General features: G+C 43.9%; 7 protein-coding genes across 33 annotated transcripts in view; 4 read left to right on the forward strand and 3 right to left on the reverse strand.

Moving 5' to 3' along the window:
* The first annotated feature begins 23,353 nt into the window (after window positions 1–23,353).
* CLIP1 (CAP-Gly domain containing linker protein 1) lies at window positions 23,354–148,155 on the forward strand. Of its 9 annotated transcripts, XR_002179401.3 has the most exons (27): window positions 23,355–23,503; window positions 59,555–59,749; window positions 63,770–64,341; window positions 78,799–78,923; window positions 80,952–81,174; window positions 84,926–85,123; window positions 85,752–85,855; window positions 87,934–87,994; window positions 89,409–89,441; window positions 92,504–92,608; window positions 96,629–97,573; window positions 99,127–99,243; window positions 101,615–101,672; window positions 102,223–102,306; window positions 103,216–103,372; window positions 105,241–105,406; window positions 105,505–105,720; window positions 111,619–111,735; window positions 113,831–113,937; window positions 118,556–118,676; window positions 136,554–136,606; window positions 142,507–142,624; window positions 142,702–142,852; window positions 143,392–143,441; window positions 145,527–145,651; window positions 146,442–146,865; window positions 147,725–148,155. XR_002179401.3 is itself a non-coding variant. In XM_019950158.3 (26 exons), the coding sequence occupies exons 2-26, from the start codon at window positions 59,665–59,667 to the stop codon at window positions 146,665–146,667; spliced, it is 4,317 nt and encodes a 1,438-aa protein (XP_019805717.1). In that variant the 5' UTR covers window positions 23,355–23,503; window positions 59,555–59,664; the 3' UTR covers window positions 146,668–148,155. The 9 variants fall into 9 exon arrangements, 7 of the variants coding, with proteins under 7 accessions (XP_019805719.1, XP_019805717.1, XP_033692706.1 ...); XM_019950158.3 differs by having other exon boundaries at window positions 146,442–148,155; XM_073789998.1 differs by lacking the exon at window positions 23,355–23,503 and adding an exon at window positions 26,006–26,025 and having other exon boundaries at window positions 146,442–148,155.
* Window positions 148,156–150,007: 1,852 nt separating this feature from the next.
* On the forward strand, window positions 150,008–175,813 carry VPS33A (VPS33A core subunit of CORVET and HOPS complexes). 6 transcript variants are annotated; one of them, XR_004521383.2, is made up of 13 exons: window positions 150,008–150,180; window positions 152,668–152,733; window positions 153,344–153,471; window positions 154,353–154,539; window positions 161,269–161,399; window positions 162,285–162,493; window positions 166,104–166,297; window positions 167,722–167,848; window positions 168,732–168,799; window positions 170,113–170,250; window positions 172,907–173,090; window positions 174,918–175,086; window positions 175,481–175,619. XR_004521383.2 is itself a non-coding variant. In XM_033836818.2 (13 exons), exons 1-13 carry the CDS (start codon window positions 150,079–150,081, stop codon window positions 175,608–175,610), a joined length of 1,698 nt encoding a protein of 565 aa, XP_033692709.1. In that variant the 5' UTR covers window positions 150,009–150,078; the 3' UTR covers window positions 175,611–175,813. The 6 variants fall into 6 exon arrangements, 5 of the variants coding, with proteins under 5 accessions (XP_033692710.1, XP_033692709.1, XP_033692708.1 ...); XM_033836818.2 differs by having other exon boundaries at window positions 150,009–150,180; window positions 172,907–173,044; window positions 175,570–175,813; XM_033836816.2 differs by having other exon boundaries at window positions 150,011–150,180; window positions 172,907–173,044; window positions 175,481–175,813.
* Window positions 175,814–179,103: 3,290 nt separating this feature from the next.
* LOC141276135 (uncharacterized) lies at window positions 179,104–181,016 on the forward strand. Its single transcript, XM_073790009.1, has 2 exons — window positions 179,104–179,867; window positions 180,722–181,016. Exon 2 carries the CDS (start codon window positions 180,747–180,749, stop codon window positions 180,879–180,881), a length of 135 nt encoding a protein of 44 aa, XP_073646110.1. The 5' UTR covers window positions 179,104–179,867; window positions 180,722–180,746; the 3' UTR covers window positions 180,882–181,016.
* Window positions 181,017–181,245: 229 nt separating this feature from the next.
* On the forward strand, window positions 181,246–197,306 carry DIABLO (diablo IAP-binding mitochondrial protein). Of its 4 annotated transcripts, none has more exons than XM_073790007.1 (7): window positions 181,246–181,377; window positions 182,227–182,353; window positions 185,377–185,508; window positions 187,346–187,390; window positions 187,573–187,669; window positions 187,940–188,129; window positions 189,120–189,356. In XM_073790007.1, exons 1-7 carry the CDS (start codon window positions 181,328–181,330, stop codon window positions 189,163–189,165), a joined length of 687 nt encoding a protein of 228 aa, XP_073646108.1. In that variant the 5' UTR covers window positions 181,246–181,327; the 3' UTR covers window positions 189,166–189,356. The 4 variants fall into 4 exon arrangements, with proteins under 4 accessions (XP_073646108.1, XP_073646107.1, XP_073646109.1 ...); XM_073790006.1 differs by having other exon boundaries at window positions 181,247–181,377; window positions 187,280–187,390; XM_073790008.1 differs by lacking the exons at window positions 187,940–188,129; window positions 189,120–189,356 and adding an exon at window positions 192,558–196,478 and having other exon boundaries at window positions 181,247–181,377; window positions 187,280–187,390.
* Window positions 197,307–197,527: 221 nt separating this feature from the next.
* On the reverse strand, window positions 197,528–198,743 carry B3GNT4 (UDP-GlcNAc:betaGal beta-1,3-N-acetylglucosaminyltransferase 4). The gene has a single exon (XM_019950485.3). It carries the CDS (start codon window positions 198,741–198,743, stop codon window positions 197,670–197,672), a length of 1,074 nt encoding a protein of 357 aa, XP_019806044.1. The 3' UTR covers window positions 197,528–197,669.
* A 2,986-nt stretch (window positions 198,744–201,729) lies between these two features.
* On the reverse strand, window positions 201,730–217,349 carry LRRC43 (leucine rich repeat containing 43). Of its 7 annotated transcripts, none has more exons than XM_073790003.1 (13): window positions 217,285–217,349; window positions 215,897–216,157; window positions 215,171–215,281; window positions 211,436–211,575; window positions 209,177–209,415; window positions 208,300–208,487; window positions 207,359–207,582; window positions 207,005–207,146; window positions 206,672–206,839; window positions 206,401–206,586; window positions 206,064–206,100; window positions 205,896–205,943; window positions 201,730–201,925 (listed from the first exon to the last, which is right to left on the reverse strand). In XM_073790003.1, exons 1-13 carry the CDS (start codon window positions 217,303–217,305, stop codon window positions 201,822–201,824), a joined length of 1,869 nt encoding a protein of 622 aa, XP_073646104.1. In that variant the 5' UTR covers window positions 217,306–217,349; the 3' UTR covers window positions 201,730–201,821. The 7 variants fall into 7 exon arrangements, with proteins under 7 accessions (XP_073646104.1, XP_073646106.1, XP_073646103.1 ...); XM_073790005.1 differs by having other exon boundaries at window positions 217,213–217,339; XM_073790002.1 differs by having other exon boundaries at window positions 207,005–207,131; window positions 217,213–217,314.
* Window positions 217,350–240,881: 23,532 nt separating this feature from the next.
* The window catches only part of MLXIP (MLX interacting protein), a 60,251-nt gene continuing 59,292 nt past the window's right edge, over window positions 240,882–241,840 (reverse strand). For all 5 annotated transcript variants that reach the window (XR_012325102.1, XR_004521385.2, XM_073789999.1 and 2 more), the window contains one exon: window positions 240,882–241,840. This exon is cut by the window's right edge. The gene's annotated coding sequence lies outside the window, so the exon portion shown is untranslated.

Raw genomic sequence — 241,840 nt, forward strand, 5'->3', positions numbered from 1 at the left:
ATCCACCAGAGGGCAGACAGCAGAAGCAAGAAGAACTACAATCCTGCAGCCTGTGGAACAAAAACCACATTCACAGAAAGATAGACGATGAAAAGGCAGAGGGCTATGTACCAGATGAAGGAACAAGATAAAACCCCAGAAAAACAACTAAATGAAGTGGAGATAAGCAACCTTCCAGAAAAAGAATTCAGAATGATAGTGAAGATGATCCAGGACCTCGGAAAAAGAATGGAGGCAAAGATCGAGAAGATGCGAGAAATGTTTAACAAAGACCTAGAAGAATAAAAGAACAAACAGATGAACAAACGATACAATAACTGAAATGAAAACTACACTAGAAGGAATCAATAGCAGAATAACTGAGGCAGAAGAATGGATATGTGACCTGGAAGACAGTATGGTGGAATTCACTGCTGCAGAACAGAATAAAGAAAAAAGAATGAAAAGAAATGAAGACAGCCTAAGAGACCTCTGGGACAACATTAAACGCCACAACATTCGCATTATAGGGGTCCCAGAAGGAGAAGAGAGAGAGAAAGGACCAGAGAAAATATTTGAAGAGATTATAGTTGAAAACTTCCCTAACATGGGAAAGGAAATAGCCACCCAAGTCCAGGAAGTGCAGCGAGTCCCATACAGGATAAACCCAAGGAGAAACAGGCTGACACACATAGTAATCAAATTGGCAAAAATTAAAGACAGAGAAAAAGTATTGAAAGCAGCAAGGGAAAAACGACAGATAACATACAAGGAAACTCCCATAAGGTTAACAGCTGATTTCTCAGCAGAAACTCTATAAGCCAGAAGGGAGTGGCATGATATACTTAAAGTGACGAAAGGGAAGAACCTACAACCAAGATTACTCTACCCAGCAAGGATCTCATTCAGATTCGATGGAGAACTCAAAAGCTTTACAGACAAGCAAAAGCTAAGAGAATTCAGCACCACCAAACCAGCTCTACAACAAATGCTAAAGGGACTTCTCTAAGTGGGAAACACAAGAGAAGAAAAGGACCTACAAAAACAAACCCAAAACAACTAAGAAAACGGTCATAGGAACATACATATCGATAATTACCTTAAACGTGAATGGATTAAATGCTCCAACCAAAAGACACGGCTTGCTGAATGGATACAAAAACAAGACCCATATATATGCTGTCTACAAGCGACCCACTTCAGACCTAGGGACATATACAGACTGAAAGTGAGGGGATGGAAAAAGATATTCCATGCAAATGGAAATCTAAAGAAAGCTGGAGTAGCAATACTCACATCAGATGAAATAGACTCTAAAATAAAGAGTGTTACAAGAGACAAGGAAGGACACTACATAATGATCAAGGGATCAATCCAAGAAGAAGATGTAACAATTATATATGCACCCAACATAGGAGCACCTCAATACATAAGGCAACTGCTAACAGCTATAAAAGTGGAAATCGACAGTAACACAGTAATAGTGGGGGACTTTATTTTTTATTTTATTGTATTTTTAAATTTCATTTATTTATTTATTAATGACTGTGTTGGGTCTGTGTGTTGCTGCACACGGGCTTTCTCTAGTTGCGGCAAGCAGGGGCCACTCTTCATTGTGGTGCATGGGTTTCTCATTGCAGTGGCTTCTCTCATTGTGGAGCACGGGCTCTAGGCGCGCGGGCTTCAGTAGTTGCGGCACGTGGGCTCAGTAGTTGTGACTCACAGTCTCTAGAGCACAGGCTCAGTAGTTGTGGCACACGAGCTTAGTTGCTCCACGGCATGTGGGATCTTCCCGAGCCAGGGATGGAACCCATATCCCCTGCATCGGCAGGCGGATTCTCAACCACTGTGCCACCGGGGAAGCCCTACTGGGGGACTTTAACACCTTACTTACACCAATGGACAGATCATCCAAAATGAAAATAAATAAGGAAACAGAAGCTTTAAATGACACAATAGACCAGATAGATTTAACTGATATTTATAGGACATTCCATCCAAAAACAGCAGATTACACTTTCTTCTCAAGTGTGCATGGAACATTCTCCAGGATAGATCACATCTTGGGTCACAAATCAAGCCTCAGTAAATTTAAGAAAATTGAAATCATATCAAGCATCTTTTCTGACCACAACGCTATGAGATTAGAAATGAATTACAGGGAAAAAAACGTAAAAAACACAAACACATGGAGGCTAAACAATACGTTACTAAATAACCAAGAGATCACTGAAGAAATCAAAGAGGAAATCAACAAATACCTAGAGACAAATGACAATGAAAACACGACCATCCAAAACCTATGGGATGCAGCAAAAGCAGTTCTAAGAGGGTAGTTTATAGCTATACAAGCTTACCTCAAGAAACAAGAAAAATCTCAAGTAAACAATCTAACCTTACACCTAAAGGAACTAGAGAAAGAAGAACAAACAAAACCCAAAGTTAGCAGAAGGAAAGAAATCATAAAGATCAGAGCAGAAATAAATGAAATAGAAACAAACAAAACAATAACAAAGATCAAAAAAACTGAAAGCTGGTTCTTTGAGAAGATAAACAAAATTGATAAACCATTAACCAGACTCATCAAGAAAAAGAGGGAGAGGACTTAAATCAATAAAATTAGAAATGAAAAAGGAGAAGTTAACAGACACTGCAGAAATACAAAGCATCCTAAGAGACTACCTCAAGCAACTCTATGCCAATAAAATGGACAACCTGGAAGAAATGGACAAATTCTTAGAAAGGTATGACCTTCCAAGACTGAACCAGGAAGAAACAGAAAATATGAACAGACCAATCACAAGTAATGGAATTGAAACTGTGATTAAAAATCTTCCAACAAACAAAAGTCCAGGACCAGATGGCTTCACAGGTGAATTCTATCAGACATTTAGAGAAGAGCTAACACCCATCCTTCTCAAACTCTTCCAAAAAATTGCAGAGGAAGGAACACTCCCAAACTCATTCTATGTGGCCAGCATCACCCTGATACCAAAACCAGAGAAAGATACTACAAAAAAAGAAAATTACAGACCAATATCACTGATGAATATAGATGCAAAAATCCTCAACAAAATACTAGCAAACAGAATCCAACAACACATTAAAAGGATCATACACCATGATCAAGTGGGATTTATCCCAGGGATGCAAGGATTCTTCAATATACACAAATCAATCCATGTGGTACATCATATTAACAAATTGAAGAATAAAAACCATATGATCATCTCAATAGATGCAGAAAAAGCTTTTGACAAAATTCAACACCCATTTATGATAAAAGCTCTCCAGAAAGTGGGCATAGAGGGAACCTACCTCAACATAATAAAGGCCATATATGACAAACCCACAGCAAACATCATTCTCAATGGTGAAAAACTGAAAGCATTTCCTCTAAGATCAGGACAAGACAAGTATGTCCACTCTCACCACTATTATTCAGCATAGTTTTGGAAGTCCTAGCCACAGCAATCAGAGAAGAAAAAGAAATAAAAGGAATACAAATTGGAAAAGAAGTAAAACTGTCACTGTTTGCAGATGACATGGTACTATACATAGAGAATCCTAAAAATGCCACCAGAAAACTACTAGAGCTAATCAGTGAATTTGGTAAAGTTGTAGGATACAAAATTAATGCACAGAAATCTCTTGCATTCCTATGCACTAATGATGAAAAATCTGAAAGAGAAATTATGGAAACACTCCCATTTACCATTGCAACAAAAAGAATAAAATACCTAGGAATAAACCTACTTAGGGAAACAAAAGACCTGTATGCAGAAAACGATAAGACACTGATGAAAGAAATTAAAGATGATACCAACAGATGGAGAGATATACCATGTTCTTGGATTGGAAGAATCAATATTGTGAAAATGACTATACTACCCAAAGCAATCTACAGATTCAATGCAATCCCATCAAATTACCAATGGCATTTTTTACAGAACTAGAGCTAATCATCTTAAAATTTGTATGGAGATACAAAAGACCCCAAATAGCCAAAGCAGTCTTGAGGGAAAAAACGGAGCTGGAGGAATCAGACTCCTTGACTTCAGACTATACTACAAAGCTACAGTAATCAAGACAATATGGTACTGGCACAAAAACAGAAATATAGATCAATGGAAAAATATAGAAAGCCCAGAGATAAACCCATGCACCTATAGTCAACTAATCTATGACAAAGGAGGCAAAGATATACAATGGAGAAAAGACAGTCTCTTCAGTAAGTGGTGCTGGGAAAACTGGACAGCTACATGTAAAAGAATGAAATTAGAACACTCTATAACACCATACACAAAAATAAACTCAAAATGGATTTGAGACCTAAATGTAAGACTGGACACTATAAAACTCTTAGAGGAAAACATAGGAAGAACACTCTTTGACATAAATCACAGCAAGATCTTTTTTGATCCACCTCCTAGAGTAATGGAAATAAAAACAAAAATAAACAAATGGGACCTAATGAAACTTAAAAGCTTTTGCACAGCAAAGGAAACCATAAACAAGACCAAAAGACAACCCTCAGAATGGGAGAAAATATTCGCAAAGGAATCAACGGACAAAGGATTAATCTCCAAAATATATAAACAGCTCATGCAGTTCAATATTAAAGAAACAAAAAACCCAATCCAAAAATGGGCAGAAGACCTAAATAGACATTTCTCCAAAGAAGACATACAGATGGCCAAGAAGCACATGAAAAGCGACTCAACATCACTCATTATTAGAGAAATGCAAATCAAAACTACAATGAGGTATCATCTCACACCAGTTAGAATGGGCATCATCAGAAAATCTACAAATGACAAATGCTGGAGAGGGTGTGGAGAAAAGGGAACCCTCTTGCACTGTTGGTGGGAATGTAAATTGATACAGCCACTATGGAGAACAGTATGGAGGTTCCTTAAAAAACTAAAAATAGAATTACCATATGATCCAGCAATCCCACTACTGGGCATATACCCAGAGAAAACCATAATTCAAAAAGACACATGCACCCCAGTGTTCATTGCAGCACTAATTACAATAGCCAGGTCATGGAAGCAACCTAAATGCCCATCGACAGACGAATGGATTAAGAAGATGTGGTACATATGTAAAATGGAATATTACTCAGCCATAAAAAGGAACGAAATTGAGTCATTTTTTGAGACATGGATGGATCTAGAGACTGTCATACAGAGTGAAGCCAGAAAGAGAAAAACAAATATCGTATATTAACGCATGTATGTGGAACCTAGAAAAATGGTACAGATGAACCAGTTTGCAGGGCAGAAGTTGAGACACAGATGTAGAGAACAAATGTATGGACACCAAGGGGGGAAAACCGTGGTGGCGTGGGGATGGTGGTGTGATGAATTGGGCGGTTGGGATTGACATGTATACAGTGATGTGTATAAAAGTGATGACTAATAAGAACCTGCAGTATAAACAAACAAACAAAAAAAAAAAAAACAACTAATACTAAGGTTTCTTTGGGTTATTTGTATGGAAATATGTTAATATAAGTTTCAGACATTACATGAAATTTCTAAAAATCTTATATGTTCTGGTGTAATGTTATAAGTCATAATTCTAATTATTACTTTAAAATGTATATCTCAGAAATAACTAAATTTCCTTGTCAATTGCATTATTATGAACTTTCATCAAATCTTTATCTGTGGTCATTTTTAAGTCTTTTGTCATTTACAGACAGTTCTGGGTGTACTCTGATGCTTTCGCAAAAATGTTCCTATAAAAGGGTTTCATCTTCAAGGAATTCATGGAAAAGACTCTGACAAGTACAGGTTTCTGGTAACTGACTATACTGCTGAACTGAATGAATAAGCATTTTCAGAACTCGAATGGAAAACTGATGAATTCATAAAAGTGCTAACAAAAGATCAAGATGAAAAAAAATTAATTACATGGGACTGAGTGAACTGATGAAGATGATTATAATTTTTGTGACTTTCTGTTTGAATAAAAAAAAAAATCCCGCAAGGACTCAGAGGCAAAAAATATGCAAATCGGGGCTTCCCTGGTGGCACAGTGGTTGAGAGTCCACCTGCCGATGCAGGGGACACGGGTTCGTGCCCCGGTCCTGGAGGATCCCACATGCCGTGGAGCGGCTGGGCCCGTGAGCCATGGCCGCTGAACCTGCGCGTCCGGAGCCTGTGCTCCACGATGGGAGAGGCCACAGCAGTGAGAGGCCCACGTACTGCCAAAACATATGTATACACAAATCAACTTTCACTGCAGAGTAAAGGAGCTGTTACAGTGGAGGATCACTGGACTGAATGTCAATATTATGACATGTATGAGTGTGTTTCGTGTTTGGTAATTGCAATCATTATTGCTTTCGTTGTGGTCATCCATTTACAATGCTTGGTGTCAGTTTATTTATCTCTTGTAAAAATAAAATACAGTGTGTGTGAAAAAAAATTACATTTATTGTGGGAAAATACGTCACATAAAATTTACATCTTAACCATTAAAAAAAAAAAAGAAATAACTGCATTTTGTGGGAGGGAGCTGGCGGAAATGGAGTGAGGCCGTAAAATGAGATTTAGCTAAAAGTTCTCCCTCTTATCGATGAAAAAAGTAATCAATAGTCAATCTAAGAAAGAAATGGAATGTTTTATCCAAGCCAACCTGAGGACTGTAACCTGGGAGACAGTCTTTCAGAAAAGCTCTGAGGACTGTTCTAAAGAGGTAAGGGGAGAGGTCAGAATGTATGTGATTTTGGTGAAGGGGTATGTGCACACATCTTAGTAGAAGTTTCCTGCTATTCGAAAGGCACAGATACCTTAGTTAATGGTTTTAGTGCTTTTCTAAGTGTGGGAAGATGCAAGAAACTGGGTTCATAACATTTTCTCCTGAAAATCCCTATCCAAGAGCTAGTTTGGCCAGTTTTTCCAGAGCGCAAAGTGTCTCATCCTGATCTTTGCCCTGAATTCCTTTCAGGGTATATTGTAGGTCGGTGACTGCAGTGGCCAATGACTTGGTCCTTGTAGAACTGAATGGTGGGCAACATTCTTTATTTTACAATCCCCTCCCTGTTGGTCTTAATTTTGACTAAGGTTTTGGGGGGCATTTTTTGACCACTTTGTCCCATGGCACTAGGAATGCTCATTTCCAAGTCAGGTGAGGATTTCGTTGATAAGCCACTCAATGTGCTATTGCTGACCTAGGCCCCTGTTAACGGTAACCAAAGGCCTCTGGACCACCTGCCTTACTGGTCTGTTATGGTCCAAGAAATGGTTCCTTCCTGTTGCTTCTTCCTATATCTAGAGCTACACTATTACAGTCATTGATCTTATCAAACTATATATTTGATTAATCGTTTCAAGTCACCTAGTCATTATTTTTATCAGAGGCTGTCACACATTTGGTAAGGCAAGAAACAATAATCTTATAAAATAGGCAGAATATAAATAATACAGCTAATAACATTAATAAGGTCTTCAATAAGTAAAGTGATCTAAGGAGTTACATGTTTGGAGCCAGAAGAAGAAACACTGATCTTTGTAGTCGAGCAGGTATTTTTTGTCATTGTGAAGGCCTGGTTAATACACAATACGGATACACAATACACACGAGAGGGGAGGGAGGAGACCCAAACCAGCAGAGAAAAATTTTATTTTAAATTTTTCTTGTCTTGCCTTAAAATATGAATTTTATTTCATCACTCCCTATTCATACTCTGGCTGAGCATGTCTTTGTCATCCACCCTTGGAATTAGAATTTGTAGATTTTATAATTTAGAAAACAGCCTCTCTGTAAAATTCACCTCCCATACCCTTCTATTAGCTGGCCTTCAGTGTCTGCATTAGATCCAACTTCTAAGACATTTTTACTTGCAATTAAATTAGATCCTTTCATAACCATTTAAAGAATAAAATAAAATACTTGATTTCTCTGTTTAAAATGTTTACTTTTGGAACTTCCGTGGCAGTCCAGTGGTTAAGACTCCACGCTTCCACTGCAGGGGGCATGGGTCCGATCCCTGGTCGGGGAATAAGATCCCACATGCCATGCAGCACGGCCAAAAAAACAGTTTACTTTTAGAATGGTAAGCAGAAGGAATAATAAAGCCATAAATTTGAAGGAAAATAACCCATAGAGAAAGCATACAACATTTTTTCTTCATACTGCATAGTAATGTATCTTCTCACCAGATAATTTTCTAAACCCCGCGGTTTTTTTCTTTCCCAAAATGGAAATTCTTGATTTTGTTGTGGATTATAAATATAATACATATTTGTTTTATAAATTCAAACAAAACAGGATATTATAAAGTGAAAGTCCTTTATAATCACCACTTTCAGAGAAAACTGTGTTCAGAGTTTGGTATATCTTCTTCCTGAGCAAATACATGTAACTAAGAATTTTTTATTAATGTGTTATATATATAAATGTGTGTTTTAACAAAAGTGAGATTATACTATACTTTCCTTGTCAGTATTTAAAATCTAAATTTTTATTATTAATGGATGTGTAGTAGTATACTATATTTTATTAAATACTGTTTACAATATTAACAATGCTGCAGTGAGCACTTTTAGAGGTAAATCTTTGAATATTTATGGAAATATATGCATAGGATGCATTATTTCTGGATTATAAATCTGATTTATTCTCAGTTTTTATTTCTTCTGTGAAATGTCTATATCTTTTATTCATTGTTCTTTTTTTTTTTTTTTTTTTTTGTTAGTGTTGGGTCTTCATTGCTGCACACAGGCTTTCTCTAGTTGCGGTGTGCGGGGGCTACTCTTTGTTGCGGTGCGCGGGCTTCTCATTGCAGTGGCTTCTCTTGTTGCAGAGCATGGGCTCTAGGCACGCGGACTTCAGTAGTTGTGGCTCGCAGGCTCTAGAGCGCAGGCTCAATAGTTGTGGCGCACGGGCTTAGTTGCTCTGGGGCATGTGGGATCTTCCCAGACCAGGGATCGAACCCGTGTCCCCTGAATTGGCAGGTGGATTCTTAACCACTGCATCACCAGGGAAGTCCCGTGATTTTTTTTTTTTTTTTTTTTTTGCGGTACGCGGGCCTCTCACTGCTGCGGCCGCTCCCATCGCGGAGCACAGGCTTCGGACGCGCAGGCCCAGCGGCCAAGGCTCACGGGCCCAGCAGCTCCGCGGCACGCGGGATCCTCCCGGACCGGGGCGCGAACCCGCGTCCGCTGCATCGGCAGGCGGACTCTCAACCACTGCGCCACCAGGGAAACCCCCGTGATTTTTATAATATAAGGAATTACTGAAAAAGCAAGGGTCTAACCCTGACTCAGGTTTCTATCACTGTGGACAGCTGAGATTGCTCCTCCAGAGTGGTGACATCATGCTAGAGTGAGTCCTTAAAGTTTTTGGTGGAGGCTAGTTCATGAGTCATAAGTGAGAATGACAAATGAAACTGGATTACGACAGGTTGTGGGATTAGACCTGGGGCAAATTTCTCACAGACTTCTAACAAGTGTACTTTGGTTCCTACCTTGAGCCTTTTATGCCTGTCCTGGTCTTTGACTTTCTGCACCAAGTACAATTCTGTTTCTTGTACTGGTACAGTTTACTTTAATGTTTATTGTTTTGGTGGGGAGTGCACCGTGTGGCTTGCGGGATCTTAGTTCCCTGAGGAGGGATCCAGCCCATGCCCCCTGCAGTGAAAGCACAGTCTTTTTTTATTATTATTTTGAATAAACTTTACTAAGGTATAATTTACATGCAGTAAAACACAGCCATTTTGAGTATAGCACTCTGTGAGTTTTGACAAATGTATACACTGGTGTAATCAAGACATGGGACATTTTCAACTCCCAAGTTTCCTCATGCCTTTCTGCAGCTGCTCCAGCCCCTGCCCCAGGCAATCGCTGACCAGCTTTCTGTCGCCACAGATTAATTTTGCCTGTTCTAGAATTTCCAACATAAAGCATAGAGTCTTAACCACTGTACAGCCAGGGAAGTCCCTCTGTTGATTTTTTATTTTATTTTTTTGAAGTATAGTTGATTTACAATGTTGTGTTAATTTCTGTGGTACAGCAAAGTGACTCAGTTATACATATGTATATATATATTTCATATTCTTTTCCATTATGGTTTATCACAGGATATTGAATATAGTTCCCTGTCCTATACAGTAAGACCTTGTTGTTTATCCTCCTTTAATGTTTTTATATGAGAACATACGGCACAATCCTGAGGCCCTACTATGTTAGGGTGGTTGAAACGTAATGTGCTTTCATGACTTAGAGAATCAAAGGTCAGGACAGGCACAGCAGGCACTGGTAGGAGCAGAAAGTGTTGCCAGCGTTCATCATCGAAAGAAATGTTAAGTTTCCCTGAATTCTATCCAACAGGTGTGCAGACTCACAGTTAAGAACCTCACGTTAGAGCAATCAGAGGAGAGGTATCTCAGGCCTGCCTTAGGGAATTTGTTCCGGCTGTTTCCTCTGCCTGGAGTGCTTTTCCCCTGAAATACAATTGGCTACGTTCCTCAGCTCCTTCAAGTCTGTGCTTAAATTTCACCTTCTCAGTGAGGCCACCCTGACCACCGATTTAAAAGTCTACACCCACTCACACACACACCACCCAATTGTTCCCAATTTCCCTTGATTTACTCTCTTCTCTGTAAGCATTTTTCACTTTCTAACGTATTATACAATTACTTTGGTTATTGTTTACTTTTTATACATTTATTTATTTTATTTATTTATTTTTGGCTGCGTTGGGTCTTCATTGCTGCGCACAGGCTTTCTCTAGTTGTGGTGAGCGGGGGCTACTCTTCATTGAGGTGCGCGGGCTTCTCATTTCGGTGGCTTCTCTTGTTGTGGAGCACAGGCTCCAGGCACACAGGCTTCAGTAGTTGTGGCTCATGGGCTCTATAGCTCAGGCTCGGTAGTTGTGGCACGTGGGCTTAGGGCTCGAACCTGTGTTCCCTGCATTGGCAGGCGGATTCTTAAGCACTGCGCCACCAGGGAAGCCCTTGGTTATTGTTTATTGACTTCCATCTCCTATTAGAATTTAAGTTCCACAGGCGCAGGGATCTTTTTTCCACTGATATGTCCCAAGTGCCTAGAACATTGCCTGGCACATTAGTAAATGCTCAATAAATTCTTGTTGGTTAAGTGACTAGATTTGGAAGTTGAAATATCCTACCTGTTTATTACCTTTTAGAGATTGGCTGGCATCTTGGCAGAGAAGTGGATTCATGCACAAGGTAAGAGTTTAAACTCTGATCTCTAAGGTCCCTTCCGAGTCGTGAATGTCTGTGTTTTGTCCTCACTTAGGCTTCCTTCACCATGAACTGCGTTTCATTTTTGAGGAACCAAAGCAATCTCCTAAGCTCATTCTTTATTTAGAGCAAAATTACCCTCATGTTTAATATGCTTTGTGTGAATGATTCACTCTCAGTTGTATGTAGGGTGTGTAGGCAAAGATAGACCTTATTGTGCTTTGAAGAAGTTGCAACCAAGTGTATTTTACAAAGGAATATATGAAAAACTGCAGGCACAAAACAAATGATCTACTGAAAATTCATCAGTTATGGTGGGATGGGTTATGTTGATTTCCTTGTTCGTTGAATGTTTTCTCATGAAGCAGTATTGAATTTTGTCAGATACCTTTTCTGCATTGAGATTGTGTGGGGTTTTGTCCTTTATTCTATTGATACAGTGTATTCCATTAACTGATTTTCAGATGTTAAACCAACTTTGCATTCTTGGGATAAATCCCACCTGAACGTGATGTATAATCCTTTCAATGTATTGATAGATTCAATTTGCTAGTATTTTGTTGAGAATTTTACATCTATATTTATAAAAATATTGGGATGTAGCTTTCTCTTTTTGTTGTACTGATTTTTAAAGTACAGTGAAGATTAATGAGTCTGTGGGTAGTAATCCAATCGTCTAAGAACTTGCATCCTTGAATTATTATTATTATTTTTTAATGTCTGAAACATTTATATTAACATATTTCCATACAAATAACCCAAAGAAAGTTCAGTATTAGTTGTTTTTTTGGTCTGTTTGTTTGTTTTTTTATGCAGCAGGTTCTTATTAGTCATCAATTTTATACACATCAGTCTATACATGTCAATCCCAATCGCCCAGTTCATCACACCACCACTCCCACCCCCCGTGGCTTTCCCCCCTTGGTGTCCATACGTTTGTTTGTTCTCTATATCTGTCTCAAATTGAATTTTTTTTTTTTTTTTTTTGCGGTATGCGGGCCTCTCACTGTTGTGGCCTCTTCCGTTGTGGAGCACAGGCTCCGGACGCACAGGCCCAGCGGCCATGGCTCATGGGCCCAGCTGCTCCGTGGCATGTGGGATCTTCCCGGACCGGGACACGAACCCGTGTCCCCTGCATCGGCAGGCGGACTGTCAACCACTGCGCCACCAGGGAAGCCCCCAACTTTGTTCTTTTTCAAGATTGTTTTGGCTATTCAGAGTCCTTTGCAATTCCATATGAATTTTAGGAACAGTTTTTCGATTTCTGAAAAAAATCCAGTTTGGATTTTGACAGGAACTGTGTTGAATCTGGGGAAATTTGGAGAGTTTTGCCATCTTAACAGTATTGTCTTCTGATGCATGAATATGGAATATCTTTTCACTTATTAGGTCTTCTTTAATTTCTTTTAACAATGTTTTGTAGTTATTTAGTGTATAAAAGTCCCCCCTCCTTTTTTTTTTGGCCAAGTCATGTGGCATGTGGGATCTTAGTTTCCCGACCAGGGATCACCCCCTGCATTGGAAGCATGGAGTCTTAACCACTGGACCACCAAGGAAGTCCTCCCTCTTGTTTCTTTTTTTAAAATGCCATTGACTAGTTGAAAAAACTGGGCCAGTTGTCCTATAGAATGTTCCACCTTCTGAATTTGTTATTTAACTTTTCCTCTATCTCCTAGATTTCTTGGAAACTAGAAGATAGCCCTAAAGGCTGGATTAGATCCAGGTTCAATTATTTGGGCGAGACCACTTCATAGATGGTGCTGTGTGCTTTGTGTTGCATCACATTTAGATACACATAAAGGCTTGTTGTCCCATGGAAAAGTTTTAAGTAAGAGTTATATTGACTTTGCCTTAGAAAAAGACCTCTCAGGGGTCTTCCCTTGTGGTCCAGTAATTAGGACTCTGAACTTCCAATGCAGGGGGTACGGGTTCGATCCCTGGTCGGGGAACTAAGATCCCACGTGCCGCGCAGCGTGGCAAAAAAACACAAAAAACAAAAAGCAAAAAACCTCTGTGATAACAAGGCAGGGATGGGATTGCAGAGCAGTAACACAGAGTCAGGAAGACCAATAATCATATGTATTATTTTATCCAGAGGAAAGGACATCATTTTTTGTGTTGCAACAATCCGAAATTGATGGTGGTTTAGACTAGAGTGGCAGTAAGTATAGAGAAGGCTAGATGGATTTACAACAAATTTGATAGAATTGGCAGAACTTGGTGACTAACTGCATGGAGACAGCAGATAAGGAAATAAGGAACCTAGAGGAGGAATTAGCAGTTCAATATTGAGTACATGCAGTTCGTACCCATGACACAAGCAATAAATAATTATTGAATAAATTGAAGTGGAGATGTCTAATATTCATTTGTATATACTAATTTGAAAGTCAAGAATTCTGGGCTGGAGATGTAGATTTGGGAATTATTTGTATATAGGTAGTAACTGAAGACTAGTGAACTGGTGAGATTATCCCAAGGAAAATGATGGGTGAGAAGAAAAGAGGGAACTCAAACAGATCCCTAAGGAACATCAATATTAAGGGGTAGATAGAGAAAGTCCTGCCAACGAGATTGAGAAGCAACAGCCAGAGAGGAAGGACTGAGAAGCAACAGCCAGAGAAGAAGGAGGAGCGTAAGAAAAGTGTGATGTTATAGAAAAGAAAGGATGAGAAGGGGATATGGAAAGAGGATGTACCAGTTAGCTGTTGCTGAGTAACAAACCACCCCAAAACTTAGTGGATTAAAACTTCAGCCATTTATTTAGCTCATAATTCTGTAGACTTAGACTGTGCTTAGTTATGTAGCTCTTCTTGTCTCAACTGGCTCCCTGATGAGTCTGAAATCAGTTGCAGGTTATTTAGGTAGCTCTTCTAATCGAGTTTGGCATGAGTAATTGTAGCCACTTTTTGCAATATACCACAGAGGGAATAGACAACAGTGAAAATGCTAAAATGTTGAGTAGGTCAAATTCTTGCTTCCACTGCTCAGCTGAAATGACTGTTGCCAAAGTCATCCATGAGAGCCATTTCACTAAGTTCACTAAATGACATGGCTGTCATGGATGATGTTGGCAGTAACAGTTTCCCAGATCGAAGTGGGAAAACAGAGACCTCGGGCATAGAGAACTTGTTCAAAAGCTTGGCTGGGAAAGTGAAGATGTGTAAAGGGAGTCCTGCTGCTCTGGGTCTTCGCTGCAGCATGCAGGCTCCAGAGCACGCGGGTTCAGTAGTTGCAGCCTGCGGGTTTAGTTGCCCTGCCGCATGTGGGATCTTAGTTCCTATACCAGGGATAGAACCTGCGTCCCCTGCATTGGAAGGTGGATTCTTAACCACTGGACCACCAGGGAAGTCCCTGTTTCATTTTGTTTTTAAGAGAAGCTTGAACATATTTACATGATAATGAGGAACTGGTAGAGAGAGACAGGTTGAAGATGCTGAGGAAAAAAATGGATAATTGGTGGGGGAGGGCAATATGAGGGGAGAGTGAGAGGTACAAACTATTGGGTGTAAGATAGGCTCAAGGATGCATTGTACAACATGGGGAATATAGCCAATATTTTGTAATAACTGTAAATGGAAAGTAACCTTTAGAAATTGTATAAAAATTGGGGAATTCCCTGGCTGTCCAGTGGTTAGGACTCCACACGTCCACTGCCAGGGACCTGGATTTGATCCCTGGTCAGATAACTAAGATCCCACAAGCTGTGTGGCATGGCCAAAAAAACCACCGTATAAAAATTAAAAAATTGGGCTTCCCTGATGGCGCAGTGGTTGAGAGTCCACCTGCCGATGCAGGGGACACGGGTTCGTGCCCCGGTCCGGGAAGATCCCACATGCCACGGAGCGGCTGGGCCTGTGAGCCGTGGCCGCTGAGCCTGTGCGTCCGGAGCCTGTGCTCCGCAACAGGAGAGGCCACAACAGTGAGAGGCCTGCGTACCGCAATAAATAGATAAATAAATAAATAATAAAAAATAAATTATTTTAAAATGGATAATTCATGGACTTCCCTGGTGGCGCAATGGTTAGGAATCCGCCTCCCAATGCAGGGGACACGGGTTCAATCCCTGGTCTAGAAAGATCCCACATGCCGCGGAGCAACTAAGCCTGTGTGCCACAACTACTGAGCCTGCACTCTAGAGCCTGCGAGCCACAACTACTGAGCCTGCATGCCACAACTACTGAAGCCTGTGTGCCTAGAGCCCATGCTCCACAACAGGAGAAGCCACCGCAGTGAGAAGCCCACGCACCGCAATGAAGAGTAACTCCTGCTCACTGCAACTAGAGAAAGCCCACGCGCACAGCAGCAAAGACCCAACACAGCCATAAATAAATAAATAAAAATGGATAATTCATATACTTGGCATCAGTGTTCAACCTGAGATCTACCTAGGTATGCAGAAAGTTAAATAAAAATATGGTAAACTACCTTATCTGGCAAAGTCCAGACTAATGAGAGGATTTATATGTGCAAATACTATTTGTGCTTGTATTCATATATGGATGCTATACACATTACAGACCATGCAAGTGTCATCTGAGGACTCTGCACTGAGGAAAAACTCCTATAAGTAAATTTCGGTTTCCCCTGAACCCACGTCTACATTGGAGAACGACTCAGGACTACATGGCTTTTCCCTAAAAGCAAATTCAAACTCACAGAGACATACATTTTCTTAAAAAATTGGAGTAATACACAGCTACACACAACATATAGTAAGACAATAAAAATCCTCAGTAGCCATTTCTGTTTTCTTCACAAAGTTCCTTTTCAACAAGTCTGTTAGCCCTCAAGTATTTATTTTATCATTCTAAGCAGCTCTATTGTTTTTTTTTTTTTTTTTTTTTTTGCGGTACACGGGCCTCTCACTGTTGTGGCCTCTCCCCTTGCGGAGCACAGGCTCCGGACGTGCAGGCTCAGTGGCCAAGGGTCACGGGCCTAGACTCTCCGTGGCATGTGGGATCTTCCCAGACCGGGGCACTAACCTGCGCTCCCTGCATCGGCAGGCGGACTTTCAACCACTGCGCCACCAGGGAAGCCCGAAACAGCTCTATTTTTGTTCTTATCAAATATTTGCCCCAGATAAACAGTTCTTTTTCTAGGAGAGGAATTCTGTTCTTTCAGTCTTTCTTCTCTGTCACCTTGGCCTGTTGGTTTTTGTCTCCATGTTCACTACCTCGGCATGACAACATAGCTGCTTTGGCTCCAGACAGTACATCTGTGTCTGTCTCCATTTATCAGAGAAGCAAAAGCTTTCCCAGAACCACCTCTAGCCGAATTTCCTAGGAAAAGCCTCAGTAAGTGAGCATAAATTGTTGGGCACATTGTCATGTCAAGTATAACTGGGGTTTGTTAAGTCAAAGGAAGGGAGAGGATCTCAGGGTGGTAATCAGCAATGTCAGACACAACTGAGTTCTTTGAGGGCAGCCGTCCTGATTTTGTGTCTCAGTGTTTGTTTGGAGTCTGTTCCTAACATATGCTCTTTCTTGGCTCAGAGCCTCCTCCTGCTGACTCAGCCTTCCCTCCTCTTTCTGGCACAGCTGGCACCTCTGAGTCTCTGCCATGATGCTGCCACAGTGGGTCCCAGAGCAGGTGCACAAAACTCTCAACCAGCCGTTCATGTCTAAGGGAGGCTCAGAAGTGCAAACTAGATCTTACCTATGCCTGACCTTGCCACCCATCTTCCTAACAACGTTGGCATAGAACTACCACCCTGGCTAAGGGTTTTCTTCCAGACTCTCAAATGTGGAGTAGGGATAAAAAGTCTAGTTCTGGGGGCCACCCCACTTCCCTGCCCCAGATCTCAACCTGTAGATCTGCCTTCCTTATCTGCTCTCTTTTTTTTTTTTTTTTTGCGGTACGCGGGCCTCTCACTGTTGTGGCCTCTCCCGTTGCGGAGCACAGGCTCCGGACACGCAGGCTCAGCGGCCATGGCTCACGGGCCCAGCCGCTCCACGGCATGTGGGATCTTCCCAGACTGGGGCACGAACCTGTGTCCCCTGCATCGGCAGGCGGACGCTCAACCACTGCGCCACGGGGGAAGCACCACTTACTTGCTCTCTTGATCTTTTCCCTCCATCAACTCCCAGGCCTGGAAGTACAGCATTTTCTCTTATTTCTTTGATGCCATCTTTCTTCCCATGTCCAGCCTCCTAAGTCTTAATGTTGGACAGGAGTTTCTTCTGTACCTCATAGCAGAAACTCTGGTCTTCCAGGCCCTTGGTCCGACAAATGGGAGCTAAACAAATTTTTAATAATCCTTTCTTGCTTGGTATTCTGGCTGGAATACCAAGCCATTTTTTTTTTTCTCTACAAAATTCTATTTTAGGTTGCATGACATTGTGAATGCAACTAATGCCACTGAATTGTACACTTAAAAATGGTTAGAGGGCTTCCCTGGTGGCGCAGTGGTTGGGAGTCCGCCTGCCGATGCAAGGGACACGGGTTCGTGCCCTGGCCCGGGAAGATCCCACATGCCGCGGAGCGGTTGGGCTCGTGAGCCATGGCCGCTGAGCCTGCGCGTCCGGAGCCTGTGCTCCGCAACGGGAGAGGCCACAACAGTGAGAAGCCCGCGTACCGCAAAAAAAAAAAAAAAAATGGTTAGAGTGGCAAATTTTGTTATATATTTTTTACTACAATTTTAAAAAGTTAGTCATGTAACATACCAAAAACCATTGATTTGTACACTTTAATGAGTATGTGAATTTTCAAGACATCTCAACAAAGCTATTAAAAAGATCTTATTTTTAAAAAAATATTTATTTATTTGGTTGCATCGGGTCTTAGTTGTGGCATGCGAGCAAAGATCCTATTTTGAACGTCAAAACCTGCATATAAACTTCTTTTCCTTTTCTCTTCTTGGGCAACAACCCAACCTCACTTTCTCTCCCGCCTCCCAGTCATGGCAAGTGGATGCCTTGCGCTGTTTAGGGTCAAGGTCAGGTGTGAGGAACATGACAAGAAATGTGCATTAATATTTTATTTAAAATGAATACTTCCAGAGACTTCTCTGGTGGGCCAGTGGTTGAGACTCTGCACTTCCAATGCAGGGGGCGTGGGTTGGATCCCTGGTCGGGGAACTAAGATCCTGCATGCCAGTGCGGCCAAAAAAAAAAAAAAAGACAACTTCTATTAAACAAGTATGTATGTATCTCTCCCTTGCTTATTTAAGGAAAAAACATAGCATATTATGCACACTGTTTTGTATCTTTCTTTTTTTATAATGATAAAATATTAATTTATATTAATATATTTTCCACAGGAAATCCTGAGTCTCATTGACAACCATTAAACCCAAGTGTATCCAATCGACCTCTTCACATGTAATAAATGTATACTCAGAAAGACATACACACATACCCACACAGACTGTAAGGCATGAAATCAATTAATTTAGTACTAATGAGTTAAACTAGTTAATCTAGTATTAATTTTTTATTTGTTTTTTTAAAATTAATTAGTTTATTTTTGGCTGTGCTGGGTCTTCATTGCTGCTTCTCTAGTTGCAGCGAGCGGGGTCTACTCTTCATTGCAGTGCGCGGGCTTCTCGTTGCGGTGGCTTCTCTTGTTGCAGAGCACGTGGTCTAGGCGCACGGGCTTCAGTAGTTGTGGCACGTGGGCTCAGTAGTTGTGGTGCACGGGCTTAGTTGCTCCGCAGCATGAGAGGGACCAGGGCTCGAATCCGTGTCCCCTTCATTGGCAGGCGGATTCTTCACCACTGCGCCACAAGGGAAGTCCCTTAATTTTTTATTTGAAATCAATTAAAAACTATTTATTATTTCCATGATGTAAGATTGAGGATAGTATTAAATCTGCCTATTTAGTTTGAGCCTTTCCTTCTAGAAGGTGTCTAAATGAGATGTAGTCATTTTATTTGAATACAAGCCCTGGCAGAAGCTGACAGTTCCCTGTACACATTTCCTTAATTTATAGTTCAAATTTAATTTTTATCTCTTTTGTACAGTTAGACTTTTTAGAGCTAATATGGTTGTGATTAAACACTAAGGAAGAGCTCAGTCTGTGAAATAATAGACTCTTAGAGTTGGGAAGGACTTTAGTCCAAACAGCCTCCCAATTAAAAAATCTCTTTTCCAAAATCTCCCACCTACCTGGTTATCATCCATTCTCTACTTGCCTTTTTTTTTTTTTTGAGTGTTTATTACTTTCATTTATTTATGTATTTATTTTTATTGAGATAATATTCACATAATATAAAATTAATCATTTTAAAGTACACAATTCAGTAGCATTTAGTATGCCACAACTGCCTCTATCTAGTTCCAAACTTTTTTTTTTTTTTTTTTCCGGTACGCGGGCCTCTCACTGTTGTGGCCTCTCCTGTTGAGGAGCACAGGCTCCGGATGCGCAGGCTCAGCGGCCATGGCTCACGGGCCCAGCTGCTCCGCGGCATGTGGGATCTTCCCGGACTGGGGCACGAACCCGTGTCCCATGCAACGGCAGGCGGACTCTCAACCACTGCGCCACCAGGGAAGCCCCAGTTCCAAACATTTTTTCACCCCAAAAGGAGACCTGTTGATTCCAACTTCCCTCTCATTAAACTGTTGATTCCAACTTCCCTCTCCCCCGTGTCACTGGCAACCACTATCTATGTTCTGTTGCTATGGCTTTAGATATCTCTGGCTATCTCATATAAATATCCTTTCTGGATATTTCGTATAAGTGGAATCAGACAATACATGACCTCTTGTGTCTGGCTTCTTTCACTCAGCATAACATTTTCGATGTTCATCCAGGTTGTAGCAGGTATCAGTACTTCATTTTTTTTTTTTTTTGACTAATATTGCATTGTACGTATATACCATTATTTGTTTATCCATTCATCTATTCTTGGGAATTTGGCTTGCTTCCACCTTTTGGCTGTGAATAGTGCTGCTGTGAACATGTATATACGTGTATTTGTTTGAGTCTGCTTGATTTTTTGCTGAAGGTAGAATCCACTTTTCATGCACTCAACAAATATTTGTTGCATTAGATTAAAACTGCTGCAACAACCACTGATTTCACAAATGTTTTGCTTCACCGGATAAAAGTCACAGAATCTTAAAAATGTTTGTGGTAGGAACTTCATAAGTCATCTTGTTCAACCCCCTCATCATGAAAGTACACGCACTCAAAGCAGTAGTGTATTTAGAAGTCCTTAAATGCAGTTTACATCATGATGTGTGGTGCCCTACTGATATTGTTCTTTGTTAACTGAATGTGTACAATACGGCTTTTGTTGTCATAAGATGGTTCTCCTTGAGAAGTGATCTATGCATTTAAATTTAGTAGCTTGTCATTCTTTCATTGTTTTGCTTCTTGAAAGATTCCACAAAACCACCACCGTCAGCATTGTTTTTATAAAGTAGATATGGCAGACAGTCTTAATTGGTTTCAGTGATAAAATTAATTTTTGGTCCAAAATAGTCTGAATGCTTCATCCTGTGTTGTGGGATTTATTTTTGGGTTTCCTTTCTTTGCATTTTAAGACACTGTCTTGCTCTGGGTTAGTCACTTGTTGATTAAATGAACCAGCACTAGCTCCTTACCTTTGCAAGGAAATGTTGGTATCTCCTTAAACACCAGAGTTAACTTAAAACATTTTTCTTGTATCTGACTTTATAAATCTCTCTCTCAATTTTTAGCAGAGTTGAATGAAATTGACAAGGAGTATGGTCTGGTGCATTATATCCACCGTGGGCATAAAACCAGTGGAATTCACGGAACAGTGATTATCCCACCTTGATTTAGTAAAGCACATAGCAGTAAAAGTCAAGGTTGGAGGATAAGTACTTGATCTCCACTGCGTGCTCTCCCAATACCTGGAACAGTGCCTGGGACACAGCAGGGGGCCAGTAAATATTTGATGGATGAGTGAATGAAATTAATTTGACTCTAGTTTCTGAAACAATGCTAATAAAAGTAGATGTAATTTAAAAAATAGCATAGTGAAAATGAATTCCTATGTCTTCTTTATAAAGATTATTTTAATTATGGACTATCTCTTAGGAGTTACATTTAACATTTTTATTGAGGTATAATTGACATATAACATTATATTAGTTTCAAGTGTAAAACATGATTCAATATTTGTTTGTTTGTTTTTTGCCATATGCGGGCCTCTCACTGTTGTGGCCGCTCCCGTTGCGGAGCACAGGCTCCGGACGCGCAGGCTCAGCAGCCATGGCTCATGGGCCCAGCCGCTCCGCGGCATGCGGGATCTTCCCGGCCCAGGGCACGAACCCGTGTCCCCTACAACGGCACGCGGACTCTCAACCACTGGGCCACCAGGGAAGCCCCAGTAAACCTTTTTTTTCTAGCAAAAAAAAAAAAAAGTATTTAATGACTTCCCCACTTTGTAAAATGAAGATTTGGAACCTCTACTGGCTTTCAACTTCTGCCACTTCCCTCCGTCTTCCAAAGTTTTCTCCACTGAGCTGTTCCAATACTTTTACAGCAGATATACATTTTAAAAAGCTCAGTGGCTCAGCTCTAAAAACGGAATGTGAATGCTTATTTTGAAATAGGACTGAGCAACTTCTTTAGTCCTAACACCAGCCACACCATCGGACTGAACACAGTCAATGCCCTGGTTGTAGGACAGGGACTAGGCCTTGGTCACAAAATTTAAGTGGGCGCTAAAAACTCAGTAGTCAAGAAGAATACTATTTTAATATAATATTCTAAAAATCAAAAATAATGCAAAAAAGTCCATAAGGAACAAAATATAATTTAGAAATAAAAATAGGCTCGGCAGAATCAGTAGAAAAGAGAAAATCGGAAGTGTTTATATTTGCACCCCACGTTTAACAGTGGTCTTTGCCTCTTTCTACGGCATCTGTGATTACACAGGTTGTGTATGAGAGCTGAAAAGTGTTTCAGATGAGAGGGTGAGGTGTGCCTTTCAGATTAGGAATATCGATACTGGATATCCGGGTGCCACCACACTTTGACCTCGCAACTTGCAAGCTAAAGCGATGTTGGATTAGGAAACAGAATTTTTGTGACTTAAAAGGTGAATCGAGGGGAGGGGCCGGCAGATAAAGTTACTTATTTGTTCAGAATTCCATGCATTTTCAATGTCGTTTGCTCCCCCTGCTCTGTGCACGCCTGTTGGTCCAGGCAGCACGGTGCTTTGAATAAAGGTCAGCAAAGTGGTCACCCTCCTGATTATTCCCTTCTACCGGAGAGGAGGAGGAAGCCCCGGGCCCCTTATCCACCCCTGAGTCGCTGCAAAATCCTGGGCATCCCTGACAGCTGCAAATTCCTCCCAGGAGCTGCCAAGCTTCTGGGGTTGCCATGGTCCATGGGAGTGAAATGCTGGCCGCCCTCGCTGCACCAGCCCGGAGCAGGCTGTTGCTGCCTTCCCTTCAGTCCCTTTCAAAAGCTTTTAAAGGAGATCCCTGGGGGGAGGTGGGAGGACGGGACATCAACCAGGGCTTCCGTCCAAGCGGCTGGGGCGAATAAAAGAGGCTTTTCTCAAACTAACGGTGCAAGTGCTGGGCTTGTTTCACGGGATTTTTAACCCTCGTTCTTTCCCTGGTGGGAAAGGGAGAGCAGAGATGGTTCTTCCCAAGCTTCACTTGCTGTAGGCAGCGCCTTTCAGCGTTTCCCCCAGGGATTCCTCACTCTGGAGGGCGAGGAGGGCAGAGAGGATGCTCCCTAAACTTAACCAGCTGTGAGCAGCTCCTCCTAGCTTGTTTCAAAGGGTTTCTCACCCTGGGGATTTGGGGTCGGGGGAGGGGAATCGGCTCCAAACTAACAGGCTGTGTGGTCAAGACTGAATGGAGCTATCGGGTGTGACTTGCAAATTTGGGGAACACTTTCAGAAAATGGGGAACTAACGGTGATGATGAGAAGCCCCTTAGTCCAGGCCTCTCGGGTTTCCCTAGCACCTTCCTCCCCATCCCGGTCCTCGTTAGGGTCTGAGGGCCGGACGGCGGGCGTGCCGGCGGTCTGGGGTTCGCCTCCCCCGAGCCGCGGCGGGTGCAGACAAAGAGGCGGCGGTGCGGGGCTCGGGCCCGACGCCGGCCGCGGGGTGCGGGCCGCGAGGTTCGGGGCGCGGGGCCGATCGGGTTGGGCGCGGCGGCCGAGCGCGCGGGGAGGAGCCGCCGCGGCGTCTTCTCCAGGCGGCGCGTGCCCGCCCGGCCCCGCGGCGGCGCGTCACGCTCTCCCCCGCCCGGAGCCGACGAGCCGGGAGGCGGGAGGCGGTGGCCGCGCGGCTGCTGTTACTGCTACTGCTGCTGCTGCTGCTGCAGTGGGGCAGGTGGCGGTGACTGGCGGCGACCGAGGCGGCGGCGGCGAGCGGTGAGCGGGGCGCGGCGCGGGCCCTCTTCCCTTCCTCGTCCCCTCTTCACCTTTCCCCTCCCGCTCCGCCCGGCCAGCTCCTGCCCGCCCGGCTCGGGGCCGGGGGCCGGGCCCGGCGTCTGAGAGGGGGACCGAGTCCCGCGCGCCGGGGCGACCCCGAGGGGCCGCAGGGAGCCCCAGGGCGATGGCCGTGGAGGCCGGCGGTCCCTGGGGTGCTCCGCCCGGAGCCGGAAAAGTGGCCGGCCCTGTCAGCGCCGAGCCCGGCCTTCCCTTCCTCCGCCCGCCTCAAGATGGAGCTTGGACTCCTTGCCCCTGCGCCGCCCCAGGCGCCGCTCCCTCCCCGGCACCCTTCTCCGCTCTCCTCAGCCCCGGAAGGGGGTTGTGGGGGGCGGACGCCCGGGGGGCCGAGGCCCGGCGGGACCTGTTGCCCCGGCGGGCACCTGAGTGTGCCTCGGGCCCTTGGCCGCGGTGCCCGCGAGCCGGAATGGAGGGCAACCTGGCCGTGGCCTCCGTGGCGGGCGCCGGCCGGCGGGCTGGCCTTGCTGGCCTGGGGCCTGGGCGGCCGTGGCTTTTGTCCCCCAGCCCCACCCCCCACTCCGAGTGGGACTGTGATTCTTGGAGAAGGTGGATGACAAGAGGTGACAGGGATTTCTGAAATAACACCGCTGCCCCGTAACCCGAACCTTCTGCCTCGGCGGGGCATTGGCTCGGAAGACAGATGACACTTGTTCAGAGGTTATTTTAAAAGCAGAGCCTTCTGATTCCCCTCCTTTGGAGGTCCTGTGCTTCAGAAATCTGATTTTGATCTGGGGAGAAACCTTGAACTCGGCTGTTTCTCCACTTCATGTGGCTTTTCCATCTGGCAGGAGCCGAGCACCACTCCCTCCCTCCTCCCTTCCCAGCCCCACCTCTTTGATGTGAAGAAATTGCACGTTAAGTCTGTAATCTTCAGTTACCTGCTTTTAGCAAAACCTGGGCGCCAATTACCGTTTTTAAGAAGGAGGGTGGGGAAAATGCTGCTTTTTGTTCTTATTTTTGTTGGATTCAGCGGCCTTGCCTTCTTCCTGTTTCAGGTTAGGACAGTGCCTGGCCAGTAAGAGCTCAGCATTAGTGTTACTGCTGCTGCTCTTATGGTTCTGGTTCTGGTGGGTGTTACTGGTTTTTATTTTATTTTATTTATTTAATTACTACTGTTACCTATAGTATGCACAAGTCCGGAGACCAAATGTGTTAGAATTTTGGGTTTAATGATAATCTTTTGCAAGAATCCTCAGGTATGTGGCTCCTCAGCTTTGGGGCATTTTTCTCTGGAAATATTAACATTTATTGAGGGCTTCCTGTGCTCATGCCCTGGGCAAGTCTCTTATATGTTTTATCTCATTAATTAACCTAACCCAGTGATGGTGCTGTTATTATCCCCATTTTACAGAGGAGGCGTAGAAAGGTCAGGAACCTTGCTCAGGGTCACACAGCTGATAAGTGGTGGTGTCAGGATTTGAGCTCAGGTATTCTGACTCCAGGTGCTGAGTAATTAAATTAGTATAGTGCCTCTCCGGCAAGGAGCAAGGCTGGCCCTTTTTATAGGGTCTTTTTAAAAAAAACTTACATATTTTTGGTTGCCTTGGGTCTTCGTTGCTGCGCGGTGTGCGGGCTTCTCACTGCGGTGGCTTCTAGTTGTGGCATGCGGGCTCAGTAGTTGTGGCGCACAGGCTTAGTTGCTCCGCGGCATGTGGGATCTTCCCGGACCAGGGCTCGAACCCGTGTCTCCTATGTTGGCAGGGGGATTCTTAACCACTGCGCCACCAGGGAAGCCCAAGTCTGGCCCTTTTAATTTTTATTTATTTATTTACTTTTTTGCGGTGCGCGGGCCTCTCACTGCTGTGGCCTCTCCCGTTGCGGAGCACGGGCTCCGGATGCACAGGCTCAGCGGCCATGGCTCACGGGCCCAGCCGCTCCTCGGCATGTGGGATCTTCCCGGACCGGGGCACGAACCCGTGTCCCCTGCATCAGAAGGCGGACTCTCAACCACTGCACCACTAGGGAAGCCTGTGGCTGGCCCTTTTTAAAGCAAAGAAAGTGGGTGATTGCTTGGCCAAGAGCTTATCCTAGGTTTTTGAGGTTCAGAGAAAGTGGTAAAGTACAGCTTAGGCTTCCCACTAGGCATTGTTTAAAAGGGTAAAAAACGGAACTGGGTGGACCTTGCAAAGGTATTTTGTCTAAAGATAAAGATCGGCCCTTCCCTCTTTTTTTCAGCAATTGCTTAAACTCCTAATTGTGCTTCAGTATGACGTAGGCAGATCTGGTTTCTGTTCTTTAGGAGTTTAGAATTTGGTGCTTCTCTTACTTACTTTAAATTTTTTTTTTTTTAGCCTAGTGTCTAACGTTGAGTCTGTCGCGTGCTATGTGACTCATTAAGTCAGTCATGTTTGACTCTTGCTTTTACGTGCTGTCTCTTTTGGGATTCCAAACCCAACTCATGGGTGTGTAAGAGATGACTTGGGCCTCTTATACTCCATACAAAGGTAGGCACATTTGAATTTGTCACATATTGGCTGCCAGATGTTCTTCATTGTTTTTTACAGATGTATTTTCTGTTCTTCCCAATGTGTGTGTGTGTGTGTGTGTGTGTGTGTGTGTGTATGTGTGTATATATCTCAATGATATGTGTGTGTATATCTATCTATCTATCAAGGACCTTGTATTTCACTTTATAGCACCCTCTACAGAATTCTGCAGAGTCCCATGTGCTCAGTAAATACTTATTATTTAGTTAATTGAAAATATGAGGTCCATAAGTTTCAGGACTGGCTTTATAGAAGTTAAAGCTAAAGAAAAAAACTGGAAGTAGTGTAGTAAAGTCACAGGAAGACGGCTTAGTATTTGTTAACATTAAAAGAAAACTTCGTGCAGTGTTAACTAAAGTGAGACTTTTCACCTCATATAATTTTCCACTTTATCTGAATTATCAGCTTCTTTCCCTCTCTTCCTTGTACAAATGAGGTGAGAGGTTGAGTGTTTTTCTCTGATATAAAGAATGGACACCGTTGTTTACTAATCATTGCAAACCAGTAGTTCTTTTCAGTAATTTTGAAATCTGTGGGAGTCTTCCCAAAGGGAGCTTGTGGGGCTATGGTGTACTTATATGTGGGCAGTACTTAGGGTCTCATTTGGTATTCACTCAACAAATATTTATTGAGTACCTACTGTGTGCCGGGTGCTGGTGATACAACAGTAAATAAAACAGACAGAAATCCCTGCTCTCTTGAAACTCCCCTTCAAGTAGGGGAGGCAGACAATAACCATATTAAAAATGTTGGAGAGTGGTACATGGTAAGGAAAAATAAATCAGGAAAGGGGGAATATGAAGTTTGGGGGACAAGAGTTAGGGTAATGGAAATTTTAGATAGGGTGATAAGAAGAGACCTAGCTGAGAAAATGACTTTTAAATAAAGATCTAGAATAAGTGAGGGAATGTAGATCCCAGAGGGAAGAGCATGCTAAGAAGGGGTAACAGCAAGGACAAGGGTCCTGAGGTGGGAGCTTGGGAGGAGACAGATAATTTAAGGCCATGCAGGTTGTAGCCCTTAAAATATGTATTAAAATATTTTAAAATAGTGAAAGATGAAGAATTTTGTGCCATGTTATTAGTGATTTTGATGAAGAAAAAGTTAAAGATGGGGGAAGTAAGGCTTAAAGAATTTCACTAACTTCCCTAAAAGGCCGCACAGCCAGTGAATACAGAGCTAGAAATTGAACGTAGTTTATATTATTTTAAGCAATGCACAGAATATGTTGGCAGTGGAACCTTGAGTAAGTGGCTGGCAGAAAGGCCAGACCAGTACTTGATGTTCAGACTTGCTGTTAAGTGTATACTTTCCTGTTTGTATGCAGGATTTTTGCTCAACCCTGGGAGGCCTTGTAACTGACATTTGCAAATATAGCTTTTTCCTGGAATTGTGCTCCTGGCAGTAGAGCCTTCCTTTTTAGTCTTAAAAGCTTCATGGTTCAAAATCTGTGTTTAATATAAACTTTTATTTAAGTCTCTTCAATCTTAATTGGAAGGCAGTGACAGTATTACTCTGAATATGAATTTTTTAGAGAACTGTTTAGGCAGGCTTTAAACTAATATAGCATCTTATATATTTTTAATATGCATAGTATATGTTTCCCATGTAGATGGAACTCAAGGAATCCATATGCTTTAAGTCAGTATTTGAATTACAATGCACTTTTAAGGGAAAACATATTGATGGTGCTGTACAAGAATTTTCAAGAGTGACTTCTTCAGATTTCAAATCAGGGGAACAGAGGAGTTGTTTTTTTTTTTTTTTTTTTTTTTTTTGGGTGGGTTGGCAGACTGTAATTAACCAACCTTGAATTTGGCTAGGACATCTGGGTTAATATCCTGGCCCTGGCACCAAGTACCAAGGAATCTTGGCCACAATTAGTAAAGAGCTTTTTTTTTTTTTAATCTCCATCTGGCACTTCCAGAAGGACAGATTCCACTAGCACTAACTCAGTGGGTGAGTCTGTTTTTTAATTGTCTGTCTTATGGTGGTTCAGCAACAAAATCTTAAAAGTGTTCTTTGCAAAATCTTAGGAAAGAAGTACTCCTATTACAGAATCCCTGTTGGGAACCCTTTCTGCTATCTCTTTCCTCGGGGAGTTGTATTCTCATTTGCCTCTTAGGAATTCCAGTGAGACTACAGACAGACATTTTGCTGCCCTAATGTTTTATATAAGCATAAGGTCTAATATATTATTCTTCTAACTTGAATTAAGTAGTTTGATATTTGTATTCTCCTTTGCTTACTTATGTCTAAGTATAGCTTGGGTTAGATCCCAGTTTTAACTCTGCCCATTTTTTACTCTTAAAATTGCCGAGTCCTTGATTTACTCTATCTTCTCTGAAGTTAAAGGCCTGAAGATCCGGATGTTCAGGAGGTGCAAATCATCCAACATTTGTGTTTGTTGTAAAAGGGAAGACAACTTTAATGAGATTTTTTTTTCCTGATTCTACAGATCCCTGGTCAAGTAGTGCGCTGAAATATTTGGCATAATTTTTCCCTGTCTTCTCAGGAAAAATAAGAGATATTAGGGAAATTTCCCTAAAAATCTTTCAATCAAATCATTTTATCTCCTGCCTTCTCTCTTTATCTGGTTTCCTCCATAGAATGATTTCTTACTGGAGACATTGCCTTCTAATATCGTAAGGCAGGAAGTAACCTATTTAGACTTCTCTTTTCCACACTATAGAAAAATAAACTTTATAGGCAGGGTAATTTTTTTTTCTTTTACAGCTTAAGTGAAAGAAAACTTTTGTCACTAAGTTTCTTTCACACATGGGTGACTGGAAAAAAGTATTGCTAATTTCTGTTGTAAGGTATACGTGGCTTGCTTCGGTTGTGACACTGAGAATCTAGTATCAGAGTCAGATTCAGATTTTAGAAAATTTTTTCTAGTGAAGTTGTTACTTTTTTAGGTTCTCAGGTTTATTTTCCCCTTATGTACCAGTTTTACAAGGGCTCTTACATTTTAATAACATATATTGGTTATCCTATAATATGTGGTTTCAATGCGTAAGATATAAAGCAGACATATTAAAAAACATAGAAAAAAGCAAATTATCCATAATCCTACTGCTCAGAGAAGATTATTTCAGTGTTCTAGAGTATGTCCTTCTAATCTTTTCTTCTTTATACTTAAAAAATATATTTATGGCTGGATCTATATTTCTATTTTGAAGTAATTAAAAGTGTAATATTTTCACTGGAAATATTCTGGGTAAACCAACATGGGGAATCAGAACTACTGTTAAGAAGTTTGAGGGACTTCCCTGGCGGTCCAGTGGTAAAGACTCCACGATTCCAATGCAGGAGGCATGGGTTCCATCCCTGGTCCGGGAACTGAGATTCCGCATGCCACGCAGCTCGGCCAAAAAAGAAAAAAAAGAGAAGAAGTTTGAGGTCCTGGATTTGCTTCAGCCCCAACTCCATGAGTCATGTGAAGTTGGGCAAGTTGCTTGACCTCTCTCAGTCTGCTTCTCACTCTGTCAAGTGGGGTAACACCTGCCCTGTCCACCTGCTGGGGTTACTCTGTTAATGTAGGGATTCGGTGACAGTCATAGTGCTAAGGGAGTCGGCGCTTTCAAATACCAAAGAGACCGAGGAGACAGAGGAAAGACTAGTCCAGGATCACTAGTTGCCTGTGAGTCACCTGGCTTATTTTGCGAATGGTTACATTTTTAGTAAAGCTTTTCAGATGAATGTGACCAATAGAGAGTGTCCCGTGGGGTGGGCAAAAACCCCAGAAATACCGATTTATCAAACATTTGTTGAGTGCTGCAAAGACTCTGTCTCACTAGGTGAGACAGCTAACTGTGGGCCAGGTGGAGACTAAGGCGGAGACGTGCTGGGGCCCTGGAAGAGGGTCCGTTCTCTTGGCATGGGTGTGTGTGTGTGAGAGGGGATTAAGGAAGCTTCCGAAGTGGGAATTAGCTCTTGTGTTTGGCATTGATGGAGACGGAGGGTGTCTAGGCAGGGGTGGGTTAGAGAAGACATTCTAGGCCGGATTGAGCAAAGGCATAAAGGTAGTGGGTTGAGATGATAGCAGACAGCCTACTGCTCTGAAGTTTGAGGGCAGGTAACAGGAAATAGAGCTAAGATGTCTGGGTTTATATCAGGCAAAGGCTTCCCTGTCCTGAGAAGGAGTCCCTCTTACTGGTCTCTAGCACTTTATAATCATTAAGTTTTTTGGCAAGTTTTTTTTTTTTTATGATGTTTGGTCAAAAATATCTGGTTGTAGGTGGTAAATAGGAAAACTTCTGGGTATACCAATTATCTTTTTTTTCCCCCAGTTATCTTTTTTGCATAGAGTTGTGCAGCCATCACCACGCTCAGTTTTAGAATATTTTCTTCACACCAAAAAGGAGCCCTGTACCCACTAATAGTCACTCCTCATTTCCTCCTTACTCTCCCAACCCCTACTCTCTATCTCTAGAGATTTGCCTATTCGGGACATTTCATATAAATGGGATCATACAGTGTGACTGACTTCACTTAGCAAAATGTTTTCAAGCTTCATCCATGTTTTAGCATATATCAATGCTGCTTCATTCCTTTTTATGGTTGAATCACATTCCACTGTGTGGATATACCACATTTTGTTTGTTCATCAGTTGATAGACATTTGGGTTGTCTCTACTTTTTCCTGTTATGAATAATGCAGCTGTGAACATATGTGTATTAGTTTTTGTGTGGACATATGTTTTCATTCATCTTAGGTACACACCTAGGAATAGAATTGCTGGATCATGTGGGAACCCTACCTTTTGAGGAACTGAAAAACTGTTTTCCAAAGTGGTTGTACTGCCAGCAATGAGCGAGATTCCAGTTTTCCCACATCGTCATCAACACTTGTTATTATCTTTTTGGTTACAGGCATCCTAGTGAGGATGAAGTGTGATATCTCATTGTGATGTGATTTGCATTTACCTGATGGCTAGTGATGTTGAGTACCTTTTCATGTGCTTAGTTGTCATTGTACGGCTTCTTTGGAAAATATCCCAGTTATCATTTTTTTTCCCTTTAAAATATTAAGTATAAAAGCAAACCGCAGAAAAATAGTATGTTACCATTTAGGATAAAAAGGGCGTACAAAGGCATACCGGTTATCTTTTTTTTTTTTTTAATTTATTTATTTTTCGGCTGCGTTGGGTCTTCGTTGCTGTGCGCGAGCTTTCTTTAGTTGCAGTGAGCGGGGGCTACTCTTCGCTGTGGTGTGTGGGCTTCTCATTGTGGTGATTTCTCTTATTGTGGAGCATGGGCTCCAGGCATGCAGGCTTCAGTAGTTGTGGTCCATGGGCTTAGTTGCTCTGCGGCATGTGGGATCTTCTCGGACCAGGACTTGAACCCATGTCCCCTGCATTGGCAGGTGGATTCTTAACCACTGAGCCACCAGGGAAGTCCCCAGTTATTTTCTTTAAAATTGTTTTTATTGTGGTAAAACATACATAACATAAAATTTACCATCTTAACCATTTTTAAGTGTACCGTTCAGTGGCATTAAGGACATTCACGTTGTTGTGCAGCCATCACCACCCTCCATCTCCAGAATTCTTCTTATCTTACACAACTGAAGTTCTTTACCCATTAAACAGTAACTCCTCATTCCTCCCTCCTTCAGCCCCTGGCAGCCACCATTCTACTTTCTGTCTCTATGATTTTGACTACTCTTAAATACCTGATATAAATGGAATCATATGGTATTTGTCTTTTTGTAACTGGCTTATTTCACCTAACATAATGTCCTCAAGGTTCATCCTTGTTGTAGCATGTGTCAGAATTTCCTTCCTTTTTAAGGCTGCATAATACTCCATTTGTATGGTTACACCACATCTTGCTTATCCATTCACCTCTCAGTGGACACTTGGGTTGCTTCCACATGTTAGCTATTGTGAATAGTGACGCTGTGAACATGAGTGTATAACTATTGCTTCGAGACCCTGCTTTCAGTTCTTTTGGTTATATACCCAGAAGTGGAATTACTGGATCATATGGTAATTCATAATTTTTTGAAGAACCACTAGAGTGTTTTCCACAGAGGCTGTACCATTTTATATTCCTATCAACAGTGTACAAGGGTTCCAGTTTCTCCATATCATTGCCAACACTTTTTCTTTTCTTTTTTATAGTAGCCATCTTAATGGGTGTGAGGTCTTATTTCAGTGTAGTTTTTTTTTTTTTTTTTTTTTTTTTTTGCGGTATGCGGGCCTCTCACTGCTGTGGCCTCTCCCGTTGCGGGGCACAGGCTCCGGACGCGCAGGCTCAGCGGCCACGGCTCACGGGCTCAGCCGCTCCGCGGCATGTGGGATCTTCCCGGACTGGGGCACGAACCTGTGTCCCCTGCATCGGCAGGCGGACTCTCAACCACTGTGCCACCAGGGAAGCCCTCAGTGTAGTTTTGATATGCATTTCTCTAATGATTAGTGATGTTGATCATCTTTTCATGTGTTTATTGGCCATTTTTGTATCTTTGAAGAAATGTCTATTCAAGTTCTTTGCAGAGTTTTGAGTTGAGTTTTTTTTGTTGCTGAATTTACCAATTATCTTTTTTAAAAAAAATTTATTTATTTATTTATTTTTGGCTGTGTTGGGTCTTTGTTGCTACACGCAGGCTTTCTCTAGTTGCGGTGAGTGGGGGCTACTCTTCGTTGTGGTATGCGGGCTTCTTATTGTAGTGGCTTCCCTTGCTGCAGAGCACGGGCTCTAGGCGCGCAGGCTTCAGTAGCTGCGGCACGTGGGCTCAGTAGTTATGGCTTGAGGGCTCTAGAGTGCAGGCTCAGTAGTTGTGGCGCACAGGCTTAGTTGCTCCGCGGTATGTCGGATCTTCCTGGACCAGGGCTTGAACCCATGTCCCCTGCATTGGCAGGCAGATTCTTAACCACTGCACCACCAGGGGAGTCCTACCAATTATCTTTTAATTCATACGTTCATCAGGCATTTTTGAGCACCTGCTGTTGCGAGGCACTAGCTCAGATGTTGGAGATGCAAAGTTCAGTAAAACAGGCATGCATTCTGCTCTTGGAGAACCCAGAGCTGTTAACGGAAGTAAGGTTAAGGGCAAGACTTCAGTCCTTGCCTGACAGCAAATCCCAGCTATGTTACTTTATGGAAGATCCTGTACAAACTGCTTAACCTTCTGGAGCTTAGTTTTCTCATCTCTAAATTGGGGATAATAACTATTTCACATAGCTGTCATGACTATTAAATGAATTAATGTCTGTAAAACTAAGTGTCAGAACTCTTCTCTCCCCTTCCCTTTAATCCCTTGCGTCTTCCCGCCCTCCCATCCCTAAAGGAAGTCGGGGTTCAGCACCTCAATTTTCTTCTTTCATTTAAGTCAGAATGGGGGAAACCCCCACTTCTACTCGTCTGGGAAATGAAAACCTTTTTTCTGTCATGTTTTAGAAAGTTAATTTGAGGAGGAACGTCTTGCCACTATTGAAGAGCACATTTTTTAAAAAATTTTTATTTATTTATTTATTTTTGGCTGCGTTGGGTCTTTGTTTCTGTGCACGGGCTTTCTCTAGTTGCGGCGAGCGGGGGCCACCCTTCATCGCGGTGCGCGGGCCTCTCACTGTCGCGGCCTCTCTTGTTGCGGAGCACAGGCTCCAGACGCACAGGCTCAGTAGTTGTGGCTCACGGGCCTAGTTGCTCTGCGGTATGTGGGATCTTCCCAGACCAGGGCTCGAACCCGTGTCCCCTGCATTGGCAGGCAGATTCTCAACCACTGCGCCACCAGGGAAGCCCTGAAGGGCACATTTTTAATGAACAGCTTTCCCTGAAGAACTTGAATTTATGAGGAGCTAAATATCCAGCATGGAAAAGGAACTCTCGCTCCCCATGTCAGAACTTGTACCTTGCGAAACCTCAAGCCCTTTGGTATATTTGTCAGTTTTATTTCCCACAGTTTAATTAAAAGGGGTTTCTTTCTTTCTAAGGTCTGATAGAACTAGCTGTGTGTCTGTGTAGAAGATTACCTAAACAGGTAAAAAATAACCAACAATGAAGTTGGGTGTTAAGATCCAAATGAAACAATTCCTAGTTTCCTTTGACAGCATCTAGGGTGGTTGTACGGAAAACTGTCGTAGGGACTTATGAATAAATTCGAAGTAGCCGAGTATCCTTCAGTATTGTGAAAACAGAAATGTGGTTATTCTTTCCATTTGCTCTAAAGACCTGCAACTATTTTATTTTTCTTTTTTGGCCACACTATGTGGCTTGTAGGGTGTTAGTCCCCTGACCAGGGATTGAACTCAGGCCCTGGCATTGAGAGGGCCGAGCCCTAGTCACTGGATCACCAGGGAATTCCCGACCTGCAACTATTAAACTTGCTCATTTGCAAAGTAAAAGCAAGAAAATTTTTATAAAGAGGCAAAAAAAACCCAGTAAGGAAGTCATTGATTCTTCTTTGTGTTGTCTTTGTGCCCTTCCCCCCCCCCCATCAGAACAAACAGTTGTGAAGTGTTTGCTTTTGGTATGGGCAATGTGTGGCTGTTTCAGGGCAAGCGAAAATATGCTTACTTTTATTCCTTTGTGAAGACTGGAAAGGGAAACGAGTTTTAACTTGCCTTGAGATTGACTCATCTCACTGCTGTTTATAACAGATCAGAAACTTTTATTCATCAGTATTGTTTAGGGTCAGGAGTCTTTAAACTGGGGACTGGGGTTTAAGTCCTAGACTCTTAAGTAACTGTGACCTTAACAAGTGATTTCACTTTTTAGAATCAGTTTCCTCAGTGGTAAAATGAGGAAGTTGAACTAGATTGCAGGTCTCTTCTGATTCTAAAATTTTATGATGCTATATTAAGCACATTTGCTCCTTTTTGCATATTAGTATAATTGACTGCTGCTGACCTATTAAGTTCTTCTGGGAGATACTAACCAGGCCTAGTAATTTTAGTTCCTTTCAAGATCCCGTCTCTAAGCTGGTGGTATTAGAGTTACAGAGTCACAGGAATTTTGTCAAAACTTGTGTAAATGAGCAGAATAGCTCAGCTTTACATTCCCCTCCTTTTTTTTTTTTTTTTTTTTTTTGCGGTACGCGGGCCTCTCACTGTTGTGGCCTCTCCCGGTGCGGAGCACAGGCTCCGGACGCACAGGCTCAGCGGCCATGGCTCACGGGCCCGGCCGCTTCGCGGCATGTGGGATCTTCCCGGACCGGGGCACGAACCCGCATCCCCTGCATCAGCAGGCGGACTCTCAACCACTGCGCCACCACGGAAGTCCTCCCCTCCTTTTAAAAAGAACTCTTTTGCAGATGGAGGAACTTTGGGAGGCTGCTTATTACCTGCTTATCTAAGTAACAGGAACAGAAAATAAACCTTCACACAAACTGAGCTGTACAAAGACACTCATAATGGCAGGCCGATGCATCATGGCTCAGTGTTCCATCTTGAAGAACTTGCCGAATGCTCCAGCTCCTTTTGCTTTGGTTGGGTTTTGGCACCCTCCCCCTCCTTTTAAAAACTGCTGTAGACTTCGAAACTCTGGGTACGACTTGTATTCGGTACTGTGTCATATACACGTCAAGTTTTAAAAACATATAATTTTCGAGCACAGAATAATTTTTCAAGGGGTTATGTCTCTCTGTTGACATCCAATTCTGACTTTATTTGGCAAATATCCTAAACCGAGTCTTTAATCATTTAACATTCTACTTCTGACTTTGATGGAAAGATGTAAAACTTTCTGTTTACCTTCAGCACCTTATTGTGTGATATGCTCAAATGAACACTTTGAGAATATTGTGTGATATTCTCAGACGAACACTGACTTTATAAATTGCCCTGTAAGGGCTCTACCAGTTAGACATTGGAAGTGCAACTCCCTTGTAGTACCATTTGAATTGAGCCAATTCATTTTCTGACCCTTCCTGGCTGTATCGCCCTTTAGTGTCTAAATGGGCTTCTCTCTCTTTTTTTTTTTTTTTTTTTTTTGCGGTATGCGGGCCTCTCACCATCGCGGCCCCTCCCGCTGCGGAGCACAGGCTCCCAACGCGCAGGCTCAGCGGCCATGGCTCACGGGCCCAGCCGTTCCGCAGCATGTGGGATCTTCCCGGACCGGGGCACGAACCCGTGTCCCCTGCATCGGCAGGCGGACTCCCAACCACTGCGCCACCAGGGAAGCCCTCTCACATTGATCCTTTTAAACAAACGGTGACTACATTGTTTATTTTCATCTTATGTACTTTATCCTTGCTAGAGATATGTAGTTTGTGTTTTTAATCTTCGTGTTAATTTTAAAGCTATTTGAGCCTGGCCTGTTTAAAAAGTTGTATATTGTGTGTGAAATATATAAATACTTATGTAGATAAGTATCAGTGAAAACAGATCTTAGTGGTCCTCTAGTACAATAAGGTGACAAAAGGCTAAAGAAGACCCAGAATTATGCCTCCTGGACTCTTTCTAAACACCAGTATTTCCTCAAAGCTTTCCAACCCCTGAGTAACCCGTCAAGAGCTCTTTGACATCTTGGTTGTCCTGTTGCTGTCATCAGTCTGGGTAGCAAGGGCTACTCGGGGGACGGAAATCTTTGAGGAAATACTGGTGTTTAGCAATATTGTTGACAATGGAATTTTTTAAAAAAGGACATGGCTTTAATATTGGATAAATATTTGTTAAGGAATCTACCATATGAAAGGCGCATTGATCCAATGTCAACAAGGAATAGTTCCTTGTTGCAAGTGAAGACAGTGAGGACTATGGTTTTGAAGGATAAATGCTAGTACTCTTACTCTGACATGTGTCTCTTGGGAGTTAGTATAAGTAAATCCTGTAAACAAGGTAGTAAATTTGGTACGTGTGGGCCTGAATGGAAGTACTGACAAGTGGCACTACAGTTAAGTTGGTGTTTTTACATTTTAATTTTACTTGTGTCTCCCATGTCTCCTTTTCCCTCCCTTTAACTTACGTTATTGTTTTGTGTCATGCTTCCCCGCCCCCCGTACGCGGGCCTCTCACTGTCGTGGCTGCTCCCGTTGCGGAGCACAGGCTCCGGACGCGCAGGCTCAGCGGCCATGGCTCACGGGCCCAGCCGCTCCGCAGCATGCGGGATCCTCCCGGACCGGGGCACGAACCCGGGTCCCCTGCATTGGCAGGCAGACTCTCAACCACTGCGCCACCAGGGAAGCCCTTGTGTCATGCTTTGTAATGATTTCTGAAAAGTATAAACTTAGCACTCCACGAATATCAATTATTGCCAGCTCTGTCTTCAGCTTGTGCATTAACTGTAAATTTATCAAAAGCAGTAGTACCAAAATAACGTGAATGAGTTGTGAGAGAGATATCAGGCAGCTTTCAGTCCTTAGAAGGTTCTGTTTCTTTAGCCAGGTGATTGTTGGAGAATGCTAGTAATCTTTAGGCTAGACTGAGATGCTGCTTTTTCCAGTGTATACAAGAAATTAAGTAATGAACAGTGGTTTTCTTAATTTCATTTTTCACCTCGTATAGGGCTTCTTAGTTGTCTTAGTCTTCCGCTGCTATGGATACATTTAGATGTTTTAGACTTTGTACTGTATCTCAGTATTTCATGGTATTCTCTTAAGAACACCACTGTTTCCAGATGCCCTGGCCTCCTGAACAAATTTGAGACACTGCCCCACCCTTTTAGGCATAGCACTCTGAAGGACAGTCACCCCTCTGGAAGATGGAGTCTCTCATTTTCTCCCTTTCACTTCTTGTGTATGTTTATTTCTGAGAGGGCTGTATGACCTTTTCCCCTGGCTAATCTTTCCGTTATTCCTGAGTATTGGAACGCTCTGCTGAAGATGGTGGAATAAAGAAACAGAGGGGCCGTCTGGATTTTCCCTCTCTGTCATCAGCCAGCCTCAGCAGACTTACCTCTCGCTTTACCCTTTAAGCCAACCACTTAGTTGTTGCTAAAACCAAATGGCTCCAATTCCCTGCTCACTCTTCACTTTAGTTTATCTCACTTGCTCTCACACTAACGTGAAGCAGTGGCTCTTTGGTGGCCTGTGCCCTAAACTGCGTTTGTGACATCACACACATTTTCTGTGTTCAAGGGGCAAGCTTCTGGGAGGCCCGGACCTTAGGCTGACCTTAGGTGGCTTCACGTCACTCATCATCGTTCCCTCACATTGAGCCCTCGCCCTGGAGGAGATGCTCCCCTCTTCATCCCCCAAGGAGTGTTCTGTGTCTCCATTAAGTAGACTGACATGTATCCCAGATGTTCAAACTTGGGACATTGCTTTTCTTCCCTGGGTCTTATATTTTAAACTCTAGCCATTAGACTGTTTCTAAGTCAAAGCCAATTTACTGAAGTTTGGGGGAAAAAAATAACAGATTAGTAAGAAATGAATAACTGACAGTGCGGTTTCATCCTGAGCCCCTCCTTCTCTCCTATAGTTTTCCCCCCAGTCTCCAGGCCTGTCTTTCCACATGTTCTTATTTCCACCCTTCCTTGACTCTATGTTGGTTTTCTGCAATCAGAAAGCCAGAAGTAGCTGAGTGTGATGCCACTGCAGTAGAACGATGCTTTCATGCCCCTCTTCGTGCTTGAAACGCTGCCTCCTGCTACATCGCCCTTAAATCTGCCAGTCACTACCTCTCAGGTTCCTTTCTTGTGTCTTGAGACACACTTATTAAATTTTTACCTGTAATTTAATCTCTGTACTTTGCTTTGAGTTTTGTGTGGGTGTGTTTTCAAACTGTTTGCATTGAGCTATCAGTTTTACTGGGCAGTGCCTTGTGCTATAAGCAGGGCTTCTTTGTACATCATGTATCCCTGTCAAATAGATATTTTAAAGGTCCTCTTACAAAAAAAAAAAAATTAAAAAAAAAAAGGTCCTCTTACTAGAAATGTTATTTTTTCTTTTTTTATCTTAAGAACAATTAAATTATTCAGTTTTACATTCAAGAGTTTACACATTTTGGGCTTCCCTGGTGGCGCAGTGGTTGAGAGTCCGCCTGCCGATGCAGGGGACACGGGCTCGTGCCCCGGTCCGGGAAGATCCCACATGCCGCGGAGCGGCTGGGCCCGTGAGCCATGGCCGCTGAGCCTGCGCGTCCGGAGCCTGTGCTCCGCAACGGGAGAGGACACAACAGTGAGAGGCCCGCGTACCGAAAAAAAAAAGAGTTTATACATTTTTTCCTTTCCCTCACATGTGTGTTGTAATGAGATAGGAAAGACGAATGTTGCATACCCACGGGGACTTGGGGTATCTGATTGGCAAGTTCATTATCGATGTCAAGAGGAGAGCTACCTTATAATCTACCTTAAGCGTATGTTCTAGAGCTGCACCATCCAGTACAGTAGCCATAAGCCACATATGGCTATTGGCAAGTCCAAGCTGCACCATCCAGTACAGTAGCCATAAGCCACATATGGCTATTGGCAAGTCCAAGTTGAGATCTGAGTATAAAATACACAACTGCATTTCAAAAACCGAATAGGAAAAAAAAATGTAAAAATAGCTTATTAATAATTTTATATTGATTACATTTGAAGTAACATTTTGCATATATCAATATTTGGTTAACAAAAATAGTTTATTAATTTCACCTGGTTTTAAAAAAATTTTTAAACATGGTTATTAGAAAATTCAAAATTACACATTTGCCTCGCATTGTATTTCTGTTGGACAGAGCAAGTATCTCTGTGTCAACAAAGGTAATCTAATTTTAGAGACTTACAGCTCTTACATAGCATTCACTGGAGGTGGTAATTGAACAGTTTGCCCATAGCCTCATTGGCCTACCTTTTAAAGGAGGTTCCAGGGTTGGGAAACCTTATAATATTGTCATCTTCATCAAACGCGTAGAAGATGATGCTTTAGTTTGGAAATTGCATCATTTTGGGGGTTCTTGTTTTGTTGAGTCAGTTCAGGACTTTTTTGAACTCTTGCTGAGTATCAGATACTTTTTTTACGCCCGTTGGATTCAGAGGCAAATTTCATCCCCGACCAGGAGAAACTTAGTCATAGGGTGATGTGCAAACCAAACAGGAGTGAGTATGATTCATCATTCAATTATAGCCGACTGCACGGTGGCTAGAGCAGTCCTGAGGAGGAGATAGGGCAGGAAGCGCGGTCAGAAAAGACCTCTGAGGAGGCGACGTGTCTGCTTGTATTCTTCTAGAGTCATTCATTTCCTGTGTCCCCCAGAAGCCCTTACACGTGGGGGGGGGGTGCCGCGTGGAGCAGTGGAATGTGGGCCTTGGGTGTATAAATAGGCATGACTGTGCAGTTCCCACACGAGGACTGTCAGCTCTGTTCACCTAGGAGATGAGTTATGTTTAACTTGGCCCCAGGCAAGCCTGCCAGCTTATTGATTGTGCTTTGCTATCCTGTGAAGTTGAAATACTTGACCTTCCTTGTTTTACTCAGAAATTGAAGAAAATACGAAAATGATCTTCAACTTTGTGTTTTACGTATGTACAGAAATATCAATGTGAATGAAACTTGAAAGATGGGAAAAAATGGAATAACTTGGCTTTCCTTAGTAAAAGTACAAGTCGGTTTGGAAAGCGACCAGGGTGTTGTGTAAGTGTTTTCAGTGACTGAAGCAAAGGAGCTCAGGTTACAAGGCGTCTCCTGTATTGGGGGTGGGGGACAGCAAGTGACACAGCAGGCAACAGACACTTATGTAACCATGACTTCAGGGGAGGGGATTAAGCTGTGAATGAACTTCCCAAATTCAGGAACATGATATTAGAACACAGCCTTTGAGTTTTTCTCTCTAGCTTGACTTGAAAATCAGCTTCAGAAATATCTTTCTCTCAACTAGACTTTCCATTAAACCAGAACTTCTTTCCCCCTTCCTTTCTATTATAAAGTGCGTGGACTTTTAACATTTTAGAAATAGACAGGAGCTCAGAAGTCTCAGAGTGCAGCTGTCTACAGGTAAGTCACTTAACCTGTCTGATGCCCGGTCTCCTCGCGGGCACCCAGCAGGGTCGAGCAGAAACCTGAGCATCCAGGTAGGTGCTCACTCTGCAGTCGGGGGGAAGCTTGTTTTTGGAGGCTCACTGTTAAACTCCCTCTCCTGGCAGATTAAATTCATTGCAAATTCTTCAACTCTCCTTTGCCTCCAGATAGAATTTCCAGATTTAGTAAATAGAGGAGTATTTTCATTTAGCTGATGGGGCAAAATGGACTGTGAAGGGACTGAGGGGGAATGTGGAGATGTGATTTGCCTCGGAGGATGCGGTGCCGAGCTGGAGAGCAGCAGGAGACTCTGCGCTCGTTAGAGGCCGATCTTATCAGGTGTGGTTCTTCCTTCCCTCATGGCAGAGTACTCTTACTTTGGCAAAGTTTGAGCCACAAGTCCTTTCACTTGTGAATCCTTGCCCTTTCACTTAGGGAGTTTGGATTTGAAATCTGAAACAGTGGAACTACGAAAGGACGGAGTTAGAAACCGATCTTATGTAATGAGTATCCTTAGGTTATATAGATGAGAGTGCCGAGTTCCAGGAAGGGGTTAAATACTAGTTTAAGGTCATCCGGCTGAGACAGAATCCAAGTGTTTCATTTCCTAATCTAACCCTCTTCCTACTTTTTAAAAAAACCACATTTTTTATAACAGTAAACAAAAACCACAAAACAACCAAAGTAAACAAAACCTTAGGAAATCAGAGAAGAATTATGAAGACTATTATTTCTTTTCATTTGGACGTAATTTATACCATGCTTGTTGTGGGGAACTGCTTATTTTGAGGAACCTCTCATTTCTGTAAACTGCTTAAGCTTTTTTTAGGTTACAAGGGGTGAGGAAGAAGGTGGAGTTTGGATTTTACTAAAATATCTTCTATAATAGAAACTTTTTATTATGGGAAATTTCAGACATTTACGTAAGTAAAGTGAGTAGTACCATCACCTAACTCTTGAACAGTTATCAACTCATCATCAGTCTTATCTTACATACAGTCAGACTTATGTGATGTTTAAACATACTTTGCTCTTGCCAGTAAAATGTCTGGGTTTTTTTTGGCCGCACCACGTGGCAGGCAGGATCTTAGCTCCCCGACCAGAGATCGAACCCTCGCCCCCTGCAGTGGAAGCACGGAGTCTGAACTGCTGGACCTCTAGGGAAGTCCCAGTAAAATGTTTTTTTGCTTTAAAAAAAAATACAGTACATTTATTTATTTTTTTAAATAAATTTATTTATTTATTTATTTTTGGCTGTGTTGGGTCTGCATTGCTGTGCGCAGGCTTTCTCTAGTTGTGGTGAGCAGGGGCTACTCTTCCTCGCAGTGCGTGGGCTTCTCATTGTGGTGGCTTCTCTTGTTGCAGAGCACAGGCTCTAGGCGCGTAGGTTTCAGTAGTTGTGGCACACGGGCTTAGTTGCTCTGTGGCATATGGGATCTCACCAGACCAGGGCTTGAACCCGTGTCCCCTGTATTGGCAGGTGGATTCTTTTTTCTTTTTTTTTTTTTTTTTGCTGTACGCGGGCCTCTCACTGTTGTGGCCTCTCCCATTGCGGAGAACAGGCTCCAGACGCGCAGGCTCAGCGGCCATGGCTCACGGGCCCAGCCGCTCCGCGGCATGTGGGATCTTCCCGGACCGGGGCACGAACCCATGTCCCCTGCATCAGCAGGCGGACTCTCAACCACTGCGCCACCAGGGAAGCCCGGCAGGTGGATTCTTAACCACTGCGTTTATTTATCTTTCATATAATTATGCTTTTTGTGATGTGAAGCATTTCTGTCTCAGGTGCTTATCCTAAAATATTCTTTGAGTTTACTTAGCTGAGATGATTCCAAAGCTCTTAGCAAGAGTTTTTATCTCATTGCCACTGTATTAGGTAAGAAAAGCTAGCTGCTATAGCAAACTCCATTAATTTTAATGACTTAAATGGATGAAAGTTTATTTTCAGTTATGGAAAAGTCCAGGGTAGGTATTTTCTGATGGGGGAAATGAAGAGAAGTGATACAGGGATTCAAGCTTCTTCCGAGTTGTGATCACATTGTCTTCCATCCATGCTTTTGAGGTTGCCCTGCTCATCTCCATCAAGCCACCGGAAGGGCCAAGAATGGGAAGATATTATGGGGGAGGCCTAGAAGTGCACACAGCCCAGGCACTGCTCTCATTCCATTGGCTAGGACTCAGTCACGTGGTCACCCTGAACTGCAAAGGGAGCTGGGAAACGAGGTCTGTGACTCCTGGAAGAGAAAGAAGTCGGCTTGGTGAACACCTAGCCTCTCCCCATGGGTACCCACTTCTCACTGCTGACACTGGCCTGTTGGTTTCATGTTCCTGTGCACATAGCACAGTAGAGTCTGCTTCCTCACTCCCTGGTTGCAGCCCATTTTACTTTGCCTCCAAAAAAGTCATTAAAATTTTTTTTCCTGCTTCAGAAACAAAGATTAAAAGCTGCCAGTAATCCCATCACCTAGAGATAATTACTGTTAATCCTTTATTACATTTCCTTCCAATTTAAGAATGTTTAACCTCTTAGAAGTAACAATAAAATGTCACTAATTCTTATTGTGTGCTGGCTTGAAAATTCCAGAACTCATGGGGGTGGGGGCAGGGAACCACAGCAATGACAACAATCTGGCGATTTTGACTTTCTTAGCGAAGATACACTATCGTGGAGCTGTGGTGAGGCTTTGTACTTGTGGCTTTGTACTTTGTACTTTGTACTTGTGAACCTCTAACTTACACATTATAATCCTTATTCCTCTTAGTCAATAAATGTTGGGATCGGTGAAGTTAGCGATGTGGTAGAGTGGCAAGACCAAGGTGATATCTTAAGTTTATGATTTACATCCTACTCAGTTTTCAGAATTCTTAAATATAGCTTAATTTTCCAGGACAGAATACTAAGGAAAGGTGTTTGAAACTGAACTGAAATAAAAACTTGCAAACTTGAAGTATATAAAAATACCTTCCTGGTGGTGAGCTGGATACTTAACTTTAGGTGGATGAGCTTTTCTCTGCTCACCTGCATTGCCTGTGCTGGTCAGTAGTGGGGAATGATGCTGCTTAATTTTACATGGGAGGATACTTTCTTGGGAGAAGGTGCATGTTTGGGGTCATCAGCTCCAGGTTCAGGATTATGGAACCTTCTGGTTTTTCTTTAAAGTGGTGAGGTTGCATCCTAGAGGCGCACAGGCATCAGAATCGCTGTTTGTGATGCCGGCATTGTGACCTCACAGCCAGGATTGCTCACAGTGTTTGCCCAACTTCTGCCCGGATATGAGGTGAGGCCTGGCAGACAGTCTGCAATTCTGCAGATGCCATGAGGTACCAGTTTGTCCCATTTTGCTAGATTTGTGTCGACTTTTCTGCAACTTCACTAGATAAAAAGTAAAGATATGGACATTGGGCTCTCTGTATTTTATTGAAAAATAATGTATAATGATAAGAATATCACTGTTTTAAAGTATCCTCTGGCAGGAGATTTGAAAATAGAAAACTCAGCAGTAGGGCAGAAGTATTTTGCTATGTGAATAGGTATGTAGATAGCCAGTGGCTCAATCAGCTATGAAATTTGCTGTCAATTTTCCCGTTCCCTGCAAATAAACATAATATTTTTGCTCTGTGAAAATGTATATATAGACAAGTAACAATTGGAAGTAACAAGTAACAATTTGGAATGATTAGACTTGGTTTGTCAGTGGTATAAATTAATCACCCAGAGGCCTAAATTCTGATATATCACAATTGAGAGGTTGTCACCATTTGGTTTTTTTTTTTTTTTTTTTTTTGCTGTACGCGGGCCTCTCACTGTTGTGGCCTCTCCCGTTGCAGAGCACAGGCTCCGGACGCGCAGGCTCAGTGGTCATGGCTCACGGGCCTAGCCGCGGAGCGGCATGTGGGATCTTCCCAGACCGGGGCACGAACCTGTGGCCTTTGCATCAGCAGGCGGACTCTCAATCACTGCGCCACCAGGGAAGCCCACCATTTGGTTTTGAATATATTGTTTTGCTCTTTTTTTTTTTTAACTTTTAATTTTTATTTATTTATTTATGTTTGGCTGTGTTCGGTCTTCGTTTCTGTGCGAGGGCTTTCTCTAGTTGCGGCGAGCAGGGGCCACTCTTCGTCGCGGTGCGCAGGCCTCTCACTGTCGTGGCCTCTCTTGTTGCAGAGCACAGGCTCCAGACGTGCAGGCTCAGTAGTTGTGGCTCACGGGCCTAGTTGCTCCGCGGCATATGGGATCTTCCCAGACCAGGGCTCGAACCCATGTCCCCTGCATTGGCAGGCAGATTCTCAACCACTGCGCCACCATGGAAGCCCCTGCTTTGCTCTTTGTACTTGTTTTAGTGGAAGTTGGAAGAAGAGGTGTTGGTTCACACAGATATCCAGAAATCTAGTCTCTGAGGGTTAATACATAATATAATTTTCTTAAGGATTGTCCTCCTTTAAACAAATTTCAAGGACCTCTGTGTTCCTGTGTGCTGGGTGCAAGCACTTGATAAATTATTCCCTCTTTTTTTTTTTTTTTTTGGCTGCATGGCATGTGGGAATCTTAGCTCTCCGACTAGGGATTGAACCCGTGCACCCTGCATTAGAAGCGTGGAGTCTTTAACCACTGGACCGCCAGGGAGGGCCCCCTCTTAGTTGTTTATTTAAGTAGATATTGGACCCTTTTCCTAAGTTTGATTCCCATGAGTTGAGAGATGAAGTGGGCAAAATCTTTTTGTTGTTGTTACTGCTTTTTTCCCCGAAAAGCATGTCAGTATTCGAGAGACTCAACATCCCAGTTTCTGAAGTAGACCTCTTTTTTAAAGCATTGTCCTATGTATTCCCTATTTTTTCCCCTCTGTAACAGTCACATGTCCCTATTTTCCAAACACACATGACCTAGAGTCTTAAAACATTTACTTTCTTTGAGACTAGGAGGCTTTTTTAGATTTGCTTGGTGTGTTCCCTTCCAGATGTGTCGGATAAGTCTCTTTCAATTGGCTTTTCAGAAATGACTCGTCCTGTACACGTAGGTCACAGACACTCAAAATTGCCAATTTAAAGTCAGTTTTATCTATGGGGACAATATTTAACTGCTTTAGATCAGTTTTCAATATTGAAAGCATTTCTGTGCTTTCAGCATATTTTTTAAAAATATATTTATTTATTTTTGGCTGCATTGGGTCTTCGTTGCTGTGTGCGGCTTTCTCTAGTTGCGGTGAGCGGGGGCTACTCTTCATTGCGGCACGTGGGCTTCTCTTCGTTGCGGCACGTGGGCTTCTCATTGCGGTGGGTTCTCTTGCCGTGGAGCACGGGCTCTAGGCGTGTGGGCTTCAGTAACTGTGGCACGTGGGCTCAGTAGTTGTGGCTCGCGGGCTCTAGAGTGCAGGCTCAGTAGTTGTGGTGCACGGGCTTAGTTGCTCTGCGGCATGTGGGATCTTCCCGGACCAGGGCTCGAACCCGTGTCCCCTGCATTGGCAGGCAGATTCTTAACTGCTGTGCCACCAGGGAAGCCTTCAGCATATATTCTTATGCAGGGAGAATAGAACTGAATCTTTAACTTTTGAATTTTCATTCACTTTGCAAGACCTCTTCATGGAAGGGTTATCAGGATGGGGTCTGAATGGTGGTGGGTGTTAGCAGACGGGGAGTGATCCCAGAGGCATCTTGAAATGACACTGTGGCAGTTTCCTGAGGTGGCTGGAGCAGTACCTGCTCTCTGTGTCTTGCATAAAGTGTTAGGTGGGAGTAGCGTCACCTCCAAACTGGGGCTTCATTAGTAGGGTCTTTTCTCCCTACTAACTAACTAACATCCTAACTAACTAACATCCAGTTAAACTAACAACCAGATAAAGTAAAATTTTTCTTTATCTGGATGTTTTCAATGTTCTTACCTTTATGAGGCAGATGATAGGTGATTGCTTATTAAACTGCTTATTAAAAGGGATAACCACAGTAAGCATATATTCTGTGTTTTGAGAAGGTTATAGTCTTGAACAGTATCTTTGACCTCTGAAAATTTGTTTGTTTAGAATGGGAGAGTGATTTGCATGTAATTTCCTGTCCAGTGATGGGTCGTGAGAGAGGTTCTTTCTGAGAGGAAAGTGGGGTGCTTGGACTCTTAGAAATAGTAATAGCTAGTATCCGTGGCGTTTTCTGTGTCGCGGCATTGTTTTAATCTCACGAAACCTCCCCAGATGCCTGTATTTTCTAACACACTAGACAAATGTGTACCTGTCCTTGACTTCAAAGAGGGTAGAAGAGGTTTTTTTTGGCCACACCCCTTGTGACCTGCGGGATCTTAGTTCCCGGACTAGGGATCAAACCCGTGTCCCCTGCAGTGGAAGCTCAGAGTCCTAACCACTGGACCGCCAGGGAAGTCCCAGAAGACAATTTGTTTGTTGGGTGGAAGAATAGTCCTACTTCCTGAAATCCCAACTTTGAGTAAAGCTGACATTCTCAAGAAATACAACGCACATTTCTTTTTAAGAAATACCAAAGAGGATAGGTCTTTTAAGGTTATTTGCTTCCCTGAAATAAATATCTTGCCCTTTTATATTTGTTACTTAGATCAGATCTCGGAGTTAAATCACAAACAGAGGCTGTTAATCTAGTTCACAATTTTTGCTTATTCCAGGCTTGGCTTTATTGTCTTCTTAAAATAAACCTTTAGGTTACACAGAAACAAACAAACAAAAAAAACTGTTCCTCTGGTGTTGATGTTTGGCAACAAAGCTTCCCGTTTTTAGGTGGAAATGTAACCCTTTCACTGAGAGGGGAGGGAGGCAGAAGGGACTGTGTAGCTGAGCTGCCTGTGGCCTGGGGCTCTTCTCCCTGCTACATAGTTGGCTCTTGGAAGTAGGTCTCTCTCTGTCTCCCATTTGAGAATGTACAGAGCAAAACAGTAGCTATTGTTGACTATTCAGAAATGAGTTGTTAAGTTCTAGAGATGAACATTTTACAAACGGTTTTTGGCTTGAAAAATATTAGAACTATGGCATCAGTCAGTGGTGTAAATAAAGGATTCTGGGGGTTCGTGTGTGTGGTATATGTTGCAATATTATAGTTTGGAAGGTGGGATAATAAAGTGCTGTGACTGCCTTAAAAATAGATGAAAAAAATACACCAGAACTTAGTTTTTTCATTTAGGGAGGTGTTGTTCATTAATTATAGTGATAAGCCATTCATGAATACTTTTTCGAACTGTTGGAATTGGCCCATATGCCTTGGATGAATTTTTGCTGTGTTCAGTAGCTGCACATCATTATATTTTTGAGGTTTTTGGATTCAAGTTTTGGAAACAGCTAGTAGTGTTTTAAGAGCCAAGCCCAAAGAAGAGTATTGAGATGGTCACTGTCGCCTTGGTTCACTAATAAAGTGAAACTTATAAACTGTCTCTGAAGTTATTTCTAAAAGAAGAGTTAAGGGGGCTTCCTTGGTGGTGCAGTGGTTAAGAATCCGCCTGCCAATGCAGGGGACACGGGTTCGAGCCCTGGTCTGGGAAGATCCCACGTTGCCGCGGAGCAACAAAGCCCGTGCGCCACAACTACTGAGCCTGCGCTCTAGAGCCCGCGAGCCACAACTACTGAAGCCCGCGAGCCTAGAGCCCATGCTCCGCAACGAGAGAAGCCACTGCAGTGAGAAGCCCGTGCACCACAACAGAGTAACCCCCACTCGCCGCAACTAGAGAAAGCCCGCCCGCAGGAACGAAGACCCAATGCAGCCAAAAATAAATAAAATAAATTTTTTTTTCTTTTCTTTTTTTTTAAAATACATTTTTAAAAAATTAAAAAATAAAAAAAATAAAAGAAGAGTTAAAAATATTTTGACCAAAGCCGTATTATTCAAATAAACTTGCCATTTCCTCAGGTGGTCACTTTGAAGGACACTGTTCATTTGGCAGTAGAGGGTTCCTGGAGGTTCTAGCACAGTGCTATCCATTAGAACTTTCTGTGATGGTGGAAATTATTCTATACGTTGCATTGTGGCTCTTGAGCACTTGAAGTGTGGCTGGTGTGACTGAGGAACTGAATTTTTAACTTGATTACATTTTAAAAGAGTTTAAAGTGGCTAGTGGCTACCATATTGGAGAGTGCAGACCTAGAATATTTAGCTTTCAGCCTGACTTGTAAACTGGGGTGAGCAGCTTATGCTAAGATACCAAAAGTTATCGAGGCAAAGTAGGCTGTGGAATATCTGATCCCCCTCCCCTCCCGCAGTACGAAGAGTAGTAGAGAAGTCTGCAATTTGTCATTTGTGTTCAGTGGTATCCAATCTTTACAGCCTCTCCAAGTTTGTCCTTGCTAAGGTGTTATCCGAAGGGTTTTAGATGAGAACCTTGCTTTGTATTCGCAATTTAATCATCGTCTTCTGATGCTCATGGTTCTTCCCTGAAATTTAAGACCTACCCCAGCAGCCAGCCCCCGGCTGTTACAAACAGCCATGGTTGGAGTGAATAAAGACTCGGCATGCCACTGGAAAAGGGGCTGCCAACCTTCGGTTTAAATCTTTGCTTGGTAATGGTGGTTAGGTTAAGATAACTGAAATGGACAAATGAAATACATATAGGGCCTAAAGGGAAACTGTAGACATCTTTTATCTTGTACCAGTAGAGTCTTGAAGGTTTGTTTTGTTTTTTTTTTTGGCTGCACGTCGTGGCTTGTGGGATCTTATTCCCCAACCAGGGATTGAACCCCAGCAACGGCAGTGAAATCTCAGAGTCCTAGCCAGTGGACTGCCAGGGAATTCCCTCTAAGGCTCTTTATTGATTGATTGATTTTATTGGAGTATAATTGCTTTACAACGTTGTGCGCATAGTGAAGCAACTCAGCCACATGCATACACACATCCGCTCCCTCCCCACCCCCCCAACCCACCCGACTAGACCATCACCCTCTAAGGCTCTTTAAAGTCTCCTTTTCATTTAACTTTCTAAATTGATTTCTTACAAGAATCTAATGTTAGCCATGCTGAGCGTCTCATTGTCTTATTCACATGCTTTCTACCTTTCCTCTCCCTTCCTCGGTCTTTTCTGAATTTTTTCTCTCTGCCTTTTAAAAATTCCTGACTGCCAACAGCTGTTGCTTTCCTTTGACACACAAGTTCCATTGTGTTCTTAGTTATTTTTCATATACGTGGGTCTTTTCTCTCCAACTGCATCATAAATTCTTGAGCTTATGCCTATGTCATATATTTTTCTGTCACCTGTAGCAAGCACCAAGAATAACTTTTTAAAATATTGGGTATATCCCAACTGGTTTGTAAACTCATTTAAACAATTGAGACTATTTTTCTCATTTTTTTGTAGTGAGCATAGTTTATAAAGTATCATGAGGGATATAAAGACTAAAATACAGTTTCTCCCCCCAGGGCATTTGTAACCTGTAGAATCAATAGGCCGTGTACAGCCAGCTCAGTGTGCTAGGTGATAGGAAAGAGATACAGACTCAGCTCTATGGGAAATTGAAGGACGAACACATTTTCATTGGAGAAGGTTTTGTGGGCTGGCTGTATCCCTGAATTTGCCCTTGAGTAAAGTTTCAGCAGATGAAAATAACTAGGCTTGGAAAGGGCATTCAAGGCTGAGTGAAAAACCTGAAACAAAAGCATAGAGTGAAAGCACCAGGGCTTCTGTAGGGGTATTTGCCAAATCGATCATGTGGGTGATTCCTGTGCATGTAATTGAGAAAATGAACCTCTGATCTTATCAGTTGTTCAGCAGTGTTTCTCGAACATTAGCCTCAGAATTACCAGAAGGGCTTAAAATGCAGATAGCTGGCCCCCCTCCAGAGTTCGTTTCAGTAGGTTTGGGGAGGGTCCCAAATTATTTGCATTTTTAGTAAGTTCCCAGGTGACACTGCTGCACATTTTGAAAAGTGCTGATTCAGAGCTCCGGTCCACCTGATCTCTGCCTTAGAGAAATGTCTGTCTTACGTATGCAAATACCCCAGTGTCAGTGCATCATTGTGTTCATGTTGCTTTATGTACGCACATCTGGTCTTCCTGTAGAGTGTAAGTTCAGGCTCCTTACATCACTCAGCCCCTAGCACAGTGCTGTATCAGTGGTAATACAGTAGTAAATCCTGTGCTTGCTAACTTGGCATCCAGATCTAAAATTATCTGAACAAGAAGCACATGCTTATGGGAGGCCTTATAAACTGGGAAGCCCTTTGTGACTCAAAATGTAAAGCAAAAATGCCTATAGCAGCAGTTCTCAAACTTTTTTCCTTAGGACCCCTTTATATCCTTAAAAATTATTGAGGTCTCCAAAGAGTTTTTATTTGTAGGTTTTATCTGTTGATATTTACCATACTAGGAAGTAAAACTGAAAATATTTTAAAATATTTATTAATTCATTAGACATAATAATAAACCCATACATGTTATATTTCTTTAATGAAGAATAACTATTTTCTAAAGTAAAAAATTTAATGAGAAGATGGCATTGTTTTACGTTTTTGCAAATCTCTCTAAATGTCTGGCTTTAACAGAATACAAGCTTAATAGAAGTGAACTGCATTTAATCTGTAGTGATACTTTTTTTAAAAAATAAATTTATTTATTTATTTTTGGCTGTGTTGGGTCTTTGTTGCTGCACACAGGCTTTCTCTAGTTGAGGCGAGCAGGGGCTACTCTTTGTTGTGGTGGGCGGACTTCTCATTGAGTTGGCTTCTCTTGTTGTGGAGCACGGTCTCTAGTTGTGTGGGCTTCAGTAGTTGTGGCGCATGGGTTTAGTTGCTCCGCGGCATGTGGGATCTTCCCGGACCAGGGCTCGAACCCGTTTTCCTTGCATTGGTAGGCCGATTCTTAACCACTGTGCCACCAGGGAAGTCCCTATACATTGTTTTGATTGAAGTACATGAAGAAAATTGGCCTCACAGATTTATAGGAAAGGAAGAGCATTTTCAGATAATTATGGATTTTCTTCTTTAATACTACTCCAGGGCTTCCCTGGTGGCACAGTGGTTAAGAATCCGCCTGCCAATGCAGGGGACACAGGTGGGATCTTCCTGGAACAGGAAGATCCCACATGCTGCAGAGCAACTAAGCCCGTGCACCACAAGTACTGAGGCCCACATGCCACAACTACTGAAGCCAGCACACCTAGAGCCTGTTCTCTGCAACAAGAGAAGCCACCGCAATGAAGAGTAGCCCCTGCTCGCGGCAACTAGAGAAAAGCCTGTGCCCAACAACGAAGACCCAACACACCAAAAATAAATAAATGAAATAAACTTATGTATAAAAAAATACTACTCCAAAAACTTGACAGTCTGTAGTTTCTTAAAGGTGGCATCTCAAACTATATGAATGAACTTTTATTGTTACGTAAAAATCCATTGGTCTAATTTGTGCTTTGAATGAACCCTTAACCCATATGGGATTTTGTAACATTATACATTTCTGGTTGGAAAATATTGATTTACTGAGTTATGAGATCTTCCAAACATTGGCACATTAAAAATTATGTTTGTTAACACCATTGATCTCATCAGAAAAATCTGTAGTATTGCGAAGCTCTCAAGCTCACAGCAGAGGATAAGTTTTCCAAAATTCTTTCTCTTGAAAGCTTAAATTTTATCATTGTCAACAAATAGTTGTTTTCCTTGAAGTGACAGGCTCACATAGTTCATTTTCAAGAAAATGTCTGCTGGAGATACCGAGTCTGAGTAACCGCAGCTTGTCAGGGATTCTTTCAGGTGGAAATGGTGTTCCGTGAACAGAGTGGCTGGTTGAGCTTGCCCCTCAGTTGCACGTGTGCTTTTTATTGAGACGGTCATTGTGCAGGGGTGTGCAGCAGAAGTGGTTCACATGGACTTCCCATTTTGTTACTCAGAATATTAAAAAGGCACATATTCAAGGTTGAAATTTAATAAAATTATTCATTTTTATGCTTCATCAAGTGCTTTATCACATTCTTATGTGAAAGTAGTTTTTTTTTCCTGGAAGCACTGAATACAGAAAAGAACAGTACAGTGTGCCTCTACGGCCTTGCTTATGGCATCTACACTTTTTACCCACCATTGCTTCTGTAAATGTCAACATTGCAGGAGAAGGCAAGTCACGTCTTAGCAATATTATGAAAATAGTTTTGACTCCCTGAACGGGTCGCTGGGTGCCCTAGGCATGCGGGGCTCACACTTAGAGAACTGCTGCGTTAAAGTAACAAAAATCGGGGTTGGCAGAACCGCCTGTCTCTGTGTCACTCCTGTCTTAGAGATCTTACCCTCCACTTGTAAGCTCAGAAACTCTTTTCTTTAAATCCATATACTCAGAGATTAGACTCATACTAACAAATTCAGAGATTGAAGTTTATAAAATATAACTTTGTGTATTTATAATGAGTGAAATGCCAAAAGGCACAATTCCCTTTGGTCGCTCTTAGAAACCCAACCCACATGTGAGCAGAGGACTTTGGAGCACTGTCTCAAATGTCCTTCAATGCTGATTTGCACCCAGCTTTTCCAAGTCTGCTCCATAGACGCCCTGTGTTTGTTTTCCAGAGAACCTTTTCCCAGGGTGAGTAAAGTACACATTTTCTTTTTAACTCTTTCTCTAGACTTCTTGGGCTGTGCTTCTTTTTAATTTGGCAATGCACAGTCACCTTTATTCCTCCTTCTGGTGTATTTCACGTTATGTTAAATTACTCAACATGAAATATATGTGTATACGTATATAAGAATCTGCAGTTCAACAAGATCCCCAGGAGATCTGTGTGCACACAATGAACAATGGAGTGAATACCCATGTACACCCCACCCAGTTTAAGACATTGAACATTACCATTATGTTGACTTTCGATGTTGTTTTTGTAACTGATTATTACAAAACATAGCATCATTTTTTGGTTAAATTTTAGGTTCATCATGTTTAGGTTGCTTTCTTCACAAATCCACTTTTTTTTTTTTTTTTTAAGTACACTGCCTCTTAACTACAATGTAAGACAGATAATTTTATACTTAACTATTCATCTCTGTACTGCTGGGTTCATCTGCTAATTGAGCCCAATTCCAGACTCTTTAACTTGGCCTTCTATAGTTCATGTTTGTGATTATCAGTCTTCTCTCTCTGTCACCAGCCTCTTCTCTGAACAGTCTCTTTCGCTCCTTGCCTTGTGTAAAACTTGGCTGGTCTCTGAAGACACTGTTTCCCCTGCAGCCCTCTCAAGGGCCTACCTCAGACTTGACCGTGTTGTTTGATGCTGTAAATTGCTGCTTCTCAGGCCTTCAAAAACCGCAGCCCCTTCGAGGCTCTACCATGCTGATATCCACTGGCCTCCGCCTCTTCCCTTCACTCCTTATAGCTTCTGCCTCCTTCTTGCTATCCACATCTCCTCCTCCAGTCCCTGTATTTTAGACTCCCACAGTCCTACCAGTAATCCCTTCAGCGCTCAGGCCTCTGAGTTCCATCCCCACGGTCAGAGCCTTCAAGCTTCTCACTCTAAACACCACCTCTGATCCACTGACCCCTTGCTACTCAAAGGGGAGGGGGTGTCCTCAAAATGGCAGGATTAATATCCCCTGGGAGTGATGGAAAGCAGAATCTGAGGCCCCGTCCCAGAGTTACCAAGTCAGAATCTGCAGTTTAACAAGATCCCCAGGAATTCCCTGGTGGTGCAGTGATTCAGAATCCGCCTGCCAACGCAGGGGACATGGGTTTGAGCCCTGGTCCGGGAAGATCCCACGTGCTGCAGAGCAGCTAAGCCCGTGCGCCACAACTACTGAGCCTGCACACCTGGAGCCTGTGCTCCGCAACAAGAGACGCCACCGCAGTGAGAAGCCCGAGCACTGCAACGAAGAGTAGCTCCCGCTCGCCACAACTAGAGAAAGCCCTCGCGCAGCAGTGAAGACCCAACGCAGCCAAAAATAAATAAAATAAATACATTAAAAGAAAAAAAATAGATCCCCAGATTTGTATGCACATTTGAGTATCCAGTGTCTTCATTGTGACAATCCTTCATCCTCTCTCAGACCTCTGATCCAATTTTTCACTCTGACCCCACACTGCCTTCACTTCCCTTTTTACTCATCTCAGATTCCCAGTGCCGTTTTAATCACTCCTATAAAACACTCCTTTAAAATCACCATCACCTCCCTTGCTTTTCCCTTCTATTTTAATTTAACTGGCAGAATTTTGGTTGTAGTTGAACTTAGCTATCTACCTTCCTCATATCTGTGCCTGAGCAGAAGCTTGTTATTAGAGAAAAAATAACGGGAGACTGGTTTCACTTTAAATTCATGACCACGAGCCTCACGTGTACTTTGGGCTGCTTGGCGTTCCTTCTACATTTCCCTAGTAAGCTCCTGTTTCTCTGCTCAAAGACAAATATTTTTGTGTGTTCAGCACTCTCTCTGAGCCTCCCAGCGGTTTCTCCTTTCCTGCTTACCCCACCGGCCAGTGAGAAAATGGAAGAGTACCTTTTACATAGTAGTTTCTCAGGAAATATTTGTTGAATGAATGGATGACCATCTTGTGGGAAGATTTCCTTCAGAGAGTGAATCTGTTCAGCAAAGTACCAGGTCCCAAAAGCGCCAGCACTAATTTGATTGACCTTGGGAAAGTCACTTACCTTCTCAGACCTTAATTCTCTTTGTCTGTGAATGGGCATAAACATATTTGTTCACCTACCTTCACAGCTATTTTGAGACACAAATAAGGCAGGGTTTTTTTTTTTTTTTTTTTGCAGTACGCGGGCCTCTTACTGCTGTGGCCTCTCCCGTTGCGGAGCACAGGCTCCGGACGCACAGGCTCAGCGGCCATGGCTCACGGGCCTAGCCGCTCTGCGGCATGTGGGATCCTCCCGCACCGGGGCACGAACCCGTGTCCCCTGCATCGGCAGGCGGACTCTCAACCACTGCGCCACCAGGGAAGCTCCAGTGAATTGATTTTTTAAAGCAAGCCTGACTTGGCATTCATTAATAATGCATGAAGAAGAAACTTAAATTGGAAGATTTAAAAACCAACATTGTTGGGTTTTAGTTTTATTTATTTTTTAAATGAAGAATTTTTATTCATCAAAAAACCATGAGGAGAAAGAAAAATAATCAGAGAAGGAGAGGATATTTACAACAGATGTAACTCAATAATGATTAGTACCAAGAATATATACAAATCAATGAGTAAAAGACAGCTGACATGAACACAACAGAGACAAGTTTTGAATGGGCACTTTTCAAAAGAAGAATTGCAGTGACCAATGAACGCAGGCACATGCTCAAATTTGTTCCTAATTAGAGAAATGCAAAATAAAACCACAATGAATGTCTCAGCATCACACTGGCCAAAGTTAAAGTCTGGCAATATCAAGTGTTGGTGAACTGGAACTCATACACAGCAGGGGAAAAGGAGAGGGATATTAGATGTTAAAGATGTGCCTACCTCATAATCCAGCAATTAAACTCCTAGGTAAATGCCCTACAGAAACGTGTTTATGTGCACAAAGATGCTCGTTGCAGCATTGCTTACAATAGCCAAAAGCTGAAATCACTATAGAAGTATCCGTCGCAGTAAAATAAAGTGGTACTGAGGAAATGGCACATCATACAGTAATGAAAATGAATAAATCACACCAACACGCAAATTGTATAAGCAACGTTGAGTGAAAGATACCAGACACAACGTACAGTGTGATTCCATTTTTATACGTCAAAAGTAGGCAGAACAAACTAATCATATTGTTGCACAGATAACCGGTAAAACTATTTTCTAAAAGGGGAGTATTGCCATAAAGTCAGAATAGTAGTTACCTCTGGGAGACAAAGGCGAGGCTGGAGGGGACACACAGGGAGATTTTGGAGTGCTGGCAGTGGCTTTTCTGCATCTGGTTTGTGATTACATAGCTGTTTCCTTCACCCATTAAACTGCATATCTGTTTTATGTACATATCTGTTTTATGTACTTTTCTGTATATTTTACAAAATTTAAAAGAATGAGAGAGAACTTGTACTATGAAATATTAACAGTGATTAGAGCCATAATTATTAAAATAGTGTGGAAAACTAGAAGGCCCAGAAATAGGTCCAAGACACAAAAAACACAGTGTTTTTTAAAATTGCTCCTAATTCTCTTATTGAGACAGACTAGATTTTTCTCCTTCATTAAATCTTGGTCACAGTCCCCTGCTTTGGGATTCAAGTAGCTCAGATGGACCAAGAGCTAGAGGCATGAAGATGAGACAACAGAAGACATAAGACTTTGGGTTTATGACCGTTCTTGGGTTCCTGATAACCACACATGCCTCTGTTTTTCAGACCGAGGCTTTAGGTTGGCCAGTGTTTTGTGAGCTTAGCATGTTGAGCTGCAAGGTTTGAAACTGGCTGAGGCTGGCCTAGTCGCTAGTGGCAGTTTTCAGAATTTCTCTTTAGGGAGGAGTGCTTGACCTGAGCCCAAGAATTCACTGTTTAGCCCGAGTGAAATATTTTAAGGAGTACTTCATCCTCTCTTCTCACCGCTATAGTAGCTTTTCCAGGACGATCGTGCCTCCTTTGTTCTGTCCTTAACTACCTGACCCTTGTCACTTTATGATATTGGACCAGGGTGAAGAGTAGCCAACACACAAGACCCCATGGTAATCTCTGCACTTAGCTTGTCCCCAGCCTCCTCAGATATTTTTGCGCGAGTAAATAGCCTAGAGGAGACTCAGCGAAACCCTCCGCCTGTCTAAGGCAGTAGCAGGAGCAGGTAGCTCTGCTTGCGGCTTACACACTGTGTATGGTGAGGGTCTGGCAGTAAGGCATGTGGTTTCAAATCCGACTCTGAGTTAGAACCACCCGGCCTGGCACACAGACTCCCAGCACACTGCCACCATCCTGGCAGTGAGGGTGATGGTGGTGACAGGAGCCCAGGAATTTTGTATTAATACCCAGGATCGGCAACCCCTGTCTTCAGGCACACAGCAGTGCTCTCTCTGTTAATCCCAGTCTTCCCCCAAGCCACACGGCTTACCTTTGACTTTGTAAAAAACACTTTGTGCCGTTTTGGACCCTCCTGAGAACATGGGGAGTCTTCAGAGTGAGGCTAATGGGGCTACTGTCTTGGTTTGATATCCGTTCAGTCTGATTATCTTTGGGTTTTTTTGTTTGTTTGTTTGTTTGAAGATATTTTGATATGGACCATTTGTAAAATCTTTATTGAGTTTGTTACAGTATTGCTTCTGTTTTTATGTTTTGGTTTTTTGGCCTCGAGGCATGTGGGAATCTTAGCTCCCCGACCAGGGATCGAACCTGTACCCCGCTATTGGAAGGCAAAGTCTTAACCACTGGACCGCCAGGGAAGTCCCAGTCTGATTATCTTTGAATAGAAAAACTTAGATGGCTATATTAGTTTCCTGGGGCCGCCATAACAAGTGACCACCACAAACCAGGTGGCTTAAGACAACAGATTTGTTCTCTTAACAGATCTGGAGGCCATAAGTCCGAGATCAAAGTATCACCAGGGTTGGTTCCTTCTGGAGGCTCTGTCTTAGCTTCTGGTGGCTGCTGGCCATCCTTGGCTTGTAGTCACATGGCTGCAATCTCTGCCTGGGTCTTCACCTGGCTGTCTCCTCTGTGATCTCCTCTTCTAATTAGGACACTTGTCATCAGATTTAGGGCCCAGGCAGGTGATCCAGGACGAGCTAGCTCATGTCAAGATACGTAACTGAATGAACGTCTGCAAAGACTCTTCTTTCAAATAAGGTCACATGCATAGGTTCCAGATGGACATATCTTTTGGGGAGGCCACCATTCACCTCACTACAGGGACCATAGCAGCTCCTCTGTTAGCCCTGGCCAGATTGTTTACTGATGCTTGGCATTGCTTGTAAGAGAGCCAGAGAGTGAGGTCTGTGCGTCATCATCCAAGCTCGACTACCAGAAAAAAATGCAAAATGCAGCCGTTTGAGAGTCAGTAAATAGCATTTTTCTCTTTGAATTTTGTTTTATTGGGTATTACGTCTAGAAATATTTTTCTGTATTCCAAAATCCCAAGGTCTTCCTCCTCTCTTAAAGAGCAAATGGCAAGGTACTGTTTTGCCTGAGCCAGAAGTTGTAGATTCATACTTGGTCTTGAGTAAATCAGAAGTTCATTGTGTTTCTGTAGATAAAACAAAGATAACTTCCTTTTAGTACTTTCCAGATACGGCTTTTTCTTACAGAGTTTGAATTTGAACCTTTCTCTTGTTTAACATATACTTGGCTTTATACTGAGTTATTGTATAATTCTGTGGATTAAACAGTATATACAGTTAATACGGCCTTGTGGTCATAAAACTTAAGCAACATAGAAGTCAATGAAGTGAAAACTCCCTTCTCTTTCCCCCATTTAGTTTGGTGCACATTTTTCTGAACCCTCTTCTATGGATTGTGTGGTTTTTAGGCACTGTACTGATCTGGTATTATTAGATACTATAAAGAAAAGTGAATATATTGCCAGCCTTAGCTACTTGTCTTTAGGATAGTAAATTGCTTTTAAATCTGTTTCAGCAGCATCATCATATTTTTGATATTTGGAGTTTTCTAGGTTCCTAGGTTCATTGTGGAGATGGTTATCATAAGGAAAAGTTTAGGCTGTGAAAGCTACTTTCGTTAACTCTTTCTACTTTGTTTCTCCTATAGATTCTAAACTCTTTTCATATTTTTCTCTTTGCAGATTTAACCCAGAGACTGACTCCACTATAGAAACACCCACAGTTCTATCAATGACTGGGGAAAGATAGTGGCAACAGGCAAAGGAAAAACAGCTCTGATATACTAAGGACAATGAGTATGCTAAAACCAAGCGGGCTTAAGGCCCCTACGAAGATCCTTAAGCCTGGAAGCACAGCCTTGAAGACACCTGCTTCTGGTAATGCTTTATGTTTCTCATTAACAGCAAGTTTTTCATCATATGTGAAGACTTCTATTTGAAAAATTTAAAAAGACAATCATAAAACTTCATATTGTTGAAAATACTTGAAAAAGTTTCAATTAAAAGACATAGAGGGCTTCCCTGGTGGCGCAGTGGTTGAGAGTCTGCCTGCCGATGCAGGGGACGCGGGTTCGTGTCCCGGTCCGGGAGGATCCCACGTGCCGTGGAGCGGCTGGGCCCGTGGGCCGTGGCTGCTGGGCCTGCGCGTCCGGAGCCTGTGCTCCGCAATGGGAGAGGCCGCAGCAGTGAGAGGCCCGCATACTGCAAAAAAAAAAAAAAAAAACAAAACTAAAAAAAGACATAGAATTTTATATTTAGTAGTCTTAATCAGTGAAGAGTCTATTTCATTGATTCAGTGTAAGGTTCTGAAATAGTTGTCAAGTTAATTTCAGTGTTTGATCCTTACAGTGTTAAAGTGTTTCTTCAGTTTTTCTGCCCATGTGTCTTCCTGAACTCATCAGGACCTTTCTCTTGGGGTTTAGGGATATATAGAGAAAACAAAGACTAATCTGGCTTAAAAGATATGATGACAGTCACTGACCTGAAATTGGCCATCATCATCAAGGGAGCAGGTAGTACAGTAGCTCAAGTCTGGCTCATGAGGGAAAACCTTCCCCATTTTATAGATGAACTTGTGTCTTTTATTATCGTTAACAACCTGTTCCTCATCTGTTCTCCATCTCCTCCTTCAGCATTTCCATTTCCATCCCGTAACGATCACCTAAGGTCTTTAGTAAGAGAGGCAGGAGAGAAGCATCTGATGCTTGCTTTTACCATCTTTTTATGTGATTTGTATACTATTAGATCTTCTGTTTTCAGCCTTTCCAGACAGGTGCCCACCATAATCTATTAAGTACAACATTGTTTCTTCAAGTTCTTCCATAAAGACATTCATAGGTCTTCCCTGAGGGAAGGGATCTTTGTGTTTGCTTTTTTTCCCTTTTTTTTTCACTGCTGTATTCCATCCACACACCTAGAAAATTGCCTGGCACGAAACAGGAGCTCAGTAAATATGTGTTGACTCATTGGAGATCCTGAGTTATTTACATTTTATGTATCAGGATAAAACCTTTTCAGAGAGGCCATAAAACATTGTAATAGGGAAGAACCTTTTGTATTCTATTACAAGTTACTCACTAAAGGGATGTTGCCTATAAGTTTAAATTATACATAATGGCCCATCTCTTGGAACCCTGCTTCCCAGGTAATGAGCATTAAGCTAAAATACCTTTGTGTTCAGCTCACGGGAAACATCCTGACCAGGCCCACCTGTGAATGACTGCAGGGAGGAAGAAATTAACCCATGCCCTCCGGAGGCTGATGGGAACCAGGAAGTGTTTGACTTTACCCCCCCTCCCCTTTTAGTATAAAAGGAGCCCGAATTCTAACTCAGGCAAGATGGTTCTTTGGGGCCCGAGCCCGTCATCTTGTCGGTCTGCTGGCTTTCCGAATAAAGTCGTTATTCTTTGCCCCAACAGTTCATCTCTTGGTTACCTGCCTGTTGTGTGGTGAGTAGTACGAGCTTAGACTTGGTAACAACATCTTAGAGGAAAGCTTTACTGATAAAGCAAAGGACTGTGAAGAAATGGGTTTATTTAGCCTTGGGGAAGTCAGTCAAAATTGGCATCCCCTTCTCCTCAAAATCCTTCCTCTTTTAAGACCCCTCCAAATGCCAAGCCTTCTATAAGGCCTTCCACTGTTATATTTACCCCTGTTAGAATTGTCTTTTTCACTTTTAGTATTTTTCGTGCGTACCTTTTAGCACTTGAAGTCCTTGAGTCCAGGGATCATGAGTAATTCAACTTGGTTTCTCCAGATTACTCGGCACACGTTAGGATTTTGTAAATTAAGATTAAAGCAGCTTATTAATACTAAAACTTACACGCTTAAGAGGAAGTGATTGCCAAGGAATTCAAGACACTGTTATGAACATTGTTTTTCAGAAATTCATGCTTGCAGCACTCTGGGAAGAGTAACTGTTGATGTGCAAAGCCAGAACTGATGCTAAAAAAAAAAAACTGGCCCCTGTCTTTGGCAGATTATTATCTGTTCTATCTGAGAGCATCCACTGTCTTCTAAACAAACAAACAAACAAGCAAAAAAACCCTCCACAAATGGAAACTCCACAGTCCCCCTTTCTATGTAGGGTAAAGAGATGTTCAGCACGCACTCTCGCTCCACTGAGCCACTCTGCTCCCCAGTCTGTGTGATTCACTCCTGTCAGTCAGGCCTCAGACTAGATATCACCTCGTCCAGGAGGCCTTCCCTGACTGCTCTGCCCAGAGGCACTGTCTCCTTCACAGCACTGAGACCACCTGAAGTTACCTGGTGTGTGCCTTGACTGTCTGCTTTTCCATCGCTAGACTCTGAGCTCTATGAAGGCATGGACTGTGCTGTCTTGCTTTGTCCCTGGTGAAGAACGATGCCTGGGACTAGTTCCGGAGTGGTAGGAACTCAAGAAAGATGTGTAACTTGGATAAATACATTATTTCATTTAATCCTCATTCAAAGAAAAAAATCCCTCAAGATAGATATTACTACTTTCCCCTTTTACAGATGAAAAACCTAAACTAAGAGAGGTCATGGAACATCCTGAGATCACGATATGCCCAGTAAATGGCAGACATTAAGAATTCAGGCTCTCTTTGCCAGTTCACGCTAAATATTTAATAAACGCTTGCTGGGTGAATGCGTGAGTGTATTTCCAGTGTAAATATCACATTCCTGGCAGAATTTAACTCTGTCTTTACCGTAGGGTAGAGTTTGCCAAGTCGTCTTGCCTTTACAGGGAGTCAGGCCATATGCTCTCTTTTCTTCCCTGCTGTGATTTCCATTTCTGCTAGCAAAGGAATAGTCTTGGAATAATGATGGTAGGGACTGCGGCACTGAATCCCCTCCTGCATCAAGTTAATTGCGAATGTGTATGGTTAAATGGGCCTAGTCCTGTCAGCTTTAACTGACCACTCAAATGGGGGAGTAGAGCCCGTCTCAGTGGGTCTGAATGGGCATTTGCTCATCATGTGCAGGATACAGGGTGAAGAATGAAATCGGACCTATATTATGAATTCTGGGAAAAGGACTCCTTTTTTCCCCAGTTTTGACTTCTTCCAATCTTAATTGCAGATAAGGACTAAGTCTTATCAGCTCATTGAGTTTTTTTTTTTTTTTTTGTATAAATAAAATATTTAATAGTAAATGCATCAGTTATAAGTATCACCTAGTTACTCTCTTCATCAAACAAAAGGAGGGCAGAATGCCAGATGAATATTTGGGAAGAAATATTTTTTTTTTTTTAACATCTTTATTGGAGTATAATTGCTTTACAATGGTATGTTAGTTTCAGCTTCACAACAAAATGAATCAGTTATATATACACATATATTCCCATATCTCTTCCCGCTTGAGCTCATTGAGTTTTGACAGCGTTGAAAATGGTAGTGATGCGGGACTTCCCTGGTGCTACAGTGGTTAAGGATCTGCCTGTCAATGCAGGGGACACGGGTTCGAGCCCTGGTCCAGGAAGATCCCATATGCCACGGAGCAACTAAGCCCGTGCACCACAACTACTGAAGCCGGCGTGCCTAGAGTTCATACTCTGCAACAACAGAAGCCACCGCAATGAGAAGCCTGCGCACTGCAATGAAGAGTAGCCCCTGCTTGCCGCAACTAGAGAAAGCCCGCGTGCAGCAATGAAGACCCAACGCGGCCAAAATAAATAAATAAATAAGTTAATTTAAAAAAAAAAAGAAAATGGTAGTGATGGGTCAAGTACTTTTTGCCGCCTTGCTAAAAAAAAGAAAAAAAGAAAAAGAAAAAAGATAAACAGAGTACCTCTTGAAGAGTTGTGGCTACTTCTGTTGCTTTTGGCCCTTTCTCTAGTTTATTTTCCTTTTAACTTAGGGGTTGTCTGCTTAAATATGAAATTGAATCTTTTCTGATCCTTTCTTCTGTTTTCAGTTGCAGCTCCAATAGAAAAAACAATATCCAGTGAAAAAGCATCAAGCACTCCGTCTGCTGAGACACAAGAGGAGTTTGTGGATGATTTTCGAGTTGGGGAGCGAGTTTGGGTGAATGGGAATAAGCCTGGATTTATCCAGTTCCTGGGAGAAACCCAGTTTGCACCAGGCCAATGGGCCGGGATTGTTTTAGATGAACCCATAGGCAAGAATGATGGTTCAGTGGCAGGAATTCGGTATTTCCAGTGTGAGCCTTTAAAGGGCATATTCACCCGACCTTCAAAGTTGACAAGGAAGGTGCAGGCAGAAGATGAAGCCGACGGCCTGCAGACAACTCATGCTTCCAGAACGACTTCGCCTCTGTCCGCTTCGACAGCCAGCATGGTGTCCTCTTCCCCAGCCACCCCCTCAAATATTCCCCATAAATCGCCCCAGCCAACCGCAAAGGAACCTTCAGCTACGTCTCAGATCAGCAACCTTACAAAGACCACCAGTGAATCTATTTCCAACCTTTCGGAGGCCGGCTCAGTCAAGAAAGGAGAAAGAGAGCTCAAAATTGGAGACCGAGTATTGGTGAGTCCATGAACCTTCCAAGGTCGTTACGTTGACCTGAGTGACGGGTTGAACTACACACATGCGGGCTCAGAATCTGTTCTGTAGGGATGACCATTCATTTATAGAGTAAGTAATCAGCTTTTCTGGTTCCTTTTATGTGTAAATATACAACAGATTAGAAACTGGCTACGCAGTTTGTGCGTAGTATAAGCGTAGGTTTGCAGGGATCGACTCTAGTTTTATCTTCGTTTAGTCAAAAGAATATTGAGTTTTTAGCTTGTAAATATTAAGGTAACTTTACTTGACAAAACAAGCTGAGAGGTGGACTTAGACGTTTTTAACAAAGGTTTTTTTTTTCTTTCTGGTTTTTAATTTTTGCTTTAAGGATAGTGTGTGGGTAAATATGAGATCCTGTTTCTTTGAGTGTCTTGGAAAACTCAGAGATCACAGGATGTTATTTCAGAATTTCTCTGCCTTTTAAATGATCAGGTTTAGGTCTAGGAAAAGAAAGGAGGGACTTCCCTGGTGGTCCAGTGGTTAAGAATCCACCTTCCAATGCAGGAGATGCGGGTTTGATCCCTGGTCCGGGAACTGAGGTCCCACGTGCCGAGGGGCAACCAAGTCCGTGCGCTCTGGAACCTGCGCGCCACAACTAGAGAGAAGAGTGTGCGGCAGCTAAGACCCGATGCAGCCAAATAAATAAATAAATAAATATTAAGAAAAAAGAAATGTACTGTAGTTTCTTTTTTTTTTGCTAATAAGCAGGAAACAATGTATAAGGTCTACATGCTGTACATTCTAGAACCCCCGAATGACACAGTGACTGATTTATTTTTTTTTTGTTTGTGTTAAACGAGAGGCAGTGTAGCAGTGCTAAAAACACAAGCTGAGTCCAGCTCTGCCTTTGTGACCGTAGCAAGTTATTTAACTTCTTAGTTTTCTCATCTATGAAAATGAGGTTGAATAATAGTGCTAACATCTAGCATTGTTGTGAGGATTAAATTAGCTGATGCATATGACATTCTTAGCAGTGCCTGGTATCCAGTTAACACTCAAGACATGGTAACTTTTTTTTTTTTTTTAAACAGCAGAACCTTATTTGTTTATTTATTGGCCACACCATGTGGCTTGTGGAATCTTAGTTCCCTGACCAGGGATTGAACCTAGGCCCTCGGTAGTGAAAGCACCGAGTCCTAACCACTGGACTGCCAGAGAATTCCCAAGAAATGGTAGCTGTTTTTCTCATTGATGAAAATTTAAAGCTATTTTCTGACTTTTTCAACACTTTAGTCAGTTCAGTTCAAGGTATGACGTTTGTCTGAAGTCTTTGACCCTGTGCTCTTTAGTTTCCTTTGTATCCGTAAAAATTCCATCAGTCTTGGAGGCTTACAGTAATATAATGGGAAAAAAAGAATGGCTGTTAGCCTTTAGAATGTCCCGTGCATCTCGTTGAATGTGTCAGCAGTATATGGAGTAGCCCCCATAGAATTGGTGAGGAAACTGAGGTCCTAAGAAGTACAATCACTTGCCCAAGGTCATACAACCTGAAGAGTGGTGCATCTGCAATTAAAATTTAGGTATTTTTACTCCAGAACCTGTCATGGAGAGCTGATGATTGATAGTATAATTTTGAAATTGGAAGTTTTTGTGATTTTTTTTTGTCCTACAGACAAGAAAACTTAAGCCCCAAAAAAGGCAGTGACTCCCTGTAGTCATATAGTACATTCACTATAGGTTTTAGATTTAGAACTTGGGACTTCTGTCTCCCAGTCCTGTAGCATCATGAATCTAGAAGGCCCCATGCACCTGTGGGAACCCTTTAATACCTGTTACCTTCAACGGGGTCCTTCTGGATCTCTTAGTTTCAAGGTCAGTAGGTTCCTTCTTCTGGTTATAATAGTCATGAGTTTTAGCAGTTGATGCTTCAGAACTCGGAGCATTATTTCAGTATGTCAGTGCTCTGCGGCTCAATCTGTAACTTGTTTGTTTAGCTCATACTCACTTGCTATACCAATTTTATTTTATTTTTATTTTATTTTTTAACCACACTGATCGGCTTTTGGGATTTTAGTTCCACCACCAAGGATTGAACCCGGGCCCTCGGCAGTGAGAGCATGTATCCTAACCACTGTTGCAGTGAAGGTTTTTTTTTTTTTGCGGTACGCGGGCCTCTCACTGTCGTGGCCTCTCCCATTGCGGAGCATGGGCTCTGGACGCGCAGGCTCAGTGGCCATGGCTCACGGGCCCAGCCGCTCCACGGCATGTGGGATCTTCCCAGACCGGGGCACGAACCCGTGTCCCCTGCATTGGCAGGCGGACTCTCAACCACTGCGCCACCAGGGAAGCCCAACAGTGAAGGTTTTCTGATGCTTACTCTTCTTTGCATTTTTACTGATGTTTACTTCCCCTCCCCTCTCCTCCACTTTTTACTGTATAGATATTGCTGCCATGAATGCCATTTAAAATTTTTTGTGTGTATCTCTCTTACTTTCCTAGGATAAATTTATAGTGGTGGAATTACTAGGTCAAAGGACCTAAAAATATTTAAGACTTATGGTACCTATTTATCTAGTAAGCTTTGGTTAAATCAGAATCCTGTTACCTTAGCACAGGACAGCTTTGTAGGTTAGACTGCAGGTTGTATGCAATTCCATTCTAAGTGCTTAGCTATAAATGAAATGGGGTAGCGTATGGCACGCTTTCAAAACAAGTAGCTCTCCTGTTCCACCAGAGTAAGAAACAGTTGATTAAATTTCTAGTCAAGTATTGTGCTGCTTGGCTGATAAAACAGACAAAATGATAAGGTCCGGATGGTTTAGCTTACAACAGAAGGCTTCCATGAGGATGTAAGGATTAAAGTGGACCTGAAGGAGAGTAGGAATTGGCCAGGCAGAGGAATGGTAGTGGCAAGAGGGAACATTCTAGCAGAGCAATTGGCAAACTCCCCACATGGGAGGGAGTTGGCACGTTTGGGGAAGTGGCCAGTGTCATTCCGCACAGGCGGAGGAGCCCCTAGGGGTAGGAGATGAGACTCATTCACTAGGTGGTGTCTGTGGGGACTGGTGACATAGGGCCTGTAAGTTTAGGCCGTGTTAAGGATTTTGATTTTGACCTTAAGAGCAACAAGAGTGATGAGTGATGTGATTAGATTTGTAGTTCGGAAAGATTGCTCCAGCTGCTTCGTAAAGAATAGATGAGAGGTGGTTGAAAGTGGATTTGGGGTGACCGTTCTTTGAAGAAGTCGGATGTTGAAGGAGAGTAGAGTTGTCAGGCTGATGCTGGAGGAGTATTGGATCTAGGGAAGATGTTTTCTAAAGATGGCAGAGTCCGGGGTGTTTACATCCTGACTAAACTGATCTGGACTAGAGGAACAGGGTGCAGATACAGTGGTGGTGGGGGGAATCAGTGTTGGGATGAGGTTCCTAGGAAGAGGTGGCACCCTGAGCACACACGGGGATTGCTTTGCCTTCGATTGAGACGGACGGAGATTTCCTCCATTTTTATAGTAAGGAAGGAGAATCTGCTGGTGCAGGGTGGTTTGTAGAGGCTTGAATGGTGTATTTGTAGGAAAATTTTAATTACATGTTCAAACCTAGCATACTTGGAACAGAATTTGAATCTCTAAGAGTCTTAAGTCTAATGAGAGTGTTTTTAGAGGCAGTAAAATTATTTACTGTTTTGGTTAGTATTTCTAGGAGAAATTAAAGGAGTACCTTAGAATCCCAGTATTTCAGATCTGGAAAGGCTCTTTTGAGATCAACAAATGCCTCTTTTTGCTTAGAATACTGAAGCCCAGAGAAGAAATGCAGCTTGCCTCAGGCCATATGTGATGTACGTGTATATGTATCATTATGGCCTCTTGTTCCCAGTTAATATGTTTTTTCTACTTTTTTTTTTTTTTTTTTTTTTTTTGCGGAACGCGGGCCCCTCACTGTTGTGGCCCCTCCCATTGCAAAGCACAGGCTCCGGACGCGCAGGCTCAGCGGTCATGGTGGACGGGCCCGGCCGCTCCGCGGCATGTGGGATCCTCCCAGACCGGGGCACGAATCCGTGTCCCCTGCATCAGCAGGCAGACTCTCAACCACTGTGCCACCAGGGAAGCCCTGTTTTTTCTACTTTAATGTGCTGCCTTGTTTAATAGAAATCTTTGATTTAGGAATGTAAAACATTTTTACTTCAAAATTCATGTATAAAGGGAATTAGATTTAGAAATCTGAAATATTTGATTGGAATTCCCCTAATTAAAGAAAACTTCTGTTGGCAACCTAAATGTACATCAGTGGATGAGTGGATAAAGGTGTGGTATATATATATATACAATGGAATATTACTCAGCCATAAAAAAGAATGAAATCTTGCCAGTGGCAACAACATGGATGGACCTAGAGGGTATTATGCTAAGTGAAATAAGTCAGAGGAAAGACTGATATCATATGATTTTCCTTGTATATGTGGAATCTAAAAAAAATGAAACAAACCAATACACATAATGAAACAGAAACAGACTCATTCATGGATACAGTGAACAAACTGGTTCTGCCAGAGGGGGATGGGGGAGAGTGGGCGAATTAGGTGAAGGGGATTAAGAGGTACAAGCCTCCAGTCATAAAATAAGTAAATCACAGGGATGTCATGTACAGCCTAGGGAAGGTAGTCATAATATTGTAATAACTTTGTATGGTGATAGACAGTTACTAGAATTTTCCTGGTGATCATTTCGTAACATATGAGAGTATCAGGTCCCCACGTTGCACTCCTGAACTAATGTGACATTGTAAGTCAGTTATGCTTCAGTAAAAAACTTCCAATAGAACTAAGTTCGTTAGGTCACTGTTACGTGAGGAGCGGTATAGAATATTCCCAGTCCCGCCCCCAGTGCCCTCGTGGAGCCTTCCACTTGGAACGAGCGCAGAGAGGGCAGGAGTGGAGGCTGCCTTCTCCACACAGCTCTCTCCAGTTCTTGCTCTCATCGCGGGAAGAGCAGGAAAGGGGATTTCTGCATCAGGTGTGAGGTTTAGCCCAATGACCTCTTGAAGATCCAGGTGGGAGCTCCTGAGCTATGACTGTATTGGGCACTCCCATCTTGGGGGAGGCAGTCCGGGCCTGGGGAAGCCTGTCCTTGCCCCCCTCCATGCTGGTGGGCCTCAGTGGGGTAGATGAGCTGGGTCAGTTGGAGCTGCTTGTAACAAACCCATCTGCCTCCTTCCCATCTCCCTCTGGCCCCTCTGTTTTCCCATTTGTCCTCACGAATATTCCACAGATCTCCTTAGTTGAAGATTGCTTTCATCTGTCTTGTGGCATGAGCTGCTTTGGGCTGATGCTGCGGTCCAGCTGACTCTCAGACTCACCTCTTTCCAGACTGGGAATCCCTGGGATGACCAATTACTCGGAATGTTTTGGAGATGGTCTTGCTGCATTTTCGGGTGTAGGCACTATTTCAGGGATGTGATGTCAGGTTCTCGAGAACTTGACTGACTTCCAGCCGTTCTGTTTCAGGATGGTTGTCTCCATGTCCGGTACTGTATGTTCTATGCTGAATTCTTAGCTCATGACCAAGTATGAGAAGGAGACTTTTTACGCTTTTGTTTCTAAAGTGACAAGCTTTATCTTTCTACGAGCTGCTCGCAGGGCTCTTAAACTTATATAAGAATCCTATAGTGTAAATCTGTAGGTCTTTTGGATACTGTGAAAGGGAAAAACATCTTCCTGAGATTTAAAAAAAAATCTTATTTATAAGTTATTTTGCTTGTGTTTGAGTCTAAATAACTACAGTTCATTTAGTATGTACTTTTCTGTGTGTCTTCATTTGTTCAGCATTTGTGAGACTTATTATAACATGTAAATTTAAAACACACATATAGTGGGGTCATATTATATACACACCATTTTACAGTATACTTTGCTAGATTGGGGGCATTTCTATGCTAGTAAATAAATACAACTCTTCATTTAAAATAATAAGCTGCTGTTTGATATCACACTGTTTGGGGCACCTAATTTAATCATAGACATTTAGATTGCTCCCTAGAAATGAAATTTCTGAGTCAAAAAATACATAAATATTTTAAATCATAATAAATATTGTCAAAGTACAGTCCAAAAAGCCGTTAGCATTTTATGTTCCCACAAAGTGTGTACCAATGTGCCCTTTGTAATAATTTGATTTCTTCTGTTTTTCTCAGTCTTCTTACCAGTGACTTATAACCCCCAAATCTACAAGTCTCGTTGTGATATTGCACTTATATTGGGCGTTTGTTCATCATCTACCTGGGGGGGTCTTGGGCTCTTTTTGGGTGGGGCGTCTGAGCTCTAGGGAAGCTGTTCTTTACACAGTGACCTCTCCTTCCCTTGATTGCTGATACAGTAGCTGTTAGTAGAAGGATCTGTTATTTTGTATGGCCCAAGGTTGAGAAGACTCCAGATGTTCACATTATGTTAACTCTTTCTGGACACCTTGGCTGAATGTTGAGATCTTTTCCAGCACCACAGTCTTAGCCTAATTCCTTTGCAGTGAGGATTGCTGCAGATTTGAATCATTTTTTCTGATTTTAGTTTTCCTTTTTTTTTCCCCATTTTCAATTTCCATAAGCCTTAAATCTTAGCACAGCCTTGTAGGGTTGTCTGGGAAGGAGCGCAGAGAATCACACTGTTGATGAGAAGCTAGATTCGGCAGCTTCCTCCTCTCTGTGCACAGCCGGGCGCAGGAGAGCCGCTTCTTAGTTCATAGTTGATAGCGGGGCTCCTCTTCCTGCTCGTTGCTTTCAGCTGTGAGAGGGTAGGATTCGTGTGCTTTTGCCATTTTCACTTTTGAGGCTTGGGAATGCATAAACTCATCCACCTGCCCGCTGGATTTCATGTCTTTGGTTTTACTATCCGTCCTCCTCTCTGCGGCCCCATTGTCCTGCGCTGCCTTGCATTAAGCCATCATCCTCTTCACCTGGACCCCCAGACCGCTGTCCATGCTGCTAGCCCCGTCTCTCCTCGGTTCTGGTCTTCACACAATTACAGAGTGATACGCCTGACGCGTGGATCTCATCACGCTGTTCTCCTGTGCGGTGGCGCCCTGTCTGCCTACACCAGTGCTGTTTTCACAGTGCTGGGGGTTTTCTATGGGGCTCAGTACCTGGGCACTGGCTGGTCGGTGTGAAATTAGGTTCTCTTTGCAAACCTAAGCCGGTATCTTTACGCCAAACATGTCAAAGCTGGTACCTCTGCCTTGAGGACTCTGTGTAGGCTCTTGGGGCTTGGGAGTTTCTGGGTTGAGGAGGCACCTTATGCTGTCTAGCTTTGGGACTTGAAGAGAGGAAAGTTGGACCACTGCCCGGGCCAGAGTCTAATGTTGAAATGCCTGTTGCTAGATCACATCTTCTAACTTTTAATACTGCGTCTGTGAATTCTTTAAGCATACTTACAAAAATATCTGAGGCTGAGCCTCTTTGTAGCTTCTGACACACATAGATTAGAAAAGCAAACTTGGCTAATACCATTGTGGTCAAGTGGGGTACTTTTTGATCTCAGTGCCTTAAGAGAGTGTGACTCTGGCAACTAAATATTCTGCTCTTTTATCAGCCTCAGGGATAGTAGGGTTTTTTTTTTTTTGGTTCCTATTAAATGTTTAAACAGTTACAAATGGATTTTTTTAAAGATTCATTTATTATTTATTTTTCTTTTATGGCTGTGTCAGGTCTTTTGTTTTAATAGCAACAGTTTAATTAATTAATTGTTGGCTGCGTTGGCTCTTCATTGCTGCAGGCGGGGGCTACTCTTTGTTGCGGTGCGTGGGCTTCTCATGTGGTGGCTTCTCTTGTTGCAGAGCACAGGCTCTAGGCACACAGGCTTCAGTAGATGTGGTGTACAGGCTCAGTAGTTGTGGCTCACGGGCTTAGTTGCTCCACAGCATGTGGGATCTTCCCGGACTAGGGCTCGAACCTGTGTCCAGGTTCTTAACCACTTAACATTCTTAACCACTGCGCCACCAGGGAAGTCCCCCTCTATGTATTTAAAATGATCTTTTCATTTATTTATTTGTTCATTGCCCATCTCCCTCTGACCAGAATTTAGGCTCCATGAGAGTCTGGAAGCTTTCTGTCTCATTCACTGTCTTTTCCCAAGCACTTAGAACAGTGCCTGGCACACAGTAGGTGTTCATAAAATATTGTCAAAAGAATCAAAGGGTTTTAAATACTGTTGTCACATTATACCCTTAAAGGGGAGGAGTAACATTGTAAAGTATGACAAGAGATGCAATTAGGAACAGTGGATAAAAACCGGGCTAGGCGAATCTTACCTTTCTTGCAGGAGTTGCCCAGTGGAGCTGCCCTAAGCTGGATTGCTCTCTAGTTGAGGTAATACGAAATATGGACGTCATCATCTCACAGGTGATTAAGTTTTAAGTCAGGGCTAAATCTGTATGGGTAAATACCAATTAGCTATAGTTACCTTTTTAAATTAAGCTGCTTAACCTACAATATGGCAGATAAGAAGCCACCTCAGGAAATTCAGTTGCTCACGAAATCCCTGTGGAACAGTCCCTCATTACCACCCACTGGACATTTTATAGCTTTATAAATTGAGGCACGGTGAGGTTAAATGGCTTGTTTGAGATTTGATGAATAGATGGGAGAGTTGAGAGAGGATGAAAGGTTTCCTGTTTCCTGTTTGTGGACCCATTCATCAGCCCAGCAGAATGTTTTCTTTTTAAATATTTATTTATTTATCTATTTGGCTGCGCCAGGTCTTAGTTGCAGCACACAGGATCTTTTTTAGTTGTAGCACGTGGAGTCCTTAGTTGTGGCACACGGGCTCTTAGTTGTGACATGTGGGATCTAGTTCCCTGACCAAGGATGGAACCCGGGCCCCCTGCATTGGGAGCATGAAGCCTTAGCCATTGGACCACCAGGGAAGTCCCCAGGAGAATTTATCAGTGTTCTTATTTTTCAAAAGAGTTTACAAGAAGGGTGTTTGTCTCTGTTCCCACAGCATCTCTTAAAGTGCTTATCACTTTTCACTAGAAATATTTGCTTGAATTTTTCTGTCAGTGACCAACACTGTATTCTGTTTATATTTGTATCCTCAGGGCCCAAGCACTCAGGAAATATATATTGAATGAATGAATGAGAGCTGAAAAACCTGAGATTTGCTAAAGCCTGACCACAGCTAGGTTTTCCTTTAGCTGAGTTTCTAATTTAAATTAATTTGGTCTCCAGCAAGTGACTTCTAATTTTGACTTAGGTTGACCACAGTGTTATGAGTTATACGTATATATTCTGAAAGTAAAGAGAATGAATGGTAGTTACTTGTGTTTGCCGTAGGGATCCACTTTTTTGTTTTTTGTTTCAATGTTGTAAAATTTATCTTTAATAATCTTGATATCTGGGACTTCCCTGGTGGTGTAGTGGTTAAGACTCCGTGCTCCCAATGCAGGGGGCCTGGGTTCGATCCCTGGTCAGGGAACTAGATCCCATATGCATGCCGCTACTAAGAGTTCCCATGCCACAGCTAAGAAGCCAGCGAACTGCAACCAAGGAGCCCACTTGCCACAAGTAAAGAGCCCCCCTGCCACAACTAAGACCCAGTGCAACCAAATGAATAATAAATAGATAAATATTTTTTTAAAATCCTGTTATCTGCCCCTAAAACATAGATTTGAAAATTGTGGCTTATACTTAATGTAAGTGCACATGCTATAATACTCTGGGTTCTCTGGAACACGTGAGAAGTAAAACTTAACTTTATAAAACCGTGTTTAAATGCTTAGAAAAAAATTTGACTGTAAAATGATTAAGTAGAAAAGTGAGTGATTTTGGATGTGACTTTCTGTCTGTGTTAAAGATATTTTGAATAATTACTAAGGATCTTTCACAGGGGAAAGGAAAGCATATTATGTTATATGAGTCAAGAATTTCAAGTTAGGTGAGAGAAAAAGTATAAGAAACTGCCCATGCTAGGAACTAGTAGTCATCCATTTGAAACAAACTTTATGGCTTTTTTTTTTGGGGGGGGGTAGATGTATGTTCTGTTACCTGCATTTAGAGAAAAAGTCGCTGATCTGTTTGTGGTAATTTGTTATAAAGCTTCTGATCTGAGTGAAGCCACGGTTTGTTTGGAGAATTTACTGCCCACAGCCTGTTAGACGCCTCTTGGAAAAACAGTTGTCATGACAGTAACTTAGACTCACCCCCAAAGAATTCAACAGATTATCTGGAAAGATTGCATCATCTTTAGCTAATGTGCTGTGTTCTGCTCATGTGATGCTGGTTAGTCTGCTGCTCTGAAAGGTGTGTAAGAGGACAGAGAAAACAGAGGCCAATTTTATATAGGTTACTATTCATACATTCCATGGTTACCAATAAGAGTGCTAAAAAGTCCCATTTGCCAGATCTAGAACTAGTACTTTCCTTAGCATGGACACACTGGCTGCTAACATATAGCAGACTCTCACACTATCTGTCAGACACTGACTAAACAGTTTTATGTGGATTATTTTATTTAATCTTCACAGCAATCCTGTAATTATCACCATTGTACTTATGAGGAAGCTAAGATTGATTGATTTATTTATGGCTGCATTGGATCTTAGCTGCAGCACGTAGACTCTTTGTTGTGGCGCAAGGGCTTCTTTCTAGTTGTGGCACGCAGGCTTAGTTGCCCCGCGGCATGTGGGATCTTAATTCGCCGACCAGGGATCGAACCTGCGTCCCCTGCATTGAAAGGCAGATTCTTAACCATTGGACCACCAGGGAAGTTCCGAAACTAAGATTTAGAAACTAAGCAACTTGACTATTTCCTAGACAGAGCTGGCATTTGAATTTGTTCAACTTGGAGCCCATGCTTACTTAGTCTGTGTTAGCATATTTCTTCCTTTGCTCTCTTCTGAGCCATCAAATTCAGCCTCAGCCACTGGATATCTTTTTCCTTTTGTTGGTTTACATGGAAAAATGGCCTTTTCTGTGTAGTTCCCTACGGAGAAGGTCACCTTTCATTTCTTCAGCAAATGTTTGTTGAGTGTCTCCTGCTGTGCACTGTGGATTGTGGTGCTGGACACAACGGTTCCTGCGTGGAGTTTTCTCCAGCCTCCAACTCCATCTTTCCTCAGTGACACCTGTCATGATACCAGGATGTTTCTGAACTGTCCGGGGACTGCCTGCCCTCTGTCACCCTTCACATGCTCTCCTGCCTAGAGTACCTTAAACTGTAACTGCTTTGGTTCCTTAAATCAGTTTCACAAAGAGTTTGTCTTTCAGAGAAAAAGTATATAGCTTTGAGACTTTAACATTTTCCATTTTCAACAAAGCTTAAATAGAGGGGCTTCCCTGGTGGTGCAGTGGTTGAGAGTCCGCCTGCCGATGCAGGGGACACAGGCTCGTGCCCCGGTCCGGGAAGATCCCACATGCCACGGAGTGGCTGGGCCCGTGAGCCATGGCTACTGAGCCTGCGTGTCTGGAGCCTGTGCTCCGCAACGGGAGAGGCCACAACAGTGAGAGGCCCGCGTACTGCAAAAAAAAAAAAAAAAAAAAAAGCTTAAATAGAGCTGGAAAAAAATGTGTATCATCCCAAACTCATAGGAAACTATATTCAGAGAAAAATTAGAACAAAATAGCTTTGGTATTAAAAAGCAAATTAGTATTGGTCTTAAGAAGTTAGGAAGGAAAGAGTAATAGACAACAAGGAAGTGGGAAAAAAGGAAATAGTGAGATAAAAAGTGAATTAAATAAAATAGAGAACATTAAAAACAAAAAGGAAAAACTTAAAAGCTGGTTCCTTGTGAAGATCGATAAAATAAGTTACCTTCCCAAGGTAAGTCTACATTTAACACAATCCCATTGGACTTTTTTTTTAATTAACCAAAATGATTTTTAAATTTATTAAATCAGTAAACCTACATAACCTAAATGTCTCCCAGTGGGGGCTGATTTAATAAACTGGAGTGAATCCGTATAGTGGAATGACGTGCGATTGTAAACACACGGAGGACGTTCTCTGTGTCTTGATGTGGAATAAAGCGAGGTGCAGGGCAGCTCATGTAGTACAGGTGCAAGACAGCTCATTTTTTGTATGTAAAAATGAAAGGGAGGAGTAAAAACATGAATTAACATTTCCTTTTTAAAAAGAAATTATTTATTTTTGGCTGTGTTGGGTCTTCGTTGCTGCACGTGGACTTCCTCTAGTTGCGGCGAGCGGGGGCTACTCTTCATTGCAGTGCGCGGGCTTCTCATTGTGGTGGCTTCTCTTGTTGCGGAGCACGGGCTCTAGGTGTGCGGGCTCAGTAGTTGTGGCACGTGGGCTCGGTAGTTGTGGCTCATGGGCTCTAGAGTGCAGGCACAGTAGTTGTGGCACACAGGCTCAGTAGTTGTGGCTCACAGGCTCTAGAGTGCAGGCTCAGTAGTTGTGGCGCACAGGCTTAGTTGCTCCGCGGCACGTGGGATCTTCCCGGACCAGGGCTCGAACCTGTGTCCCCTGCATGGGCAGGCGGATTCTTAACCACTGCACCACCAGGGAAGCCCCAACATTTGCTTTTATATGCATAAAGAAATGCTGGGAGGAAGATACACTCTACATCAATAGCAGTGGCTACCTGTGATGGGGAGGGTGGGATAGTTAGGGACACGAATTTAGTAAGAGAGGCTTTTCCCTGGATTCATATATTTAAAAGTTTTTGAACCATGAGAATGCATTGGCTATTCACGAATTAATTCATGGGCTTCCCTGGTGGCGCGGTGGTTGAGAGTCCGCCTGCCGATGCAGGGGACGTGGGTTTGTGCCCCGGTCCGGGAAAATCCCACATGCCGCGGAGCGGCTGGGCCTGTGAGCCATGGCCGCCGAGCCTGCGCATCCGGAGCCTGTGCTCCACAACGGGAGAGGCCACAACAGTGAGAGGCCCGCGTACCGCAAAAAAAAAAAAAAAAAAAAGAATTCATTCGTTATAAAGAGTTACCTTTTTAATCAGTAAGAAAAAGGTGAACATCCCAAACGAAAAATGAGTAAAGTACATATTGTGATACATCTGTACTGTGGATACTAAACAGCTGCCATAAAATAGCAGGGAAAATGGACCAAAATGTCAGCAGTGAGTGTCCCTGGGTGTTGAGATTACAGGAATAACATTTATTTTTTGTTCATAATGTTCTTAATTGCCTGCGGTGACTCGCCTCTTGTATAATTGGGGAATTTTTTTTAATTAAGGAAAAAGAGGGAATTCCCTGGTGGTCCAGTGGTTAGGACTCTGTGCTTTCACCGCTGGGGCCCAGGTTCGAGCCCTGGTTGGGGAACTAAGACCCCGCGCGCCCTGAGGCTCAGCCAAAAAATTTTAAAAAAAGAAAAAAGAAGCTTAGCTAAAAGTAAGAAAATCAGTATTCTGAAGAATAATAGTAATAAGGGAAAGCCAGCCCCAGGAAATATCATGCAGGTTGTGAAGTAGCAGTAATCAAAATGCCACGGCAGTAGCACAGATACTGAACTTCTGAAACTGTAAAAAGACTCAGATCTGTTCTTATGTGCATGTGAGAGAGACTATGATAAAATGAGTATTTGAAATAGAAAAATAATGGCAAAGGGAGAAATAATAAATGCTGATGGGATAATTTTGGAAATAATTAATGTTTGCATGTTAATGTCAAACAACAGCTGGGACAAAGACATTTAAAAAGATTCACAGCTTTGAGCAGCTCACGTAAAATGTGAAGAACAGTCATTTTAATAGTTGTGAAGAAATGGAGAGCCTCACAGTGGAAAATATCAATATTTAAAATATTTTAAAGAGGACTTCCCTGGTGGCGCAGTGGTTGGGAGTCCGCCTGCCGATGCAGGGGATGCGGGTTCGTGCCCCGGTCCGGGAAGATCCCACATGCCGTGGAGCGGCCGGGCCCGTGAGCCATGGCCGCTGAGCCTGTGCGTCCGGAGCCTGTGCTCCGCAGCGGGAGAGGCCACAACAGTGAGAGACCCGCGTACCTAAAAAAAAAAAAAAAAAAAAAAAATTTTAAAGAATTTACATTTCATGTGTGTGGATGTGTGAATATTTGTCTTTAACATGTACGTGTTATTGCTTTACCTGGATAATGATGTAAAGGACGTTTGGGAACATAAACACAGCAATTGTTACAGTGGATTGTGCATGAATTTTGTTTTTCTTTAAGGACGTAGGGGTTTTATTTTTGTAGCAAATATTTATTTTGAAGCAGAAACCTCCCTCCGGAGTAATAAGGTATTTTTTTAATTGGACTAAATGTTGATGACTGCACATCACCTAGGCGATTTCATTATTGGACTATATCAGGTATCGGATCACTCTGGCGACTGAAGTCACCCAGGTGAACTTTGCTAACCTTTGGAGAGAACTCTTTGAAGAGTTGGAGAGGAGGTTAAGAGAAGAGCTGCTTGGAGAAATGATGGAACACAGTATTGGCTGCAGCTGCAAAGGATTAAGCTGTGAAATTGTAATTACGCTCATCTCTTCCTTTTAACGTTCTCTTCTTCCAGGTTGGTGGCACGAAGGCTGGCGTCGTCCGGTTTCTTGGGGAGACAGACTTCGCCAAGGGGGAGTGGTGTGGTGTGGAGTTGGATGAGCCTCTTGGGAAGAATGATGGGGCTGTCGCTGGAACAAGGTTTGTTTGCAGTTGGAATCTCGTCTCCCTCTTGCATGTAAAGGTGCTCAAGCCGATCCCACCAACCGTGTATAATAAAATGGACGTGAGTGTTTTGAAGAGCTGCACTTTTATTTCCTAAGACTCATCTACAGGTTTTTCCCCCCGCTAGAATCAGAGTCTTTCTTTTGACTGTCTATTTTAGTAATATGTGCAGTGCGTCTGAGTAGATTCTGAGCAAGTATTTGGTTTATTTGTCTAACTATTTATTTTATTTTAAAAATTTATTAATTTTATTTATTTTTGGCTGTGTTAGGTCTTCGTTGCTGTGCGTGGGCTGTCCTAGTGGATCCTTAGCCACTGCACCACCAGGGAAGCCCTATCTGTTTATTTTTAAGGCTTTTTTTTTTTTTAGAGCAGTTTTAGGTTCACAGCAGAATTGAGAGAGGTACAGAGATATCCCTCCTCTACCCCCTGCCCCACACATGCACAGCCTCCCCCATTATCAACATCCTGCACCCAAGTGGTCCATTTATGACAGCTGGTGAACCTATATTGACACATCATTATCCCCCAAAGTCTGTAGTTTATATTACAGTTTATTCTTGGTATACATTCTGTGGATTTAGACAAGTGCGTAGTGACATGTTTCTACAATTATAGTATCATCTATAGTGTGTTCATTTTATTTTTCAAAATAGAAAGGAAATACTATATCATCCTTTTGGCTGTTCTCCCTTTGATAGCAGTCAACGTCTGAATGAGTTTCTGGGCGTTGGAGGGTAGGGGGAGTGAGGAGAAGGAAGCTGCTTTTGTTAGGACGAGAACGCAAAATGTGTCTTTATATCTGGTGACAAGGATTCCATCCTGTGGCAAGAGGACTGACGGCAAGCACACCTATTCCACTGTGAGGATAACCCCGCTCTCACCTCACAGGGATAGGGTGGGAGTTAAGTCATGCAGATGAATGCAAGAGGCGTTTCCCACACTTCAGATGCTTTGAAGGCCTTGGGCACAGTTGTGGTCTCTGATGCATTATTGTTAGTAGTATAAAGTGTTGTAGTTAACATTTTACTTATAAAATGTTTACAGACTGATTATAAGCGTATAGGTCTTATGTACCAAATGCAATAGTAATGCCTCGAGGAGATTAAAAAAATCTCTTGGTGCTGCAACGATTATGAAGCCATATCATTGATATCCTTCATATTAAGTTGTTATAATTCGCTGGAGTCGTGAGATCTCCAAGTGTCAGTACCAGTTGATACTACTCCACCTTTACTTGAGTGAATCTGCCAGAATTAGGTGCTTGTTTGATTTCTCTTGCCCTTTGTTTGGCAAGGTTTTATTAAGTGGGATCACTCCTCTGCTGTGTGTTTATCAGATAGTAGAAATACCTTCCCTGTGCGTTAAATCTTAGTAACAGATGAGTGATTCCATCTCTGTGTATCATACTGTTATTTCCTAGTGTGTTTTCTAAAACATTATTGTGGGGCTTCCCTGGTGGTGCAGTGGTTAAGAATCCGCCTGCCAATGGGGGGGACACAGGTTCGAGCCCCGGTCTGGGAAGATCCCACATGCTGCGGAGCAACTAAGCCCGTGCGCCACAGCTACTGAGCCTGCACTCTAGAGCCTGTGAGCCACAACTACTGAGCCCGTGTGCCGCAACTACTGAAGCCCACGTGCCTAGAGCCCCTTGCTCCGCAACAAGCGAAGACACCACAATGAGAAGCCCGCGCACTGCAACGAAAAGTAGCCCCTGGTCACCGCAACTAGAGAAAGCCTGCACGCATCAACGAAGATCCACTGCAGCCAAAAATAAATAATTTTTAAAAATAATAAATTAAAAAAAAACTATTATTATGGTTATTTATTAGCTTGCACACCAGTGAGTGCCACGGGCTGGTGCACCACCCCAGCTGGTTGGTAAAATTCACAGCAAACCAGTCACGAGTTACGAGTTACGAGTCAGGAGAGCTTTTTGGTTATAGTTGTATTTCTTGTAATTAACTTGCTTCTTGTTACTATTCCTGTTGTTGTCCCCTAAAGGTATTTTCAGTGTCAACCCAAATATGGCCTGTTTGCTCCTGTCCACAAAGTGACCAAGATCGGCTTCCCTTCCACCACACCAGCCAAAGCCAAGGCCGCTGCCGTGAGGCGGGTGATGGCGACCACACCCGCCAGCCTGACGCGCAGCCCTTCTGCCTCTTCTCTCAGCTCCATGAGCTCTGTGGCCTCCTCTGTAAGCAGCAAGCCCAGTCGGACAGGATTGGTAAGCCTCCTGCTGCGTGTTTCTGCGTCCCAGGCACTGTAAGTGCCCCCCAACCCCACCCCGTCAGTGTGCCTGCTTTGCTTTAGGAGATGTTAAGTCTTCTCTTGCCCTTGTACTAAATGTTCTCTGTAGCTTGTGAATGTCCTTACAAATTTTGCAACAAAACAAAAACCTCTAGCAAGAATACAAGTTTGAAATAAAGAATTTTTTTAACAGCCCTTTTCAGGTTCCTTAGACTTTAAGATATAACAGTTCTTGGTGAATCTATAGTAACTACTACTTAGTCTAACATATGGGATGATTGAGTATTCTGAAATTATTTTGGCATCAGAAGGACAGGAGAATTGGAGGGATCCTTTTCCTCAAGGACCTGGGTCTCTTTCTCTTTGACATCAAACAATTTTAGGAACTACAGTCGTTTGAGAAAAGGCATGTTCTTAGAATTTTAGTGTTATGTTCATACAGTCTAACCCGCTGAAAGCAGTTGGTGTGTGGAGCGTTCCTGACTCAGGCCAGAGGATGCAGAGGGGAACTTAGGGAACTTGAAAGGATGCTAGGAAAAGCCATGTTTTGTTTTGTCTCCATCTCCCCCTTCCCCCACTCCCTCTTACTTTCTCCCTCTCTTTCCCATTTAGATCAGCAAGAGAAAATCATCAGAATCAAAATAGGCAGCATCTCATTCTGTTTGTTAATGTCATGCTTTTTTTTTTTAGCGTCAAAGCAATGACTTTTTGGCTTTGCTCCCTCCCACCCCCCACCCTTTAGTTTATTCACTGGAAGTGAGGCAAACACTGTTTAAATTTGAAGTGGCAGTATGAGGTTGTACCCCAGACTGAATTCAGGATCTCTGCTTTATGACAATGAACGACAGACAGGAGTTAGAATGTGAAGTGTCATGATCGGGCAGTAAGGCTGCTGGCCCTTGATCTCGTTTTGCCTTCTCTCCATTGACCTTGGGCAGGGAAGGCAACGGTTGGCCCTTGATCTCATTTTGCCTTCTCTCCATTGACCTTGGGCAGGGAAGGCAACAGCGGAAGCGTCTTTCTTTAAAGTAGGGGTTATGCTTCTCTGGACTTTGTTCCTCTTATGTTCAAGTAAAATAAATACCTGCTTGGACTATGTCATTTTGCATATAAAAGTCTGCATCTTCAACAGAAAAATTACAAATGGACTTATGAGAAAAGCTTGTCAAGAACTTTTTGAATGTTTGAGTGAAATGGATGAAGAAACCCCTCTGTTTGGATGAAGCCTTGTTCAGAGTGGGTCAGCAAACTCTAAAGTGGAAATCGAGTTTACTAATCCAGGAACAATTCCGTGAAAGTATCTACCCTGGATTAGGAATTATTTCTTGTGTAATTTTTACTACGTTGTAATTAAGTGTCTGTTTCTTTGGAGATGCCCAAGCGCCCCCGCTGCTCCCGTAACCGGTCCTCTTACTTTTTAGAACAGTTCTGATTCCTTAGTTCACCTCATTTTCTTTTGAAGAAAACTAGCAAAAGAGAACTGAGTCTCCTTGCCTTGTAAAACAGCTTGTTTTCTGTACCTCTTTATATAGAGTGGCTATAGTTTCTAAACCAAAAATCACCATAAAAGAATATACCAAAAATACAGAGTAATTGAAAGCGTGACTTCTTAAAAATGCACCTCAACAACGTGATCCCTTGTGTGTATATATATATATATATGTATATATAAAGTGGGGACATTCCTTAATGCACAGCGATCTTCTGAAAGAATTGAGTACAGAGGTGCCCAGCCTTTCTGGTTCCACAGAACCTTTAGTCTCAGTTATTTTTTCACAGTGCCCGTAGGCCTAAAGAAATAGCTAACAGTTCTGTTTATTAAGTAGTTAGGTCCAAACAACTTAATATTTATGTCCTAACAATTTAATAGCTCTTCAAAAAAAAAAGGTTCACATTAATTGAAAGGAAAAAGAATATTTTTAATTCATTCTTGAATAACCACAGTGAACTAGTATTAGGTTGCACGCTCTTCTTGGGCACTGCATATCCTGTCAGACCTTGGACTCTTCCTGGACACCGCCACCCTCACTTCCTGTGCCACATTGGTTTTTGCACAGTACTTGCTTTTGGTCTGGCAGTAGCCAAAACCCGGCTTCGGAAAGACATGACGTTATGGAAAGGAATGTAGTACAATCCAAGGTTGAAACTGAATCCCCTCCAGCTAGCAGTTTGCATGGTATCCAACGGGTGTCGCTGTTTCCTTGTGTTTCCCTGTGAGTTTGCTGCAGTACCCTGGGGTGTACCTCTGCGTGGGGTTTGGGAACCTCAGATTTAGTGTATTCCGGAAGAAACGTTAGTACGAGAAAGTATAACCACATAGTAAAATTGGAAGATCAAGGTCAGATGGTTCAAAGAGAGACTAGGAATTCCCCGCCGCCCCATATACGTAAGTAATTCAAGAAATTTCACTAAATAGAAACAGCGAAGGACAGTTTGGGTGTACTTTACTCTCATAGCTGTCAAACTGCCTAACTCTGAACTGACGGCAGGTCCTCACTGTCAGTCTGCGTCCTGGCCCGGGGCTCAGCTAGACGGAGGACGAGGAGAGCCTTCAAGCAGCAAGCGAGGCTTTGACTGCAGAGGGTGAAGTCGAGCGGCGTCGACCCGGAGCCAGTGATTGCCAAGTAAATGGCCGTGGACAGACGCTCACCAAGGGATGTGGCCTCTTCTGGACCACCTCCCAGCCCCCGGAGCCCAGCTTGGAAGAGTGTTACTCAGCTTGCCCACATTACCTATGCACATTTAATGGAAGGTTACGTCCTCTGTGTTTTTACATGACGATTAGCCATCTTGAGGAGGTATCGGGTGTGTGAAGCAGCAAAGATGAACGGGTGACAGCGCTGAAACACGTTTTCTCCACGCCTCAGCCCACCACTCTTCCCCCCTCCCCTCTTGTTCCCCCCCCCGTTCCCTCTCCAGTCCCCATTTTTTCTCCCTCCTTCCTTCCCCTGCTTCTCTTTCTCCACAGGTTTTTCTCCCCCCTTTCTCTCCCACGCCCTTCTTCCTCCTTTCTCTCACGTGTACTTGCACTCTCATTCACCCACTCACACGTGCTTTTGAAGGCACGCACAGGTTTCCTTTTAATCTTGTGTCTTTATAAGTCTTTCTGGTGACTGGGATTCAGGTCCTCATGGCTGGATTCCTGGGTGAAATCACCTCTGCCTTTCATCTTGAAAGAAAGATGAAGAAAATCCTGACAGAGATCCAGCTACGTAATCAATTGAAAGAAGGTTTGTGACTCCAAGCGTGACCTCTTGGTCACGTAATGGTATTTAGAAGCTTAAGAAGTTGAAAAACAGGTCTAATCCCAAACTCTAAGGATCAAAAGATTGGCCAGACTGTCATAACAAGAAGATAACTATTCATGAAGCTCAGGCCGAAACGGAGTCTAGAGAAGCTTGGTACCTGGGTTCTGAGGAATTTTTTAGATTCCTACCCGGCCCCGTCAGCACAGCTCAGGGCACCTTTGCTTTTGAGCCACTTCTTCTAAACATCTTCCCGGTTGTTCCATGGCTTCTTTACATTGCTGGGTTCTTTGTGAAATTGGCAGACAGGAGGCACACGCTGTCTTGTTTCCTCGATGAAAAGCCTTTCCTAAGCCTCGGCAAGCCTGCGAGCTGGGGCAGTGCTTTTTGCTTTGCTGAGGAGACACCTGCCTGCATGCATCGCTCCCTCCTTGCATCCCTGATAGCATCATCGCCCTTCACTTCTTTAACTTTCCTTTGCAGTTGACCGAAACCTCCTCCCGTTACGCCAGGAAGATCTCCGGCACCACTGCCCTCCAGGAGGCCCTGAAGGAGAAGCAGCAGCACATTGAGCAGCTGCTGGCTGAACGGGATCTAGAGAGGGCGGAGGTGGCCAAGGCCACGAGCCACGTGGGGGAGATAGAGCAGGAGCTAGCTCTGGCCCGGGACGGACACGACCAGGTGAAGTCTGGCACTGACCTTGTTGCAGAGATGGTGACAGGTTCTAAGCTGATCTTGTTGCAGAGACTGTGATGGTTTCTAAATTGAGGGAGGAGGTTGAACAGTGTACTTGGTGCTTGGAGCCGGGGAGCTGGTCTCGAGCGCACTGGAAAGGAGCATAGATGTCTTTGCTGGGCTTGTTTGAAAGCTGTGCCCTGGGGTACCAGTTTGCATCATCATAAAGATGAAGTTCTGTTCTTCTCGAGTCTGTTGCACTCTTTTGGTCTTTACGTCCAGGTCTCTTGGCCTGTCTGTGTCAGGTGAGCGTGTGTACTAGGACCTTACCAGTGGCGACGGCTCCTGTTTTGTACATTATGCTTTGTACGAGTTTCAGCTCAAAAAAGATGAGCGTTGTTTTAACATTGCCCCCTTATTTCTTTAATGGTGTGGTTTTTCATCATCTAGCTCCCAGGAGTGCTGCCGAGAATAACCTATCATAAGAGATCATAGAAAGCATTTTAATGCGAAAAGGTTTTTTGAGTAATGCCGACCCACAATGGTACCATTTAGCCGTAGCTCTTTGGAGGCATCCCTGGGCATGCATCTGGGTCAGAAGGAGGCCACTCACCGACACCCTTGCCTTCCCCAGCATGTCCTGGAATTGGAGGCCAAGATGGACCAGCTGCGAGCAATGGTGGAAGCTGCTGACAGGGAGAAGGTGGAGCTTCTCAACCAACTTGAAGAGGAGAGAAGGTGATCCTGAACTGTTCTCCTTTTAAACAGCCTTCGGGAGAACTCCCCCATCAACAGCCTTGTTGGTGTCAAACCCTTAGAACCAAAGGACTCTCTCTGTGTTCAGTGGAGATTGAACTCCTCGTGCTGTGTGAGGAGGGTTTGCTTTGATTTGACTTTTTTGAGAAGTTTGGAACCAGCTAAATGTGCCCTGGTTAATTTAACAACTATTTATTGAGCACCTGCTGTGTGCCAAACATCCTCTAGAGGATGGCCTGAGTCAGTTAATTCAAACCCAGCTTCTACCTAGAGCCACTCCTGGAAAAAGGATTTTCTAGGCCCAGTTACCTGGTATTTATGAAACGCCTTCTGCATATCTAATGAAATCGTATTGTGTCTGGGGGGTGACAGAGGGGCCCTGACCTCAGGAACTCATTACCTTTATAGGAAAACAAAACTCTCAATTAGAGAATTATCCAGGTCAGGATGAAATCAGGTGCTAAACTGTGTGAGACAGAGAAAGCAAGTTTGATTCTTATAAAAGGTCTTTTGAGACCATTAGCGAACAAGATCTCTGGGAAAAGTGTCTGGGTGGAAACGATTTGACTGTCTCTGGGCTATGGGACGTTGTTTGTCCTCGGTTGCACTTAATGCCATCTCCTGTCATTTCTGATCGCAGCGATGTAATGCAGGGCTCTTTAGGATGGTCACGAGCACTACTGTGCTGGGGGATACAGGGGGATAGTAACAGTGCCTTACTAGGGAAATGGCTGTCCCACTGGAGAGAGAAGCACTATACACAGAAAGTTCTCCTTGCATCCTAAAAATGGCTACGAGTGAACGAGACATAGTGACAGGCCCTTATGAAGGCCAGGGCATCTGTACCACTTGCTTCGGTTTTTTTTTTTTTTTGCGATACGCGGGCCTCTCACTGCTGTGGCCTCTCCCGTTGTGGAGCACAGGCTCCGGACGCGCAGGCTCAGCGGCCATGGCTCACAGGCCCAGCCGCTCCGCGGCATGTGGGATCTTCCCGGACCAGGGCACGAACCCACGTCCCCTGCATCGGCAGGTGGACCCTCAACCGCTGCACCACCAGGGAAGCCCTGCTTCTGTTTTTAAACCGGCTGTTGCTCTGCTGACTTCTGGGCAGTAGAAATGCCCCCCAGCTCTCCAGTAAGCTTGAGGGCTTTAACCTATGATTGTATTTCTGACTTAACCAAGTAGAATTTTTTTATTCTTAATTTTGTTAGAAATGCTAGTGAATTTGAAAGATTTTTTTTTTTTTGCATGTAGATTTGTCCTCCTTTTCTTCTTTTACATCCAATTTTGTAAAGATTCACAATGTGGGTGTTACCCAGATTTTGTAGATCTTCCTAGTATCCTATTTCATTGACTTTGTGATGGCATTAATTGAAACCCACGTGCCATATCAGAGATTTTTAAATGTGAAAAAGAAATGTGCATTTTAGAAGCAGAGAAATAGGATCCTTGATTGCCTCTCTCCCAAATTATTCACAGCCTTATTCTCCCACTCTTGGAACAGGTACTCGTGTTGTCCTGGGGATCTCTGCATGGGTAGCATCTCTGCTAACCTCACGCTAGAATGCCTGATGTGGGGTGGTATAGAGAGAGATTTGTTTTCTGTACCATTTTCCCCTATGTTGTGTTATTGGAAAGTAGAAATTATAGACTTCCATTCTCAAACCGGTTTCTGTGGTAATCAAACCTTTTCCTTTCAGGCTGATCTTGTCTTTTTTTGTTTTTTTTTTCTTTTTTCTGGGAGGAGGGGGTGGAGGAGGAGAAGAGATCTTGCCTTGATTAGATCCATTTCTGGCGGCTGTGACCTGGGGAACCAGTTGCTTTTTCTCATCTCTACCTCATCCCTTCTGGAATCCATACCTGGATAAAACTTTAGAGTTTCCCTATAAACTAGAGGCTTAAAGATGCATTTCTTTATTTTCTGTGTCTCTAAGGCATTTCTTTCCATCATCATCTGCTACATTCATCAGGACATTGATTATATATATATAATTTTGGGATAAGGCAGAGGTGTTTCTTAGTTACTTTCTTACGTGTTTTGTTTTGATTTTATTCCACAGGAAGGTTGAGGACCTTCAGTTCCGGGTTGAAGAAGAGTCAATTACTAAGGGCGATCTTGAGGTAAAACCCCACCAGCTCTCTAAAGCCTTTATGGGTACAGTATTCAGAAATACGGATAAAATCGTTGTGGTCAGAACAGGCAGCAGAGGGGGGCGGCAGGAACCCCGGCCTCTGGCCTGTGGGCTGTGGCTGCCCTCGAGCCTGTCACTGTGCCGTCCCAACTCCAGTGGCCGAGTAAAATTCTTACTACCCTTTTCTCATGCTTCAGAATTCAAAACCTTGAATTGGAGTTAATCAAGTCATAAATCTGGCAGTGTGTCCTATGTGAGACTCTACACCTTCCTCCGATGATCAGAAATGGCATTTTAAAGAACATTTTTTATTTCATCATGATAGTTCAGAACAATCTCAGCTTTGCTTTTCAGTTGAGCAGGATAAATCCTTTATAACCCTATAGACAATAAATGTATGTTCTAGTAATTGATTTTTTTTTTTTTTTTTTTTTCCCTGTACGCGGGCCTCTCACTGTTGTGGCCTCTCCCATTGCGGAGCGCAGGCTCAGCAGCCATGGCTCACGAGCGCAGCTGCTCCGCGGCATGTGGGATCTTCCCGGACCGGGGCACGAACCCGTGTCCCCTGCATCGGCAGGCGGACTCTCAACCACTGCGCCACCAGGGAAGCCCTGATTTTTTTTTTTCTAGTCATTACCAGAAAAAGAACAATTTTATTTCAACCTCTTTATTCCATGGCGTATTTTAAATTCACAGAGATTTTCCTTTAGCATCAAGTTTCTCTCTCTTAACAGTCATTCGTATTAGTTTTTTAATAAGACACCAGAATTAAATGGTTTTGGTGCTTTTCAAACCACTGCTAGATGTATGACAAATATAAAGTTAAAATTTTTCAAATTTGCAGATTTTTGGTACTTTAAGCTGTAATATTTTAGTAGACGTTTCACTTGTCTGTGCAGTTCTCAGAATACACATTTTTGCTACTGTTGCAATTTTAGTCTGTTGATTGCCCACACCATGCTTCAATTTCAAGAGCCCTTCCAAATAAGACTGATTTCTTTGGGAATAAATGTATCTTTACAGTCAATGAAGAATAAGGGAAACGTATTCTGAGTTCTAGCTTTATAAGGCCCAGAATTTATTGGATTATTAGTAATTTGATGGGTATCTTCCTCCCTCATTTCATGTAGAGTCGCAGTCCTTTAGCTGACTTTTGTGTTGTTCTCATCCATTTAAAAACACCCCAAAATCTCATTAGAAGTTTCATATCATCATCTAATTCATGTCAAATACAGCCTATGATGTTTTGAGGAGGGGCAGTTAAAATATTTACATCAGCACTAGGCTAGGATAGTCTGTCTGGTAAACTTGTAATTAATCAGTTATTTTGAAACCCTAACACATATTGAAACTTTAGTTGAATCTCTCTTTTGTTGTTAATTATTTTATTTTTTTACTGATAGCAAAAGAGCCAGATTTCTGAAGATCCTGAGAATGTAAGAGGGCACTTAACTGTGTGGATATTTCCCTTGTTAACACAGATTGATTACAGATTAAAATGCTTATTGATATACTCAAATACTAACTGCATAATCTGATCTTGAGACATTGTCCTTAATATTTCTGTGCATGTGGGCTTTCAAAGCAGTTACATTTGAATCCTGAAGAAATTGTATGTAATGACTAAGTTCTGTAAACCCATTTGTTTAACACATAGGCACACGTTTCTTTAAAGAATTTCAGCAAAAAGAAAGAAAAGAATTTTGTATGGGGCCCGGCCTTCTTCCCTTAATTCATAATGCCTTCTAGTTTTAATAGAATTATTACAAAATAGAAGATACCTGACTGAAACATAAAACATATTAGATGAAGTTGTTACAGAAATTTTGGGGGAAAGTTTCCCCAAGTTTAATTTATTCCCATAAAAATAAAGGAATGGAGTCCCAGACTGATTGCCTTTTGTGTGAGCTCCCACTGCTGGCCAATGGCTGCCAGTGCAGCTGACGAGAAATTCAAACTTCAGTTTGTTGGGGCCGTGTTTTCCCTAGTTTGAGGCTAGAGGCAGGCATTCTTCAGTGAAGACGTTGTGTATTTTAAATTTATTATTCTTGAAGAGAGATTTTTCTAGTAGCAGTGCCACTAGGCACGGAGGTGTATTTTTTTTCCTTCCTCCCTCTGTTTAGGATCAAACACCCAATTCCGATCGTACCAGAGTGGCCTCAAAAGCACGGCTTCTCGGCGTACCCTGCCAGCTGAGATGCCAGTTGAAAAAAACCTAAAAACTTCTTCCTTTGAGGTACCACCACAAGAGAACAAGATTAAAACAGAATTTTTCTTCCCACCACCTCCCGGCAGCTGAACTAGACAACTCGAGACTGAACTTTTTAAAAAGCCTCCGTTCTGAAGGTCTCCTTTTTGTGAAAGCTCCTTCAGTGATCTGGGTCTCTTCTCTGCTTCCAAAACAGGCTCCTGCTACCTCCGGAGCCAGTCTGCATGGGACTCCCTCCCGCCTCTCCTGTGCGCTTCTCGCGGAGCCTTGGCTTTCTCTCTCAATCCCCTGCCCCAGGGCTCTCCTCTTGGGATACTCTGTCCTATTCTAAGAAAGGAATAATTTTAATGGGAGGGTTGTCCTGTTCAGCATAGCGTTTTTACCACATACCGTGGAAGGGAAGCGGATCACTAGCTTCCTTGCTGGTAGTTGACCAAGTACAGCTGTGGAGCCCAGATCATTCGTGTGCACTCTCACCAGTCAGGAGGCACCTGGAGGATCTCGGAATGGGGAGAAGATCACATTCAGTGGGTATTTGCTTTTTATCTGGAAGTAGTGACCTTTCACCCAGAGGACACTGAACTCAGTGTCAAGGGAAGAAAGGTTCTGTTGCCTTTGGTTTCTTCCTGTTAATTTTGGATTTCTGTTCTTGAGGCTGTGACCCCAACTGTGTAGATCTGGATTAGATTCTTTTCTTGTAAAAGCAGGTAACTTGAACAACCTCTGTCTAAGGTACATATGGACGAAGGGGACTACCCAGACAATTAGGTTTTGAATTTTATTTCATTATTTTTCTTGAATGTAAAGAGCTGAAGCAGGTGAAGAATTTTTACAAAAAAAAAATTTATTTACTTTTTAAATATTCTATGATGGTTTTTTTATACCTGGTTCACAAGCAAACTGACCTCTTGAATGCACTGAAATCCCCAGAGTACCACTGGAGTGAGCAAAGATGTTTATAATGTAAAACATTCCACCTTAAGCTTTGCACTCCTTTCTGTCACTTTAGAGTTTGTTGTCATTTCCTTGTTGCCCTTAATTGTCCAGACTGATAGATCTATGGGTTGGAACCACAAAATAACTAGAAGCTGCTGGGAGCAGCTCTGTCAACAGGTTTTATCAGTTGATTATGTTGATAACCTCTTGGATGGGAGAGGTGAGTGGGGAAAGAGGTCCGTTCAGGCTGATCTAGGTTATTTCAAATTGATTAAGATTCTGATGCACTTAAGCCTGTTAGAAAGAGGTCGCCCTCTGGCTCCTCCATCAGCTTCCATGTAAGTAAGTGATGATGGGCAGTCTGAGGTTTTGAAACATGTGAAGACCTTACCGGCTCCTTTTGCATGGAGTTGAAACTCATGCCTTTCTGTTGAGTCACTGTTTCTTACCTCTGAACTGAGAAGAATGAGTTGTCTTAGGATCAAGATTATGAGCCCCTTACCAGTTGCAGTTCAACTTTGCTCCTGCTTTGAACCTCAGGGATGGAGGCCCTCAAGCATAATTATTACTGAATTTTCTCTTTTAAATCTGATCCCCCCTCCCCCACTTTGTTTTCTGGCAACAGTCTTTGGAAAGTCCACCCTTGGAAGGAAATGAGAGCTTTAGTGACTCCTCACCTGTCATATACGGGAATGTTGCTGAGAATCTCAGACCCTTCTCACTCATCTCAGCAAAAAGGCCACTGGTGTGATTTCCTTAGCTCTAGGTCCTAGATTTCCTTCGTTAGGTTTAATACTTGACCCTTGCTCACGTCAAATTGTACGCCAAAGTGCAAAGATCTGCTCTAGGGACTAACTGAACACTTAGAGACTTATGACTTTATCTTTTCCATATTTGGGTGATAATGATCATTTTGAGGGTCAATTCACTTTTTAAGTCACCGAGTCAGTTACATACACATTAATGTCAAGTAGCTGTTGTGGGGAGGAGGGAAAATGATAGATTAGGGGAATATTAACTATTCTAATTTGTGCTGATAAACTTCACTTATCAATATAACATATTTGGCTGCATGCATCTGACACCTTTCACCTTGCCTCATGTGTTTTCCATTTTTTCTTTCTCAGTAGACTAGCCCATGTCCCCTGCCCACCTCATCCTCTTGTCCATAGTGTTCATCCTCACCCCCAGCCTCTTCATCTCGGTCCACCCTCATCCCTCCTCCATCACCCTTCCTGTTCATCCTCTGGCGGAAGGTACTGCCGGCTCAGCCTGCATGCCGCGCCCTCTCCTCCTGTGCTGGCATGTCACGGTGGCACTGTTGTGTTTCTTCCTCTTCCTTTTTACTGACAGACGCAGACCAAACTGGAGCATGCCCGCATTAAGGAGCTTGAACAGAGCCTGCTCTTTGAAAAGACCAAAGCTGACAAACTCCAGAGGGAGTTAGAAGACACTAGGGTAATGGTTTTCACTATTTAATGAAGCAGACCCATGTTTGCGAACGGTGGACACCGCGGGTGACGGGCCCTGCAGTTGGCCTAAGCCTTGACCCAGTGGTTCGACTTGAGTTTGGCCTTGGCACCGCCCAGGTGCTCGTGAGTGTAGGCTGATGGGTGGGCACAGGTGTTTTATGTGGAACCTTTGGTCCAAGGTGAAGATTCATTCCTTTGGTTGACTCAACCAAGATCAAGATCCGAAACTCAGTGACTGTGTAGACTGCGTGGACGTCCACAGATGCATTTGAGGTTCTTTGTATTAATACCGGGAAATACCTTCCTCCAGTTTGCACCAGCAGTCAGTGGTCCTCTTGTTCTCATATTCCTAGTGGGTTTTCTAAATAATTTTTTGTTGTTTCACTTTAGCTCTCTTTTCCTGCCTTCTTCCCTGGCCTCTTAGGCAAAGGGAATTGAAACGTTGGCTCTTTTTTAATGAGAGTTAGGGACTTTCACCCCAGCTATCTTTTTTTCTTCGCACCTGATCTCTTTGATTTTCTGTTACCCAGTAGGTTAGAATCTCAGTGGTCAGGAGGAAAAAGTGTGTTGGGAACAGAATGGCTTCTCACAACCCCCAGCTCACTGCGTTTGGCTCTCGGAGCCAGTGCTTTAGTCATGTTTTCACTTACTTATGTATTTAAGCACCCATATAGTGCTTACTTTATGCCAGGCACTATTCCAAGCACTTCACAAGTATTAACTTATTCAGTCTTACCACAACCCCAGGGGAGAGGTAGTAGTATTGTCCCCATTTTACAGGTGAGGAAACCGAGGCACGGAGAGGTTAAGTAATATGTCCAAGGTCACACAGCTGATAGAGATAGGGGGGCCAGGATTTCTATTCGGGCCATTTGACCCCAGAGTCTGTGCTCTTAACCACTACAGGATGGAGTCTGTCTATTATGGAAGTAGTTTTGTGGTAAAAGATTTAAGAACTAATCTGAGTCACATATAAGAAAACATGTATGTATTATATACCTCTTAAATCACGCATTTGACTGTTAATAGCTAAATCAGACAGATCCTTAATTTTAAAATTTCAGAAATGATTCTGTCTCTGATCAAATTTGGTATCCTGATTTTTTTCCTTTTGAATTATTAGTATTTGTAGAAATTTCTCTTCTTGAGAAATCATTGATCTAAAAAATCTAGAAAATCGAGTAATATTTCTTCCTCTAAGTCACGAGTTTTTATTTTTTAAGAGAAAGAAAATGTTCTCAGTCGGCCTCAAAACTAACGATATCGTCTGTGTATTTGGTAAGAAAAAAAAAATCCTGGTAGTTTGGTGCCGTTTCTTTGTTACCCGAGAGCCAAAGACTTGATCTGGGAAATACAAGGGACTCATAGTAAGACTGAGCTCCCGTGGTGTGGCTGGCTATTGAAGTAAGGATGTATTTTTTTTTTTTTTTTTTTTTTTTTGGGTATGCGGGCCTCTCACTGTTGTGGGGTCTCTCAGTGCAGTGCACAGGCTCCGGACGCGCAGGCTCAGCGGCCATGGCTCAGGGGCCCAGCCACTCCGCAGCATGTGGGATCCTCCCGGACCGGGGCACGAACCCGTGTCCCCTGCATCGGCAGGCGGACTCTCAACCACTGCGCCACCAGGGAAGCCCAGGATGTATTTTTTTACTTCTGAACAAATCTCTGTTACAGCTTTGTCAGCAAACAGTGTTGATTTGTTTTTGTTTTTGTTTTGTTTTCTGTGGAAAAGAAGGCATCCATTGACAGCATGGTTTATTTAAGTATTTCAGATTCAAGCAAGCTGTCATCTTCCTATAACAAGCCTTGTCTCCTGTTGATCCTCGTTCTTGGTTTGCCAAGTGTGAAACTAACCACTGACCCATCTAAGTTTCCCATCACCTACATTCCTTTTTGGGAAGTGCTTCAGAATTCCTCTAAGCCAGTAAGCCCAGTTTATAAACAGTGTGCTTGGCGCTGTAGAAACATTAGCAAGAATAAGAAATGATACCTGACTTTTATGGTGGGAAAGGCAGACATGTAGATAGTTTTGCCTGAGGGCAGATTTTGGGAAATAAATTAAAAAATGGAACTGCTGTGAAAATGCTGCATAACCACACTATTATTTTCCCTTATTTTTTACTTGGTATTTCCTCAGTTTGACGGTTTTGTTGTGACTGATTAAGAATTAGTGCCCTGTTGGATTAAATTTATTTACGTTATGGACCTTGTAGCAATGGGGTTTAATAATGCACCTTATCTGTGGACTCCCCACCTCCCCCCCAGAAAAAAAGTATGTAAATGAATTAACATCTTGGAAGCACCTATAGCCCTGAAACAACAATTATAGCCAGCTCTGAAATACTTAATGATTTGATCATGCAGTTTGGGAGCCCCAAGTGCTTTATTTTCTTGTTCTTCGTGGACACTTCAGTCCTTATCCATCTCACAGCCTGTAGGTGGACAGAGGGGCTGAAGGAAAAACATACCCATTACCTTCTGTCCCGATAAAGGCAGTGAGGGAGGAGAGCCTTCACTCCGGAGGACTTTTGATCCATGAAATTTGGGATTCACTGATGTCTTTAAATCATTCAAGTTCCCTTCTATTTCCCAGGTTAGTCCAATAATTAGTTTTTATGCCCAAAGCTACCATTTCCCACATATTTTGTGTACTAAACTTACTGCGTAACAGCAGAGGGAAATAACTTCCTAAGAACAAAAGGACGCAGGTTAGGAAAGTGTTTTTCCTCGTCCTGGGGGTATGAGTTTAAATAGCAGCGTATTCCCGGGTTCTGTCCCAGAGCTCAGGTAGAATCAGCACATGTGGGAGGAACTGGGCCTGCACTGTAGACACACGTCCCAGGCAACTCACATGCACACCAAGGTCGGAGAACCACTGGGTTAGGGGAGCGAGACATGTACGTCAAGATGGTGAAGGAATTACAAAATCTAAAAGCGGGGAGGGACTCTGTATAAGATTCTTAGGTATCATTGCAGGTAAGTAATCATTCTTTCTTTGTCCTTTTTAAAAAAGGTTAGTAAATTAGTTCTTTATCCACTTGAGGCTTTTATTCTACAGTTGTTGTGGTATTCACTGAAACATTTCATAGATATTTTTACACCTTTAACACCAGTGCTATCCAACAGAATTATGACATGAGCCACATATATATAATTAAAAATTTTCTGGTACCCACATTAACATACTTTTTTAATACGTAAAAAGGAGCAGGTGAAATTAATTTAGTCATATATTTTATTTATTTAAACCAATATATCCAAACTATTATCACTTCATCATGTAATCAGTATAAGAAATTATTGGGAATTCCGTGGCGGTCCAGTGGTTAGGACTCTGCACTCTCACTGCTAAGGGCCCAGGTTTGATCCCTGGTCAGGAAACTAAAATCCCATAAGGCATGTGGTGTGGCCAAAAAAAAAAAAGAGAGAGAGAGAAAGAAATTATTAACAAGATGTGTTCTGTTTTTCCCGAGTCTTCATTATTTGATGTATATTTGACACTTGGAGCCACGTTTCAAGTGCCGAGTAGCCATGTGTGGTTAATGGCTGCTGTACGGGACAGCACGCTTCCGTAAAGTCACTTCCATCAGATAGACAAACGTTCATACACCTTGGTTGAAGTAGGCAACATAAGGATTCTTCTTCCAAAAGGCAGATGTAGGGGAACCTTGAAAGGTACTATTTCTATTAACTTACTACAGTTAGTGGGTACTTTCCTGATTAAGGTTCTTTAAAGGGAAAAGAAATATTTTGGGGATGAGTCAAACTCAATATCAATTTTATTTTCCTTTAGCATCTCAAAATGGTGAAAAGTTTGCCAAGGACTCTAAATTTGATTTGGGGCTCCCGGAACTGGGCTTAAGCCATTATCACAACTAGATTCACACATAGAAATTCTTGGTGGCTTGACTGCTCCCTGAGCTGGGGTAGTTACTGAAGATCTTCAAGGTTAAAGAAAATCACCAGTGATTTGTTATTTAAATGATCTCTCTCTCTCTGCTGATACTAGGTGGCCACAGTGTCAGAAAAGTCCCGCATAATGGAACTAGAAAAAGACCTAGCGTTCAGAATACAGGAAGTAGCTGAGCTGCGAAGGAGGCTGGAGTCCAGTAAGCCTACTGGGGATGTTGACATGTCACTCTCCCTTTTACAAGAGATAAGCGCTTTGCAAGAAAAGTTAGAAGCCACCCATACTGACCATCAGAAAGAAATCACTTCTCTGAAGGAGCATTTTGGAGCCCGGGAAGAAACGCATCAGAAGGAGATAAAGGCTCTTCAGGCCACCACAGAGAAGCTTTCCAAAGAGAACGAGTCATTGAAAAGCAAGCTTGATCACGCCAACAAGGAGAATTCGGACGTGATAGCTCTGTGGAAATCCAAGCTGGAGACCGCCATCGCATCCCACCAGCAGGCGATGGAGGGGCTGAAGGTGTCCTTCAGCAAGGGGGTCGGCGCGGAGACGGCAGAATTTGCCGAGCTAAAAACGCAAATAGAGAAAATGAGACTAGATTACCAGCACGAAATAGAAAATTTGCAGAATAAACAAGACTTGGAAAGGTCTGCTCACACTAAAGAGCTCGAAGCCCTAAGGGCTAAACTGATGAAAGTCATTAAAGAGAAAGAGAACAGTCTGGAAGCCGTCAAGTCGAAGCTGGACAAAGCGGAAGACCAGCATCTGGTAGAAATGGAGGACACCTTAAACAAATTGCAGGACGCTGAGCTAAAGGTAAAGGAGCTAGAGGTACTACAAGCCAAATGCAATGAACAAACCAAGGTTATTGATAATTTTACATCACAGCTCAAGGCTGCCGAAGAAAAGCTCTTGGATCTTGATGCTCTTCAGAAAGCCAGTTCCGAAGGTAAATCGGAAATCGGGAACCTTAGACAGCAGCTTGAGGCAGCTGAGAAACAGATTAAAAATTTAGAGCTCGAAAAGAATGCTGAAAGTGGCAAGGTTTGTATCAACATCCTCCATCTTTTTCTTTTCCATTTCTTGTTCTTATTTTGCATTGTATCTTATTTTTCAGTTGAGGTAGTTCACCCTCCAGATTCTTGACTTAGTTAAAACTGGTGCTGACGAATTTCCCAGTTGAGTGTAGTATCTTCTGAGTATTTTGAGTATGGTTTCATCCGAGGAGATTAGAGAAAATAATGGCTCAACTATGTGGCTTGATCCTGGTTTCCTAGTATCTGATTACTTTAACTCTGGGCTTGCTGTGATCTCCTGTTTAAGCTTGGTTCCAGTCTGTAAACTTTTTAAAATAGAGAACTCCCCAAAAATGATGACATTGAGGTGAATGAATTGAAAGAATAAGATAGAAACTTGTAAGATCCTCTCCTCCTTTCCCACCTACATGACTGCCTTGTCCGTAAGGTTACATGTAAAACAGAATGTGAACTCCGAGAGCACTTGACTCGTGCGAATTAACATGCTTTGATAAATGACGTTCACAGCAAAATGAAGGTGAAGAGCCTGGAGCCCTTTGCGTTGCTACTTATGTCTCATTGGAGTTTTTTCTGTGTTGCAATGAGAACGTGATCTAGTCCCTGGTTTTTTGAGGAAAGACTGGACAAGTGTGCTTTTGATCAAGGCATAGGAAATGATGTGAGACATTGGCTGGCTACCTTTCTTACTAACTAGCCTTGCTAAATGTCATCTTCATGTTTAAGGATTGTTCAAGGAAGGAGCCCTTTTTCCCAGTCCTCCTGACACTAGTGGAGGTGCTGGTATTGATGCTGAATGTTCTGAGCTTTTTGCGGGAGAAGCTGCTTTATTGGCAAAGAAGGAAGGGTTGTGATGGTTAAATGGGGAGAGGTGAAGACAGACAAACGGCAAAAATTGCTAAGTAACATTAGTTGAAGATGACAGTCATAGGAGATTTTTCTCAGATCTCCTCACTTGGTTCTGAAAAACAAATCAAAACACAAAAATTAAATTAATATGGGATATGCAGCTAATGTGTTGGTCTACTTTTTTTACATTAAGATTTAATGAAAGCCAATTTCTGACGACTGTTGTGTAGTACATTTTTAAAATTTTATTTTTTATTTTAAATGTTGAAATACTTTAAGCGTGTACAAAAATACAGAAAATGAAACACAGTCCACATGAATCCACCATTCCTGTCTTAAGGTTTTCCAAAGTCCAGAAGATGAAATTGCTCAACTGTCTCATTTAGAAAGTAAGCATCTGTACTTTCTGCTTTAGAGCATGCTGACAGTCCAAATTCAGGTATAGAAAAATACTCTTTTGATTATTTAAAATTAGCCATTGGACAATCTTATCTAGAACTGATTGTATGAAAAGTCATTGGCTTCTTAGAATTAAAGACAAAAAAACAAAAAAACACCAAAACGACTTTTTACCCATGCCTTTATTCCTTTCAGTTTTGTTTGGTTATGTTTGTATCTCATACATTTTTTTATATTTGTTTTATGTTTTCTTTCTCATTCTTTTTTGTTTCCTTTTGTTCACTGGTTTCTGTACCATGTAACTCTGTATGGTAGGCTAGTAACATCACCAAAGAGCTGCAGGGAAAAGAGCTAATGCTTAATAAACTTCAGGAAAACCTGAGTGAAGTCAGTCAAGTCAAAGAGGCTTTGGAAAAAGAACTTCAGATTTTGGTAAGTACCTGTTGGGAATCTGAATCTCAGGGTCTCTGGCCGTTCAAAAATTGTTCCTGTTTAAAAAACAAAAACTTCTATAAAGAAAGACGTATTGCACCTATTTCCTTTCTCTTGCAAAGTATTGATTGGTTGATGAATAACTTGAGAGGAACTGGATCAAACCCAAACTAGCAATAAAGGTAAGTATTACTTTTTTTTTTTTTTTAATCTGTCCTTTGCCTTTGGTAATGCATTGCTTTGGCACGTTATTGACTACTTAGTTTCACCAAACACAGGAACCTTCCAAGTTATATACCCAGCACATTAGGTTTCATATATAGTGAGGTCTTGCCCTATGCCTTGTCCTACCTGCCCGGTGACAGCAAGCCAGCAAGCTCTCCTGGACCATCGGCACCCTCTGTTAGCAAGGCAGGGTGCTGTCTAATTAACAAGTTCACAGAATTCCCTCTTACATCTCAGTTTATTCCTCCTCAGGAAATTACTTTTCCTTTCATATATATCCTCTTTGCTTAATCCCAGGTTGTAGGACATTTTTTGTCTTTTTCTCAACTGTTCTCCCTTCTGCCTTGCCTCCTACATCAAAAACACAAGCTTAGTCAAGGCTGATGACTACGGGCAGGTGCCGGTGATGCCCACGTGTCATGGGAAAGGAGAGGCGTAGGCTCATGGAGAAAACTTGATAAGAGAAACATTAGCTATGAAGGGTCAGTTGTCTTGGGCCTTACATGCACCTTCCTGTTCTCCACGTTTTACACTTCTCTGCTAATACCAGTGGTGAATAAAACTGTTTGATTTTTGGACTTCCCTGCTGGTCCAGTAGTTGAGACTCCGTGCTTCTAATTCGGGAACATGGGTTTGATCCCTGGTTGTGGAGCTAGGATCCCACATGACACACGGCCAAAAAAAAAAAAAAAATAGTGTTTGATTTTTTTTCTTATTTAAATGCCAATATTACATATTTCTACTTTTTAAAATGTTAACTATATAGCCGCACTCTTCATTATGGTAGCTACTGTCTATATATATGGTTCTATAAATTTAAATTAATTAAAATTAAATTAAAAAAATTAAATAAAATATAAAATTCAGTTCCTCAGTTGCACTAGCCGCGTTTTAAATGCTTAGAGGCCCCACGTGGCCGGTGGCTGCCAATTGAACAGCACGGTTTCATCGTAGAAAGTTTTATCAGACGGTTATGATACAGCATATTTCAGCTACATATTGAGAAAAGTTGACCTGGAAATTACCATTTTTCACTATGGTGTCCTTTAAGAAAATGTGTTTTGAGTTTCATGTCGTTTCTCTGCCCTCCTCCCCAAACTTTCAGGATGCCTTACTTTTTTTTTCTAAGTTAGAGTATTCCTCTACGTCCTCTGAAAACATGCCTCCTGAGGTCTGGCTTTGGGAGTAACACAGGTGGACAGCTTGTGGGCTTTGATGGACTTGTGGCTTGTGAGCCCATTTTTAAACTAAAATATTAATTAATTAGAAAGACTCATTTAAAAATTCACTTGGTGTATCTACCTCAAAGTTCGTCGCAGGAAAATCAGGAGAGTGGTTTTATCGTGCCCCCCTGTCATGTTTAGAAAAGATAGTGAGTGAGCGATGGACTTTTTGGTTTAAGGTAGTTGACACAGATCCGGTTTTAAGATACTAGGTTCTGACTATTCTTAGATGTAAAACATTTCAGAACTCAGACCCACAGACATAGAAAACAAACTATGGTTACCAAAGGGGAAAGGCTGGGGGGAGGGATAAATTAGGAGTTTGGGATTAACGTGTACACACTGCTATGTACAAAATAGATAACCAACAGGGGCCTACTGTGTAGCACAGGGAACTATAATCAATATTTTGTAATAACTTATTAGGGAAAAGAAGCTGAAAAAATATATATGTATGACTGAATTACTTTGCTGTACACCTGAAACTAACCCAACGTTGTAAACCAATTATGCTTCAATGAAAAAAAGAAATATTAGAAAACAAATTTCGGAACTCTGTTCACTGTCTCAGGCAGATTTCTGAAGAGAGGTTCTGCTACTTGAGGGCAGCAACATGAAAAAAAAGCATACATGTGGCACCACATGTGTATCCACACATGCATATACTGACATAAGTGTGCACATCCACACGTGTACAGACATACGTGCACACCCACGCATGCAGCACACATGCAAACCTCACTCGTGTGTACACGTGCACAGTATGCATATGGTTGTAATTGATGCCTACATGTTTTAAGCGTAAGTTAGCTTTAATGAAACAAAGCTAGCAACAAAAAATAGATAATGTTGTAGTCATAGAAACTTTTTATTTTTGTAATCTGAAATCTTTCTATTCTGAATGTCCACTTCTTTTTCTTTAGAAAGAAAATTTTGCTGATGCTTCAGAGCAGGCAGTCTCTGTTCAGAGAAGTATGCAAGGTATGTCTTAGCAGAACATGAGCAGCTCACTTGTTCTCAAGCTGGAGCTGGCCTTGGGTGCATAACAATAGATGCTGCCTGTAGCCTGATTTCACCACCCTGGAAGTTCCTGCAGCGCACAGTAATACTGGGTTCCCTTGGCTTCCTGAGGCCTCAAGCTCCCATTCTTTCTTCTTTTTGACTTAAAGCTTGTTCCGTATTAAAATGTAGGTGTACTTGGGAAAAGTGTTGTCTTACTGAAGCTTCAGTCATTGATAGCTCTATTGAGTTTTTTTTTTTTTTTTTTTCTATTGAGTTTTAAGTGGAAGGAGGATGCCTGGAAAAGGGATGCCCGGTGCCTGCCAAATCTACAGATTTGGGGAGACAAGAAAGAGTTGCTTGCTTGTTTCTTTAGGTTCGTTATTCAGTGGTTTGATTTGTAATGGGACTCTTGAGTATTCCCGTGATCCCACATCGCAAGCTTTTGATTCGATGTGGTTTTGAGACAGTCAGGCTTTAGATGGCTTATTAACTATGAAATGTATTAAACTTTTAACTTCATCCCAAATAGAAACTGTAAATAAATTACACCAAAAAGAGGAACAGTTTAATGTGCTGTCTTCTGAATTGGAGAAGTTGAGAGAAAATTTAACAGGTAAGAAGACGTCTCTACACGTTAAATGTAGTAGGCTTCCTAAGATTTGAGATAATTTTAGTGTGTTGTCACAGCATATCTACTATTCAGGCATAAATTCTTCACTCGTGTTATATTGTGATAAAATACTTGTTTGAGGTCTGTAAACCTTAGCGAATTCTCTCTGCCTCGTTTTCAAACGAGTCAGAATCCACCCCATCTCACTACTCCCCCTGCTATCCTTGATCCGAGTCAACCAGCATCTTTAATCGAAGCTGTAGTAACAGCTGGTCACCTGGGCTGCCTGCTTCTGCTCTTGACCCCTGCAGTCTGTTCTCAGCCCAGCAGCCAGGGGGATCCCTTCAACATCAAGTCAGATCAGGTCGCTTCTCTGCTCAGAACGGCCCAGTGGCTCGCGTCTCGCTCACATTAAAAGCTGTGGCCCTTACTGTCATCAGGTCCTCTTATCTCTGCTCTCGTCCTGTACTATTCTTCCCCTTGTTCCTTCCACTGCGACCATATTGGCCTCCTTGGTGATACTTGATTGTCAAGCATGTTCCTGCCCTGGGGCCTTTGCACTTGCTTTCCCCTCTGCCTGCATTCCTCTTCCCTCACTTCCCTCAGGGTTTTACGTAAATGTCACCATCTCAGAGAGGCTCTGTCTAAGGTTTTAACCTCCCCGACTCCTTCCTGACGCCTTTCTCCGCTTGTATTTTTTTCCCTCTTGGCACTTACCACTATCTATTGTACCATTTATTCTCTTTATTTATCTTGTTTATTGTCTGTCTTCTTTGCTAGAATGTAATTTTCATGAGGGCAGGGATCGCTCTATGCAAATATTCCCAGAGCAAGGCTTGGCATACAGGGTGTAGTTGATACATTTTTGTTGATTATAACACAACAGTGCTATTTTTTTCTATATATATTCAGATATGGAGGCAAAATTTAGAGAGAGAGACGAAAGGGAAGAGCAGTTGATAAAGGCGAAGGAAAAGCTGGAAAACGACATTGCAGTAATAATGAAAATGTCAGGAGACAGTTCTTCTCAGCTGACAAAAATGAATGGTGAATTACGTCTGAAAGAAAGGTACGTATGAGTATTAATAAGAGCGCCTGCTTTGGGTTAGGCCCTCGAGCAAGGTCTGGGTGGGAGGAGAGCCTAAATCTTCAGGACTGTTAGGTTTTAAAGTTGCCTGAATCTCATTCTTTCTCTGTTATCGCAGTGTATTTCAGACTTTCTGGTGACTTGTAAAGAAAAGGTAGTAGTTTACCAACGGCAATAACATCTTTTACAGGCAGTTAAAAATATTTTTAACCTATTTCAGTGTAATGATAGATAACACGTGTGAAGGGCTGACCACGTGTCACACACTATGCTGACAGCTTTGTGTAGAGTATATTTTCTGGTTCTCCTAATAATCCTCTCAGGTGAGTGTATTATTGTTCCTATTTTGTTTTTTAAATTTATTTTTACTTATTTATTTTTGGCTGCGTTGGATCTTCGTTGCGGTGGGCAGGCTTCTCACTGCGGTGGCCTCTCGTTGTGGAGCACGGGCTCTAGGCGTGCAGGCTTCAGTAGTTGTGGCACACAGGCTCAGTAGCTGTGGCACACAGGCTCAGTAGCTGTGGCGCATGGGCTTAGTTGCTCTGCGGCATGTGGGATCTTCCTGGACCAGGGCTGGACCCCGTGTCCCCTGCATTGACAGGAGGATTCTTAACCACTGCGTCACCAGGAAAGCCCCTATTGTTCCTATTTTAAAGAAAAGGAAATTGAGGCTTAATGAGGTTAAGGAACTTTCCTGAGGTTTCAGATCTAAGTGGTCTGGTCCCAGAGTCCTTGCTGCTCTTCATCACTACACCCTGCTTCCTCAGCGCTAAAGCTTCTGTTATCGTAATCTCTCTTCTCGTCTTTATCCTGAGGCTCTCGTTGCTTTGATTTCTTTTTTCTTTTAATGGCTGCCATATAAAAATCAAATGTTTATTTTATAAGGCAAAAACTTTTAGAAGACATATTAGCCCCGGTAGACTTCTGATTCTGAAAGCATTAATACTTGGCAGAGGGCTTCCCTGGTGGCGCAGTGGTTGAGAGTCCGCCTGCCGATGCAGGGGACACGGATTCGTGCCCCGGTCCGGGAAGATCCCACATGCCGTGGAGCGGCTGGGCCCGTGAGCCATGGCTGCTGAGCCTGCGCGTCCGGAGCCTGTGCTCCGCAACGGGAGAGGCCACAACAGTGAGAGGCCCGCGTACTGCAAAAAAAAAAAAGGAATACTTGGCAGAGTTAGTTTACGTCCAGCCGTGCACTCACGCACGGCCCAGCGTTGGTGGGTGATGGGCAGATGGGCCTTGGTTGGCCGACTGTGGCAGTCCTGCTGTGAGGTGGGCACAGCTGCCCAGGCGGTTGTGGCACAGAGCCTTGGAGAAGTTCCATTTCTATCGCTGCTTATCCAGAGGCACCGTCCAAGTTTCCTTCCTGTTCTCCGGTCCATGAGCCAGCCTTTTCTCCAGGTTGATGGCCCTCTTACATCTTTGTGGGACCACGTGGTTCTCTTTGAGCTAGAACATCACATTACTGTTATTTTCGTATCTTCTGTTCTCAAGCGACCCCAAAATGAGTCTTTGATAATCTAGTCTGCTAAAATTTGGAAACCTCGAAATACTTACCTCCTCTAATGTGCTTACTTTTCACTCATTTTTCCTTATTGATCTTCTGACAAAAAATAATAAATGTTCACAGTTAGAGGAGTAGTTACTCTAAGGTATTTGTAACCATCACAATTGTTAAAATTATTCTTCAGCACAAGTCAGTTTTTGTTTTTTGCTTATTTCAGATGTTATTAATTGCTCATAACATTTATAATCATTAAGACAATTATTATTAATATTTTAAAGTACAACTCTAGAATTTAAAGTACTCTTTTGAAAAATCTGACGCCTTGTATTGAAACTTGTTCTAGAAATGTAGAAGAATTACAGCTAAAACTCACCAAGGCTAATGAAAATGCAAGTCTTCTGCAGAAAAGTATTGGGGAAGTAACTCTCAAAGCTGAACAGAGCCAGCAAGAAGCAGCTAAAAAGCATGAGGAAGAAAAGAAAGAACTGCTGACAAAATTGTCAGACCTGGTAAGGAGAGAATCAGTGGGACTGTGGGCTGGCAGGGGAGGTTGAGGGGCAGAACGGACATGACCAAATGACTCACTCCTGACTCGGGGTGTCTGCAGGAAAAGAAGATGCAAATGAGCCACAACGAGTGTCAAGAGCTGAAAGCCAGGTATGAAGAAGCCAGTTCTGAGACGCAGGCCAAGCATGAAGAAGTTCTGCAGAACCTCCAGAAGATGCTGTTGGACGCAGGGGAGCGGCTGAAGGCCGCACAAAAGGAGAACAGCGACTTGCTGCAGGAGACGGAGGAGCTGAGAAGGCAAGCCGACAAAGCCAGAGTACGTGGTGGGGAGAATCGTGTTGTCGAATTACGGTTTGCTTGCGTTCCGCGTCAGGGCTGCCAGGGGGCTTGGAAAGCAGCAGCACGTGGGATGGGTTCAGTGGCCGTTACCAGTGTCGGCCCTCAGGGTGCGTGGCAGGAGGGCGAATTACATTTCCTGTATCTTCAAGTGCTTTGTACCAGCCGCTATTCCTTCTCAGGGAGGGTGATGGCTACAGGTCTTTCCCCCGAATGTACTGTGTGGCCACCACCCCCTGCGCTGCTTGCTCCCCAGCTGTCACGAAGAGTCTGCTGTTGCCTGACCTCTGTCTGCCTGCCTGTAGTAGACTCTTTGTTGCGGGAAGGCATGTTCCTCTAATCTTGGCCATCTTGCTGCCACCTTGCACGAGGGTTAGGAGAGACATCTTGCAGAAATGCAAGAGGCAGAGGCCACACGAGGCAGGTGGGCAGGGAATGGAGCCTGCTTGGAGGAACAGAGCTCTTAGAGGATAGAGTAGAAGGGAGAGCTCTAGAGAGGGCTCTCGCATGTCCCCAGGAAGGCACTACGAGCTCATTAACAAGGAAGCTGGATTTAAGGGCTGTGAGAAAACATCCTACTGCTAAGTAGAGTAGAACTTGATACACTGAATTTCATTTTATGGTGTCAGGATCGTATCAGTGTCCCAATATGTTTTTTTGACTCTGGTTAACGTAATGAAGTTCAACCCTCCTACTCCCATCTAAATTGCTCAAAGAACAGCAAATACTTGTCTTTAATTGTTTTAATGTGTCAGAGAAATGTTATATATATATATATATATATATATATATATATATATATATATATATGAGTTTAGTAGAAAGAAAATAGAAAAGAGCATACATAGGACTTGAAACAGAGCCCATTTAAAACTTATAAATTGTGTAGCATGACATGTAATATATGTCATGTATAAGATGCCTAAATTTTCTTTCTTCTACATGCTGTCCATCAAAGCTTTCTCTTTTCCCTGTGATGTGTCTCCAGGTTTATGAACCATTTAACAACTGGATATAATTTCCAGAGTTTTTGTCTTTGTGGTTCCCTTTATCTGGACAGACTCTAGTTTTTTAGTGTTTCCCTTAAAATGTTGCAGCCTGACCAAACCACAGCATTCTAGTGGTTTGTGTAAGGGCTCATTAATTTTGTTTGTTGTTGTTGTTGTTTTTATAAGGATCATTTGGTTAAAATGCCGGGATCGTTCCCTCTCCCAAGTTGTCTGGATATCCGATTTCTGTGAATCTCAATGTTGTCAACAGCAGGGGCTCAACAGACTCTTTTGAGAATCTGATGAAACCTTAAGATATTTTCCCCAGGAAAGCTGATATATACACTCAACAAGTTTTAGATGAAATCTCAGGAGATTCATGGAGCCCACAATGCTCCCATGTTCCCTAGTTTAAGAGCCAATGAACTATAGCTGTGCCGTCCAGTACAGTAGCCACTAGCTACATGTGGCCATTTAAATCTAAATTAGTTCAAGTTATAAATTCATCCTCTCAGTCGCAAGCACCGCACATGTGGTTAGTGGCTACCACAATGGACAGCGCAGATAAAGTCCATTTGTATCATTGCAGAAAGTTCTGGACAGCACTGGTAGAGACATTGTGGTCAATTTACTTTATAAACCAATACTTTTTTTTTTTTTTTTTTTTTTTTTTTTTGGTACGCGGGGCTCTCACTGTTGTGGCCTCGGAGCACAGGCTCCGGACTCGCAGGCTCAGCGGCCATGGCTCACGGGCCCAGCCGCTCCACGGCATGTGGGATCTTCCTGGACCGGGGCAGGAACCCGTGTCCCCTGCATCGGCAGGCGGACTCTCAACCACTGCATCACCAGGGAAGCCCCCAATACACTTTTTTAAAGCCCATTTATTTAGTCACCAAAGACTAGCAAATTAGTCTGTATTTTTACTAAGTTATATGTAATATTGAAGCTAAATCAGTCTCAGGCCAGGTCCTTTAGTAAGTGAGGTTCTGCATTTAGTTTGAAAAGCAACAGTTTATAATACCTTGCCCTTCCTCCTCTTTTTTGGTTAAAGTATACTCACTTTTTGTAGTTCTTTGGATTGTGTTTTAAAAAATTCTATGAATCCCTTCTACAATAGAAACAATTGGATAATTGGAATGGCAGGAAAGAATTTCATGCCCTGACGTCAAAGTCAAACTACTGTTTGTATCTTCTAGGTGTCTATCAGGAATACTTCAAAAGTTTTTTCAAAGAGAAGCCAGTAGATACATCAGCACTTTGCGAAGCTAAACTTGCTTTGCATTATCCTTTTATGGGCTCTGTTCATCGAGTTTCTTCCCCCTGTTATCCAGATAGTTTCTATGACAGTTATTGTAAAATTTTTTAACTTTTATGGTTTAGGTTACATTAAGTTATTCGGGCTTGCATTTGTCTGCTTGATTTCATTTTGTTTCCATTCTTTCCGTCTTTTGTTTCTGTAGTCACTAACTTACTTATTAACATCAGCCAAAAAAGAAATTGAACTAATGTCAGAAGAGCTGAGGGGTCTGAAATCAGAGAAGCAGCTTCTTGCACAGGAGGGAAATGCCTTAAAGTTAGAAAAAGGTTCACTTTTGTCAGAGCTTGTAGAGGTGGAGGCCAAAATAACTTTACTTCAGGAAGACCAACAGAAGCTATGGTCAGTAAACGAAACTCTTAATTTAGCAAAGGAGAAAGTCTTAGAGGAAAAGCAAGATGCTGAAAAGCTTTATCAGCAGGAACAGCTCAATAAAGCAGCTTTGGCTGTTGAGAGAGAGAAATTACTTAAAGAAATCAATAACGCACAGGAAGAACTCTTGAAGATGAATATGGAAAATGAGTCTTTGCAGGCTTCCAAAGCAAGCTTGCAGGCACTCACAGAGGAACTCCAGTTCAGCCAAGATATTCTGATGGCTGAGTCTAAGAAGAATCTGGAAGAAAAAGGTCACCTGGAGGATCATATCAAGAAGCTTGTAACTGAAAACCTTGCGTTGGCTAAAGATAAAGATGAAATTATTCAGAAGCTTCAGAACGCCTATGAGGAGCTACTGAAAGATCAGAAAAGCTTGGTGCAGGAGATGGAAAATCTCACAACTGAGAAAAAGTCAGCTTTGGAGAAACAGTCAGGTCTTGATAACATGTGCATAGCCTTAAAGGTCAAAAGAGACCATTTCCTCCAAAACAGCAAAGATCTGCAGTTTGAGAAGGACATGCTGCTTCAAGATCAGGAAAAGCTGAATGCCAGCCTGGAGGCTGCCCTCCAGGTCAAACATCTGCTCAGCACGGAAGCCAGTGGGCTCCGCGCGCAGCTGCAGGAGGCCAGCAAAGCTCTGAGGGAGGCCGAGCTGGAGACTCTGCAACTTCAGGCCACAAACACAAGCCTTACCAAGCTGCTGGAAGAAATTAAGACCAGTCGGGAGATCACAGACTCCGAGTGCATCCAGCTTCTGCATGGAAAAGAAACCTTGGCCTCGTCTGAGAGAAGGCTCTTGGCCAAAAAAGAAGAACCTGTAAATGAAAATAGGCTCATCACTGAAAAACTCAACAAATGCTCAGAAGAGGCTGCCCACATCGAGATGAACCTGAACGAGAAGATCACTTACCTAACTTCTGAGAAGGAGATGGTTTGTCAGAAAATCACTAAGCTCAAAAAGCAGCAGGATCGTCTCTTGAAAGAAAAATCTGTACTGGAAACGCAAAATACAGATTTACTTGCAGAAAGAGAGAATTCCATCAAAGCCATAGAAGACCTTAAAAAGAAATACGATCGAGAGTCTGCAAACAGAAGAATCATTGTGCACGAGAAGGTGAAACTGCTCCGTAATCTTGATGCTCTGAAGAAAGAGCTTCAAGAGAGAAAAAAGGAAAACCAAGAACTCGCAGCCACCAAGTGTGATCTCGCTTTGATGCTGAAAGAGGCTCAAAATGCCAAAAAGACTCTAGAAAAAGAACACGCTAGCATACTGCAAGCAAAGGAGAGTCTGAATGCTGAACTCAAGGCTTGCTGTTCCGAAAAGAACATCTTGCTGAAGGATGGGTTGAACCTGCAAGAAGAGTGTCAGAAGTTAAATGAGAAGATCCACATGATGCAGCAGTCCCTAATCCTGGAGAAAGAAGCCAGGACCCAGGACAAAGAGTCATCCTTGTATGAAAACAACAGACTCCACGGGAGAGTGGCGCTCCTGGAGCAGGAGGTGGAGGCTCTGAGAGTGCGCACCAAGGAGCTCCAGTCCGAGAACTCTGTGCTAATCCAAGACAAGATCAACTCAGAGCAGAAAGTGGCAGAGATTGTTAAGGAGAAGGAACTCTTGAGTGCAGAGACGGCTCAACTGGCCACCAACATAGAGACTCTGAAGAGTGATTTTGCTGCCTTATCCAAATCCAAGCTGGAACTGCAGGAGCTGCACAGCTACCTCACCAAGATGCTGGATGACCTGCGGCTGAACCACGAGGTGACCCTGGCCGAGCGGGCCAGGGTGATGCAGGACAACAAGAACCTCCTGGCTGAGAAAAGAGAGATGATGCTGAAAAAGGACGAGCTCCCGAAGGAGAAGGAGAAGCTGGCCGAAAGCTACTTCATCCTTCGGAAAGAGATCAGCCAGTTGGCCAAAACCAACAGCCATATCTCAGTCAACCTCCTAGAATCTCAAAATGAAAACCGTATTTTGAGGAAAGACAAGAGCAAGCTCGCTCTTAAAATTAGAGAGCTCGAGACTCTGCAGTCCTTTACGGTAAACTGGGAGGTTCAAGTGTTGAGCACCTGGCCTAACCCTGTGCACTAACCCTGCAGTGGCTGAGGGATTTGTCTTCATTTCTGCAGAAGGAAACCCACCCCATTTAATCACTGGCTTAGATATCTCAAGCTCTTTGTCACCACCTGAAAGGGCAACTCTTTACTAAATGTCTAATTGCAGTTGTCCCTCTCCATTAGAAAAAATTCCAAACTGTGAATAAAAAGAATAGTTTTTTTTAATGTAGGGAGAACTTTTTGTGAAAAAGGCAACGGTGGTTCTTAAAGGCTTAAGAACAATAGTAAAATGGGCACATGTTAAAACAAAGTATCTTCTATGTGACTTTTAATTGTTTCATTGTGTCTATTCCTTCCGAATTGGAAGATTCCAGGGAAACCTCCACAGTTGGTAACAGGGAAGGTATAAAGGCAGAATTCCCATAAACTTTATTAGACCACATGAAATTGTAAGCAAGTGCCTAAAATATTTTAATTCACTTAGGTGATTTTCTTCAGTATCTTATCAGCTAAGGCTTTGTTTCCATATGCATGTTATCTTTTTTATTCACAGCCATGCTTCTGTTCATTACCTACAGTTTCTCATCGACTTTGTCATTCAGTGCTTCTCATTAAACACTTGAGCCTTACACTGTAATTGCCCAAATAATTTTTATTTTTGAGAAGTTCCCAACCTAAATTCCAAGTGATCTCAAAAGCCCCAAATTTGAGATAGCAAGAATAGTATTTTAAATTTTTAACAATAAATATGATGAAGAGAAAAATTCGGCCACATAAGGATGTTACTCTTTATTATTGCTAAGCATTTCTCTCCAACATGAGTCAGAATAGTGAGCACTGTTGTTAGTGGAACTTGGAACTTAGAAAATGTAGGTTTAGAGGGGTCTGAAAATACACAAATTGCATATTACAGTTGGCCTGTTGAAAACATGGCACAAAAAGGGTCTATAACTTTGTTCTGTTTCAGAGTAAAGACCTTTGATGTCTTGGTCTGTCTGCTTCGGCATGGGATCAGTGACTGGCTCACTGTCTCTGTGTGATTCCCTTCACCACACAGACCCTGAGCCCTATGGCCTGAGTGTTAGTCACCTCCCCAGGTTGGTAAGGGGTGCCCTCATTTCTCACAGTGCTTTCTCGTATTTAGGCTGCTCAAACAGCAGAAGATGCCATGCAGATAATGGAACAGATGACCAAAGAGAAGACGGAAACTCTGGCCTCCTTGGAGGATTCCAAGCAAACAAATGAAAAACTGCAGAACGAAGTAATCAGATTTAAATGGCTTTTTGTACAAAGGACAGCTTATCGACTTCATGGAGTGTTTGATCACTAACTCAGGATTGTTTATTTTTTGAAGTGTGGCCTTACACAGATTTGATCTATGTTAGTGGAGTCGAACGTACACCCGGATGATAATATTAAATACAGTGTATTACTTCATTACTTATTTAGTAGGATCAACCTTTAAAAAAGGAGGGGAAAACCCTAACAGCGTGGCTTTCTGTGATAACTGTTCAGTGATAGAACTAATGAGAGGAGGTACCGATAACATTCTCTAGCTTTTGTATTTTTTATCTTAAATCACATATGCTTTTTTCCTCAACTGTCTCCCAACTTTGAGCCACTGAATTCCATCCCGCAGCCCTGAGTTTGACATAGGCCTTTTTCTTGGCCTAATTCAGTACTGGTTCCCTTTTGTCTCATTTTGAATCAGTCACTTCTGGGTCTTGGATAGATTTGCGGCCTCAAGATAATTTTGATTCTGTCCAGAAGTAGCACTTCTTATTCTTGCACCTTCCTTTGATTCCCAGTCCCCCCACCCCCAGCTCATACCAACCCTTTCTTTCTTTGGAAAGCTGTTACATAAATCTCAAGCAGATTGCTTCGCCGAAATAGTTATGTGAAGTTCTGTAGAACTTGAAATGCTTTTTAAAGCGAGAGTCAGGTAAGAGGTTAAGAAATTAAAGCCAGGGAAAATCCGGATAGCCGCATTGAATAGCCACTGTAAAGATCAGGCCTTCTCACGATGGAAAGTCAATGATTGAAATCCATAAAGACATGAACATTTTGAGATAATTATAGGGTAAATAAAACTTGACATAGAAAAGGGCATGTTTATAAACTTGATGACTAATAAGAACCTGCTGTATAAAAAAATAAATCTAAAAAAATTTTAAAAAAGAGTACGTTTAGGAATTGACAGTCCTAACAGAAGAGGACTTAAGCTGAAAATATAAAAGCATCAAAAATAATAGATGATAACCAAAATTAGAAGCTAAAATAAATGAGAAGATTTTAGGGAATGTCTCTAACCTTTGAAGATAGATTCAGGGAGAATTGTGTGCTTCTAAACCATACCCCTTGTTACAGCCAGAATACAGACTGGAGGAATCAGTTTTTGGACCCACTGAACATTCCGTGAATCTGGAATGTTAGGGAGCATTAAAAGGGAGATGGTGGTGTTAAAACTAGCAAGATACTTGCTAGGGCTCCTGACTGGTAGCAGGTGACAGGACAGAAGTACCTTTGGCTGTAGGAGATAACTATACAAGTCCTAGAAAGCCAGCGCGGTGCCAGAAGCACACCCTGTGTAATGGATTGCCTGTGACGAGCTCCCCATCCTTGGGGGATGCACACCTCGAACTCCAGCCACCTGCCAGAGCCTGTGGTTGGACATTCCCGCTCATTCTAGTAATGTGTCTGGCTTTCCCACCAGGGCCCAGGACCTAGGCTTGGCTGTGTCCCCCACGGGCAGGTGATAGGGCTGAATGTGAGTGAGTGGTTTTCAGTCTCACTACATGGCCTTTTCCTTTTTAGATTGAAGTTGAGATGAATAACTAAATCTTTTCCCATCTAAAAATATCCCAATAATTTTTATAATGAGGACCATAGAAGTTTGGTACTGACATTGAAAAATATCTTATCCTAAATGGCTAGTCTTTGGGGAAGAAAGGGGTTTATTTTCATTACAGAGAATTAATCCTTGCTGATGGCATGCCTTTGCAATTTCCTTTTGTTTTTTTTTAAGATGGATTATACATGAATAGCAAGTTCAATGATAAATTTTGAGAATTGTATACAAGGTGAAAGAAAACTTTTGCTTTAATTTATGTAGCAATTTAGTTTGACGTTTTGGCCAGGTGTACAGGACATGTCTGACTAACGTAAGGGGGAGGTTGCAGTTTATAATAGACTGGATGATTTATAATCTCTTCACCCAGGTGATCTTTTTGTTTGTTTGTTTTGCAAATGACTAATTTCACCTTTCTAATGCACCTTTTCATGAATGATTTGTCTGTCCAGTCATGTGATTGGAAAATGAAATAATTTCATCAAGTTTTTTTCTCTTGGTGTTTAAGTTGGATACACTTAAAGAAAACAACTTGAAAAATATGGAAGAGCTGAACAAGTCAAAAGAACTTCTGACTGTAGAGAACCAAAAAATGGAAGAATTCAAGAAAGAAATGTAAGTTCACCTCCTCTGAGGGAAATTACGGCACTTACTTAAAATTGCAAAAGGGAAAGCAATGCTAATTATTTTTAGAATACTTGACAAGTACGTAGTCAAAAGCAATAGTCTCCCTCCTGCCCCCCAAACGCTGTTGCAAACCCTAGAAGTCACCCCTGTAACGTTACACTGAGAAGTCAGAACTATAGCTAAGTTACAGGATCAAAATGAAATGTGTGCTGGCTGATGAGTTAGGGCAGCTGGAATTCAAATGTGACTTGGTAAAGCCTTATGAAAATCCAAGGGGAATCAGAACTTTTTAAAGTAGTATGCTTACATGGTAGCTAATCTCAACATTAGGAAACATCAGACCCTTTATTAATCAATCCCTCAAAACTCTTTCTATAGGGAAAAAAAAAAAAGCATGCACTTTTGAGATGATCAGTAGTCTTGATTTTAAGAGTAATCTAATCTTCTGGCGTGGAAATTAAAAGAGCAGAATTTTGGGAGACTCTTTCCAATCAAGGTTTACCCATCAGTCTGCTGCCTAGATTTCAGGCAGACAGGCTGCCCATGTTTCCTTTGTCAATACCACCTTTTGAGTTTGGTTCTTATAATCATTGCAGGTGGTTATTTATCTGGCATTGTAAGTGACAGTTACAGAGTAGATTTCATTTTGCTTATCTGTTCTGAGAACTACACTGTATCAGCCATGTGAACCTAAAATTTAAAGCCAACAATCTGGTGAACATTTGAGTATGTCCTTTGTTCTAGGTACAGTTAAGCTAGGAAGGATACAAAGGTGAATTGTTTGTGGACCCTGCCCTCCGAGGGTTTGTATTATTTATTTCCAGTTTTGATCAAACGAATAGATGAGATTCAAACACAAACAAAAGCACCAGTTCTAAACTGCTGTTCCCAAGTCACCATCCTCAGTACTATGTGTTGATTAAATCAGTATACTATGTCTAGTTCTTCTGAGAGTTCTTAAAATCCTCCTAGAAATGATCTCATCTGAGCTGCTCATCTGAGGGGATGGACAGCTCATGACGCTGGTGATGGATCCTTTTGTCAGTCTTAGTTTTAGTGATGTTTCTCTAGGTGGTGTTTAAACAGCTCCCAACAGTTCCTTTTGCACGGATGTGTACATGCACAGTTGTGGTGATTGGCCACCAGGAGAGGCTTGAATCTCCTGGTCTGCCAAAGGCAAAGAGCACAAATAGAAACGGTCACTGTGATAGGAAAAACGAATTCAAATCAGTTCAGAGAGGGTGGGTTCAGCTACAGTTCAGGGTCACCCCCCCCCTACCGTGACAAAGTAGCTCTGCTCACCTGAGTGTCTGGAGCCCATCATCTGCATCACAAAGGCAGCTGTTGAGGGAGGATCTGAGCGTAGGGAGAAGATACCCTCACCACGCCCCGTCTGCCATCACCTGCCTCTGAGCTCTCTGGGCCGTGCTGGGTAGTGGAGGGGCGGGGCCAGAGGGGACCCAGCCGAGGGTGGAATTCCTGTTTCCTGCAGAGCTATCTGAGAGTCTCCCGTAAGGATCGTCGCACTGGTCTAGCGTTAAGTGTCACCCTCCTCAGTCTCTCTGTCATGTCCCCCATCCCCTCTCAGTGTGCGGTGATCTCACCTCTGCCAAGAGGGAAACTCTTTCTGCGTGCCCTTTGAACCGACCCCATTGAATAAGGAAAGCTTAGCCTTGTGCCCGCGGCCGCAAGGGAGCTGGAGCAAAAGCCTGTGGGCTGCGCTGCCATCCACGTCGCCTGCACCTTCCTCCCCGGGCCCAGTTCCCGGGTCTCTGATCCCTGAGGGAGGAGTTCGGGCCAGGGGGAGCCAGACCACAGGGCAGACAGTGCCTGTGCTGGTTCTGATTGTCCTGGCCCAGCAGGGCTGCGAGAATTGTGCCTTGTGCCAGTAACTTGGCCGGTCAAGGCCGGGACTCTTAGCAGGACGGAGGGGCAGTGGGAGACACAGCAGTGACGTACGTGGGAGGCTGCTGGAGGGAGGTGTGAGGAGTGGGTTGAAAGCGCCCCCCACCCCCAGTGACTCATTGTTCCCTGCCTGAGACTTGGCCGCATTTCAAGGACCAGCTGATATAAATGTACTGTGTCATGAGAACAGTGCTTCTTAAAAAGAAAAAAGCAGTCATTTTACTGTTCCTTAGTCTGTTCCCCAGTGCTCCGAGCTAGGGAAGGAGCAGCTGTTTGTTTTTCGAGGTTTAGCACATACTTGGGGTCTTCATGGCCTCTAGAGCTTTTCAGGTGTTTCTCTTCACCTGCCAGGACACCGATGCAGACCCAGGAGTTCTAACGAGAACCACTTCCTCCAGAAACTTGCCCTCGGCCCTGGAATCCCGGCATTTGCAGCTAAATGTTCCTTTTCTTCTATGTCACTTACTCAGCTGGTTTTAGGAAAACTTGATTTTGGTGAGCCAGCTCCTATTTTTAGTTGGAGAGAGAGAATAAAATGGTTTCTCTCTGGTGTGTAATTTTTGACTCTCAGGGAAAACGATATAAGCCATCTAATTTTTGCCTTTAATTACTCACCGGGCACAGTAATAAATCTAGAATATATTTAGCATGGTAATTAATAGGTTTATGATAGATTCCTAAGTAGAATGTCTGCAAGTCAATATTAGCAATGTTTGCCTCTCAGTTTTAAAACTGTGACAGTCTCCTTTTCTGTTGCAGGATATCTATCTTATAATGTAGAAAGAAAAGCATCTTTAAAAATTGGGAGAATTATATTTGTAGGTATTTTTAGAATTATTCCTTAGAGTATGTCCAGAAGCTAGGCTGTTAGAGCCTCCTTCTTCTATGAAATGTACATATCCCCTCTGGTCTGAAGAAAACTTGAAAGAGGTGTTTCTATATTCAAATCACAACTGAGGTGTGTCTGCCAGTTTTAACTCCAGTTCTCTTGGTTCTACAGCTTACTTGATTTGGGGCAAATCTTTTCACTTACCTGAGCTTCAATTTTGTCATCTTTAAAATATAAATAATAACATTCACTTCCTTGGGCTTTGAGGATTAAATGTACATGAAATCGTTTTGCAGGTTTTAAAACATTGAACCAATATCATTTTTATAAATCTTAGGGCATCTTGATATTTCTTTGACTCCTTGTTTTAATTTTCTCTACTGTGGGCTCTTAACAGAAACCAAGGATTTAAAAAATTTTAAAGCATGAAAATCTTTAAAAGAGAACAGGATCTTGAACTTATCACTGACAGGCCACACAAATGCTGAAACCAAATAGCCCCTAATGAAGGTGGTGACCACTTGGGAATAAAAGGTTTGGCTTATGATGATTTCATCATAAGTAAAATCTTCTGATTTGTCAAGAGCTGATGGATTTTGGCCAGAAGATGAACTTTAGCTGTAGTGCGCGTGTGTTTTGATCCATAATTAAAATCAGGCCTCCCAGCTTTTGAATGACTAATTACCTGAGGCTAAAATTCCTTCTCAGTTTTTCTTCACTTGCTAAATAAACATCTCTGTAAAATGCCAAATTTAATGTGCTAAGAGGATTTTTGTGTAGACATCTTCCCCTATATCTTCATGAGGTCAGCCCCATAGGTATGTTATAGGTACATGGAGAATTAAAAATCAAGAAAACTGAAGATGCCAAGCACTGCCACCCATTAGACAACTGAAGTTAAAAATAGATGTGTTCATGCATCAGCAGATGGATTCATACCCAGATGACTTGATTCAGAATTCAGCCACGTATGATAGCTCCCTAAATGGAATGTAGCCAGCACAGACTTAAAATTCATAATTGCATCAGAACCTTCTATGGTATAAAACTAAAATCCAACAATCAAATCAACTATTTTCAATGTCCACGTATAAAGGATAATTTGGGATGTATATTTGCAATTAAGCTTAATAATGGGAAGATGTTTAATAAATACATTTACCCTGTTCACGTTTTATATGCTGATATTCATGGTATAATATGGTTAGCAAGCTGTATTTTTATTTGCTTCTTTTAATTTCAAGTTAGCAGTATGGAAAGAATACAATCAAAACAAAACACTTGTTATGTAATTAGAAAACTGCATTTCCTTTGGGCATTTCACCTCTAATTGTCCTGAAAATATACCCAGATTCCCGCCAGCACTTGATTCTGACAGATACTGGCAAATGGAACCATCAGATGTACATTTCTGCCAGAAAAAAAAAACAAAAACAGATTACAGATTTGTACAGTTGGAACAGTGCCGTGGCAGCAAAGTAAATCACTTTATCAACATGATAGGTTTAAGTATAATTTTCTAATGGAAGTAAGGGGAATAATGACCATTTCATCTGTCATTTATTTTAGAGTGACCCTGCTTTTTGTATGGGGAGTATTTAGAAGTGGGGTAAGTGTGGGTGATGAGAGAGTGGATGTAGTGTTTATCAGGTTTGAAAAAAAATGGAATACATGTGAGCAGCAGTCCTCCTCCTGAGAGGTTAAAGCCACTTGGCCCCTCCTGCACGTAGAGAATGCTGCCTTCTGTTGTTATAGAGCCTATCAGGCACGTGACCCAGATATATTTTCCTTGGTGCTGTGAAGCTGGTCGTCTCCCACAGTTTCCTTGCCTGTCTTGTTTCTATGGTAACCCTGCACTCACTGTCCTTGCAGAGAAACCCTAAAGCAGGCAGCAGCTCAGAAGTCCCAGCAGCTTTCAGCCCTGCAAGAAGAGAACGTGAAACTTGCCGAGGAGCTGGGGAGAAGCAGGGACGAAGTCACAAGTCATCAAAAGGTCAGTGGGCGTTGGGTGGGCATTCCCAGCCCGGCCACGCTGGTGTCTGCTGCTGTGGGCAGGGCGCTCGGAGGCTCCTCAGAGAACGTGCTCCATGTGGTGGGGTGGTGCAAATGGGATTTCAAGTCACCTGTGTTCTGTGTCTCCTGGTTTTCAAGCGTGCTGCTGTAGGACTTGGGTAGGAGTGAGTTGACAGGTCCTTTAAAAACAAAACCAAAAAAAGCGCTGGGAACTTGCAGGCAAGTAGAAAATAAGATCTTTATCAGATGATCTTATGGCAAAAATGTATTTAAATGGATAGGGACAGTATCTCTTCCCTACTGCTTGGGTTTCAAAATTTTTTTTTCTCGAAGGTTTTTTTTTTCTTTCATCAAAATTGGTTTTAAGAAAAAGGTTCCAAGAAGACAGATTTGGTGTGAGGGTTGGCAGCTGTTTTTAAATAGGACTCTGCTTTCCTTTAAATTAAAAAAAATGTTTAAGCATCTCCTAATGGAACTGTGTCTACATGTGCACTCGTGTGCATTGGTGTACGGGACGTGTGTTACACCTGGAATGAACGATAAGCTAACCACAACCCACTTGTTTCCGTATTTAAATTACAAAGGCTTCTGACAAGTTTATTAAACAGTGAAGCAAAACTGATTTTAAAGGATGCTGTATTCTGCTTTTTATTCTTGAATCAAAACGCTAGACTGTTAGTCACGTCTGACCTCAGAGCAGAAGTTCCAAAAAATGACATTTTTAAGAGAATTTTACTGTGTGGTCATTATTTCTTGCTTTGCGCGTCAAGGGGACAAGAATTTTTTCTTCACAAGCATACTTTGCAAGTACTAATTCTCATTTGGATGGAGTAGGTTGAGTGTCCATTGTCGTGGTGCCATTTGTAGTGAAGGCGCTCTTCAGAGAGTTGATTTCATACTTGAAAGTCTTCGTTAGAGCTTTCCACAGCTGCCTCACTTCACTGGAGAAATGGCCCGTGGCTCCAGACTCCAGGCCAACAACGATGCTCCTGGTGATGGCAGCTCACATTCAGTGGCTCTTATTTTACTGTGTGACAGGCACGAATACACGATAGCTGTCCTCTCAGTCTTCACAGTAGTTCCATGAGATGGAACTCTGTCCTTACCCCCACGTGTAAAAGAGGAAACGGAAGCCCAAAGAAGGTAGTAATGTGCTCAACCTCGTTCAGCCAATAGCATCGGGAGACGTGTGTCATTTTCTGATTTGGGTCAGGAAAAGGATCAAAGGGGGTTGACGTAAATAGGGTTGCTGCACTCTGCTTTGGTCACTGTGTGAGAAAGCGGGGTTCATGGAAAACAGAAGCCCTTTGACCAGATGAGGTTCTTTTTTTCCTGGCACAAACCAGAGCGTCTGAAACCCTGTGGGTGCCTCTGACATCAGGGTGTCTGTAAGGACTTGCAAGGGAAGGATCTCGGCCAAGTGCTGAGTCTGTTCGTCTCCTTTTATCTCATCTCACTGAACGTCTTTGACGGAGAGCGTGGAATCCACCAATGGGAAGAGAACACACAGAGGTCAGCCTCCTGTCTCACGTTTTGACCTTAACCGGACTGTTGATTACATTTCTTGTTTCTGTCACTCAGAACCGGAAAGACTAAGGGGGAAGCATCACGATTCCTTGGGCAGAGGTTTACAGGGTTCCTCTCCATCCTCCAGCCCTTTCTCTTTTGCCTTGGTATTTGAATTACCTTCTTTTTGAAAAGGTCTTAGGACTAAACATTTGAAGCTCAGTGACTCTGAAGAATGTTAGAAAACAGCACCTGCAAGAAACAACCAGGGCAGTGACTTCCCTTAAAAGCAGGGGTTGTTTGGCCCTTTGTAGGGCCCTGTGTTTACTCTGGAGAGAGAAGCAAGCGGCTGTGAACTAAACCATGATAGGCTGCGACACTAGAGATTGTGAACAGTGACGGTGGACACCAAGGAAGACTGCAGATACTGCTTCCCTTGACGTGTACACGTTTCAAAAGAGTGGAGAGAATTCCCCCACTTAAAATAACTTAGAAGCAGCCTTAGGCTAAAGAAGACTGATTAATTCATTGGCTTTTATTACTCTTCCTACATAATCTCCAAGAGTCTAGGGTACTGCTTACTTATGTAAGATCACGAATTTCCACTTTGTTACTTGCTGCAGTTGAGCCGAACTATTGATCAACTTTGTTCAGAAATATACTACAGAGTTTGGCAGAAACCCTATTTAAAAAAAAAAAAAAAGAATTTTAATTGTAGTACTATAGACATAGTGTTCCATTTCTAAAGCGAAGACAGTGGAGGACTGTGGTCCAGTGGGTGAGACTCCGCGCTCCCAACGCAGGGGGCCCGGGTTTGATCCCTGGTTGGAGAACTAGATCCCGCGTGCCGCAGCTGAGACTTGGCGCAGCCAAAATAAGTAAGTAAATAAATAAATATTTAAAAAAATAATAAAGTGAAGACAGTAGAGACTAGATTGACGTGGGACAGACCCGGGACCCGAGTTCCATCCCGGTCCCTTTGCTCAGCACCACATTCGCTGACCGTGTACTGAGCGGATTGCTCTGCCGCTGTTTCACAGAATCATCACCACATACCTGAGACAGTAAGGTTATCTTGTAAGACAAAAGGAAGCTGAGGCTGAAAACTGAAGCAGTTCACCAAGGACACAGAGCTAGGCAGGGGAGGAGCTGAGATCAGAACTCGTGTCTGACTAACTCGTAAGCCTGTTTGCCTGCTCCTGTCCCTTACTGAGAATAAAACTTATTTCTATGTACTTCGTAATTATTGTTAAAATTAAAAGAAAAAAACCTTCTGAGCTAGGAGTGGGGTAGGTGGGGTCAAACAGTACTATAAAAATATACTTTCAGTTCTACTGTTACTTTTTTTCTGCCTCAAATATTTATTTTGCTTAGAAAACCCACGAGATTCCAGAATCTGTTCTGCATCTTTTTTTTTTTTTTTTTGGCCTCGCCGCGTGGCATGTGGGATCCTAGTTCCCCGACCAGGGATCGAACCCACGCCCCCTGCAGTGGAAGCACAGAGTCTTAACCACTAGAGTGCAAGGGACATCCTATCCTGCATCTTAAGACTCTCACTGGGAATATGGGCTAAGGATTTTGATTTCCTTGAGAAGCCATCTTCATGAAGAGGGCTATTTCATTTCCTGTTTGTCATTTGGAAGTCAGATTATTTGTTGAAATAAAAGAATCCCTGCTCCCCTGTGACAGTGGTTTTGTAGAGCATTCTCTCTATCACCTTAAAAGGTGATGAAGGAGTCCCGAAATTAAGAGGGCTAACAGTGAGCAGGACAGGTTGGTCAAAGGCGTGGAGAGTGATGATAGCTTCTGTGCTTTCTTAGAAACCCTCGTCTGCCTTGATTGGCAAGCGGGTGCCATGTCCCCCGGGAGGAAGTGTTTGAACAGTTGTGGGGCTTACCTGCTCGCTGGCAGCCCTCCAGGGTGGAGCTGGCTAAGCCAGAAGCAGAGCCCCGTGTGCACACTCCTCGTTGCCTGCCCCATCAGACCCTCTCCGTTCCTCTCTAAGTCCCCTTTACCCAGTAGGGTTTTTCATTTTAAGAGGGGAGGGGAGTGACAACCAGGGTCAGTTAGGGTTGTGAGAAGCAGAAGTGTTGGGGTTAATCTGGCATCGCCTGTGACAGAAATCTTCATAAAATGTCGCGTAGGGTGCCTCGTCTTTTGAAAGAGTCTGTATGAGATTGAACATATGAAGTAGCTGTTGTTCTGCAGTTTCATATGGTTCAACCTAATAGCTCACGTAATTTAGCCTTTCTTATGACTGATGGTTTTGAAGATTGTCATTATAATTGCTGTTGACGGTTTGCTCTCACACTGTTTCCTTCCTTATGTCCTGACTGGTTTCATGCTGCTTTGGGTTGGTTTTGGGGATGTGTGTGTGTGTGTGCGTGCGTGCGTGCGCACGGTGTGTGTGTGTGTTCAAATACACGTAACATAAAATGTACTGTCTTACCCATTTTACAGTGTACAATTCAGTGGCACTTAGTCCATTCACAGTGTTGTGCGACCATCACCTCTGTCTAGTTGCGGAACATCTTCATCACCCCGAAAGGAAACTCCACTTAAGCAGCCACTCCCCATCCCTCCCTCCTCCCAGCCCTTGGCAACACTAATCCGTTTTTTTTGCCCCTGTGGATTTGCTCATTCTGGGTATTTCACGTAAATGACATCGTACAGCACGTGTCCATCTGCATCTGGCTTCTTTCACTGAGGATAATGTTTTCGAGGCTCCTCCACGTTGCAGCCTGTGTCAGAACTTCATCTTTTCGTGGCCGAGTCGCATTTTATTGAAGGGATCGACCACGTTTCATGTATCCGTTTGCTTCAGGTGTCTCAGTCTCTTTCTCCACTCAGACTGCCCCCTGTCCCTCCTGAAGCCTCCACCCCTGCCTGGAGCCGCTGCGTCTCATCGCACCTTCGGGTCTTCCGCTGGGTTGGGAGATCCTCCTCATTTCTGCATCTCGCCACACCCTTCACGCTTGCAGCCCTATCTTCTCAGCTTATCTTTACTTCCAAACTTTTTAAGTTTGTTTTCTGCCTTATTTCTCACTCCCCTTTCCTTCCCCGTCCCTTGCAGTCGGCTTCCTGCCTCCCCAGTGCACGCCGGCAAGGACTCTGGCTTGAGCGGTCGCTTCCCTGCGGCTGCGCACGCGTGGCTCCTTGCACGCTCTGTAGACGGCGCGCACCACCATCCACGTTCCGACGCTCCTCCCCTGGCTTCCTCCACACCTCCCGTGTCTCCTGCATCTCCCACCGCACCCCGTCCCTGGCCGTTTGCGTGTCTGCTTGTCCGTCTCTCCCCCTCCCCCCGACTCGTGCCCTGTCCCTCACCGCTGGAGGCCCGTGCCGCGTCGTCACCTCTCGTCTGCAGGTGGCTGCTTCCTTCCCCGGTCTGGGTCGCAGTCTCCTCGGCTCTCTGCGCGTGACCCTCGGAGCCGGGTGTGTGGTCCACTCAGGCTCTCTCCCCGCACAGCTTGGAGACAGTGGGCCTCCTAGAGCAGGACATGCAGGTTTAACGAGTGAATGAGTGATGAAATGACTATCTCATCTTTAGCCAGGCCCTCAGGTCCCGTTTTACAGCATAAGATATGGAGACTGTGTGACTGCTCTTTCTGCTTTCTTCCAGTCCACTTACTTCCAGTTTCATGGCTCCATTGCAGAGCTGTGGTTGCCAAAAGCCAGTCACCACATGAGCAGGACATTTGCTCTATGTGTGGATGGTGGACTGTACAGTGAATTCGGGCAGGGTCACGTGGTGTCAAGATTAATGGAAACCGTGCAGAGCATTATTTTTTCTCATAGAGAATACTAAAAATAATCAGAATGATGTGAGTTCTTCTATAGAAACAGTCACCTTGGGGAGTCAATTTTGAAATGTCTGATGTATCATTCCCAAACCTCACATGTATTCTCCTCTGTGAGGGTTGCAGATACACTGAACTATCACTATGGGAATAGTGCTGGTTTTTCCCCTGGTTATTTGCAAAATGAGGTCATAGTTGGCTTATGGACAGATATGAGATGACTCAGTAACTGTATTTCATCAACACCTCTTCCTAACAGAGGTTATAACAGATAGAGTATACAAAAAACTGGGGTTATCATCTAAATTGATCCATGAATCACTGCCTGCCTTTTAAATAAACCTGCATTCCCAGACCTGAATGTTTAGAAAGGAAACGCTGTTTTTAGCTTGTCATGTTTTGTTTTGGAAAAGTAGTATCGTGGGCCATCAAATTTTAATCTGGAGTTGAGGTGGGGTGGCCTCTGGGCGAGTAGGGCCGAGTGAAGCTGGGTCACAGAATCTCTCTCCCGCTGCCACACCTCGTGAAATGAACACACTCCTTCACCTGTTAAAAACACCTTCAGGAAAATCCAGCAAAGCCAATCAGGTTCAGGCTGTAAACGTGGAAACTGACAACCAAGAAAAGAAACAAAATTGTCGTGTGACTCTGTTTGAAACTGTTCACAGTGGTGAGGGAAAGGAAAACCAATAGCAGAATCCCCAGAAATTTCCCTCTGATTCTCCCCATCCCCATGCCCAACCCAGTTTGGAGAAAATTAGGCTAAAGAAGTGAGTAGGCAGTCAGGGAAAAATTTTTGAGGCCAGCGCTGCTTCTGCCACCCAGCCCTCTACCAGAGCAGGACAAACGGCTAGTTGTCATTTTCCATAGCCCGTCTAGCCGACAGGGTGGCTTAAGTAAACAGGGGTGGGTGGGAATGGGTGGGTTTTTGCTCAAATGATGATAAGTTCACAGGTAGGTAGTCCCCGTGGGTCCAGCCACTCAAGAATGTCCTCAGGGAACCCTGCCCCCGCTCTCTGCTCTGCTGCTCTCCTCAGCAGATAGTTTTCATCCTCTCGGTCTCAGTGGCTCTTACACCCCCAGGCACTGCGAAACTTTCCGGAAGGAAGCAGGCGAAGGACAAGTGGGGAAGGGCAGAGGGCTCCTCTTCACATGGTTTATCTTTTCACTTGGAGAGGACAGTTCAGATCTCTGTAATAGTGTCACCTCCAACCACGAGTGAGGCTGGATTCCTCCAGGAAGGGAAGGAAACAGAGGAGGTGAGAGTAGACGTTGAAAGAGCCAACTTGTAATATCTGCCTGGAGCTGAAGCTGAGCACACACTCCTTCAGGAATAGAGTTGCCTCTTTTCTGATGCAGTAGATGAGATGCAGGACACTAAAGGGAAAAGCTCAGAGAGACACCTCCAGCAGATCCTATAGTCACCCGACAGCACTCTCCCCACCCTTGCCCCAGGGCCCTCTGGCTACAGAAATATATAGACTGCAATGCCCGATTTTTCAGTTGTAGCTTGGAGGTCTCAGATAAAGTAGGAGGGGCATAAAGGAAAATTCATTTACATTACATGTGAGCAAATAGAAGGTCTAGGTAGAGCAGCCCAGGGTAAGATGAACAAGTGACTCCATACTGTACCAAAAGAGGAAAGAAGAAAAGAACCTAGGAATCCAAAGAGAGATGAGGGATTCAGGTCATGAGAAAACATTACCCAGAGTAAAATATTGCTTTGTGTTATATAAAAGCTTAAGTGATGTAAATAAAACAACTGTTCAGAGAGAAGATGGTAAAATGACACAAGCTGAACAGAGAGAGGAAAGAGTTAAGGAAACAAATTGAAGACCCAAACCACACCATATCAGAACTGGTAAATACATCAGAAACAGGGACCTAATGAACGTTTCTGAAAATATACAGAGAATTCTTCAGGTCCCCAGGCAGAAAAAGCAGATTCCTTATAAAAAGGAGAAAAAATAGCCCACTGCAGCCGCATTCAAGGCCAGAAAACAAAAAACAAAAAGAACCATAGTGCACTGTTTCCAGAGTCCTCAGGGACAGAAAATATGATCAGGAACGTCATATCCAAGCGATTATTATTCAGGTAAGAAGACAGGTGTTTCCAAACTTGAAAGAACTTAGAAGCTATAGCATCTATGAGTCCTTCTGGAAAGTAGCTGCTACTTGCTGGTAAAATTTGGCCAAGCAGGACATGACTCAATGTACAGGACTTACTAGCTCAGGAGAAGCCTGGCAAAGGGACTGGAGGTGAGCACTAAATCCAGGTTAATAGACAGCTAAGCTAACAGTTTAGGGAATCACAGATGAGGAACAGAGTTGTGATTTTAACGTTTTATTTGGAAATCATTTCAAGCTTTGCAAAAAGTTGTAAAAATGAAACACAGAATGCTCATGTAGGCTAAGGATTTGTTTTTACCTAACCACAGTGCAGCTGTCAAATTCAGGAAGTTGAACACTATTATCTAATGTATGGGCCCTATTCCTGTGTAGGCAGTTGTCGGTGATATCCTTTGTATCGTTTTTGTGGGGGTTTTTTTCCCCCCAATTCAGGATCTAGTCCAGGATCATGCGTTCCATTCATTGACTCGGGTCTCTTTAGTTGTCTTTATCTGGAATGGTTCTTCTGCCTTTGTCTTTTATGACTTGACTTTTTTGAAAACAGGCCAGTTATGTTGTATAAAATCCTTCATTTTGAGTTTGTCAGGTGTTTCCTCATGATGGTATTTAGGTTATCCATCTTTAGCAGGAAGACTATATAGGTGATTACCATTTCCTGGCCAGAGGCAGCTGATGTGCTTTATCCTATTATTGGTGATGTCAATTTTGATCATTTAGTGAAGGTAAGCTTAAAGCATTTGCAAGACAAAAAGAAAACAAATCAAAGACAAAGGAGAAAAAAGAAAAATATACAGAGAGAATATAACTAACAAAATTTGAGGTGACAGAGTTAAAAGAACGTGGAAGTATGTAAGCCTTCTCATTTTTATATCAGGGTGATGTTTGATATTATTTAAAATTAACTTATACCTAAGAAAATGATATTAACATCTATGTTTTTTAAAAAATATATTCTACTTAAAAATTTTACAAAATAAATGTATAAGCCTAGTGGGAGTTCTTAGAAAGGAATATATCTTTGTGGTAAAGAACATTTTTCTGCCCTCAGCCATTTTCTTTTATTTACTTTGATTTTTCTTTCTCCTGTTAAATTCAAGTCAAATTAAATTTGCTTCTTTCTCCCCTCTCTGTCCTTCTTGCTCTGTGTACATGGAGAAGTGTGTCTGGGTGTGCGAGGCGAGACAGCTAATGTTCGTTGTTTCTTCTCTGAAAGGGCTTGTCCACAGAATTGACCAAATCCTCCTCTCCTCTCTCCCCGTTACCTTCGCCACTTCGAAGAGCAGGAGTCTGTGTGGGAGGCGAGACTAGAAATCCGCAGACACAGGGGATGGGGATGTGTCTTGTGCTGTCAAGGTAGCGCCGCTATTTTGGACCTCAGAACACTTGCTCAGAGAAGAGGCTGAAGTCGCCCACACATGAACCACTTCCCTGGGGAAGTCGGCGAGAAAAGCAGCAGCTGAGTGCCAGCTCGCTCAGACTGGCTGAGCAGAGAGTTCCTCCTGTGAGAACCCTGGTTCCTCAGTGTCCCTGCCAACCCACACCCGAGGAGAGCACCAGCTTACCGGCTCTCTGACCCAGTCGTTTATGCGACACATAGTTACTGAGTGCCTACTGTGTGCCTGCCCGTGCTCCAGAAATGGAGGAGACAGTGGTGAACAAAACAGAAAACTGACCGTCCTCCCTCCGTCGAGTGGTCTGACTGTGTAATGGTTCCGAACTTCAGCACATCCTTCACTTCACACAAGCTAGTATTTTTCTTAAGTGATAGATTGAAAACAAATTACCCACCATGTTTATTGTATTATAAAACAGTTTTGTGGCTAGATCAGCTGTTTGAGATTTTCTGGTCCAGTGTTCCCCAAATCATGGTCACTTGTATACTGTCTTCACCGTAATGTTATCTTCTTAATATTTTTCTGTAAAATAACCCTCGCTTTTATTCAGCCTTTTATTACAGAAAGTTTCAAACACTCACAGAAGCAGAGTGAGCAGAACAGTGAATCCCCATGTACCCCACTCCAAAGGCAGTCAACTCTTGGTCACTCTTGTTTCTTTCTTTTTTTTTTTTGTTTTCTTGGCCGCGCAGCCTGTGGGATCTTAGTTCCCAGACCAGGGATTGAACCCGCACCCCCTGCAGTGGAAGCGAGGAGTCTTAACCACTGGGGTGCCAGGGAAGTCCCAGTCACTCTTGCTTCAATTCTACTCTCACTCACCCTCCACCCCATCATAGATTAATTTGAAGCAAATCCTAGAATACTGTCATTTTATCTGTAAATATCTTTGTACCTCTAAAAAATAAAATTTGCCCCCCCATTTTTTTTTTTTTTGGCCATGCTGCGTGGTTTGCGGGATCTTTGTTCCCAACAAGGGATTGAACCCGGGGCCCACGGCAGTGAAAGCGCCGAGTCCTAACCACTGGACCGCCAGGGAATTCCCTATTCCTTTTAAATTGTAATGTTATTTTATAGTGTTTATTTATTTTTACTTGTTGACAGTTTGCTTTATTTATTTATTTATGGCTGAGTTGGGTCTTTGTTTCTGTGCGAGGGCTTTCTCTAGTTGTGGCAAGCGGGGGCCACCCTTCATCGCGGTGTGCGGGCCTCTCACCATCACGGCCTCTCTTGTTGCGGAGCACAGGCTCCAGACGCGCAGGCTCAGTAATTGTGGCTCACGGGCCCAGTTGCTCCACGGCATGTGGGATCCTCCCAGACCAGGGCTCGAACCCGTGTCCCCTGCATTGGCAGGCAGATTCTCAACCACTGCGCCACCAGGGAAGCCCTGTAATGTTATTTTAAAATTAAAAATAATCATATGTGTTTGTAACATGAAACAATACAAATACATACCATTTCAAAGTTATTACTCCTCCCATTGTTGTTTCATGGAGGCAACATTATAAATGGTTGGGTGTACCTTTCCATACTTCTCTTAATGTGTGTAACAGCATATACATATAGTTTGTTTTTTACAAAAGCAATATTGTATACACTACTCAAACTCGCCTTTTCCCCCGAAGTTATATTTATTAAGGTATAATTTATGGGCCTCCCTGGTGGTGCAGTGGTTAAGGATTCGCCAGCCAATGCAGGGGACACGGGTTCGAGCCCTGGTCCGGGAAGATCCCACATGCCGTGGAGCAACTAAGCCTGTGCGCCACAACTACTGAGCCTGCACTCTAGAGCCCAGGAGCCACAACTACTGAAGCCCGCGTGCCACAGCTACTGAAGCCCGCGTGCCTAGAGCCTGTGCTCTGCAACAAGGGAAGCGACCGCAATGAGAAGCCCGCACACTGCAGCAAAGAGTAGCCCCCGCTCGCTGCAAGTAGAGAAAGCCTGTGCACAGCAACAAAGACCCAACGCTGCCAAAACATAAATAATAAATTTATAAAAAAGAAAAAGGTATTAAAAAAAGGTATAGTTTACATAAAATTCACCCTTCATAGGTATATGGTGTGATGAGTTTTGACATATATGTATATAGTCATATAATTTACCCCAAAATCAAGATTTCCTTCACCCCCAGAATTTCTCTCATGCTCCTTTTATAGTCAATCACTTCCCAATCCCTGAAAACCATTTCTCTCTTTTATGGTGCTATAGTTTTGCCTTTTCTAGTAGGTAACGTAAGTGGAATCAAAATAGTATGTAACAACAAAATATTAGCAAATTAAACCCAACAATGTTTAAAAGGAGGAATGATAGATTTAAAACAAATTGCTAGCTTGTGTGAAGAAAAATACTAGCTTGTGTGAAGTGAAGGATTTGCTGACGTTCGGAACCATTACACATACTCCTGCTTTTGTAGGCTCAGTCAGACCACTTGACTGAGGGAGGAGCAGCAGTTTTCTGTTTTGTTCACCGCTGTCTCCTCCATTTCTGGAGCACAGTATACAATTCCACGACCCAGTAGGATTTATTCCAGAGATGCAAGGCTGGGTTCAGCACTTGAAAATCAAATAATGTAATCTATCACATCAACAGACTAAGGAAGAGAAGCCACAAGATCATATCAGTAGATACAGAAGAAGCATTTGAAAAAGCTAACACCCATTGTGATAAAATCTGTCGGCCAACTAGGAATAGAGGGGAACTTCATCAACCTCATAAATAATACCTACAAAAACTACTGCTGACATCGTACTTAATGGTGAGAAGCTCAAAGCTTTCTTTCTAAGATAAGAAACAAAGCAAGGATGTCCCCTCTCACCACTGCTTTTCAACATTGTACTCCTAGTCCTTGCCAATGCAGTAAGAAAAGGAAATAAAAGGTATACATATTGGGGAGGAAAAAGTAAAACTCTTTGTTCACAGATCACGTGACATAGAAAATCCAAAAGAATGACAGACTCCTGGAACTAGTAAGTGATTATAGCAAGGCTGCAGGATACAAGGTTCAGTGTACAAGAGTCAGTCATTTTCTTATGTCAAAGCAATGAACAAGTGAAATTTGAAATTGAAAACATAATACCATTTACGTAAGCAGCCCCCAAAATGAAATACGTAGGTAAAAATCTCACAAAGTATGTACCAGGTCCATCTGAGGAAAACTACAAAACTTTAATGAACAAAAGCAAAGAGCTAAATAAATGGAGAGATATTCCATGTTCACAGATAGACTCAATATTGTCAAGATGTTTGTTCTTACCAACACGATCTGTAGATTTAACACAATCCCAATCAAAATCCCAGCAAGTTATTTTATGGATATCGACAAACTGATTCTAAAGTTTGTATGGAGAGGCAAAAAGACCCCAAATAACTCAGTATTAAAGAAGAGCGAAGTTGAAGGATTGACACTACCCAACCTCCAGACGTAGTATAAAGCTGCGATAATCAAGTACAGCAAGAGGGTAGACAAGTGGATCAGTGGAACAGAATCGAGCGCTCAGAACTAGACCCACATAAATATAGACAGTTGATCTTTGACAAAGGAGGAAGGGAAATACAGTGGAGCAAAGATCACCTTTTCAGCAAATGGTGCTGGAGCAAGTGGATACCCACATCCCAAAAGTGAATCTAGACACAGGTGTTATGCCCTTTATAAAAATTAAGTCAAGATGGATCATAGACCTAAATGTTTAGTGAATAACTATAAAACTCTTAGAAAATAACGGGAAAACCTAGATGGCCTTGAGTATGCAGGCGACTTTAGATACAACCCCAAAGACATGATCGTGAAAGAAAGAATTGATAAACTGAACTTTCTTAAAATTAAAAACTTCTACTCTGTGAAAAACAACGTGAAAAGAATGAGAAGACAAGCTGCTGACCGGGAGAAAATTTTTACAAAAGACACATGTAATGAAGGACGGTCGGCCAAAATATACAAAGAACTTGTAAGACTTAAGAACAAGAAAATGAAGAGCGCAATTAAAAAATGGACAAAAGACCTCAACAGACACCTCACCAGATAAGACATGTAGATGGCAAGTAAGCATATGAAAAGGTGCTCAGTATCAGATGTCATTAGGGAATTATCAGTTAACAGTGAAATCATACTACACACCTGTTAGAATGGCCAGAATCCAAAACTCTGGTAACACCAAATGCTGATGAAGACGTGGCGCAACAGAAATTCTCATCCCCGGCTGGGAATGCAAAACGGTGCAGCTGCTTTGGAAGACAGCTCAGCAGTTTCTTACAACACTAAACGTACTCTAACCATATGATCCAGTAATTGGGCTCCTTGGTATTTACCCAAATGAATTGAAAATCTATGTCCACACAAAATCCTGTGCATGGATGTTTACAGCAGAGTTAATCACAATTGCCAAAAACTTGGAAGCAACCAAGATGTCCTTCAATAGGTGAGTGGATAAATAAACTGAAGTACATCCAGATGATGGAATATTACTCAGCACCAAAATGAAATGACCTATCAAGCCATGAAAATAGATGGAGGAACTTTAAATGCATATTACAGAGTGAAAGAAGCCAATTTGTAAAGGCAACATACTGTATGGTTCCAAAGATATGGCATTCTGGAAAAGACAAAACTATGGGGACAAAAATATAGTGGTTGTGAGGGGCAAAAGGGGGAGGGAGTGATGAATAGGCAGAGTACCAAGGGTCTTTAGGGCAGTGAAACTATTCTGTACAATACTACAATGGTGGATACATGTCTTTCTCCATTTGTCAAAACTCGTAGGATATACAACACCAAGAGTGAACCTAATGTAAACTATGGAAATTTGGGTGGTAATGATGTGTCACTGATTGTAACATGCACCGCTGTCCTGTGGGATGTTGATAGTGGAGAAGGTTGTACATGTGTGCGGACACGGAGTTATGGGAAATCTCTGTACCTTTTGTTTGATTTTGCTGTGAACCTGAAACTTCTTTAAAAAAATAAACTATTAATTGAAAAAAAAAGTATGTAACCTTATGCATAATAACATTAAATGTAAGTGAGTTAAACACTGATTAAAATGCAGACATCGGCAGAATTAATTTTTAAAAAGCAACATCGGGGCTTCCCTGGTGGCGCAGTGGTTGAGAGTCCGCCTGCCGATGCAGGGGACACGGGTTCGTGTCCCGGTCTGGGAAGATCCCACATGCCACGGAGCTGCTAGGCCCATGAGCTGTCGCCGCTGAGCCTGCGCGTCCGGAGCCTGTGCTCCGCAACGGGAGAGGCCGCAACAGAGAGAGGCCCGCGTACCGAAAAAAAAAAAAATTGTTACTAGAAACAGAGGAAGAAATTTTATAATGGTAAAAAGATCAATCCCTCAAGAAAATACAATTACAAATATATATGCAACTAATGGCAGAGCCCTAAAATACAGAAAGCAAAAACTGACAGAATTAAAGGATGAAATAGATAATTCAGCAATAATAGTTGGAGATTTCAGTATTCTATTTGAGTAATGGATAGAACAACTAGACAGAAGATCCACAAGGAAGTAGAAGACTTGAACATCAGCTAAGCCTAACAGTCATCTTTAGATCACTCCATTCAGAAATAGTAGAAGACACATTCTCCTCAAGTGCACGTGGAACGTTCTCCAGGGTAGACCATATGCTAGGCCATAAAACAAGTCTCATCATATCCTGCAAAGTATGTTCTCTGACCACAATGACATGAAACTAGAAGTGATAACCCAAGTATCTCAGGTGTAGTTTTAATTTGCGTTTCCTTGATGGCTAATGATTTTGAGCTGCTTCTTTGGTCAAGTGTCTGTTCAGATCTTTTGCCCATTTTAAGGTTTGGTTTGTAGTCTGTGTATTATTAAGTTGTAAGAGCTCTTAATATGTTCTGGATACAAGTCCTTGATCAGATTGAGTTTTGCAAGTGTTTTCTCTCAGTCTGTATTCTCATTATACTTTCTTAACAGTGTCTTTTGAAGAGCAGAAGTTTCAAATTTTGGTCAAGTCCACTGACAGGGCTTAGAAGTAGTAACACTCCAATATCAATGAGCATACCTAACTACCTAGATTTTGGTTTCTAAATACTCTTCCCTACTAAAAGGTCCTCAGAGAAATGGCTGATTCCAGGGCTGAGACAGAAAGACTACAAGATGAGCCTGGAATATCTTGTGTACCAAGAAGCAAGGAAGTGCTTAAAGAACTGGGGATTAGTCAGAAACCTATCAGAACCATGTTGGAGGGGCTTCCACTGGCCAAATCTGAGATAATTTGAGCATCAAAAGAAATAATGAATGAAAAAAAAAGAAATAATGATAGTAATGGATTATAGCCTATTGAATAAAATAAGAAACCATGATATATAAATATGCCATGGAAACAGATATAAATAAGTAAATGAGGGAAAAATGAAAGCCCTTCCTGGGACTTCTCTGGTGGTGCAGTAATTAAGAATCCGCCTGCCAGTGCAGAGAACACGGTTCAATCCCTGGTCTGGGAAGGTCCCACATGCCGCGGAGCAGGTAAGCCAATGCGCCACAACTACTGAGGCTGCGCTCTAGAGCCCGCGAGCCACAACTACTGAAGCCCGTGCGCCTAGAGCCCGTGCTCCACAACAAGAGAAGCCACTGCAATGAGAAGCCCACGCACCACAACGAAGAGTAGCCTCTGCTTGCCGCAACTAGAGAAAGCCCGTGGGCAGCAACAGATACCCAACACAGCCATAAATAGATAGATAGATAGACAGAAAGATAGATAGATAGGAATGCCTTTCTAAAAAAAAAGGAAAGCTCTTCCTTGTGGTAAAATGCCAACTGGTAAGAACGTGAAATGATGGAATTAGAAAATCACTGTTTGGTATCCATCGTGGTAATTATTTCGGCAAGAGTCATCAGTTGGTGCTAAAACCAGTGGGTGAAATCTTGTTAAGGAACAGAATGTTTACATAGTTTCAGAGTATCTCTCCACAAAATAGTAGTATTTTTACAGTGGAGAAACATGGAAGATTCTTCTTTAGCCAAGTGATTGAAGTTACCCTCACCGAAAATCGACATTGTGTGCCTCTTAATATCACACACTGAGAAGGACATGGGATCACTTCTGTGGTATTTCTGCCAAAAAGTGCACAGTCTGACTCTACGCATGTGGGAATATCAGGTGAATCCAACTTGACGGACATTCTACTCGCCTCTGTGCTCTTCAAAAATGTCAAGGTCAAAAAAAACTATCAAGGTCAGGGAATTCCCTGGCGGTCCAGTGGTTAGGACTCCGAGCTCTCATTGCTGAAGGCCCTTGTTTAATCCCTGGTCAGGGAACTAAAATCCCACAAGCTGCAGCCAAAAAAAAAAAAAAAAAAGTCAAGGTCACAAAAGACAAGGAGAGAATGAGGAACTAGACAGGCTAAAGAAATTTGACTACTAAATGAAGCTTGTTATCCTGGATTGGATCCTGGACCAGAAGCAGAAAAAAACATTATTTCCTATGAAGAATCAGTACAATAAGTATCCTAAACTTCTGTTCTGTGGAAATTCAGGAACAAGAAATTCAGCCTCCAAGAAATGGGGAGAATCTCTGCATACTTATTCTTTGCAGTGTTGAATGATTTTCCAAGTGTTTATTAATTATTTGTATTTTCCCTGTTGTGAATTATCTGCCATGTCATTTATCCATTTATATCTTTTTTTTTTTTTTTTTTTTTTTTTTGCGGTACGCGGGCCCCTCACTGTTGTGGCCTCTCCCGTTGCGGAGCACAGGCTCCGGACGCGCAGGCTCAGCGGCCATGGCTCACGGGCCCAGCCGCTCCGCGGCATGTGGGATCTTCCCGGACCGGGGCACGAACCGGCGTTTCCTGCATCGGCGGGCGGACGCTCAACCGCTGCGCCACCAGGGAAGCCCCATTTATATCTTCATTGTAGTCATTTCCCAGTCTTGTTTATTTCTTTTAAAATTTTTTTAACTATAAAAGTTAAACAGCTTCCTTGTTTAAAAAATAAATATAAACCATATAAAAGGGTACAAAAGAAAAAAATGAGAGCCCCTCTCGTCTCCACATCCCACTCTCCAGATGTTCTCCCTCTTGTTTCATTCCTTTAAAGTTTGCCTCCCACTGTTTTTCCTTCCTTTTACTCTTTACAAATTTCTAAATATATCTGTGAATTACTCATGCAGCAAAAGCATTTATCTTAATGGACTAGGAAAGGAGAGAGTCTACAGTGGAAAAAAACTGTGTGTTAACCTCTATAGATTTCTTGATAAACTTATGTTCAAAACATACATGTTTATATTTAAGAACTTTTAAAGTATAAAAGACCTTTATAGCGAAGCATGTACATAACTGACACATAATCAGAAACGAGACCACGACTACTTATCGTGAATTAGTGACTTAAATTCTGCCACTCCCAAATGGTTGGAAACCATTACGTAGTCTTTGGTGTTATCCTTTGATTCCAAAAAACCATGTAAGAGCTTTTGTCACCTCTTTGTTTTATTAACAGTGTGAGTTAAAATTGGTACTGTATTTGGCTAAACTGTATGTGGTACAGATTGTGGGTAGAGGTGAATCTTTTCTCACAAGATTGACTAGCTGAATCTCTTGTTTTTTATCCTTAATAGAATAACAGAATTTTAGAACTAAAGGGCCACTGGAAATTCTTCTGTAACTTTCTTATGTTATAGGTGAGAAAGAAATGCCTGGATATAGTAGGCATAAGATAAGGCCCGTGTAGAATAAATTACCTGTTCCTAGCCCTACACAAGTTAGTGACCTTTGACTCCTTTTGTTTCAGTAAAGGAACCAGAATGTTAATAGTGACGTTTTCACTCATTCGTCTAACAAATGAAGGAAACATTTATTGAATGTCTAAGATATGGCATGTACATGGTATTGTTTAATATTTTAACTCTCAGGTCCTTGATGTACACTTGGTCCTTTTTCACTGCCTCTGAGGAAAGCCCTTTGCTTTAGCGGTCCTGGAGCATGGGAATGTGACCTGGGGGATGAGAAACTGGCCTGTCTGTTATGAACTGACCTTTTTGTTGTGTGTGTGTTTTTTTTCCCAGCTGGAAGAAGAGAGATCTGTGCTCAATAATCAGTTGTTAGAAATGAAAAAGAGGTAGGCTTTCTTTTTTTATATATTGTTTTGTGTGTGTGTGTGTGTGTGTGTTTAATAAGGAAAATGTTAGAACACGCTGTGTACAGTGACTTGTAGAAAACATACGACCTTCTTATATTCAGAAAATTGCATCGTGATCGTTTGGTACTCATAATTGACAAATTTGTAAGAGTTTCAGTATGAATTACTGAAAGAATAGTTCGATTTTTAAGCCACGTTCAGTTGTGTTTGTCCAGAAATGTTCTAAATTAGGTTGTCTCGTATTACCCTGTTTGCCTCCTAGTTTCAGTAACTAAAGTGCTATAATGTTACCTAATCTGCAAATAAATTCAGTTATATAAAACTTTCATTTTCTCAGTAATAATGGGAAACATTTTAAATGTTTCTACTAACTTTCTTAAAAAGAGCTTTGTTATTTGTTATTCTTTGACGATGATCGAATGCTGTTCACATGGAAGCTTCCAGTACTTTGGAGTAAGGATAAACGGGCCCCCAGGAGTCATCACGTAGAAGCCTGGTGCTTATGCTTTCTGACGGTCTCTGTCTGCTTTTATAAAATGTGTAGTTTGTGTCTAGAGAAATTCTCTGCTTTACTCTGCATGCCAAGTAGGCCTAGTGTGTACCGTTGCTAAGAGCCACAGCCTGTACCGTGGTTTGCTGTAGAGTACATCACAACAGTGACAGGCGTTTTTTGTCTTATTAATTACAAAAAGAAAAATAAACCTTTAGGAATAGTATAATCAAGAATTCTTCTATACCTCAATTAAAAAATAATAAGAAAATGAAATAGAAAAGAAAAAGAATTCCTTCATGGTCTTGCAGAGCATTTTATTCTTACTTGTCAGAGCAGAGGAAGTCTCCCTTACTGACCACTGACGCATGCGTTTATGCTGACGTTTGTCCCTCCTGCCAGCATGGCGGCTGCTTCAGAGTCGAGGGCTGTATTTAGCCCACAAAGATATTTGGGTTCCATAAGCTGCCTTCTAAAGGAAATTAGGCCTCAGTTCAGGGGTGCCTTCCTCCTTTCTTTTTTTAAGACATCCTTAGACTCATTGTTCTTTAAACTTTCACATCAGAATGCATGTGTGTTTCATGACTGCCGCACCCCCGGTCCAGCCAGGTGTTCGCCCAGTGCCTATGAGCTGCGGTGACTGGCCTGCCGTGCCTTAATCTGGGGCCCAGGTACAAGCACAGCTCCCCCCCCCCCGTGGGGGCCTTGGGATATTTAATTTTCCATGAATAAGGCTTTGTTTCTTTAAAAAGAACCCCATGTATGCAGTTGTCAAGGGTGTGTGAACAAATTGATAGCACTTATTCCTGAGGCATTCTGACAAGGGAATGAATAGAAACAGGCTGGTGTGAGTACTGATGTAATCCCTTTGCATTTATGTAGCCCTTGAAATTCACAAATTTCTCCTATCTCTAAACAAACCACTGAAATATATGGTGGGGCTTGCATTGAAAAATGATGAAACTAAAACCCCCCAAGTTAGGCAACTTGGCCCAGAGCTCAGATGCAGACACAAGGCCCAGGACTTCAGATGTTTACAAGGGCTCTTTTCTCACTGTACATCTATTTATGTTTACTTTTTAATCTCTTTTAAAAAATAAAGATGCTATTGCTTTGTCAGTCCTTTTCATGTGACTTTGACTAAATTACATGCCTCTCAAAATGTGATTAGACATGTGACTTTTTTCACGGCTTAAAAAGATAGAACAAATTTGGGTACTTGTCCATTCCTCTCTTCTTAACTCACCCTGCTCCCATTTTAGGTCCTGGATAATTATTACTCTTAATCAATAAACGCAGATAAAGATGATATTTTTTCTGGGAGTGAAAAATGTTAAAACTTAGTTTCTTATATTTAGAACTTTTTTAATCAAATTGTTAATTAATCCTCATGGAAAGTTATGTCTCTTTCAGAACTCTGAATGCAAAGATATTTTAGCTAATATTTTGGGGGCCTTAAATAGCTTCTGAAGGTCAGTTTGGTAAAGGATTCGTATGTAGGTCTATGTGTGTAATAGTTAAGTACCTGTAGCATAGAGTACTAAAAAGAATTGGATACTTTCTTAATTTAAGAATCTGGAAAGTACTTAAATCATGAAGATATTTGAAATGTAGTGGTTCATGCAAGAACCGAGATCTTAGCCAACAGTTTAATTTAGAGGTGAGAACTGAACATACACAGTCAACATAGTATATGATTGCTTCATTCAAACTCTGTTGTTCATTCTGTTGAAGTGCAGTACTTACTCCTGATGTAGGGTGAAACTACTTATCGTTAAGAAATTAGTATCACCCTTTTGTACTTTGTCTTTTTGCTATCTAGCATCGAATTGCAAGCAACACGTAGTATAAGTTTTTCTCTTAGCTTAAAAGTGTAATTATTTCTTTGGGAAAGTGGTCTCCAAGTTAGGGAAACCTCTTTCAGAACAGGTTCCAACACGTCTGGTAGATAAAGCAGAGCCAACCTGGACCGCTGTAATGGATGGAAGTAGAGACGTGTGTCCCTCTGGCCAGAGAGCCTACAGCAGATTTGGGAACCTGTTTGGCTCCCCTCCCTTCTCTAGGCTTTTTGATGTCCTAGAAGGAACTCCAGAGCCATCATCTTAGCTGTGGACTTGTAGAGTCAGGATTAATTCTGTGTGTGTCAAGGCAAGATTCCTGTCAGGAAGGAAAACTGGCCGACGGTCCCCGTCCACCAGTCCTGAAGAGGTCACTGCCACTCCAGCTCATTCAGCTCACTGTGGGTTGCTAACTGTCTGACTGTCTCCAAGCTTGCGCTACTGATCAATGCTCATTTCACCCCTCTCTTTTCCCTTTCCTACTCTTGCTTCCTTTGCTATATCTGTGTGTCTTTAATGGTAAGACTAAAGAAAGTCTATCCACGTTATAATAAATAAATTTCATATATTTTTAGTAAACAAAATTGTTGTATATATTTTTTGGCTGCCTTTGTCCCTCTGTGTCTTGCTTTTGTTTTGTAAAATATTCTCAGCAGTATATACATACACACACGCGCACACATATCTTTTTTATATCTATATACAGCACAGAACTTCAGTGCAAATTGAGTTCTCCTTACTGCATTTGCAGTTCTCTTCATGTTCCTAATATTTGGTTCTTGTTATCTTGCATTTTTAAAGCTTGCCCAGTAACACTTTAAGGTATTTGCTTCATTACTGGAATTTCTTTCTTATGTAAGTAGTAAGGAAAGAATCTGGGTAATATGTTCCCTTGGGGGAAAGATTTCTGGCCCCTATAACCCTTCTTTCATGTTATGTTTATCTTCCCTTCTTGATACTTTTAGTAACGCCAAGTCACTGGGGCCAGCATGGCTTTAAAGTAACACAGGCCTTACTGTCAATGCGATGTGTGACTCAGGTGTCAGTGATGCTGGCATAAATGGTTTAATTTAGCCCCTCTTGGTTTGCACGGTGGGATTTGGGCTTAGAAATCACCTAAGATGGTAACATTGAAGACCTGTCACAAAGATGAGCTGCCAGGGTCTATTTGTCCCTTCATTTGGTGTACACAGCACAAGTCAGGTCCCTTTTTTAACCATGCATCTTTTGACAACTTTTGTATGAGAAACATCTGCTTGCCATCTTCTTAGAAAGCAGCCTCACTTAGAGGGTGGACGTGTGTGGCGATAAGCAAAGATACCTGCTCCTTTTTCCTTCTGCCGGCTGATGACGGCCTCATCCCTCCCTAACACGAAGAACCTGTGAGAGCTTGACTAACTAGAGTCCTGATTACAGAAGAATCTAAATCTGTTAACCCCCAAATCCTGGTATTTCTCAGTAAAAGCATTTAAAATCGCATCTTTCAAATTTGAGTTGGATTTACAAGTGAATCTCTTGAAACGGTTTTTATAATAGAGTGAACTACCAAATAAGTTTAATAGAAACTTAAAGAGCCCAAGAGTTATTGAATCTTTGGATAAAATCAGATATTTACTTCCCAGGTGGAAAAAATGCCTGTGTACATTCCTTTCACTTAAATCTTCGGGGTTTTGTTTGTTTGTTGTTGTTGTTGTTTTTACTTAAACAGGATCCTATTTCCTAGCGAGGTGTTATGCAGTTAGTAATTTAACAGCACCAAGTGTTCATATAATGCTTGGGTGTTGAATTCAAGACATTTTCTGTAAGTCTCAGATTCTTTTCTTACTACTTATTCTGGGGTGGAAGTGTAAGCCACACAATGAGATAAATACAACACTTATATTTTTCATCTTTGTGTAGAATAGAATTTCAGTTTACCATAAACCATGAGAATTCTGTAATTCGTGTGCCGGATATCTTGGGTCTCACTAACCAGACAGACATTCTGCCATTTCTAACCTGGGCCTCAGTTTCCAATCCCTCCAGTTGGTTCGAAGACATACTGAACCACTACATGCTCTGCATTCACCCAGCTACTTCTAATAGAACTGGGAGTAATTTGGTTTGTTGTGGTTTAAGCCATGAACTCTCACTGATGATTATCTACGTGGATGCAAATGAGTAGGTTGTATGGCCTGAGGGCTGGCCAGGAAATTTTTCTCCAGCTGTGTTTTCCCCAAATATTTTTGTGATACAAGGTCTTTTTCCCTCTTGTTTCACACTGCATGTCATTTTTTAAAAACTTATTATTTCAAAATCTGAGGTTTCCAGAAGAGCTGCAAAGGTCGTACCTGGAGGTCCCACATTCCCTTCACCCAGCTTCCCCTCACGGGCACATCTTACATCCCCTGGTCCTTTGATCCAAACTAAGAGAGTAACATTGGTCCAGTACTCTTAGCCAGCCTCTAGACGTTGTTCATATTTCCCCAATTTTTCCATTCATGTCTTTTTTTCTCTCCCAGGATCCAGTCTAGGGGACCACAGTGCATTTAGTTGTCCCATCTGTGACAGCTCCTCAGTCTTTCCTTGGCTTTCGTGACCTTGGCACGTTTGAATTTTCACCACAAAAATTTAAATACACTCACACATTTATAAACACATAGTAGCCTGCCCTCTGGGGTTGTCTCCATTGTGTCTTGCCCTCTTCCCCTGTCTTCCCTTCATCTTTCCCTTTCTTTTCCCACTCCCCTGACTCCAAGATAAATGTTCTCGTCTCCTGGAAAGCCCGGTCCCCATCCCTGTGCTGATAACCAAGTGCTGGGTCGGCCTGAGAACATACATCCCGTGTGCTGACCTTCTCCCTCCAGATGCCCCTTGGCTTCCATTCTACACCTGGAAATCCATCTTCACATTTCCGTTCTAGCCTTTATGTCATTACCTTTGATTTCTATGAGCAACTTAATGTCTGTCCTCTTCAGAGTCTATGGACGAAAAGTAATAATCCTTCCGTTTGAATAGTGGTAATAATCTCTGCTACTGTTTTGGCCCAGAAGATCTCCAAAACACACTCTTGGAACTTGCTGAAAGTTACTGAAATTAGTGAGAACCAATCGATACTTCCAGCATAAAACTGCTCTGCATGACATCTGTATAATCGCTTTGCATGTGTGTATTTTAATTGTTGGTATTGCTTGGTAATGATTTATTCAAGAAGTAACAGAATTCATCTGGGGGGGTTAGATTTTTAAAGTAATTCTTTGGGGGTGCAACAGTCTTGTTTTTTAATTCTGCGTCTTCCAAAGTTATTAACTTGTTTCTTTAAATTCATACGGATACAATGATATGCAGATTCTGGCATGTCTCTGCATAGGTAAACTTTTTCTCCCCTCACAGTAAGTAAAATTTCAAGTAACATTCTGCAAGCGTAATAGCCTTAACCCCCTGTAAAACTTCCCCGTGATACTTTATCCCTGTAAATTAGCTAAAGTTAATTGCGCGTTTGTTCTAGGACAGTTGTCCACTGACCGCTCTCTCGGTTGATTTCTGGAATTTTTAACTCTTTGGTCTTTTAGAGAATCCAAGCTAATAAAAGACGCAGATGAAGAAAAGGCTTCCTTGCAGAAATCCATCAGTATTACTAGTGCCTTACTCACAGAAAAGGATGCAGAGCTGGAAAAGCTGAGGAATGAGGTAGAGTACCACCTCGGGGACCCTGGCGGTACCCGTCCGTGTTCCGACCGGAAGCTAAGCCAAGCCGTGTGTTGCAGGTCACAGCGCTCAGGGGAGAGAACGCCTCCGCCAAGTCCTTGCGCGCAGTCGTTCAGTCTCTAGAGTCCGACAAGGCGAAGCTTGAGCTCAAGGTAAAGAACTTGGAGCTTCAACTCAAAGAACACAAGAGGCAGCTCAGCAGCTCGTCAGGTAAAATGGCCACGTGCTTCCTCCCGACACCGCTGCTTCCCGCAGACGCGGGGTTCGTGGCGGGCGCACCCTTTGTAGGCGGCTGCTGCGCCGCGCCGACGGGGCCGCTCTGTGCCGGGCCCGCCCGCCTGTAGTCGGATGAGGCCCCACGCAGAGGGGCGCGCCTGCCGGTCCCCACTTCCGGACCTTCCCGTGGTCCTGAGCATCGGCAGAAGTTTGTATAAGACAGTGGGTGATAACTGCCACCCCAGCAGCAGCCGCGGCTTCTGCAGGTGCCCTGCCGGGGAGGAGGAAATGACAGCCGTGACCGTGACCGGCGTTCCTCCCCGCAGCGGGCCGGCCTGAGAGAGGACGACCGTGTCCGAGGGGTCCAGAGAGGAGACAGGAACTTCAAACGTGTTCTCAGAGAGGCGCATGTGCGGATTCCACATGAGAATGTGTTTCTAACACTGGCCCTTTCAATGCAGTAACAAGGAAATAAGATTGCAATTTTTAAAAAATCCCCCCTCCACTTTTTTTTTCTTTTTTTTAAATATAAGGTAATACTGATACTCAGGCAGAAGAGGATGAAAGAGCCCAGGAGAGCCAGGTAATATTCCTTCCTTTTGCTTTGCTTACTTGCTATTTTTAAAATATAATTTAATCTTTTGAATAGGTAATGTATTCATATGTTCTAAACATTAAACAACGTTAAAAATACGTACAGTAAAAATAAAAAAAAAATCTCCCTCCAAACACCATCTCCTGCTCAGTTCCCAGCCCCCCAAACAGGTAATCAGGGTTATTAATGTCTTTTTTATTTTTTCAGAGATTTTTAAAGTGTACATACAAGCCAAGATTAATAGTCTTTCCACCTCCTTTTTTTTACACATATGGGGGCATATTACATAAACTGATCTGCACTTCGCTTTTTATAGCTGTATAGTATTCCGTTATGTGGGTGTACCGTAATTTAATCAGGCCTTATTGGTTGACATGACATTTGGGATGTTTTCTGATCTTTTAGGTGTATTATAAACAATGCTATAATGAACTGTCTTGAACACCTATCATTTTACAGATATACTAATATTTCTTTAGGATAAATTCATAGAAGTAGAATTGCTCCATAAAAGGTTCCTTCCTCATCTTTACCTTAAAAAGACAGGGCTCTTGAAAACTGTTTCCTAAAGCCAAAATTATCAAAATAGCCTTAGTTTTAAAAATGGTATTATATGGAGGCAAACTATTCTGTTTTTGGAAATGTATAGCCCACAAGCAACAAACATCTATTTTCAATTTTTATTATATATTTTGGACATACTTGTCTCATTCAAAATTCAAAGGTACAAAAGCCTTCTTTCACTTTTAAATAAAAGAGAAACTCAGTGCATTAGTGATTTGTTTTAGTTATGACATCTCCTTTGAAAGGCATGTAAGGATTCAACGCACAGCCTGATTTACCCTGAATAGCATTGTCTCTGCTTAGTTTGTATGTCTGATGAGCACAAACTTAATTCACAATGTTTTCTCTTTCCCCCTTCCTTTCCGCTTCCGTTTGTTTCATCTGCCACTGCCAACGCTTTTCTTCCAATCAGCAAATGGTTTGTTTTATGTTTCCTAATTTGTGAGCACGTGTGTGTGTGTGGTTTCCCACTGTACTTACATCCATTTTGTGGCTTTTTCCCCCCTTTCTGATATGTATCTGCTAACAGGGTAAAGTCTTTAGAAAATACAGTTTGAGAAGTGAGATGAGATTCAGTGGGTCTTGCCTTCAGTGGCAGAAGGGAGATTCTGCAGAGAATCACAAAGCTAGTGATTTGTAGCTTTGTCTCATAACTGCCCCAGCAGGAGAAAAAGGCCAGACATTTCCTTAAAAAGTGGATGTGTATGTATGAGTATACACACACACAGACGTATTTTTTAATACTGTAAAATGGGATTTTTTTCCCCAATGGACATTTAGAGAAATGAGACCTTTGTATCTGTGGAAGAAGGAAGAAACTTACGGATTTTTTTCTTTTCTTGGCTGCACCATGCGGCATGTGGGATCTAGTTCCCTGACTGAGGATCGAACCCTCGCTCCTTGCATTGGAAGCGCAGAGTCTTAACCACTGGACTGTCAGGGAAGTCCTGAAACTTACTGATTTTAAATTAAAGTGCCCTTGCTTTGCCAGGTTAGGACAAGAGCGTTTCCTCCTGGTGGGCAGTCATCTCGTTATCCCACTGCCCCAATTCTGGGCCCAGGTGGCCTGAATGCTGCCCCTTCAGTGTGTGGCCACACCTCCTCAGGTGAAAGAGAGCTTAAGCCTTCTCTTTAAAACGCCTTCCTTTTTCTCTGAAGACCTATTTACCATCCCACCATGACTAATAAGTGAGTGTTAAGTCGTAGTTGGAGGAGAATTTCCATGAGCTTTTTGAAATCTACAGAACATAAAAGTCCTGGCTTAGTTGTAGTTTAGTGTAATAAGTAACTGGTTACGCTTTCTGTACAGTGTGTGTGTGTGTGTGTGTGTGTGTGTGTGTGTGAACATAATCTAAAACACGGTTGAGTCATGGCTGCTGTGGGCCCCTGCGACTCCAGCATATACTCTGCAGCCACAGCCTGAGAGTGTACTTGTAGACTTCTTGATGCTCCAGCGGACACATTTCAGACATTTTACACATCTGCTTTTGTTTTTTCCTAAAAAATCAGATTGATTTCCTAAATTCAGTAATAGTGGACCTTCAGAGGAAGAATCAGGATCTCAAGATGAAAGTGGAGATGATGTCGGAAGCAGCCCTGAATGGGAACGGTGACGACATGAACAATTATGACAGGTATTTCACGTCCAGCGATACTGAGCAGAACCTTAGTTCCATCTAAATAAATGTGTGTTTTTAAAGTTAGGTTCTCCAGACAGAGGACAAATATCGCATGATATCGCTTCTAGGTGGAATCTAAAAAAATGGTACAAACAGAAATAGAGTTACAGATGTAGAAAACAAACTTACAGTTACCAGGGGGTAAAGCGGGGGGAGGGATAAATTGGGAGATTGGGATTGACATATACACACTACTGTATTTAAAATAGATAACTAATAAGGACCTACAGTATAGCACAGGGAACTCTACTCCATACTCTGTGGTGACCTATATGGGAAAAGAATCTAAAAAAGAGTGGAATTATATACATGTATGGCTGATTCACTTTGTGTACAGCAGAAGGTAACACAACATTGTAAATCAACTATACTCCAATAAAAAATTTTTAAAAAGAATATATATATGTATAACTGAGTCACTCTGCTATACAGCAGAAATTAACAAAACGTTGTAAATCAACTATACGTCATCAGTAAAATTAAAAAAAAAAAAAAGGCTCTCCAGTGGATTGGAGAAACAGTTGCTTTGTGGTCATTTGGCCATAAATTGACTTCCACAAATCTGGCAGGAGAGTGAAAATGGTTTGATGTGAAAATTTAAAACGTGGACCGTAGTACTTAAACACTTGAGGCTCCCAGACTTGGCCGTAATTCTTGCTTGTTTTTTGTTCATTACAAGTGATACTGTCTCTTGAATTTCTTCTGATGGAGATGAGTTTCTGATTATGCACATTAACATTTGTAGTGATGACCAGGAGAAACAGTCCAAGAAGAAACCTCGCCTCTTCTGTGACATATGTGACTGCTTTGATCTCCACGACACAGAGGATTGTCCTACCCAGGCACAGATGTCTGAGGACCCCCCCCATTCCACACACCACGGCAGTCGGAGCGAGGAACGCCCCTACTGTGAAATCTGTGAGATGTTCGGGCACTGGGCAACCAACTGCAATGACGACGAGACTTTCTGATGAAGCCTCACATCCAGAACTGGGCTTTCTCAGATGCACTAGCTTAGGCAACTGACCACCAGCATTGTGTGTGCAGACTTCAGGAGAACTCATGTTATTTTGGACCCCCCATCAACAAATCTAAGAAAATATTTTGATCTTCAACAAATCTCCCTTTTAGTCTCCCCTTATAAGTTTATCAGTTAGAATAATCAATAGGTGAGTTTTCACCTCTGATTTTGTCTTCTTGAATTTAAAAAGTATTAACAAGACATTGCACCAGATGCCATTACATTAATTGTCCCTAGGGAGACCTCAGAGAACGACTCCTACCCTCACAATACCTTATTTAAGTAACTTTAAATTATGCTGTTACTTTTCATATTTGCACTAAAATATTTCCAGGCTGCGTTTGTATATTTAGATGTTTTGGTTAAACTTTGACACTGGAATGAGTTGAAAAAATGTGCCACTTTGCATATTCATCTACTCATTTAAAATATTTTATACTTAAAGAAATATCTGAGCTCTTTGCACTACCTGATATCAGTAGTGCCTTTATTTCAGGCTTGATGATACTTAGGTGTGATTATAAAATCATGAAACAGGTAAAGGGAGGGGGAAGCCCCCAAACTGCTGTGGGGACATTTTATAATCTCTATGCTGCACCCACTTACTCTTCTATGGTGTTTTTTGTTTATTGGTTTTGCATAATTTCAGCTTCTATATATTATATGTATATATTTTTGTAAAATCTCTATTTTGGGAAAAAACATATACAATGTGTCTTTCTTTTCAGATTTTTACCTTTATGAAAAAGAAAACACTTAAAATGTTCATCAGGACCTAACAGACTAGGCCAGAAATAGCATCACGTGGCTTTGCAGCTCCTTGTTCTTTGTGTTTTCATTCTATTTCTTTATCAGATATAAATAACTGGGAGAATTCTCTCCAGATTTTTTTTTCCTTCTCCAGCAGATAGCCCCAGCAGTCAGTTAATTAGATAATAAGCCACTATAAAACACCTAAATTAACCAATCTACAATCTTTACACGTTTTTTTTTTACTGTGTTTTTAGATGAATGTACGATGAGAAATTCAACATTAATAATTTTGGATTTTCTTATCACAAAAAATAAACTGAAGGACCTCAACCACAAGAAGTTTATCAACCAGTTTGAATCTATTTATCTTCATTTGAATGTCTCCTAGAATGTGTAAAAAGTAATAAATAAATGTATCTTCCATGAGACATGTATAATAAGAACTTCTATAATTGTATATATGCCTTTGATGTATTTTCCTCTCAAGATTATCAACTATGTGTTTGACAAGTGAAAAATCTGTAGTCAGTTGAAATTTGGGGTTATAAACATATTATAATAGGAACTGTTTCACAAACACAATATGTAAAGCAATATTAAAATCTGAGCAAACAAGTGTTCTGTATCTACTTTAATAAATGGTTATTCTTTTTGGCCAGTGTAGTAAACTGGTATTATTCTCAGGTTTATTTGTCATAATGGTTTTTCTTTAAGTGAGCGAGCACTAGAGACCCAAATAGCAATTTCTACTGCAGTCTGTTGATAAACTGCTTTTAAGAAATTATCTCAAAGCATTCTATGACCCATTCAGCATAAGATCAATACCCAAGGTGGTTACCCGTTGCTATGTCTCACTACGTTACCTGACAGAAATGTAAGTGGCACCAGGTAGTACCCACTACCTATTACAGCATGAAGTTTTGGAAGGAAACTCTGTGAAAGCTGTTGTGGTATTTTCCAAAATGATAACTGAACCAAGCAATCTGTTTTATGAGCTCTGACCCCCCCCCCCACACACACACACAGGTAGATATTTCCAAAGCAGAGTTACCAGCTGAACATTATTCTGACCTAAAAATAACCCCGACAGTGGTCCTTGACTTCAGCTTTGACCGAATTGATGAAAAGACTCAAAACTATGAACTACATTTGTTGTGGTGACCATTTCACAACATATACGTATATCAAATCATTATGTTGTACACCTAAAATTAATATTAAATATCCATTATATCAATTAAAAATACATTTTAAAAGGAAAAAAACTCGAACACTAAACAAGTCTGTGATATTTATAGGGCAATTGCGGTAGTACTGCAGTATCACCAGTTGGGTCTTTACACAAATAAAACACCTCTGTTGATCGTTTAGAATCCGGGTCCTGTTTGCAGAGGATCGTTTATCATCCGAGTCTTGCTCGTTTGCACCCACGCATGCCTGAGAGTTCGCTAACCGTGGGTGTGCCCTCATTTACCAGTTCAGGACATGGCCTGCTGAGCTCAACATTTATTCTCCCAGATGGTGCTAAAATAATACACGTTCTCCGTTGAGCAAAAAACCTGCGCACGTGAGAAGAGTTTGTGATACAGGTTGAGAAGAATCCCTGTGAACTAGGGCATGGAACAGTCTACACGTGTGGAAACATGTTATTTTAAAATTAAATGTCTTCGATAGAGTCAAGAAGTTGAGAGCGGAAGTATGTAAATATGTATAGTTGGTTACTGTATCATCTCCAAATTCCGCTCTTTGCTTATTCATACTCCATGGTAATTGCTTAGCGAGTCCTTTCTTAGTAACAGTGTATAAAGGGTTGAAGGGAGCCAGGCAAGACCAGACATTTTCAAGCCCCTTTCACCAGATCCCAAATAGCCAATTTTACACCTCAAAGTACTGAAACGGATATATCTTCCTAATAAGTTATTTATTTAGCCATTATTAAATAACAGGCACCCTGCTAAGCCTTTTACATTAAATCACACGATGTAAATTACATCCTGTTTCACCCTCGCAACTCACGAGGTAACATGCAAATTTTACCTAGATTCCACATCGAATAGTATTTGTGTGAAATACCATGTCGCGTGAATGTCTACTAGGAAGAGCTGAACAGACAAGTCACTCAATGTTCCCTCAGCCCTTAGCCATCTTTGTAGATTTTAGCCGACAAACCAAAAGGGCAAAGCGCAGGACCTTTTTGATTGCTATAATTTAAAAGATTTCCATTCAAGTTTAGCTTCGTTGCCACCTTACAGCGAGTATGCTTGCTGCTAAGATGAAAGTCTCGATTTTTAAACGGGACGAGTAGGATCCGGTCTCTGCCCTTAAACCCAATTCTCAGCGCCCAACTGAGGTGCCCTGGACTGAGGCGGGGTCTGGACGGGTCTGTCGCTCATGGGGAGCCTCGGAACCCACGCAGTGGAAGGAAGAGGCGGGCGCTAGGGCCTGGGGAGAGAGCAGCAGACACCCGCCGATTCCGGTTTCCGGGTTTGGCTTGCTGTCAGCGGCCCTCGTCACGTGAACATGCCGTCACGTGACAGCGTCTGTGGGCCTCGCGTCGGGGTAAAGCCGATCCGGTTGGATTGCAGGGAAAAGAGCGCGGTGGTGCAAGATGGCGGCGCACCTGTCCTACGGGCGAGTGAACCTGAACGTGCTGCGCGAGGCGGTGCGTCGCGAGCTGCGCGAGTTCCTGGACAAGTGCGCGGGAAGCAAGGTGAGGGACAGTGCGCGGCGACACCGCCCTCCGGCGCCGTCCGGCCTGGCCTGATCAGGTCCTTGACCGCCTGGGCTTCAGGTGTACGAAGTTTCCTAGGGCTTCCAGGAGGAGAGCTGGCGGGAATGCTAAGTCGGGGAGAGGGGCCCGCTGCTGGGGCCTGGGGCGTCCAGCCCGCAGTCCGCGTGGCATCGTGATTGTTTCATGGCAGCAGAATAAGCCACCGTGCTGTCTCAGCCTCTAGTGAACCAGCTTGTGGTCAGGTCGAGGGGCGGATCTGGTGGCCCCGAGCTCCCACCCCAGACACAGGAACTGGTGATGCGGGCCCGGCCCAGGGACGTAGCTGGTCCAGTGTCCATTCATTACAAAGATCATATGTGTCGTTACAAATCATACCCTCAAAAGTATGAAGCACCAGCACCTTACAACCTGCTGCTCCCTCGGATTATGAGAAGTTGTAGCTATTTGAGGTTTTAACGTCGGCTTCCTTAAATAGTATTGTTCCTCCTGTTAGACGGTTATTAGCACCCAGCTCACAATGGAATCAGAAACCGTAGATTAGAGACTTCATAGGATTTCTTTTAAGTGGTATTACCTCTCCTCTCTCCCCTTAGGATTTATCAGTCCCTCTAAGTAACTGGCAATACAACTCTGAAGAGAAAAGGAAAATTGGGGGAACTCAGGAATCAGTATTAGAAAAAATAGGACCTCAAGAGGTAGAGTGGATGCTAGAAGCAATTGAAAGAAAACAAAAGCAGGCTAAGTCCTACGTGCCCAGTTCAAGCTCAGGAAATAAATGTGAAATCTGAATGAGATCATGGATTGTATCAATGTCAATATCCTGGTTGTAATACCTATTGTACTATAGTTTTGCAAAATGTTTCCACTGGGGGAAACTGGGCAAAGTGTACTAGGGGGTCTCTGTGTTGTTTCTTACAACTGAATATTAATCTACAGTTATCTCAATAAAAATTTCAATTAAAAATGAAAGAAAAAGAAATCACACTGGAGTTTAGCAGTGGTAGGGCCCCAGAGACTACCCTGTGGGGTCATTAAGTCCTAGGTTGGAGTCCTGACTCCCTTATACTGTGTACGTCCAAGTTCCTTATATGGCCTTGGACGTTACTTAAACTTTCTGAGGCTTTAAAAATTTTCTCTTCTGGGACTTCCCTGGTGGCGCAGTGGTTAAGAATCCTCCTGCCAATGTAGGGGGCACGGGTTTGAGCCCTGGTCCGGGAAGATCCCACGTGCTGTGGAGCAACTAAGCCCATGCGCCACAGCTACTGAGCCCACGTGCCACATCTACTGAAGCCGGTGTGCTTAGAGCCCGTGCTCCGCAACAAGAGAAGCAGCCACAATGAGAAGCCCCCGCACTGCAACGAAGAGTAGCCCCTGCTCGCCGCAACTAGAGAAAGCCCGCATGCAACAAGACCCAAAGCAACCAAAAATAAAAATTAATTAGTTTAAAAAATAAAGTACACAATTCAATTTAAAAAAATTTCCTCTTCTGTCAAAATAAGATTTGTAATACCTATATCAGAGGTTTTAATTTTTATAATTCGATTATATGATACTTATATATAAAATACAAGTTGAGGACTTCCCTGGTAGTGCCGTGGTTAGGAATCCGCCTGCCAATGCAGGGGACACGGGTTCGAGCCCTGGTTCATGCCGCAGAGCAACTAAGCCCTTGTGCCACAACTACTGAGCCTGCGCTCTAGAGCCCGTGAGCCACAACTACTGAGCCCGAGTGCTACAACTACTGAGCCCGAGTGCCACAACTCCTGAAGCCCGTGCACCTAGAGCCTGTGCTCCGCAACAAGAGAAGCCACCGCGATGAGAAGCCGTAGCCCCCGCTCGGGAGAAAAAGCCTGCGTGCAGCAAGAAAGACCCAATGCAGCCAAAAATAAATAAATTAATTAATTAAAAAATAAGATAGGGCTTCCCTGGTGGCGCAGTGGTTGAGAGTCCGCCTGCCGATGCAGGGGACACGGGTTCATGCCCCGGTCCGGGAAGATCCCACATGCCGTGGAGCGGCTGGGCCCGTGAGCCATGGCCAATGAGCCTTCGCGTCCGGAGCCTGTGCTCTGCAACGGGAGAGGCCACAACAGTGAGAGGCCCGTGTACCACAAAATAAATAAATAAATAAATAAATAATAAAAGTTGAGTTGTTGCAATTGGCAGTTTCCATATGGTTCAGTCTAATAATAATACCATGGCACAGATACACAGCAAAGTACCGTCCTTGTTTCCTTTGAGGACAGTGACTTGGTCTTAACTTTCCCATTTACCACCAGTAACATCACTTACCCTGATGCTATTTTTTTAAGACCTGTAGGATATGAATGTGGCCAGAGCCAGTTACAATCTTTGTTAATTCAGACTTTGAGGCCAATAGTCCTACTACGTATGACTGCTATTTTCTGTTGGTATTGTTGAAATTCCTGATATTAACTGTAATGAGAGAATGTTTCTCCCCTCTTACAGGCAATAGTTTGGGATGAGTACCTCACAGGACCATTTGGCCTGATTGCACAGTATTCACTACTGAAGGTAAATGAGCTATTTGGGTTTTGTTCAGGGATTGATAATTCTGTACTTTAGGGACCTCCCTGGCAGTCCAGCTATTAAGACTCTGCGCTTCCACTGCAGGGGGCGAGGCTTCAATCCCTGATCTGGGAACTAAGATCCCGAATGCCGTGAGTTGTGGCCATAAATTTAAAAATTAAATTAAATTTAATTAAAAAAAATAATAATTCTGTACTTTAGTAATAATAATAAGTTTACATCTCCTCCTGAGTAGTTGGCTTGCAAGGCTGTTTGGTTTTTATGAACACCGATACCAATGCCTGGCTAACATTTTGTATACAGCAGTCCTTCGGCTGATGATTCTATACTGATCCTAATTACTAGCATTGTATTATGTGACTGTTACCTGGTGTCTTTGATAGTGCATCACGTGACAGTCATTTAAATTCAGCTACAGTAGCAGTGACTTCGTCCTGAAACCTTGTCCTTTACACAGCTGGCTTTGGGAAATCTAAATTTTGATAACAAAGTATTGATGTACATTTGACTGGGAGTGTTTATGATGTCTGAGTCTGGATACCATACGTAAATTTCAGGGGTTTTGTTAACCTTTTGTGTGTGTGTGTTTTCCTAGGAACATGAAGTGGAAAAAATGTTCACGCTTAAAGGAAGTCGTTTGCCAGCAGCTGATGTCAAGAATATTATTTTTGTTGTCAGACCCAGGCTAGAATTGATGGATATAATCGCTGAAAATGTGCTTAGGTATCTCTCAGAGCTCTTATTTGGGCCAAAAGAAGTTAATCCTTCTCGTGGTTTTAATGTCCTGAGCTTTTCATTGTGAACCCCTTCTCTTGCCAGTACCTTGGAAAGTGGTCTTTTGGAAAAACTGGGACAGGCACGGAAGAATACAATGAAGAAAAGTGGGAAACTTGTGACATTGTTCAAACAGTTTGAGAGGGTGGTTATCATAAATCCCCATTCTTTCAGGACAGCTAAAAGTTGGACGTGTATCAGTAGAAAGGACACTGATTTTAAAAACAAAAAACAAACAAAACACCTCTAATGGTTATACTGAATATAAGGTGCTTGAATTTCATAAGCAAAGTAAGAGCTGATTAAAATTTTATTTAGCATCCAGTCTAGAGAGAGGAAGTTCTCTCAGCCCAGTCTGTACTCTGTGGTATAATCGATTGATGTGGCCCCTAAAATCTTAAAAGCATATGGGCTATTTTGAGAAGTCCAGTGTCGAGGAGAGATAGGAGTCAAGAGTGATGTTTCGTTTTAATATGAGACGCTGTGGCTGCATTGGTTTGGTTAAAGAACAATTTGTTTTCAACAAGACACAGATATCCTGCTTCAGTAAACCTGAGAGCTTTAATACCCCCATAAATAGTTTAAGAGAAAGCTAGAAAATGCAAATACCGGCTATGAATCAACGCTTTCCTGTCAGGGAAAAAAAAAGAGAGAGAGAGAGAGCGAGAAAGCGACTGTTAACAGTTTGGGTCTGAAAGTCAATGTTCATTTGTTTATCTAGCCAGCATTTATTTAGTGCCTCCTGTGTGCCCGGCAGTTTGAATAAAGTAAGTGAAAGAGTCTGTGACTCTAAAGAGCTTGTAAGCTAACAAATGTTCCTTCTTTTGCAGTGAAGACAGACGTGGCCCAGCAAGAGATTTCCACATTTTGTTTGTGCCACGACGTAGCTTATTGTGCGAACAGCGGTTGAAGGATCTGGGTGTTTTGGGATCCTTTATTCATAGGGAGGAGTACAGCCTAGATCTCATTCCATTTGATGGGGATCTCTTATCCATGGAATCAGAGGGTGCTTTCAAAGTAAGTTTGGCGTTTTCTTTTTTAACGTCAGGCTTTAATTTTTGCCAAATTTGTGAACATGATGGTCATGTTAATCTCAGGTGTACAAGCAGAGTGATTCAGTATTTTTTGCAGATTATATTCCATTATAGGTTATTACAAGATATTGGGTGTAATTCCCTGTGCTATACAGTAAATCCTTGTTGCTTATCTATTTTATGTATTCTAGTTTGTATCTGTTGATCCCATACCCCTAATTTGTCCCTCCCCCCTTCCACTCCCCACCGGTAACCGCTAGTTTGTTTTCTGTTTCTGTGCGTTGGTCTCTGTTTTGTGTATACATTCATTTGTATTATTTTTTTAGATTCCACATATGAGTGATATTATGTAGTATTTGTCTTACTTCACTAAGCATAATATTCTCTAGGTCCATCCATGTTGCTGCAAATGGCAATATTTCATTCTTTTTAGTTTTTTAAGGAACCTCCATACTGTTTTCCAGTGGCTGCACCAATTTACATTCCCACCAACAGCGTAGCAGGGTTCCCTTTTCTCCACACCCTCTCCAGCATTTATTATTTGTAGACTATTTTTTTAAATTAATTTTTATTGGAGTATAGTTGCTTTACAATGTTGTGTTAGTTTCTGTTGTGTAGCAAGGTGAATCAGCTATACGTACACATATATCCCCTCTTTTTGGGATTTCCTTGTAGGTTCTCATTAGCTATCTATTTTATACATAGTGGTGTATATATGTCAGTCTCAATCTCCTAATTCATCCCACCCTCCCTCCCCCCGCCTTCGTATCCATATGTTTATTCTCTACATCTGTGTCTCTGTTTCTGCTTTGCAAATAACTGATGGCCATTCTGACCAGTGTGAGGTGATGCCTCATCGCAGTTTTGATTTGCATTTCTCTAATAATTAACGATGTTGAGCATCTTTTCATGCGCCTATTGGCCATCTGTGTGTCTTCTTTGGAGAAATGTCTATTTAGGCCTTCTGCCTATTTTTTGATTGAGTTGTTTAGTTTTTTGTTATGGAGTTGTAGGAGCTGTCTGTATATTTTGGGAATTAAGCCCACGTCGGTCACATCATTTGCAAATATTTTCTCCCAGTCCATAGGTTGTCTTTTCGTTTTGTTTATGGTTTCCTTTATTGTGCAAAAGCTTATAAGTTTGGTTAGGTCCCGTTTGTTTATTTTTGCTTTTATTTCTATTGCCTTGGGAGACCGACCTAAGAAAACATTGGTATAATTTATGTCAGAGAATGTCTTGCCTATGTTCTCTTCTAGGAGTTTCATGGTGTCATATATTATATTTAAGTCTTTAAGCATGGCACGTTTTTAGAACTGGGCATTTATCTTTTCGTTATAAGAGTTTTAAGAATTCTTAATATATTCTGGATGCAAGTCTCTTACCAGATATTTGATTTGCAAATATTTTCTCCCATTCTGTGGGTTCTTTTCACTTTTTGGTGAAAGGGATATCTCAGTGCACCAAAGATTTTAACTTTGATGACGTTCGATTTATCTTTTTTTCTCTTGTTGCTTATGCTTTTGGTGTCGTATCTGATCTAAGGTCACGAATTTACTCCTATGTTTTCTTCAAAGAATTTTACGATTTTGGTCCTACATCTAGGTCTTTGATGGGTTTTGAGTTTATTTTTATCTGATGTGAGGTCGGGGTCCAACTTCCTTCTGCATGTGCAGATATGCATGTGGATATCCATGTGTTCCAGCACCATTTGCTGAAAGAGTATATTTTCCTCAGTTAATTGTCTTGGTACCCTTGTCGAAAATCAGCTGTCCCTAAATGTGTTTATTTCTGGTGTCTCAGCTCTACCCCATTGATCAGTATGTCTGTCCTTAATGCCAGTAACACACTGTCTTGATAAATGTAACTTTGTAGTAAGCTGTGAAATTTGGAGGTATGAGCCCTTCAAAGTAGTATATCACTTTTTTTCTTTCAGTTTGTGTTGTTTTAGTCTTAATAAATCCTTCTCTACCTGAAGACATAGAAAATCTTGTATTTTCCTTTAAAAGTTTTAAAGTTTTGCTTTTCACGTTCAGGTCTTTAATTCAGCTTGAACCATGTGTTTGGAGTGTGTGGTGTGAAGTAGGGACTAATTTATTTTTATCTGTATTTTTCCATATGAGGCTTATTTATTTTTTCCATATAGTGCCAGTTGTTCCAGCGCAGCTTTTCCCCACTGATTATGTTCGACGCATGTTTGTTAGCGAATATGCGTATCTTTGTTCCCCAGTTCTGGATGGTTTTTCCAAATGTAATTTTATATACTGGTTTTGTTTACAACTTTATTTCAAAGAATGCTTTCTCTCATAAGAATATTACTTTATGTTGAAAAAAGTAATTTGAAAATCTTTCATAAACATAATCTGTGTACATGAAAATTTTCTTTGAGTAAGAAAGGGTACAGAATGAAAAGTAAGCCACTCTCCACCCAATTCTCAAAATGCCATACCTCCCAGAAGCAATCACTATCACTCGTTCTTTTTTAATTTGTCTTTGGAAGTGCTTTAGGCAGCTACAGCTCATAGTATATATGAGCTTTTATTCAAATGGTAGCATATCCTATATAACTTCGGTAACTTACGTTATTCTCTTAATAATATATCTTGGAGTCATTTTCTACCATCTATGAAAATACTTTTTTATTCTTAGCTGAAGCTGCATACTGTTCCATTGTTTGGATGTACAGTGATTTATTAAGTCAGTCCCCTTTTGAAGGACATTTTGTTTTTTCTCATCTTATGCTTTTAGAGGCAGTGCTACAGTGAATTACCTCATGCATAGATCACTGTACACGTGGGCCCTGTATCTGTAGGCTCTTTTTTTTTGCGGTACGCGGGCCTCTCATTGTTGTGGCCTCTCCCGTCGCGGAGCACAAGCTCCGGACGCGCAGGCCCAGCGGCCATGGCTCAGGGGCCCAGCTGCTCCGCAGCATGTGGGATCTTCCTCGGCAGGAGGACTCTCAACCACTGCGCCACCAGGGAAGCCCTGTATCTGTAGGCTCTTACCTGCCTTTGACATTTGTCTATTGACTTAGCTTATGGTAGTTTTTGCTATGCGTACTTTCTTAGTGTAATCATATATATCTGTATTTCCTTCTTTGAGTTATGCGTATGTGACGTTGATGCTGCTGGTCTGGAGACTAGAACTTTTGAGAACCACTGGTGTTGTGCAAAAAATTATTTGAAACTCTTTCTTCCCTAGTATGTTGTTACAGTGACCACTGCTTTCAAAGAGTGAACCTGAGGAAGAGCTCAGTGGCGCCACTGATGAATTTTATAACCAGGAGAGTTTCTTGGCTCTTCTTTTCAGCCATGTTCCCCACTGATTTGCTTACAGTAAATCTCTTCCAATGATGGTACAGATTTCCCGTCCCCCAACATTTTATATGAAAATTTTCAAATATACAGAAAAGTTGAAAGAATGGTACAGTGAACACCCGTATGCTCATCACCTAGGTTCTGAAATTAACATTTTGCTATATTTGCTTTATCACGTAGCTATAATGGTATACCCTCATGTAATTAATTCACATCCGTGTAATTAATGTGAATTGGTAGCAGCTGAGGAAAACCTGTCCTGGCATGACAAAACCTGTCCAGAGGAGAGATTTCCTGTTTATTTAACCTCTGGTTTGAAAAAAGAACAGAATTCTTTTCTGCTGAGAATTTCAAGCCCTTGGCTTATATATGTTCACTTAAGATTCTATTTTAGAAGTCAGAGATTTCGCCTGGATAATAAAGCTGAGAGTTCTACCTCATGTTAAATTCAAGCCCGATTTCTGATAGAGTTGAGGTCATTTTACTTATTTATGTGATTTTAAACAGTGAGCATAATTTAGCTTTTCGTGGCATCAGGAGGCACGTGTAGATCTCTCTGTGCTTTAGGGCTGTGATTATGACCGTATTGCACTGCACAAAACGTGGGAATTAGAGTTCAGCTCATTGAACTCTAATGCTCAGTCACAGGGCTTAAACTATTGGGGCCTCAAATGTATATATAGAAATCAGTATACATAAAATCTACCTACCTCCTTTGTAAAAGCTGCAAGGTAGGGCTTCCCTGGTGGCGCAGTGGTTGGGAGTCCGCCTGCCAATGCAGGGGACACGGGTTCGTACGCCGGTCCGGGAAGATCCCACATGCCACGGAGCGGCTGGGCCCGTGAGCCATGGCCGCTGAGTCTGCGCGTCCGGAGCATGCGCTCCGCAACGGGAGAGGCCACAACAGTGAGAGGCCTGCGTACCGCAAAAAAAAAAAAAAAAAAAAAAAACTGCAAGGTAGCGGACGGTAGAGGCCTCCCTTCTGAGGCGGTGGTGCGGGCGCTACTCGCTGGGGCTCTGCTCCCCCGCACGAGCCCGCGCATCCTTCCCGTCGAGGTCCCCGCGTGGCGCGACCAGGCCCGGTGGCACGGATGTTTCCATGCAGGCGATTTTGACAGCAGTCATCATACCAAGCTATTATGAAATGTGATGTCAGTCTGGAGGACGGATAATATATAAGCCAGTTCTTGACACGTTGTCTACACGGAAACATCTGAGACCATCAGTCCACTTCACTTTGCCATTGAACACGATCCCTATAAGCATATAATACATAATTGTTGAAATGTAACTAAAATGTGGAAAACATGTATATCTTCTTCTGGCTCAAGGAATATTATTATAAAAGAGTTAAAAACTGTGGCCTCTCATTTATACAAATGGAAAATTGTATTGACTTCTCTCAAGTAGTAAGGTAAGGGAAGAAAAATAAAGTTTTCTCCAGCCCGTGCCCTAGTCACAGTACCATATTTTTTTCTCCTTAAGACTTTCAAAGCAAAGTTTAAAGGACCTGCATGATTGAATGAGTTTATGTTGTCCTTTTAATAATTTTAGAATGTCAAGTTTTCCTTGAAAGGTCTTACTTCTTACATGGTGTGCTAGACTGGCTGGTGTTACGTGAGTGAAGCGCTATAATTTTAGTTAAAATCAAAACCGCCTGCCCTTTTTTTCCCCAACCTGAAGTAAGAATTGCCTACAGTTAAGTCACGAAAACAAACACATTCCAAGTAGTTACAAGTACACCTGTTTAAAATTCATTTTCATTGGTTTGATAAACATAGAAAAACAAAACAAAACAAACAACAAACAAAAAAACTGCCAGGTATTCTATCGTGTAGGCATGTGGGACTTTGGGGTCAAAAAATATGTGAATTTGAATGTTAATGGGTATTAGCATTTGTCCCTCCAAAAATGTCCTCATGGCTTGAAATACCAGGTGATTCCACAAGCACAGAATACAGGGATATTAGTACAAATAATCATCCCACCACCAATTATAATAGAGCAAAAAATTCAAGATTAATATGTCATCAACTTTTACATTTTTTTTAAAAAGAATTACAAAAAGAATGTCTATAGTAATACAACTTTTTAAGTTTAAAAAAATGAATACAATTTTGAGAGATAATTCCCTAATTTTTTTTTCTTGAATTTTTAGCTTAACTCTGCTCTGATAGGGAGTTTTAGGTAATTTTTCAAGAAAGTATGTCTTCAGACATTCTTGAGTTGGACATGTCATATGCAGTGAAATGTTAAAACCATCAGACTTGGAAGAGCCGCCAAGCACTCTCCCCAGGCTCTTTCCAGGCACAGCCCTCCTTCCTCCCTAGGTGGAGCACATGAGTCCCACCCTCTTGTGCTTAATGCCTCCAGTGTCCCCTCCCTCCTGGCTTTGGAAGCTAGAAGCACGTTGGGAGGGTCGGTGAGGGGTGTCTGGTACAGTGTTCCATTTTGACTTATGAGTGGATGATGATTGTAAAAAAAATAATAATCCAAACAATTTCTAATAATAAAAGCTAACATTTGTTAAGGACTTACTATATGTTTCAGGTACTGGGATGAAATGTTTTACATGCAATTACCTCATTTAATCCATATACTATGTTGAATATACTCCCTTCTGCAGACAATAAATAAGGCACAGAGAGGTTACCTAAGTGGCCAAGGGCACCAGTTGGGAAGTGACACAGAGTCAGACAACCAGAGTCAAGAACCTGTGCTCTTACCCATGTCAGAACTGCTAGAGTCTCTCTTCTCACTTCCTAGCTGGTTTTGTGTATATTTTTTGGTCCCTTTTTCTATGCAGAAAAGTATAATTTTGTCTACTTTACAAAATATACCCTGTATATTTTATAAGGTAAAATATATTTTCTGAAAATGAGATCACTCTCTAAAGATTCTTCAGCTACCCCTTTCTCATTTCTCAAGATGTTATGGCCTTCATTTGCTGTCAGTACATATGAAATTGGCGTCATGTTTGTAAAAACTGCCAGGTATTCTGTTGTGAGGTCATCTGGGACTTTGGGGGGTCAAAGAATATGTGCGCTTATGTGGCCCTCCCACGGTGTCCTCCTAGCCTTTATACTCACAACGGTGAATGAGAAAGCCCAGTCCCTGTGTCAGTCTTTCTTAATCAGTAGCTTATTCAAGAGCTGATAAACTAAGAGGAGTGCCTTCCAGAAGGCTCTGCCACGGGAGAATTGCTGCCATAGCTGCCCCCGACGGCAGAGCTGTTGGCCTCCTGGCCTGCGCTGGACCCGAGTCTGCAGCTTCCTGGCAAAGTGGGGAATTAGTGGAAACGGTCTTACCCAGTGGCTGCGTAGTCCCAGCACCAGACAGAGGTGGGTGCCTCATGCACCCAGATGACCATGACCGTAACCGGCCCTTCCTCCCCGCAGGAGTGCTACCTGGAGAGCGACCAGACCAGCCTGTACCACGCAGCCAAGGGGCTCATGACCCTGCAAGCTCTGTACGGGACGATCCCCCAGATCTTTGGGAAAGGAGAGTGCGCCCGGGTGAGAAACGGCAGGTGCTTCTGGTGGTGGAGGAAGGGTCCCCTGGTCCCCAGGAAGGGAAGGAGTGGGAATCTGTTTACAAATACAGTCAATCCTTTTTATTTGGCAATTCACCTATTTACTGAAATTTATTTGTAGCCCCCAAATCAGTATTCACAGTGTTTTGTGGACATGCTCAGAGCGGCAGTAATTTGAGTTGTCCAGTATGCATGTTCCCAGCTGAGGTCACTCAGAGCAGCCCTGTGCCTTCAGCTCATACCATAAACAAGTGTCCTTTTTGCCGCTATATAATGCCATGCGCTGCTCGGTGCCACTTTTTTTTTTTTTTTTTTGCATTTTTGTGCTCTTTTTGATGGTGATTTTGCTGTTTAAAATGGCCCCCAAAGGTGGTACAGAAGCACTGTCTAGCGCTCAGAGCGCAGGGAGGCTGTGATGGGCCTTAGGGAGAAATCTCGTGTTAGATGAGCTGCGTTCAGGCCTGAGTGATGGCGTTAGAGAATCAACATCATATATTTAATGTGTCTTTAAACAGAAACACACATAAGACAAGGTTATATATTGATCAGATGACAAAAATGTTATAACCAGAGGTTCGCGGCACCCTAACCCTGATTGCCCCTCGGGGCAGTGGTTCGGTATTTGCTGGTTCAGTATTCACAGCAACTTTATAGAACAGAGCTACTGTGAATAACAGAAATAGACTCTCTGAACTAGGCCCCATTGAGAAATAGCTGCTGCCACTGGCTAAAGTGTAAGTGTTGGGACAGGCAGCCAACAGCGAATGCTTTTCTGTAGCTGCTTATTTCTTATCCATCTCACTCTTCCACCGTTTTTCTCCTTTTTTCACTTTTTTGATTCTTTCCATTTTTAGCCAAATTTTTTAATCTGCTTATTCCCAGGAGGGTCCCACCTGATCCCATGTTTTGTTTCCAGCAAGTGGCCAATATGATGATCAGGATGAAGAGAGAGTTTACAGGGAGCCAGAACTCAATATTCCCTGTTTTTGATAATCTCTTGTTGCTCGATCGGAATGTGGATTTGTTAACGCCTCTTGCCACTCAGCTTACGTATGAAGGACTCATTGATGAAATTTATGGCATTCAGAACAGTGAGTAAAGTAACACCTACTTTTACTAATAGGTAATCTGATAAAAATATCCAGAAGGCCGTTTTTTTAGAAGGTGCTTCCTTTTCAAGTAAATCAGAGAATATTTGAAAAAAATAAAAATGCTGACTTTAGACCTGCAGACGCTAGGATTAAACGACATCTGAGGGACTTCCCCAGCAGTCCAGTGGTTAAGACTTCACTCTTCCAATGCAGGGGGCATGGGTTCAATCCCTGGTCAGGAAACTAAGATCTTGCATGCCGCACGGTGTGGCTAAAAAAAAAAAAAAAAAAAAAAAAAAAAAATTAAACGACATATGAGCAAACTACCATGTCCGTCACACAAGGGCTGGCTAATGTTTACTGCACAGGACTGTGCTTGCCCGCTGTGAGCAGAGGCCAAGGGCTAAATAAACAGATGGCTCTGCAGTTGGAGAACATAGATGCTGTGGCAGGCAGTTGTTCAGGAAAGCTTCTGGAAGAGGTGGACTTGGTACTGGGTTTGGAAAAAGGGGTAGAGTTTGGGGGGGTTGCTGGCGAGGGGCAGGTGGCATAATACCTGCAGGGAACCATGGGACGACCAGCTTGCTGAGGCAGAGAGCACAGCTGGGACATTCTGGGGAAAAGGCTGATACGGGAGGTTGGGACACTCGACGGAAGATTTGAAGACCTGCTGGAGTTCAGGCCCGACAAACTGTTGGGGTCAGAGGTCACAAATGTTTTATTTGGTTTTGGTCCACATGATGTTTGTCTGTTTGTTTCTGTCAGCATTTAAAATTGGAGAGAATTTTTAATAATAATCCTGATGGATGCCATGTCTTTTTTGTTTGTTTTGTTTTTGTTTTTGTTTTTGCGGTACACAGGCCCCTCACTGTTGTGGCCTTTCCCATTGCGGAGCACAGGCTCCGGACGCGCAGGCTCAGCGGCCATGGCTCATGGGCCCAGCCGCTCCGCGGCATGTGGGATCTTCCCGGACCGGGGCACGAACCCATGTCCCCTGCATCGGCAGGCAGACTCTCAACCACTGCGCCACCAGGGAAGCCCTGCCATGTCTTCTTTTAAATTTATTTTTATTTTTTTGGCCATGCCACATGGCTTGCGGGATCTTAGCTGCAGGGATCAAACCCAGGCCCTCGGAAATGAAAGCACGGAGCCCTAACCACTGGACCGCCAGGAAATTCCCATATATGCCATGTCTTTAAAAACATCTGAAGCTCTGGCGACCCCGAAGTCACATTCCCACATTGCAGCTGGTGCCCAGCGGAGATCCCGCTTTAGACATGCCCCTGTCTCCAGTTTACGACAGGTCCCACTACTCCCTCTGTCCCATCCAGGCCCCCTTCTCTGGTTTCCATCAGCCCCTGACCTCTATTGCCATCCTGAATTACATCACAGGGAGCCAAGGAACAGCCTAGAAGGAGAAAACACAGAGACAGAAAACAGAGTAGTGGTGGCCAGGACTCGAAGAGGTTGGGGAGTGACTGCTTATTGGGTGTGGGGTTTCCTTTTGGGATAAAAAGGTTCTGGAACTAGGTACTAGCTGTGGTTGTACAAAGTTGTGTATGTACTAAATGCTACTGCACTGTTCACTGTAAAATGGTTAAAATGGTAAATTTTATGTTATGCGTATTTTAACCATAAGGATGGATAGATAGCCGAGGGAATGGGTGAAGACACAGCCACGAAGAGGGGTTTCCACAAAACAAAGAGTCTTTAGTGATAAAGTTATAAAAAGTCTTATTTTTAAATTATTTGTTCCAAAAGATGACATCTTAAATACTTTTTAAAACTCCATTTCATTGACAGAGGAGTTCTGTGCTGGATAGTAGGTGGGAGTCAAAGAAACGAGGTAGCAGGGCTGTTGGGAAAAAAAAAAAAAAAAAACAGAAGGAAACAAGGGTGCCTCTCCTCTCATGGTCCCAGAGAGTGAAACACCCAGGAGACCATTAAAGGGAGCTAGAGTTTAGAGCAGGGAGATGACCTGTGAGGCAGCCTCAGGGGGCTCTGTCTAAGACAGGTGAGAGGTAGGAGGGGATTCTCCAAGAAGAGAAGGAATATGTATAAATTCCCAGTTTCTCTGCAGCAAGTTTTTTCCATAATATGAGTCAAATATCAGTTAAGGGAAAATTGGAAAAATAAAGAAGGAAAACATAGATCTCCCGTTATCCCTGAAGCCCTACCCCCCAAACCTTGGGACAGCCAATGTTAATATTTTGGTGTATTTCCTTATAGTCTTTTTCTGTGCAGAGTTTATTTTAGTTAACAAAAAATAAATAGCATCAGCTTGTCCAAATTATTCTGAACCTCTTTTTTTGTCGTTTTTTTTTTTTCACCTCGCGGCTTGCGGGGTTCCCCAACCAGGGATTGAACCCTGGCCCTCGGCAGTGAAAGCATGGAGTCCTAACCACTGGACCGCCAGGGAATTCCCTGAATCTCTTTTTTGATTTGGTATAATATGAGCATTTTCTCAGCATATGCATAATTTTAACAGCTTAATTAAAATCCATAATATATATTATACCGTGATTTGCATAATCCTTCCCCTAATGTTGGGCATTTTAGGTTGTTTGGGGGTTTTTTATGGTTATAAAAACATCTGTATACAAAAAATTTTTTTCATATAGCATATTACTTTCTTTCGCTATATTCTCTGATGTGGGATATTGGGGTCAAAGGTGTTAACGTTATAAGGCCCTTGATTCATATTGCCAAGCTTCTTAGAGTTAAACCGGTTTATAGGCAACTCATAAGGGCATGTGGGGTGTTCTCGGAAATGGTGACTAAGCTGGTTTGGGAGGAACAGAGACGGGAGAAGAGGGTTAAGGCTACTTAGTGGAGGGACTGGATGCTGTGCTGAGGAATTTGGGAGCTTGTTCTAGAGCGGGGTGGACAACTTCTGTAAAGAGCCAGACAGCAAATATTTTAGGTCATGCAGTGCCTCTGTGGAATCTCACTTCTCCTTTATAATGTGAAAGCAGCCCCAAATGAGACATAATGAAAAGGCATGGCTTTGTGCCAATAAAACTTTATTTATAAAAACAGGAAGTGGGCTTTCAAACTATTTTCGACAACAACCTATAGTAAGAAATATATTTTATATCATGACCTAGTACATGCACACATATGTGTGTGTGAAACTGAAGCAACATTTAATTTAAAAGAAAAACCACCCTACTTCATGTGATGCACTATGGTATTTAATGTTTTGTTTGTTTATAATGCTAATTGCAACCCACCAACTTGATTTCATGATCTACTAATAGGACATGACTTACAGTTTGAAAAATGCTGGAAGATAATGGGGAGAGCCTTGTAATTTTTTTTAAGTGAAAAACTAACGTGATCCCTGAATAAGTTCAGGAACTGGTCATTGCTGCAGTGCTTCAGATAGGTGCCCCCAAAGAAAAGTGGAACCATGATATGAATATTCAAGAGTCACTACATTCTGTACTTTGATCGTGGAAAAATCAAAACCTCAGTGCTATACTCCAGTTTTTTCTAAAGCCGGCTTCCATCCTCTCCTAAGTTGGAAGATTCTGTTTTGTGCCTGAGCACTTGACTGGTTCTTCCATTAAATGCACGCAGAGCCTTGTTCCCTTCCACTGTTGTTCAGGTTACGTGAAATTACCTCCGGAGAAATTTGCACCTAAGAAACAGGGCGATGGTGGTAAGGACCTTCCCACGGAAGCAAAGAAGCTTCAGCTGAATTCTGCGGAGGAGCTGTATGCTGAGATCCGAGATAAAAACTTCAATGCAGTGGGCTCCGTGCTTAGCAAGAAAGCAAAGGTGATCTCTGCAGCGTTTGAGGTGAGACGGTTTGGTTGTCATCCTGATTCTGGCTAGACTGCCCACCCCACGAAGGAAGGAAGAGCTGCCAGAAGTGCAGCCACTAAGCAGAGCTGCAGTTCTCATCCTAAGAAACTGCGGACTCAGCCATTGGAGGACCCAAGATTTTCTTTTTAAACTTCTTCCCAGATCCGTGAGAAAAGGTGTTAAGTTTTTCTTCTCCTTTTGGGGGAGAAAGGGGTAGTGTTTGCAGTTTACAAGCTTTCACCATAAATATTTGTTTTACCTTCCTTTTAATTATTTCCTATCTCACTTAAGAGGAAGGCAGATGTAAAAAAAAAAAAAAAAAGGAAGCCAGCTGTACTCTAAATAATCCTCCATAATAGAACTTGCAATTTGGGCCAAAAGCTCCCAGTTTAGCCAACATGCAGAGGAACCCTGCAGATAAGATAGGTGATAATAAGAGTGAAATCCCAGCAGCCCAGAGCTTTTAAATTGGCGGCTTCATCATCACCTTCCTGCCTCCTGTTGTCCCACCACTGATTTATTCTTGGTTAAAGCTCATTTTTGAAACATGCGAATTCAGTAAGATGCTGAACTCTGTGTATTTAATCTTTGGAAACAAATTGGGAGAATTTTTGAAGGCTGATTTTTTTTTACTGAGTGTGTATTCCAGGTTTCATCTTTCTTAGGAATTGTGTTTGCTAATTGATTTTCTTCAAATTTCTGAAGTTACTTTTGGCTTAAATTACTAAATTTTGCAAAAAAAAAAATTTTCTCATCACCCAGGAAGGTTCTCTTTATTCATGGACAGTATTCAAGATTGAGTTCAGCAGTAAGAATGGATTTTTTTCTATTATGGAGGAAATGTTTTGCCATTTATGTTCCCCTCTTAACATGTCTTTGTTTTAATTTTTTTACTCAGAAATGTTTGTGGACAACCTAGTACTGTCCCCCACAAATACTAATCACAATATGATCTGATGCCTGGAAAGAAAAAACATTAGGCATTTGCTCCCTTAAAAAGTACTAATGCGGGCTTCCCTGGTGGCGCAGTGGTTGAGAGTCCGCCTGCCGATGCAGGGGACACGGGTTCGTGCCCCGGTCCAAGAAGATCCCACATGCCGCGGAGCAGCTGGGCCTGTGAGCCATGGCCGCTGAGCCTGCGCGTCCAGAGCCTGTGCTCCGCAACAGGAGAGGCCACGACAGTGAGAGGCCCGCGTACCGCAAAAAAAAAAAAAAAAAAAAGTACTAATGCAGTGAACGTGAACAACGAGCCTATCTTTTCTGTTTTTCTGGGTCATGTTGGAGGTGGGTTTGGCCTGATTTATTTGTATTCTGTTCTTTCTCATTAGTATAAATTAAATGTCCTCTAAGCAATACAAAGAACAGAGCACTTAAAATATTTTCCCCGCTCAACGGTTCTGCTGTTTTCCGTGTTTCAGGAGAGGCACAACGCCAAGACCGTTGGGGAGATCAAGCAGTTCGTTTCGCAACTGCCCCACATGCAGGCAGCAAGGGGCTCCCTCGCAAACCACACCTCGATTGCAGAGCTAATCAAAGATGTAACTAGTGAGTATCCTTGGGAATGATCGTGCTCACCTGGGGCTGACTTGCACGCACTATGACTGACACCGTGATCATTGGCACCACAGTACTCCCTTGGGAAGGTCAGCTCTGTTTTAACACTGTATGTTATTCTCAGTGTTATGTATTCGAATGTTTATAGTCAAAAATGTTCCCTTTGTGGTGAACTCAATTTTTTTCATTATTAAAATCACGTAATCATATGATAAAATATTTGGAATGTCAAAAAGAGAAAAAAATTCTTCCCATAACATGAGGCGGTTAATTTTTTCAGTCTGGTTTTTTTCCTGTTGTTAAGGATTACTTAATTAGAGCAGCATCATGTTTCTGTTTTAGTTCTTGTTTTTCTCTTGAAGACTCTCTGCAGAATTGGTAGAGAGCATATGTTAAGTATTTTGAAAGAGCTTGGAAGATGTGTTTACTCATTAAAACACAGGCTGTAAAAGCTGAGCTGGAGATTGTTCCATGCCCTGTTTTATAAAGTATACTTTGAATCTTATATAAAAGTGTTGGAAAATCAGTCCATTGTTTTCATATTAATAGAAGTGGAAATCAAGTGAAACTGGGTTGGATCTGATGATGCAAGTAAAATGCTCTTTCAAAATTAGCTTTCATTGATACTGAGAAAAAATTCTTGAGTCCTTATTAGCATCCTAAGGATAGCAAAGGGGTGCAGTGGTCGACTGTTTCTAGATGTCATTTAGGAGCTCAGGGTTGAAGGGGTTTCCATGTTTCTTAGAAGATTCTTTTCAGGTGACGATTTGAACTTTTTGCTTTCTTTTGTGTGTGTCTTGTTTCTTAATCATGCTCTGTGTATAAAAGGGTTAACATTAATTTCTTAGTTATAAATTTGCTAATTCCATTTTAGCTTCTGAAGACTTCTTTGATAAATTAACAGTGGAGCAGGAGTTTATGTCTGGAATAGACACTGATAAGGTATGTGTACAATAAAACTGTTCTAACATAATTGATACTTTATCAAACGTAAGATTATAGCTAGAAAAGCAATTGCTTTGATTCCCATGCCTTGTCTACATTTTTTTTTTTTTAAGATGTTGGGGGGCGTTTCCCTGGTGGCGCAGTGGTCGAGAATCTGCCTGCCAATGCAGGGGACACGGCATGAGCTACTGAGCCTGCGCGTCTGGAGCCTGTGCTCCACAACAAGAGAGGCCGCGATAGTGAGAGGCCCGTGCACTGCGGTGAAGAGTGGCCCCCGCTCGCCACAACTAGAGAAAGCCCTCGCATAGAAATGAAGACCCAACCCAGCCAAAAATAGATAAATAAATAAATTTATAAGATGTTGGGGGTAGGAGTTTATTAATTAATTAATTAATTTTGGTTCACGGGCCTAGTTGCTCCACGGCATGTGGGATCCTCCCAGACCAGGACTCGAACCCGTGTCCCCTGCATTAGCAGGCAGATTCTCGACCACTGCACCACCAGGGAAGCCCCTTGTCTACATATTTTGAAGAGCAAATGCAAAATGTGAAAACAGAGATTTTATCAAGTATCTCATATTTAACATTATCCTATGCAAGGCACTTTCTGCAGTGCACGGAGAGGTGAGACCCAGCCCCTAAAATCAAAGACCTTTAAGGACTATAATAGATAAATGAATAGATTTGCTTTCTGAGAGGATTGATCCTATAATTTCCCTTAAATATTCACTTCTATTACTAAATTTAAAATTATTCGATTTATGAAAATTCCCATCTTCTAAAAAGATTCCTATCACTTTATGCTGATAAATTGCTGCTGTTATGGTCACACACCCGGGACATGCAGCAGCCTCTCCCGAGGTTGTCCGTGGAGACAGGTGAGTCCAGACAGGCCGCTGGATTGCCTGCGTGTGCCCTCACTGCCCTGCACTCCCCATCGCTGGTGTGTCTCCATGGTGACGGGGATGCGTGTAGCAGGGGCAGAGGAGCTACTTCGGAGGGGGCTTAGGGACAGTGAACAAAAGAATGAACCGTTCTCCCACTCATCCCCTTTTTTTTTCATTTCTTATTTTATGTTGGAGTATAGTTGATTAACAATGTTGGGTTAGCTTCAGGTGCACAGCAAAGTGATTCAGATATGCATATACATACATGTACACACACACGTATAGGAATAGATTATGGTATCTTTTCAAATTCTCTTCCCATCCAGGTCACCACACAATATTTGACTTTGAAAAATAATAGTAAATATCAAGTTCTTTAGGTCCCCAAACCAGATGCTGGTACCGGTATATATTTTGTTTCCAGGTCAACAGTTACATTGAGGATTGTATTGCCCAAAAGCATCCGCTGATCAAGGTGTTAAGACTAGTTTGCCTCCAATCCGTGTGCAATAGTGGACTCAAACAAAAAGTTTTGGATTATTACAAAAGAGAAATCCTGCAGGTCAGTATAGTTTTAAATTACTAATTTGCCAGGGGACAAAACATCTTTTTAAAAAAATACTTCCCAAAGCTGCTATTTTGGTATAGTGTTTCCACTATCTTTTAAATTTTTTAATACATGGAGGGATTGTCCTTGGTATTCATTGTTTACTGTGTTTGCATAATAATAACAATAGTTAATGTTTATTGAGCTTTCACTATGTGCCAGGCTCAGTTGGAAGAGCTTTATGTGTATTCATTTGTTTAATCCTTACAACAGCGCTGAGTTGTATACTCTTACCATCCCCATTTTATGGATGAGAAAACTAAGGCACAGAGCAGTGCTATAACTTGCCCAAGGTCACCAGCTAGTATGTGGCAGAGCCAGGGATAAAACCCAGGTAGCCAGGGTCTAGTGCTCTTGTTGTTAACCCAACTATTCGATGGAGGAAGGGAACTTTTTGCACATTGCTGATGATGATGTTTTTTTTTTTTTTTTTTTTTTTTTTTTTGCGGTATGTGGGCCTCTCACTGTTGTGGCCTCTCCCATTGCGGAGCACAGGCTCCGGACATGCAGGCTCAGTGGCCATGGCTCATGGGCCCAGCCACTCCGCGGCATGTGGGATCTTCCTGGACTGGGGCACGAACCCGCATCCCCTGCATCGGCAGGCAGACTCTCAACCACTGCGCCACCAGGGAAGCCCCCTGATGATGATTCTTTAGCCAACTTACTTAAATCAAGCCTGTTACTTTATAATAAGGAAAAGCCCACCATTGTTTTTAAAATTCTCCCTTCTGTTTAAAAATGTCTCAGGCACTGTTTATTTGCTATTACTAGTCACAGTTAAGTATGTTAGTGTTAAAACTAAATACTCATTCAGGTTGGGTTTTGGGGGGTTTTTGTTTGTTTGTTTTTTGCCTTTTAAAAAGTTACACAAATGACACGTGCATTCTCATCATATAACGTTCAAACAAAGCAGAAGTACATGGTGCAAACCATGACCCTCCCCCGCCTCCCCCCATTTCCCTCCCTGGAAGGGACCAATGTCAGCAGTTTGGTTTGTGTACTTCCAGATTCCTGTCTTTGCATCTATGTACAAAGAATGTTTACATACACAGACCATGGGGCGAGACCAGCTGGATCCACGTCCCAGCTCTGTTACTCATTAGCTGTGTGACCTTGGGCAAGTTACTTAAACTTCTCTATAAAATGGAGATAATAGTGGCTACCTCATGGGGTTATAATAAGAATGACTGAGTTAACGTATGTAAAGCACTTAGAACACACCAGTGCCCCCCGCCATAGAAAGTATTATATAAGTGTTAGCTATTATTATTACTTACTATACCTTTTTTGACAAAAATAAAATCCTACTATACGTAATAGTCTTCTTATATTTTTTTGTCCTTAAGAATAAATCCAGAAGGTCTTTCTTATCAGGATGTATAGATCTGCCTCTTTCTTTTTTTAATAGCTAATTATACCCCATATAAAAATATACTATAACTTATTTGATGCTCACTTAAGTTGGGTCCATAAATTGTGACTTTAAAGTAAAAAAATTTACATCATTCTTTGAGTGATCCAGTGAGCTGGATTTGCTGTAATGGCAAGCAGTTTTGGGGCAGGCTTCATCCCTGCCCTGCACCTGTGCCCATGGATGGTCATTGCCTGGACTTCAGTAACATGCCCCAGAGTACAAACCAGTGGATTTGTTGCAAGTGCTCTTTTTTTTTTAATTGAAGTAGAGTTGATTTACAATGTCATACCAATCTCTGCTGTACAGCACAGTGACTCAGTTATACACATAAAGACATTCTTTTTTTCATATTCTTTTCCATTCTGGTTTATCACAGGATATTGAATATAGTTCCCTGTGCTCTACAGTAGGGCCTTGTTGTTTATCCATCCTATATATAATAGTTTACATCTGCTAACCCCAAACTCCCAGTCCTTCCCTCCTCACCCCCGTTTCCCCTGGGCAACCACAAGTCTGTTCTCTATGTCTGTGACTCTGTTTCTGTTTTGTCGATGGGCTCATCTGTGCCATATTTTAGATTCCACATGTATGTGATATCACATGGTATTTGTCTTTCTGACTTACTTCACTTGGTATGATAATCTCTAGTTGCATCCATGTTGCTGCAAATGGCATTATTTCATTCTTTCTTATGGCTGAGTAATATTCCATTGTATATATGTACCAGATCTTCTTTATCCTTTCATCTGTCGATGGACATTTAGGTTGTTTCCATGTTTTAGCTATTGTAAATAGAGCTACTGTGAACATAGGGATGCATGTATTTTTTGAATTACAGTTTTGTCTGCATATATGCCCAGAAGTGGGATTGTTGGATCATATGGCAACTCTATTTTTAGTTTTCTGAGGAACCTCCATACAGATTTCCATAGTGGCTGCACCAACTTACATTCCCACCAACCGTGTAGGAGGGTTCCCTTTTCTCCACACCTCCTCCAGCATTTGTTATTTGTAGACTTTTTAATGATGGCCATTCTGACCCGTGTGAGGTGGTACCTCGTTGTGGTTTTGACTTGCATTTCTCTAATAATTAGTGATGTTGAGCAGCTTTTCATGTGCCTACTGGCCATGTGTACATGGAAGTGCTCTTTTTTGAAAGTCGCAGAAACCGTTTTCCTGATTGGACTTCTCTTGCAGACATACGGCTATGAGCACATATTGACCTTATACAACCTAGAGAAGGCTGGCCTGCTGAAACCACAGACAGGGGGCAGAAATACTTACCCAACCGTCCGGAAAACGTTACGTCTCTGGATGGATGATGTAAACGAGCAAGTAAGACGCTCCTGCTCTTCACCTCATTTGAGTTCCCAGTTAACAGGTTATTGCAACAACATACGCTACTTGATCTCCGCATCCACCTTGTTTTCTAACGACAGTTTTCTAATGCTTTGGAGAAAGTCGTGCATTCGTGTGGATCCCAGCAGGAAGCATAGGGTGCTCTGGCACTGGGTAGTTTGAGGGAGTTTCATAAAGACGGGGTGGACCAGAGAGAGGCAATGCAGTGGGGAACCCTCCCCAGCCGAGGCCTGAGGGCAGGGGAAGGGGGCTGTTCCAGAACTGGGAGAGAAGAGCTGTGTGGCCAGGCCGTCTGACAAGCCGAGGGACACAACCAACCTCTGGCAGCACCACAGAGGGGAAGTCAGGGCAACAACTCACGCTGCCATCCTCTCTCCAGTTTCCAGCTGGTGCAGAGCCCACGGGGCCGCCTCTGGGGCACAGGGCACCAGGGAGAAATACGGGAGGGTCAGGCAAAGATCCAGTACAGGGAAAGCAAACGGTGAGAAGCAAGGCTCCTCCCACTTCCAACCTCAGTTTCCTCTCAGAGGCGAGCACTGTAACCAGTTTGTAATCTATCCTTCCAGAAAGATTCTGTGTACAGACAAACATTTTTACATAAATGGTGCATATTCTATACCACTGGTCTCCAAAGTAGGGTGCGCTTTGCTTTATGTTTATTGTTTACTCCAATCTTTCTAAGTTTCATTTTTCTTATTTTCTTTTTTGGTTTTTCATAAGGGACTTTATTAGGCTGCGTCTTGCCGCAAAAGCTAACAGTCTCCTGCCTCAGTAGCAAAATTGGATTGTTTTCGTCCAGTGGGAATATAGATAATCTTAATTCCTGTGTTGTACAGCATAAGTCATAGATTAGTTCAGCTCTTCACAACGCTGACCTCTTTCCCCACCCCACCCACCACTTAACACTGTATCTTGAAGAGCCTTCTGTGATCTCCTCATTCTTTTAAGTTCTTTTTAATTGCTACATAGGGACTTCCCTGGCAGTCCAGTGGTTAGGACTCTGAGCTTCCACTGCACGGGGCCTGGGTTCGATCCCTGGTCGGGGAACTAAGATCCCTCAGGCTGAGTGCCAAGGCCAAGAATAAAATAATTTTTTTTTTTTTTGCGGTACGCGGGCCTCTCACTGTTGTGGCCTCTCCCGTTGCGGAGCACAGGCTCTGGACGCGCAGGCTCAGCGGCCATGGCTCATGGGCCCAGCCGCTCCGCGGTATGTGGGATCTTCCCGGACCGGGGCACGAACCGGCGTCCTCTGCATCGGCAGGCGGACTCTCAACCACTGCACCACCAGGGAAGCCCTAAAATAATTTTTTTAATTAATTGCTACCTAGTGGTTTTTCAGATACATCTTATTTTATGATTTATCAGATTTCTACTGATAGAAATTCAGGTCATTTGCAGTCCTTTGCTAGTTCGCACAGTGTTGCAGTTAATATCTTTGTGCTTTGGTCTTTTGTCCTCTAGAGTACAAGTCCCTCTGTGGGATAAGTGTCTGAAAGTGGAATTGCCGTGTTCAAGGGTTATATTCTCGGCTAGGGAGTTCCACTTTACCGTCCAAGAAGTTTCTTGCCAAACCAAGTAACAATTTTTCATCTTCAGTACCTATGGATGCTTTGAGTGGCTGTTGAAGATTTGAGTCAAAAGTGAACCTTTGGCTGCTAAGAACAGAGCCCAGCAGGGGTGGATTGGAACAGGATATTTCAATATTGGAGCAGGCTATTTCGGGGGTTTGTGTTTCTGCCTTCAAAGCCAAATCAAATAATTTTGGGTTACCCCACAAGCCACAGTTAGGCGGCTATATGTCTCTCTCTCGCTCTCTCTACAGGCCTTTTTTCCTTTAATTATTTAACAGAATCCCACGGACATATCGTATGTGTACAGTGGTTATGCCCCTCTCAGTGTGCGCCTAGCCCAGCTGCTTTCCCGGCCTGGCTGGAGGAGTATTGAGGAAGTTCTGCGCATCCTCCCAGGGCCCCACTTTGAGGAACGGCAGCCGTTGCCCACAGGGCTACAAAAGAAACGTAAGTCCACGGCCCGTATCCACAGATGATTATGTAGTGTTAGTGTGCTTTTCATGTATTACGCAATTGCTTTGTAAAATACATTTGTAAAGTACTTAGGAGTCAGAGTCCGATATACATACCTCTTTTGTTAGTTGTGAATTATATTGTAAGCGCTAGAACCCATTACTCCCTCAGGAGAAGCCGCTTTCAACCTCTGAACTGAGGATCTCAGAAGTTAGAAAAAACATAGAGATCAAAATCATGGTCCTGAGTTTCAAATGAATTGTCTGTACCAAGACATATATGACTACTTTTCCTTAGGAATGGTGTAATTTTTTTAAGAGGTGGGGAGAGGAGCATCAATAATAATTCTGTAAGCATCAATAAACATTCTGAAATGTTTATATCTTAGGTCAACCGGGAGAAAACCGCGTCACTCTGATATTTTTCCTCGGGGGTGTAACCTTTGCTGAAATTGCTGCCCTGCGATTTCTTTCCCAGCTGGAAGATGGAGGTACAGAATATGTCATCGCCACCACTAAGCTAATAAACGGGGCCAGCTGGATAGAGTCGCTAATGGAAAAACCTTTCTAGGGCGTTCAAAGGAGACTTACCGGTGAACTGCAGAATAAACGACTCCTTTGAAGAAGTTGCTGGAAGGAAGTACAACCCCATGGAGGAATAATATGAGAATACAGAATTTACTTTGGGGTCAGCTTCTTAAATTATGCTGTTTTCTCCTTTCTGCTTGTCTTTTGTGTTCCTAATTTCTTAAAGAAAGAAGAATGGAAGAGAATCAGCCAGGGTAAAAGACATAACAGTTTTTAATGTTCTGAGCTCAGGATCTTCATTAGAGACCTCTGGAAATATATTAAGGATGGTGGGATGGATAATCTATACAGCCACACAGATGGGTCCAGTTCTTAAGAAAGCAGGGACCAAGCAGGTAAAAATGAAAATAAAAGTGGAAGGTCCGACCCCTAATAAATAGTGCTGAATTTCTTAAAGGTGCATCATGCCTAGGACAGTGGCTGAGTGTTGGGGGCCTAGGGCTAGTGTTATCACTGAGTTGAGATTTCTTCTTCCTGCAGAACATGGCACGTTACATTCAGTGTCACCAGTCTCTACCTTATCCGGTCAGTAAGGCAAGTTGTGTTCCTTCTGTTTTTGATTCCTCTGCTTCTAAAAAGCAAGAGGTTTGGAAGAGCTTCTTTCCCCAGAACAGCTTTATGATCTGCCTGATCAACTAAGTTAACTAAGTTGGTATGGGTCCCATACTTATCAAGGGCTTTTTACATTGAGTAACATAATAATTAGGGAGCAGCTTCCTGAGAATGTAACCATTCAAAGACGCGTTCTTAGTGCACGTGTTATTAACTCTAAGACAATTTCAATGGTAGATGCCTCCAATTTTCTTCCCTGCCCACCGTGGGCTGCACCATCCATCCAGTCCCACTGTGAGCGGTGGCAGCTTGGCTTCTCCAGCATCTGGCAGCTCCCCCTCCCTGGTAAGTGCCACACGTGCTTTCCCAGCAGCCTGCGGACACACCTATTCGGCCTCGGGCATTTATTTTGCTAGAAAACACCCAGCCCCGTTTCAGTCCGTGGTCCGGTGACTTCACCCTCCTCTGGTGCAGTTTGTCAATGATCTTGGAGTCCAGCTGCTACCCTTCCTACAGGAGACTGCTAGACTGCAGGACAGAGGAGCTTGGGTGCTGGTGGTGAAGTTGGAAATCTCCCTCCTGCTCTATCCCAGCGTCTGGAGGAGTTAAGGCCAAGAGGGGGACCAAATTGACGGTTTCACAGCCCTTGCCTGAGTCTCCAGCCAAATTAGCTGATCCCCGTCTTTGCTGGGGGCCAAAGTCAGTGTCCTTCCCCAGCTGTCATTTCTACTGTTAATTAGTACCCGTACATGTTTTCCTCACTTTCTTTCGCTAGTGGACGTCCCTTAGCACACTGCATGTTATGAGTAAAGGAGAAATTCTGTACTTTTTTTTTTTTTTGGCAGTACGCGGGCCTCTCTCACTGTTGTGGCCTCTCCCGTTGTGGAGCACAGGCTCCGGACGCGCAGGCTCAGCGGCCATGGCTCACGGGCCCAGCCGCTCCGCGGCATGTGGGATCTTCCCGGACCGGGGCACGAACCCATGTCCCCTGCATCGGCAGGCGGACTCTCAACCACTGCGCCACCAGGGAAGCCCAGAAATTCTGTACTTTTAAAAAATCTCCTTAATGTAAGAATGAGGGGTAGAGGGGGAATATTTAAAAGATTAGCTACTCGAGGATTTAACTTGGCTTTGACATTCAGTATTTGGGAAGGTCTTAAAATGATTCCTGTTTTAGGAATCCTTTTTCAGCTACTTGTTATCCCAGGGAGATTAGTTTATACCTTCCAGCCCCAGCGGTTGTGAGTCTCAGCTGCTTTAGAGAATGAAATCCACCTTGTCTGTAAGTGTTTTCGGCTCATGGGATTCAATTTAAGTCCAGTCAAGTTTCCTTGGCTGGGGCTTTGTCCTGTGAACAGGTACTCAGTTGTGTCTCGTGTGTCTGCATTCACTGGTGACTCTATACTTGCTTGCTCCGAGCATAGTTAGGTCAGCTTCTAAAAATGCATTCAGCAGAAGACTTCAAAACATCAATTGCTTCATTTGTATGCAAATAGAAAGTGGTGGATAATTATATATTACACGCCTTTGTGTAAGTTCATTTAATACTTGAAGCAGCCTTTGTCTCCAAGGAGTGTGCCCTTACTGAGAAAAAGGGTATGTGAATGGTACGTTTATTCTTGGGAGGGTGGATTGTTCACATCATGTCTGGACTTTTGTCTAGCTGGGTAGACGGTTCTACACCAGCAGTCCCACCAAAAAGAAGTCTATGTAGACAAAGAAGTCTACATAGACACTATTTTGTCTCATACTGTACACTTTTGAATTTTAGCCAACAGAGAAATAAGTATTTGAACTGTAGCTTAACGGTGGAGCAAGAGACTAATGGTTAAAAGAAGGATTAAAAACAGCACATTTAATTCTTGAAGAGAACTGGGAAGGGGGGATCTCCATGCGATAGGCTACTGCAGCTCTGCCCTCAGGGCAAGGATTATGATTAATCCGGCATGGAGTCTGTCTCTTGTTCTCAGTTGTATGTTAAAGACTGGCCTGTCACCAGGAGGCAGTGTTTGTATTCAGCAGAGCTGAACTCAAGAAGAAATACTTCTTTAAGAAAAACAACACCAGAACAAACAGAGTATCTAAAGCAGCCAGGAAGAGGGGCTGTAATCAAGATGGCAAGGCAGAGAAATACCGACATCACATAGACTATGAATTATGAACAGACTGTGAATTATACTCTAGAGCCTGGTGTATTATATTCAATCATATGGTTTAACGATGACATACTGTAGAAAATAGAGGATGCCGTTTTGTCATCCAACAGTCAAAGGCAGTAATGTAAAATTTCTCAGATTCTCTTCGAAATGAATGCATATGAACTTCAAGCTACATGATGTTTCTCAGCTCCAGTTACTCCGTTGCCATAAAATACCCCCATACTGGGTGGTGACTAGAGTCTGCAAAGGCTGGAACACATAACTGACTTGAGATATCCATTTGAAGGTTGTGAGAGTTAAAGGGGAACAGAATCAGGCCTATTTTTAATAGCCTTTTTCATGTTACTTTGGTGTGGGATGAGGGTATAAATCTCAGCTGTACTTTCTTTCCTGTGACTGGGCAGGACACAGAGCCCTCCAGATGACCAGCTCTCTGGGGTTGCAATTACTACTCACTGGCTTCCTGCGCAGCTTGATAATGTTCTGCTCCTGTTTCAGCCCGGCTGCGGCGGGGCAATGATTTGATAATAAGAGATCCTGATCAAATTAGAGAGCCATTTGCTTCTGGACGAGGATGTTAATAAAAGGGTTGATGTCCACACTGCCTGCTTTTTTTTTAAAGGTCAAAACATATTCTTACTACAAACTACTACAAAAAGCAGAAGAATCAGAAGCAGCATAAAGTTTGTGCTTTCTTTTCCCTTCATTGTTACATCTGGGAAAGGGTCTATTCTTTATTGGCTGAAATCCTGACTGGTTCTTTTTGCCTTACATTTGGAGGAGTTGAAATTGGAAGTGGGCACATTGGGAAGGTGACTGTATAATGAGTCTCTAACCTGCTAAACTCTGTGAATTAGAATCAAGCACTTGGGAGCTCTTGATTCTCTGAGCTGGTTCTCACACACACACACACACACACACACACACACACACACACACAAATGCTCGAACTTGCATATGTTTTTAAGACAACAGCTTTTGCTTTAGTTGGGCAGTCATGAGTGTTGTATGTACAGTGGTTCTTCTTGTCTGAGACTCAAGAGTAGGATGGGACTGCTCTCGGTGGGAGTTTGTTAGGATTTGGACTGTATCCCACCTGCAGTGTTTAGAAAAGCCAGACAAGAGGACCATGAAATCCCCCCTAGTGTACCACTTGCCCAGCCCATCTAAGTCAGGAGCTTTGCAGGCAAGTTCAGAGCTCTGTGGGCCGTGGTGGTGACATAGGCAGAGGACGGGCAGAGTTGCCAGCGCCCCGCCTGGTCTGGGATCGCCTGTGCGCAGCTCCATGACAGCTCAGGGACCACGTGAAGATTGTGATTGGTCTCTAGACCACACCTAGTTGGTGAGTGCAGCTGCTGCCTGAAAATCCCTCAGCTCTGCTGACATCGCTGGAGTGCACGCAAGCCTACCTTTGGACACCAGACCAGAGAGGGACCGTGGAGCTGCTGCGGTGGACGAGTCGTGGAAACTTTCCTGAGTGAGTGAAATGGGGAGAAAGGGAAGCTGGTGGTTGGCACTGAGGGGCGTTGCTGGGCAGGGCAGCAGTGGAGGTAAAGAACTGGTTTGTGATTGTTACCATATGATTCCATCTGTGGTGGAAGGTAGAGTGCTGGAGCAGATGCCAAAAGCACGATGGGGAAGGAGATTAGTCCAGAATCAAATTCATACCCACCTCTTGGCACTCCTGCTATCCTGGCTGGCCAGAAGGGCAAGCATGCCTGGCCACAAAGCAGGGATCCTCAAACTCTTGTGTACTAATAAGCCCTGGGGCCAGAGGAATTGCAGAGGGGCTGCAGTGAGGGTCTGCTGCTTTCCCCCTACTCAAAAGGCTTTCTTCTCTTCCCCTCCCAAGTAGCGCTGACAGCCAGGGCTGCAGCTTGAATGATGGCAAAAGAAAGCTTTACTTCACCAGCCCATTAGCAGCACTCACAACATTAAAAATGAATGAGGTGGATGGGAGGAGAGGGCTGGGGGTGAAGACCAGTGCAGCAGCGGGGTCTGGGAACCGCAGGCTTCTCTCTTCTCTGAGCCCAGATCCAGATCGGGAGCCTAAGAATGAAGGGAACTTTCGGTTTAAAAGAATTCTGTAGTGTCAGTGCAGAGTGTCCAGGTGGTTGTTAATGGAGAAAATCAGCACTTTGGGCTTCCTTAGCCTTAGGAAAGTATGTTCACTCTGTAGAGGGCCGGGACCTAGTCTAGACCCCTGTGTCCACGCTGCCTATAACAGTGCCTGGCTCAGCAGCGCTTGCTTAGGGTCCAGCGGAGGTTGGTCAAGGGGAGAGAACCGTCCTCTTTGCGTGCTCAGGGTCTCCCGGGTGCCCTGCCCCGCAGGTCCTCGGGCCTCCCGCGCAGGGCGATGCCGGCCTCGACCACTATCCACGTGCTGCAGCTGCTGCGGGAGCTGCTGGCCTTCGTGCTCCTCAGCTACACGGTGCTCATCGGGGCGCTGCTGCTGGCCGGCTGGACCACCTATTTCCTGGTGCTGAAGTGACAGCGCCCCTGGCCCGGCTCCCGCCCCTCCCGCCTCCCGCCCCGACCCCCGCCCCAGCAGCAGCCTGCCCAGCAGATCGCTACTCCGCCTCCGACTTCTGTCCTGACGGACCTGCACTGCCAGCTAACGAGAGAACTCTCCCGAGGTGAAGGGCCCCAGTCCAACCACCCTCCACGACAGCCGACTTGGCTCCGCCCGCTCCGCGTCCTCACACGGCCCGCCCCGCCCCACGCGGAAGCTCCGGCAGTTGTGTGTCCGGCCAGGCTGTTATAGCCGTTACCTTCAGCCCCGCCCCCTCTCTCCCCGTCTGTCCAATCGCGGCTGCGCTCTCGGGCGGGGGGCGTGGTCATGCGAAGAGGCCCTCTCATGTGGGGGCCGTGCCCCGCCCCCTGCTCACGAAGTGGCGTCACTTCCGGCGTTTGCGTGTGGGGGCCGTCAGACGCGGAATGGCGGCTCTACGGAGTTGGCTGTCGCGGAGCGTAGCCTTCTTCTTCAGGTAGGGCTTCAGGTCGTGTAGGTCAGGGTCGGACAGAGGGAGGGGACGCTGAGAGCGCTGCACTCGGGCCGCAGCCCCGGCCTTGCGGGCGCGCGCTTCCCTTCTCGGCCGAGAGGGTCACGGCGTCCCGCCCCTCTCGGAGGTCTGAGGACGTCCCGCCTCTGCCTCTGGCCAGAGGCCTCCCGCCTCCTCGGCCAAGCCCGGGCTTCGTGTCTCACTGACGGCTTTTCCGTTTTCCCACCTACCGAAAGCGCGTTCCCTCACCGTCGGGCTGTCTTTTGGGGGGCGCTCGGCCTGACCGCGAAGTGACTCTCGTTGGCCCATTGAAGTCACTGGGGAGAGTAGGGGAAGAGGCCCGGGCAGGCGGCGGGTTCCCGGAGGAGGTTTTCCGTGAGGGCGGAGGAGCCCCAGGAACTTGCCTGTCTCCCCACGGGCCCTGCTCCCTCGGCCTCTTGACGCCTGCGGGCTCCAGGGGACCATCAGAGCCCTTGCAGCCTAGGCCAGAGGGCCAGCGCTAAATCCTGCCTGCAGAAGCGTTTTGTTTTGGCCTGAGTTTTTAAAAAGCTTTGAGACCACCTCTTAAACGTCCACACCTGGTAACTCTTAAACTGCGGCACCATCGGCCCGCATTCCCGCGCGGGGAGCCAAGTAGCGGTTTCTTCGAGCCCGGGCCTTTCCAGTTCACGCAGCTCCCCACAGAGCCCTGTCGTGTGCAAGGCCACCCTACGTCGTCATTTGGGTTCCAACGTGGCCCGAGTTTGAGTCTCCAGCCCCTGCAAATATCAGTAAATTGAAGAGGCTTTTACAGGTTGGTGGTTGTGCCTTACTAAATTTGACTTCTGTTTCTAGGTACAAACGGTGCGTGCCAGTCGTGGCTAACTGTGAGAAGCGCCGTTTCTCGGAATTGATAAGACCATGGCACAAAACTGTGGCTGCTGGATTTGGGGTAACCCTGTGTGCAGTTCCTATTGCCCAGGTGAAGTACTGTCCTGTCACTCCGTGTTGTTTGTCTTTGTGTACTGTGTCCTCTTGAAGTCCCAGGTGGGCAGTGAAGCATCTGACAAGCTCTCATGGTTTTACCCCGCGCCCCTCCTCACCCGCATGTGATGGTATACTTTCTAGTGTATCGGCATCTTTTCAGAGCTGAGCAAATATAGTAATGTTTCCATTTTAATAGTATTATTTGGTAGGAACACTATGTCAGGTAGGTCAGATTGTATAAAGAGGGAAGAAAGAAAACATATTACAGTATCAACACAATAGTCTTTCATTCAATAAAAATTTATTGGGCAACTTTTATGTGCCATACACACTGAGACCGTACGAGCAAATCAAACGAAGTTTCTGCTTTCATAAAGCTTACATTCTGGAGATACGGAAGAGGAGAAAGTGGAATGAGAGGGGGAGAGAGAGAGAGAAATAGATGAACTCAGCTCACAGAGTTAGCTCAGGACCAGAATGTGCTTCGACTTCTGTACTTTGTGGGCCATTGTAGAGCTTTGGATTTTATTATGGAAAAGAAGCCACAGAGGATTTTAACATAAGATTATTATGATCTGACATAAGTTTTTAAAGGTTGCTGTGTGGAACTAAAAAGACCAGCAGGGGTCCAGGCCTGAGATGATCACGGGCTTGGCTCGGGTGGGGGAGCGGGCTGAATGCCATCAGCAGGAGTTGCCGATGGGTTAGGTGTGAAGTATATAACTTCGCTTCCAGTGCTTTAAAAAGGCCTAAGCAACGGAGAGAATGGTGTTGCCGTATACTGGGATGGAGGGGAATGGGTTTTGGGAGGAAGAAACCAAGAGTTCAGTTTTGGAAATGACATCTAGGTGGAGTTGTCAAGTAGACAGTGATATGAAAGTGGTACCTTATTAAAAAACAGTTGGTTATATGCTTTATCAGGAAGAGCTAAATAAGAAATCGGCAAACCCCATTTTGGCAAAACGTTCCTGGTACTTAAATGTGTGTTTATCACAGCAACAAGATTAATTCCATCTATCACAAGTATTTTCAGCATCTTCTGAGGCTCACTCATAAGCCTTTCCCTTTTTGTGCCTCACTTCAGCCCTCATCTCTGTGTACTAATGACCCTTTAACCCTAAAATCCTTACTTGAACACCAAGCCATTTTCAGTCATTGTTAGGACAGCCTTTTCTTTCTTCCTCCAAAAGATTTTTTGTGTGTTTGTCCTTTATATATTTTTTAATGTTTACCTATTTTATTTATTTGTTTGGTTGCGCTGGGTCTTAGTTGTGGCTCCCTGGCTCCTTAGTTGCGGCACGCATGTGGGATCTAGTTCCCTGACCAGAGACAGAACCCGGGCCCACTGCATTGGGAGCGCAGAGTCTTAACCACTGTGCCACCAGCGAAGTCCCCTGTGTTTGTCCTTTCTAGTTCGTATACTATTCTTAAGCCCTAGTTACCTCAGTTCTAGGCCACATGCCAGGAGCCTCTGGTTGACAGGAGCCTCTGGTTGACAGGAGCCTCTAGTCATTCTCCTGCAGGAACAGCAATGCCACTTCCGTTCTTCAGAGCCTGCAGTGGCTCCCCGTAATGTGTTACAGAACTAAAATCCAGCGAACTCTCCCCCCACTCCAGTGCCCTAGCCAGTCTCATCTCCCTTGTGCCATCCACTCCAACCAGGCTAGATTCCCGACAGCCCCTGCATACATCATATGTATTCTTTTCCTCATTGTTTCTTCTAACCCAGGACGCATGTCCATTCTAATCCTAGTTGTCTTGAGACCCAAATCCCACCTCTTTTTAAAGCCTTTCCTAGTTCCTGGCCAACAATGATTTCCCTCTCTGACCACTTATATTGTCTATTTTGATATTTGATGATAATCTGTTTGACTCCCGAGTCAGCAGAGCATAATGGAAACTTTGGAGTGAGAAGATTTGGTACTTTTGAGGAGAGTTACATAACTATTCTGAGCGTCCGTTTTCTCATTAAAAGAGAAGTGCTAATATCTAGACTGTTGTGAGGAACAAGTAAACGTGCATTGTAAAATGGAGAGCATTATGAAGACACAAACTATCAGAATAGGTCAAAATTAGCTTCTCATGAGCAGAGATGATATTCTTTCCTTTCTAGCCCCTCAGTGTGAGGTACATAATGAATACTTACTTAGTTGATTGAATGAAATATAAATATGATAAAATTCATGATTTGTTCGTGTATCAGAGATATTTCTTGATTGCTACTTTCAACAGGCAGTGATTCAGGGTGCTTATACTTTAAATAGCAAAAAGACAACAGATGATAGAGGGATTGGTTTGTTAGTTATGATACAATAAATCCTCTGCTATGGGAGAAAAAGGGAGAGTTAGGGATGACTTGTCATCATAGTTGCCAATATTTAATCAGGGTGGCCACCACATTCCCTTAACTCGTGAGATAGTTATACTGCCCTTTTTTTTTTTTAAACATAACAGCTGAGGTCAGAGGGAGGCGTCTCCTCTCCCCTGCATCAAGACTGTACAGCTCATTCTGCAGATTTGCCCTCTCCACCATTTACTTTCTTAGACTCAGCTTAATCCTTATTACCTCTCTGAAGCCTTTTCTAAGTTATTCTCATTCGATGTAGAAGTGATTGCTGTCTTACGTGTGCCCCTCCAGACTTCTTCCACAGCTCCCATGGTACTTGATTGCATTAATTTTCTAGTTTATCTTTATATCCCAAGCATCTAGCACTGTGGTAATGAATGAATCATAACTTCATGAAATTTGTTGATTATAAATACTAGCCTTTTATTTGATAAAAAGAAATACTTTGCTTTTTGGAGCAGAGAATAAGCAACAAAAGTAGGTAGAAAGCATATTCTAGAATTATTTTCATATGTTGTCTTAAATAGCGAAAATAAAGCTTAAAAAGAAAAAGTTAACAGAAGCATCATAGTGCAGTTGCAGTGTGAGAATTAACATTTTTCACTTGGCTGTATATGATCTCAGCTGGAGCTTTAGGTTCGAAATTGACTAAAAATGTTTGTGTGTTTCAGAAACCGGAGCCTCATTCTCTTAGTAATGATGCATTAACGAGGAGGGCTGTGTCTTTGGTAACAGATAGCACCTCTACCTTTCTCTCTCAGACCACATATGCATTGATTGAAGCAATCACTGAATATACTAAGGTAAGTGTCCTCTTGTTAAGTCTTGGTCATCTAAGTCAGTGGTTAGCAAACTATGGCTCACAGATCAAATCGGGTCTGATGCCTGCGTTTGTAGTTTGATTGGTACACGGTCAGGCTCGTTTTTTTGTGTATTCACTATGACTGCTTTTGTGAGTTGAATAGTTGCAAACAGAGACTGTAGGGCCACTCTCTGGCCCTTTACAAAAAAAAGTTGGTTGAGTCCTGACCTAAATTACTGGTTTTTAGACTTTCTCCATGAACCCTTTTTATTATTTTATTTAAAAATTTTTTTTTTACTGAAGTATAGTTGATTTACAATGTTGTGTTAATTTCTACTGTACAGCAAAGTGATTCAGTTACACATATATTCTTCTTCATATTCTTTTCCATTATGATCACAGGATATTGAATATACTTCCCTGTGCTATACAGTAGGACCTTGTTGTTTATCCATTCTCTGTATAATAGTTTGCATCTGCTAATCCCAAACTCCCAATCCATCTTTCCCTCACCTCCTTATTTATTTATTTATTTATTTTTGGCTGAGTTGCGTCTTTGTTGCTGCGCATGGGCTTTCTCTAGTTGTGGCAAGCGGGGGCTACTCTTCATTGCGGTGTGTGGGCTTCTCCTTGTGGTGACTTCTCTTGTTGCAGAGCACGGGCTCTAAGCGTGCAAGCTTCAGTGGTTGCGGCTCGCAGGCTCTAGGGCAGACTCAGTAGTTGTGGCGCACGGGCTTAGTTGCTCCGCAGCATGTGGGATCTTCCCAGACCAGGGCTTGAACCTGTGTCCCCTGTGTTGGCAGGCAGATTCTTGTGCCACCAGGGAAGCCACTGTGCCACCAGGGAAGCACCTGTTCCATTCTTTTTTATGGCTGAGTAATATTCCACTGTATATATGTACCACATCTTCTTTACCCATTCATCTGTCAGTGGACATTTAGGTTGCTTCCATATCTTGGCTACTGTAAATAGTGCTGCTATGAACATAGGGGTGCGTGTATCTTTTTGAACTAGAGTTTTGCTTCATCCTCATTTAATGTAGGGCCCCTGCAGGTGGGACACTCACCCTCTGGGAAGGGGCTGTGGTTTGCCTCACTGTCCAGGAACCCTTTTTAAAAGAAAAATCTTAAATATAGTAGCCCAGTATATAAGACAGGGGGACCATGCTGATCTGGTTCAGTTGGGGGTACCAGGGGCTTCTGTGTGAGGACAGTTTAAAAACCACTGATCTAATAGAGAGTATATGGATAATCAGAATCATTTTTAAGAGTCTCATTTATATGTTTCTTTACCTTCATTTTCCAGCAGCTTTATTCCCAGTTTTCTGAGTTTTCCATCTGCATTATGTTCTTTTTGTATGTCTAAATTGCTAAAAAGTGGTTTTTTTTTTTTTCGCGGTACGTGGGCCTCTCACTGTTGTGGCCTCTCCCGTTGCGGAGCACAGGCTCTGGACGTGCCGGCTCAGCAACCCTGGCTCATGGACCCGGCCGCTCTGCAGCATGTGGGATATTCCTGGACCGGGGCACGAACTCGCGTCCCCTGCATCAGCAGGCGGACTCTCAACCACTGTGCCACCAGGGAAGCCCGCTAAAGTTGACAAGTGGAGATACTGATGTCCTAGGATAATGCCTCTACTTCATACAGTAGTGCAGGTTCAGTGAAGCAGAAGGACTGAAGAGTCAGTTTGCTGCAATGTGACTTAACCTTGAGGTGTAAGTCTCACTAACCCTAATATGCCTCACTTATTTTACTCATTTATTCTATATTTGTAGGCTGTTTATACCTTAAGTTCTCTGTACCGACAATACACAAGTTTACTTGGGAAAATGAATTCACAGGAGGAAGACGCAGTGTGGCAGGTGATCATAGGAGCCAGAGTTGAGGTGAGCAGTTACTTGGCGTTTCTGTATTAGTGCTCCTGCCTCATTGTGGTTATCTAAATGATTGAATGAAGGTGTTTTACCAGTAGCTGTTCTCTCAGTCTACTATTGAATAAGTCCATTTAAATGTGCTTAATGACGTAATGCAGAGTCATGTTGTCTGAAGTGCTTTGTTTAATTTATAGATGACTTCAAAACAGCAAGAGTACTTGAAGTTGGAAACCACCTGGATGACTGCAGTTAGTCTCTCAGAGATGGCAGCAGAAGCTGCATACCAAACCGGTAGGTTACATTTCTTACTATGGAGGTGCTCTTTGAGTTTTCATCTAGCTGAAAAGTGAGGGATATTGTGGCTATAACCTTGTGGGAAAATGTTCCCATTTCCAATATATTAACCAATATTTCATCTGCACAAAGGAAAAATTAATGCCCTTGTAGACCAGACCCATAGAAGCTAGTTAATATCTAGAAAATGAGAAATGATAAAACTACTGTCAGCTGGAAATTTTGATTGCTTCCAAATAGGTGTTTGTTTTTTTTTGCGGTACGCAGGCCTCTCACTGTTGTGGCCTCTCCCGCTGCGGAGCACAGGCTCCGGACGCGCAGGCTCAGTGGCCATGGCTCACGGGCCCAGCCGCTGTGCGGCATGTGGGATCTTCCCGGACCGGGGCACAAATCCGTGTTCCCTGCATCGGCAGGCGGACTCCCAACCACTGCACCACCAGGGGAGCCCTCCAAATAGGTTTTGAACATTTATTTTTTAATAACCTGGATAATTTATGAATAGTATCTATATTTCAGGCTTTGTGATAAACATTTTATAGACCTTTAACCCCCATAGTTCCTTTAAAGTAGGAGTTACTATCATCATTCCCACTTTATAGATAAAGAAACTGGCAGATAGAGGGGGTTAAGTAATTCACCCAGCGTGCTGTGGTACACAGTAAGTAAGCAGCCAAACTGGGATTCAGCAAAGTAGGTCAGATTCTAAAGCCTTTGCCCCTGGTAGCCAGGGCTTCATCCTCTGTGCCTTGGTGCCTGAGTATAGAAAATGCAGTTATTCATTCACCAGGTGTTTTTAAACCATCACTATCCATCCAGTGGGCTTGAGCTGAATGGTTTTCTAATTAAATGTATTTGAGGGAACCCCTCATTTGACATCTTACCTGGTTGGGCCCAAACTATGTCACCACAGAAGTTCTTATTAGGAAACTGGTTTGTTAAAGTGCTATTGTTTTCTGAAATCTTAAAGATATAAAAGATTTTTTAAGTAAAACCAAAAAATTCTTAGTTAACTAATGCCCCGGGGAATAAGAGATTCTGAAAACAGGATTGGGATGAACAGCGAAACAGAAGTATAAAAGTAGCATTTCAGTAGTGGCACACCAAAGGTGGGAGCAGGGTTTCCAGGTGCAGTGAACAGGGAGGTTTGCTGAGGGTTCTACAGCAGGAACAGTCCCAGGCAGCCCTCACCACTCACTAGTCTTAGATCTAGCAGGAGAAAAGAGGGAGAGTAAATTATAAGCATTATCTGAAAAAAGACATTTTCCCAGAACTGATTGAAAGGCTCACAAAGGTTCTGAACAGAATTTAAAATATAAATATATCTCATATGGTAAAAAAAAAAAAAAGAAAACAAACTATACAAAGAAAAATCCTAAAAACTATAAGAAAAAAAATTACTTACAAAGGAAGTATAATCAAACATTAATCTTCTTATCTGCAACCCTAGATGCAAGATGACAAAAAATAACCATCCAGGTATCTTTAAAATGTGAGAATAAAAGATGTTTTCAGACATAAAGACTCAGCTTACCAACTGCTTATACTTTCTGGAAAAACTACTCTGTAAAGAAAAATTAGTTTAGAAAGAAGCAACTGAGATACAAAACTAATGAAGAAAATTTAGTAAAACTTGTCAAAAGCTCTGAGTGTTCTTTTTTTAAATAAATTTATTTATTTATTTATTTTTGGCTGTGTTGGGTCTTCGTTGCTGTGCACGGGCTTTCTCTAGTTGCAGGGGGCTACTCTTTGTTGCAGTGCACAGGCTTCTCATTGCTGTGGCTTCTCTCATGGAGCATGGGCTGTAGGCATGCAGGCTTCAGTAGTTGTGGCGCACAGGCTTAGTTGCTCTGCAGCATGTGGAATCTTCTTGGGCCAGGGACTGAACTGTGTCCCCTGCACTGGCAGGCAGATTCTGTGCCACCAGGGAAGCCCCCTGAGTGTTAAACTTTTAAGTAATCAAATCAGTTTGGGGAAGAAGTGAAAGCATGCTAAGCTTTCTTGCTCGAGAAGAGAGACAATGGCTTAACATTAGACATTGTTAAACACTTCAAAAAGAATGGGGGGGGGAGGGGCTTCACTGGTGGCGCAGTGGTTGAGAGTCCACCTGCCGATGCAGGGGACACGGGTTTGTGCCCCGGTCCGGGAGGATCCCACGTGCTGCGGAGCAGCTGGGCCTGTGAGCTGTGGCTGCTGGGCCTGCGCGTCTGGAGCCTGTGCTCCCCAACGGGAGAGGCCACAACAGTGAGAGGCCTGCATACCGCAAAAAAAAAAGGGGGGGGGAGTTGATAAAATTCAGTTAAGGCAGGAAAGGTTTAAGAAATAAAGCCTGTTAATTAGAAAATGCAAACTAAAATAGAACACATTCAAATATCAGTAATCACAATAAGAATAAATTTACATATTAAATACTTCCTGAATGTATTAAAAAATAATTCTAGCTAAAACTGTTTACAGAGGCACATCTAAAACAAAAACGCATCGGAAGGTTTAGAATTTTAAGATAAACTGAACCATTACTAACAAAAAGAAATCTACCCAAAAAAAGGTGGCAGAGCAATGTCAGAATCAGAAGGGGGATTCAAGACAAAAAGCATTAAAAGGGACCGAACAATTCATCAAGACATCAATCATGAAGTGCGTGTCTAATGAGGCAAAAACTGATAGATTTACAAGGAGAAATGGAGCTTTATACACATCTCAGGCTCACAGGTCAAGACCAAAACAATTAAAACTATTAAGTGTTGGAACAGAATGATTTTTAAAAGCTTAACCAAATGCATATACTGAATACAAAATTTTGTCCTCCCCCCCAAAAAAAATTCTCTTCAAATTCAAATAGTATACAACATGTACAAAAATTGATTTTTATGCCAAGTGACAAAGACTCAGCAAATTACTGATACCCCCCCTTCCTCACCAAAAATCAAAATGGAAATTTAACCCATACAACTCAATATCAAAAGAAACCCCTGATTTAAAAATGGAAGGATCTGAATAGACATTTTCCAAAGACAACGTACAGATGGCCAATGGGTGCATGAAAAGATGCTTGACATTGCTAATCATCAGAGAAATGCAAATCAAAACCACAATGAGATATATCACCTCACCTGTCAGAATGGCTATCATAAAAAGATCATAAATAACAAATGTCTGTGAGAATGTGGAGAAAAGGGAACCCTAGTACACTGTTAGTAGTAATGTAAAATAGTGCAGCCACTGTGATAAACAGTATGGAGTTTCCTCAAAAAATAAAATAAACCCACACACCTATGGTCAACCAATCTATGACAAAGGAGGCAAGAATATGCAATGGCGAAAAGACAGTCTCTTTTTTCAATAAGTGGTGTTGGGAAAACTGGACAGCTACATGTGAAAGAATGAAATTAGAACACACTCTAACACCATACACAAAAATAAACTCAAAATGGATTAAAGACCTAAATGTAAGGCCAGACACTATAAAACTCTTAGAGGAAAACAGGCAGAACACTGACATAAATCACAGCAATATCTTTTTTGATCCACCTCCTAGAGTAATGAAAATAAAAATAAACAAATAGATCCTAATTAAACTTAAAAGCTTTTGCACAGCAAAGGAGACCATAAACAAAACAAAAAGACAACCTATAGAATGGGAGAAAATATTTGCAAACAAAGTGCCCAACACGAAGTGCCCAACAAGGGATTAATCTCCAAAATATACAAACAGTTCATGCAGCCCAGTAACAGAAAAACAACCCAATCAAAATATGGGCAGAAGATCTAAATAAACATTTTGCCAAAGAAGACATACAGATGGCCAAGAAGCACATTAGAAGATGTCAGTATCGCTAATTATTAGAGAAATGCAAATGCAAAACTGCAATGAGGTGTCACCTCACACTGGTCAGAATGGCCATCATCAAAAAATCTACAAACAATAAATACTGGAAAGGGTATAGAGAAAAGGGAACCCTCCTACACTGTGGGTGGGAATGTAAATTGGTACAACCATTGTGGAGAACAGTATGGAGTTTCCTTAAAAAACTGAAAATAGAACTACCATATGATCCAGCAATCCCGCTCCTGGGCATATATCCAAAGAAAACCATAATTTGAAAAGATACATGCACCCCAGTGTTCACTACAGCACTGTTTACAGTAGCCAAGATTTGGAAGCAACCTAAATGTCCATCTACAGAAGAGTGGATAGAGAAGATGTGCTACATATATACAATGGAATATTACTCAGCCATAAAAAAGAACAAAATAATGCCATTTGCAGCAACACGGGTGGACCTAGAGATAGTCGTACTGAGTGAAGTAAGTCGGAGAAAGACAAATATGATATTGCTTATCTGTGGAACCAAAGAAAAAAATGATACAAATGAACTTATTTACAAAACAGAAATAGTCACAGATGTAGAAAACAAACTTATGGTTATGGGGGGGGAAAGGGTGGGGGGATGGATAAATTGAGAGATTGGGATTGACATATATACACTACTATGTATAAAATAGATAATTAATAAGGACCTACTGTATAGCACAGGGAACTCAATACTCTGTAATGGCCTATATGGGAAAAGAATCTAAAAAAGAGTGGATATACATATATGTATAACTGATACACCTTACTGTACACCTAAAACAAATCAATTATACTCCAATAAAAATTTTTTTAAAAAGACGGTAAAAATAAACAAACTGAAAGTAGTGGGAATTCCCTGGTGGTCCAGTGTTTAGGACTCTGCATTTTCATTGCCGAGGGCACGGGTTCAATCCCTGGTTGGGGAACTAAGATCCCACAAGCTGAGCAGCACAGCAAAAAAAAAAAAAAAAAGAGAGAGAGGAAAAAAAAATAGAACCACCATATGATCCAGCAATTCCTTTCCACTCCTAGGTATATCTCTGAAGAAAATGAAACTGAATTCAAAAAGAAATATGCACCCCAATGTTCATAGCAGCATTATTTACAATAGCCAAGATTTGGAAGCAACCTAAGTGTCCATCAACAGATGAATGGATAAAGACAGTGGAATATTACTCAGCCATAAAAGAATGAAATTTTGCCATTTGCAACAACATGGATGGACTTGCAAGGTTTAGTCTTAGTGAAATAAGTCAGACACAAAGACAAATACTGTATATCACTTATATGTGGAATCTAAAAAATAAACTAGTGAATATAACAAAACAGACTCACAGAGAACAAAGAACAAACTAGTGGTTACCAGTGGGGAGAGGATGAAGAGGTATAAACTACTATGTATTAAATAAATAAGCTGCAAGGATATACTGAACAGAAAACATAGCCAGTATTTTATAGTAACTATAAATGGATTAGAACCTTTAAAAATTGTGAATAACTATGTTGTACACCTAAAACTTATATACTATTGTAAATCAACTATACCTCAATAAAGAAAAATGGAAATTTAAAAGTATTTAGAACTGTCATAAGTCTTGTATATAGCAGACCCAGAGAGTTGTATACAGAGTAGCTCTTAAATAGAAATTGACCCTTATTTAAAGGCACATGTCATAAATAAAAAGAACAGCAGCCATAAGTGACAGGTAATGTTCACTGTACTAAGAAGAACTGAAAATAAATTAATTAAACTTTTAACCCAGTAAGTTAGAGAAAGCAAAATAAATTCAGACAATGTGGAATAAAAGAAAAGGTATAAGAAGACTAAAAAGAAATAGGGACTTCCCTGGTGGTGCAGTGGTTAAGAATCCACCTGCCAATGCAGGGGACACAGGTTCGAGCCCTGGTCTGGGAAGATGCCACATGCCGTGGAGCAACTAAGCCCACGCTCCACAACTACTGAGCCTGTGCTCTAGAGCCCACAAGCCACAACTGCTGAGCCTGCGTGCCACAGCTACTGAAGCCTGCACGCCTAGAGCCCGTGCACCGCAACAAGAGAAGCCACCGCAATGAGAAGCCCACACACCATAATGAAGAGCAGCCCCCGCTTGCCACAATTAGAGAAAGCCTGTGTGCAGCAACGAAGACACAACGCAGCCAAAAATAAATAGTCAAAAAGGCAAACTCCGGTTCCTTGAAAAGAATTTAAAAATTAGGTTTGAAAAAAAAAAAATTAGGTTTGGCAAGTATAACTTTTTAGAGAGCAAAAGTAACATCAGAAGGAGCTATTATAGATATGGAGGGTTTTTTTAATCATACGAGAATATTATGATCTTTATGTAAATCCTGAGTTGGCCCAAGAAGTAAAGAATCCAAGTAAGATCACTAACCACAAAAGTTGAAATAGTATTCACAAAGAATCTGTTCCCCCAAAGTAGACACTAAGCCCAGGCAGTTTTGTGGGAGAGTTTTATTAAATCTTCAAGAAACACAATTCCTGTGTTACAGAAAGTGTACCAAAAAATGATGACAAGCCTCCCAACTATTATAATTGTCTAAAACCAGCATAGGCCTGATCCCAAACTGGACTTGCCCAGCACCAGAACAAAAAAACTATAGTTCAGTATCACTTATGAATATAGATATAAATCAAATATAGCCATTTATCTTCAAAATAAAATGATAATTCAATATTAAAAAACCTATCAAGAGAACATAGACACAACATTCTCTGACATAAATCATAGCAATGTTTTCTTAGGTCAGTCTCCCAAGGCAATGGAAATAAAAACAAAAGTAAACAAATGGGACTTAATCAAATTTAAAAGCTTTTGTACAGCAAAGGAAACCGTAAACAAAACAAAAAGACAACCTACACAGTGGTAGAAAATATTTGCAAACAACGTGACTAACAAGGGCTTAATTTCCAAAATATGTAAACAGCTCCTACAACTCAACAACAAAAAAGCAAACAACCCAATCGAAAAATGGACAGAACATTTAATCAGACATTTCTCCAAAGAAGAAATACATACAGCCAATAGACACATGAAAAGATGCTCAACATCGCTAATTATTAGAGAAATGTAAATCAAAACTACAATGAGGTACCACCCCACACCAGTCAGAATGGCCATCAGTAAAAAGTCTACAAATAACAAATGCCGGGGAGGGTGTGGAGAAAAGGGAACTCTCCTACACTGTTGGTGGGAACGTAAGTTGGTGCAGCCACTGTGGAAAACTGTATGGAGGTTCCTCAGAAAGCTAAAAATAGAGTCACCATATGATCCAGCAATCCCACTCCTGGGCATGTATCTGGACAAAACTATAATTCAAAAAATACATGCAAAAAAAAAAAAAATACATGCACCCCTATGTTCACAGCAGCACTATTCACAATAGCCAAGGCATGGAAACAACTTAAATCTCCATTGACAGATGAATGGATAAAGAAGATGTACATATATACAATGGAATACTACTCAGCCATAAAAAAGAACGAAATAATGCCATTTGCAGCAACATGGATGCGACTAGAGATTATCATACTAGGTGAAGTAAGTCAGAGAAAGACAAATACCGTATGATACCACTTATATGTGGAATCCAAAATATGACATAAATGAACTTATCTATGAAACAGAAACAACATCAGGGACATAGAGAACAGACTGGTGGTTGCCGAGGGCATTAGGGGAGGGATGGAGTGGGAGGCTGGGGTTAGCAGATGTAAGCTTTTATATATAGGATGGATAAACAACAAGGTCCTACTGTATTGCACAAGGAACTCTATTCAATATCTTATGATAAACCATAATGGAAAAGAATATTTTAAAAAATGCATATATATGTGTAACTGAATCACTTTGCTGTGCAGCAGTAACTAACACAACATTGTATATCAACTACATTTCAATAAAAATAAAATTTAAAAAAAATCTACATATAGCAAAACAAAAACCCTATCAACATTTAATTCACTACTTGAGATTATCTACAGTAGATTATAGGAGAAAAGCCACTTGTGTAATCATATCGGTGTATGCCCCAGAAGCCTTCAGTAAAATGTAGTGCCCATTTCCGATTTAAATCTGAGTACAATTATAGAGAGAATGTTCTAAACATGATGGTTAAATAATCCTATTTCATAGTGAAATGTGAGAAGCATTTCCATCAACGTCAGAAATAAAAGGACACCTGCTATCCTCCACTGTCTTTCTACATTGTACTAAAGGTTCTCATTAATGCAATAACATAGAAAAGAACTGCTTGAGTGTTCTGTAGATGAATTAATAAATACGGATATCTATATTATGAAATACACTAGCAGCAGGTAAAATGATAGCGCTCAAAAACAAAATTGCAAAATATGTTCAATAAATACTGTTTGTGCCATTATGTAGATTTATAGTCATAAAATTTTTTTGTGTGTATTCCATATGAATGTAGGAACTTTTTTAAAAAGATCTAATTGGCTTTATTCAACAGTTCATGAATTGGACAGCAGCCCATCTAGTAAATAGATGAAATGTTACTTTATAGTAACATTTTAAAGGATGAGGAAGGTGCCCTTTAAACTTCTAAAAGGTGTTATCTCTGAAGATTGGGTAGGGTGAGGAAAGAGATGTTTGACAATTTTATTAGTGATCTCTTCATTTGTCAAAAAGAAATGTATTGTGCAGTTAAAAAAATTAAAATCTTAAAACATCTATACTAAGAGCTGAGTAGCTATAAAGATGATTGTGGGAATTGCATTTGATAATTATAACAATGATGGCTGCTGATAGCTGGAGGAAAATGCCAGGGTTTTGACAATAAAGAGTAAAATGCAGACCTGGATGTGGAGGGTAGAGGGTTCTCTGCTTTGCAGGGAGGGCAGGGGAAGTGGCCCCAAGAAAGGCTCAGATGACAACCACAGAGCCCCCAGGCTCTCCTTGTGTCCACTCAGCATAAGTGGCCCATCTTTTGGCAGGAGCGGACCAGGCCTCTGTAACCGCCAGGAGTCATATCCAGCTGGTGAGATCGCAGGTGCAGGAGGTGCGCCAGCTTTCCCAGAAAGCAGAAACCAAGTTGGCAGAAGCACAGACAGAAGAACTCCGACAGAAAACACAGGAGGAAGGGGATGAGAGGGCTGAGCCGGAGCAGGAGGCCTACCTGCGTGAGGATTGAGGGCCTGAGCTGCTGCCCACGTCTGCCCACTCGGCCTGGGGAAAGCAAGGGCAGACGCCATCCAGCCCCAGGTCAGCACAGCTTTCTCTGCGCACAGAGGCATGGCAGGCAGGTCCTGCCCTGGCCCATCAGACCAGAGGTCATTGTGAGCTGTGAGTGCCTGACCCCTATCTCCACAGTCTCAGGCTTCTACTGGACCTGGTTCTTAGCCCTGCAGGGCACTGCACCCCGTTTAACATTTCACCCTGCTCAGCAGAGCTGCCCTCTCACCCATCGATCTTTTTACCTGCCACCCAGAGCATCTCACCAACCTGGCCAGAGAGAAGGGGCCTTCTCTGTCATGTCCACTAGTAGCTGTTAAATCTCAGTTTCCCATCTACATTTTCAAATATGACTTAGTATTTGCTCCCTCCATAGGGATGAGTTTTTTGGGGCAAGGGGAGCCTGTGTGTTTGTAAGATTTCTTTTTGGTAAGTGTTTCTAATGCCTTCTGTGACCTGGCCCCATTGCCCTGTAAGGACAGCTCAGGCCAAGGAGCCAAAAGCCCAAAAGCCCAGGGACTGGAGCAGAGTGTTTACCTGGTGCTCTTAACAGGACTTATTCCAACACACACTTCTCGTTTCCTTTTTTCCTTGGAGTTTCTCGTTGTATCTAAAGGAGAATAATTTTTTTTTGCATTTAAAAAAGATGTTTGTGTGTGTCTTTTGGAGCCCTAGGCAGCCTCCCTCCTTCACCACCCTCTCCAGACTGGAAGAGCCCCAAGGGGCTCCAGGAGTCCCCCCATGGAGTGATGGCAGCATTTGCCCATTTAACACATACTGGGACAAGTTAGCCAGGTTTCAGTGTTTTAATCAGAGTTAGCAAGGTTTGGGAGGAGGTTACAAAAACAAAGTCAGCATTTCTTGTAGACCCATCAAGGGCCAAGTTTCACGGTTCGCGATTTCTCATCATGATTGCAAAATTAAGTCTACTCGCTCAACCCACCCCTCGAAGCTGGGACAAGGGGGCAGCTGCACACTTGAGCCCCTCATCTGTTACCAGTGCCCACATGGTCCACATCTCCAGGGGGCTGAGGCGGTGCACCAGAAGGAGCCCTCTGTACAGGCAGGGGTCCCGAGGGTCCAGGGGCCGCCTTATTCCAAATGTCTTGAAGCCAGCATGGTGCATGGGGCTCACCCCCAGCTTTTTCAGACACATCCCCACAAAGACGTCATCAATGGGGAAGAGTTCAGCCTCTTCCACGGCTGCTTGGAGGTGCTGCACAGTGGCTCTGGACATGACATACCCTCCACCCCCAGCATAGGGTGGGTAGTGGTGGGCCCTATACATGGAGGGTGGGATGAAATATTTGACCTTGGTGTTCCTGTTGGGCAGGGCCTGGCGGATGACATCTCCCACCAGTAGGTCCTGGGCTGGGTCCCAGCCATCCAGGAACTCCAACACATTGGGGACATGGACAAAGACATCATCATCTCCCTTTAGCATGAAATGGGCCTGGGAGCAGACAGCTGCCACCCAGCGCTGCAAGTGCAGCTCCTTGAGTGTCAGGTTGAAAAAGTCCTCAGCAAAGTCCCACTGTAGGATATCATCAAACTCCCGACTCTCGTAGGCCAGCAGCTGGGCTGGGGGCACAGATCCCGCCACCCCCAGGAGGAACACCAGCTTCAGCTGCCGGCCCTTAGCCCAGCTTCCTGCGCGGCCCCACGTGCTGCGGATGGCCGCACGCCGCTCCACATGGCCAGGCTGTGACTTGATGGCCAGGAGCAGAAAGGTGTCCTCGGCACAGCCCGAAGGCTCCAGCAAGATGGAGAAGTTGCGGCAGTGACGATAGGTCAAGAAGAGGCGGTGACGGTTAGGCAGGAACAGGGAGGCATTGGCCACCGTGTGGTTGGGTGGACACTGGCTGCGCCGGGGCCCTGGGGGAGCCCAGAAGGGCTGTCGGGCCATGGGGCCTCCCGCTGGGTGGGCCTCCTTCTTCAGGAAGAACAGGCAGCTGAGCAGCAGCACAGCAAGGCTGTACAGGACCAGCCAGCCTACCCTGCGGAACATGGCAGGGCCTGCAAGGAAAGAGCCGGTGAGCGGACTGAGCCCGGCGCCGGCCCGGCCTCCACCTCCCCGGTCCCAAGAGCAACCCACGGCCCAGCAGCTAGGTCCTTTTATCTTCTTCAGCGTGTCCTCCGGCTCTTTCCAGAGTCCCTCTCCCAGAGGACAGACCAAACACACCTGCTATGCCAGCCCTCGCTTCCCTTCTGCTGTCATTAGGGGACTCTTGGGTCAACTTTTTCTCCAAAAGGACTTGCAGCCACTTTAAAACTGAGGCACCACAAGTGTTTTCAGCATTTCCCACGAAACTCAAGTACCTAATGAGCTTTAGTGAAAGTGGCAAAGCTTATTCCCCCCCCAAAAAAAAGTCTAGCGTGGTGGCAGGCCCTGCGTTTCATGTCTGAGAGATGATAGCCCCTGGCACTGCCCTTAGGGAGTTTGCTCCTCCAGGGAGAGGAAACCACTGCAGGGCGGCAGCAGGTGGCGGAAGCCACCACAGAACACACCCAGTTAACACATACTGGTACAAGGTTTGCCTGAAGTAGTTTGAGTTTCCTGGGGAGTCGTTTAAATGGAGCTTTAGGAAAAAAACAAAAAACAACACGCACGGGAAGAGCATGAAAGCAAATAGGAAAGCCATAGACTTGTACCAGGATGGCTCCCCTGCGGCCACCCCTCACCAGTTCTACCGCTTACTGAGTTCTGGTTTTCTCTCAGCAAGTCTCCCAGCAATACAAAGAGAAAGCTGAGAAATGGTAACTTAGTACAGTAACCTGCCCAAGAGCCACAGTAGCCAGCCATCAGTCCCCTCCTCGTCCCCTCCCCCTGCCGTGTCCTGGTCCAGCTGGCCATCACTTCCATCCGGTCTACCCGCATTAGCCTCATCCCGGTTGTCCCTGCCACCACTGCCACAAAAGCATCTCTTCTAGCTGCCAGGGATGCAGTGGCAGGCAAGACAGACAGGTCCCAGCTCTCACAAAGAGACCGAGAAACCAGTACGAACTTCAGGGAGTGCGGAGAAGAAATTAAAGCAGTGTGATGGAATAGAGTGACCGGAGAGGCTCTTTGAGCGCACGGTAGTTTAGAAAGCCCTCCCTGAAAAAGAACACTTGAGCAAGACCTGAACAAGATAAGGAACCAAACCACATAAAGACCTGGTGGGGGCGGGGGGGCGCGGTGGGGAGAGTGGGCCGGGCAGAGGGAATAGTTACGTGCAGAGCTCCTGAAGCAGGACAGGAGGTGTGTAGCGTGGCTGGACCGGAAAGAACAAGGAGGAAAGTGCTAGGTGGTGAAGCGGGAGCAGTAGCCTGAGGAGGGTCACGTGCAACATCCATGGGGAAAGTCTGGGGAAAGAGCCTGTGTTTTATTGTAAGCACCACGGAGATACGTCGGAGGATTTAACAGAGGCAGTAATAAGAATTTACATTGTTTGGAAGGTCACTACTGCTGCTGCTTAAATGATGGATTGTGGAAGCGCAAAAGTGGTAACAGGAGACCAGCTAGCAAACTCTTGCATTAGTCAGTAACCAGCCGCAGCTGAGACTAGGGTGCGGGCCATGGAGCACGTGAAAACCAGATGGATTTCAGGCGTGGAAAATGGATTTCAGGTGTGGGAGCTACGCCTGCTGGGGGTGAGGGCACCCGGGGAGGGGAAAGAGTGGGGGGCGGGTTGGTGGTGCCACTTACCGAGAAGGGCGCAAAGCCAGCTGTTTGGTTTTGACTTGTGCGTTTCAGAGGCCCAGGCTGAGATGCGCCGTGGACCTGATTTCCCCTTTGTCCTCAGCGCTCCCAATGCACCCAATCCCCCAGGCGCTTCACTGCGGGAACTAACCCGAAGCTCCCCACCGCAGTGGCGGCGGCCGTTCCTCTGCTCCCCACTCCACACACCTGCTTGTGAATCCCATTCAGTACCTGCTAAGCGTAAGCCTCCCTCCGCTCTGTGAGCCCCCAAGCCTGGTCCTTAACCCGCACGGGATTCAGCGAGTGCACGCCCCCCTCCAAGTGGGTGCTGAGCCCTAAGGGTCTGAAATTGCTTCTGGGGTCCTCACAGGGCTCGATGACCCATCACGCTTTGATGAGGGAAAGGGTCAAGGGCTGGTTCATTCTCTCCACACGACAGCCTCTAAAGGGCTCTTGTGGAGGCGCAAAGGCCCGTGGGGTCGCCAGAGCAAGGACCAGAGCCCCGCGGGGGGACACCCCTCCGGGCCTGAGCACAGCGAGCGGCGCTGCCCGTCGGGGACTCCGGAGCAAGCGCCCCAGGCTGCCCCGTCCACAACCCGCGGCTCCGGCCATTCTCGCCCCAGCGGGGCGAACAGAAGCCAACAGGCAGCAGGAGGCCACCTGGCCCCGACGGTCCACCGCAGGCGGGAGGCCGCTCCCGCGGGGCAGTGCGACCGCGACCCCGCTGCTGCCAAGTCGGCTCCTCCCGCCGGGGGCTCGGCGTCCCTCCGCTCACAGTGGACAGCCCCCTCCCAGCAGCGGGGCTCCAGGCGCCCCAGGCCAAACACCGCCCGCCCCTCGCCTACCTACCTGAGCCAAGACGCCGAACGGACACAAGCGAGGAGCAAACGCAGCGCAGCCGCCTAAGCACAGCTCTCTCCGCTGGGCGCGGAAGGTGAGCAGGGCTCAGCGGCCACCCTTGCTCGCTGGCCACGCCCCCGCGCGGCCCACCAACCCAGCGGCGAAGGCCGGGCTTGAGGGCGCGGTCTCTGGGGGCGGGCCCGGGGCCGCCGCGGGTCCCCGCCCACCTGGGTCTGCGCAGCTCCCCGCGCACCTGCCGGCTGAGAGGCCCGGCCCTGCGGAGCCCGCCCGGGGGAGGCCGACCCCGCTCTCCCCGGCCAGCCCCCCGCCTCCTCCGGCCAGCTTTCCTCTCCTCCCTGGCCAGCTCCACCCCCGCTCCCCACGGCCAGGCACCCCGCTCGCCACGGCCATTCCCCCGCTCCTCCCCAGCCGGGCACTCCCGCCTCCTCCCGGCCAGGCCCCCTCCCCGCTCCTCCCCACGGCCAGCACCCCGCTCCCCGGACGCGCGGCGGCGGCTGGACAGACGCGGAGCCGCGGTGTCAGAACAACCTTTAATCCCGCGCCCTACGGGACAAGCATCCGAAGCGCCTCCTCCGTCGAGTGGCCCTGGATCAGCTGGATCTGGATCTCCACAGTCAGGGGGTCGGGGCGGTAGTCGCTTTCGTACACTAAAACCAAAGATTTTCTTATTTCTGAAGAAATATGAAAGTGTGAATCCGGAGCGATGAGCGGGCTGGCAGTGCCGGGCCATCCCGGGCCAGCTCACGACACGTCCCGGAAACGCAGATGTGACCTCCGCCGTCCCGAGGCGAGCACGGTTTCAGAATCAGATTCCGCCCTCGGGTCTTCACCGTAATAAGGAATAAAATTAAATCACATCTAACTAGATCATTTAACACGTCTCAGTTTGAATTACAAGATGAACTAGCTGCTTTTTCTTGGAACATCTTTTTCACTTGAAAGTACGCTGACAAAATATGGTTATTTCGACGTGAATATTTGTCAGATATTTTCTAAAAAAAGAATGAAGCCTGGCACTTCAGGGAAAACAACTGAAAGCATTTTGATAAATACATTTATAACATTTGAACTTTCAAGTAGAAACTAGAACTTTGTAACACTGTATCTGCCACCATGGACTTAACAGTTTTCCAATACTCAAAAGACTTTTCTGATGTTATGGTTGATGATAAAGAACGCGATTTTTGGATAATGGATAAAAAAAAATGTGTCAACAGTTGGAAGATCTGCATAACTCAGTGAACCAGTACTTTACCAATAACAATTGCCAGATGTTAACAATTGTGCATGGGTAAGATAGCCATTCAAAATGCAATGTTAAAAACAAAAAAGGCAATGTAGACCAATGGATTAATTTAACATAACTGATTATGAAAAAATTCATCCATATAGATTCAGTTTTCACACTGTAACAACCTTTAAAAAACTACTAGTTGTCAAGTCTCATGCAAAGAGGAATATCCACAGTTATTTAAAAGCCTATTAAAATATTTCCCTCTTTTCCAAGTAGATGTCCACGTGAGGTCAGATTTTCTTCATACACTTCAACTACAGCAACACATCACAGAGACTGACTGCAGAAGCAGTTATGCAAATATGGCTTCCTCAATTAAGCCAGACATTAAAGAAATTTGCAAAAATGTAAAAAAAAAAAAAAAAGTTTTGTTTAAAACCATTTTAACCCAAGGATTCAATCACAAATCTCATGTCCATATTTGTCTGGGTCTTCAATTCCAGTAGTGTTAAGTCCTTTGTTCTTTTTCAAAGTTGTTTTGGCTGTCCTAGATCCTTTGAATTTCTATATGAACTTGAGAATCAGCTTGCTGATTTCTACCAAAAAAAAAAGAAAAAAAAAATCCCTCCAGGGTTATGATTGAGATTTTATTGACTGTAGATCAATCTGAGGAAAACCAACATCTTAACAATGTTGAATCTCCTGATTTATGTACATAGTATATATCTTCACCGATTTAGGTCTGGTTTCTCTCAGTAACATTTTATAGTTTTCAACATATAGAACTTCTATTGATAATGCTATTGTAAATGGTATTATTTAAAATTTATGATATCTGATTGTTCATTGCTCATATATGGAAACGTTTTTTGAATACTGACCCTGTATTCTGCAACCCTGTTAAACTCACTTATTAGTTTTAGAAGCTTTTCTAATATACGCATTTAGTGCAATAAATTTCTCTCTAAATACTGCTTTGTTATATCCTACTAATTTTGGCATTTTGTATTTTTATTTCCATTCAGTTCAAAATACTTTCTAATTTCCCTTTTGATTTCTTCTTTGACCCATAGCTTATTTAGAAGTGTGTTATTTAGTTTCTAAAAATTGGGGGATTTTGCAAATATTTTTCTGTTTAATTCCACTGTAGTCATAGAGGATACTTTATATGACTTGAATTCTTTTAAACTTATTGAGACTTGCTTTATGGCCCAGGTTATAGAATATCTCAGTTCTGTGTGCACTTAAAGAATGTGTGTGTGTGTGTGTGTGATTGGATGGAGTGATCTGTAGCTGTCAGTTAGCTCAAGTTAATTGGCAGAGTGTGATTCAAGTCTTCTACATGCTTATTGATTTTCTATTTGTTCTATCAATTACTTATTTGTGCTGAAATCTCTGAATATAATTTTGGATTTGTCTCTTTCTCCTTGTACTTCTATCAGCTTTTGTTTCATGTATTTTGAAACAATGATTAGGTGCATACACACTAAGGACTGTTACATCCTCCCAATGAACTGACTCCTTTATTATGAAATGACCCTCTTTATCCCTGGTAATAGTCTTTGCTCTGAAATCTACTTTGTCTGATATTAATGCAGCTACTCCCATTTTCTTTTGATTAGTGTTAGCATGAATATCTCTTTCCATCCTTTTTATTTCTTATATTTTTGTATCTTTATATTTAAAGAGGGTTTCTGATAGGCGGATAGCTTGGTCTTACTTTTTTATCCAATCTGATCATCTCTGCCTTTTAACTGGGTGTTTAGACCATTTATATTTCATGTGACTCAATATAATTGGGTTTAAGTCTACCATCTTGCTGTTTTCTATTTATCCCATATGTTCTTTGTTTTTTCTGTTTCCACCTTCAGATTAACTGAATATTTTTATAATCCCTATTTTCTCTCCTTTGTTGGCTTATTAACTATAACCCTTTGTTGTGTTTGGTAATTGCAATCATTGTTGCTTTTGTTATGGTCATTCATTTACAATGCTTGGTGTCAGTTTATTTATCTCTTGTAAAAATAAAATACAGTGTGTGTGTGAAAAAATAAAAAAGGTACAGTTCAGGGGCTTTTAGTATATTTACGATGTTGTGCAACCATCACGGCTCATTTCAGAGCATTTTCGTCACCCCAAATGGAAAACCCGCACCCACTAAGCAGTCATGCCCCATTCCCTCCTTCCCCTGCCCCCAGGCAACCACTAATCTACTTTCTGTCTCTATGGATTTGACAATTCTCCACATTTCATATAAAATCGTTATGTGGTCTTTTGTGTCTGGCTTCTTTCCCTTAGCATTGAGTTTTCAAGGTTTATCTGTGGTTTAGGACATGTCAGTGCTTCAATCCTCTTTGTGACGGAATAATATCCCATTGTATGGATGGACCACATTTTGTTTATCCTTTCATCCGCTGATAGCCATTTGGGCTGTTTCCACTTTTTGGCTGTTCTGAATCGGGCTGCTGTGGACTTGCTTTAGACTTTTGCAGCAGTCTCCCAGCTGAGTGACCTGTCTCCTACCTCTCCCTCCAAGCCAGACAGTTCTAAAAATTAAATCTAGGGACTTCCCTGGTGGTCCAGTGGTAAAGAATCCGCCTTACAATGCAGGGGACACGGGTTTGATCCCTGGTCAGGGAACTAAGATCCCACATGCCACGGGGCAACTAAACCCACGCGCCACAACTACTGAGCTTGCGCGCCTCAACTAGAGAGCCTGCCTGCTGCAAACTACAATGCCCACGTGCCCTGGAGCCTGCACGCCACAACTAGAGAGAAGCTCATGCACCTCAACGAAGATCCCGCATGACTCAACTAAGACCCGATGCAGCCAAAAATAAATAAAATAATAAATAAATCTTAAAAAAAATTAAATCTAAAACTTACCTATTTCAATGCTGCCACTGCCCATACAACAAGTCCAGGCTCCTTATAAGGGAGGGCTAACGTCCTGCAGAAGCAGGACCACCGCTGAGCCAGAAGGACCCTGGACACTCCCAACCCTGGGCCTCCCTACTCATTCCCTCCTGGCCCCTACCCCAGAATGCCTGTCCTGCCCATGTCATGACCGCAGCAGGGCTGCAGGGAAGACACAGGGTTTGTTCATCAGGGTAGACATGGCCGTCCCTCCCACCGGCTGGAAGATATGATTCTCCATCCTTCCATTCCTTTGGTCCCCAATCAGGCTGATCCCTCAGCAAGTCCTGCTATATTTGTGCCCTTCCCCAAATTCATATGTTGAAATCCCAGCCCCCAAAGGTGATGATATTAGGAGGCGGGGCCTTTGGAAGGCGGTTACATCATGAGGGCAGAGGGAGACCGCTGGTCCCTTCCGCCAGGTGAGGACCCAGGAAGAAGGCGCGAACCAGGAACAGGACTCTCACCTGACGCTGCTGACAACTTGGTCTTTGACTTCCTGGCCTTCAGAGCAGCTGGAAATAAATGTCTGTTGTTTACACGCCACCCACGCTGTGGAATTTCACAGCGACCTGAACGGACTAGGACTGGTCCTCAGTAAACACCCCCTGCCCTGTTACCATCATCGGTCTTACCATTTTTAGCTTTCTCACTCTTCTTCTTCTTTGAATTCTGAGAGGAAGAACCACAAAATAAGTTCCTTGCTGGAGTGGGGGGATGCTGGGGAAAGGGTGGGTACCCTCACCCCCGCCAGGGCCTCTCCTGGTCTCCTGGGGAGCAGCTGCCCGACCTGCCCGCTTGCCTGGCCCCTCGCACTCGAGAAGGCCGCCCACCATGCAGGTGACCCTTGCTGCGTCACCCCTCCAGCGCCCCCTCCTGTGGTTCTGGCCCCCTCCCCCTCCCCGCCTCCCCCTCCCTCCCACAGCCTGGCCAGGCTTCTGTGGGCAGGGGAGGCCAGGGGCACTGCTGTACCCTGTAAAGCGTCAGCCTGTCGGTCTCCAAGGTACGGACCACCCCGAAGTTGCACACGGTGGACACGAATGGCTCCCCGGAGAGCAGGGGCTCCAGGTCCACCGGGCCACTGCCCAGCACCCGGAGGACAGGCGGGTCCTGGCGCAGATCCTTACGAAGCTCCTTCTTCTTGCTCCCCTTCTGCTCCTGTGGGGAGAGGCTGGGCGAGTGGAAGCGGGGAGCAGGGGACCAAGGGAGCAGCCCCGCCCCCGGCCGCCCCACACAGAGGCACCTTGGCTGGTTCTTTCTCCCCTTTGCCTGCTTTGTCTTTCCCATCTTTTCCCTTCTTGTTTTTCTCTTCCTTGTCTTTCTCCTTCCCTTTCTTGTCCTTCTCTCCCTTTCCCTTCTTAGCAGCCGAGGGACTGTTGGGGGAAGGCGGCACCGCAGGCCAGGAGAGAATCTAGGGGACAGAAGCTGGGTTGGAGCTAGCCAGGATCTTTCTGGAAAGGCACCAAGACCCTGCCAACAAGGGAGCAGGGCTACAGATGCCCGACAGAAGAGCGGAACAGAGGAGAAGTGGGGCAGAGAAATCAAAGACCACCCCTGGAGAATTCCAGCCTCCCACCTTCTCCTCCACGATGGTGACGGTGGTCCCTGAGAGCAGGAAGGCCTTGAGCCGCACCAGGTCCTTGAGCACGTGCTGCATCTCGTAGTTGCAGGGGATGACGTCAGACCAGGGCTTGCGGACTGTGCTAAAGAGAACTGTCCTTGGGGAGGGGAGATGGAGACATGGGGGCCATCACCCAGGGGGCTGTGCTGGGGACCAGGGACAAGGCTGGGAGGGCACTTTGAGAAGATGTGCACATGTGGGCACAGCGTGAGGCTGCGGGGTCAGGGAGGGCAGGGGACAGAGTAGAATGCAGAACGATAAACGCAGGTGTGGTCTGGGCCCTGTTCCCAGCCCGGTGAGCATCCTTACCCCGGGGATGGCCAGAGCCGGGGATCCAGGCGCGGCCGCAGCTTGGCCTGCTCTTCCGCAGAGTCCATGGGCCGCGGCAAGGGCGCTGAGGCGCCGGACTCCTCCAGCTCCCTGGACTGGGACTGGGAGGCCAGCCCAGACCCTACAGAGTCTTCAGCCTCTTTGATGGGCTCTTTGGGAATGTCCTCACCCAGCTGTTCCGTGCTGGGCGGGGGCTTGACGATCTGCCACAGAAGACACGAAAACACGTCCAGGGCCGCTGGCCTCAGAGCTCTCACCTGACACTATGCGAACGTGGTGTAAATGGGCACCAGTGTTTGATGGATGTGAAGCAAAGCAAACATGTGGACTTAGGAGGCAGGAAGTTATAAAAAAAACTACCAGTCCTGTTTTTTCCTGAAAGTTCTATGTTAACAGTAAAAATAGTAACAACTTCCACATGAGCTGGGGACCCTCGTGTATTTTTGGTTCTTTTGGCCACGCCCTGCGGTACATGGGACCTTAGTTCCCCGACCGGGGATCGAACCCGCGCCCCCTGCAATGGAAGCGCAGAGTCTTAACCACTGGCCCGCCAGGGAAGTCCTGGCCCCAGGCATTTCTCCTAGTGGGATGACACCGTTGGGTTTTCTTGTGACAGGAAGGGAGCCGGGAGGTGTAGGGGCAGCTGGAGAACGTGGTGGGGAAGCCAGCAGCCTAGTCGCGAAACTCTGGGCTGCTCCCTTGTTATGTCCTTTGCTCCCATTTCAGGGGGGATGGGAAGGGGTGAACACGGTTGAGAATTACTCCGGCTGCAAGAAACAGGCCGAGCGGAAGCCAGTTTCCTGCTCAGAGTAGGGTGTGAATTGGAAAGATCCACGTTAAGGGTTTTCCTGGGTCCCCAAAGCCGTTGTGCCTGCACAGGAGCCCCTGAGGACCCGAGAGCAGAGCCCCCACGGACACACCTCAGCCAGCACGCGGCCGTATTCATCTCCTTCGCCTTCCTCATCTTCCACAAACTCGTATGTTACATAATAGCTGTAAGTGATGAAAGGGCCTTGGGGCCCTGGTTCCGGGTCCAAGACCGAGGAGTCCAGAACCCCTCTGACATGTCCAACAGTCACCACTAACCGCGCCTCATGCGCCAGGAGATCTGCAGGGGGGAATGGGCAGGGGTGAGGGGAGCTGCGGGGAGGGACTGGGCAGGCAGACAGCAGGGGAGGGCAGGCGAGCTCAGCTCCTGCCTTCTTTCCTCCAAACAGGGCTGAGCCTCACTCTGCAGACTTGGGTTCGAATCCCAGCTCTACCAAGTTCAACACACCCGTGATTTGGGGTAAGTCTCTTTTGGGCAAGAGGCCACTCTTAAGCCTTGTTTTCCTGACGTGTAAAATGGGAATGGTAGTAGCCTCTTTGCAGGAGAGTTACAGATGGAGACTATGTTACCTTAGCCCGTGCTGGTACTCAGTAGGCGTAGCTATTTTTATCAATGTTTTGTCACCCTGACCTTGAGAAGGCTCTGGTGCAGCTTGTGCTGTGAGCCACAAGGGGGTGATCTCAAGCCACCACGGACGCCAAGAAACTAATTTAAAGAATGTTTCCCATTTGTCTAGGAAGGGAGGGGACTGATGGTCCCAGCCTCCCTACCATTTCTGTCGCCAAATCTCAATCACGACGATCAAAATCTGGGAGAGAACTCTGACCAAGAAGGTGACCTACACCTGACCAGGGTCTGGGTCAGCCAGGGAGCTGGATGACAGACAGACACGTGCAGCCAGTAGGGTGATGGTCGGGCCAGCAGGTCCCCCTAGCCCCCCACCCTGCCCTGCACATCGGCTCCCTCACCCCCGCTGTGGCTGAGCCCACGGAACAGATGCTTCTCGCTGGGTGCCACGGTGATGTCGTCCAGCACGCAGAGGCCAGACAGGCCGTCGATGATGAAGCCCCGGTAGCAGGGCACCAGGGCCAGCGGGTTCCCCTGCAGCACGAGCAACCTCAGGCGCTGCAGCGTTCGGAGGCCGGACACCATGCCCTGCAGGTCCGTCAGGTCGTTGAAGCTCAGGTCCAGGGAGATGAGGTTGGGCCTGGAAGGTGAGTGGGACCGCCGGAAGTCAAGAGGCCAGGTAAGCAAAGGGGTGGGGACAGGTAGCTGTGATCTTGCCACGGCACCTGCATCCCCCAGCACCCCGAGTCCCTGATGGACAAGGCCTGGGGCTGAGGACGGGACGGGAGGCTGTGCCCATGCTCGACTCTCAAGCCTTGTGCTGCCCTTGACCTGGGTTAGCCCCCCTGTTGGGAAGGGGTTTCTGGTTCTCCCAGTGGCCTCCCTCCTTACTGTGGCATAGAGGTGGCCGCCGCCACATCCCGCCTCTACCGGACTTCCACGTATACAGACCTCTTCTCAGTTAACCGTCTATCTCCCATAGAGCCTAATGCGGGGTTGTGCATCTAGAAGGCTCTCAGCAGAGAGGGACAAACTGCCGAGGAAGGTGGAGGGGAGCCTCTGAGCGGAGGAGCAGCGGGTGGGGGTAGGAGAGGTCGGTAAATAGCGGGGCCTGGGAAGAGGGTGCATGAGGCTCGAGGGGTCTAAAGCTGGAGGACGCTCTCCAGAGTCAGACCAGCGCATGACCACAGGAAGCCATCTGGTTCATTTCCTGGGGGACGTGGGTGAAGAAGAACTGGCCGGTGAGGACAGAGGAGGTGCCCTGCACCCCGACCTGGAGGAGAGGGCCTTCCTGCTGCACAAAGCAGAAAGCAAATCAATTTCAGCCCTGAGAACAGAGGTGCAAAAACAACAAACAGAACCCAAACCCACGAGGCGACTAAGCATCACACAATCCCGCCATCACGTGTGATGGCCTCCCAGTTGTGGAGTTCAGGAACTTCAACTCCCCTCCCTCCCCCCTCCCATCCTGCCCGCGACGTTGGCCAGCCAGTGACGAAAACACCCGAGAAGAACGTTTCGTGCTGACCCAATATCAGCCTCCTTCAAGAGAACTGGTGGAAACCTCAGCAAAATTGATTCGCAGGAAGTGAATCCTTTTAAATTCAAAACAGCAAAAGACGGAGGTTTCACACACGCATGTGTTGCTATGAAATCCATACTCAGCATGAAGCAGGTTACGTTACCGGAAGTCTGTTTTCCAAATCAAAACCCAGAACACTTAGAACTCTGTCCATGGTACGAGCCTGAACTCAGCTGTCACACGAAGTCCAAAGTGTATGTTTCCTTCCTGTGCTCACCCTGACGGCTGAGGTCAGTGGAGGGAAGGGATCCAGAATTGTACACGGCCAAGGCTGTGAAGAGGCAGCTTGGCCAAGAGTAGGGAAAGGGGAGGAAGGAGGAAATTAGGGTCAGAGAGACGGACCTTCCACGAGCACGTTCCCAGGAGGCCTGGGAAACAGGGCAAGGATGTTGCCCTGCGCCTCGTGCCCCTTCTGGGCTGTGAAGAAAGGAACAGTCATGAACGTCAGCCCGGGGAAGTGCTGCCCAGGATGCTGAGCCCCAGGAATCCTCAGAGCTTCTCTGACAGGCCTCCCTGGCCCCGCTTCCTCTGATGGATTTTCACGGATGGTATCTGAGGCCCTGAGACTCCTCAGATCCAGCGTTTCAGTTTCCCACTGCTCACCCACCAAGAAGACAAGGTCTAACCGAGAGCTGTCTGTAGGGCAGCAGTTCTCAGCTGGGGGTGGTTCTGCCCCCCAGTGGACATGTGGTGCTGTCTGGAGACCTGCTGGCTGTCGCAGCTGGTGTGGGGTGGGTGCTACTGGCATCTGGTGGGTAGAGGCCGGGGGTTCTGCTCCACCTACGGCAGTGCCCAGGACGGCCCTCACAACCAAGAATTAGCTGGCCTGAGTGCCAACAGAAACCCTGAAGCAGAAGATCCCACTCATTCCCACTACCTCTTGGTGTCCTTCCCTGGGCCTCAGGGGGTTTTTTGTTTATGGGGTCAGAGAAATAAATCCTAGGTCCAGACTTAGCAGTCAACCAGGAGTTATTATAGAAAAGAGCAAAGCTGAGTTCTCCAAGTCACCAGCATAGAATGGCCCAAATCTAATGCTCGACCCCTCCCTCCCTCTTTCCACGTGGGGCTCCCGAGTTACCAGTAATCACTGGTGACGTATAGACTCTCCAGGGGGCCCAGAAGCTTGTTGTGACCCAACCCCAAGTGCTGGAGCCTTGGGGGCGGGTGGCTGCACAGACACTCCATGCTGGTCATCTTGTTGCCGTAGAGCTCCAGCACCTGCGACGCGGGTGGAAAGACAGCCCATGAGCCCAGACAAAACGGAACCCACTCCCTGCTTCCACCCTGGGCAACTCAGGAGAGGAATTACGAAGTACTCATGCCTCGTCTCCCTGTGCCCACCTGGACCCCCTTCTAAGAATCCTGGAAGAAAATATTCCCACAGCAGGTGTCAGAAAGTTTCTTTTCAGATGAAAAGACAACCCTCAGAAAGGGAGAAAATATTTGCAAATGAAGCAACTGACGAAAGATTAATATCCAAAATATACAAACAGCTCATGCAGCTCAATATTAAAAAAAACCAATAACCCAATCAAAAAATGGGCGGGGCGGAAGACCTAAATAGACATTTCTCCAAAGTGAGCGTACAGATGGCTAAGAGGCACAAGAAAATATGCTCCAACATCACTAATCATTAGAGAAATGCAAATCAAAACTACAGTGAGGTATCATCTCACACCGGTCAGAATGGCCATCATTTAAAAAAATCTACAAACAGGGCTTCCCTGGTGGCGCAATGGTTAGAAATCCACCTGCCAATGCAGAGGACACAGGTTCGAGCCCTGGTCCTGGAAGATCCCACATGCCGTGGGGCAACTGGGCCTGTGTGACTCAGTTACTGGGCCTGCGCTCTAGAGCTCACGAGCCACAACTGCTGAGGCCCGTGCGCCTAGAGCCCGTACTCCGCAACAAGAGAGACCACCGCAATGAGAGGCCTGCGCACCGCAATGAAGAGCAGCCCCCACTCTCCACAACTAGAGAAAAACCCGCACGCAGCAACGAAGACCCAACACAGCCAAAAATAAATAAATTAAAAAAAAATCTACAAACAATAAATGCTGGAGAGGGTGGGGAGAAAAGGGAACCCTCTTGCACTGTTGGTGGGAATGTAAATTGATACAGCCACTATGGAGAACAGTATGGAGGTTCCTTAAAAAACTACAAATAGAATTACCATACAACCCAGCAATCCCAGTACTGGGCATATACCCTGAGAAAACCATACTTCAAAAAGACACATGCACCCCAGTGTTCATTGCAGCACTATTTACAGTAGCCTGGACATGGAAGGAACCTAAGTGTCCATCAACAGAGGAATGCATAACGAAGATGTGGTACATATATACAATGGAATATTACTCAGCCATAAAAAGAACGAAACTCGGTCATTTACGGAGACATGGATGGACCTAGAGAGTGTCATACAGAGTGAAGTAAGTCAGAAAGAGAAAAACAAATATCATATATTAATGCATATATGTGGAATCTAGAAAGATGGTATAGATGATCTTATTTGCAAAGCAGAAATAGACACAGATGTAGAGAACAAATGTATGGCTACCAAGGGGGAAAGTGGGGGTGGTAGGAATTGGGAGATTGGGATTGACATATATACACTATCGATACTATGTATAAAATAGGTAACTACTGAGAACATACTGTAGAGCACAGGGAACTCTACTTAATGCACTGTGGTGACCTAAATGGGACCAAAATCCAAAAAAGAGGGGATACATGTATACGTATAACTGATTCATTTTGCTGTACAGTAGAAACTAACACAACATTGTAAAGCAACTATACTGCAATAAAAATTAATCTTAAAAATTAAAAAAAAAGTTTCTTTTCCTGTTGTGAAGGAAACTTTAAAATATGGAGTGGAGGTGATGTCGGAGAGAGTGGGAAAGGAAATGAGTTAACACTTTTTAAAAATTTATTTATTTTTATTTTTGGCTGTGTTGGGTCTTCGTTGCTGCGCGTGGGCTTTCTCTAGTTGTGGCGAGCGGAGGCTACTCTTCATTGCGGTGCGCGGGCTTCTCATTGTGGTGGCTTCTCTTGTCGTGGAGCATGGGCTCTAGGCGCACAGGCTCAGTAGTTGCGGTGCACGGGCTTAGTTGCTCCGTGGCACGTGGGATCTTCCCGGGCCAGGGCTTGAACCTGTGTCCCCTGCATTGACAGGCAGATTCATAACCACTGCGCCACCAGGGAAGCCCCGAGTTAACATTTTTGCAATTTCTCGACTCATGGCAGTTGTCTCTGGCAAAGCCAAAGGGCCCCTGGCTGAAATAGGGAATAAACCCAAAGATTACAGAGTTCTTGTATTTCTCCTCCAAGGCCTTGCCCGCTTTCTTCTTGAGCCCAGTACTGAGCCATACTTCTGAGCCTCTTCTGCCACAAAATCTACTAGTCTCAGCATTTAATTTAAAATTGAGACCATTTTGATATGCTCAGCTGAAGACTCGTAATAAAGCCTGGCCTACCTCTTTTTGGGGCTTCCCTGGTGGCACAGTGGTTAAGAATCTGCCTGCCGGGCTTCCCTGGTGGCGCAGTGGTTGAGAGTCTGCCTGCCGATGCAGGGGACACGGGTTTGTGTCCCTGTCTGGGAGGATCCCACGTGCCGCAGAGCGGCTGGGCCCGTGAGCCATGGCTGCTGAGCCTGCGTGTCTGGAGTCTGTGCTCCACAATGGGAGAGGACGCAGCAGTGAGGGGCCCACGTACCGCAAAAAAAAAAAAAAAAAAAAGAATCTGCCTGCCGATGCAGGGGACACGGGTTCGAGCCCTGGTCTGGGAAGATCCCACATGCCGTGGAACAACTAAGCCCGTGCGCCACAACTACTGAGCCTGTGCTCTAGAGGCCACGAGCCATAACTACTGAGCCAGCGTGCCACAACTACTGAAGCCCGTGCGCCTAGATCCCGTGCTCCACAACAAGAGAAGCCACCGCAATGAGAAGCCCACGCACCGCAACGAAGAGTAGCCCCCGCTCACCACAACTAGAGAAAGCCCACGCGCAGCAGTGAAGACCCAACACAGCCAAAAATAAATAAATTTATTAAAAATAAAGTATTCTTTAAAAAAAAAGCCTGGCCTACCTCTTTTTAAAACTTTTCTATTGTGGTAAAATGTATATAATTTGCCATTTCAACCCTTTTTAAGTGGACAATTCAGCAGCGTTAAGTACATTCACTTAATGTACAACCATCATTACTATCCATTTCCAAAATTTTTCATTACTCAGACAGAAACTGTGTACCCATTAAGCTATAACTCCCCAATCCCTCCCCCTGGTAACCACTAATCTACTCTCTGTCTCTATGGATTTGCCTCTTCTAGATATTTCATGCAGTGCAATCATCTAATACGTGGCCTTTTGTGTCCGGCCTCCTTCACTCAGCATCATGTTTTCAAGGTCATCCATGTTGTACATATGTCATTCCTTTTTATGACGGTGTGGACAGACCACATTTTGCCGCTCCATTCATCTGCTGATAACAAGCGGGCTGCGTCCACCTGTTGGCTATTGTGAATAGCGCTGCTGTGAACACTGGCGTACAGGAATCTGTCTGATTCCTGCCTTGTATTCTTTGGGGTGTATACCTAGGAAGGGAATTGCTGGGTCACGTGGAAATTCTAGGTTTAACTTTTTGAGGGATCAGGCCTACCTCTCCAAAGCCTGAGGCTGGCCCTTAGCACAGTCACGATGGCCAAACCTTCTGTGGCGGGGGGGGGGGGGGGGGGGGGGGGGGCAGAGGAGGGGCAGGGCCTCTGGGCAGCATTGGCTCCAAGACCTGGAATGGAACCTGGGCTCCTTTACCTTGAGAGTTGGGGGCAGGTTGGTGGTGTCAATCTCCTTGATTTGATTAGCACTCAGCACCAACTCTTCAAGCTTCACAAATTTCAGGAGGTCCTTGTCCACCAGGCTCACCTGGAAGGGAGGAAAGGGAGCACAGAGCTCCAGTGCGTGAGGCGGCACTGGAGTGAGGACGGCAATGGCACATGCATCTGCAGAGAGTGACCGCCCCACACCCCAAACCCTTTCTTCTCTTGCACGCCTTTCCTGCCAGGATTCGAGTGTCTCGGCCGCCACAGTGGCCTGTCACCTCTCAACCCTCACCCCTCCTCCGACTGTAGGTGTTGGACAACTTCCAGCTCATGTCCTGTGTCCCTTGTTGGACCGTCAGCTCCTGAAGCCAGGAATCCCATCTTCTCCGCTGTCCACCCCAGAGCCACAGTGAATCCTATGGTCTTAAGGAATCATTCTAGTTTACACCCAGCAGCATCAGACCAGAAGCTTCAGGGGTCTGTCTGTGAATCCTCAGTTGACTTTGGCTTCAAGGACATTAGGGGCCCTTCCCGGCTGGGCCTCCCTTCTCTGGGGTAACAGACTAGGCCAGCTCGCCAGGGTTGTTGGCCCTGCTCTGTGGACAAGCTGGTGAGATTAATCAGGGGAAGGCAGAGCTAGGTCTTACCACCAAGGCCTGTAAGGGGAATGGCCCCCCCAACACCAACCCTGTACCTGGTGTTCGCCCCCAGTGCTCACCTGCTTGTCCACCACCCGTAGCGACCTGAAGTAGGTGTAGAAGAAGCTGTCTTTGAGCATCAGGGGATTCTGGATGGCCAGCTCTCTCAGAAAACGGTCCTCAGCGCTTGAGCCCTCCAGCAGGGCCCAGGGTGAGTGGGGGCTGCAGACCAGGCCCAGCAGGGCATCCACCGTCTCCTCCCCAGGGCCCACAGCGTCCTCCTCTCGGGGGATCAGCTCCCGCCATGCTCGGTAAGTTTGAGGAAGAAAGCGCGACTTATTCTGCAGAGGTGGAGGCAGAGAATTTCTCTCGTTATGACTCAGCCCCTCTCAAGGACTCAAAACTCTCAAAATGGAATCGATTGTTAAACAGGACAATCAGGGAGAGTTTAGAAGCCAGGAGGTGCAAAAGGCAATCTGTGGGCTGTAACGAGCCAAGGAAAGGTTTTTGAAGAACAGGCGGCAAAGCCTGAAAAGGTAAATTCAGAACCTTTAGATGCCATAAGTGGAGGATGAAAGACTTCGGTCCTGGAGTTTACTCTCTCCCACTCCTTCCTCTTGAGAGACATCTATGTATGAAACCCCCAAGTCCAGCACAATGCCAGGCACATAGTAGGTGCCCAATCCATGTTTGTTGTTGAAACAAATAAATTAGTTCCTTGATTGGTATCTCAGTTTTCTCTTCTATGAAACTGGACACCAGCCGACAAGAGTAGGTGGGGCCCCAGCTTCCCACCAAGTCCCCGGGAACCCTTCGGGACTCAAGACTTCCGGGCACACCTGGGAAGCCCCGGGTTCTCAATGTCATGCTCCTTGTGCACTTAGGTGATGAGGATGGCCCCTGTGGCCACAGCACAGCAGGGTCCTAACTGCAAGCCTTGCTCTCAGGATGAGCTTTTCACCCCAAAGGAGCCCGGTGTCTTTAAGACAGCCAGTCGCCTGCCCCAGATCCGCCTGATGCGCTCAGGATGGGGTCCTGCTCTGGTGGTGGTGGTGGTGGTGGTGGGGGGGGGGGGTCCCTGCCCTCCACCCTGCGTCAGCGCCCACAGGCCCCGGGGGGCCTATCCCGTCCACCCCTGCAGTGTCCCTGTTCCCACAATCCATCCCCATCCCCCCACCACCCCGGTCAGGACGCTCCCTAAACGCCCAGACGCAAACATCCTCTCAGGTTTCTCCAGACCAGCCAACTCCTGGGGCTGGCGGCCCGCTCAGCACCCAGGGCCAGCACCACCCCGACCCCGCTCTCCGCCCCTAGGCCCCGGCCTGGCCCCTGGTCAGTCCCCTCCGTCCCCCAGAACCCCGAGCCCCTCCTCCAGCCGCCCCGCCAGCGCCCGCACCCAGCTGCCCGTGCCGCACGGGAACTCGTGCAGACACAACTTCCGCAGGTGCTCCCAGACCGCGGCGCTCACAGTCAGGGCGGGCGTCTCCATGATCGCGCGTTCTCCACGCCACCCGGTTGCTAGGCAACCGCCAGGACGCGCGCGTGCGCCAGGGCCGGGCGCGTGCTCCAGCAAGCGGGGGCGCGCGCCCGCGCCGGCCCTCGTGAAACCCACTTCCTCCCCTTGCGGGCGAAATTTTCCCCAGCCGGGAATCTGAGACCCCGACTCAGCCCCACGTTCGCTGGGTTAAAAATACACTTCCCCACCACAGCCTGGGGGTTATAACCTTGGGGGCCCCCAGCAGGTACTGAGCGCTTCCCAGTTGTTAATCTGTTTCTATTTCTACTCCGAACCCCCTCGGAATAAAGTGTTAATTCTCATCCCTGTTTGGCAGAACTGGAGAGGAGAAATGAGCCCAAGGCCAAATAATCTGAACACTCTCATCAGTGGATTCTAAGGTGGATTTCTTTAATCCCTGAGTTAGGGGTTTTAATCACTGCCCAACTATACAACCCGTTTAGCACCAAGGCCCCATTTCAGACTCGTCCAATCTCATTCGTCTCTCCATCCTCCCAGCACCTAGCCCACTGCCCGACATTCTAGGGACTCCTGGGCACCGGTTCGTGAAATTAATGGGGTAAGATGATTCTGGTTCCTATAATTTGGAAAGGCAACCTCTTGATTGAGATCTAATTTACATAACTAAAATTCACCCGTTTAAAGTGTACAATTCTGGGGTTTTTAGTATATTCACAGGGCCACTATATTCATAGTGCAGCTGTCACTGTAATCTAATTTTCAACGTTTTCCTCACCCCAAAAGGAAGCACCACCCATTAGCAGTCAAGCCCCACCGCCCCATTGGCCCAGTCCCTGTCAACCACCAATATGCTTTCTTTCTCTGTAATTGCATCTTCTAGATATTTCATGTAAGTTGAGTTATACAGTATTTGTCCTTCCATGACTGGCTTCTTTCACAGCATAATGGTTTCAAGGTTCATCTGTGTTGTAGCATGTGTCAGTACTGCATTCCTTCTTATGGCTGAATAATTTTCTATATATGGGTAGAAGGCATTTTGTTTATCCATTCATCAGCTGATGGACATTTGAGTTGTTTCCACTTTTTGACTCTTACGAACAATGCTGCTGTGAACATTTGTGTACAAGTCTGGTATAAACATATGTTTTCGTTTCTCTTAGGTAGATACCTAGGAATGAAATTGCTGGGTCATATGGTAACTCTATGTTTAACTTTTTTTTTTTTTTTTTTTTGGCTGCATTGGATCTTCGTTGCTGCGCACGGGCTTTCTCTAGATGCAAGCAGAGGCTACTCTTTGTCGCGGTGCTCAGGCTTCTCCGGTGGCTTCTCTTGCGGAGCACAGGCTCTAGGTGCGCAGGCTTCAGTAGTTGTGTCACGCAGGCTCAACAGTTGTGGCTCGGGGGCTCTAGAGCGCAGGCTCAGTAGTTGTGGCACACGGGCTTAGTTGCTCCGCGGCATGTGGGATCTTCCCAGACCGGGGATGGAATCTGTGTCCCCTGCATTGGCGGGTGGATTCTGAACCACTGCGCCACCAGGGAAGTCCTATGTTTAACATTTTGAGGAACTGCCAAAGTGTTTTACACAGAAGCCGCACCATTTTACATTTCTACCAGCAATATACGGGGGTTCCAATTTTTTCATATCCTCACCAACACTGATTATTTTACGTTTACAAAAACTATAGCCATCTTAATAGGTGTGAAGTGGTAGCTCATTGTGGTTTTTATTTGCAGTTACCTGACTAATGATGTTGAACAGCTTTTCATGTGCTTATTGGCCACCTGTGTATCTTCTCTGGAGAAATGTCTATTCAAATACTTTGGTCATTTTTAAATTGGGTTGTCTTTGTACTGTTGAGTTTTTATATATTCTGGATACTAGCCCCCTGTCTTGTCCATGATTTTCTCCCATTCTGTGGCTTGTCTTTCACTTTCTTGGTAGTGTCCCTTGACAAACAAAAGTGTTTAATTTCGATGAGATGTAATTTATGTTTTTTCTTGGTTGCTTGTGCTTTTTGTGTCATTTTAAGAAACAACTGCCTAGGAACTTCCCTGGTGGTCCGGTGGTGAAGACTCTGTGCTCCCAATGCAGGGGGCCCAGGTTCGATCCCTGGTCAGGGAACTAGATCCCGCATGCTGCACTGAAGGTTGCACGCTGCAACTAAGACCCAGTGCAGCCAAATAAATAAATATTTTAAAAAATAGTAAGAAGAAACCACTGCCTAACCCATAAAATTGAGTTTTGAGCATCCTTTATACATTCTGCTCACAACTCCTTTGTCAGATTTGCGTTTGGTAAACATTTTCCTCCTAGTCTAGGCTTGTCTTTTCATCCTCTTAACAGGGTGTTTAGAAGAGAAAAAATTTTTTTAATTTTGAGGAAGTTCAATTTGTTGATTGTGATCCTTCCAAAACCACCCACTCTTGTGGACATCTGTCATTCTTTTTGACTGTCCTATATTAGAACACCTTTACTGCTATGAGAAAAAATTTCCAGAACTGGGAAATAAGACAAAAAGGGATCCACACATCATTTTAAAGAATAAAACCAATATCCAAGAATCTACAGTGATATAAACACATCAAAGAGATGAACCAGGGAGGACTCCTGGGGTTTTGGTAACACAACTGGGTGGTTTTAGTTTTTCCTCAGTTCCAAAATCACCACAGTATGGCTTCTGCCCCCCCAACAATTTATTCAAACTCCCCTAGCAAAGTTCCCAGTGACCTCATGTTCTCAAACCTAGTGTATCTCTTCAGCCTTTATCTTATCTGACCTCTCCGCAGCTTTTGCTGGTGCCAATCGTTTCCTCCTTCTTGAAACCCACTTCTCATCTTGTTCCATGACCACATGTTTTTCTAGTACATTTCTTTCCCTCTTGAGGATGTCTCCTCGGTGTTTTAGACTAAATCCTCTTCCTGTACCTGTTCCGTTAATGGAGGTATGCCCCAGGGCTCTTGACTTACACAACTCACACTGGTCCTGTCTTGTAGGCTTATAGTTTTATCAACACAATATACAGGTGGCACCCAAATGGATGTCTCTGATTCCTTCCTTCAAGCTCCATATCCAGATGTCCAGTGGCCTGCTGTACATCTTCACCTGAGGGTTCCATAACGCTTCCACCTCCCCATGTCAATAACTGAATTCTTCACAGCACCCGAGCCCTGTAATCCTCTCTCAGTTTTGAGCAACACCATCTATTTAGTTGCCCAAACAAGAGACCTGGAAGTCATCCTCAATTCCTCCCTTTCCATTCTCCCTAGATCCAACCAATCACCTCCTAAACACTGGATTCTACCTCTTACAGGTTTCAGCAATCTGTCCACACATCTTCATCTCCACTCTCACTATTACCCTGGTTCAGATCCTGGTCTTTGGCTATGTCGAGTGTGAGGTCCAGGTGATATCCATTGGGCAGTTGGACATTTAGATCTGAAGGAGAGAGACATTGAAGTGTGAGGAACAGACCAAGCGTGGGGCCCCTGGAGGCATGTCCATTAAAGGGCCAAGCAGGAAGATGATTCAGCCTCAGAAGGCACTGTCTGAGGCTGATATCCAAAACATATCAGGAGGGGACCTCCCTGGTGGTACAGAGGTTAAGACTCCCTGCTCCCAATGCAGGGGGCCCAGGTTCGATCCCTGGTCAGGGAACTAGATCCCACATGCCGCAACTAAAAGATCCCGCATGCCACAACTAAATACCTGGTGTAGCCAAATAAATAAATAAACATTTAAAAAAATATATATATATCAGGATAACGTCACGAAAGGAGAGGGGAAAAAAAGTTTTCAAGGAGGAAGTAGTTGGCATTATTGCATACCATGAAGGGATTAAGTCAAACAAAGGCTGAAAAGAACCCAGTAACATTGACAATATGAGGTCACTAGCGACTATACTGTTTCTCACAAATACCATAAATTTAGCAGTTTAAGACCACAAAGTTACTGTCCTACAGTTTCTGTAGGTCAGGAGTCCAGCAGGGTGTAACTAGATTCTATTCTCTCCTTGGGGTCTTACCAGGCTAACGTCAAGGTGTCAGCTGGGGCTGCAGTTCTCACCTGGGACCCAGGGACCTCTTCCAAACTCATGGGTTGTTGGCCAAATTCAGTTTCTTCCCCTGCTTTCCACCTGGCCCCCTCCATCTTCAAGCCAGCAATGGCAGTTGAGTCTTTCTCATGCTTTGAGTCTCTCTCACTTCTTCTTCCTTCCTCTTTGTTTTTAAGGCTCATGTGACAATATTGGACCCACCTGGTAGTCAACCTATCTTAAGGTCAACTGATTAGTAACCTGAGTTACATCTGCAAAGTCCCCTCTGCCGTGTAATGTAACATAATTGTGGGAGTAAACACCAGAGGGTGAAAGTCATGGGGCCAAAATTTTACCTACTGTGGACTTTTCTAGAGGGGTTTGAATTATTGGGATGAAACCCATACTGTGGCAGTTTGGGAAGTGAGGTAAAAATGAGTCTAGATCTCTCTGTCAAGAAGCTTGGATAAGAAGAGGAAAGAGACGGCAACGACTAGAGGGGGACTTGGGTTAAGGGTGGAAGGGGGTTGCTGGCTGTCTCTTCCGTTGTGCACTGGGTTCTATGAACCACCCAGGTCCGACCTCATCTCTGAGCTCTTGACTTTTATCCAATGGCTGGCTTGACATTAAATAGATGCCCAGTGGGCATCTCAAACTCAACTCATTCCAAACAGGACTCTTGATTTCTCATCTCCAGACTTTTCCCCCATGGCACATTAACCACTCACCTGCTTTATCAAAATCCCAGGAGTCATCCTTGATTCCTCTCTTCAGTTCATCTCCACACCAGTCCACCAGCCAGTTCTGTAGACTCCATCTTCATCCACTCCACCCTAATCGAAGCCACCATCGTCTCTCTCCTAGCCTGCTTCATAACCTTCTAACTGGTTCCTCTGCTTCCATCTTGGATCACACAATCCATTCTCTGCTCAGCAGCCTACACCTTTCTCACCCTTTAGAGTACACCAGAGCCTATATTTTCCCAGCTACAGCCATGCAGTGGTGCCTTATCACACTTGGAAGTAAACCCAAGTTCTTTAAAGCCCTCTGTGACCTGGCCTCTGCCCAGCTCTCCACCACCCTCTCCTTCTCTCACTTCACTCCAGCTACCATGACCTGCTTCCCACTCTCAGACACATCAAGCTCATTGTTGCACTAGGGTCTCCCCTGCTTGGAACACTCTTTCCCCAGATCTTCCCACAGCAGGCTCCTTCTCATCTTTCAGGTCTCAGCTTCAATGGTATCTCATCTGAGAGACTTTTCCTGATCCCCTGACTTAGAGTGTGTCACCCATCACGCTCTATCTCATCCCTTGTTTTATGTGTATGGCTCTTTTCATTACCTGTTACATTCTTGTTTATTAATGGTGTTTGTTGTCTGCTCCTTGTCCACTAGAACACCAGCTCCCTGAAGGCAAAGACCTTGTCTAACTTTTTTGCCATCATTTCTGAGACCCGAGAAGAGTATCTGGTCAAAGTTGGCACTCAAACTACGAATAAGTGATTTCAACAAATAACTCTGGAGCATGGATTCTGGTTCTAGGCCTACAGTTGCAAAGACACCATGGAGAATCCAATGATGTTCAAGGCCAAGCAGAGTGGAGATGAAGGCTTTGACTAACCACATCCACGGTGGTTATCAGGGCCTTCCCCATGTTCTGGCACGGGCACGCTTCAGAAATTTCCAGAGATAATACATTTTACAAACTTCGTGCCAGCTTTACGCCTACATGTGCTCACCATGACCCTCCCCAGAAATTCCCTGTGGAGCACTGACCCTCAACTCCGGTTAGTCACATGTTCCTTGGGGGCTGTGTCTGTCAACCCCGGGACTTCTAGTCAAATCAACAAACTCCTTCCAAGAAGAAATGGCGAAGACGTGTACGCCTTCCTGTGTGTGCCTGTGTGTATCTGTACTGAATCAGGCGTCTGCCCACCTTGAGGGTAACCTCAGCATCTCCTTCCAGCCCTGCTTTCACCCAGCCTTGGGTGGCAGACTTTTGAAAGTGCTTTCTGGGAAAAAGCTGAGTAATGATTTTGCCATGGGTGGGACAGTGATCTTCCTCGCCATTGGCCCTTTATATAGCTCCTGAAGACCACGGCGAGCACATCTGGCTCCAGGGGCTGTTGCTGAAGCAGCCTCGCTCTCTCCCGCCATGGTCTCCCACGCAGGTACCACGGGGTGCCGCGGCCGCGGGGCACAGTTGGATCTCACCAGACAGAGAGGAAGACTGGAGGGGCTCAGCCACTGCTCGACAACGGCTTGAGCGGTTGAAGCTGGTGGCGGGGAGGCTGGGGTGTGTGGCCTCTGCTCCTCCCGGCATCACCCTCTTTCTCCAGGATCTGCCAGGTTTGCCCTGTTCCTGCTGTGCCGTTCGGGAGCCTTGCTGTCCTCCCATACGGCACCCTATGTGCTAGGACCGGATAAACAACAAGCTATAATCAAGGAATTACGGTCCTCATTTGAGAAACTCTTGAATGACTACGTAAGTGCCCTCGAGATTTCTTTTCTAAGCCATTTCTTTAAAATGCCTTCCATTGCCCCCAGAAGAAGCCTACTCTTTTCAGACCAGAAGCTAGGGCTGTGGATACACCAGGAAGGATTGGGAACAACTAGACGGGCTAGGATGGAATTGGTATGAGGGTGTGAGGTCAGAGGCAGAGATTAGCCCGGACAGCCCCAAACGCAACAATTTCTCACGCACTGCGGCTTCAGTAGGCTGTTCATCCCTAACATATTCAGTCTGCAGTAATAGTAGATGATTTTCCCTCCCACAGCACATCCCTAGAGATGGGCCATCTCCCCCACCTATTCAGCAGCCCCCCAAGGAGCGGCCAACGCCAGCCTAAGCTGAAAACGATAGCCCACGAATGCAGGATGTTAAAATGCTTGTGTGGATCACAAAGAGTGTCTCTTACAGCAGATCAGGGCTGTCCACAAACTAGGTGTCTTACGTGCGTGCTACTTTATCTAATTAGGACACAGTCGGCTTCTAGCAGAGGCTCTGCTGAGCCTGACCCACGGTTGGGAAAGTATGAGGCTGAATAAATATAAATGCTCTTTCAGTTTCCCAGGGTCGTGGTCAAGACCGAAGCTCTTAGGCAGCTTTGACTAGACAAACAGATGACAACATGTGGAAACGTTTCGTGAAATTGGCCTCGCTCTTCCCTTCCATTCTGGCATTAAAAGCTTAGCCTTGGCTTCTACAGACGCAAAGGCGGAGGTTGTTAGCTCAGGTGACCAGGCAGCTCAGGCTGATGAGGTGCTTCTAGTCCTTAGGAAGAGGGATGGGAGAGGGCGTGTTCTGGAGTCCATAGGGCGTTTGGATAAACTCTCCCTGGCATCTTGGAGGCCTTTCCAGAGAAGCATGAATCCCCCTCTGTGAGCGGGGGATATAATGACTTTTACACAGTCACAAAGAGCAACGAGCAGCATGGAAACCCAGGTGCTTTCCTCTTCCCCACCTCTCTGAGACTGCACACAAGGCTGTGCAGTCCTTGGCCAGATGGGGCAGAGGAGGTGGGTGGGGCAGAGGAGGTGGATGGGGCAGAGGAGGTGGGTGGGGGCAGCGGTTATTAGCACAGGCTTTGGAATTGCTGCCTAAGGTGGGTTGGAGTCTTGCTGTGCCACCTGATCTTGCACCAGCTTCACAAACCAACCGAGCTTCAATTTCTTCTGGGGATGGGGAGAGTGACGGTCACAGCCTCGCAGGGTTGTAGCCCCGACTAGATGAGCTGGTGAGGGGAAAGCACTGCCCAGGCCCTTCACAGAGGAGGCATTCAGGCCTTAGTTGTCGGGTTTTCTGGCTGTTTTGCAAAACTAATGCTCACCCACTTTCCCTCCTCCTTACACAGCAGCAGGAAGAGAGCGGAGTGCCGGAATCCAGCCAGTACCAGATGCCGTGTTTCGCTCTGAACCCCCAACTGCCATACAACATCGACAGCTCAGCCACCTTGCCTTATTGCAGAGTGATCAAACCACTTTTCGATAACAAAGCTCAAGTTGTTGCCCTCATAGACCATCTCAGTAAACTCGAGTTTCGACATGAACCAGAAACAAAAGTTTCTGTGCCTACAGATAGCTTTAAATGTAAGAGCTTCATCGTGTCTATTTTTAAAAAGTTTTCAGAGTGCCTGATCTGTTTAAATCATTGAACACTGGAGCCCAGTAGGTCATTTAAAGCCATCTGGTTGAACCTGGTCCTTTTGGAATGGCAGAAATGCGTGAAGCCTTAAAAAAAAAAAAAAAAAAAAGAGTGACAGCTAAGTGTGAGAATTCTGCTGTGAGTTATTAAGTAAATTATTCTAATTATAATCTCAATGAAGCCTCGAAATTGCCAGTCCTGGGAGGACTGAGATATAAATGTATGAGCTACCTTGAAAAAGATTTCAAGTTATGTCATTGTTATTTATAGAATGTTTTTCGTCTGAAGACTTAAATCTTATTACACTCTTGGGATGGCAGGAGGTGGCAGCTATGTTAATTTATTGATATTTATCATATTGAGATTGTTAATGGTCCTTGGAGGAGCCCTTGGAAACTATTTAATAAATGATATTGTATTTTTCTCATACTCTGTTTTGCATTTTGTGTGTGGGTGAAAACTGGTGACTGGGAATCCAGGCAGGTAGTGTTCGGCTGAGGGGGCTTGGGACATGTTGTAGAAACAGCCACTCTCTGTCACTGCTGTTTCTCCTCATCGGACAGGCTTAGTGCAAAGAATATTAATTCTAGCAGCAATAACCTTTCACTGGGCATTTTCTTGCCAGGGCTTGTAAGTTCCACTCTTGTCCTCTTTTTATAGGTGGGGAAACCGAGGCAAGAAGTCATTTCTGTCACTTGTCCAAGGCCACATGGCTGTTAAGTGGCGGCACCCAGATTCAAGCCTACTCTTCACCACTCTTGCCAAACTCTGTCCCTCCCTGGGCAGCAACTAGGTCTTTGAGGCACTTAATACCATGCCTGGCACAGAGCAATCATTCATGTGTCTGGTACTGCCTGATACCCCACTGGATTTCCGGTGCCTCTGCTCCTGCAAAGGTCTGTTCCATCATTTCACCAGTAACTTCATAGCCAGGGCCAAGGACTGAATCATTTGAAGAGATGAGTCCACGGCTGTTAACGGTTCTGAGAGATCATCTGGACCGACGGTTCTCCAAGTGTCCTCTCTGGGTCAACAGCATCACCTGGCAACACGTTAGAAATGCAAATCCTTGGGCCCCACCCCAGACCTACTGCATCCGACACTTTGGGGGTGCAGCCGGCAACCTGCGCTTGAACAAAACCGCCGGGTGATTCACACGCATGCTCCAGCCTGAGAACCACTGATCCTGAGTTGACCAGCACCTTCATCTGCACCTTAACTGGGAGGAAACTGAAGCCCAGAGAGACAGTATGATTTGCCCAAGTGCTTGTGTGAGGGGCACGAGGTTAGGACTCCGAGATATGCAGTCTAGCCTTGGTTTCTTCTCATTCTTACTTTTGTGGGCATTTGTTTTTTTTTTCTTTTTTGGCCACGCCACACAGCTTGCAGGATCTTAGTACACTGACCAAGGACTGGACTCGGGCCACGGCAGTGAAAGCACCGAGTCCTAACTACCGGACCACCAGGGAAGCCCCTCTTGTGGGTATTTCTACTCCAGACCCACACCAGGCTTGTGAAGCCCCCGAATGTCCCAGCCCCCACGGACAATGTTTTGGTCAATCCTTCCACAAACACCCACTGTGGCTGGCTGGACATCTATCGTTCTTTTTGACTGTCCTCTATTGGAACACCTTTACTATTATTAGAAAAATTATCCCAAAGAGGGAAATAAGGCAGAAAGATGAGCATATGTCCTCCCAAAGAATAAAACTAACATCTACTACTCTGTAGTGATATAAATAAATAAATAGAGGAAAAGGAAAAAAATGCTCCTTACAGAATTCTAGTTGATAAACATAGAAATGAGGAAAATCACCATGAAGCACCACAGCAGTAATTGCTGCAGACAAGACACACAGATGAAAGCCGAAATTAATGGGGGAAATGGAGGAGAAACAGGAAATTTGCACAGCCTCCCAATATTTACTAATTATTGTGGTGGTTTTACCTTGTGTCCACGAATTCTTGGATATGCCCCCTCCAGGAGGTGCAGCTGGACACCCCTCCCCTTGACAGTAGGCTGGACGGTGGCTTGCTTCTAAAGCACAGAGTAGGGAAGCAAAAGACAGCGACTCAGCGGCGGAGACACGGCTGACACCTCCCTGAGCAAGGGGGCAAGGTCAACACCACCTGTAGTGACATAAACACCTCCAGTCAGGGTGTCGGGTGCTCCCGATACATCATGATGGGAAGGGCACCCCCTCACCTCTGTGGGACTCTTCCCCCAAATCCACAAGCCCAGCGTCCTCCTGAGAAAATATCAGACACACCCAAATTGTGGGACATTCTGCAGAAACCCTGACCAGTCCTTTTCAAAAGGGTCAGGGTCAGGAAGATCGAGGAAGACTGAGAAATTACCACAGAGTGGAGACCAAGGGGACATGATCATTGGATGCAATCTTGGAGGGGATTTGAAAAAGATATTAGTGAAAAAACTGGTGGAAAAACCCAAATTAAGCCTGTACTAGTGTTAATTTCTTAGTTTTGATAGATGTGGCTGGGTTATGTAAGACTTCACATTTAGGAGAAACTGGAGAAGGGTGTATCGGAACTCTGTACTATCTATAACTTTGCTGTATTTCTAAATTTATTTCAAAATAAAACATTTTTTAAAAAAAATCCAGGGGACTTCCCTGGTTGCGCAGTGGTTAAGAATCCACCTGCCGATGAAGTGGACAAGGGTTCAATCCCTGGTCCAGGAAGATCCCACACGCCGCGGAGCAACTAAGCCCGTGGGCCACAACTACTGAGCCTGTGCTCTAGAGCCTGCGAGCCACAACTACTGAGCCTGCGCACTCTAGGGCCCAAGTGCCACAACTACTGAGCCTGAGTGCTGCAACTACTGAAGACCTCGCGCCTAGAGCCCGTGCTCCACAACAAGAGAAGCCACCGCAATGAGAAGCCCACACACCGCAACGAAGAGTAGCCCCCGCCCGCCGCAACTAGAGAAAGCCTGCGTGCAGCAATGAAGACTCAATGCAGCCAAAAATTTAAAAATTAAAAAAAAAAAAATCAAGTGCCGCTGACTCACAGAGAAGAGGAAAACAAGTAATCAAGGGTCACAGAGAAGAAAACACGAATATGATAATAGGACTTACTTTTTTCAGGAGGAACTTTTTGAGACCGAGCTCAAACTTTAGAGCTAAAACTTGCTCAATTTATAAAGGAAGAGTCAGGAACATAAAGCTGTAAGAAAAACACTTTTAAGCAAGGTCATATTCTTATTCTGGAGATTTAAAACACGAGTGGAAAAATCAAAAGGAAATAGACAAGGCAACAGATAACGAGAGAGAGAAGAGAGGAGGAGGAGAGGAGAGAGGAGAAAGAAATGCTTCAATGTGAAAACAAGAAACCAAACAGCCCGTAAATGTGAAACTCGGCTGAACCTCACTGAGTAACCGAGAAAGGCAAATAAACAGAAGGCTCTCTTTCCCGCCCATCCAATCAGCAGAGGTTTTTACAAGAGCTCGGGCTTGATGACGAGGCTGTGAAAGGCCTACTCACCCACTTCTGGAAACAGGTGCCCGTCTTATAAAAGGATGCTATCCCTCACTGGGGAACCCTCCCCGGGTATTCTCTGCTCACGGAATTTCCTAAGGAGATGATCGTAACTGGGACAGGATATACACACTGACGTGTTCATAACAGCATTAATGAGAAAACAAACAAGGAAACAAGAGTGGAAGCAACCTGTGTTAGTCGAGGCCATCCGAGGCGCAGATCCGGAGACGGGATTCGCCGCGAAGAAAGGTTTATCCGCAGACAAGCCCGTAAGGGGAAGTGGGGGAGGAAGAGGCAGGCCTGGCCTGCGCTGAAGAGAAGAGAGAAGGCAGGAGGGCAGGAAGCAGCATCTCACCCTGAGGTGCTTTGCTGAGAGAGATCAGCAAGGCTGTCAGGAAATCCTCCAAGTCACTTGTCAGAGGGACCTCGTACCTCCCAGGAGTGAGGCAGCCTCGGTGTCCCTGCCGCCCTGTCACTGGCTGGGAGGGGCCTGTGGGGGACGAGGGCCCTGCATGATGGGTCGCTGGGCTTCAGAGCACAGCAGCTGGGACCCCCAGTCCACTAGCTTTTCAAAGTAGGAGATCTGAGAGGCACATTTTCATGGCTGCCATGTGACCCAAATGACTAAAAATAAGGAAATGGCAAAAAAAACAAAAAAAAACCCTATTGTGTCTCTATAAGATGGTATTATGTGGCTATTCAAAATCATTTCCTCAAAGAATACTTAATGGCATGGTAAAATGCTCCAAATAGGATGTTTATAGAAGCAGGATACAAAACTGTATCTATCATCATTCTCATTGAGTTTAAAAACGTGCGTATATACCTATATAGTAATAGGGACAGAAAGCAAGACTGGAGAAAAGTATCTTTGGGGATGAGGATAATTTTCTTTATATTTTTATGGACTTTCCAAATTTTCTAAAATTAATATGTATTATTTTAGAAATCAGTAAAATAAACACATTTTAAATTTTGAAATAAATAGCTGTCCGAGAAGAGAGGATGAAAAATGGAGAGCTTTGAAGGGTTTTACACATATGGGTAAAGGTAAAATTCTTTGGCTGTCCCAAGGCTGTTCACCACAGTAGTGGGCTTGTAAAGTTTGTCATTTCTTCTCACTGATCTCTGAAATTAGAGTTCCCCGTTCACAGCTCTTCATCTGCTCTTCAGACTCCCAGCTGAAGGGCACAACCGAAGCAGAGCATCAGGGCGGATTAGTCCTTGCATAGTATAACTGATTTTTCAGTGTAGCCAATATTACTTCTCTCAGCCCTTCTATGGACTCTCCAAAACTATAGTATTTTATAATGAGAAGGAATATTCAAAACGATACTTCTGAGGCTCTGTGACATCCCAACTCTGTCAATTTACTTATTCAAGGGCCCTGGAAACATTCTTCCCCCAACAGCATTGGTGTAGAAGCAGATATTCTTGGGTTCCAGTTTCTGGTCCTCTATTTAGGACCAGATGTAACTTTACATAAACGACTTCATCTCTCTAAAGTATGCAGTTTAGCTGTGTGTGTGTCTGTATGTAAGCATATTCACAGAGGTGTGCAACCATCACCACAATCTGTTTCCAGAACATTTTCATCACCCCCAGAAGAAACCTTGTACCCTGTAGCAGTCACTTCCCATTCTCCCTTCAGCCCCTGGTGACCACTAACCTACTTTCTGTCTATGGATTTTCTTATTCTGGACACTTCATAGAAATGGAATAATACAATACATGACCTTTTTAGTCTGGCTTATTTTACTGAGCATAATGTTTTCAAGATTCATGCATGTTGTAGCCTGTGTCGGTACTTTATCCATTTTTATGGCTGAATAATATTCCACTCCATGGATATGCCACCTTTGGTTTATCCATTCATCACTTCAAGGGCACGTGGGTTGTTTCTGCATTTGGCTATTATGAATAGTGCTGCTATGAATATCTGCACACAGCTGTTTCTTTGGAACATGTGCTTAGGAATGGAATTGCTGAGCCACATAGTAGCTCTGGAGTTAACTTCTGGAGGAACTACCAAACTCCCCCACAGAGCCCACACCATTGTAACATTCCAACCAGCCTTGTGCAAGGATTCCAATATCGCCCGCCACATCCTTCACAACACTTCTTATTCTCCATTTGCTTTGTTTTGTTTTTATTATCACCAGCTTGGTAGGTGTGAAGAGGCATCTCACAGTGTCCTTTTTTTTTTTTTTGCCGTACGTGGGCCTCTCACTGTTGTGGCCTCTCCCGTTGCAGAGCACAGGCTCCAGACGCACAGGCTCAGCGGCCATGGCTCACGGGCCCAGCCGCTCCGCAGCATGTGGGATCCTCCTGGACCGGGTCACGAACCCGCGTCCCCTGCACTGGCAGGCAGACTCTCAACCACTGCGCCACCAGGGAAGCTCTCACTGTGTTCTTTTATTTATTTTTTAATTTTAAAAAATTTTTAATTTTTTTGTAATAGGCAATGATAAAAACTATCATTTATTGACTGCCTAGTGTTTTACACACATTATCACACTCAATCCTTGGAACAATTTTTGTATTGTCATCAACATTTTATACATGAGAAAATCACGATTCAGAGATTTAAGTAGTTCTTTAGCTGGTGGTGCTACTCCCTAAGCTTAAGAAGCAGCTAAGCTGAGATCAGAACCGAGGTTTCTCCCGCTGCAGAAACCAGAGCGCTGAGACATTTTGAACCGAGGTTTCTCCCACTGCAGAAACCAGAGAGCTGAGACATTTTGAACCGAGGTTTCTCCCGCTGCAGAAACCAGAGCGCTGAGACATTTTGCTCTGTTGCCGAAAAAGCTTCTGAGGCCCTTTGTCAGCGGTTCATGGGAGGCTCTGCTTTTTCTCTCTCGTTTTTTTTTTTTAATATTTATTTATTTGGTTGCTCTGGGTCTTAGTTGCGGCAGGCGGGCTCCTTAGTTGCAGCTCATGGGCTCCTTAGTGGCAGCACGTGGGCTCCTTAGTTGGGGCATTCGAACTTTTAGTCGCAGCATGCGTGTGGGATCTAGTTCCCTGACCAGGGATTGAAACTGGGCCCCCTGCACTGGAAGCTTGGAGTCTTAACCACTGCACCACCAGAGAAGGCCCGGGGGCTCCGCTTTAGAAGGACAGATCCAACTAGCATCCCACAGTGACTTGTGCCCTCTGTATTCAAGTTCACTCCATTTTCACCTCTCAACTCTATTTAGGAGAAGATTTTCTTTTCTCCCAAAACCACCTCTTTTTTTCCCCCAAAAATATATAGAAACAGACCCACAGACATAGAAAACAAACTTATAGTTACCAAAGGGGAAGGGGAGGGAAGGATAAATTAGGAGTTTGGGATTAAAATATACACACTGCTATATATAAAATAGTTAACCAACAAGAACCTATTGTATAGCACAGGGGACTATACTCAATACCTTGTAATAACCTATGATGGAAAAGAATCTAAAAAAAGAATAGATACATATATATGTGTTTAACTGAATCACTTTGCTGTACACCTGAAACTAACACATCATAAATCAACTATATTTCAATGAAAATTTCTTTAAAAACCCACAAAATATATATATTAACACATTCATATGAAGTGATCCTCCTGATTACTTCCACATCTTGTATCTCAACTTTCCGCCTCTGCCCCTCCACTTCTGAGGGATGCTACAGGCACGTGCTTGCTAGTCGTGGTTCTCCACGTCATCTCCAAATGGAGATAAGGTCAAGGACTCCTATCATTTGAAAAAGACTTTGATTGATTCTGACACTTCTCTCTGATCTCCCCAACTTGAGAATCATTGTTTTATCACTCATGTGTATCTATAAAGGGCTGTCTTTCCTCATTTTTAAAGTTTTTTAAAAAATAAATTTATTTATTTATTTATGGCTATGTTGGGTCTTCGTTGCTGCGCTTAGGCTTCCTCTAGTTGTGGCGAGCAGGGGCTACTCTTCGTTGCAGTGCGCGGGCTTCTCATTGCGGTGGCTCCTCTTCTTGCGGAGCACGGGTTCTAGGTGCACGGGCTTCAGTAGTTGTGGCACACGGGCTCAGTAGTTGTGGCTTGAGGGCTCTAGAGCGCAGGCTCAGTAGTTGTGGCGCACGGGCTCAGTTGCTCCGCGGCATGTGGGATCTTCCGGGACCAGGGCTTGAACCCATGTCCCCTGCATTGGCAGGCAGGTTTTTAACCACTGTGCCACCAGGGAAGCCCTCACAGTGGTTTTTAATATGCATCTCCGTAATGACTGACTAATGATGTTGAGCATCGTTTCTTGTGAAAGATGGCCACTTATTGGCCACTTGTATATTTTCTTTGGATAAAGATCCATTCAAATCCTTTGTCTGTTTTTAAATTGTCTTGTCTTTTTATTATTGAGTTGTAAGAGTTTTTCATATGTTCTGAGTACCAGCCCCTTGTCTTATATATGATTTTGCAAAGAGTTTTTCCCATTCTGTGGGTTGTCTTTTCACTTTCTTGATCGTGTCCTTTGACACACAAACATTTTTATTTTTGATGAAGTGTACTCTATTTTTCCTTTGGTTGCTTGTGCTTTTGATGTCATGTCTAAGAAACTGTTGCCCAGTCCAAGGTCATGAAGATTTAGACCGGTTTTCTTCTAAGTCCCAACATCATTTACTGAAAAGATTATTCTCTCCCCACAAGAGTCTTGGCATCTTGTGGGGCATCTCAAAAATCATGTGATAATAGATTTACAGGTGTATTTCTAGACTCTCGATAGACTAGAATCCCATTGATCTACATGTCTGTCTTAATGCCAGTATCACACTGTCTGGATTACTGCAGCTTGGTAGTAAGTTTCTGAATTGGGAAGTGTGAGCCCTCCAACTTTGTACTTCTTTTTCAAGATCGTTTTGGCTATTCTGGGTCCCTTGCATTTCCATATGAATTTTAGGATCAACTTGTTCATTTCTGCAAAAAAATATATATAGTTGTAATTCTGATAGGGATTGCACTGCACCTCATAGGTCACTTTGGGGAGTATTACCATCTTGGCAGTACTGTCTTCCAATCCATGAACACCGGATGTCTTTCCATTTATTTAGGTCTTCTTTAAATTTTTGTCAACATTAAAAAAAAATTGAGGTGAAATTTACATGAGATTAACCATCTTAAAGTGTACAGTTCAGGGGCATTTCCTACACTCACAATGTCACGTGACCACCATGTATATTAAGTCCCAAGAACACTGTCATCCTCCCAAACGGAGACCCCGTACCCATTAAGTACGCTCCTGCTCTCCCTCCCCCGACCACATCCAATCTGCTTTCTGTCTCTGTGGATTTGCCCGTTCTGGATATTTCACTTATATGGGCTCATACAGCGTGTGGCCTTTTGCGTCTGGCTCCTTTCACGGAGCACCATGTTTTTGAGGTTGATCCATGTAGTAGCCTGTGTCAGTACTTCATTCCTTTTCATGGCTGAATAATACTCGTCAACAATGCTTTACAATTTTCAGTGTAAAAGTCTTAGACTTCCCTGATTAAATTTATTCCTAAGTATTTTCTTCTCTCTGATGCTATTGTACATGGACTTGCTTCTTCATTTTTGGGTTGTTCATTGCTAGTGTCCAGAAATGCAGCTGATTTTTGTATATTGACCTTGTGTCCTAGGACCTTGCTGAACTCATTTACTAGCTCTTACGTGTATGTGTGTGTGTATCCTTTAGGGTTTTCTATATAAAGCATCGTGTCATCTGCACAGAGAGAGAGCTTTACTCCTTTTTTCCAGTCAGAATGCCTTGAGTTTCTATGTCTTGTCAATCTGCCCTGACTAGACCCTCTGGGACAGTGTTGTCCAGTCCTAGTGAGAGCAGGCATCCTTGTCTGCTTCCTCTCTTCGATGGAAAGTATTCAGTCTTTCACCATTAAATATGTTCACTGTGGGGTTTTCGTAGATGCCTTTATCAGGTTGAGGAACTGCCCTTCTACTGCCAGTCTGTTGAGTGCTCTTATCATAGAGGGTAAGCCTTCGTTTTCTCCAGTGTCAAAAGAGGATAATTATCCCCACCATATGGGGTCTTTTGAGGATAACAACAGGTTATGTAAAGATGTCTAGCCTGGGGACTGGCACGTGTCTGGCTGTTACCATTTGCAGGAGGCGCTATAGTCAGACTCACCTGGGCCTGCAGCTCAGCTTCGCACTCCGTGATGATGCCCTTGGGCAAGTTCTGTGACTCTCTCAGCCTCAACTTCCTTATCGCTACAGTGGGGATAATCACAGTACCTATTTCATAGGGCAGGTAGCAGTAGATATGACTTAGATCATAAGCTCAGGACACCAAAGCTTTGTGCTAGGGTAGATGACTGATAAAGCGAGATGTGGTTCCTACCTTAGGAAGAGGTGATGTTATGAACGCAGTACTGACATTTACAGCACCAAGCAAAAAAAGGTAGCATGTGACGTAAGTGACAGAAATGGAGCACCGGTGGTAGTTCAGAGTCCAAAGTGGGGCGGACCAGGCCAGGGCAGGCTACGGAGAGGAGGAAGCACCCGGCCTTCCGGGGGGGCGGGGGGAGTGCTCGCGAAGGAACAGAGGGAAGAAGTGCGGGGTGTGACTGCACAACCACAGGGAGTTCGTTTTGCCTGGAACCTGGAATGGCAGACAGTGTCAGTGCTGAGCTGAAGGCCAGGCTGAGGGCGGGGCTTTGTTCTAAAAGAGCAGTAAGTTCTCAAGGGCTGGGAGGGGGCAGATTTTTTGACAAAAGGATGGGTGTGGTGGGAAGCTCCATGCTATTTCCTGAACTTTTCAGGCCAGAGCTGGGAAGTTTCACTGGGGAGTAGCTCAACTCTGACCCGTACCAGCTGGGCCCGCGGCGAGGCCCCGGGACCAGTCAGCGACGTTCTAGAGAAAGAATTCACAGCACAAGATCTGACAAATGAAAAGGGGGCGGACAGGATGCTGTGGGGAAGGAGAACTAGAATGAGTCCAGTGTCCTACAAAGGAGGATGGTCTTATACGACATCACTTATATGTGGAATCTAAAATATGGCACAAAGGACCCATCTACAACACAGAAACAGACTCATAGAGGACAGACTTGTGGTTGCCAAGGGGGAAGGGGGGAGGGAGAGGGATGGACTGGGAGCTTGGGGTTGGTAGATGCAAACTATTACATTTAGAATGGAGAAACAACAAGGTCCTAATGCATAGCACAGGGAACTCTATTCAATATCCTGTAATAAACCATAATGAAAAGAATATGAAAAAGAATGTCTACATGTGTATAACTGAGTCACTCGGCTATACCGCAGAGATTGGCATGACATTGTAAATCAACTACACTTCAATAAAAAAGAAAGGGAGGATGGTCTTAGCAATGCCTTAATAAAAACGGGGAACTTTGGAAGAGGGGACGGGGGAGAAGGTGGGAGGGAAAGAAGAGTAAGAGGAGCTGACACTGGAGATGCTGATTATAAAACAAGCACCCTGAACCCCTACAGTGATCCAGCGGGGCAGGCGGAATTACCGTGGGGATTTTTTTTTTTTTTTTGGCCACGCCTCGAGGCAAGTGGGATCCTAGCTCCCCAGCCAGGGGTCGAACCCACGTCCTCTGCAGCGGAAGCACAGAGCCTTAACCACTGGACCGCCAGGGAAGTCCCCAGGCGTAATTATTGTCCACATCTTACAGATTTTCGGGCCCAGAAATGTTGTCACTCGCAAGGCAGTCGGGAGCTAAAGGGTGAGGAGTTTGGATTTTCCTCTAAATGCGGCAGGAAGCCTCTGGACCGTTAAGCAGGGGAAGGACGGTGAGTGGTAGGTGTCTTTAAAAGGATCGCTCTAGCTCTGGGGGGAACTGATGACAGAGGGCAGCGAGAGGAGGAACCTGGGAATGCACACTGTCCGGACGGGTGGTGGCAGTGGGGGTGGGGAGAAACGGTTGGGTTCAAGCTGGTTTGCGGGACCACTGACAGGACCTCCTGGTAGATCAGAGGTGGGAAGCGAGGGAAAAGGAAGAACGAAGGTGACGTGTGAGTCTCCGGCCTGAGCGACTGGGCAGATGGCAACGCCATGTAGGGAGATGTGGAGTATGTGGGAATGAATGCGTTCTAGGCCGGGGAGGGTGAAAGCTAAAGGAAGGCTGGTTATGAGGAGAGAGACTTGAGACGCTTCTCGGGGGAGAGGAAGGAGTCAACTGGAAAAAGAGAAAACTGCACGGGACGGAAGAGGCCACAGACGAGCAAAAGCCCCAGTGGAGAGGGAGGGAAGGTTCCATGCGAAGGCAGGTGTTGCGTCTGGTCAACGTTTCTTCCCATGAGACGTGCTCTTCCCTACAGGTCTTGCCCCCTCTGCATGGCTGACTCTTGTCCTGCTGGGTCCTGGCTCGGGGGCCACCTTCCAGGGGCCGCTCCCTGACCCCCTCCCCGCCCCCCCCAGCGGTCTCCCTGCCGCTCCTCTACGGCACCCTGGCACCCCGTGCTTCTCCCCACCCCTTGGTACCAAGACAGACTTTTGTCGTGTCTCCAATAAACTCACCGTGTGTCCCCTGAGCTGAGTACAAATTCATCCTTCAGCACATGTGTCTTGATCAAAGTCTGGAGGAAAGAGAGAAAGCTGGGGGAACTTGTGGCAGGTGTTCTGGCGGGGCACGGAACTGGAGGATCCTTTGTCTATGGCGGGTGGGGAGGGTGTTCAGTTATGCTGGGGACTCAGGGGACACTGATAGGTTGGAATCTGGGCTGCGGGACAGATAAGGGGACAGGTGGGAAGGCCCCATCCCCGCCACAAACCTGTAATGGTACCAATCAGCCCTGTTCAGTCACATCCCCCAGGAGCAACAGTCAGTCAGACTAGATCAAGAGGTTAGACTGTTTGCTGTACAAACGGATATAAGGCATGAAAGCACACACTTAGAAAGCTTTTCCCCTTCTCTAAACAATAAGGGTTTTCTAGCTAATGATTCAGTGAAACAGAAAAGCTGATCAACCAGAACTCCCTACGCCCCAGGTTTCTCATCAACTGTGCCTTGGTAGTTTTTCACAAAGCCTTCGGGCGTTTTCAAACGACCAACGTTGCAGGCGTAGATGCAATTCTGGAAACAAAAGCACATTTACTATCCACAGACGAAATCCATATGGTGTCTGGGATTTGCTTCAAAATGATGGCGGTGGGGGTGAGGTATATAGCCAACAAAACTGGCCCCGAGTCGGTCATCGTTACAGTGGATGACGGGTAGGTAGGGGTTCACTGTACTGTTCTACTTGTGTGTGTGCTGGAGATTTTCTGAAGTAAAAAGGTAAAACACGCATTGAGTGTAATCCCAGCAGCCTACACAAGGCTAAATTCAGAGCTTGACGTACAAAACAGAGCTACTAAAGAAGGCAGACTGTGTTCTATAGAATCAAGTCCACATCCAAGATGAAATGCTCTCAAATGCCATTTGGAGACTATTCTAATCATATCTACAACCTGAATTACTGAAGCTGATGTTTTATATTAAGTATGTAATCGTAGGAGCCAACCTTAAACCCTGCAGGACACCCACTTGAGCTTGAGCTCTGCACCTGCCCCCACCGCCCCGTCTCGTCAGGCTCCCCACACCCTCCGCCTGTCTGACATGGAGGTGCTGAAGGGGCCGCTGGGCTGGTGGAAGGGCCTGGGGCTGAGGGCCACTGGGCAGGTGCCCTGAGCACCTGCCGTGCTGGTTCTGAGCTGGGCACAGCAGTGGCCATGGGCATCTTGTTCTGATGGGCCTCAGAACCTGGCGGGGAAGATAAATGGTAATGACAAACATGACCAGCATCCGGAGGAAATACAGCTGCTCTGAGGTCTGACTTGGTGTGTGCACGTGTGTGCGCGTACGTGGGCGAGCGTGCATACACCTGTGTGTTGGTGGGAGGAACATTAGGGCTGCTTTCTGAAGAACTGACGTTTAAGGATTAAAATGGGAAGAAAGAATAGGAGCTATTCAGGAAAAGGGGTGGAGACGGGCAAAGGCTTGGGCAGAGGAAAGAGGCCTTGGGGAAACCTGAAGAGTGAAACAAAACACAGCATGGAATGTTCAAGGAACTGAAAAGAGCAAAAATGAGCTTGGAAAGGCAAGGAGGGGCAGGATGGGCTCAGCGGAGCGGGCTGGACTGACCTTTACCTGGAAACCCTTGAAGGGCTGCGTGGAGTCAGTGCTGTGGCCGGACTAGGACTTCCTCAAGCTCCCACTGACTATAAGGTCGAGGCTACAAGACAGAGAAGGGATGGACGACACCATCGTGTGAACTTGAGAAACGATGGCAACTCGGACTTGGGTGATGATGACTGTGGGGCTGGAGAAAAGTGGATGATGTGTTTGGAAGACATTTGGAGGACAAACTCGACAGGACTTGCTGCTGGAGGAGGGGAAGGGGAGGGGAAGGACGTCACGGATAACCCTCCGGATTCGGTGGATGGAGAGGCCCGTTACAGGATAAAAAAATGAACCTTTAGCCTTCTGGCTCTGACCCATGCAGCCTCGCCACCTTGGAAACGACTTTGATTTCTTCCTCTGTAAAATGGGAATAACCACACCACCCACTCGAGAACTGTCCAGAGTGGGGCATGTGGCCCAGTGCCCGACACTGAGGCAGGGAAGCTCCAGTGCCCTGGTCTGTCCCTCTAGACACTCCGCTCCTCCCTCCCCACTTCCAAACCCTCCCTTCTTCTCCTAATTACACCCCAACTATCTTTAAGATCCCATACCTAACATGGGGCTGGGCTCAAAAAGTTAGAAGAACCGGGCTTCCCTGGTGGCGCAGTGGCTGGGAGTCCGCCTGCCGATGCAGGGGACGCGGATTCGTGCCCCGGTCCAGGAAGATCCCACGTGCTGCGGAGCGGCTGAGCCCGTGAGCCATGGCCGCTGAGCCTGCGCGTCCAGAGCCTGTGCTCCGCAACGGGAGAGGCCACAACAGTGAGAGGCCCGCGTACCTCAAAAAAAAAAAAAAAAGTTAGAAGAACCAACTGGACACCCACTGATGAGGTCAATGGAAACTGAGTTCCTTCTAGTCTCAAGGAGTCCATGAGCCACTCACCTCTCTCAGGGGGCCCTGGTTCTCACGGCTCCAAATCTGGCTTTGTGTCATGAAGACTTTTTTCCTCGGGGGAGGCGTGGGGGGTTGATCAAACAAGGGCCTGCATATGAACCCACTGCATCTTAGGAGATATGGATCCGGGCAGTTGCTCAGTGAAACAAGCCAGCAGCTCTGTAGAGGGGCCGGCAGCCTGAAAGGGGACAGCACGGCTCATCTTACAGTCACCCTGCCCAGCCCCAAGGAGCTGGGGGCACAGGAAGATGGTAGGACTGAAAGAAAGGCTTTTAGATTAAACAGAGATCATCAACATCTCAGCACAACAAAGGGACATCTCTGCTGGTCAACTTCCCAGCATTTTCTGTCTACAGTGTCGGGTCAATAGTCAGCAGGGCCCCCCCCTCCCGGGGGGCATCACCATGACGCAGCCCCCCCCCCCGCAACAGCTCTGTGCTGGGGCCAGTGCTGGCCACACTGGTGATAACCTGTGCTTTCTGGGCACCAGACGCTCGTGACTTCATGTGACCCTCATGTCCACCCAGTAAAGAGGGCAGGGCGGCTGCTGCTTGCCCGAGTTCCACACGAGGAAACGGGTAGTTTTGTACAAGTACCCCTGGACTCTGTCCACCTGGGAAAAGCCTGGAGCACCTGGCCCTGGTGAATTCACGGGCAGAATCTGTCCTGTCGGGCCTTTCGGCGGAGGCCTCTCTTTAGGACTGCAGTCTTCTAGGGCCACCTCCGGAGCCCCACTGCCTCAGGCCTGTCTCCTCACTCCCAGCCCCTCGGCTCCAGGCTGCACCCACTTCCCCCAAGGCTAGCACGAGTGAGTCAGGCGTGAGCATCACTGCTCTGATCTCAGTAACACCTCTTCCACTGCTCAGCAGGGTAGCAAAGACCACACAGCACAGGCTTTTCAAAAAAATACGGCTTTTTATTGTCTTGGATGCAAATATAGTTTTTGAACTGCATTGTAGTGTTGAATACAGCTGGTGGAAACTCGCTTTTCAACAGTGGAGCATGAAGGGCCGTCTCTGGATGGCGCAGGCCTGAGGGAGCCTCCGATTCACAAAACTCTCCTTGGGTTTTGTTTTTCTGCCCACAAGGGGTGACTGTCTCCTACCGGAGGCCTGACACAGTCACCAGAGCTCACAACAGAAAAAATGAACCATTTACACAATGAACTGAAACCCAAAAAAGGAAAAGAACGTGCTGTTTCAGCTGTGGCGTTACAAAACAAGCAAAACAAGCCGTGTGAACAGATTCAGATAAAGCAGCAGCAGGGCACCTCGGGCTGAGGCCGCGGTCCAGCTCCCTCGCAAGAAACATAGCCTGGGCTTCGTGTCTCCCTGGTCGAGCCCTTCCTACCTTTTAACTGCAGGATGTAAACTCTACAGAAATGCATCAGACTTGTTTCTCCCAACCCTCTCCACAACCTCAACTCTTGACAGTGGCGCATCTCCGTTCAGAAACCCAGGAGAGAATTCTTCAAATTAGTGACGCCCAGGGTTGACTCTGGAACCAAACGTTGGACTGGGAGATGGAGCTGAATTTTGCTACATAATTATAAAAGAATTTCACAAAAATAAAATTCCATTAAGTAAACACCCACAAACACACACACAGGCTTGTGCAAGCGCACACGCGCGCGCACACACACACACACGCATAGTGAAAGCCAACATTCAACAGGAAAAGTTCCCTTTTCTTTATCAAAGGCTTATTTTCACAAGCCTCGACAGGAAACAGCCCTGTGTGGTGAGCTGGGAAAGCCAAGGCGTCAGAAGGAAAAGAAAACAGGGCAGGTGATCTGTGTGGAGGCAGCCGGGGGGTCCTGAGGCTTCTCTCTGCTCCTGGAGCCCCTCCGAT

The sequence above is a fragment of the Tursiops truncatus genome, chromosome 13, assembly GCF_011762595.2.
Source record: "Tursiops truncatus isolate mTurTru1 chromosome 13, mTurTru1.mat.Y, whole genome shotgun sequence".
Classification (NCBI taxonomy): Eukaryota; Metazoa; Chordata; class Mammalia; order Artiodactyla; family Delphinidae; genus Tursiops; species Tursiops truncatus.

Coding starts and splice junctions, on each gene's coding strand:
- CLIP1 (XM_019950158.3), top strand. CDS start 59,665: ATGAGTATGCTAAAACCAAGCGGGCTTAAGGCCCCTACGAAGATCCTT. Junction 78,924..80,951: donor GGGGCTGTCGCTGGAACAAG/GTTTGTTTGCAG, acceptor TGTCCCCTAAAG/GTATTTTCAGTGTCAACCCA. Junction 118,677..136,553: donor AAGTCACAAGTCATCAAAAG/GTCAGTGGGCGT, acceptor TTTTTTTCCCAG/CTGGAAGAAGAGAGATCTGT.
- VPS33A (XM_033836816.2), top strand. CDS start 150,079: ATGGCGGCGCACCTGTCCTACGGGCGAGTGAACCTGAACGTGCTGCGC. Junction 153,472..154,352: donor ATCGCTGAAAATGTGCTTAG/GTATCTCTCAGA, acceptor CTTCTTTTGCAG/TGAAGACAGACGTGGCCCAG. Junction 161,400..162,284: donor GCCCGGGTGAGAAACGGCAG/GTGCTTCTGGTG, acceptor GCTTATTCCCAG/GAGGGTCCCACCTGATCCCA.
- LOC141276135 (XM_073790009.1), top strand. CDS start 180,747: ATGCCGGCCTCGACCACTATCCACGTGCTGCAGCTGCTGCGGGAGCTG.
- DIABLO (XM_073790006.1), top strand. CDS start 181,328: ATGGCGGCTCTACGGAGTTGGCTGTCGCGGAGCGTAGCCTTCTTCTTC. Junction 187,391..187,572: donor TCATAGGAGCCAGAGTTGAG/GTGAGCAGTTAC, acceptor TTTAATTTATAG/ATGACTTCAAAACAGCAAGA. Junction 187,670..187,939: donor AGAAGCTGCATACCAAACCG/GTAGGTTACATT, acceptor TGCGGTACGCAG/GCCTCTCACTGTTGTGGCCT.
- B3GNT4 (XM_019950485.3), bottom strand. CDS start 198,743: ATGTTCCGCAGGGTAGGCTGGCTGGTCCTGTACAGCCTTGCTGTGCTG.
- LRRC43 (XM_073790005.1), bottom strand. CDS start 217,305: ATGGAGACGCCCGCCCTGACTGTGAGCGCCGCGGTCTGGGAGCACCTG. Junction 207,583..208,299: donor ACGGCCGCGTGCTGGCTGAG/GTGTGTCCGTGG, acceptor CTTCTGTGGCAG/ATCGTCAAGCCCCCGCCCAG. Junction 206,840..207,004: donor TCACCATCGTGGAGGAGAAG/GTGGGAGGCTGG, acceptor TCTGTCCCCTAG/ATTCTCTCCTGGCCTGCGGT.